The sequence below is a fragment of the Colletes gigas genome, unplaced genomic scaffold (assembly GCF_013123115.1).
Source record: "Colletes gigas isolate AHSC1104 unplaced genomic scaffold, ASM1312311v1 Colletes_gigas_Sc00007, whole genome shotgun sequence".
Lineage (NCBI taxonomy): Eukaryota > Metazoa > Arthropoda > Insecta > Hymenoptera > Colletidae > Colletes > Colletes gigas.
The window spans coordinates 8,315,366-8,603,723 of NW_025106636.1; the positions used below are offsets into that span (position 1 = coordinate 8,315,366).

The 288,358-nt window shown below is 42.6% G+C and overlaps 10 protein-coding genes across 26 annotated transcripts; 5 read left to right on the forward strand and 5 right to left on the reverse strand.

Annotated features, from left to right (window-relative positions):
- Positions 1-2,945: 2,945 nt before the first annotated feature.
- On the reverse strand, positions 2,946-7,225 carry LOC122396444 (CTP synthase). The gene is made up of 11 exons (XM_043394846.1): positions 6,942-7,225; positions 6,207-6,377; positions 6,040-6,125; positions 5,813-5,944; positions 5,368-5,532; positions 4,645-4,932; positions 4,377-4,465; positions 3,990-4,288; positions 3,790-3,897; positions 3,449-3,661; positions 2,946-3,168 (listed from the first exon to the last, which is right to left on the reverse strand). The coding sequence occupies exons 1-11, from the start codon at positions 7,168-7,170 to the stop codon at positions 3,071-3,073; spliced, it is 1,878 nt and encodes a 625-aa protein (XP_043250781.1). The 5' UTR covers positions 7,171-7,225; the 3' UTR covers positions 2,946-3,070.
- A 722-nt stretch (positions 7,226-7,947) lies between these two features.
- On the forward strand, positions 7,948-8,871 carry LOC122396140 (40S ribosomal protein S15). Its single transcript, XM_043394287.1, has 3 exons — positions 7,948-8,016; positions 8,204-8,289; positions 8,486-8,871. Exons 1-3 carry the CDS (start codon positions 8,008-8,010, stop codon positions 8,832-8,834), a joined length of 444 nt encoding a protein of 147 aa, XP_043250222.1. The 5' UTR covers positions 7,948-8,007; the 3' UTR covers positions 8,835-8,871.
- Positions 8,872-9,518: 647 nt separating this feature from the next.
- On the forward strand, positions 9,519-90,524 carry LOC122396381 (IQ motif and SEC7 domain-containing protein 2). 6 transcript variants are annotated; one of them, XM_043394715.1, is made up of 10 exons: positions 52,581-53,673; positions 56,830-56,886; positions 70,323-70,706; positions 81,336-81,680; positions 82,273-82,813; positions 82,955-83,314; positions 83,650-84,023; positions 85,139-85,794; positions 85,931-86,272; positions 86,433-90,524. In XM_043394715.1, the coding sequence occupies exons 3-10, from the start codon at positions 70,519-70,521 to the stop codon at positions 86,702-86,704; spliced, it is 3,078 nt and encodes a 1,025-aa protein (XP_043250650.1). In that variant the 5' UTR covers positions 52,581-53,673; positions 56,830-56,886; positions 70,323-70,518; the 3' UTR covers positions 86,705-90,524. The 6 variants fall into 6 exon arrangements, with proteins under 6 accessions (XP_043250652.1, XP_043250647.1, XP_043250649.1 ...); XM_043394716.1 differs by lacking the exon at positions 52,581-53,673 and adding an exon at positions 53,752-56,736; XM_043394717.1 differs by lacking the exons at positions 52,581-53,673; positions 56,830-56,886; positions 70,323-70,706 and adding exons at positions 9,519-9,558; positions 18,345-18,994 and having other exon boundaries at positions 81,336-81,605.
- LOC122396384 (peroxisome biogenesis factor 10) lies at positions 9,999-11,416 on the forward strand. 2 transcript variants are annotated; one of them, XM_043394722.1, is made up of 3 exons: positions 9,999-10,628; positions 10,773-10,952; positions 11,026-11,416. In XM_043394722.1, the coding sequence occupies exons 1-3, from the start codon at positions 10,344-10,346 to the stop codon at positions 11,341-11,343; spliced, it is 783 nt and encodes a 260-aa protein (XP_043250657.1). In that variant the 5' UTR covers positions 9,999-10,343; the 3' UTR covers positions 11,344-11,416. The 2 variants fall into 2 exon arrangements, with proteins under 2 accessions (XP_043250657.1, XP_043250656.1); XM_043394721.1 differs by having other exon boundaries at positions 10,701-10,952; positions 11,026-11,414.
- LOC122396382 (myotubularin-related protein 14) lies at positions 11,677-15,258 on the reverse strand. The gene is made up of 6 exons (XM_043394719.1): positions 14,862-15,258; positions 14,231-14,787; positions 13,193-13,512; positions 12,648-13,110; positions 12,131-12,469; positions 11,677-12,002 (listed from the first exon to the last, which is right to left on the reverse strand). The coding sequence occupies exons 1-6, from the start codon at positions 14,946-14,948 to the stop codon at positions 11,834-11,836; spliced, it is 1,935 nt and encodes a 644-aa protein (XP_043250654.1). The 5' UTR covers positions 14,949-15,258; the 3' UTR covers positions 11,677-11,833.
- An 841-nt stretch (positions 90,525-91,365) lies between the features above and the next one.
- Positions 91,366-94,513, reverse strand: LOC122396383 (puff-specific protein Bx42). 2 transcript variants are annotated; one of them, XR_006259034.1, is made up of 9 exons: positions 94,449-94,513; positions 94,001-94,154; positions 93,573-93,740; positions 93,191-93,498; positions 92,954-93,089; positions 92,628-92,886; positions 92,139-92,520; positions 91,713-92,017; positions 91,366-91,677 (listed from the first exon to the last, which is right to left on the reverse strand). XR_006259034.1 is itself a non-coding variant. In XM_043394720.1 (8 exons), exons 1-8 carry the CDS (start codon positions 94,460-94,462, stop codon positions 91,807-91,809), a joined length of 1,632 nt encoding a protein of 543 aa, XP_043250655.1. In that variant the 5' UTR covers positions 94,463-94,513; the 3' UTR covers positions 91,366-91,806. The 2 variants fall into 2 exon arrangements, 1 of the variants encoding a protein (XP_043250655.1); XM_043394720.1 differs by having other exon boundaries at positions 91,366-92,017.
- Positions 94,514-95,275: 762 nt separating this feature from the next.
- LOC122396542 (ras-related protein Rap1) lies at positions 95,276-132,257 on the forward strand. 4 transcript variants are annotated; one of them, XM_043395061.1, is made up of 6 exons: positions 95,276-95,952; positions 96,759-96,891; positions 115,574-115,688; positions 127,886-128,160; positions 128,603-128,884; positions 131,698-132,257. In XM_043395061.1, the coding sequence occupies exons 4-6, from the start codon at positions 127,978-127,980 to the stop codon at positions 131,785-131,787; spliced, it is 555 nt and encodes a 184-aa protein (XP_043250996.1). In that variant the 5' UTR covers positions 95,276-95,952; positions 96,759-96,891; positions 115,574-115,688; positions 127,886-127,977; the 3' UTR covers positions 131,788-132,257. The 4 variants fall into 4 exon arrangements, with proteins under 4 accessions (XP_043250996.1, XP_043250998.1, XP_043250995.1 ...); XM_043395063.1 differs by lacking the exon at positions 96,759-96,891; XM_043395060.1 differs by lacking the exon at positions 115,574-115,688 and having other exon boundaries at positions 131,698-132,256.
- A 1,153-nt stretch (positions 132,258-133,410) lies between these two features.
- LOC122396610 (carboxylesterase 5A-like) lies at positions 133,411-143,902 on the reverse strand. Its single transcript, XM_043395164.1, has 4 exons — positions 143,747-143,902; positions 141,075-141,348; positions 136,764-136,873; positions 133,411-135,804 (listed from the first exon to the last, which is right to left on the reverse strand). The coding sequence occupies exons 1-4, from the start codon at positions 143,900-143,902 to the stop codon at positions 134,482-134,484; spliced, it is 1,863 nt and encodes a 620-aa protein (XP_043251099.1). The 3' UTR covers positions 133,411-134,481.
- Positions 143,903-150,058: 6,156 nt separating this feature from the next.
- On the forward strand, positions 150,059-203,115 carry LOC122396035. 2 transcript variants are annotated; one of them, XM_043394101.1, is made up of 12 exons: positions 150,059-150,378; positions 195,708-196,235; positions 197,265-197,476; positions 197,549-197,649; positions 197,769-197,885; positions 198,008-198,158; positions 198,314-198,652; positions 198,837-198,932; positions 199,017-199,146; positions 199,223-199,380; positions 199,453-199,557; positions 199,852-203,115. In XM_043394101.1, the coding sequence occupies exons 1-12, from the start codon at positions 150,300-150,302 to the stop codon at positions 202,060-202,062; spliced, it is 4,227 nt and encodes a 1,408-aa protein (XP_043250036.1). In that variant the 5' UTR covers positions 150,059-150,299; the 3' UTR covers positions 202,063-203,115. The 2 variants fall into 2 exon arrangements, with proteins under 2 accessions (XP_043250036.1, XP_043250037.1); XM_043394102.1 differs by lacking the exon at positions 150,059-150,378 and adding an exon at positions 182,320-182,660.
- Positions 203,116-203,942: 827 nt separating this feature from the next.
- LOC122396123 (mitogen-activated protein kinase kinase kinase kinase 5) lies at positions 203,943-222,128 on the reverse strand. Of its 6 annotated transcripts, XM_043394253.1 has the most exons (21): positions 221,891-222,128; positions 221,758-221,815; positions 220,735-220,890; positions 220,348-220,580; positions 219,999-220,262; positions 219,708-219,903; positions 219,301-219,401; positions 219,101-219,168; positions 218,520-218,603; positions 217,292-217,330; positions 216,440-216,493; positions 214,870-214,937; positions 214,425-214,571; positions 213,459-213,634; positions 213,174-213,378; positions 212,925-213,108; positions 212,566-212,843; positions 212,397-212,480; positions 212,237-212,329; positions 212,036-212,162; positions 203,943-211,858 (listed from the first exon to the last, which is right to left on the reverse strand). In XM_043394253.1, exons 1-21 carry the CDS (start codon positions 221,999-222,001, stop codon positions 211,759-211,761), a joined length of 2,826 nt encoding a protein of 941 aa, XP_043250188.1. In that variant the 5' UTR covers positions 222,002-222,128; the 3' UTR covers positions 203,943-211,758. The 6 variants fall into 6 exon arrangements, with proteins under 6 accessions (XP_043250188.1, XP_043250191.1, XP_043250190.1 ...); XM_043394256.1 differs by lacking the exon at positions 218,520-218,603; XM_043394255.1 differs by lacking the exon at positions 216,440-216,493.
- Positions 222,129-288,358: the final 66,230 nt, after the last annotated feature.

Sequence of the window (288,358 nt, forward strand, 5' to 3'; positions counted from 1 at the left end):
ATATAACTAGTTACATGCAATATAGAATTCATAATCGTGAATATCCTGCAGAGTTGCTATTAGCATTTACCAGTAGACACTTGAATTTAACATTTTTATAAAAACTAGAAAGAAATTTAGCATTAAAAAAAAAAAAACCTAAAAATTGCAAAGAAACATTAACCTTTATTTCCTCGTAAAATGTAAGAAGTTTGCTGTTTTATAATTTATAAAATAATAGCAGAAGCGTAATGTATATATTCATAGTAATAGAATTTTTTTTTATTGATGGTAAGTTATGTAAACTATATGTACATTCAAGAACATCAAAAAATCAAACGATAATTATAAAAAATACACTTGAAGGGATATTGATAATTAAACTACAACGAATAAACTTCGTTTATAAATAAATCATGACACAAAAATTCTTTAATATTTTGTACATTGTATTCGTGATTAAACGGACAAAAAGTTTAGCGTATTAAATATAATTCTTTGAGCACTCGTTGATGTAAGTAGTCTATTTTGTCTGCAGATCAAATGTCTTGTCTATAAAATCTATACATACCTACATGTATGTATGTATGTATGTATGTATGTATATATATATATATTTTATTTTGTGGTTTTCCGATGAATTAATGCTTAATGAGAGTAAAAAAAAAAATTATTAATTTTTACTAAGACAGGAATATCTTATTAATTATGTCTCTAACAAAGTTTGCAAATACTTTACACATTTCTTTAGTAATTGATCTATTTCATCCATGTATAGCATAACTATATAGTAAAATTCTATACTATATCGCTATACTATACTCTTGATATCGTATACAGGGTGTTCGGCTACCTATAGCAAAAATTTTAATGAGCGATAGTAGAGGCCAAAATAAGACGAAAATCAAGAATACTAATTTGTTGATGGAGGCTTCGTTGCAAAGTTATTAACATTTAAAGTTCCGCCTGTAGAATGACAATCCGCTAAACAGCTGCGTTCGCGCGGACGGTTGCGGCAGGCGAGTGCTAGTGGTTCTCACGCAGCATGAAAAATTCTGCTTACCGACATTATCGACAGCCTTAGATTTTTGTCCACTTATGGGAATGCGAACACCTTACGTTGAATAAGATTCAACCTGCCTTATGAAAATCCAGAAGGGCATATCAAAACTCGCCCGACGAGATTTTCACAGAGAAAGGGTGAATGCCAGTTCCAATACACAATGTTGTGAACAAAAATCACCCACATGCGATTATACACGCCCCACGATTGTCCACAGTGTCCACAAATAATCCTTTCAGGCACTAACCACTATGCAATTAAATAAACACGTACCGCGATTATGTTATTCGTGAATGTCTACGTGTACGTGTATCACGATTCTTCCGAGTTACTTACGAATAAAACTGTTATTAATTTTTCAAATACACTTCAATTTAAAAATGTAAAAAGGAATCGCAGGATAAATGAAATTTTTGCATCGATTTACGTTCACGGCGAAGAACGTAACAATACTAGCAGCTGACTGTGCCATCGATCGACGAGGTTCAGAGAAACAAATGCCGAACAGGACCCCGATTCTACGTCACTCGCCTCGCTTATCTCTCTCACACACAGCGGAGACAAAGGGCAGCATCGGTACGTGTTCGGCCAGCTAGTCAGTCGTAAAACGCGTTCACACGACACATTTTAGACATATTTGATTCAGTTATTGTTGCGACGCGAGCAGGACCTCGCAATTTAGCCTTTATGGCAGGGTTAGTTGGCGACAGTCAAGGCCCTCGGTCGAGCCGTTGGCCGGGCCTGCAAACGACCATCAGCCTTTTGTTTCTCAAGGGTAACCAAGACGGAGTTTTCTAGACAGCTGAAATGCACGTGCGCGGCTAGCGCGCACTTTCACTTGGCTAGCTTTCACTTAATTGTTACTAACATTCAAATTTACTAGAAAACTCCGTCCCAACCCCGGAAAGGGCTTCCTCACCAGAGCCTGCCCTTTCCGCCAGTACAGTCAAACCACACCCACACAGAACTACACCAATCATTCAGAACCAACGACACTCCTACAACGCGACACATTAGCCAATAACATTCCACCATCCATGTAAATACCGACATCAGACCTGAAATAGACATTCCACGTTACACAGTCAAAAAGTCAACTATGCTCGTTCAGTACTACATTCATTTATTCCAACTATTCCGATAGTAATAACTTACTCTTCGGAAAGCGTTCCTTTCGCGCCACTCCAATTTTACCGGTCGCGAGAGTCCACGCAACAGTTATGTATTAAGTAGCATGTAAGAAATACAGTGATATAAACAATCAGCGAATACTTATTAAATTCCTGTTTACATTTTTAAATTGAAGTGTATTTGAAAAATTAATAACAGTTTTATTCGTAAGTAACTCGGAAGAATCGTGATACACGTACACGTAGACATTCACGAATAACAATCGCGGTACGTGTTTATTTAATTGCATAGTGGTTAGTGCCTGAAAGGATTATTTGTGGACACTGTGGACAATCGTGGGGCGTGTATAATCGCATGTGGGTGATTTTTGTTCACAACATTGTGTATTAGAACTGGCATTCACCCTTTCTCTGTGAAAATCTCGTCGGGCGAGTTTTGATATGCCCTTCTGGATTTTCATAAGACAGGTTGAATCTTATTCAACGTAAGGTGTTCGCATTCCCATAAGTGGACAAAAATCTAAGGCTGTCGATAATGTCGGTAAGCAGAATTTTTCATGCTGCGTGAGAACCACTAGCACTCGCCTGCCGCAACCGTCCGCGCGAACGCAGCTGTTTAGCGGATTGTCATTCTACAGGCAGAACTTTAAATGTTAATAACTTTGCAACGAAGCCTCCATCAACAAATTAGTATTCTTGATTTTCGTCTTATTTTGGCCTCTACTATCGTTCATTAAAATTTTTGCTATAGGTAGCCGAACACCCTGTATATACACATATAAGTTTAACTGTATATCCTACGTCTGCTTCTATAGGAAGTTTTCGTCGTTCTAACGTATGTACATACGAAATTATATTTTGTCATTAAAAATATTTTTATGGCAACACGAATTCAGATTTAATCGTTGGTACCGGATGTCGTGCTACCACTCCTACTTGCATCGCTCATTGACAGCTTATTGGCTTGTACTTCTAATTCCTCTGGATAGTCGTCTTCTGTTGAAAATGATAATCCCCCAATACACATTACACGATTGAACTAATGGAAACTGAGATTGGGACTACTTAGATATTAACGTTTAAGTAATATTGTCTAGATATTATTTTTCGAACATTAATGTTCCGACGATGAAACAACACGTTCAGATGCTACGAACTTCCCACATGCTTGATCAGCGAACAAAATACTCGATTTATACAAAAAAAAAATTCGAAGAACGTCCCAATCCTAGCAAATGGGCATTAGTACGAATCTAATAAACTGTTGATTCATTACCAGACTCGTTATCGCTAATCTGATGAGGCGAAAGTCTGCAACCTCTAGACAAGTAGAATTTTAATTTATCGACACTAGCCAAAATCAATCCCAAGAATGGAGGCGAAGGTTTCAAAGGTCTCGACAAATATTCTGGATGAAATTGTGTAGCAACATAATAACTATGCCCCTCTAACTCTGCAATTTCCATACGCAGGTTTTCCTCATCGTGACCTGGCAGAGACACAAGTACATTATTTAAATTTTTCTACAACTAACGTCACGCTAAGAACGTACTCCTCTCGAACAACTACGGAAATCATACGACATTCTCCATAGCGTTTAATATCTATACTACTTACCAACAAAATGCAATCCAGCTTCTTCCAACTCAGTAATATATTTTGGATTAATTTCGTACCTATGCCTATGCCTTTCTTTTATCCACTCCTTGTTACCATATAATTGTTCTATCGTTGCACAGGGACAATTCAAAAAAATTTGAATAAACGGGTAAACACGTGCAGATATGATTTAAATTTTAAAACTTTAGCCTACTAACTTATAACAGAACTATCCTTTATGAATCGTGTACACCTTTTACCAAGTCTCATAGTTCCGCCCATTTGGCCAGAATTATGTTCTGGCATATCTATAACTAGTGGATGCTCGGTATGCGGATCGATTTCTGTGCTGTTAGCAGTTTCCAAGCCTAAAACGTTTCTGGCGAATTCAATGACCGCTACTTGTAAACCCAAACAAATACCAAGGAACGGTTTGTCGTTTGTTCTACACCATTTGCATGCTTCCATTTTTCCTAACATTCCCCTTTTACCGAAACCTCCTGGTACTATGACACCGCTAAATATAGTAAAATTAACGTATAAAGATGTGAAAAAAAAATCATCGATCTTGGACGATTCACCCTGCACAAGGAATGAGAGCTTACTTGCTTTTACAAAGTAACTGCCATGCTTCGTGGTACAAAACAGGGTTGGATGCTTTCATAGCTTGTTCTAAATTATCAGCTTCTATATACTAAAATTGGAATCATATAAAATAATAGGAGTTATTATTATGAACGGTTGGAGCAAACCGCCCGAAAAACTTGTTTACTTTTGGTGACGAACAAAAAGCAAAGAAGTTATTCGGGCGGCCATCTTGAAATGCCTCGCTCTATATAGACCGTCAAAAAAAAGTTATATTTGATACTTTACTGTTAAGTTAAGTTTGTAGCCGACTTCTATGCACGCGTGCTGTAACGCTTTTGTGATAGAAGCGTAGGAGTCTTCCAGTTTTGTGTATTTTCCCACTAATGCAATATTCACTTCCTTTCGCAAGTGATCGATACGATCAGCCAAGTCTCTCCACTTTCGCATGAAATATCGCGGACGTGGCATTCCGATGTTTAATTGCAGTCTGTCGTTTAAAAATTCAATAACACCTTGGGATTCCATCAATAGTGGTACCCGGTATATAGATGTCAGGTCATGTATGGTTATGACCTAAGAAATTAAAATCACCCTTAAGCAACTGTAGTTCAACCTTTGTGCAATTTGAGACTTTTCTTATGTTCACATTGAAATGGGGAGAAGGATACGAGGTTTCTACTTGGCTTTCCCGATGGGGAAAATAGTTTCGGTTTACGAACGACCTTAAAAACGAATTAAATTTAATCGTGGGTCAATATGACCTTGCATTCGTTTAACATATTCATCCTAAATCATCCGCCATTCGCGGGCGAAAGTCATGTTGTAGGTTTAAAATGTCGCGTATCAGTGACCATCATGGCAGTCAACGCATTAATTATTTTGGTTTCAAGTTTAAATAGAAATAATGCGCGTATAATATCGAAGTGTGTAAAATAGTGTAATTAACATTCGCATCGAGCGGCTCGCCGCTGCGCAATAAACGATATAAAAACTGTAAAGGAACTTTACCTGTTGTGGAGCAACGTGACAAAAGTTTGAAATTTTTTCTTTCACGGAGTCACCTATCGGTTTCTCGGATCTACAGACTATTAGATCAGGAGACAAGCCCAATCCACGCAGTTCTCTCACGCTGGACTGCGTTGGCTTTGTTTTCGGCTCGCCAGTGGTCCGTGGCTGAAAACAAAATTAATTTTCCTTTTAATTTCTATTTAATTATGTGAATTTATTGCTAGAAAATGCAGCAAATTCGATCTTTAGAAATAGAACAAAAAAAACGTCCGATTGTTGCCATTCCTGAGCATATATAATTCATGATTCTGTGGTTCTAATTGCAAACTTTTAAGAGTACAAGTTACATAATCCTAGAGGCTAAAACTAAACAGAGCCTGTGTTTGGCTCAAGTTCAAAGTCAAGGTCTATAAGGGAAGTCAGTTAAACAAGAATAGTTTCTTACTTGTGGCACCAGAGATACATGAGCACAGCAAAAATTTTCCCTTTTGGCTCTGAACTGAAACTGCCTGAATGCTTCTACAAATGGCATTCCTTCTATATCTCCTATTGTACCACCCAGCTCTACAATACAAATCTGAAATAGATAATCCATACATTAATTTACATATCATTAAAAACAATTTACATACGTAATTGAGTATAATTAGTAATACAAAAAAACATAATTACATCTGGTTTATCACCATCCTGTGTTACTGATTGGTGTGCCACTTTTTCAACCCATTCTTGGATAGCATCTGTTATATGTGGTATCACTAAATGCAAAATGAAATACTGGTTACTTGATAACTCAAACCTTTTATTACTACAAACATAGAATGGACCAAACAATATACCTTGAACAGTTTTTCCCAAATAATCACCACGTCTTTCCTTTGAGATAACATGTTGATAAATTTTCCCTGTTGTTATATTGTTATCTTTGTGTAAAATGATGTCCAAAAATCGTTCATAATTTCCCAGATCCAAATCTACTTCACCTCCATCATCCAAAACATATACTTCCCCTTAACAAAAGTAATTATATAAAGACAATAAAAGGACGCTTCTCGAGAAAAGAATATGCCTTTAGAACGTACAATTTAATTTATTTATTTAAAAATATTACAAAATCAATTTATCCGTGATAAAAAAAAAATCACGCTATTTAACGGTTTTTGTCAAATTCAACATTTCGTTTCAAAGAGGGAAAATAATTGCTCGAACTTAAAGGCGGGTAAAATTTAATTCGCGTAATAAACTAATACAAACACGGTACTAATAATTTATTTGCATAATATAAATGTATTTCTGTTCGTACGATGTAAATTACGATTTTATACTGTAACTCGAATTCTTATTCGACGAATAACGAATAAACGATCATTCATCTTTCATTCGTTATTCGAAATTTTATCTAGATAAGAATTTAACCCTTTGCGTAAAACTGCGCGGGCGACAGCAACGTATAAAATGGCTTCTGATGCCACATGGCTATATAGAATGTTCAAAAACGTAGAAAAGTTATTTCAAACATTCGGTCGTGTCAGGGAGGAAGGAAAGACGAAAGAATTTTGTTTGTAATAGCATACCATGCTCGTACGGGGAAAATGTACCGGCATCTATATTTATGTACGGATCGATTTTGATAGATGTCACATGAATGCCGCAATGTTTAAGTATAGTCCCAAAGGAACTTGCAATAACACCTTTGCCGACTCCACTTATCACACCACCAGTCACTAATATATATTTCATATTTTGCGAACGAGTCGTACTACGCGCAACGTGCTCAACAATCGGCACCAGTCTTTCAAACATGTGCTATTGCACACAATTTCTTAATTTTACTGAATGTTGTTCAACACCAATGAAAATGTAGTATAAGCGTTTCCCCCTTAAATATGCGAATACGCTAATGTAGTCAAGATTTAGCGCCCCTTTGGCAGCATATTGTTGTCAGAAACTAAAATGTAACATGGCACACAAGCGGGGTTTTTAAAGGTTAGATTAACTAAAATAGGGTTAGGATGTATCTTGTCGAATTTTTCTTTACTCGAACACTCACATACGTCGGTTCACGGTGGTATAAAACCTCAAAATCCAAGTCTTTGAAGTAACTCTATGATTAGATCTAATCGCAGGTCTGTAAACTTCTGAATAACATTAATATTTGCAAACAACATATACAATTATGAACTACTGAATAATTGTACTTTTTGCACCATAATTTAAATATATATTGAGAATGTTCCTAAACATAAAAAATTGTGCATGACAATCAACGTGTTAAACTATGATTCGAATCTTAATTCAAATTGTTCAGAATTAACAAAAGTGGTTGATGTTTGCACGCGAACATATCTTTTTTAAGCTTAGAGTTTATGAAATAATTTCCAAGATTTATGTGTACTTTAATGTCAAATTGATTCTGTTATAACGAAGCGTGAAATAATTTACTTATTTTATAATCCTATTAGAAAAAAGTCAACGAGTTAAGAGGATTGTACAATATCGATTAAAAATATCACTGCGTTTGGTACGAAAAATAACAGCTCTGTTACCCATCTAGTAACATTTAGTTAGTGGTAGAATTGATTTTCACGAGAAAGCACACATTTATATTTCTTGTTGTCGTTTATCCCAGCACCTGAAAACATGGCAGAGGTATGTGTCACAGATAGAAAGAATATCCAATTTAATCTTTTCAATCTATTATAAAAAACATATACGCATAGATTGTTACAAATTGTATCGCTTTCCTGTATATCGAAAAGACAATATTATCGTCTAAGATGAAACATAGTTTTCATTCGTACACATAACCTCTTTATAATTCCTTCATGATTTTCAGGCGGAAGATACCCAGAAGAAGAAGAGGATTTTCCGAAAGTTTACCTTTCGGGGAGTTGATCTCGATCAACTCCTGGATATGCCAAAGTGAGTGTTTTTCGTGAAAAATTTTCACGATCTATAGGGTATCGTTCACTGTCATTCGTTCGATTAGTTAACTAAACGAATCGAACATATAAAATACTCAATTTTTGTAACATCGTAACTTCTATAAGCATAAAAGTTACATTGTTCGTAAATCACGTCGATTTATTCACATCGTGTCTATGAATCTTGGTTACAGTGAGCAACTTATGGTTTTGATGCACGCTCGTGCCCGGAGGCGTTTTTCTCATGGTCTGAAGCGAAAGTCTATGGCACTAGTAAAGAAACTAAGGAAAGCAAAGAAGGAAACACCGCCAAATGAAAAGCCAGAAATTGTTAAGACCCATTTGCGTAACATGATTATTGTACCTGAAATGGTTGGTTCCATAGTTGGTGTATATAATGGGAAGACGTTTAATCAGGTGGAAATCAAACCAGAAATGATTGGTTACTACTTGGGAGAGTTCTCTGTCACCTATAAACCTGTCAAACACGGTAGGCCAGGTATTGGTGCCACTCACTCTTCCAGATTTATTCCACTAAAATAATTTGTATTCTTCTGTGAATAAAATATTTAAAAGTCAATACAATATCCTTTCTCCTTGATATCATTGAAATACTTCAATGGTATAGTAATTATAAATGTATGCAATCGTGTAAATAGTAACTTCGGAATTTACATGTAAAGTGTATTGGTTTGGCGCTACGAGCGCTTAAAAGAACAATAATGGCGTCACTTCACGTCAAAAAAAAAGTACGAGCTCTTGCAAACATGTTTCCCGCTTTAATTTAAACGAACAACTAGGTAAATTATAAAGTTAATATAGTTTTTATACTCGTATAACTAAAATTTGATGAATAACATATTTTCTTAATCAAACAAAACTAAAACATGTTAAAAGTTTTTCAAATGTCGAGAACTCTGCTAGAAAAAGCAAACAGTCAATATACCATACATTTTTTGTATAGTGTAATAGTACATTATTATTATTGTTAATAAATTCTTTTTTATATGATACGTATAACGTATCTTGATTTAACCTTAATTTCTTAAAACGAACGACTGCAATAACTGACCATAACCGCCTAAAATCAAATCGTATTTGTAAGCACAAGCTTTTACTACGCATGCGTGACCAAACCAACCGTTTTACAAAATTCTAATACGAATTGCATAAACTGTTATAAGGAACGTTGATTTTCAAATTACAAGAAATTCGTGTTTGATTTTTACCAGTTGATTGCTGTTTCTACAACGACATAAGGAACGAGGTAAATAATGGAAATCCTGGTTTTGAACTTTTTGAGTTTGTAATATCGGTGTCTAAACGAGGAAAAGGTACATTGCGGTATTGGTAAGTCTTTGCTTATTTTACATCATATTTTAAATTCGGCATAAAAAATGGTTTTACCGAATCACCTATTAACAAAGATTCGTCACATTTACAATACAAAATAAGACATTGCAATGTCTCTCGAAATATGTCAATCAAGTTATTCTTATTCGTATAAATACTTAACAAAAAAATGTTCAATATATAAAAAGACACGCGTGCACTTCTATTCGAATTAAATGTGTTTCATTGCATATATGTTCATACATGCATACTTAATTACAAACTATTTTGTAATTAGTACGTTGAATAAAAAAAGAAATTGAATCATTTTGTTACAACTATGGATACTCCTTACATGCCACGAAGATTGTTATATGTTCGTGTTGCTGTATAACGCAATTTTTGCGGCATATTTTAATTCTTGTGAAATATTTGTACGGTTTTAGTTGCTTCTTCGATTCTCTATAGGAAGACAATAAGTAATAACGTTTAGTGTAATCGTCACTTATAAATTAATGAAGGAAAAGGCGGTAAATTTCTTTTTAATAGTTGAGGTTATGTTATCTCGAAGTTAGTTTTTATCATTAATATGCGTATGTATTCTTAATGTATTACATACGGCAATCGTGATTTAGTAATTTGTGCTCGATTGACTAAAACAGTACGGTTTCACGATCCATCATAAATGTAACAGGTTCGTTAAAAAAGTGTTCGATCGAAATGGAATTAAAAAAGCATCGCAAATTGAAATGTGCAAGTCAGGTAGAAATTCTTCGATCGCATCAAAGAGACGATGACTTTGTCAAACAATTGCGAGAAAAAGTTATAGATGTTCTGCAGATTATTGGGAGGCAATCGGGTACCTTGCCCTTTATTCATTCCGATATACCGTTCAAGCTAATTTACTTCTTTTTTACATCGGGAATGGGAAATCAAACGCTAGGCGAAGAATACACGGGAATAGTGCAAGCCAATTTAGAGGCTCGCAAAGTTCCATCATTACTTGTATGTACTTAAGTACCAATGTAAAATGGATCTCAGTAATGTATTACTATTTATCATTAACATGTTATTTAGGTAAGGATAATAGCAGTGATTTTAGAATGTTTTGGAGAAAAGGCATTATTAAGAATATTAAAAAAATTACAGTTAAGGATTAATCATCCTCAGAGCGAATTGACTCCTGTGGCTGTCACCTTTCTAAATTCATGTATATCAAAAATGTGCAACATGTTACCTATCTTTATAGTTATTCATAAGGGGTTATTTTATATGTATGGCAGGTATTACAGCTTAGGTAAAAGATTAACAGGAATTGATTATGCAAAGGTAATTTTTGTGTAATGGGTTTCTTTTTCAATATAAATAAATTTTCATTCTACAATCATTATTAAATTTGAAGGTATCCGGTCATCGGCCTACTGATAGTATCAGTTGGGGATTAAGGTTATTGGGAGTTGCTACACTTGCAAACTGTGTATTAAAAATCTGGCAAAACAGGTATAACGATAGCCATGACAATAAATATGTGCCATTGGATGAGAAACACACTAAATTAACATGTCAATTGTGTCTTGAAAGAGTGCCAACAACTGCTACACCATGTGGCCACTTGTTTTGTTGGTTTTGTCTTACCGATTGGTTGAACACTAAACCACAATGTCCTTTATGCAGAGAGCATGTTGTACCTTCCAGGATTGTACATGTGATGAATTTGTAATTTTATAATAAACAAAGGACATTAATCCTTTCTCTTTCATTTAAATAATTAGAGAGTTAAAGGGTAAATGATCTACCAGAGTTATTCTTTTATAGATTTTAACATTCTTATAATTTTGTTTCAATGCTAATTACTACACATCTGTGCTAGTAATAACTTCATACAGATAGTAGTAATAAATACACTTGTACGTGATAAATGTAAAGCAAACAAGTAGTAGACAGACACATATTTACATACAGATATACATGTAAATATTTATATATATATATATGTATATGTATATATATATATATATACAAAAATATCAATTTTTTTTATTTACGTCACGCATATAATCGCTGCTTCTTGTGTAACAATGCAATATTCACATAAACAATAATTTACAGTTGTTTTATTTCCATTGCATAGCGTTTTATAAAATTCTGAATTGAGTCAAGGAATCAATAACAGTAAACTCATGATTGTGGGAAGTTAATGGACATTATAGTCACAAGGATGTGCGTTGAACAGAAAGAATCCCTACTTTTTCGGCAAAATTACCAAGTAGCTGACCGAAACCGCTCGATTCAGAATTATCTTTCATTCGGAATCCAACAGTATGACTATAAGCGTTATAAAATATTCTTCTTAAACACTGTAACTTTTCTCTGCGGGATCTGAAACACACGCGAACGCGAACAGTAAAGGTAAAAATATTTTAACATGAAGTAACAGAGCTAAGGAGACCAATCTTACAAATCTTTATCATGGCTGCGTATATATTTTCGAAAGGTTTAGTACTTACTGTGCTAACAATGCACATGCTTCATCCTCGATAATTGTCGTGCTTGATTCTTGAGATGCGTGACCTGTACAAATTTCGCAAAGGGGTTTGCAAACTAAACTAGAAGACGTTAATCCGTCCGCGAGCAGAGCATTGGCAGTCGTGGAACCACGTAAACTTCCGGTTCCCGATATCATCTGCCAAGAACCGCCAGACGACGAAGATTCGTTTCGTTGTCGGAGGCGTCCTGGTACAGGAACCGCTACAGGCGAAGTTCGATTCGGAGGAAGGGGTGATCGTGAACCATGAGCAATACCTTCCTTATTTGGGGAAGGATAGAATGACCATGGAACAACATTCCTGTAAAGAAATTTTACAAAATTAAGGAGAACGAAATTAAGCCTCAAGCTTCAAATACTGGTTTATTTGAAGATTGAGCCTTAAAACTTCAATGATTAAAGCTTTATACGACCCCCTATATGCATATATCCGTATGTGCTTTTATAATAACAAATTAAACGGTTAGAAGTAAACATACCCGTTACTGTGACAATCGTCTTGATTCTCTGTGGAAGCACAGTGAAACACCGCTGGTGGATTATTATCTTGACTATCCCTGCTATTTTGACTAACAGAGCTACACCAACTATTCAGACTTAAGTTGGAGCTGACCGAGCTTAGGGTCACTACAGATTCACTATCGAACATAACATTATCTAATTGCGAGTCACTATCGTTGCGTAGAACCGCGTGTCTGGATCTGTTGTGGCGCGGATGAACGCTAAATTCTTCGTCGTGGATGTGTTTTAGAAAATAGAAACAGAAGAAAAATATTTCTTCTCCTTTGCTTAATCGATCTTCCAAATCGTGACCAAACAGCATCCAATCGTACGCTATCGTATAGTACAGAATTTGATACGCGTTCAGCGACGTATGAATTGCACCGTCGGCCCATAAACTTATCCTCAACAGTGAAATAAATAAAGGTGTGCGATCCCAACCTGTAAACGGTTCTCGTTATTTATATCAAATATTCGCTAAGCCAGAAATTGCATTGTTTGCTAAAAAAAAAAACATAAATACCTGAGATACAGTGTATCAACATTCCGCTACTACTATCGCTCAAGTATCGTAATATCAGTTTTAAATAATTTTGAGAAAGCTTGACTAGATCCCAGACTTGGTACTGTTCCCAATTAATTCGCAATTGAGTAGAAATTGAATCTTCTGGCACACCAATTTGTGCATCTACATGTGTCTGAGACCAATCGAACACTAAACCCTTAGCCAGATAATCGTTTTCTCTAAACTCCCTGAAGAATTCACATCCAGGATACGGCAGTGAAATTAGGGTGAAGTCTGAGTACCTCTTCTCTTTGTCTACTTTCTCCGAGGAAGTTACACTGAGTACCGAACAAAAGAGTCTCTGTTTAACGTCCTCTAAAAATGGATTCATAGAATAAAAAAAAAACTGATCATGCTATTAACTACTATGAAACTTAACCGAATCTGTGAAGAACTAGAAAACTGTGTGGTAATTATTTTATGTTCAGCATTCTTCTTTGCCTCTGAATGATTATATTGTTGCAACAAGACTAGTTAGAATTAAATGTTTAAAAACTCCAAATAAAAAAGAAAGTACAATTGTACATTATTATCTCATTTTCAAGTACACTAACATTGTTACCAATTGATTCATTTATGCGATATTAATGCGCCGTGTTTTTTTGGAAAATAATAATATTGCTGTAATTATTAATTAAATAATGATCGTTTATTAGAATAAGTAACGTTATAAATATTTTAAAAATAGAATTCATAATTTTGCTTGCTCGCGCCAATATATAATGCGTTAAATGCGTAAAGCATCGTCTAGGATTTTTAATCGATCGGAGATTTGAATTATTTAATTTAAAGAGATTAAAATAATAAATATTAATTCAGCTAAATTATCAAGTTATTAACAATATATGGAGATAATGAAGCACTTCGTGCAATCGTCTAAGGGTTGAGAAAAAAACATAACAAAAAGTATTTGGAAAGTGGATTACTGGTGTTAAGTTATTAATTTTTGAAAAAAATACATGCACAAAGAGTTATTATTCACATTGATTAGCTTACTTCATTCCAAACTTGACCTTCTTCTTCTCAACCATGAAATCAATAATTGTTCCTACATTAAGTGTTTTTAGAAGTTTGATGTCTTGATGCCTAACTTTATCAAATAATTGCCAATCACAAAGCACAGAATCGCTCGCACGAGCTTCGTCCACTTGTTGCTGAATAGATACTACTCCTTCACTACCGGCAAATAAATAATCTAGTCCAGATCTACCATAAATCTCTGGTCCGCCGGACAACGTGGCTGATCTGCATACGTGTCTACCCTTATACAATATTACTGGCAGTGGAAATCTTGAACGACACCTGGCAAATCTGGCACTTTTTATCAATTCCTTCAATTTATTTGGATCATACATGCTTTCGTATATAGTTTCTGTTGCGCGTGGCAGTGGTGGCGGCGTATCACACATATTTGGATTTCTATACTTCTCATATTCTAAAATGATAAGATGGCTAGGATAGTGTGCACTGAGATCACCTCCATTATTATTTATTATGGAGTGGGTATAATCTAAATCAGTGAGTAGCAGACATCTTTGCATAATTGCTTGACTCTAGAACAATAATATCCTTTAGAATTGGAGACCTTGGAATGCAAGCTATAACAACACTCTTATAAAACTATTACCGTGCTGTCCGCATCCTTAGCTCGATAAGTGTTTTTCGAGAAGTATATGAGAAGTTTTTGTAAATCTTGAAGGGTGATTTCTGTCATGATTGAAGTTTTTCAAACCGTTTTATTGAAATTTCTACTAAAAGGCAACTTTTCCTAAAGAAGTTCTAAATTTCTATAATTCTCATGAGGATGTTCACAAGATATTAATCGCAGCCAATGTCTAATGTACGAAAGGAATGGCACGAACACTGTATTCAAAGTATACCACATAACATCACAGCTTAGCACTCAGTATTATTCTATTTGTCACAATTTGCTTTTACGCATGAATAACATGACTTTTAACATTAATGCGATAAAATTGTAAGGTATCAAGAGCATAATGTTACTTGTTAAATGGACAAGATTTTAATACTAGTAAACATTAAAGATTTCATCAATAAAGTTTTTATAAAACAAGCTTGCGTCAATTTAGAAAGTAAAAATACTAATTAGAAGACTTATACAGCAAACAGATCATTTGTTTTTCTTCTTTAAATATCTATACAATGCTTCAAAATAAATATAAATTAATATTCAAAATATTAATAAATTATACAACTGTCTGTGTTATTTTAATAGCACCGCACTTGGAAGATTAAATCTAATATTGCTTTGAATTCTTATCTAAGAAAAACAAACATTTCTTTTCGTTTGTGCCAATAAATAAAATTGCCTTAATTTTATTAACTGCTTTTAAAATCGATATTAAATCTACAAATCGTATGTAACAAATTTTACTTCTCAAGTAAAAATTATAGTAACAATGAAACAATCGGTAATATCTTAACGAAATTCGGATATTAGACGGTATATTTTCTTTTGTCTCGTTCGGTTCGACGATTTCCCACTTATGACTTGTGGTTTCACTGTAACTTTGCGATTTTGTATCTTTGCCATACACGTTGCATTACACGTTCAAATTTGAAACTGATCACCTTCTTTCGTACCGTAACATAAATTTGACATTCGTCGACACAGAAAAACGAAACGTTGGATGGTTTCGTTTACAAACTTTTTTTTTTGCAGTAATCCGAGCAACAACTTCTTGGGTAACAATGCGGACAACGCTTCGGAGCGACTTAACCTGATTCAAGTCATGCACGCCGCTTTCATTATCGCGAACACGTTAACCATGTCTGAAGACATTCGTAAAAGTTCCATCGGACGAAAAATGACCGTAAAATCAGAAAGTTTGTCGTGAGAAATATCCATGGTATTTCATCGTGTGCCAATATCGACGATAATCCAATGGGATAACCTAAACATCACTCCCGTGAAAATATATTTCGCGTTACTCGCATTGATTCGAATCTGTCCCAAAAACACTGTCATCCTCCTTTGCCTTGTTTACAACATTATCTCGAGCGTATGACGAAAATTCTGTTATCTCAGTATTGCAGTCACGCGTTTTATTTAAAGCCCGCTACGGTTAAAGGACAGACGTGTTCCCTGTTCTTGGTTGTCGATCTCGTATCACAAGCAGTACGTCGTCCTTGGTTTTCCGTCCTTTCACCTACGCAGCAACAAACACGGAAAAATAATCCGGATTTAACAAAATAATTCGATGTTTCCTTCTTTTCTTTGTCTTCTCTCTTTCAAACTGCACGAGCAAAGCATGTACCAGTCGCCTACCAGGACGAAAGTACGAAGTGAAATGCGGCGTAGAAAGATAACCTATTTTTGCAATGTGGAGAACGCGTGCTTGCTTGTATGGTATCACCAGATTTTCCGCGAGTTTCACAAATACGTAGAATGGAACTAGATTTTTCTGCGACAGTAACGATTCAATGACTTATAAAAATATTATTACTTCGATTTTCCATTATTTAAACGAATATTTGAAATAGATAACCTCTGCAACGTGCAGTCTACTTAAACCGACTTAATTTATGTTAATAATTTCGAAGCACGTTATTCAAGTTTTACGCTTATTTAAATTTATTACGAGGGGTAATATATTCTTTTGAGGTAATTATGTAATTCTATCGATCGACAAATTAATTGTGTCATAATGTTTTGTTAACCTTCGGTTTTATTATACATAATTTGGTTAATGAAATTTGTTGACTGTCACATCAGTTTTCCATTTTAAATAATAAATTGAATGGTATACCCTGTTATTTTACAGCATTACTAATTAAAGTGGCATTATTTACAATTTTATAAACATTAGGTAGTGTAAGTTTAAAGTGCCGGTCACCAGTGACCACCATGGCAGTCAACGTGTTAATACCTTTAACTACGTTTAAGGGAGTATTCGACTGTAAATTGCATATATGTGTTTAGTTCCATTTGGATCAATTTTTGGCGAAAAACTATACAACTTTTGTCGGAATTTTTTACACATATTTCTTAAATTAGTATTTTTTTGGTTACATTGTAACAGAATACGGAAGTTGTAATGTAGTGCTACGGTCAAAGTACACTCTCTGCAACCTTGTTTACTCTTGTTATTTTTCAAGAATGTACGAGGCTTCAGACCACTCGGTGTAATGAAGAGCATGTTTTAAGTACGAAACGTCGCGCGAGACCATGCTTGCAGGGATCTATTTTAGGTGTCGCATACTTTTCTATACTTTTTCTTTTTGTAATAAAATTTAAATTCGGAGAATACGTTGTATCGAGAAACATTTCTGCGATATAGCATTTGAACAATAGGAATTTGGCAAATAAAGGTATAAAGTAGGATTGCAAAGATAAAATGAAATTTGTAAATTTGTACAGCCGAATATTGTTTTACGCTTCCGCATTAATCTCAGTTTATTCTGAAATTCTTGAATACGAGGAGACTATAAAAACAGAACGCTCGTGAAATTTATTATTTTACAAAAAGCATAGCTCGTTAACGGTTCATAAAAACGCTGGTTTATATTCTTTTTTGAAAACGAAGAAGTAAAGTTGATTTCGTTGAATTCTAATATGCGCAATTATATAAGGAAAAACTGTATTCGCATAACGTGGCACGCGTATGAATATTTTCAGCGATAAGATTGCTTGAATATTCAATACTAGTTTGCAAAATGTTACCGAATAATATAACATATGGGGTACTCGGTTACCAACCAAAAAAGACGACTATGTTTTCAGTCAAACTTAATAGTATTAATTTTGAAAGTGGCATAAGTGATTGGACCGTTCAAACACGCACTTTCATGCAAGTTATTCGTGAAATTTAATGACCTTAAATACTTTTTAATGTGGTCGACAGAAACCGTTTACATATCTCGGAATGGGAAATGTACGACTTAGACCGCTTTCGTAATAATCGGCACATGTTGTTGTTAGAATGTTTTTAAGATATATTCGACGGAATATTGCGCAAACGTGTCACCGTAACGTTGCAAATGTAACTGCAACATTGCAGCACTATTCTGTAAAGTTCGTCTTATATGGATATTGACGCAGCGGCGAGCCGAAGGAAAGGTGCAAGTCAGTTGTGTGTTTTGTTTCCAGATGGCGTTGCCGTCGGCGGCGCCACTCCAGTTCCAGGCGGAGTACGCGTGCGCGGTTGGCGGCGTATTTCTGGACAAACGATCCAGTGGAAATGGAACAGGAACGATCGTGAATCGGGACTGGCATGACCGAGAGGTGGCAAGAGACGCAAGATGGCGAGTACGCGATGAAACGGTGTTGCGTCGTCGATGGATAATCGTAAATTTTTCACGGACAAACCGTCCGTTCTGTGTGGTATTCGCGGTGGTATGGGGCCGGGGGCGTTTCTGCGTGTGCCGCGTGCTGATAGCCGACGCGCGTGCAGTTCGTGATTACGCCGATCGCCGTAAAGACACGTTTTGCGAGGCGAGCAGGCACCGAACGAGACAGTGTCGACCCGAAACGTGTGTGTGCGCGCCTCAGTGAAAGTAAACAAACGGTATGAGTGCGGTACTGGGTAGTGTCGGTGACCCGGCCGGTCTCCTGGACCCCGATGTCGAGTCCATCCTCGAGGAGAAGAACCAACTGATCAGCCGGCAATATGCGGAGATCGAGAGGCTACAACGTGAGCTCACGGAGGTGATCGGCGAACGGGACGCCCTGCTCTGCGAGGTGTCAAAATTTAAGTTTGAGCGCGAGATGACCGATCTGAAGCGCCTCCACGATGACAGGTATTTAAACACTTGTTTTCTTTCATCGCGTTCGGCGTGTCGGTTAAATACCCACAGCTACGGCGCAACTTTAAATCCCAAGCGATATTATACAACTTATTACTTAAACGTGAGTAATCTTTGAAAGAATTATGTCACAGAAAAGATATTGAATAAGTAGGTAAATATCACGACTAAACGTTAAAGTGCACGATCAAGTGATTAACACATTCGTTACCGTTTTATCGTTTGTCCCTGTTTCGTCGGTCAACCACTAAATTTTTAACGATCAAAATATGCACGTTATGTATAACGTACAAGTATCGTTCGTAATTTAATACAGTTTTCTTCTCTTTCCTTGGAACTACAGTTGAATCATACCGAGCGTCTATATGTTTTTTTTTGCGAGCGTGGAATAATTATATTGAATTCTCCGGTCTAAACGTTGTTACTGATCGAACGCGTACGGTCATTGCTCGAACCAACAGTGCAATGTAAATACAAATCGATCCGATCTTGTCTCGATCGGATTCAAAATACTGACGAAATATATGTAGACTATTGCAATAAAAGTTTGTTCGATAATTCAAGACGCCAATGAGTATCGCGCGAAAGATTCCAAGCGTAAAAATTGCTAATACATTATTTATACGACATCGTATTTCCACGTTCTGCTGATACGCGAATACGCAACAATGCGAACGCTCGACGCGAGGAATTATAACGCGAAACCTTCACCTACGCCAGTCGTGCACATAACCGTATCAACACGACTGGCGTCAACGTTTCCTCGCCGTCGGGGCTCGGTGTCATTGAGCCTATCGAGAATCCTACACTGTTTCGAACAATAATTTACGCCTAGGGTGCTGGCCTACGAATAGCAACGACGTACGAACTCAACAATTTTATTGAGCGAAACTTGTTCTCGAATAAAATTTACTAGTTAGCCGACTAGACTGGAGAGTCCGAGATACCTTGTTCACCGAGGCGAGTGCGTTTAACCCTTCGTAGGCAATCCTGGGGTCGCTGAGGCCACACAGGCAAATTCCCATCTTTCCTGGACTCTACGAGTTTTTATTTTTATTTAAAAAATGTTTAAACGTTTAACATACGGTTAAGCACGATATTACAGTAAATTTTATTTGATCGCGAATCGCGTTCTAGGAATTGTATTTATCGGAATTTTACGAGCACTTTCCTGTACCGATTGGTCGAGATTTTTATCTAGATAAAACAGGAATTTATTTAATGTCTCGCGTTATCTATTTTACTTGTTCGACGATATCGAACCTTATTAATCGTAGCGTGGTTTTAATTTTTACATAGATAAGAAGTTTGTTTGTTCATTACTACGTTCTGAGAGATTTATTATACTTTTATAGAATTTATCCAAAACTTATTAAAACCAAATGAGTCTGGTGCGTATAAAAAATTCCAGTCGAAATATATGAAACCCTTGTCATCGAATTAAATTTTTTAAGTATAAATACATTTGTAACAAAGTTTTATAGAAGAACAAATTACTGGAGGAATAAATTTATTGCTTCGCCGGTTTAAGGCGACTGCAATAATATGATATAATGAGTTGGGAGTTCCCGTTTGTAGAAAGTTATGCACTAGTTTCCCGAAGCAACTTTATTCCAGCAATTATTATGTTATGTAATTACGAATTTAAGAGGATCTTCTCGTTATTCAATGAACGTATTTGCATATTATGTAAGCGTTCCAAACAATGCAAAAAGTGCACGATTGATTTGCGGATAAGATCGTTTTGATTTCACGTAAAAAGTAGCTTCGACGTAATTTACTATTTTATTACTTGCAAAACTGCGTGATACAGTTTTCCGGGAGAATTTCAGGCATCGCATCAGGTATGTTAAATATTTGAACAACGGGAGTAGTCCATTTATCGTGAATAAAGTTAGCAGGAATTTCAAACATTCTGGTGGAATACGATTGTAATTTCTGCTTTAAAGTGAATAATAAAAATTGCCTGGTAAATTTCTTTATCAAATTATATTGGAAGGAAGGAATCGTTGTATTTTGTCAAGTGTGCGAAGCTTGATAGATACTCCGATATTATATCGAAGCGTTGCAACGATAAGGAGAGAAAGAAGTGCCGGGTATCTATGACGGATAACAGCGACTAATAGTCGAACAACAATTAACCTTGATGCAGACTGCCGTTCCTATTGATTATTGCGACATGAGAACACAGGAAACCTCTCATGTTACATTGTTATTCGTCCAGAAATTGGGTCGATCATTAAATCGCGCTGCGTTATCTAAAATCGTGGCACACAGACAATCGATGCACGCCAGTAATAAGTTCGGAACAACTAACTGTACAGCATCGTTCTGTATCCGATCGATTTAATTCCTCGTATTTAAGAAACGTTGAGATCGTTCCGGATGCAGGAAGAGGAAGTCGTCATTTAACATTAATTCTCGCTGTGAAAAATAAAAAAGGGCTTTTAGCGAGTCGATATAAAATTAAAAAAGTATTTAAAATGCGCATTCTCTCGGGGCTCTTACAGTTTTCAATTTCCTGTTCCAATATGCCGCAAATAATTAAATAAAAAAGATAAATTTACACTAAAGGCATAGGTAACTGTTATTAACAATATTAATTTAAGTTAGAATTATATGTATGCTATTTGAGAATAAGATAAAAAGTTCAATAGGAATCGTATCTCGCAAACGAACCGTTTCCTCGCAAAAGATTGTTCAAGTTTTGATCAATCAGATGCGCGGACGGTAAGATTCTTTCCCCCACAAGATGGCGCGTCACGAAGCCGCGTAAATCCTTATCTACGAATATTATTTAAAAAAATGTTCCAGAGTATTTTGAAAAATTTTACCCGAAAGAAATAATTGCATAGCCTGCACGAGCAAAACGTCGCCCATTTGTCGCGAAAAGGGTCTTCCAATTAACAGAGATTATCATAAACTGGGTGGAACAGCGTCACCTGGCGTTCTGCAAAATAATTAATCAGTTCTATAACAGCGTGTGCACTTGGGAGACGGATTACAGTCGCATCCGTTCGACACAACCTGTGGGAACGACTCGCTTCTGCCATTTTTCTCATTCAGACGGACGATACGCACTTTGAAGCGTGTCCAACCTTGCACGTTGCTTTGTGAGAAATCGCGAAGTACGGTTCGCAAATGCACAGAAGTGTGAAGTGAGACAGATGCTTTATATAGGTATCGCGGATCTCTTCGATCCACTTTGCAAATTCTGGAACAGCGTTTTCCAAATCGGTAACAATCACAAAATGGAATTGTGTAACTAGCTTCACCTTCATTTTTGAGACTTAAATTTTGGGGATAGAAAATTGTACGCATGAGAATTTATCTGAAAATTTGTTTATGTTGCAGATGGAGCAAGCAAGAATCTATAATTACTGTTCATAGTTATAGACGGATGCTTTAGAAATTAGTTGTACTATTGAAATCTTTTCACATCCGGAGCTTATAAGCAACCGAGAACCAGTACTATCTCTCTGTTTAAGTCGTTTTACATCCGCTACTGTCGTACTATAGCGATCCTAGTTATCTATAAATATCAGTAATTTACTAGAGCGAGCAGAAAAACGCGACCAGATTGAAAAGGATAGTGTTTTCGGTTAGAACGGTTGTACGGGCGTTCTTAAAAGAATTGCCCGCTTTCGGTTGCAATATTGTGCAAGTACGTCGAGGTTAACCGGTCACGCCAAATATATCCAACACATCGTAATTGGTCTGCCTGAATTGGAAACTCGGAGAAATTTGACACACATTCGCGCGTTTATCTTTGTTTTTTTTCTTCTTCTTTTCCACCCCTTACGGTGTACGCGACATCTTAGGACGCGATCGTTAGTTCCGTCGTATCTGAAAGTCCCTCGGTTACGCCTTCTCCTTAATAGATGTTTTATCGACGTGGTTTTATCGCGATCGAATTGGTCGTTTCTATAAGAAGACCGAGCGAAAATAGACACGCGGCTGCGGTGAAACTCGCCCGCGAGTCAACGGATATTTTGCCAGACGTAATTTGTAGAATCGTGCAACGCGCGATAATGGTTTCTAAAAATATAATTCATCTGTTATGTCCCATATGCGCGCGGCAAGAAAAGAACTTGTGTAATCTGTTGCAGATAGAACGAAGGACGCTAGTCACTATCCTATTGGCAGAACGTGATTTATGTTGTCGCGTTCTACCAATAGAAGGCCCGAACCGACCTTGGTTGCATCTGCGCCGGTTGGAACAAGTTTTTTCGCTGCCGGCGTCTCATTGCCTCGAACGTAAACAAACAGTGGCCAGTGTTTTCGCGCGCTCCATTCGAACCTAAGTAACTTGGGGACTGCAAATAAAATAAAATAAAATATATTCCGCAGTATCGATAGTACTTGAATTGTATCGTTACAAAATAATTTCCAAACACTGTCGCTGTATTTTGGCATATTTTTCATTCCTGCCCGAACGAGGGAAATTCACGCCTAGAAGTTTAAAGTTCATAATGCACGTCACGCAGCGGCGGTTCGCGAGAAAATGTGGCAGGTCTCCCAAGATTTTCGAGCCGCAGTGTGCGAGGGTCGCGTTTTTCTGACCTTCTCGTCGCAGAAAAGGTACAGTCGCTTACTTTCGAACATTTTTGGAACATTGCCACGCATCGATCCTTCGATCGACACCCGTGAGGTCACTCGTTAAGCTTACCCCTTGTCGTTCCTAAAGGGAAAGGGTTGTTTCGACGCAGTTTCGTGCCCCGGTACACTGGCACCATTATCAGAACCAATATGGAGGCTGCTCCATCTGATTTAAAATTATAACAATTAAGATAATTTATTACTTTCGAAGGTTGTAATTATTTTTTAAATATTTTTACGTTACGTGGCAGTTTTTGGACAGACGTGACAAAAATTCGCGGGACGGTTACGCGAGTTGCTTCGGGTCTCCTTGAAGATTTCCGCGTCGAGCGTGTGCATTAATATTTATTCAGACGGGGAGGTCGTGACTATCTCGAATCTATGCTCGAAAATTTACGTAGCCTCAACGTCGTTTACTTTAGCAAACGTTAAATACACCGACGGAGACCGCTACGAAACGGCAAACAAATTTATCTGCGGAAAACAGGTGGCCGTCGAAACACGCGTGATTCAAGATAAGGGTAATTGGATTGAAAAAAGATCGAACAAGAATTTTTTTGTATCGCGATTACAGTCGTCACTCGATACGCGGAAGCAAATGACTATTGCAACGTTTTTAGATATCGTGGGAAACATCGATCGTCATCGTGTGCAATCTTGTTATTTCTATTTCGCAAATTCATCGTTTCGACGGAATATCTTAAACGAAATTTAAACGTTCAACATTTCAACCATTTTAATCTTGCTCCTCTTCCAGAGGTTACGTAAAAAATGAATTTAAAAGGAAACTGCGGTATAACGTACAGAATTAACTTTGTGTTTTAATTTAACTTTCATTTCAGTCTTCTAACGCGATTTCAAAATGGCGTCGCGTGCTCGAGACAACCGAGAATATTTCGTGCTACGTAGTAAAATAACCGAGGAAAATAATACCTTTGAAAGCGAAGTATCTTTTGGGCGAAACGTTCGACGTAGGCAGCCTCCCAAGGCGGTTTTCCTTTCGGAAAGAGAGTCAGAGGACCGCGGGGAAGGATACACGCGTAACCGGAGAAGCGTAACAAAACCACCGGCTTTTCTAAAGATCCACCACGTGGTCGAAAAGAGATTTACGGTTCTAAGAACTCCGTAGCGTTGTCCTACATATTTTTCACGAGCCCTGTACATCTGGAGGGAACGTGTCGGTCCGATATCGCCGTGGCTGCGCCATGTCCTCGACGATTCGCTCAAGATTTGTCTCTGCGGAATGGCCGCGGAGTAATTGCTGTTTCGCACGGTCGACAACCTACACGCCTGTAACAGATGTGTTCTTGTTCATTTCGCGTCGCTCTTTGCCAATGGGCTCACCCAGGGTGTCTGCAACCGACCAATTACACTCCCCTTCCTGCTGCAAACATACATTTCTTAATCATCGTATTACAGAACCTGAAAGTGTTAACAGATAAATATTACAACGGTAACAAATAAATAGTACGTCTCCCTTCATCCGGAAGGAAGAGGAACAGACACATGGGTTTTGTTCAAACGAAACCAGTACGTAATTAAGTGGACAAATCCTGTTTAAGTATGCTATTAATGGGATCGTGGCCCCAACGATACTCCATAATCTGTTTCGTTTCCTTGGAATATATTTACGCTAGCAGACGTACAAACAAACTATAACTACTGGTATAAATACGTTCCAAGAAAGGGGACCGAGTTACGAGTATCGTCGAGGCAATGGCGCCCATTAATAGTACGTTTTAATTTACTTTTCCACTTCAAAACATTTCTCCACCTAATTATATACTTAATTTACAAACATCATGTTCTCTTCCGGGAGAAAGAGCTTTTTTATTTACAAATCATAATATTTATTCTCCACGTTTTATTTCATATCTGTTCCTGTTTATCTTCCTGGGTGCGCCATTGCTCCTTGGGTCAACCAGTAAAATTCTTCCTCCGCTCGATCGGTAGGCGTTCGCATACACGGTGACTTTCAAAAACATTCGCGAGTCGTGACCTTGGCTACCGCCGGACCATAATATTTACAGCCTTTCAGCTTCTGGATTTCGCTTCCTGTGAAGTTTCAACCGCCTCAGCGCTCGATAGAATCTTAATTCTTTCGGTGCTAACCATATTCTTCTACTTGTCGAATTTTTTTGCATCGAAAGTTTACAAGTGCCACGCAAACACTTGTAAAATATTCGAATACCATTTACGTTAATTTCAATTATGTTTGTATTCTACGAATTATGCGACGTATTATTTTACAATTTAAAATGCCTCGAACAGACACAAAAAGAATTAGTATGGAAATTAATGTCCTCGATTCTATTTCTCTTTTCATTTTTCTTTAGTACTCCATGGAAGACACTAGTGGGAATAACCCCGTGGAAGCACGCGAGGACTACAGAAAATGAAGAATTCATGAATAGAGGGAGAGAGAGGGCCAACGCTTACGCGAGAGAGCGAAAACGGAAGAGGAGAACACAGGAGCCGGGAGGACACTCGGCTTTAAAAATCCAAAGTTCTCTTTGCAGTGGTCCGCGGAGAAATGAACTATTTTTATCCCGCTTCGGAATACGAGATCCGCGCGTCGTCGCTCGAGGAAAGAAAATGAAAGAGGCCACGCGTTCCGAACGGTTCGCTGTGCAACGAAAATTAACCTCCGACGTCGTTTCTAATTAACCTCGAGACGCTTCGGCGGCTTTAACGCTTCTCGAAGACGCGCACCTCGTTTCTTGCACGATGAAAGAAACTGTTGTGGTCATTGTTCGTTCTAGCTTCCTATTTTTTTTCGGATTTCCCGAACGAATTAAACAGTTTCCCTATGCCGGTGCATTTTTGCTTAAAAAATGCACAGGGAATTTTTGAATCGAAAAGTATAGAAATTCTAAAAATTTAGGCGCCCGAATAGTCGTTGCTATGTCTCATGACTCTATCAGCGATGATTCAAGTGCCAGGGGTAAAGATGTTTGGAAGTAACGACTATTCCGATGACTAATCTTGGGAAGTGGTCGAAAACAGCTTCGAAAGCAGACCGAGTTAGCATAAACGCAGAGTCATTCAATGGAATCGTAAAAGCCAAGTGGACCTCCGGATCGGATGATGTCGTGAAACGGGAACCAAAACAAAACTCGACGCTCTCGAACTCGAGCAACCAGCGTTGCGAGGGTGCATCTAAAATTAAGCCTCTTCGATAACCGGAACGCTTCCAGCGCGTCTTCCAGGTACTTTAATCGAATATTTTTTCCCTCGCGTAGCGTCGTGCAAGATTACTCGTAAGCAAGGAGCTGGGGGCTCTTAGAGCAATTTAGAGTAATCTCTTCTTCCGGCGACTTCCTCGTTCTAACCATTACTCGCTATATCAATGAAGAGTTTTATCTACGTTCTACTTGGATTCGATGGAAGAAAGAAATATTATCGACAGTGCTATTGATTTTATTCCAGGAATTGTCTGGTCCACCCAATTACAAAATTACAATTTCTTCATTTTTCACTTTATCTTTATAATAGTACCAACAATAAGTTGGTTAGGTACTCGCGATGAAAATGAGTCCAAACACGATATAAATCGTCCGATGTTTATTAATTTGTTTTTGAACACCCTATATATCGAAAATAATAGATATAAACCCGATTCACGTCGTGTTTGGACTCGTTTTAATCGACAGAACCTCGCCGATCTATCGATACCATTATTACAAAGATAAAGTGAAAGATACAGAAATACCAATATCTATAATTGAGTGACTCACATCGTAAGTGCCTTTACCGTTCCTTTGAAGCGCCGAGACTCGATCTACGCTGCTCGGTACACTATTCCTTTCTCGCTATATCCATTCCCTGCTTTGTGGATAGAATCAGATTACGCTCAGCTGAAGACATTGAGTACCGGTGAGGCGGGGAGGGAGTTTGGTCGTTGAAATTTAGGCAAGACAACTCTATTGAAATTTACGGTTGCCAGGGATCTTAGACGAGGCGTCAGTTCCGGCGAATAATCTATTCGCGGCGTGCATTTTGATTATTCTCGGGCAACTTGTACTTGCACGCTCGGGGAACGTTTAAAACCGTCGGTTATCTTGGAACGAGGTCGGGTGGAGAATTTTATCTTGAATCGAGGTTGGGTAGGGAATTTTTTCCCAGCGAAAAGCGACGTCGCCGATGCGGTTTCTCCGATGGAGTCGTGAAATTCGCCGTTTAAGCGAGGCATTGCCTGGCGGTTTCGTCGGCTTTTTTTTCTTGTTCGCGAATATTACTTGTAAACGGGTCGCGCATCGGGGTTCTTAGACGAGCCGGGACCGTGGCGCGAGGCGTCAGTTCCGGCAAGCAATCTCCTCCGCGGCGTGCAATCTGATTATTCCCGTACGGATTATCCGGTTTCAGGATTACTCGCTCACCGTCGTCGGAGGGTGCTAGAAAAAGCGGCGGTGGCGGCCGCGGCCGAGTGCACTCGTCGCTGAAGCGCTCGTTAAAGCTGCAGTTTACCTGCACGCACCGGTGCGCTAGCATTCGCGCTCGCGCGCACGCCACTTCCTGCATCTGTCATTGCTTAATGAAAAGCGTAATGACGCGACGGTTCTCGATACCTGCCGGTGAAATCACCGGGATATTCTCGTCGGGATTAGCGCTTTGTTGGTCAATGGACCACCGTAGAGGGGGCAGGGGGGCGAGGGGGACGCAGCTCGAGGGTCTTTTCTGTTGCAACGCGTCCTTTGAGACGCGAGTTTGCGAACTGTTTCCACTCGAACGGCTTTCTTTGTTTCGATGGGAGTGACTGTTTAATTATTGCCGCACCTGGGCTGCGATTTGAGCGCTGTTTGTACTCGATGGAGGATTTAGTCGATATTGAGTTCGATAAGCCCCGCTTTCGAGCGACGACTTTTTACGTTCGAGCAGGGGGATCGGTGCTTCCGGAGTTTTTGTTTAGTCGGCGATCTGTTGACTCGGGCGGATCGATCGTATCTAATGGGAATTAAATTCTTTTTTTAGCCGAGAACCGAAAGGAAATCTGGGTTGATATTAAATTTATCTTCCTCCGCTACTGTTTTCTAACAGCAACTAATCGACACGTGTGGACGTTTGCTAAAAATTTAATGTCTGGCATTATATCTTTAAAATTACACAGGTGTTCCTGATGGAAATGAGTCCAAACACGACCACGTTCGAACTGTTTTTAATTATACATCGCTCGAATCGCTTTTGAAACGCTTTTAATTTTGAATAATTAAAAACAGTCCGAACGAGGTCATGTTTGACTCGTTTTTATAATACTGGCAGAAATATATAATGAAGAACATTAAAAATATTATTCGACTATAAATTATTGGTTGACACGTGAAATTATACGAATTCGTGTAAGGTGATCCGTGGAAACTGCCTCTTGTGCATTTCCAGTTGAATGTGGCCCACTTCTACGACTCTAAAGTTAGACGAAAGATTAGATGAGCAAAAAAAGACCTAAGGTCTAAGCCGCCCGATTTTAATATTGGCCTATGTTTAGCCGGAGTCGCTCTCAGATCGTTCGAAAGAAAACCATCATTTCATCAATTTCAAAATTAATCAAGCAACGGTTACACAAATTTTCTTTTTATCGTAAAAGCAACCTAGATAAATGGCAAGAACCTCGCACGCGCGTCAATTGTACCGTTTCCGTGGAATAAATTACCCAAGATTGCTTACTTTTCAACAAAAAAGACCGACTACCCCCTTCAAAGTTTCTTAGATAATTATTCACTGTTCCGTTTCTGCAAGAAGTGCATTTGTCGGACGCGAAGGGGTTAACGAAAGCTTCCGGGAGCTTTCGTTCGGGCGAAAACAGTTCGATAACAAAGGAAAATGGTGGGTCGTTTTTTGCTCCGCGACAGAGTTTCGATAAACGAGAAAGAGAGAATTGAAAAAAAGGTCGCCGACCCAGGCGACTCGCGTGTCCAAAGGCATTTAAGTGCTCGCATAATTACGTGCGGCGACAGAAGGGGTAGCACTTTGCTTTTCTCACGACCTTTCTCTCCCCCATTGGACGCTGCAACCCTGCCCATGGCACAGACTTCGGATTCGAAGGTGAACGCGTCACGTTCCGCGTGCACTTAAACGCGGAAACGCATTTCCATCGCGTCTCGTGAATATTACGAAAACTTCTAACCCGGAAAATCACTCGTAGCAAACGTACTTTAAGCGCCGTCTGCGGCTCGCCACTAAACCGCCTGTGTTTAATGATGGATTCGGTAAAAATTCTTACATCCGCCTTTATAGCTTCGCAACAGTATTACTAATTAATTGGTGAGGTTTTCCCGATGAAAATGAGTCCGAACATGACCCCATTCGGGCTGTTTTTGATTTTACGCGGACCGAGTCACTTTCGAAAAATTAAAGGTAGTACAAATATGGTCGTGTTTGGACTCGTTTACATCGGGAAAGACTCGTTAATTCTTTGGTAACATTCACAGAAAAATATAACGAAAATCCTAATTCATAATTATTAAATCAGAAACGTACTTTTATATATTTCTAGGAGCTGTTCTCTACGACTCCCAATCGTCAAAGCAGTTTTAATACCCTCGACCGAGATTCGCTGTTGTTTCTTAAAACGAACCTGGGAAAAAGCTCGGTTTACGATATCCGAGCATTGTTCCCGCAGGAAAATCGGGCTGCATGCGCGCCTAGTGCTCGAGATCGACGGATAAGGACCAACGCGGCCAATATCGTATGCACGCACACAGTCGGATCGGCCAGAATACGCGAACAACCGAACCCTTTCAGGTCGCGAGCCACTCGAACAAAAGGGTTAAAGCCGACGTGCACACGAAGCGGCGTAAATATTTGCACGATTGCTCCCGCGGGAATTGCCTCGCGGACGAGGGAACGCGAACGTTTCGCGAACACACGCGTGCGATTATCTCGACGATCGGTGGTTCTTGCTGGTCTTTTCACCACCGTTTGGCGTGGGAGGTTACCGGGAATCCCCCATTTTTGCATCGCGTTGCGTAACGACCACTCTGGTCCACCCACTAATTTTACCCTTTATTTCTTTTGGCTACTAATACATATATTTCTCAGTATAGTTCTTAGAAGTCCTTCACAAAATTTATATTAAATTTGATATTTGATACGCTGGACTAGTGCCTTTGGTATTAGCGTGGGTGGTGCGGGACAAATGTGTTTCGCGATCCTTGTTCGATTACAGGAATAATAGAGTCCAGCGGAGAATTAGTGGTCAGCAAAGTCTCGGAATAGGAGGTTAAATTGTGGCGAGAGGTTATTAGGTTTACGAGACCCTGCTCGTACGAGGTCCTAATTTGTTCTGCTAACTCCTTGAATTGCTCTTTTCCTGGAAAGTAATCTAAGCCGCTGAGAAAAAGTAACTGTCTCCCTCCAGGTCGTTTCGTAGGTGGCTGAAGATTAGATCAGAAACGCGGGGATAGCGATCGTCTAGGATTTTACAAGCCAGGGATTAATGCTCACGATCACGCGAGTTTATGATACGTTAATTGTTATTACGACGCATTCATCAAGAATCCTATCCATATCGTAAATTCCTATAATCAGTAATCGCTATTCTTAACACCTTGATCCTCGATGATTCAAGAGTATGACGCTAAGCAATAGACAACCTAATATGGGGATAGTAGCAGACACTTCTATCCACTTGAATACCAAGTATTGAAGTACGAACATTCATCAATTTCAAGAACAGCAGGTCTGGGCTGGGTTCCATCCATACCGGCAGTCCTTAACACTGCATCTCCCAAATAGCCAGCAATATGTAGTATTGTCCTGCACGGTCCATCGATTACATCCATAGTTTCAGGCATCCTAAGCTGACAGTAGCTAATGAACGATTTAAGGCGATGTCTACGATCAAAGCTTGAGAGTCACGTGGAGCATCCACCTTAGAAACAGTTTACTCTCTGATCCTTAAACTTTCAGAGGTACTAACATAGCAGTTGGCTATTGGATCGTTACATCACTTGGGCAATATCTTTGACATCTTGATCCTCAATGTTTGAAGATCAAGATACAAACTTTCGGCGAAAAAAAAAATTTCAAATCGTTCTAAAAAAATTATTTTCGGGTGCGGGGGTCGATTACAATCATTTTTGGTCGATAGACATACCCTCGAATTTCTAACCATTTTCGAGAAAAAAATTCATTACCGAAAGTATAATGTGTGTTCATTTGTGTAACCTGTTGGTAATGTCGCGAGTGGCACGAAAATGGTAATGGGGCTCTAGAGCCCTAGAAAAGTGGGCATACATTGCTCTGCTCGTATACCTCGTCTGCGATTATGTACTTAGATAGTCAAGCTTTAGATTGCCCCGATGTGATGATATACAGCTTCGAAGACCTTAACGTCCAGTGCTATAAGCTAGTGTCCCAGAGTCGCGAAGCGCTCAAGGGCGATGACAGGTCGTCAGCGAAGAATCAATCCGCGTGGACGCGACCCGTTTAAATCTCATATCCCATCCCCATCCGCGGGTCGTTCTCCGGAATCCCGGCGTCCCTTCAGATCCGACGGAGCCACAAAGGCTCGTCTTTGCGTTGAATTACACCGGTAGCCCAGCGTACCGGTGCGCAACGGGCATCCGCCATCGCCATTGGCCCCCTCCCCTGGTCCGGGAGCGTGCCGGTTTCGCGCCAGAGCTCGATGGACCCCGGAACAAAGGGAAAAGAGCGAGCCACGGGGAGACGTTCGAGGCGATGCGTGGACGCCATGGACAGAAAGGGGAGAAATTCGTGGGGGACAAAGGGACGTCGCGACGGCGCAGGCTCGGGGTATGGGCGTCGCGACGCTTCTCCTCGTCCCCTTTACGCCGACTGCAGCCAGTGCCGCTCTAACGATTCACGGCTGTCGTGCTTTTCGCCATTCACTCGCGTCGACGGACGAAACTGGCGTCGATCTTTCCCTTCTGTCTCCCTTCTTCACGGTTCTCTCGGTATCCGGTCGTCTTTGTCCGACTTTGTGCACGCACACACCGACCGTACCCAGGACTATGAGGCACACCTGTGTACACACCCGGCGGCACACCTGCACACCGTCTACGCTCGCGCGCACGCGGACTCGCACGTGCAACTAGGCGTAGGCGTGCACACACGGGGGACACGGACGCCTCCGTCCCCGCGTCAGAGGAGAAGTCATCACGTACGTACGCATCCACGGAACTGTGTCGAAACGTTTTGTGTTCTCTCTGTGCCGTGTGCAACCGTGGCTCTGACATGTCACCGCCCTGACAGGGGAGACACCGAGGCTTGGAGAGCCGTGGAAGAACCTACGCTTTGCATGCTGTCGCCCGGAGGAATTTCTGGGACGCTCGACGAAGGTCACCGGTTCGTCGCGGTTGGCAAACGCCTCCGCTGCTAGAACCGCGTTGCACCTTCGTCTCCGATGCCCGTTCTCAATGTTCGTAGCTTTTGTATTGTCTCGGATCCTATCGAGTATCCTGATTGTTGCTTTTCGATGTGCCGACTACGTACCACCTTTGCTAGCTTGGAAGCTTGGGGTATCCGGAATACCAGTCACAAATGAAAAGAATGCAAGCCTAGGTCCGTCAGGATTCATGTTCTGAGCTATAATAAACTCGATTGGGTTTTTGCTATCTTTTGTATCGTTTGTAGCCGACTGTAACCTCTGCTGAATTGGAACTAGAATCCATGGGGACTTGGGGTCGCTGGAATACGAGTCCCAGGTGTATGGGGCGATGATCAATTATGCCTACGACTTAGGGTGGTAGAACCCCAATATCGCGGAAAGAATGTAACGAGGGCGGTGATCGTTAAGAATACATTCTCCAAGTTATAATAAATTGGAACATTAATTCCTGTAATTGAAATATATTTCGACCAGTAGAAACTATTGACTTATGAAAGTAGCCGACCATCGTTTTGAACTTATAAAGAAACGATAGCGAGCCTGTTGAACGCGTAGATCGTTTCAGAGGGGAAAACAAAAGTTAATTTTGCCCGGAAAGCGATGAGTCGCGCGATTCCGATCGCTCGCGTTAGACGGTATCTGGCACGGCATCGAACGCGAGCGTCAAATAGCGACCAGCCACAGAAACTGGTTTATTCGCGTGATTACACGAGTTGCCATTTAATCTCGCGTGGGTCGCGGTTACGCTAGGTAAAAGGATCGCCGTTTCGATTGCATCGCGCACCGGGTGGATTCGAAAGAACGCCCGTACGCGTTTGCTGAACTAATAACGCGCGTTGTCGGTTGAAAATTTGATGACGTACTCTCACGGTTTTCGTGTTTGCTTTCCTCGACCACGTTTCGCGAACGCGTGTTTGAGTTACCTGCTACCACTTCACGGTTATCTACAGGGTGGTCTATTTCAACCGCTTCGATGGAACCCCTCTGTTATAATTAATTTTTAAATTTTTAATATCAATTCTATTACAGTAATAATATTTGACAATTTACTTTTACCGATATCAATTATAAATGCTTTGCTTCGCGTTATAATTTGAACAAAAGTTTCAGTAAACGAGTTGAAACCAAGATGGCGCACAATGGTGCAACAAACTCAGATATTGAAAATATAGATGTATGACTTTAGAGGTTATTCGGAGCCAGTGGATACTATGAACCAAGTAGCCGCCGTTACACAAGCTCTTGCTAAAAAAATGCTGTTGTTTTGACCTAACCCCAGATGACATTACACATTTTTATAAGATTAATAGATATCGTGGGTCAGTGCCAGATTGAACTTTCGCTTGTTTTGTATAAAATAATTCCACTGTAAATAAGTGAATATATATGTGTTCTATCTTCCGTATCGATTTATGGTATATCGAGGAATTCATAGCGATCACTTTTTCCACCGACTGAAAACTCATTTTCGAACGGTATCTGTGCAAGATATCCGATCGTTCGCCTAATGCTTTGCATACCGACCGCGAGGTCGCTCCACCTTTCACAAAACCGCGCTATTCTCTTTAACCTATTCTGCAAATTGAACTCCTCAATTCACTTACACTAAAAATAAAACTGAACCGTTCGGCTATTTAATTATTTAGAAACATCGCCGAGACGCGAGTAGAATTCTCTTCGGCGATTCGATGGAACGTACAATATCCTGCTCTTTAAGTTGGTCGATTCTCAAGCGGAACGCTAATAATACTGTGATAATAGCCATGCCATTAAATTGGTACTAATGGAAGGAACGCATGTGAAATAATGTAATCAAAATTTTTTTCCTCAAGCAATTTAACCCACAGTTCTAGTGAAATCATTAAGATAAGTAATACCGTGAATATGGCGGGGAAAAAACAGGATAATCTAAAAATTCACAATGTTATGATAATCTCCATATGTATGATTATCTAGAAAATGTTAATATAATAAGAGGAATGATTTGTCTAAAACTGTAAGGTACCCATGATATTTGTAAATATTGGACAATTATCGAGGTTTGCCGCATGCTAATATTTCCACGGTCCCGTGATTAACAGATAACCGACGGTTGGAACTGGAATGACGTAAAGGACCGATAGACGTCACAAAAGAACGTTCTTCGGTTCGACTATACGTTTCGTCGTTCAAAAGCATTCGTGCTGTTTCGACCTCGTTGCAAATCCTCGGCGTTCGGGCGCACGATAATACGCGCATGCTCTATTTGCCTTTGCTTTCACAAAGAATCGGCTGGCGTTTGTCGCTAATCATCGCGAGACAGAAGAAGTTAATAAAAGCGCGCACTCACGACACGCGGACGCAGTTAATCAAAATTGGGCCGCGCCTGGTTATTATTCCCAGAAAAAGCGTCGACAATGGCCAATCAATAGTCGATCCTGCACAAAGACAGGATGCAGAAAATGATGTCGACGTCGCCCGGAGAAAAGGAATCGTGAACGGTATTGGATTGAGAACCAATCGAACCGCGATATTCTGAAAAATTTATACCGAGTGTGCTGCTTTCGGATCGATCCATGCAAATATAGCGCAATAGGGAAAATTGGAGATTACTTCTGTCTTCGTTTGGGAATAGTAAGCTCGCGAAAGTTGCCAGAAATGTTTCTTGGCAACGTGGAAAGAGCAATTCTAAACAAAATCTATAGAATGCGCTGATTTTAGTCGACCTATAGAAACACAACTAACGACATTGGGAATTATTCGTGTCTGCAATACTAAGTGGACTTGGCTGATGTGGGTAGCTCTTTGTTAAGCTATATTATATATCTGTTGAGATATTCTCTACTATGCTATACCTGTACAGTGTTTATTATCGATTAGATTACGGTTCATAGATATCAGTTACATTGCGAGTATATGTTCCGGATTAAGATCGAACGAAACGTCGCGATATTGACTCGACGACCAGTCGACACACATTCTGAAGAGCTACCCAAGGTGTTCCATTTCTAATCGATCCACACAAATATAGAAACGAGGCGGAGAAAAATCGAAAGTCCGCCGATGTTTCCATCCGCAAGATAATAGGACCATGAAAGGCACCGTTGGAATATTTCTTGCGGCGGTGGTGGTACGATCGACGGCAAGTGCTGCCTCGGGAATAACGGGGAACAGAGCTCTTTTTACCGATGCATGGGAGAGACAGGCCAGTTGTTACCACACGCGTGCTTAGATATACGCGTGTGGCGCGGGGGCTAGCAGCCTCGGAATGACCGAACAAGGCGTCTTCGCGTGGGCTGAACATCACCCACTGACGCCCTTACGAGCGCGTCGACTTCTTCCACGTTTCGCCTCGATGAAAACAACCTCTCCACGGCAGACGTTTGCAATTCGATAACCGTAACCTATCGCCACACCTGTTTCCACCATCGATTCTCACTGTTCCACGAACATTTCTCTACAAATATAATTAATGAAATAGAAAGTTAGCGATTACGGTTACCAAAAGGAAATGTTATCACAAACCTTTCACTTACATCTTCAGAAAACGTACAATTCGATGTTTCAATTAACATGTGAAAATACGTCTGATCTTTTTAATTAAAATAGTAGTAGACGCGTGTTTGTTTCCGTTAATTGAATTTGTCTGTAACCTTGTCTCCCGTGGCGCGATGGAGTCGGTGAAAGGACTTTGAGAATCGAAGAAACGAACAGGTATCGTTGGATTCTCGTTATTTCTGCTCGCTTTACGTGTCAGCGAAGTTTAATAATTCAGGCACACCCTATACGTATACTTTTCGCCGACGAACGAATTATCCAGCCGTCGTACGGCGGTTGGAATATGCAAAATGCACGATTAGCCGTTGAATTATTTCTCGACCTTGAAGGAGAATTCCTTTTTAACGAGGGGGGTTCATGCTCCGCGTAACCTGAAATCACACGTGCGACTACTATCGATTCCGACCAACGTAGGGTCTCTCTCCGCGACCGTCGTATTGTCAGCCCTCGTCAACCCTCTTCCTTCCACGACTCGTTGCGCGAGGTGTACGAAAATAGCAGGCTGCGTGCACACGAAAATAGTACGCGGGAAAGTATGCTGGTTTCTGTGGCCGTGGACCCTCTTGAACCTGCCGCGAGAACCCTTCGAGCCAAGAATTTGTCATGGTGGATCTCTCTCTGTGTGAAAAACAGATGGATAGGTCGGATACTGACTCTCAGGTTGTCGCACACATTGGGATCGAGCAACGAGTACGCGAAATCTGATCGCTGTGCTGAAAGACAGAGCTTGTGACAACTTGAGGGACAGGGATTGTGACAAGTTGACAGACGGAAGTTCTGAAAACCTGAAAAATAGGAGAATCCAAGTCTCGTGATCTAACCCATAGGTCAAAGTTATAAAAATTGACCACGAGAATGCGTCCTGTTTAATACACGTGACAAAATAGGAAGCAGTTGTAGACTCTAATACGCGTACGCGTCTGTTTAAATTCTGGTCGACGGGGGAACGGCCGTGGTGAAATTTCAAGACGCTGTATCATTGATAAAAGGATGTCGTTCGTCGCGTGTCACAGTGAACCACTACGAAGTGTTTGGAAACGGGTCGGCGACAAACGTCTCGGGAGCATCGTGGACGTCGACTCGAGCGAAACTTGAAACTGTGCCAATCCTCGAAACCGAGTTCCCGTAGCTGCATAATAAAACAATTGGATCTCGTGGAAAAGAGCCAATGTCAATACCTTGGATCGCGCGCGTGGGCTCGTCCACTTGTTTTGCACGTCATACATTTGCAAACTATACAGGGAGAATGCTGAAAATTAGCCTACAACGATAAGAAATTTTTATCAACCGCGCGAAGAAGATCGTCGAAGGGGTCGTAAAGTTAAAACGGCCGAGGATCATTTCCAGGCCAACGGAAGAACGTATTACGAATATGTATTACCATTTGATAACGGGCTGTTTGAGCTATCGAAGATAAAGATGGAGGTAACTGGACGATAAAAGCTCTCGATACCATAATACAAACTTGGTCTCTGGAAGCGAGAAGTTGTACGAGGGGAATGGAAAAATTGAAACGGAATTGAATTTGAAATTTTCCGGCTCGCTTTAACCGAGAAATATATTCGTTTAGGGTAAGTGCGCGCAGAATGGAAGAAAATTCGTGGAACGTGGTACTGTTTCGTTATCGAGGCGGCAGAAAGCACGTGGAAGAGTTCCAGGAATCGTGCTATTGATTTTTGGCTGCTCCTTTTTCGACCCCATCCGTCTGCGATTCTGTCCCCTCGAATCATTCGTCGTTACTTCCCTTGCACCCTCCGCGATACGTGCATTTTATACACCGCCATGTGTTATTCCGTCACATTTGGCAAATGGCAGCGAAATAAGTGGCTCGGAAAGAACAGCGTCTTTAATTGCTCCGTGGTACCCGGTGTCTCGAGCAAAAAACGATGAAAACAGATTGCAACGTCAATTTTTATTGCCTCTGGCCTCGTTTTAAGCAGTTGAAATAATTTATCGCCGATACGTGGTATCGAAATCTGGCGCCATTTTCGACCGTTTTCGCGAAAGGTAATAAATAACGTGTAAAAATAACAAAAGTGAATAAATATCGTGGATCTATTTTTAAGTAAATAGAATAAATTGTAGTCCATCGAACGGGAAGTTTTTTATGGATATTTTTTTTATTTCAAAAGCATCCGACAGAATTGTGTTGCGTATTGAATAAACATTTATCCATAAACACGCGTACGCATACATAAAAGATAGCGCCAACGTTTATGTATTCGTAAAATTGCAGGTGCATAAATCCCGATGCAAATTAAAAATTGTTTTCAGTAAAACAAAAAACACGTTAGGTATTCAAATAAAAATTTGTTTCACTTTAGCGTGGCGTTTATAAATATTAATATCAATATTTTCCTTCGTTAAATTGATACTGTTGTTGTTATTAAACGTCTTGTAAAGTATACAAATACTTCAGTAGCAGGACTGCTGTTTTCCACACCTAACCTCAATTTGTATTGGCACTACTTATCGGAGTAGCCTGTCAGTTTTGCGAGCAAACATCGTTGCAGATAGACGTACAAACCTTCATCAAATCAGATTTTTTAACCTAACTTAATTTATTATTTCTTATTTACCTGACTTCGATTTCAAAATGGCGCGAAATAATTCGTCCGCCATGATGGTAACCAAGTAAAGTCAATATGCGGTAAAAATTAAACAACCGTGTGGTCGAATATTTCCCAATGAAGGAACGGAAATTTAATTATTCGATCGAATAAACGTCGCGACTAATTTTCTACACGATTTTATACGTTATCGAATAAAAGTTTGCCCATCTCTGTCCGAGAATAAACACTCGCCGAAGAGTAAATAAAAAGTTTGACGAAGTTCGGCGGACGGCGTACGCGGACGAGGTTCATGGGAAACAAATCGACGGACGGTGGAACATCATGGTGGTATATTGATCGACGAAGGCTTTATAACGCTCGTACACCCTCGCGCTCGTGGGGTGCAACATATAATTTCCACGAAACAGCCACACAACGTGTTTCCTGTCAAACGCACGAAGTTATCTCGGCCATCGTGTGTACGTGTCGGCTAAGCGATTATTCCTAGCAATTATGGTTTATTTCTTCCCCTTCAATGTGCTTTCAATGGAAGTTTCGCGTCATAGAAAGCACAAATAATAATATTATAATAATAGAAAGTAATCGGGGATTGCGAGCACTCGACAAAATGGCGAGTGTAAAAAAATTCCAATTCAGGTAATTGGTGCTCGGAGATCTTGGCGGCGTTTAAAATAAATATCCTCGATTGTTCCCGCGGAAAAAATTATTCGATTTACCGTGAAAAAAATCAATAATTAATCGGGTGTTTCTGCATCGGTGGCATATCGATGGTTTGCCATTTTATTGGTTCGAACGAACCATTATACGAATAGTGGCGCACGTCGAGTGGTATCGAACGATAATTATTTGATTTACGTCACTATTGAGAGAATGACGATTGGAGGGGGCGTAATAAGCAATTTCGTACTTATCATTGACGATACAGGGTATCGGATAATTGTCGATCTCCGCGTACCAGGAACAATATGATATCCTGGGCGAATAAGTCGATATCGTTCGTGAAACTCGTAATCGGGGGCGTTTTAAAATGCAAATCGCTGATTTGGGAAGTGGAAAGTTTCACCGAAACGTTATTTATTCGTCTTCCGGCTGTACAAATTCCAATAAATTATTCTGCGTTATCTTTACAGGATATAAATTCCGTTACCGTTCGAATTACCATTTTGTGAATTTTACTTTAGAAACAATTACCATTTAGCAGCTCCCTGTGTGACCCATATATAATAAAACAAAGTATGTAAATAATTTCTATTCCCAGTTGTAGTCGTACAACTACGTATTTCGAATTACCCAAAGTTCGTGGAAGCAAATTGAAATTAAAGTACCGTTCGTTGAGTTTTTGAATTAAGGGAAAATATACGAACGTGAAATTTAGCAGAGGACGCAAACGTCAGAGTGCGGCGCTTAAATTGATTAAATGTCAAACCAGGAAAGATAAAAACGGGGACAAGTGGTATTTGGGGCGGAATGATTCAGTTGAAGTACGTTTAGTGGAATGTGGACAAATTCAGGAAGATTAATCCGCGAACTTGCGCTAAATATAAATTTTACCATCGTGAAATGACAATTGGAATGGTTAATTATAAAGAAAAGACGCAATGCATGTGGTATTGTGGCATATAATATTCCTAGAACAGCATAGCAAGATGGCGGAGATAATGGCCAAGGGGGGGAGGTCATTATTGGCGTCGGGTGTGAAGATTCATAATTACGTTACTATATCGTAAATTGATTTACAACGTAACGTCAGCCATGAGAAATTACGTATGCGGTATCGTTATTTAACACGCTTTATGTTACGTAAAACGTGGATAACAGGTGTTTATCGTGGCAGCACCATTGCCCATAAAATGGAACGATAATATTCTATTATTTGATAATATGATAAAACCAGAAGATAAGAGTCTGTGTAGTGTAAAATCGATAGTTCCGAATAACGTGGTATCGCCAGACAATATTATGAGAGAACTGCTAACTTATTTTTACTTAATTATCTTTTCCACGATAGCTCCACTTTCTCCAATTCCATAATTTCACACAGTTTGCTTTCGTTCTGCCCTAATTTCACTTATTTAGATTCCTTTTCTGCTTATGTTCAGTTTCACCACAGTAAATATATCCATTTACAGAGTCAGCGGAGTTTCAGTCCTACAAATCTCTTGGAAACTTTATAATATTCGGTCCTCGGAGATGGTCGATAACACGGGGCCATTTTACGTACAATTATCGTGGTTCTATTATGTTGTCTGGTCCACTGGCATTAGTAGTCCATAATCACAGAATCTATTACTAATTCCACTTTCTGATAATTGACCCTTCCATTTGTCGACACGATGCACCGAACGAAGCCCACGTGCAACTATCGAGGTTTTACCTGTACGACGACCCCGAGTTCTATTTAAACCATCGAACCCATTACCAAATTCTTTCTAGCTCTCGCAGTGTCCGTACTCCTCGATCCAGAAGAAAATTTCAAATCTAGATCATCCTGTCCTCTCAATTAGCCCAGATCTCGCGATCAGCCTTCGTCGAACGCGGAACTGAGCAACTTTCCCGCGTCAGTAGTCCGCTCGCGAGGACAAATATATCGTAGCGATAGGACAGATAAGATAATGCAGCGTAACAATACTTTTTTTCTTTTTCCTTTTCTTTTCGACAAAAGTAGTTTTCTCGGCGCGCAGAATCGCGATCGTCGTCGAGCGTCGCGTCCGCGTCTCTTTCCGTTTTCGATTATTCCCGTATGTCGTGCGTCGAAACGATCGACGGATTTCCGTGTGTCGGGCGTCGCTATCATGTGCCTGGACGTGTTCTACCGGAAATGCATCTACAGGTAAACCACCGGCAGGCTCTTTCCTCACCGATTATCGTCCCGAGAGCACGGTATCTCCGTCTCTCTTCTCGTTTCAACGAACGTCTAGCTGCTCGCGTCGGGCGATTAATCAGGAAATAGATAGGCTAATTCTCTTCGACGCGCGGAATCGAAATTCTCTACGCCTTTCGAGCGATTAGGCGCTATCCGTCGACAGACGAGGACGCATAAATTATTGGCGGTACCAGTCGGGGAAAATAACGCTTCCAGCGATGATTCATTCGAGGTCGTTTCGCTGCTTTTGCCGCGGTTGTTTGTTTTAAAATTGCCTTTTCTTAGAATTGTTTTTCCTGCTCGTGCAGCTTGCAATAGCAAAAATTTGTACATACTTAGATGTACGTTACAGTAACATATAACGGATTAATTGGTGCAAATGTAAATAAAATTATTAGTTTGAAAAGTTACCATGAAGGATCGAGATAGTTTTAGCGGGTCGATTTCGATCACTCGATGTATTAGAAGCGGAGTAGAAATCCGTGGCACCTTTTAATCGTGTGTTTGTTTTTATTGCAGGTAAGCCCTCGTCGAGTATAGTGGAGAATAGGATCGTACGATGACACACGCATGCACGGTGTGAACAACCACGAAACCAACGTGTAAAGTGAGTAGTGGTCTCAGATGTACACTATTTCTTCCAGCGTGAAACAAAACTCTGTAGGATCTAGCCGGCTTCTCAGTTTATCCCGAGCTTGGGATCGGTCGCTGAACGCCACTCTCAGATCCCTCGTGGAATCTCCTGGCAATGGCGACATTTTTCTCAATTATCTCAAAAATATGCACGGATTATTCAGCTTCTCTTTTACAGTCTTTCAGGAGGACCTCCATGCGCCACCAAACTTTGTAAGAAAGTGCAATGCAACCACCGTTTAAGTTCAATTTTATCAAATGGACGAATCACTAATTTTCCAACAGCAATGTTGTGACTCGAACAAATTGCAATGTGGAAAAAAGTGGGTGGAACGACCTAGGTTGTGGATAGGTATCTGGAAAAATGGAGAATCTGTTTGAAAGAAGGACAGGGAAACTAACGATTTAAACCAGGCTCTGTTCGTTACGAATCAGCGACGCGCGTGAACGTAATACAATGAGTCGGTGCGCCGCGAAACGGCGTTACGTGTTATAATTTCGTGGGAAAGATGGAATTAGTTTAGACGACGGAGCTTAATTACGACGGTGCCGGCGTCGGTTCGCGTCTGTTCAGCGGCTGATTTGCTTCGGCCGCTGTGAAAATTGCTTTTATTCGCCGCGTAATGGGAACCCCGGATCTTAATTGTTTGTTATTGTTTACCAGGAAGTTGACAGTTCGTTGACTGCGCAACGTCGAAACGAAACGAACGCTTCGTGGTAGAATTGAAATTGAAATTGGGTATTACGTAACCAGGAATAGTTAGCGGTTTTACATAGTTCGATGGGAAATTTCTACTATGAAACCATGAGAAAAATCTTCCTCTTCAATTTTTGTTTGTTAAAACACAGTGGTTTGGCGTATCGACTAATCACCTAGCTAAATCCCTGAGCCTCCTGTGGGAATCTAATTTGAGAGTCTCAGCCTAAGATAGAGTCTGCTAGAGTCTTGGTCCTCTATGGAAGAACTTTAAGTCCAGATAGCCATAGTCAACTAAATAAATTATTGCCCGTGAAAATGTGGCTAGAAGTAGAGCCTCGGCTACATAAATTGTTAAGTGACCGATGAAACCATAGCTTAAGGCATGTTCTATTAGGTGTATCTTCCGTTATGTGTGAGTTAGCCTGTTGAATAATCTCCTTCTGAGAGAATCTCTGAGACTTGGATGAAGTCTGCAGCTTCCACGAGTGAACTTAAGTACAGGTAGCCGTGGCCATCTAGATAAACCCTGTGCAACTTAAAACAAGGTCTGCTTGTCGTTAAAAGCCTTAAACGAAAATAGAAGTGGTTCGCAGAGAAAATAACTCGGGGAGAAGTTGTAGTTGCGCATCGGTATCGATGATGTGGCTGCATCCGGCACGATCCTCGCCTATAAGTAATCAGATCGGTGAATGGTCAGCTCGTACTAGGTCAGTCTTACAGTGCACTATTACAGGCAAGGTCGTTTTCCCGCCTTTTTCTTCGTCCCCACTCATCTCTCTCCGTTTCCACGTCTCGCATCGTAATGCCGACGGAGCCTTGTACAAGCTTAGGTACAACACCATTGGTGGACGGGTCTCATTGCGCTTTCGAAAATTCACGCGGTGGAACCGAGGCGTTGACGGGAGACTGTCGCGATCGAGACCGTCCTAGAAAGCGACGGATTCGCTGGAATCGCGGCGATATTTTATTCGTGTCACAGCTCGCGCCGTTGCCGCGATCGATCGACCGACGTAACACGATTTCGTCGATGGAATCGAAAATTCGATTCGTCGACGAGCGCCCGGAGCACGGTGAAAATCTTGGTCGAGAATCCGTGGGACTTTGGTTACCGTTCCGCGATATTTGGAAAGCTTTTGTGTCGATTCTAGCCCGGAACAGCCGTTCCAATGGGTTGTACCGGACGGATGTGAACGGGATAATCGAGTCGAACCTTTTTCTGCATCCGAAGATGCTACGTAGCCGAATAAAACATCTAGTGAGATAGAAAGATGTTTAATTTTATCTAAATGATACAACTTTTCCATATGTATGCTTTGGAACTCGTAGAACGATGCTTTATTGAAATGTTAGGTGGTCAAGGAGTTGTGCGTTTTGTTTGCGGACCGATGTGAATGGGAAGTTTCGTAGAATCGCTTCTACAGTTCTGTACGTGGTCCAAAAGATGCTCGATAGCTACACATAACTTTAACGATTACAATGGAAGTAGAATTTGTCCGTGCTGAGATGTGAATGGGTTTGTTGTCTTCGAAATGGCTCCACGATTCACAGTGTTTCCCGTAAAAATTGGATGGTCACGTAACTTAATCTTGAAGCAGACTTTTTTAATTGGATCCTTTTCGTTGGAGCACAAAATGCGAGTATGACGCAATTTGTTCTCGGTGTGATTGTAATAAAACAATTGAAACCGAGGATCTCTAGATAGATAAGTACGGGAAGGAAGAAGTGCAAGGAAATATTATTGTTTCGTAACGAGAATAAAAGGCCGGCGATGCATTTATTACTTCTGTACCAGAATAATTATCAAACTTTCGCATGATGAATCAACTCGACTTTCGTAGAATAGATTAAGGTTATGAGTGGATCACGGAGCCTTGCATTATTAAGTGTCTATCGTTTCGTTCTACGTAATCATAGGAAAGATTGATGGAAGACGTTATTTAGAACATAGAAATTTATCAGCTCGTTTAGAAAATATTCCCTTTCGATATTTCACGAATCGTTAACGTTCCTACTGTGTTCTGAAATTCAAATTTTACCGCCATTTCAATTACGAAGTAAAAAGCATTCTAGGTTAGGTTAGAGTCTCTAGTTTGGACGAACTTTGTTTTCGCGAAACAAATGGAATACACGAAGTAAGTTAAATAAACGCATCCTTTTTATTGGAGACTATTGAATTGTCATTGAAACGACGGAAGCAACTTGCATGGGGGAAGCCATAGAAGATCGATCGATTCTTTCGACGAAACGACTCGTTTCGGTTGGATGTGTCGTGTGGCGCGTAGGTTTAAACGCGTTTGCACGTTTTTACGACGTCTATGAATTCAACGACGTGTAAACGCTGTGGGAATTGCTGTTTGCACTCGGTATCAACGTTGCGCCGGTAGGAAGCGAATAATAGAGCAGAAAGTGAGACAGTTCTCTTCCTCGAGCAGCGACGCGCACTTGTAATCTTCGCGGAACGATCGCTTAGCATCGCTCCGCTAAAAGATCGTATGTCGGTTCAATTGTTACGCGTATATTTATACCGTGTTGCTGCAAGCTTGTTAGACGAGGCTCCAGGCGCCTAGAAAGATCCCGAAGAATAGATATAGGCAAGATTAGAATCTGAATATTTGCAACGCATTAATTCGTAATTATTTCATTATCCTGTTATATTATTTTATCTGTCCCAAATACTAGCTTCTCAAAACAGTTAGAGTCAACGAATGGACAATAATAGCGCGTATTTGCTGTAGCAAATTTGCGAAGTTATGAAATTATGAACACGTTTCGAGGCACGGATACGACGGTCTGTTAACATAACCTTAACATTCAGGGAAGAATGAAAATGCATCGGCGTAATAGGAAGCTGGAACGTAATTTATTATGGTTACGGGTTGATTCACAGTCGACCATCAATTACGTCTTCATTACGCTTCTTCGTTACCTCCGTCTGTCAATTTGCACTATATATTTACCCGTTCAATTTTCGTCCGGCAAATTGCTTGTTCTCGGTTTGCGGCGTAAGAATAAAAGCGAAGAAAAGGAGAAGTTTGCGCGGTTAAATTCTTTATGTGGAACAGGAAGAGAAAGTGCTTTTACACGGTTACGTTTGACTAAATCTTCCGGACGTCTGAATTCGTATTATTAATTTGCCACGGGGGTTGACTTTTATTTTACGAGACAATCACGGTCGAATATTTAATTAAAAATCCCGCTAATTGGACACGGTTTCGGGATCGATAAATTTTCGCGCCAATTGTGGGCTCTCGTCTCGAATTTCGTTAATTAAAATTTTTCCGCGGATTCAGTTCGCCACGGGTTTATAATTGCTTCGATTTTTCGGTGCGACGCCCGATTGGACTAAACTGCGTTATTAAAATATAATCGTAAGATAGTAACAAAGGGTTTGGATATTTTAATTCGTCGCGTATTCCGTCCTCGACTTTAAGTGTAGTTTTATAAAAAAAAGTGTACGTAGACGGTGGTTTTTTGTTACAAGTTTTGCGAACCTGGAGGACAATCGTCGGTGGATTACTGCATGCGCCATGACGCTTCCAACCAAAACCTACGAAATTCCTCGAGCTACGTTATATTATTCCCTAAAGTTGGCCCGACGTCAACTTCGTACAATTATAGCTGCCGGTTCCAGCCACGATCCCCCCTCCGCGTTTTCTCTTTTCATATTAAAATAGAGCGCGCCACTGGCGGTGTCTCTCCCTATCGTCAACAATGATCATCGGGATCAGGATCTGCATCGTCAAGATGCTAATCAGGATTTCGCTGGAACGTTCGTGTCTGAGAATTCAGGGCGAGAATAACCAGCGGACAGGGAAGCTCGAACGAACGGAAAATAAACGGGAAAAGATCGTAATCGAGAAATGTTTCGTGTTATGCATAATACATTTGTTTACTGGACCCATTATAGGCCGCTCTTTCCGCCAGCTACGAGGAAAATTTCCAACTTGAGGGACAAAATTCGCGTTACACTAACTTTTTAGAACGACACCGAGACAAGTTTGCGACTATTTGTCCAGTCGTTTGCTTCAGTACCGAGAAAAAAAAGTCCCTATACCCCGGCCACCTGGTGGCGAAAATGTGAAACAGGAAGGGACAGTCGGAACTTAAATTAGAGGGAGATCAATCGTGTAGGAAGTAACGTTAAATCGTGTGTCGTTCGTGTGTGAAATTTAGGACACATTGGAAATTCTCTCGTGACTATAAATCGCGATGGGCGGGGGAGACTTTCATTGGGAAAACGGTGCATGGGTCCGTAGGATGCCCGGAAATTGCGTACATTATAGTCGTTAGACTTTTCCACGTTTGTGTAACTTTCACCCGGCGCACGTGACGCTGTAACAACGTGTACACACGCGACAACGATGATCTTTTCCTCGAACGTGCGCAGAATGCCGCTAACTATTGTTCCTGATAAACGCGACAGGCCTTTTTCGTGCCTGCAACCATTTAAAACGGTCTTTGCGTAAGTTGGAAAATTGGCCGACGCGTCCTGTCAATTAAGGTTATGTTACGGTGACTGCGCATGCGCGGAAACCCGTGTCCGGGTATTAAACGTTTCATCGAAAAACATGGCGGATGGAAATGGGACAATTTTTCGTTCCTATCTTTATTAAAATCGATCCAGACATTATTATTATGGACGTATCGAGTAGAAAATAATTGCACAAAGGAGTTTCAAGGTTGATTGGAGTTTAAAAACCTAACCTCAAATATATTTAAAATTTTTGGGAACGAAAACTGTATTGTACGGTACGTACGTTGTTATAATTGAAGGTATATCATGATAGTATTTTCAGAACGCATCAAAATGGAAATCTACTGTCCGCTTTGCATATAAAAATTGATTAATTTCACGGTGATCGCAAAATTATTGGCATTTATGAATTTTTATTGATATTTGTTTACTTCTACGGCCATATTCGATTTATGTTACCAATATCTGCTTCTGGTATACGATATCGCGTTCGTTCAAGTCCCTCTAGGATTTTCAATTATCACAGTCGAGCAGACGGCGACACGGTCGTTGCGATTGCGCCTTAAGCTCGTTTCACAGCTCGCGTACCACGACCTCGATTCTATTTCACCTGAGCGAACGAACTTCCTTGTTTCCGGCTTTGGTTATATTCTCTTCGTCAATCAAACCCAACGAGATGAATAAAAGTCCAACTTTTAATCATCGTCGCCAGTCGTACGATTTTGAATTTTCGCGCGCAAAGTTATCTTCCATTCAACCGTTAAAATTTTCCCTAGATCAAGATCAGTCTTTTAATCTGGTTGTCCATAATTTTGCACAGTTTCTTAACGCGTCTAACTCGGGATTAAGAAAAACGAAGATCGAACTTTTAATCCACGGGTCAGACGAGGTCGATTTTTTTCGTACGATGTTTCAGCGACATTATAGCGTGGGATTAACGAAGCTACACGAAGGATGGAGAATCGCGGCCCTGACACGGCCATAGAATTGAATTAAGTCGGTTTCTTGATCGTGCACAACGAGATCAATTAAGGGAAGATTACTTTATTTACCGAAATTGCCCCCCGAGGCTGTGGTACTTTGATTTTTTAGCAACGCCGGGGAATTCCCCTGACTTCTAGGCACTTAATTTACGACGTTGGCTACTTCGTGGATTCACACGAATTAATACGAATACGAGGGATTCTTCCAGGTTACTTCTTCCTCGTAACTGGTATGATTTAATTAGAATGGCTCGGAGTTGCTTAATCTGCACGCGCCACTCACGTACTGGGTGCTCCAAAAATACTTGTGTTTATACACAAATTCTCATTTGATTTGACACATTAAATAGGCTTAACCAATTCTGTCATTAACATTGTTCAATACTAATCCTACCCGAGAAATGATCTGTTCTTCGATGAACAGGTTTCGAGGTCTGTATCTGGGAAAGAAAGCATTTACAAATTTCTATTTGCGTGATATGTTTTTGTCGCTACTATAAGCATAGATCCTTCAAGTTAGGTCACTTACTTTAGGAACACCCAGTATATGGGAACAAGACTGACGTTTTGTTCTCTACCATATAAATCTAGTTACAAGCACACGTGATCCTCTTAATCGTATTATTGCCCCTGCTAATTCCTACGCGAACAACATTGATTTCTTGTTTGGTTCCCTGACGTCATTCACTGATATACATATACCGCTATATCAATCCCTTTTACTGGAACGAAATTAAAATATTGTAAATATGCTCATGTACGATCAGATCACACTATTTCTCTTTATTACCAATAATATTTTTCGATCGTGTCTTTTTAGTTTAGAAAACTCGGTAATAAAAATTATTATCGTGTTAAAATAAGACTCGAGAAGGTTTTGTATACCAGATCTTAAATATTGTCTGAAATCGCTAGAAAAAAAAAAACTGAAAGCAAGAGAGATCATAGTCGCGTTTTCGCCTGGTTCGCGCGTTCAGATCGAAAGGATAGGATCGAGTTCCTTTTTCTGCCGCAATCCATTAACCTCCACGAATGCAAATGGTCGTCGAGCAAAGGCCAAGCTCTCCCGCTCCTCGAGACATTCTAATCCAAAGCGAAAGTCTCCGCGTGTCTCTTTCTCTCTCCGTTTTGCTCCTCCATTCGTCACATTCGGTCCCGTTTTCATCGGGCTTCTTTTTCCACATTTTCTCCTCATCGGCCTGCGCGCGGCGTGTGTACTCGACGCCACGCGTGCGTCCATTAGGCGTGTACGGATACGAGTTGAAGTTCGCGGTACACTCCTCGGAACAACGTTTCTTCTGCCGCGAAACGACGAACCGTCTCCGCCTGGTACGAGTTAATCAGAACTCGTTACGTAAAGACACACAGTCGGGGACGTTGGTCAGAGTTGGGAATCGTTCGTGCGATTTTTTTTACGAACATTCCTTCCTTCTCGTGCAATTTCTTACATTGCACGAATATTTACCCATTCCGTACCAGTACTTTGTTCAGAGTGTATTTAAAAAAAAAACATTTTTTTACAGGTAAATATTATTATTTAAATATTACTAAATTTGTCGAGTATATAAAAAATTTTAGTTCCATACATTTCGATAGTTTTCTAGAAACTTTTAAACAGGTTACATTTCCTGCAAACCAACGCGGTACCAAAATGGCGGGAAATTTCAAATCTGATTCAGGCACCGGGTCTTTGGTGCCTATTTAAAGGTCTCGGTTTACAATGAATAATTATAAGTAGGAATAATATTGACACGTTCCCCTTTAAACAGTTCACCCTGTAGGCTTGCGTCGCTTGAATCCCCAAAGGTTAATCGTAATCGCTTTGACGACGGAACCATCGAACCCGATAAATTCTGTCGGCATCGAATGGCCGGGAAGGTCTACTCGTGTCCGTGACACGCGCGGAATCACGTTATCGATTCGATCCGCTCTGAACCGAGCGTTTCTCGCGGTTATGATATTGGCGGTCGTCTCTTTTCCGTGATTGCGCGGTTGGTTCCACGATCGGAACCCTTCTCGATCTAATTAATCGCGAGCAGATGCGATCGCGTCCATTTGCCGCTCGAAATTCTCCACCAAAAGATATTAAGATGCCCTGATTTTGGTCAGAGTCGAGCAAAATATCTGATCCCGTTTGCCACGATAAAATTACACGTCAGATTGCAATTACAGGATAATTACACAGTTTTTGTACCTTTTCAGAAGTTACAATTATTTTAAATGATCGGTATATCAGGTGGAGCACGGACCTTCATTAACATTACCATAATTTCTAAAATATTGAATATTTTTCCACGCAAAAAATTGTGGATATCCCTCGAACGTGTATCTATATATATGCATTGAAGCTCGATGCAAAAATCTTCGACCGTTTCCCTTCCAAAAAATTTCAAAGAGACAGCGAGAAATTGTGTTCCAGGGCAGAATATTCCCTCAAGACTTAGGCGAGTTTGCTGATCGTCGAGCACGTATCTCGTCGATGAATCGAATTAAATTGAAGCGAATTAATGTCTTCGACCCTTTCGTCGCGATGTCGCGTGAAAAGCGTCGGTTGATCGTGCGTCCAGTGCCCGGAAGCGACCGTGTAATAGCGAGTCGCGATCGCAGATAAGAGCAGAACGCTAGGCGTCCCGACGCGCAGACACCGACGACACCGTTTGTGTATCGCATTTGCTTTCGCCCGCCGCTACTTTCGCTCATTGTTACCGGCTTCACGCTCGAATTCGCTCGTGTGGACATCTCGCTCGATCTCGATTCAGCGATCGTGCGCGACGAAGAAAAAAAAAAAAGAGAAAAAATCGTTTCGCAACACATTAGCCCCGAAGGGGGAGAAGGGCATCGATCATTTCCACGCCAGTGCCTCGAAAATCGAATTTACAGAACCCAGAGCCATTCCATGGTTGAATTATTTACCGATTTAATTATTTACTTCGAGTAGAAACTAAGCAACAATGGCTGGAACTGGGTACAATTCGAAGGCAAACTGTTTTAAATAGGTACTGCATTATTCGTTTGTAAACTTTGCTTTTTGCTTTGTATTGAAGTCCTGTAGTACAAGTTCCTATACCACGGTCTTCCTGAAATAGTCGGAAGTCGTTGAAAAATCGTGATCACAGTTACGTGGGACACTCTGTATATAACAATCACTTCCAGTGACTTGCAAAAGTCTCGCTATCGAGGAAGAGATTAACGTTCCTTGACCATACTTCTGTCCCCTTTCTCACTATACTTCGATTCTATATAATTCTATTCCTGTACAGAATGTATTGTATTTTATTTAAGTTGAAGAATATTCTAATTTGTTTCACTTTATGGATGGTTCGGGAACGTGTCTGTAGCATCATTACAAATGCACGAATGAGTGCAACAGAAATCTGTGAAGGACAGGCGGTGCATCTATAGTGATGAAACATTTCCCAGTCAAATGCACGTGCCTCCACCCCCTCTCCCTGTCCCGTCCACTGATAGAGTTCAAACATTGACAATAGCAACGCATCAACGCTGCCACGCGCAGTAACAATGACTCGAGTTTGCTACATTTGGACCGTACACAACGTCACAAATATGACACGTCATTGCAATGCGACGGATTACTAATTACTAGTTGCAAAATGCGCGTGTCAAAATATCAAAACATTCCGTTATTATTCCAGCTGACTCGCAGATAGCTAGGAAAATGTAGAAATTTGACTGAAAGAAATTTTAAATCATTGGTTTTGGAGGAATTGCGGTGCGTCGAAGTCAGCTCAAAAGAATTCTGGCGTATCAAAGTCGTCTCAAAAGAATTCTGGCGCATCGAGTTCGAGTCGAAAGAATTCCTGCGCCTTAAATTCGGGCTCGATGGAATTCCAACGCTTTGAATTCCGGTGCAATCGAATTCCAAAGGTGGAAGAGGGAAGGAATGCGGTCAGTGTGTATCGATCGATGTTTTTTCCACTTTTCAGGGTGCTCTGTCTATCTTTCTGTGGACATCTGGTATACAGAATAAATGCAGGTGAACTCGGTTATAACGAGCACGTTCAAAGCGAGATCGTGGCTGTAATGAGCAAAAAACCATAATGATTTTAGTTTCCGCGTACCTCCGTACAATTGTTCATTTTATAACGAGCGTGCATGGATATACCGTAGAAATGTTGGGTAATTTGAAAAATATCAAAGTGAAAGCTTTAAACCAGTCTCCAATTACCAGATTCACAGAGAATGTGGGTATACAAAAATGAAGTGGTCCGTTAATCCAGGCCCATGAAGCAGTCCTTTTCAAACTTATTAACTGTCAAATATCAAAATGTTTGACAAAATATTAGACAAACACTAATGTGACGGACAAGACACAGAGGCAGAGTCGTGGTCACGATCCCTAAATAAAGATCATGACAGCTAATCGGTTGAGCGAAAGTGCATCAAATCGATCGAGACGTAAGGATTCCGAAATTGATCGGTTCCAGCCAGCTCCGCGGGCCTCGCGGCTGACAGTTGGTCGGGAAACCGTAGGATCCGCGGCTAGAACTCGTACAACGCCGTGACTTCGTAAGACCCACGTCACGTCGTGTCCACCGAGGTGGGGTATGGCCGTTCGTTCGTCGGTTTCGCGGCGAACATCCGAGCGAGCGAGTCAGCCAGTCAACCTGAAACCGCGAGCAACCGCGACAGCGTGTGCCTCGTTGCTCCGTGCTGTTGCCGATGGCGCCAAGCCTCTCGCCGACACCAAATAAACGTTCGGATTCCGCGATTACCGGGGTTTCGCGGCACGTTCGAGGCTCAGCCGCGAACCAGGATTCGAGTCGATACTCTGCCACGGGCGGAGCGCGCGGTGCGTCGCATTTGAAACTGCGCGCGCGATATCGCGGCCGAAGTCGCGCGTAGGAGACGGTTCAAGGAAATTTAACCTGTACCGAAGGATATCGTGGGAATCGTGCCTGGAATTTAGTGCGCGTTACGTGGAATTCGTTTAAAGGGTTCGACAGTGTGAGTGAATTTTATTAGATCGCTGGTCGATTTCGGTGTGAAGGAATTGCGGAGAATTGAATTCGACGAAAAGGAATTGTGGCAACGTACAGAATTGGTTTCGAAGGAGTTCTGAGGCGTATGAAGGAATTTTCGGATATAGAAGTTGACTCAAACGAATTCCAACGCGAGGAATTCGGTTCAAACGAATTCTAACGCGGGGAATTCGGCTCAGAGACGTTGCAACTCGTCGAACTCAAAGTGCAAACGGATTGTGACTCGTCGAATTTGACTCAAATGAATTCTAGAGGCGCTGGACTCGACTCTAACGAATCAAAACACATCGGACCATGTTCAAAGCGAATTGAATTTAATTCCAAGGAACTACGACTCGTGAAAGTTGGCTCAAACGAATTCCAAGAGCCACCGAATTCGGTTCAAAGTGGTCAAGCGAATTCCGATGCGGTTCAACTCGGTCCAAACGAATAATAAAGCCCCTAATTTGACCCAAAGTTAATTCTAAGGCCTTCTAATTCAGTTCCAACGAAACGCAAAGCCCTCCAAGTCGGCTCAAAGCGTCCTAAGATCGCGCGATGCGCACCAACACCGAGGAAATCGCCTCGTGACCGAAATTCTTACGTAAAATCGAGCCGAGCCTACGTGTCATTGGTACTTCTTGTTCGACTCTACCGTAAACTGTGCAAAGTGCACAAGTGAGTCGCGCGAATCGGATGGAAAGCGAGCCAACTCGCGGCGGGGCGTTTCAATATTGAAACCGTGACCGGCGGGAACGAACGGGCTGGTGAAATCGAAGATGCGGCGAAAGCTCGTATTGGAAGTTCAAAGGATACAGGCGGCTGGTCTATTAAGCGTTTTGCTCTCGCGTTACGCCCGTGGAAAGTCAAAGTGAGGGAGGGGAAGGACGTTGTTCGACGCGACTTTCACGTAGCGCCGTTTCTGCTCGATCGCGTTACGAAAATCCGTGGCCTGTCGCTGGCCTGCTCGCGGAAAACCTCGATTCGATTCGTACAGGGTACGTTGAACTTGGCTAATAGGAATTCCAACGCATCGAATTCCACGCGTTGGAGTAACAACGCCTCGAATCGTGCTGCAAGGAATTGCAATTCGTCGAATTCGATTGAAATAAACAGCCGCGCATGATCTATGATGCATTCGATTTGACTCAAATGAATTCTGAATGAATTCTTGAGTCAATTGAATTCCGATGCGTCTGACTGTTGTGAATTCCGCTGAAAAGGAATTCTAATATGTTGAATTATGCTTGAGAAAGGTCTGTAGAGTCAAATGGATTTCAGTCCATAGAATTCCTCGCGACAACTCGAAAGCAATAAAAGGTCCGAAAGTGGTAATACAGGAGTGGAAAGATGAAAGTAAACAATGTATTCCATTCAGTTTACAAGCTCGATGGACATTAAAAAGACAGTGACGATTACTGCCGGCCTTATCGTGAATAGTTGGGACGAGAAATGTAGATGTTTTCGTATTAATTCGATCGCGTTCGAGTGCAGTTAAGTGGGTCTTGGAGAGTTCGCTGGTCGCAGGACCGTGAACGTTCGCGAGAAGTCATTTGTCAGATAAGCCAGCAGGATTTTTTGAGAGAAATCGAGTAGAGTGGTTTTGTGACGCGAGACGAGACAAATGGTCATCGATTCCATGTCCGTGAAACGATGACTTTTGCGAAAGTTGTACTCGTATCGTGAAACAGAATTGCAACGTTCTTTCATTGTTATACATTGAAAAGGAAAGGAAAGATTGTAGAAGTGCTGACGAACCGAGGAATCAAATTACAGAAAAGGAACAAAGCAGCCGTCTGAAACGGATATCAGACAGAACGGAGCTAGAAGTTCGTCGTGTTATCGATTATCGAACAAAGTACGGCCGCGCGAACTTCGAAACAAAGAAGAGGAACATCTGACACCACGAAGCCTAATCGAATCTTCCACGATAAGAAAAAAAGCAAACAAGGCTCGTTCCATTCTGTGGAATCGTGTTTGCCACGAATCAAACGAATAATATGGATCGTTTATCAAATTAAGGAAACAAACAAGTTTATTAATAAAGTCCAACGAAAAAAGAAACCTATCGTAGTCGAGTTTAAAATAGAAAATTGCTTGCGTAAGATGTAGAGGCGTGTTGGTGTGGATGAACGTGGTCGATAGTTGTCTATCGTCCCTGACGAGTCAGCGGTAAAAATTCCAGATTACGGAAGCAAAAAAGATATTTTGCATTCTCTGAATACCGTTGTTGTTCCCGAAGAAGAAATACATCGAACGAAGCGCGATCCGTAACGGTGGAAATCGTCGGTGGCGATCGAGCCTTGAAAATTCGGAAGCGATAACGATTATTGGCCCTGACGGCCATATCATTATGATAATGATGCGCATTATATCGACAGCATGTGCGTCATTAGGCTTCGTCAGTCGACGCGACGCCTGACATCAATTTAGAAACTGTCCGCGGCGACGAAATCTAATTATTTAACAGCCTAGTAGGCGTAACGCGTTTAGAGCGGCGACGCGAAATCGCGTGGAAGAAGACCTGCGTGCCGCCGCGCTTCTGATCGCTTTTCAGAAAACAGTCTCTGTGTCGTGTCGGTGGAGAAAGGAACGCTGCATGATACGGCCAGTGGTCGGTGATCGATGGTCGAGTTACGACGCCTCGAATCCCATTCAAAGCGATCGTAACATCCAGATATCGCCGCGGAGACGACAACACGATCGATTCGACTCAAAGGAATCCCCAAACGACGAATTCGATCGATCGTAAATAAACTGAAACGTGTAGAACTCAATTAAGAACGCGATGCGACGCATCGATAGAGGCTCAAAGGAATTCTGGCTCGCCCACGGTGGCTCAAAGGAATTCTGACTCGTTCACAGTGGCTCAAAGGAATATTGGACTCGTCCAAAGTGACTCAAAGGAATTCTGACTCGTTCAAAGTGGCTCAAAGGAATATTAACTCGTCGAATTCATTTTTAAAGTACTACAAACGCTTTGAGTTGAATTCCCCGGAACTGCAACCTGTCGAATTCAGTTCGTAGCAATTCCAACGCATCGAATTCAGTTCGTAGAACCTCGGATCTATGGAATTCCAGTGGTGAAAAATAAAAGTGACGTGGATCAGTGTTTAGTGATTGTTAATTTTGTATTTTTCAGTCCCTATTTACGTATATGGAGGCATGGAGTGTACAGAGTAAATAGAAACTAGATCCAGTAAGTTTGAATCAACAGTTTCGTAATCGATTGGAGAAGCTGAAAATGTCTAGCAAGTTTAATAAGACCCCGATAAATCATAGGAAACTTCATAAATCTTCAGCCGTCTCGCGATTATCGTCGAAGATACCAACGTTAACAAATATTTATTTCGACGAGAAAATTAAAACTCGACGCAATTTTTCATGGGATTTCAATACACCGAACGTATTAAGTAGAGATTAATATGATTTATATTTAGCCGTTTCGATAAAATTGTAGCCTAATTAATATCGAAAGACGAGTTATTGTTTTTCGTATTTAAAGATACGCACTCGATAACGGAATTATTTAATAAGATTTAGACGATTGTCAAATTTTTATCGTTTTCAGCGACTCATCGCGTAAATATTTGGGTATGATAAATAACGATTACGAAATAAGTTAAATTTGTTCTTCGAAATCCACTCGAAAACGGAAGAGTTAAGACAACGTTCTTGTCGACTTTGCAGGAAAACATCGATAAAAATAATTATAAAATACGAATCGACAAGAATCGATCCCATTGGATCGATCCTAGATCCTGTACTTTTTCGTGATTTCACCACGATCGCGTTCTCGTAACGCCGTGTCTGCGTTACGTGTCGAAGATCGCTACTTTTTACTTAATTGCGTAACTGTCATTTTGACATTTCGCGTTGTCATCGTTGATACGTTTAATTTACGTTTAATTACATCACAGCAAACACTGGGACATTTTTGCCAACGAATGCAAATAACGTTTGTTTAACATTCAGCGAAATTCTGGCTACAACGCTCGGGAACTCCAACGGCGACATTTCTCTTTTGCAATTTAATATTCCGCATAATAAATTGTTGCGTAAATTCGCAATCCACGATCCGCGTTCCATTATTGTCGACGGCGGTTTGCGGTAAATATTTACAATTTTAAATAAATATTCCGTACGAATTCGTTCCTACGTTGGTCCATTAATTTTCCGTGCGCGATAAATTATCGCCGGAATGTTGATTCGCGAATTGCTCCAAAATTATTACTCGTTGTTCGCGTGTAAAATTCAGCCAACTCCGCCTCAGACGTTTTTACTGGCTCCGGATCGTCCGATTTAAATTTCCGGGTGGCTGTTTGATAAATTCAAAATATTGTGATTGTCATGGGGATAATAGAGGGCCCCGTTACATTTAACAAAAAGGAAACGTTGCTCCAGTAATCGTTTGCGATCTCGCGGAAAAGGACCGTCGGAGGCGCTTGAGCGATCCAGGATTCGATATGATTCTCTCCGTGAATTAGTTTCGCAAGATTCACCGTGAAACGCAGAAACATAGAAGAGTCACAGCGAACCGTTTCCGTTCCAGCACGACTAGTTCGCGTTTCACACCCGATAAACCATTTCTCGTTCGTGTTTTTCATACGCGGCCGTGTGTTAGGATTAGAAAGCCACCGGGAACCTTTTTCCCCCGACCGTTAGCCTTAATCAGTTTCCCCAAACGAACCGTCAATCAAAGTTTTCGGTTCGTTCGATTAGAAACACCCGTTAACGGTAATCCCGTCGACCGGGCTCGTTTTCAAATCGTCGCCGTGACACAGCCGCGAATTAAGCAGAGCAATTTTAAAGTCTATTTTAATACCGACCGGGTCCGTGGGAAAGTTTTGTTTTCCTCTTCTCGTTGCTGCAACACGAACAAATAATGGGATCGATTTATGGCGTAATATCCATTCTGACGCAGATCTGTCCGCTATTTTTAGCATAATCGTGCATCCATTTTTGCTTCAAAGTCCTTCTAAGACTGTGTCGGAGACTTCACGAAGTCTTTTACGCTTAATAAAATTGTTAAACGACCAAAATTCTACTCCTTACTCTATTCTACTCTGCTCTAGACTGCTCTAGTCTGCTCTAATCAGCTCTATGTTAAGCCACTCTGCTCTTTTCTACTTCCACCAACTCGTATTGTTCTGTAAAGTAGTGTTCTACTCTAGTCTATTTGACTTTATTCTACTCCACTCTATTCTGGCCTATTGTGCTCTGCTCTAGTGTATTTGACTCTACTCTACTCCACTGTACGCTGCTCTACTGTCTCCTCTCTAGTGTATTTTACTCTATTCTACTCCGCTCTACTCTGCTCTAATCTACTCATATTCTACTCTGCTCTAATTTACTCTAAGCTACTCGCACTCTACCAAACAGAATGATAATCCAGCGATGTCGATTCGAAAGCTAATAATGAATAAGAGTAAATTGTAGCAGACTATAACATACTAAAGTAGCTAGAGTAGAATAAGAGTAAATTAGACTAGAATAGAGCAAAAAGAGCCTACAGCAGAGTAGAATGTGATTTAGAGCAAAATTAAAATCGTCTAGAGCAAAATTAGAGTCGTCTAGAGCAAAAAATCCTAGCACGGAATAGGAATAGTTTAGAGCAGAGTAGAATAATAATATTCGTTTAGAATATTTCTAAAACACATAAAATTTGCCGTTGGACTTTTATGGCGACCTGTATGCGCTCGAATAGGCAATGCCTGACGACAGCGCATATATTGATAGCTGAATGCGATAACTATGTTAACAGCCACTCTACACATTCACCGAACACGTGGCGGACAAACGAACATAGTGGTGTGCGGATAGCATTGCTGGTACCGTTAAGCTTACAGTACCGTTCATGAAGCAAGTGTTCCATAATGCGTTCATGTTCGATGTTTTTGGTGGATACGGTCAATTCGTTGATCTGCGCGGATTAAACGGGGATTGGAGCTTTTAACTCAGGGTCAAATCTATTCTCGTTTCTCGACAAATGTCTTTTTCCAAGGCTGGCGACATTCTTTGTCGCCGATTCGAATGATAGATTCGTCGATCGAGCGATACAAACGCGGGATTAAATTCGTGATCGATCTTGCACGTGTCCGGGTTAAGTAAATATTAATATTCGTTGTTTTCCCGCTGCCCGTGCGTGGAAATGGAAGCAACCTCCGTCAGTCGCGGACAATAAGTCGCGTTGAGAAGTCTGCATAAACCCAGCGAGCGTTCGGTGACGCCATCATCCTGCTTTTTCCTTGAGAACAGCCTCGGACACAATGCACGAGCGAACAATCGGGTTCGTACTTTCGTTTTAAACGTTATTGCGCCCGACCGTTTACCTTCGAAACGCGCCGTTTCCCGGTAGACTGGATCGTTTTGTGGGAATCTCGATGAAAGTTGAATTCTGACGGGTCGAGAGCCGCCTCTCTTTGACTGTTTTTAGCCACGACTCGTTCAAACTGGATCTGGAGTGACAAAATAACGCGACGGAAGTGCAGACCGTACACAAACCGATGCACAATTATCGACGTAAACATTCATACGTCGAACGCGAAAAGTAATATCGTTTCACGGGTCGGATTGTGATTTTTATTAAACAGAACTAGGATCGTTTATCTTGCATTGGTTGATCCAAACTTGTACACAGATAAGAAATATTCTAAATTTCATTTCTTTTTTCCTGAAATTATCTCAACGTGTTACCCTTATGCACAGTTTGTGCAAACCTGCTTGAAAAAGGTTGCGCAATGGCGGACAAACAACACAGAACTTACCTAATAAGAATTCGAAGAATGTTGTCGGGAGAAGAACGGTTCAGAAACGCGAAAGTATTCTCATAGAGACAAAAACAGATTGGTTAGATAAAAGTAATTAGAAAAATGGTTGGGCAACGATCAGGCTAGAAACAGTGACGAAGGGGAACATAAATAACGATGAGAAGAATCTCAGCCGCGGTCGTTTTCGAACCGCGTTGCAGAAGCGTTTAGACAAATAAGCCGATGACTCATCCAGACTTTCGCAAGCCTGATGGAAAACTGATGGAAAAGACAGGTTTCGCCCGACAGGGACGTTAAAATGGCGCGAAGAAATGGTATTCCGCGATGAGCACGAAAATCACGTGGCACGTTCGCCTCGACATGTCAGTTACAGCGTTCTACTTATGACAGTTCGCGGTCCCATTCAGATCTTGACAAATTTCAACGAACACCTTTTGGTACGTCCCATCACGAATATCAATCCTCGTCAAAACCAGAATATAAGTCTCAATGGCAATTAAAGAACTGGGCAAAATAAAATGAATTAATTTTAAAAAATAGTGTACATATTTGAAAGTTGTATTTTGTTTGCCAAAATCCAAGAAACTTTGCATTCTTAATTTTTCGCTGCAATTATTATTAAAATACTTCAAATACATAAACGCATAAGAGGTTTCGTAACTAATCTCCATTTTGTAGTCGCCGTGGCGGCAAAGTTTGAATTTCAAATATGGCGCGAACCGTGGTAAATGGAATTCATCGTGGCATCATTGTCTCTAAACTATTATTTCGTTTTTTTTCTTAACGGCGTGGAGGGTTTCTAAAGACAGTAATTTTCGCGTTGCCATAACCGTGGTGGTTGTAGGCGTACGAACCTCTGTCCTTGACGAAAAGTCCGTATCCACATAAACATCGTAGACAGTTAGGCGTTCCTTTTTAGGCGCGTCGCTAAGTAATTGCGGTCTGGTAACGCTTTTGTCGACGGTCGACGTGTTAAAGAGGCGTTTCGACGTTTCCTTTTTCTACGGCTCGCTTTCCATGTATCTGGCACGTCAAACGGGAACGTATGCAGAAATTCTGAGTGCCAAGGCTTGCATAGCTCCCATCGAGGAACAAGTTTGTTTCTTCGTCTCGACGGAAACGAAAATACACCACTTTGATTTTACTAACGTAATACTACGCCGTCGATTTTCTACAAAAAATCAATTACACAGATACTACACAGTTGAACCTCGATAGTTGTTCACTGCGTTGACAAGTGGAGTGGATGATCGCTCGACGATGATTCTGCTACTGTTAGGTCGTATAGTTATCTTTAAACCTTGATACTTGCTCAGCGTTCTGTCGCGTGTGAATCTAGCAGTAAATTGCATGCGTAAGGTCCGAGTATCGAAACCTTGATACTTGCACGCGAATTCTCCCTGCTTTCCTGCGTTGATGAGCGAATAGTTGAAATTCATTTTCACACAGAGTCACGACTTTTAATGCCCGGTATTGAATGTCACGACATTTGTCATCGTGAAAAATTAAATGTCGCGTACGTTGCCGTGACATTCTAATCGTGGATGTCGCGAAGCAAATTACGTTTCGTTCGTACTTTTCCATTTTCCATTTATTCTATTATTTGTTCGACGTGGTTAAAAACCACTAAAATTTACGTCAGTCGATGTGACATCGTTTATTAACAAATAAAAACTGAAAATAAACTAGTACACTTAGGAACACGGCCTACTTAACAGGAATAAAAAATTACACTATGGAGCAAAATAATTATGGAAGTTCAGGAATGAATTCTTACAGTGTAGGAAATATAGAAAAAAGAAATCTCTAGGTCAGAATAACGGGGATTCACTAAAGTGTATCATATAAATAACTGATGAATATAAACGGTCAAAAGCGAAACCTCATAAACCTGGCGAATGGTAAATAATTCACCAGAGTTTCTAGAACGGTCGTTCGAGCTAAATGAAGGATTAATATAGTAGCAACCGAAACCGCATAAATAGAAAACAGGTTTTGCTTCGTCACGACTCGAGCCTACGCAAGGTTCTCGAAAAATAAGGAAAGACAGAGTAAAAATATCAAGACAGACACGCGAGAAAGCGAGAAATAGATTCGACGATCGTCTTCGCGATGGTTGAACGATCGTCAGTTGCGAATGCATGCGATCGTCGAAGAATTAACCGCTGAAAGGCGATCAGAAGAAAGCGACTCAAGCATTCGGACTACTCAATAACGTTTATTCTTTCAGAGCGATGGCTTCAATCAGAGTGGAGCTTCGTGGACAGTAACAGTTCCCACAGAGATATTTGGACGGTCACTTCGATTAACCTTAACGTTTAATGCGGCACGCCGTTGGAATTTATATTTATTTAATTTGCGTCGCCATTAGTCGAACGTTCGTGCAAAAAGTAACCAAGAGATGGTCTAAAAGACAATTGAAAAATTTAATATGTCTGTCTTGGACGATAATTGGCACAGTAAGAGTAAGATTATTTCTCCCTAGAAAGTGGTCTTGAATAAATGTTTACCCTAGCGAAATTCACCAAAATAGTTCCCCTTGGATGATTGTTGATCACGCGACGTTACAATTACAGCGTATCTTTTTATAGACGCTTGAGGATTATTTCAGTTCATGATACATTTTAGTGCTCGTATCGCAAGATATTACCAGTGGCCATGTTGGGAGCACGAGCCATACTAGGCACCTTTGCCTTGTAGAGCGAAGAAATAGACCCAGCACAGTGGACAATCATTCGATTGACGTCGAAAGGATCTTAATGGTGTACAATCTCGAAGCCTGAATACGTCATACTAGAAATCCATTGAAACGAATAAGTTCCATGAACCGGAGACCTTCATTGATTCGTTCGGACTCGCCCAGAGCAGAGCATTACCCAATCTACTGACAATATCAGAAATCTTTTCCAAGTCGTGAGGTCTACGAACTCTGAACGACCATTGATCCCCTTGAACTAATCGAATCTACAAAATATTTGCTACCAATGATCCAATCTAGTATCAACACTAGTAATTTTCAAAACTGCAAGATACGTGTTACCTTAACGAGTGCAAAGGGTTTACTTGAACCAAAAATTAGGAACTCAGTAAATTAACAAATGCCTATAAAAGCAAAAGTCCCTAGGGGTTGTAAGATTTAGACTAGTTAACCCTAAAAATTGTGTCAAAAGCGAATTCTACATCCTCCTTTAGCAAAATTAACGACTGGCTCGGGTTCTTTTGTATTCCTTCATCCGGGACGCAGCCGGACGATGAATTAGCGTCGTTCAAGTTCACTTGGACGATAATACGTCACACTCTAATAAGAAGTCGAAGACGCTCGGTTCGATGTAGGCTAATAAGAAACGGGCACGCGATCCAAGAAAGCCGTGCCACGGTTCCTCCGGTTCTCTAGAGGTTTTGCTCGTTTTAGCGGTCTGGTCGGATCTCATCGAGCAACGACACCACCCGCCGTTCGATTTCTAACCTAACTCGACCGACAAGTCTCTGATTCCGTTCGGTCTGTAAACTGTGACCGTCGAGTTGTGGTCGTTGGTCGACCGGGGACAATCGGACACTCGAATCTTTGAACGTTCGGACTAATCGAGGAACTGGTCACTAGAAGATACTAACCTTAAAGTTACTGCCTCGGTAAAAGATAATACTAAATTAATTTGGAAGCGTGGACCAAGTGCAGGCGTTGGAGAGCGTCCAAGTCTTTAATTAAGTAGACCTCTACTGGTATCCATTTTGTTTTACTGCCTGATAATGATTAAACCGGTACCCAGAGGTTTCCAGAGTACAGTAGACATTTTATCCCTAGTAAATTTGTCCCCAGACTATCGTACGACTTTATCTCTAGATTTTTACGCTGATTATCACTTAGATCCTTCGTAACTCTCGAGTCGATTTGTTCCTAGGTATTCTAACTCGTCCCTGAGCTTCTATAGTTAGACTCTAAGCGTGCTAATTTATCCCCAAACACGTGTCGATTTGTCCCTGGACTCTGGCGCAAACGTTGGCGCGGAAACTCCCATATTAATTCCCTATCAGCGGCCTCAAATTTGTCCCCGTACGTGCATATTAATTCGTTCCCAGCCAGTCTTGCCAATTGGTCCCTAAACTACGGCGCTAATCTATTCCCTGGAACTCCCAGGACCGAATTCACCCTAGGAAATTCTATACGGCGGTGATTTTTCCCCCAAACTAGCAACATCGTTTACACTTTCCCTCGGTGCTATAACCAATTTGCTTCCGAACGCTATGCTTCGCGACGACAAAGACGGGCGGATGTTTGCTCGGCCTAATTGCGTTTCGAGGAAACGACGAGGCGCCGGAGGTGCAACTTGAAATGCACCCGGTGAGGAATCCCCGTTTCGACGATCAAAACTAGTGACTTTTTACATTTTTCGAAATTATTAATATTTATAAACATTCTCAACAGACAAATTAAATATATTGTAAGGGGAAAACATTAGATATTTAAAAAAAAAGAAATTGAAAATATAGCAATTTCAGCATTTTTCAAATAAAAATAAAGATTGATGGAGACCAGATTCTTACTCCCATCGTCGTACGATCTCTCCTTCGAAGCTCATCGCTCACCATCTTTGGCAAACAGATTGTATTAACATTACCAACATTACAATGTGTGAAAGTGGCAGTAACTACACTTCACAGCCGTGTATTTAAATTTCAAATTACACGTGTCCATACTTTTCCAGCTAAAAGTTAGCCAGGAACGCGTGTTCGTTTCCGGTTTAAAACGTGGATATTAATGTTCGGTGACCCGACGTTAACCTCACCGGGGCTAGGATGTCTAGGCCGAGCGTATAGAGACAAGAGCTTTCTCTCGATGACTGACTTTTACTTTTGCCACGGGCATATTGAACATCTCTGCGCCCCGGCTACGTACGCTAGTGTACGTAACGTAATTACGCTGGCGCGATGATGGGTACTTGGAAGAGTTGTTCCTAACTCGAACGAAGGGAAAATTAGTATAGCTATACAGGTTTAATGAGATTGGCCCGTAGCCTAGTTATTGGCTGTCGTCTGACACTGTTTATGAGGACCAAGAAAGGATTACGAGGTCCTACGTCGATTCGAGTCTAGGGAATTTAATTTTTTAAGCACAGTTAGAATTCATCGTTTGATTCTATTATAAAAAAAAATACTAGAAATTTAATAAGATCCGTGAGTCTAAGATCAGACTATCATTTAGGTCTATTGATTAGCTATTAGCTGCCATCTTACACTAGCTGAAAGTAACTAGACTATAAAAGGATGTCAAGCATCAACATAGTACCAAGTCCAGAGTTCTTGTTTAATAAGATAAATTGCTTCCAGTTATTTAATTCGGAGGAATAGTTTTCATAATAATATTCTCTTTAATTTTCGTGGTTATAAAATTTTTTTTTTGAGGTTAGGCGACAGATTGTGGAATATCCAAGCGACATATGTGCAGGTTTATCAATCTCACGCGAGACGACGCCTTTAAAAATGTGAGTTCGGTGTCGAAACGGGCAATTTGTCGAGACGCCCTTTCGCGTAAACGCGAAATCGTTATCGCGAACCATTACCATACGTGAAAGTGCAGCACCGGTTACCGGAATGATAATTTTTCTATCCTCGGTTCAGTTGCCTTTTACACGGCTGTAAAAATCTGTATTTTCGAACCAGACGTTTTCCATAAACTAATTATTATCGACGACCTCCATTGCGATTTCTTCCCTCCGATAGTGACAATCTTTACTCTTTAAATTGTCCAGAAGACCTTAAGTAACTATTTTTATTATTAATACATTTCATCGATAACAATGGGAGTTTTATACAACGTTAAATGGAACGTAAGTGTATCCTAATAATTTCGATACATTTTCCGATGATAGTAAAAGTTACTAAATAAAGCTGTGGTGGGAGAAAAATGTCGGGTAAGATCGTAGTAGGGTTAACAAAGCTGGGGATTTAATTTCCCTGAGGCATAAAAAAAAAAAATTGTGTTAAATTGGAATGCTGGCCGTGGAGTTTGGAGGTAAAAAATTCAAAGCTCAATTTCTGCGACGAACGTCGGAAATTCCTACTGTGTAAATTGACCTCTATTCTCGAACGGTAGAACGCCGGCAGGAGCACCGCGCTATACACGCGTCGAAGTCACCGGTGGGAGGCCTCTGCTCCACCTTTCGTTTGACTTTGACAGTTCCATTATGGTATCGAAGCTAACGGCAAACAGTACCGTGCTTGACGCTAGCGAATCAACGTGTGCGGCGATATGTCGAGGTATTTCCCTCGTTATTTCCTTCGTATCGCGATGGATATCGCCGTCCGAGCTTCGACAAGCATTATCGAGCTACGTCCGCGAGAAATATCGTTCCTCGAGCGCTCGAATACCGATCGCGATCGCGATTTCGACGACCAAAGGTGTTACGCGGAACGTAGATAAAGTTTCTTGCAAAAGGACCAGTGGATTTCTCCCCCCCCCCCCAACAATATTAATAGTTATTCCGTCGTATAAACGTGCAAATTGATTAATGATGAAAGGAAATTTGGAAATTGGGTGATTTTTTACACAGAAACAAGTGGAAAGCGAAAAATGAAATAATTCTTCTGTGAAAATTTGTTACTCGGGGAAAAGGATTTTAAAAATTCTACATCGTAGTGTACTTGACAATTGCTCTAATAGAACTGACCTTGGGAGGTAATAATTTTGTCTTGATTTAGAGGATCGTTCTAATCAAATATAGTGTTACAGGTATTGAAATTTTTTAGCATGATCTCATAGAAATAATTCTGTTAGAGTAATTGGCAAGAATGTTACCTCGACAAAGAAATTTTTTATTGGTTTCCGTATGAAAAATGCACCCATCTACCATGTGAACATAAAATAGATATTTTATCTGATAATATGGAAATATTTCAGTCGAAAAGAAGCGATATTAAGGATGATTGCGTAATGGAAATCTGTGTTGGATAATTCATCGTGAATTATAACTTTTTATATTAACCTAGCTCTCCCCTGCACTCATCTGTTCATGTTCCAGAGGAGTATGAAAGTGATGGGTGTCGTAGATCCACGACCAGATGTGTGCGAAGAAAGTTAGGTTAAAATAGAGATAATTCACACCGAATTGTATAATACGAGCCTCCATCGCGTAATCTTCCTTTGCATAATCTCAATTTTTATTCTATATTGAAAAATGATTCAGCATTATTATTTTCGTTCGATTAAAAATATTTCCACGCTATTGAATCGAATATTTGCTACGATTATTTACGAAACACGATGCATTCATTCGTGTTTTTTTAAAGAACCGTTAAAAAGTTGCTCCGTTTTTTTAAATTGTTCTACAACAATGAAACCTGATTTTTCGAGCAACGGTGCATGATTAACGATCAAAACGTACAAGTCGGTTAACACTTTAACGGTCAGTGTTCTTTAACGGGAGCATCGTTTCTACCAATTCACCGTTGCAACGACAAAATTATCAAGATTAAAAAGTCGAATAAAAAAGTATGCTCAATTTCAAATTTATAGCTACGGAGGGAATTAAAGGGTCAGCTTAAAATTAATTGCGGCAAAAGACAAGACGTGTGTAAGACGACCCCAGTTATATTTTTATCAATTTTTAAATGTCACTCGAGTCTCAACTAACTTCAGATAAGCAGATTAAGAGTGCACAATAAATCTATAAAAGCACTTTTCAACTTTCTTCTCGCGATATTTCAGCCGCAGAAATATTTATATTTCCATTAGCGTGCTAGTTTCTTCTTTGAGATTCTTCGTTAAGCTAGAAGCAAATTTAGATAATATTTAAATAACAGATAACAGAGAAGAGAAACTAGAAGACTCGGTTTCTCCGTGGAATATAAATTAAATATTTACTATCTTGTAAATATATTCCCCGGAGCAACTAACTTTCGTATCTGACGAATAAATAATTACATATTTTTCTCGCCTACAAATATAAATTTATTTTACAAATTATGTAGGAATACTTGAAATTTTCACTGAAAAAAGAATGTATTTTTTATTTATAGTCGTCTAAGCTCGAACCAAATATTCTTGAGTAAAAATGGAGGCCGAATTGTCGGGGAAAAGTTTAGATATGCTGCAACGTGCTTCGAAAATCCGATGTATTGCTTTTCTCGAAATTGGGCAACACTATTTTTATCGATTGTTAAGTGCTGAAAACACGCGAGAATTCTTGGACGCGAACGATTGCTACTCATCGTTATTCCGAAGCTTTTTCGTACGTGAGTCCCCGATACAGCCGAGCTAAAGAAGAACAAACGGTATCCACTGACACGTTCTAGTTACACGAGCATAAACTAATTACCAGCGAACGATTTTGTATCCTTTTTTTTTCGTTCGATATCTACCAGTATCGACAAAAATTCATATTACAATATGGGGCGGATATTATTCTTGTAAAAATATAATTAGGATTAGGTTTCAATAACTATATATTTAGCCTCATCCTATCTATTACACATTTTTATAATTAAATTTGCGTAATAGAGCCATATAATAATAATAATAATAATAATAATAATTACAGAAATATTATAACAAAATGTTTACTGTACGATGATAATTATAATATTTAATAACAAACACGCGGCATGTAATAAAGAGATCGTAATTATCGAAGCGTCGAATGCAATTAAGTATCATAACCGCGGACTAATTACGCGCGGAAATGTTTTTGTGGCGCCGCCAGTGTTTAAGTTCCCTAGATAAAAGGGACTGTAATTCCCTCGTTGCTCGTGGTTTCGAAAATAACAATTAATTACAGATAGTCGTGCCTCTCGATGTCCTGTTGCAGTCAATTGTTTCGATTTGACACAACAAAAGCGTTGCAAAATCTCCCTTTAAAATTACACGATGTTTCAGTTATTATAGCAACATGAAATATACATGATATACTATGCGAGAAATTACGAGGAAATATAATTATTTTTACAAGGAAAAAATAAATTAATTTTGTCTCGAATAAAACTGATTAAAAAATGGCCACCTAAAATTGTTCCCCCCATCGAGTTACACGAAAAGTTCGAGAAACTGTGCTGGCGACGGTCACAGTGCTTCTCCCATTGAATAACAATATATGTATAACGGTTACTTAAAGAAGCAATAGTGAAGCAATAAAAAAGAAAAGAGTTTCGTTTCCTGCGGTTACGGGCCCCTCCATTTTGAGAGTGTCGCACGTATTTGGCTCGGTTCGTGCTGTTGCATATCAGATCGCGTGTCATTAGAAAGTTGCGATCGATTGTCAATTAACCGGAAAAGAGGAACGAGTGAAAACGTACCGCGTATCGGCTGTCCGTATCGAACCGTCGCGTCGATCGAGCTGGAAAAACGCGCGAGCGTAAATAAATCGTCGATCATATCAGGCTAACTAACGCGCTGTTAAAAAAATTAGATCGCGCTTTAAACAACCTCGACTTTCATCGCTGTTAACTCGCGGGCATTAAATTAAATTTCATCGATAACCGCTGTTAGGCGTTTGCATTTTATCAGCGAGTCGATCGTTGGGCTGGAAAAGATCTAGTTTGTATAAAAAGAATCGCGGTCACGTTCTCTGATGTCAGAAAAGTGTGTTATAATTAACGTATGCATTAATTATTATACATGATAAAATTGCTGGACATTTTACTTTGCTAGAAAGCTTCTCCATTTATCGAAGAAATAATCCTTGATCCTTCAGGTGTTGAGGTTTGAAGTTTGAGGGTTGCTGCATGGTCTGTGCGGAACTCTCAAAGTTATATTCGTTAACCGTGCCCGTAGCACGCCTTTGGGCGTTCCACGCACGCCCCATAACCGATAAACGTCGCAGCACCCGAAGGGTTAAAATGCTGAATCTAAATGTCTTTACCTCTCCATATTCAGGTCTATTGGGTACCGAAATGTATCTCGGATAGTAAGACGCATCCGACATTGCCCGACGAACCAAAGAGTACTGTGATAAGCAGATGTAAACAGATTCATTCATCGTGACGAAAATGAACCACGATACCGCGAGTGAAAACAGTGAGACTGCGTCCGGTGATAGTGATCGATTCAACGGTGATCAGTGAAAGCAATCATGTTCACCATGATCGAACCCAGAAACGACAAGGTGTCCGGCCAAACGCGGCACCACTGTTATCAAGTGATAAGGACCACCAGGGTGCACCAGAGTTCCAGAAGCTCGAGGATGGTGACTGTTCAGGAAAAGGTCATCAGATCCCGTCTGCAGTTAGGCTATTCCACGCCCACAAACTTCATTAACCGGTATCTATCAGCTTGTTTACACGATCTTATTCGAATGATCTATCGTTAAATCGACCTTACTAAAATGAAACAGCAAAGGTATAAGGTATAAGGTAAAATCTAACTCTTAGTGTCTAAAATATCTTTCGGATTGAATTTCCAAAAGAAATAAACTAATAATTGGGATTGCAATTCTGGAAACCTAATTCTAGACTGCGTTTAAGTTTAAGTTGGCACTACTGTTCGGGAAAAACGTGGAATTCTTTATCAGAATGAATTCGTCGTGCAGAAAGAAATCGAAAAGCTCTTTACTTGACTGGCTTTATCGAGCGAGTTATTAAAAGCGCGTAAATAAAATCGCAACTTCGTAATTAATTTTTCATGTCTTGTAACAATGTATGTCCTAATTTGTAGTAACTTCCGGGTTGTACGGTCGTTTCGAGCTAGGCGCTGCATGTTTCGAGTTACGCAGACGGCTTCCGGCTATTTTATGGAAATTTTTAATCCGAGGAACGCTCCTCGAGCGATTCCACTGCAACTTATTCGCGTTAATTATATGCATAAAAGGGAGCGGAGTATCTTTCGAGCGCAGACCGCGTTCCCACGCACTGACTGCAGTAAATCGTCTTTCGCAATACGAAGAAATATTCGGGAAACTTTACGTTTGCAAACGGCGAGGAAAGATCGAGTAAAGATTATTCTTGAGAAAAGCAACAAATATCTCAGTTTTTAATGAAATCATAAATAGTAAAATAATTAATCTCAATGGTCTATAAATTTTTCTACAGAAGTATTGTGAGAATGGCTATGTAGTGGCAGAAAGTATTGGTTGTTCAAAGTCACTGTTTGGTAACTGCTCCCAATCAAATTTGAGCACTTTATGAATGTAATTTACTATGTTTAATTTCTTCTTACTGTCTTGCAATATTTATTGAGCCAAATTTGCCATACTATAAATAGTGGTTATTTCTCATAAAATAAACAATACCAAAGAAAAATGAGACGATCACGTGACACCTAAGGAGCATGGAGGGGGTAACCTGATCGGTGACCTTGAACAGCCACAACATCTCGCCTGTACCTATCACGGAGCAAAGGCTGATTCAATGCTATTAGACACTCTTAGTCGTTGAAATCTTCAAAATTCAGGCAAACCATAACAAAGCTTGTTTAGATTCGCATCTTACGAGAATTATCAAGGAGGAACGGTGGTTCGTTGGCTCCTCCATCGTTCGGAAAAGACCGCGGTGTCTCGAATTCATTAAAGGAATTATTAAACCGTGCTCCATTACTGCGGGACCGTAGCGTCCCGACTAATTATCATCGAGCAATTAACAACCGTTGATTGCCATTAACGGTGCGCGGCAGTGTGTTAGACTCCGCTGAACCCCTCCTCCTCGCGAAATAATTTCCTCTCTTGCCCGTGGCACGCAACCGAGCATCGAATATCTCGAGCACGAAGAAAAACCGGTGGAAAATCGCGGCGAACGGGTGAATCTCGCGATGTTGGTTTCTTTTTTTTTTTTTGTTTTTTTTTTTAACGTCGAGCTACATTGTTATCAGCGTAACAGCGAGACGAGCCCATGAATAATGCAGTCGCGTGCGCTCGCGCGCTCAAGTTTTCAGCTCTAATTGGGACCGTTTTCTTACGACAAGTCGAACGGTGGATTTGCCCGTTCTTTTTCATTTTTATCTTTTCTTCTTGTTGTTGTCGACGGACAACATCTCGCTCGGCGAACAAAAAAGCGCAATTTTAACGGATTCGCGAGAAATAAAGCAAACAGAAGTCACGCGACCTCGATCGCCATATTTAATTTCATTCCAAACAGTATCGATAAAAACTGCAGTCAATTTCTAATATTTCGTGAGCGAGAGACGTTAAATTAACTTCTAATTAGCGTAATAGTCGGACTCGTTGAATAATTAGAAATTGTAGGCGTTTGGTGAATAACGATCAGGTTGGAAATGTACGCGGTAAAGCTTGTTTGTTTCGGGCGGTGGGGCACGTTAATGAAATTTTTTTGCGGCCATCTTGGAAGTTTTTGTTTATGTACTCTCGCGGTTGTAATACAGAAACAGGTATATTTCAGGTTAGGTTGTTGGGAGACGGGCGAAATAATGCTTTTGGTGGGAAAAAATTCACAGTTTTATGACGGTTATTAAAAACGAATCTTTTTATTCGATGCCTCCCCCAATCTACAGACTTTTTCCCTTTTCCAGTTTCAATTTCCATTGGTTGGTACAACGTTTGGGAAAAAGGATCTGATACTGTTCGTTATCTATTCACCAAACTCGGCGCGCGCTCTCGTCGAATCTTTTCATCGGCAGTAATTCTGAAACACCCTGTACATTATTCTGGCGGTATCAAAAGCGGTCATCGCGAGACAAAACGACCACTGGAGCACTACGTGATTGCATTTCCCTTTTAAAACGTTCTCGAAGGATTCTCTTTTTTTTTTCCGCCCCCGAAATTTTATCTGAGAGGAAATTTAAAAGTCTGAAAATCGCGCTTTCCGAGCGAAACAGGAACTCGCCGAGTCGACATGCGCGTGCTCACCAATGAACTCTGCCGCCTCTAGCGATGGAGTCGACCGTCTTGCGAGTACTCTGATTTAATATCGAGTAATCCGATCTACTATTTTCGTAATTTAGTAGCCTATACTTTCCGTTAGAATATAAAAAACAAGCAACCAAAATTTCACCTAAATCGAACGAAAATAGAAGGAGTTACAGGGGAATCCCAAACACACAGATTTTGAAGTTTATATTAATAGTAATTGAGTAGTGTTCGAATTTGCGAAGTAAATCTTAATGATATTGAGATTTTGGTTCGCGAGCAAAAATGATTGATTAAATTTTTTCAGCCCTGTTCGCGAGCACTTATCGAACTCGAAGCCATCCCTACGACCGAGCCGTGAACCTCGGCGCCATTTAATTACGCGACGTTAATCTCGCGGCGCGCGTAACGAGCCACGACTTGGCGAAAAACGACGAGAAGCGGCTCGTCGGTTTCCTGGTGGCTTCGATGAGCAGCGACTCTTGAAGCCGTCGGTACGCCTTCCTGAAATTAAATATCGCCGAATGACACCAGTGTTCTCGTCTGAAAAATACTTCTCCTAGGTCCGCGCCAAGGTACGCCTCGAAATAGCTCAGGTTACTTAAACGCGACCACGAACACTTCCAAACGATGAACCCTTGCCTCTTACGTTCCAAATAATATTAATTACCGAAGACTGTGAACCTATAAAGTCTCTCGAATGACCAAATACAGCTTTTGAGTCCCCTCAAATCCTGAAGAACGATAGTGCTCTAGATCTGGTGAAGCTTGAGGAGGTTGCAGACTCTCTGAACTCTACAACTGCCCCAAACGTTAAAAGCCACAAAGGACTACGAACCCATAAAAAGTTTCTTGAACTTCCAAACGCAGTTCCCGAGTCTTAAAAAATCATCAAGAACAATAGTCCCCTGGAACTTGTGAAGCTTGAGGAGGTTGCAGAGTCTCTGAACCCTGCAAGTGCTCCCAAGCATCAGCAGTCACCGGCAGTAAACAACAATTTCTCCTAACGGCATAGTGTAGCAGTACCCATCCCCGTCGCGTCTATTCCGTGCGAGAGAGCTTCGCGGACATGTATGTCTGCAAGAAAGGCAAAAGAAAGGAAGGAAGGAAGGAAGCGCCGCGGAGAAAGGGGAAAAAGAAGGAGGCGACACAGCGAAGGCTTCTATGGCGCGTGTCCAAGTGGCAGCTGATGCACTCCACCTGAAGCCTACGCGTCTGAGGGTTTTGTCTTCGTATAAACGAACGAGTGGCCCCTGCTAGACTATCTCTTTCAACCCTTCGCCGTCTTCATTGTTCCTCCCTTCCTTATGGACGCGTCGGAGTCAAACGACGCTTGTCGGCGTAAGACAATGGGAGTCTCCGCTGAGGATTTATCGAGGGCGCGAACTCGGTGAAAAGGCGTTTGTTTTTCGCGACGGCGGCGGATAGGTACAATTCTCACCACCGTCGTGTTCCAATCCTCAAAGTATTCGCGATAATTATTCCAAGACTTTGGGTACTGGCTGACTACTGGCTGACTCCATTCTACTTAACATTTGCATTTTCTTCGACAAATCAGGGCCTCACCGGGGCATGCGTTTTATATTAGATCGAAGCATTGGAACAAACCCACAGATTCGGAATCTTACGTTTGTAATGACAAGGGGAAAGTATTGCTATAAAAAGATGCAACCGAACGAGAGAAACCGAAACGAAACGCATAGAATGTTTCTTTTCCGAGAGGTTCGCGTTCGAGGGCGGCCGCTGGCTCGTAGGAAGAGAAATACATTGGAGGTTGGGGTGGGGCGGCATTAAAGCCTCCCAAGAGGCGAAACATCTGCCTGTCGGGTGTTCGAGGGACTCGTGCCGTGGTGCACGCGTGCTGTTGCCCGCGTATGCTGTAAAGTGCCTCGAAACATGCACCTGGCGTCGTGTTTTTTTCTTTCTTTTTTTTTACCCCGGAGTAGCATCGCCAGTCAAACGCATACTCTCTCGTCCTTTCTTCCTCAATGAAGCACTTTGTCCGGAATACCTTTGGGAAGCGTTTACGTTGCCCGTTTGCTTATCCTTTTAACAATACGCCGCGGGATTTGATTTTGCAATATTGAAAAACATTGATCACGTCCTCGAGGATGTTGGAAATTTTCCACCTACTGGAAAATGGAAAATCCATTTCCTATTTAAGAATATTGGGGGGGGAGTTTTCCACCTGCTGGAAAATGGGGATTGCCATTTTCCTGCCTAAAAAAATTCGCGGAGATTACGTAGGAGAATATAGTTTTCCATCTACTGGAAAATGGGAACTGTCATTTCCCATCTAAGAAAATTCAGGGGGGTTACGTAAGAGAACATAGTTTTCCACCTACTAGGAAATGAGAAGTGCCATTTTCCACTTAAGAAAATTTAGGGAGTATACGTAGGAGAATTCAATTTTCTATCTATTGGAATAAATAATTTTCCAAGAATACGTCCACGTGGAAAAACAGGGAATACGATTTTCCCACACGAGATAACAGAAAGATGGCGGTGTCCCGAGTGGCAAAATCAAGTATTTCCTTTTATGAAAAGCCGAGAAAAATAATTTCCTGTTTTACGTGGAACGAGAAACCCGGTACCCTCTCTTCCTCAATGAAGCCACTTCGTTAAGAATACCTTTGGGAAGCGTTTACGATGAACGTTTACTCGTCCTTTCCGTAAGTATGCGCCGGTGAATACGCTACGGAAACGCGGTCAAGTCCCTCGTTAATTCGCCAACAATTGTATATTAGGTCGTCCCATAAAGGATGCAAATTCTTTTACGTATTTATAGAGGCTGGTATGCAGGTTACTTACAGCTATCGATCGCCTATGAGTTACGTAGATCCATAAATGATTTTTAATTCAAACTAATCACAAAGTCTCTCTAAAACGGTGGGAAAATAGGAAATAGAGTGTTCCATTTATTTTATGAAACGTTAATATCGTTTGAGGTTACAAACGACCCAGTTTCTCAAGTGTTTTGTTTAATTATTTAAATAATATTCTAGATCAATAGCTATTAGAGTGGACAAGAGTTTCTCGTCGAAATACATCGCGGAAAAGGGAATCACGGTTCGAATTTCCCGCTTTCTCAAGATACGCGCCAGGCGATCGTCGATGCTCGCCGCTTTAAATACAATCCCATTTGCCCGGAAACAACTTCCCTCGCAATTACGTTTCATTTAAGACAATCGTAAAGGCTGCTTCGCGGTGCACAATTCCGCGGACCGAATGAATCGTGCGAAAGTGATACAGAGTTGCTCATGGGAAAGTAAACTCCGTTTCGAAAAGAAAACGGATGCGAACCGTTCGCTTAAGGCGATAGGAAAGTGAATTTCTACGGTTCAAGAAATTAGGGAAACCGTGGCTCGCATCCTTTGGGAAAATGGCGGAGTTTCGTTTTGTCGCGCCACTTTTATTTATGAAAAGGGTGATCGAGAAAATAAATAACAAACTATGGTTGAACCACATGAACAAGTACACTCGTGATAATTTAGATACGTTCTGTATCGTAACGGTAAATATTAATAAACGCAACAATGTCCGGAAGAGCGCAGTTAAATGACCGTTGAATGTGGCGGGAAGTTTGAATCTCTTTTCCCTCGTTTACGATCCGTTCCCGTTGCGTGACTCGTCCCGAGCGAAATCTGATCGGTGCAAAGATTTCAGGCCTTCCGATCGCACGGGACGTCGCGAACTGTAAACACGTTTGCTTATCCGACGCATCTTGGATGTTGCACAAGGCGCTTAATTGTCGCGCATTGCATAAGTTGTGGAAGGTTGAGTGTCACGGCCGTCCTCGTCATCGTCGTGATCGGTAGCCTCCGCATACCTGCTGACACGTACGTGAAAGGCGATACACATTTTCGAGGGATGCGCGGAAAGAAATCCTCCCCTTTCGTCGAATAATGTTCCTTGCACACCAACGACCTGCCCACGCTCGCTCAAGCACACACGGACACACGTGTCGTTCGTCGAGTGTCTCTTAACCCATTTCAGGGTCGAGATTAATTATTTTCTTGACACCGTGTCTATTTACCAGGGCTCGTAACAATCCTGGCACGAGTATGTTCTAATTGGAGGAAACTCGTTCGTTCGAAACTATATTTTCGAGCATATAATAACAATTGCATCAAACCTCAGACCTCAAATCGACTGCAAAAACAATTAAAATAATTTGAATCAAACATAGTCCACGATAAGTGATACTACAATTAGAATCCAAAAAAGCTTGGTTAACGATATTAGCAAATAAAAGTTCCCCTTTAAAAGGCGTGACCTTCCGGCGACGATACGATAAAAGGGAGTCCCCATCGATCCTCCATCGGAAGGTTTATTCGCCGCATTAAACAATTTATATCGAGAAAGGTCTTGCTACTTAGGGAAGCAGAACGAACGATAAAAATGTAGGTTAATCCGTTAATCGTATTCTCTTACGATTCTTTGATTAACGCTCGACGTCACCGAGAGTCCATCCACCTGGTCGGACGAAAAATTCCTGAAAACTCGGTAACGTAACCTTCGCGCGATTATCGACGATTGGAGGGGGGATAAAATCGATCCTCTTCCAGAAGGTTGCTCACCACTGTCGAGGCCGGTGTGCACGTGCTCTCACCCCTCGTCCCTCTGCACCGTTCACTGATTTCCGATCCTCGTGTCGAGGACGAAGAATGCCTCTGGCCGCCAGCTGCTCGCGATCCTCCTCCTCGATCGGGCCGTCCTGCGATCGTCAGAGTGTCGCGATCCGTTCTCCGGCTCGCATCGACGCCCGAAAATCGTGTCTCCGTGATATCCAGTCGATCTCGATCCAGTAAACTACGTAAGCCTCGGTTTGCGACCGCCAAAACTCCCCCCGGCCCAATCAATCTCGATCCTTCAACCACAGAACCTTCGACCCTCGAAACTTGTCCCTCCTTGGCCCGATCAATCTTGATACTTCGACTACACGACCTCGACTGACGCTTGCCCCGCCTTGTTTCCATGAATCTTCCTCCTACAACTAAATAATTTCCGTTCTTGGATCCCGAATCTAGGATTTAATTTCCTTAATTAAATCTGTCTTTGTCCCCTAACTATATTCTCTCGCTTATTGACGCCTGATACTTCTCCCTGAAAGTAATAGTTCCTTGATTAAATCGATCTTGATCCAACCTCATAGCCTAGCTTCTTGTTCATACCGGATCCAAGCAATCTCCTAGTTTGTCTTTAATTAAATCAGTCTTCATTCCCTAACTACATAACATCGCTTCTGAACCACCATAATGCAATCTTCATCCTTCGTCCACATAGCCTCACTTTTTTACCCTTGAAACTAGTATTTCCTTTATTGAACAATTCTTCGTGCACTAATCTTGCTTTCCAACCTCTGAAACTACCTTTCCTTGATTCGATCGATCTTGACCCTCTCTCTGACTACGTAACTTCACTTTCGAGCCCCTTCCTAACTGAAATAATTCCAACGCAGCTGCAATAACCTCGAATCTTGACCTCCCTCGAAACTTTCTCAGTTTCGATTCCATTGTTCGTAGTGAGATATCGTTACCCGGTTAACTGTAACTGTGGCGATCCGTTCGCTATGAAGAGATAGTTTATCGTGACCACATAAGTGAAGTTCGACGAGGATCCTCGAAGACACGCGTCCGAAGAGGAACAAAATGGTGGCCTGGGTGGCCGATTTTCTCACGGGGTACGTAGCGTGATATACGCACGGTGTACATACATTCGTACGGGGGTGAATTTCCTGCGATGATTCACCCCGCAGCGTGATTCACGGGGCGCGAAACGGTTTCTCGAATGGTAATTGCTGACAGCTGGTTGGACAAACCCTAACTTTTGTGACAGAGAACATTCGTGCTAAGGATCACAGGAGTTTTAGATTGCTGTAGTTCTTACTAATCAGTGCGGCATTGTGTTCGAGTAATAAGTAATTTATTTGGTACAAAATGGCGCCATATTTTGTTTCAGATATGATAGTCGGACCGAAACTATCGGAAATAAATTTTTTCTTTTTTCAATCTCTTCTTAATTTCGTGCAAGCTACAAGATACTTCGACATTATCAAAATTGTAACCTTGGTATACAAAAGCAGTCGATTTGGCGTGGAAATGGCTCGTCGTGGGGCTTATCTAGCAAATTCTGCTTTATAAGAGGGTGGATACGAATGGAACGAGCGGTTTTTGGATGAAACCGAGCTCGAAATGTAGGCCACGATGAATTGAAGCAGATCCTAGAATATTAGACTTCGCGATCATCTGTTTTTTCATAGAAAACCAAGGGGAATTCAGAGATTCGGGAATAAAAATAATTCTAAACATACAGAGGAAACAAAAATTCGTAAACTATCTTAAAGCAAATTTTAATTTCGAAACGGTTTAAGTACATTCTGTATTGTTCTTGGAACTTCCGTAATACTCCGTGTCATAATATTTCAATAAATTTACCGTTCTCTGCAAACTAACATCTACATTTTAAATATCTCTCGTTATAAAACCTCGTGGGTGGTATTCAAATGACTCCCAACGAAGCTCGAAGGAGATCGTTCGTTGATTCTTTGATTTTTCGTGTCAATGACTTCGAGCCCACGCAACAGAAAACCGAGTCAAACGGTATAAAACAGTGCGTTAAAGGCTTCCAACGTTTTCCAGTCGTTTTATAAAAAAAGTTTAAAAATTCTGTCGACGAGAAATTCGTACGAAAAACTCGTTAATAATGTAACCAGCCAACGTCGGGAACAGTTCTCTCCAGCAGGTCAGGAAACGCATTTCGGTGGAAATCGTAGGCCTATCTCTCGCGATAAGTGAAATCTCCGGAAATCACGTTTGGCAATCACGTGCCGAGCGGATATTGAATAAAGCGGTGGCAGTGCTCTGAAATATAATGAAAAGCAAGATGAGTCCACGAGATTACCTCGCAAATTGCATGCTGTAACGCCGCAGTAGTTTTTTTTTTCAGCCTGTCACTTGTGAAAGATGAGTTACTTCATCGTTTGTACGGTCTCGACAAGTATACAGAACGTTTAGACGAGTATGAACAATATTTAAGAGTGTGTGTTGGACGTTAATTAATTTCTGATCAACAAGAAAAGTAGAGATAAATTTTAAAAAATTTCTTTGCACTTTAAAGGGATTTAATTGACAATGATGTTTACTTCTTTGCTTATTTTCAAGAATTCGTATTTCTATTAAAAAGAACCTCGCATGTTTTATATTAAAAATAGCAATTGGAGTCAAAGTGTAGTATATTCAAGATTAAATGAGTCGCGACTCGTTTTGTTTTGGCGCGTAGGGTCGCTTTGGGGACGATCGCAGTAGTTTTTCGATGTCTTTATCTGCGCTCCGTACGATTTGCACGAAGGCAAACGATGTCAGTCGCGTTTGCAGCGAGGCAAAACAGCTTTAAAGTGTCTCCGTCTATTTTTATCCTTGCATATACGGGCATTTATGATCGGCAAGTTATCCCAGTCTATAGGTTAATTGCGTCCGCAAAAAGACACGTTTTTGCGCTTATCTGTTGCCACAGGCTCGTGACATTTTAACTCACGGAGGAAATGTTAAATGCTCCGCTTTATCAGGCAGATGTTAATCGTCGCGTCGCACCGAGTCGGACGTGAACTTACTTTCCGAAACCCAGCAAACGCTCCTCTCGAAAAAGAAGTTAATCCGTGAAACTCGAGGGAAAGGTGGGACCGACAGAGGGGCAACGTTAGATGTTTTTACAGTCGACGCGTTTCCGCGTGACGATATCATTACCGTGAAAGTTGTGTTCCACGAAAGGATCAAATCTGTGGCTAATGCAACGCGGATCAGCTGTTCAAATTGGATGTTCGTTAAAAAAATTATTTTTAGCTAAGGGGAGTTAATTACAATCATTTCTGGTGAATAGACATACCCCCGAAATCCTACCCACTTTCGAGAAAAAAAACTCTTTACTGAAAATATAACGTCTGACCATAAATGTTTCCCTGAAATTTCATCATAACTTCTGAACGCGTTGAAGGATTTTAATGTTTCGAAATGTAAATTACGCGCATTTTTGTGAACGATTTTTCCATCGATGTTCCCATTTGCTACAACGAGTGTTTCCCTATGTTGTTACAGTTTTCCGTCAAAAATGGAGAGGCCGTCGCAGCACGCCCCGAACGTGAATCAGGTCCACACCGGTGGCATGCACGGGGTGTACTCGTCGGGCAGCCAAACATCCCTAACGACGTCCTACATCACGGGCCAGTCGTACATACAGAATCAGAATTACGGCCACAATCCTTACAACTCCTCGTCGAATGTGCGAGTCTACTCTCACACCGGTTACAATCAGCCGCAAAGTTATGGCACGATGGTGCAGGGCTATGGCGGTCAACCTCAGACAGGGTACCAACAGAATCACCTTAAAAAGGGACCCGTTCGCAACGGAGACGTGCCGAAGAGATGCCGGCTGCAGACTGCGTAAGAATTACAGATTAATCGATGGATCGTCCGAACTTAAATTCACTCGCGTCGAACTAGTTTAGCTAATCGGGAGTCCATGATATGCCGCACGTCTTCGTTGCCAGTTCGCCCTATACGTTATTGACTTCTTATTAAATTTATAATAGCCTCTCGGCTACTGCAAATATGAAACTTAGAAGACGAGGATGTCCGGTTGCAAACTAAAACCGTATCGAGAAGTCAATAATGGTTTGCAGGATATGGGATCCACATTAAGCAATAATGTAGTCCGACAGAAGCGGGTGCTCGAGTATGCGTTCATAGTAAACGCTTCGACCCCATTTTATTTTATATTCTCTTCAGTAACAGTTAGAAAGAACACAAGAACAGATTTTGAACAACTTGGCAGTGCAAAAGGGTGTCTAATACCTCTGTATTTAATTTGTTTATTTAAATTATGTAGCAGTTTCACTTATATATCAAGGGGTTAAGTAATTGTAGTTATCCAGTGGCATCGGAGTAATAAACACATGCTTCTATCAGACTCGCCTACTCTTTAACTTGAGCCTAAATTCCAAGCTTGTTCTCACTGTCCTCGCTTCTATAACAGATACGAGCTGTCCCAGGACCTCTTGGACAAGCAGATCGAGGTGTTAGAAAGAAAATATGGCGGCGTGAAGGCGAGGAAAGCGGCGTTGACCATCCAGCGCGCGTTTCGGAGATACACTCTGTTGAAGAAGTTCGCGGCGATCACCGCCATGGCCAAGGCGGAGAAAAGGCTGAGCAGAAAGCTTCAGGAGTCGGATCGATCGATTGGCATGAACGAGCACGAGAGGATGGTCTACCACAGTCAGATCTACATCCAGCAGCCGCAAACGGCGAACAGACCTATGCCCATCAGAAGCATGTCCCTGAGAGAGAGGAGGCACGTTGAGAATTCCCAGTCACCCATACCCAGAAGCCAAAGCGGCAGGTGCGAGGTCCAGGTTCCTGGCCATCAGCACGTGAACCATAATATTCATCAGAGCGGAAGGCATACGCCTTCTCTGGCCCCCAGTCCTTGCAACAGACACCAACAGTTACCTCCGAGTCCGTGTTGGGAATCCAGCTCGCAAGAGAGCGGATCCAGCATCCATTATTACAATCCGCAGGTGAGCTCGTTAGGGCTTTCTTTACCTCTTTTTTTTAACTGCAGTCGACGTAACTCTGCCGATGGACAGCGCTTAGATCCCTTTGGGGAAATGAAATGGGTACGTATTTCAATAAGTTTAAAGTATGCAATAAATGTTCAGGAAGCCCTGTGCGGCCTCAGACAAGAAACACCTCCGCGAGACTTGCTACGGACGCCCTGCACGTCTCCGTCGACGCCTCACAATCTTCAGACGCCGATGCCACAGAACTGGAGCAACGCCAGTCACCTGGGGTCCGGCGGCAGATCCAGGGGCTCTGCGAAAAAGGTCCCACCGGAAGTGCCAAAGAGAACGTCTTCCATCACCTCCAGGTCCATGGAGCCGCGCCACAACGGTCTGAGCAAGAGCGTCGAGAACGGAAGTCTCAGCTCGGTCCAAAGCTCCGGCAGCGATTCCACTAATTGCGAGAGCTCCGAGGGTGACGCCCAAAGAGGATCACCCGTGTGGAAGCACAAAGGAATCGTAAGTTCTCTCGATCTTCGTCGCCTTTGTATCCAGGAAAATAGTGGTGTCTCGCGCTGAGAATAATATTTATTCATTGCTTACCCTAACGACGATCTCTGATTTTGATGAACCACCCGGAGAGAGCATTGAAAAATACTGGAGATTAATTGTGATCTCTGGATCATGGTGGTCTTTGGTACAACAAGCAACGTTAATTGTCTTCGTTATAATAATTTTTCTAATGTCTAGTGTCTTTGAATATCAACATGCTCCACAAATTGAATAAAACTCAGAGATTGTCGATTAGATCTTTTTAAAATTCATTGAACTAACAAGCATGATCTGTTGTTCAGTCAAGCTCACCCGAACACCAAGAATGCGCGAACCACGCGACAGACTCCAACACGATGATGAACAGCGTGAAGGATCTTGGTCATTCTCACGCCAGTTCCGGTTATCAGCTACCACTGATGGACCATCAAGAGAGCATGCCTCAGACGAGCTACAAAGTCTCGGAGACGGTCAGAAAACGTCAGTACAGAGTCGGCCTAAATCTGTTTAATAAGAAGCCTGAAAGGGGGATCAACTATCTGATCAGAAGAGGATTCCTGGAGAACAGTCCCCAGGGTGTCGCGAGACTCTTGATCAGCAGGAAAGGGCTGTCCAAGCAGATGATAGGGGAGTACCTTGGGAACCTGCAGAACACCTTCAACATGGCTGTGCTTGAGTGAGTAATTCGTAATTTCCTGTTTTAGACAGCGGGGAGGGAAAGTCACGAAGTCAACAGATGTAAACGGTACATTCGGTGAAAGTTAATTTATTTGTTTATCACAGTGATCGGTGACCGACGTAGCGGAAACAGGCGGTGTCGTTGTTCACTATTATTTACTGTGGAAAGTACGTTTTCACTTGTCGCTAGATTTCTACCAACGCAATTGTTCCAATAGAATGTGGTTACCTTCCACTGTTTATTGGTTTCGTGTACAGAACTATCAAGCATGTATTTCATACAGTGGAAGGCCTTAACACTATTTACAGCTGCTTGGTTTGCAATTAGAAAGAAATGTAGACTGTATTAATTGATAGAACATACTTGTCTTGTGTCGTATTTTGTCTGACTCATATACATCAGTAAAAAATACTGTTACTTACTGTCACTTATCTTGTAATATTAAAACAAAAATGGGATCAAGGTGGACTGGTAGAAGGTCTTGGTACTTTACTACAAAGTAAAAATTTGAAATCTTGTGGAAGATTTTTTGCTATCATCAACAGTTTCATATTCGAGTGGGTCGATTTAAACGGGTCACCGCGAATGTAGGATAGAAAACATGAAAGAGCGAAATAAAAATTAATATGCAGCAGTTCGCGAACGCGTCAGAATGCTTGTCAGAGCCTTTGTTAGATCAGAGCCTAAGCAAACGCTTCTGTCCTTCGTCCTCTTAACCCTGAGACCCATGCTCCTAGAACTGCAACACGCAGTGGGGGGTCTTTTACGAAACAGCCTCGGGTTCGAATTCTAAAGTAGGATCTAGCGAGCCTCTGTTCTTCCACGAATCCTACAATTAGGGTCACAAGCGTAAGACGAGCCACTGCAACCGGACCACACAAAAGACCGAAAGTGGAACACGTGTTAAGAGGACAAGACACTCGACGATTAATGTTGCATTTAGTCCCGGTGAAGTGGGATCTGGGGACTCGTGAATCCCAAAACATCCAAGTACACCTCTGTTGTTCGAGCGTCGACCAACGATGGCCATCGAGACGCCATTTACCTAGAACTAATTAGCACGAAAGATACAACAACATTTGTATTAATTTTGCGACGATATAATTTTTCAGATGCTTCTCCCAGGAACTGGACCTCTCGGGTATGCAGGTGGACGTCGCCCTGAGGAAGTTCCAGGCGTACTTCAGGATGCCCGGCGAGGCCCAGAAGATAGAACGACTGATGGAGGTCTTCAGCCAACGTTATTGCCAGTGCAATCCCGACGTGGTGTCCAGGCTACGGTCCGCGGACACGGTCTTCATCCTGGCGTTCGCCATCATAATGCTGAACACCGACCTGCACACACCTAACATGAAGCCAGAACGCAAAATGAGGCTGGAGGATTTCGTGAAGAATCTCAGAGGCATCGACGACTGCGGGGACATCGACAAAGACATACTGGTGGGCATCTACGAGAGAGTGAAGGACAACGAGTTCAAGCCTGGCTCGGACCACGTGTCCCAAGTGATGAAAGTTCAAGCGACGATCGTCGGAAAGAAGCCCAACATGGCTTTGCCTCACAGAAGATTGGTCTGCTACTGCAGGCTTTACGAAATCCCGGACATTCACAAGAAGGAGAGACCTGGCGTGCATCAACGAGAGGTCTTCCTCTTCAACGATCTCCTCGTCGTGACGAAGATCTTGAGCAAGAAGAAGAACAGCGTCACCTACACTTTCAGACAGAGCTTCCCATTGTGCGGAATGGTCGTCACGCTGTTCGAAGTTCCTCGTACGTTTCGCGTCTGGGTTACTATAGTTTGATAGCGTTTGGTCTTCCATCTTACGCTTTTGTCGCGTCTCGTTGAACGTCTCGAACGCCAGTAACTTTAACAGTGTCTTTAATCGAGGCTTCTGTCTTCCGCTAGATTATCCGTACGGAATTACGCTCTCCCAGCGCGTGGATGGAAAAGTGTTGGTCACGTTCAACGCCAGGAACGAGCACGACAGATGCAAGTTCGTGGAGGACCTCAGGGAATCTATCAGCGAAATGGACGAGATGGAAACCTTACGGATTGAGACGGAACTGGAACGACAGAAGAGCAGCAGGAGCGCCAGAGGGGGCGCAGAGAACAGAGACTCTGGCGTGGCGGATGTCGAAATATGTCCTTGCCCGGGGCCATGCTCTGACAGATCGGAAACCACCGATATGGACACGCAGTTGAAACGCTCTGCTCTTAGCAATTCGCTTCTTGACATACACGAACAATGTGAGTAGTCGTTTTGGTTATTTCTACGCCTCTATCGCCCCTTCAAAACATGCAACTTTTGTACAAAAATTACCTTAATCGTGCACAATTCGTTGCCGTGTACTTTTGCCTTATGACATTTTGTCGTGTCTCGAAGAAAGATTTGTTGCTTTGTTCGCAGTCGCCGGTGAAAAGCCGCAGCGCCGTGGAAGTGTGGGCTCGCTAGACAGTGGTATGTCGATTTCTTTTCAATGTACATCTGCCAGCTCAATGAGCCAAGGCATTAAACATCCAGGACAAGTTCATCCTATGCATTCAGGGGCTACGATCCCTGGCGGTGCTAAGGGGCTGGCTCAGCAGCAGTCTTTTTTAGGGGGCCTGTTCGCCAAACGGGAACGAAAGCTATCGCAATCGGAGGAATCCGGTCCCTACAGTCGCACTACGGAAGTATAATATACCCTTCCGGTGGTGCCTAAGGAATCTCTCTGTACATTCGGTTCACTTCTAGTACGCTTCATGACCACGTAAGGTGTTTACAGGCCGCCTAGCAGCACGACGCGTCAAATTTTCTCAAATTTTGCACATCGTACACAAACGTATCCAATAATCTAACGAACGCACAGGGTATTTACCACCCGAAAGCAAGGAAATCATGATCGATTCATACTGAGCCAAGCAATTAAAAACCCAACGTTGTTTTTCTCACCTACGTTTTATAGGAGATCCAAACTCACGTTCTGGATAGTGCATAACCAGTACTTCCGCTATGCTACTGACACAAGATGCTATGGAACAACCATAAGTAGTGCACCCTGTGTGTTTATGGTACTGTTACCCGTGCGCCAACCACGTGCAGAATTTGAGAGAAATCGACGATCGAGATGTACAGACCCCTCGTCGGATGGAACGAGCGCAAAATCTTTCGCTCTCCTTCAAACTCTGAGGGAACGTACACCTCGAAGCAGGAAGGAAGAAGATAAGTTACCGCTTAGAAAGTCGATGGAAGACGTGAAAAGCATGTAGACTGCAGAAGAATAAAGATACAGAAAGGGTAACGAAGCAAAGATGGGACAACATTTATGGATAAAAGCGTCGAGTAACGGATAAAAGGTAAGCAACTTGTTATCTGTTATTCGTTGTACGTTTGTTCGCGTAGAATGTTGCCCGGTCTTTGTTTAAAAAAAAAACCTGAAGGCAACTGGTCGCACGATGTAAATTTATCGGATTGGGCAGGATCCAATCACGGTCAGGATATGGAGAAAGGGGAAGGGAGCGAGAGGGGAAGGAGGAAGAGAGATTTGACACGATAGAACGTGAGGGTAGCCCCTACTGGCACGTGTATAGTATTTATTCATCCAAAAAGTCGAATCGATCCGTTACTTTCTTATGATATTTATAATTTCCAATGCGGGTATCGCTCGCGCAATGCCCGTTCATATGTAGATAATCGTTTCGTTCTGCGTATCGGCCGCCATGGACCGGTTTTCAAACGAGATCTTGGCCCGACAAACGCGAACGCAGAATGGGAGAAGAAAATAAGAAAGAAAAACGATTTATGGATAGTGCTCTGATAATGTCGTGTTTTGCAAGTATTGTCGCCGTAGTTATACTTAATTAATTGTACATAATAGATATATAACGATTAATTGTACGATTATAATGATGATTCTGTAACAAAATGTAGCCTAAGGAAAACGATAAGCAATCCCTCTCAATGTTAGGTGCATGTCGATGTCTAACAAGTTTTTAATATCACAGTGATGAAATTACGAATGTAGCGGTGACGTAAAGATTAACGTTTAAAGAAAGGAAAGGAAGGCGCGTTTTCTCCTCATTGTTACGATACCATTTATAATCCTCTGCGAGTCGTAGTTCTGCTTAAGCGTTTCGAACTCGAACAATATCTCCAAAGCGGCGTACTTGAACAGTTTCGTCGGAAATTAGTGTCGGTTTCTCGTCTCCCGTAGTGTTTCTAGACAATTTTCAGCATCATCTTAGCAACGTCGTAAGGATCGGAGCATTCGTGGCTCTTGAAAGAGAGGAAGACAACTCGTATGCCTTATATACTGCCACAATTCATCATCCAGAGACGAGAAACTCACTGGCTGGTTAGGTAGTAGGGACCTTTCGAGGCAATGGCGCAACCAACAATTACAAATCGAGTGGCGAACAATTCAGTGACTTAACCCATTTGTGAATATTAAAATTTAGTCGTTTAGATCCAGTAGGTTTCCCCCCACCACTCACTATTAATTAATAGAATCTATCTAAGCACATTTCTTTAGTCACTGTCCAAACATCTAGACCAGAATACCCCTTTTAAGAGGAACTTAATTCTTCCTTTCAAATGTTATATAATATTTACGAAAAAAGTTCGTGTAAAGTTTGAATGAAAGTTGGAAGTATTGTTTGTTACGCCACTGTTTCGAGGGCCGCAGTATCACACGGAAAACTGAATATTGTGTATATATCAGCGATTGCAATACCAAGTAATAATAATTGAAAGGATGTTCGTTAATCTCAATTCGAAGCGACTAATAGACGGAGAATGGATACACAACTGCGTAATTTGTTTCGGACTTTGGGAGTTATTTTGTATTTGTATTGCTAAGAGCATCGATCGTTTTTGTATAAATTCCTAAATTTATTTTCGTAATTTGGTAACTTTTGCAATTAGAAGGCTCTCCGTTTTTTGCACCGTTGTACTGCGTCGTATCGTTAAACATTAAACATAAATTCGATGTAAATGTTTAAAGTAACATTTCATAAAGCCCTTGAGAGACATATTCAGACTTTAGTTTCCAAATTGTACTATAGCATCGCACACAGAGCCTTCAGCTGCTACAAGAATACTTTCTTCTGGGATAAGAGTTTATGTTTGTTTCCACGCAGCAGATTTAAATTCACAAAAAGATAAAAGCTTCGCTAGAGCGGCTGAAGGTTTCAACATTCTGCCGGTGCATTTATTAACCCTTCAGCTGCTGCAGACTGCGTTTTATTGAGACTTCAAAGAGGCGATAGTTATTCACGTTATTGAAGTAAACGATAATACATTTTCTAGAGTAGCCAAGCGTTCCTACATTTTATTGACATTAATATTTACTCTTCGACTGCTACATTATAGATCTTTTTTCAAAATAGTCGTCTATTCTGCTCGGAACGAAGCGAGGAAAGAGCGACGATTCGTTAACAAGCATCGTACTGGTTCTAATTATTATAAAAAAAACGAAAAATAGATATCGACGTTCTCGAAATATACACGTGAGAGTTTTTCAAGAACACGTGCGTGCGTCCCCCGCAGCTGAAGGATTTAGAATAATAATAAGATAACTCGAGTGGTTGGCGAAGTGTTCATTGTAGATGTTGGTGATGGAACTAATATCGATACTATCGATACCACGTAGCGAAATATCGTATATTATCGAATCGTTTTGATACCTGCACGAATGTATCGATATCAATTACATAGAACACGTATTCGGTACGACTTTTCGATACCGATATCTTTAAAGCTGATACTCGATCGATACCGGATCGATAGGCAAAATTCTTATCTGGATACGAAACTTTGAATAACTAATAAAATATGAAGAACATTCGATCGGTAATTATAAAAAGTATTTTAACACGTTGACTGTCTCGGCAGTTTTCCATGCTTAGAGGTGGCCTCAACATTTGTTCAAATTGTAATATGAAAAATAGAAATATTGGATAATTCAATGGCGTACCGGTTGCTTTATTTTTACATTATATTAGGGTTCTTCCATGGACCATGGCAGCCAACGTGTTAAAGATACAGAAACATAAGAAAGATCAGGTTCAACTTCAAGCAATTACTTTTTAACAGTAAGGAAAATTGCTTGAATATCATCGATACGTTCTCGTATCAGTCCCATCACTAGTAAATGTACATACAGTGTGCTCGTTCGAAAACTTTACGTCCAGATATCTCGATAACAACGCATTTTTTGGGAAAATTTGTTGAATACTGGATGCAAAGTTTTCGAACGAACACTCCATGTAGGCTCCCATCGATCCGCAACAGTCCGTAGTCTACAGCGTTATTAATAATTCTAGTCTTTCTCATCAGGAGGGTTCTCCGGTATACGCTCTAATCGCGAGGGAAACAATTCCACAGACACACGAAACCTGTCGGAAGAAGAATCTTGATGTAGCACGTAAGGGTGTGGATACGCAATAAGGGTGAATTTTCGACCGATAAATTAATGTCTGCGAAAAGGCTAGGATCGCATCAATTTGTGTGACGAATAAATCGCTTGTTCGGATTCCCGGCAAACAAATCACTTAACGGAAATTCTGTGATAATCTTCTTACGAACGAAAAAGAAAAGACTGATTAGGAAGACCACCTCTAAGTCGCCGTGTTTTACAGGAAAGTTCTCGATAATGTGAAATCCGTTCTACGTAGACGCTCTCGGGAATTCGTCCTCGCCTACTGATTCCTCTTATAACGCGCGTCGCGAGTACAGACGCGTAGAAGAAATGGCGCCATCGTTAAACTTAACAGTTCATGGACAAGGACGCGCGAGAACAAGAGGAAAACTCGCGTGTCAGTGTTTTCCAAACTTTGTCACGCGTCTGTATGATTTCTCCTCCCCGCGGATCGAACACGATCCGTTGTTATTTCTATCGCGACGATTTAAAAATTGCTTATTAAAACAGTTTGGAAATCACGAGAACAAGACGAGCATAGCGATTGTGCGACGTCGAAGCAATACAACGTTGTGAAACGCAATTACGCTGAATTATTGCGAGTCTATGATAACCGGATTCGATTCAATTTGACGCGATCTTCAAAAAGTAAAAGAAAATGGCGGCACGTGTCGTACGTGTCGCTGAACTTGGCGCATTCTATGATTTGATGAGAAAGTAAATAACTACGTTATTATTAAGAAGTAACAATTGCTCCCCGTACGAAAGTATCGCCTCCTTTGTTAATCTAACGAACGCTGTATGCACATTGTGTTAATAAAGAACTATGAGTCTGAAACGTGTAAAAATGTTCAGCTAATTGTTTCGATGTAGGATAAACAAGGTAGAAAATAGGAAACGGGTGGACATTAGTGAGGTTAATGGAAAGAAGAAACGTCGATCTTTGTGTAATAATATATTCAGTAATGTTTTGTATACATTTTGCAATTTTTTTTTTTTGTAAAGATAAAACTCGTACTCGCGTAGCACAGTGTACGAAGAAGTAGAAAAGAATATAATCTTTCCGGATTCTGAGATATTTAGATGCATTCGACAATTATCGATATAATCGATAAATTCGCTAAATCGACTTGGAACGAGTTACGCCTTGCACTTCATCCGTTATCTTAGTACTGAATTTTGCTAATTCGGAGTTGTACAAAATGTAATCTGACTCACGGCGGCACGATTAATTACGCGTCATCGTATCGTAACGAACGTAATCCGATTTCGCCCGACTTTCCACTAACTTAAACGGTGTAGTACACGCACGTTTAGAAAAAGAACTCTAAAGGTGGGAATAACGATTTTAAAATAATAAGAACGATTAAACAACCTGAAAAATTAATGTTTCCTCCGTTTGTCGCGATCGTCTCTTCGTTGTTCGCGTTCGTCTTTGCGCTTTGTGTTAGTCGTGGTAGAACTGCTGGCGCGTTTGGCTTGTTTCAAGAACTGATCCAAACCGAAAGGATCCTCCTCGTCCTTCTCAAACTGTACTGGCCCAGATCGCATAGCAGATCTGTCGGTCCCGCTGAATTCTTTGTCCGGAACGAATCTAACACAACAGAAAAAATATCTCGACTAATTTTGAAAAAATCAGACGCAGCGTAGAATGCAAATTTACCACTCATAAGTGACAAGGATCTTGACAATAGAACCAAAAAATCCACACAAACCTGTTTGTTTTAACGAGCTTCTCTAGATCGTCGCCGTAAGTGTCCTTGTCAATATTCTTGCTAGGACGGTATATGTGCGAGCCAACGGAATTAGAATCTTTCCATGGTTTATCGTAAACGTTGTACTCATCATCGTGCCCGTAGCCACTGTCCATTCCTTTGGTTGTGTTGAACAATCGCTGATCGAACTGCGCCTCTCCAGCACTGGGGATGCTTTTCGCTGGCAAACCAAGCGCGATTTGCTCGCTGATGTCGCGTTCACGTTCACGTTGCAATCTGGAGCGTTTATCGGGCGCGGCTCGTGCTAAATTACGCTCTCGAGCGCGATCCTTGTGCCTCTCCTGCCGGAGCTGATCTCGTTCTCGGGAATCCTCCGATTTATCTACGCAATATCGGAACACATTTCTACTATCTTCGATCCGTCTCGAAGGGTTAAACGCGTTTTTCTCAAAACAATGGTATAAAATGTAATATCTTGTTTATACAAACCCAATGCCGCGGAAGACTTCAAACCAGCACGCTCCTCCCTAGCCTTCTGCGCGAGTTGTCTCAAATGATCCTCCTTCTTTTCTTTCTCTTTCTGGGCCAATTTCTTCTCGAGCTGCGCTCGCATTTCGACCGCCTCGCGAGCCTTTCTGTCCGCGATGTAAAGAGCCTCGGCCAGCTTGGCGAAGTTCTCGTTGATGTGAACTTGTTGCAAACCGCGACCATCCGCAGCCAGACGTTTGTCCAGCGGGATCGTGTAACCCTAAACAAAATTATCGCTTTGCAAAATGTGCTCGTCGCTCGTAGATAAAGGAATCGAATCAATTCACCTTAGCGTTCTTCCAATTACTGATACAGGGTGGTATTTTCCATTCCTTTTGCTCCTTCACCGTAACTTTTCTCGTAGGCGAGTGCATAACAGGCGCCGGAGGCGATGGAGGACCCCTTGGTATTTTCTTATTTATTCTATAATCGGAATACACTATATTATTCAACGTAACAAACGTTATTATTATTATTAAACTTTTACAATAAATTATTCGAACTTGTATCGTTACGAGACTCACTTGAATTTCGGTGGTTCCAGAGGATCGATTTGAGCCTCTACCATTCTAATAACCCTCTGCTTGGCGCCAGAGTTAAACGATTGTCCTTGTTGCGATGGTGTGTAACGAATATATTGAGCCGGCGCTTGTTTCTCCGCGCATCTCACAGGCATAGCTGCCGCAATTTTCGATCTCGTTATTTTCTCCAACGCCTTTTTAGTCTTTTCTGTGAGTTCATCGATCTCATCCGTGGCCGGGCGTTGCAAAGTAGGATCCTCCTCGTTCGTTATTTCTGAAGGTAATAAATCGCTCAGTTTGCTGTAGACAATCTGCAACAGAATGCACGATAAATACACGAAGTCAGAGACGAATGTTCGTATACATAAAAAATCGTTATAATTACCTTATCTTTAGAATGCCCTTGCCTAGCGATCATATCGTACTTTACTTTTCCATGAGCATCGAGTTGCACCGCTAGAGCATTACTCGTGGTTTCTTTTCCCTTCATTCCCATGGCAAGCGGATACTGGGCCACGTGAATTTCGGGGAACGCTCCGCCATCTCCGAAATCCTAAAACGTTACACGAATCTTTAACGATTGTCGTAGTAAAAAAGTTTAATAATTATTTACTATAATCGCGTTGGGTATAAGAATAAATAATCCAATTTTGTTAAATTTGAAATATTTTCCCGCGATTTCATATCCCAGTGATATATGTAATTTGGTTTTCTCGCGACTCAAAGAAGGCAACATTGGGGTCAGTTTTTAGAGTATAATGGATTTGTTATATGCTTAATACACGATACAATGACAACCGGTATGTTGCTTACTTCTGAACAACGAGGGACCCATCCCTTACGCTGTCCATATGGAGGAGCAGTAACAAATGCTTTGACCAATGCTGACACAGGCCTCTGGCGTAATTTTTGTTCCCGTGCTTCATCCTCTCTGTCCCACACCACCTGTGTTGGTGCGGGTAACAAGCTATGAAAAAAAACATAACAGATTACAGATTGTTAAAAATACATATAATAGAAATTGGTAATACCATAAACAGCGTTTGCAACAAAATTTGTTAGACAGTAATTGGAACTATAGCACGGTTAAACGTATTGTTTTGTTTAACAACTGTATATTTGACATTCTTGGGAGCTTTGAAACACGTCACACAAAAATTGGTATATTAATCAATAATATTGAAGAACGTGAAAATTTTGTAACGCACAATTGTACGCAAAATTAGAAAATAGATTGTAAGTAATTATCACAAATACTAACCTCGTTAGCGACATTTTATTCACTATGAAACTCAGATCCAATGACGCAAGATTTTAAGAATTCCTACCTCAGTGCTGCACTCGTGTGATATTGTCACTAAACAGTGTCACTAGTCTGTTGTCTAGTTACTAAACTATGTTACTAATTTCTACCTCAGTGCTGCACTCTGATGATATTGTTACTAAATTGGTTACTAAACTATGTTACTAATTCCTACCTAAGTGCAGCACTCGTATGATATTGTTACTAAACAGTCACTAGTCTGCTGTCTAGTGACATGAACAAACTGCTCCTCTTTGGGGGAAAAACTTTGAAGAGTCGAGAATTATTTATATTATGAACTTTACAATCAACCAGGTCAGATTTCGGATGACGTAATAAAAAAGAATGAACTGCAATACAAAGGATTGTACTGCCATATACGATGGAACGTCCAAGTTTATCGGGAAATAGTTTATTAAGTGGCATCACTGATGCCAACATTAGATTTATCAGTCTGGTGGCCTATTTAAGAGTAGGCCCTGCTCACCATCGATCTTAGTAAATTATAGGAGGTAAAGAAAGTATGGTCAGGGCTGATCCAAAGATACATGATGCCATTCGAGCACGCGGATTTTTAAAAATATTTATTCCATCAGTTTATCGCCTCCGTTGAGAATCCCCAGTGTAAACTAGGGCAAAGTACAAATTCGGTACGCACCAATCAGATACTTCGAGTCATACAGATTAATGACGGGACTTCTCGGTAGATAGAGCAAGCGCGCGTCGCGTTTGTCGCATCGAGCACGCCATCTGCGCAGCTCGCGATCGCCATAGTCACGGACAGAGGGCAAAGCGGCGAGCAGCAGAGAGGCATCGCCCTAGATAACGGTAGAATCGTGGGCTGGTGTCGTGCTGGTTTTTCGGGAAGAGTGCTGCGAAATCGAGGGATAACGTACACGCGAACCGTATTCGCGGTGTAGAAGATCGTTGTCCGGACAGAGGTTGTACCGAGTGGTGTGTGAACAGCCGCCTTGAGGCCAGTGAGTATCGGGCTGTTCGAGGCGACCGAAAGGAGGACCGTGCCCCACAGAGCTTTGGTGCACCCGCGCCGCGCGAGACTCTTGACCAGCGCGGAATTTCTCGGGCCAGTGACACGTTCATTTCTTTCTTTCGCTCTGTTTCGTGCCATCGTGCACCGGCACCAAGTCTGCTGGATACTCCCCTTGGCTTTCGATGTGTTCGCTACGCTGACGGGACGACGAACCGAGCACAGGAGTAGGAAGCGAGTAATCGCCGGAGAATCTCTGTAGATTGGGATATAGTGGGCCGTGGACAAGGACGGAGAAAGACAGAAAGAGAGAGAGAGAAAGAGAAAGACAGAGAGAGAGACAGATAGTGAACGAAGGAGTACGCGAGAAAGAAAGGGAGAAACGGAAAGAGTGCGACAGAGAGCCGTTAGATTCGAGGGTACGGATAGTCGAGTACGCTGAACGGATTCAACGAATATTTTGAAGGCGCCAAGGTAAGGGGAAAACCGATGTCTCTATAGGGATATGTGGCTTCTAAAAAAAGAACACCGTCCAACCCCCCCCGTGAGGTCTTTGTGGCGTGGCACGCCAGGCAAACGCCGCCGGAAATCATGCACGGTGGCCGCCCGCGCGTTTTTCTCAGGCGGTGCCCGATCCACCGTGTATTTTCTGGATTAGACGATCCCGTCTCACGTCCATTTTCTCCCGTATTTTCGCTCACAACCGCCGTGCCTGTCGATCCGTCGTTTTCGCTCGACACGCACGCCGGTTTCTTGTATCAAATGGTGCCTCTCGATGCCACAAAAAGGGACCAACTTTTCGTGCAGGTTAGGTTCCTCTATCTTGTCGGATCGGCTTATCATGTAGTTTAGATAAACTAGTCGTTTCGTTCGCACGAAAACCAGAAGCTTCGGGCACACCTGGCTAATTAATGGCTTTCGTGTAACGAATAGATTATTTTTACTTATAAATTTCGTCTGCCAGTGATTCAAGTTGTATTCGTATCGCTGTGGATGTAAGTTTTATCGTCAGCCTTGAAATATTTTAAACAGTTTTACCGAACTGGATTCTAGATTTAGGACCGAGCGAATGATTCTAATTTAAGCAAATTGTAAAAATATTTCTTTCTAATATTTGATTCTCGTCGACTCTTTCTAACCTAAAACGCTAAAAAATTGCCGCATCCGTATGAATTTTTTCTAGTCACTATTGACGACAGCGTTTTCAATGTTTTTGCGTATATACTTATGTACGCTCAATCAAAGAACACAGTTTTTTATAAAGCAATGTTAATTCATAGGAGGAAGATATTAACTGGAGATCATCGGTGAAAAAAAGCACGTGCTCCTGGCGTCCTTGACTTTTCAAGTTTTCTGTACGAGCGTACGCACTTAATTTTTGAGAAACAGTGTCGTTCGTGTGATCAAATTTACGTATGTATAATCGTTTTTATAATTTTATAAATATTTTATATTTATAACATTCGTCAAGTATCAAAGATTTTCGTTAATAACCATCGAAAAACGAAATTCATTTCGTAGTTGCAAATGAATTATGCGAAGATCTACCATTTTTTGTTCATGTTTCTTTTTCTTTTTAAAAAACATGAACGTGTAAATCGTTAAAACATAAATACATTTTATAAAAATCGGTTTGAAATGATAATTCCAGAACAAGAGTTTAATTCTACTATTGGAAGTCTATTAAAAAGTTTCCTTTATTGAAAAGGTTCATGGTGAGAAGAAGAAGTTTTAGAAACACAATTATCCGATAATAGTGTTTTATTTCCCTTGCCATGAATATAACAGTTTCTACTGTCACTCTTGAAATATTTTACAACTGCGATGATTAGACTTGATGGTCTAGAGTTATGTTAATTTAGTATTACATTTTGTATTGGGTTGTTAAGAGCTTATGCAGAAGATTCAGATTACTGTATTTCGAAACAGTAAATTTTAGCATTCATGTTCCTAAGGAATTGTAGAATTGAATATCTCCAATTATCAAGAAATTCTATATTTTCCACTTGCTTTTCATTGCTGTAAAAGATTTCAAATGTTTAGAATACTCTTCCACCCAAAATAAAACTTCTTTGTTTCTCATACTTGCTATTCGGATTAAATAGATTAATTAATTTATTAAATGTACCACCACGAAGAGAAAATTTTAAAGACTGGGAAAATGGTACTACATTGATAAATAATATTTAGTTTTTCAGCCTTAAATTAGTTGAAAATTAAAATATTCAACATCTTGCACCAATGGTGCACTTTTTAGATAAATGATTTTATCTTATAATTAATTGTTTGAATTTTACAATAATCTTTCCAGGATTATGCTTTTAAGATTTGAATCTATAAGAAAATATAAAAGAAAATTGTTACTTTACCTGGAATTATCAGTCTATCCTCTGAATTTCTGTTTTCATGTTTAAAATATGAATGCACTATTTTTTTCCATTTACCTTGATGTCTGATATCTACATATGGTCCATGCTCTACTTTAGCCGCGTTTGCTGCTATAAAATATTTTAAACGTCAAGGTTGTAAACAGAATACAATATTCTGTGCTTTGAGAGTTCAAACACAAAGTATTCTATTCTCTGATCATTGCGTTTATTTTACATGTTTAGTTCCCATTCGAAATACTGTTTTATTTGTATTCACCATTTAAAAATAGCGAATATTTCCATTTCAAATTTTATCCAGCTGTGGTTGCACAGCCTCAAACACTTTCCCCTTTTCGTCTTCCTGGCTTGGCCGGTGATTCACGCGAGTCACTGCGGCGCAGGAAGTGACTCGAGAAGAAAGAAACCAGGCAACGTGCAACGCTTATGTCTCGAATATTTGTTTTTTTCTTCACGTTCAAAAGCGATGCTACTCTATAGACGTTCAATGCCGGTGAAAAAATCGACTTTGAATCAAAATGATTACAATGAGTTCGTTAAAATAATCCAATCCTACAAAGTCGTTTTAGTAGTTACTAATTAAACAATTTTTAATAAAGGGTTAGTTTAATAAAAATTCGGTAATTCATTCGGTAATAATAAATTGAGAAATGGTAAATCTTGTATACAATATTGTCCGATTTTTTAAATGAGCATTAAGCTAGCAACTATGCTTAATGAGGAATAGATAATCTCATGTACTTTCCAATACATAGTTCTTCAGAAATTTCCAAAAGATAAATTCAATAAATTTATTGATCCTTTGGTTATCGCTGATAATGTGTTATTAGATAAGTATTTATTGGACCGTAGAGGGTAGCTTAATTTAAAATGTAGCTTTTTTAATCGTCTATCGATCTCAATTTTCGAACCCTCTTTGGGAAACGTATTCTCAATAAAATTCGCGATCCCTGTGAAATTTTAGAAACACGAGATATGTCCGCGCCTTACGGAAAGGTTGAACGAATATCGATTCTCGACCAAACGAACCGATTAATGCCAGAATCGATTTAAAAAGTCGAAAGTTATCTCGAGGAGGTAGATTTTCTAAAAGATCAATTTAGAATTGAAAATTAATTTAATTTGTTTATTATATTTTAGACGCGCTGGGCCAAAAAAGAAATTGGTCGAAACGTTTTATAACAAGGTAATACTTGGAATGATGTTTTAGTTGGATAATAATAATTTTTTGACGGTTTATAGTCGACTTCCTCTGCCGTCTAATTCGCGGAGATAAATTGTGTGGATTTATCGTTAACACGGTTTGACCACAGAGCTGAAAGCGTGGCTAATTATTGTCGTTTGAATCGCCGTGACGAAGAATACAGTGTTGTGTCACGTGACCTGTAAATTCTGGTTTCGCGATAGGCGCGAGCGATTCGTTTTCCGTTTCATGGAAACCACTGTAATTCTGTGTATATCGTTGCAGGTAAACAACTCGCGAGCTAAATGAAATATTAATCCTGTTGAACGTGCAAATCTGACACTTGTTTTAGCGACCCTCTTCGTGGAATGCGATTGGTGCCTTTTATATTCGTCGCGTTTAAGATTTGGTGTTTCTCGAATTTCATACCTCCCCACAAAGCATCTCAAAACAAGCAAATTATTCACAATATTGGTCACCAATAGAATTGTCACAGCGTTTTAATAACTAATAATAGCGTTGATTTTATTTATCTTTGTTTTATGGTATTTTTAACCATCTTATCGTGTTAATGAATTTGTTCTTTCAGGTGGATATAAAGATTCATATAAATTGCAATTTTCACATGAAATTTGGTATACAGCGTATTTGGTACCAAGTTTTAATAATGGCTTCTTTCCTGATTTTGCAAGCGATAATTTCTAACGTAAAATGTTTACGCTCAATTCTTTCATTCGTTTATTTTTGTATAAGTACATACATTGAATGATAGTATCGAAATTTTAAAAAAAGACAAGTGAAAATGAAATTTGTTCAATTGGCCACGCATTCGTTTCCCCAACTCGTTATCTGCGTTGTTTCCTGATAACTTGACACCTCCGTCACTCTCGTTTCCAGCGTTATTTCCTGCAAGTTTTACTATTTTATTACTTCCTCGTTAGTCCATTACCATTTACTATTATTACAGTCAATAACGGGACTGTTCGTTGATGGTAATAATAATTTTTCAATACAAGTTACGCAATACAAAAGTACAAAAATGAAGTATTAATAGTCTGCAGTGCAAAGATTGTTTGAATCCATCCGTTCAGTTATAGGAGAGATCGATTGCGTCGTTGTACTCATTAGTTAGTACGCTCATACGATTAATTAGCACGTATAGTACGTACGGATTATACTTATACAGTGTGTTTGGCCACCCCAGGAAAAAATTTTAATGTGAGATTCTAGAGGCCAAAATAAGACGAAAATCAAGAATATCAATTTCTTGATCGAGGCTTCGTTAAAAAGTTATTAACAATTAAATTAAAAAATTTCAAATCTTTCTGGAAAAATTATTTTCGGTTGCGGGGGTCGATTACAATCATTTTCGGTGAATACACATACCTTCGAAATCCTATCCATTTTCGAGAAAAAAATTCGAGAAGGTGTGAAATTTTACGACGGAAAAAAAAAATTTCAAATCGTTTTGGAAAAATTATTTTTAGATGCGGGGGTCAATTATAATCATTTTTGGTCATTACACATAGTCCCGAATTCTTACGCACTTTCCAGAAAAAAATTCGAGAGGGTGTGAAATTTTACGACGAAAAAAAAAAATTTCAAATCGTTCTGGAAAAATTATTTTCGGTTGCGGGGGTCAATTACTATCATTTTTGGTGAATAGACATACCACCGAAATCCTGTGCATTTTAGAGAAAAAAATTCAATACGGGTGGAACTTTAAACGCTAATAACTTTTTAACGAAGCCACCATCAACAAATTGGTATTCTTGATTTTCGTCGTATTATGGCTTCTAGAATACCCCATTAAAATTTTTCCCAGGGGTAGCCGAACACCCTGTATATTTTTCACACTAACGGTGCACTTCATTTTTTTAGTCAAAGTAATTTTCAATTTTACTTTATATTTTAATTCGTAAAATAAATTGGTAATATTTATTTAAACGAGTTGAAATATAAAATGAAGTTGAAAATTACTCGGAGGAAAAAATGTAGCGCAGTGTTGGTACTGTGCATGGATAATTAATGTCTTGTATAAACTAGCCTAGAGATGATAAACAACGTGCAAATTACTTTAAAGGTATAAAATATTTGCAACGTTTCGTCATAAAAAAAAAAATACACATTCCCGGGGATTGTGTTCTTTTTAACGACAACAAACGGTTGGTCGAAAACGTATAACGCGGATAATAAATGGTTCGTTACGACCACGCGCGCCCAATGTTATTAAGTTTAATTCCACCAGCTTTATTTCAAATAATTTCTTTTATTTTTATACATTCACGTTTGTTTTTCTCAAAATGAACAAATATTTCGATGTTGTATTTAATTTCGAAATTGTACTGCATTTTTGTTCCCGTGTAAATCAGTTTTTAATCCGATTAACTCTGTCGGTGGTAGGATTTGAAGGCTTAGTATGAACAGCGTGCGGAAATCCTATAACCATTATCGTTGGGCATATTCTTCGAACGCCCTTGGGCGTTCACCGCACATGGTGCACCGATTCACTTGATTCTTATAATCCCTTGCAACAGTTAAATAGTTAAGTACGCCTTCCTCTATATTTTACGATTGTTAGTAAACAACTTTTGCAATGACAATAAAAGCGTATAGCATATTACGAGCATCCATGATACCAAGTCGGTTTAACTGTTTTATAACGATTTAGGCTTGATGTACATATCCTGTAATAAAAACTGCGATGATTTCATTTAGTATCGCAGCTACGCTGATCGAGATAAATATCGACCTTAGCTACTATAAATATAACGAGGATGGTATGTAAACGAGTGATGAATTTAAATTTGTGACTTCGAAGTCCTAAAAATTGCTATTTTTTTCAATTGAAATTTTCGTGGCGCGAAAACAGGCGCGTTACGAACATCTGCGTAGGTTCGTGCAATTTTGTCCTGATCGTACCATGCAAAATTACTATTGCGTTCACTTTGCGAAGTGCGAATGACTCAGAAACTAACGCAATCATTTGTAACGCTCACTATGCAAGAAGTGACGTAAGTACACCGTATCGCGTCATATCCGCATTGTTTTATAACGTTTCTGTAAATTTTAATCGCGCGACACATTCGGCTTTATCGCCCCATACATATTATTCAATTCCATTTCATTATCTAATTTAATTTTAATTTTTTCCCCAGTTAATTAGTAATTCCTGAACATGGTTCGAAAAATTTAACCGCCATATTCGATCGCGGAAAAATAATGATTCTTAACGTCGACATACGCTGTATATATGGTTAACAAATTTTGTGTCTCATAAATGTTGTAGGTCACCAGTGTCCCACGTGGCGCGAAACGTGCCAAGAAAAGGAAACCTATCGTCTGGTTTTCAAGAAAATTGAATTCTAGTTCTCCAATTTAAACGAAACGTTTTAAAATTGACAAGATTTTACAAACAAATTATTCGGTCATTTCGAAACAGTATTTTTATATTATCAAAACAGCTTCTATGTTTTGTGAGGCAATTTTGACAATACAAAAGTAAACTACCGTCGAACGTCCAATGATTAATTTGTTTCTGATATCGTTGTTGATTACTGCGCAACGGAGGAAACGATAATTATTTTAAAAATAACCGGGTCGAGTGAAAAAAAAGAATGAAGAAATTCGAGGCAGAAGTCGATATCCGAGCCGGTAGTGGTCGGAAACGAAAAAAAAAAAAAAAAAGAAAGATATTCGTTGAAAGCTAAAATTGCATTCCTTCCGTATCAGAATCAAGGCGTCCATTGCAGGGATCCAACGAAGGACACTAAATTACAAGCGCTCGTTTAAACGGTTACGGAAGCTCACCGATATACATATATCGCTGCTGGCACTTCTGGCGTATATTTCAAAGGGCGATACGTCGTCGTTCGCCGCTAAAAGGGTTGATATAGGTGCACGCGTTATGCTCTGTAATCGATAGTTTCGGATTAGCCCGGACTACGTGCTCGATCGCGGCGCTATGGTTATGCTGTTGCTCGAGCGAAACGGGGGAAAATACACGTGTGCGTCGCGAGGACGTTTTATCGTGCAATTGGCATCCCACGGATGTCAAACCAGCAGTTTATCGATCGTTAGATTCAATTTCTTTTACGCGACCGGGGACTGCAAATGTTGCTTCGAAGCCTCTGGCTTGTACGCGCCAGTTGAATTGGCCGTTCAAGGTCGTCGTGAAGTCAACCCCCCACTCCATTCCCCAACTCGAAGCTTCTCGAGTCTTCTCGTTGACTCTCGCGAAAGAACAACATTCTTTATTGGTCCCCTTGCGTTAAAAACTTTTTGATACTTTCTCGTCTTATTTCGTTGTATATTTTAAATCTCTATTTCCATTTGATGAACATTCGTTGTTCGAAATTGTTGTGCAAACGAGGATTTTGCCTACTTCCGACCGTGCTCTTGTTGACGTCTCAATGATACTTGTTGTTTGTATTGTATCGGCGCTACGAGAAATGTCAGCGAATCCGTGTACCAAACGATCAATTACTTCGATGCCTGTTCGATACGGTAACACGATGCCCGGGAACTGATACGTGTCAGTACTAATGGATACGTCATTGGATTGATCCTCTGTAGTGAGAATTCGTAAGAATATTTCCGTTCAGCCGAAACGAGAAACGTAAACAATTCGTTGGAAATTTCAAAACAATTGCAAACACCTCATCATTATCCCCGTTTTATAGTTTTTTAAATTAATATAAACGAATAGATCAGATTTCGAATCAAGTTAGAATCAACGATAATTTTAAATTCGTTCGAAAATTAGCTCTTGTTTTTAATTTACGATCGAATCCAAACTTTCCATTCGTTAATGAAATTCGACCAACTCTGGTTTATTGTAATTCGTTTCGAGCAGACGTTTCACGTGATTTTGCAACGAAGGATTCGAGGGATCGATGGCGTTGAAAGTTCCAAAGCGTTTCCGATAGTGTCGTTATCGAGCGAAATGCGAATCGTGAAAATCGAGGATACGGTTACGTAAATCTGACCTCGTTAGCGGCGAGCCGACGCGCGTGAATTTCTCTCGAACGGCGTTTAATTTTTAATTGCGACGTTGAACGTGGATGGTCTGCCGACTTGGCGAATGGAAAGATGCTTACGAATGTTTTTCTGCATTCTTCGACGGATTTTACAAACCACGGAACGCCTTATCTGCGTGTATTTCCTGTGCAGAAAACGCGTCGAAAGCCATGAATCATCGCGAAGACTAATGCGATCGCGCGAGGAAGATTCCGCTAATAAGGTGTACGAACGAGAGCGAAAGAGAACAGAATTATTCTTTATTGTTCGGTGCCTCCAGAGAGAAATCGCGATTTAAAAGTTTTATGGATATTCTTTAATCCCCTTCAAACTGAATGCTCGATATTTAAAAAAAAAAATGTTTCGTTAGACAATGAAAAATTCCTAAACGGTGATAATAGATGAGTGTGATGTAAGGTGGCCCTGAACCAAACCTAAAAATCACTGTACTGGAAAGCAAAGGGACCGTGAGGGTTGGTCATTTGCATTCAGAAACGGTCGATGGATATTTTTTCTCTCGACGAGGAGGCCTCGATACTGATAGAAATAAAACGAACACAAAAGGTAAACGTTCGACAACGAAGCGGAATGACTTACGGAGGGGGGGTCCAAGGGAGCCCCATTACTTGCCATAAGGTTCACGAACCCCGTGACTCATTTCGCGTCACGCAATGACACCGGCCATGTAAGCCCCACAATTTTCTTCGCTGACCGTGTAACGCATCGCTGGTGCTTCCAAGAACCGACGATATCGTTCCCTTCGTTCGCTCGTTCGTCTTCTTTTTTCATGTTTTTCGTTCTGACTTTTCGCTGCGATACGATAACCTCTCCGATTTTGCACCGAGTCACTGGCTTCTCCGTAGCTTTTTCAAACGGAAACATACTAATGGTCGCGTCACGTGACTTCACGCGACCACTCGGAGCCTCTCTCAGGGCTTGTACACTGTTACAAAGTGGATTTAGATCCTCGAAACAGTCACCGACACCTTCGTAGCTGTTACAAACAAACCAAATGTTATTATTATAACATAACAAGCAGAATAATGCCCATTGTTATCTTTATTCGCCACTGAACGTATTCAGTGACCGCATTGGCGGCTCCCTCGTAACTAGAATTTCTTAAGATGGCCTCCACCATCCAAGTTTCAATTCTTCTCTGCCTTCTGGATTCATTGGTGGGTTAACACGTTCACTGTCCATGACCCGTATACGGGTCACAGCGCCACGCTTTTGGATACGCCGCTGAGAGACCGGACAGCGAACGTGTTAATAAATGAGCGCTCGGAAAGTGTAAGAGTCTGAGACCAGCAGGCATACAACGGTCTAATTTCGGAGCATTACTTCATTAACAGATGAGGGCCTATTTCCGAAGTTCCAGTTTGTTTTTCCTAGTTTTTCAGTGCACTGTTTCTTTTTTGTCGAAAGGGTCACTGGCCCCAATGAATTGATTCGCGTAACAAAAAATTCAGGCAGTTTCGTTGAGAGGAAAAAGTGCAATTGCACCGAGATAATGGGAGTCGTTGGACCATACTGAATTTATTGGTTACATCGTTAGAAAAACGTTTTGCAAAATTCTAATCTGTGAGAAACAGGTGATGTGCGTGTTATTGTTTCGATGAAGGAATTTCCCAGTCCTCTGACGCATCAGTTTCATTAGGGGAATATCAGACACCATGTATAATACCCATGATAGGTAGATGCTGTGCTATGACAATATTAAGCGAAGCACAGGGACAGCAATTTTGATAATGCAAAGCTTAATGCGGTTAGCAGTAGGTTCTATCGATTTTGTATCACCGAAGCTATCGTCGTAAAGCAATCACCTAACAGAGTAGGTTTAATTAATCTAATACAGTCTTCTTTCTCAATTGGATTACTTGTAAATACGGCTTTGGTTATAAATAACTCGGAAAAATTTCGTTCGTCGGGCGTTCCTTTCTTAGATTTATTTAGGGATTGAAACAAAAATTTAAATAAAAGAAATGCTGAAAAATTGTTTAAATAATTCGAGCATTCCTCGTACGGTTATTCCATCGTAAAAAATTTTTACCTTCCGTTCTGGTGAAATAATTTAAAATCGACGTATGATCTTAGAACTTTCGGAACTAGTTCAGAAATTCTTATAGAATTTCGCTGGAAATACAGAATGAACGTAGAGAAAATGTTATAATAGCACGGTTCGGTGGAAGTACCATTTTATGTAACAAAATATTGGTGTTCGTGCGAGGTACTTGTTATGCTATACCTCATTTGTTACGAAATGAAATACAAGAGAAGAAGAGGTCGTCCGTTACATTTTTAGAGCGTATAAAATATTGGAGAGTGGAGAAAAGACACGGAACGTGAGCAGGGGAGTAGAATAGCTCGTTATGTTTTTTAAACGCCTAAAAGATTATACAAACGTTCATGCGTTACGTTTTTAAAATATTTCTGCTTCCGATGGATACATAAAAAAATTAAAAACTTCATTTTTTCATATCAAAGAAAGTATGAAAAACATTTCCAATAAGCAAAGAAAAGTCTAAATTATTTGAGCACCGTTAATCATACAATTTTTCCCATGTTTTCATGTAGAAACATATTTATGCACGCACATTTTGTAGTTGATATTGGACATTTCAGTAGTCGACTAATAAATCAATCAAGACTCTAATAATAAATCAAACAAGGCAGGCATTTATAGCGTGTATCCTGGAGACGTTACATCCGCCATTGCGAGGCAGCCTTTATTGGCTGAACTAGAAATTATTAGAGTCTCGATTCAGCGCTGCCTTCGCGAAAGACGTCTAAATATACAATTTTAAACAAAAGGCCAAGTTTAATTACTGTCATCGTTTTCAAAAGTTTAATTAAATCACGAATTTAAGTAGATAACCATGTGTATTGCAAGTATTTTTGCAATGAATACGGACGAAAAAGTATTGCACTTATTTTTGATAAGTGAGAAGAATAAATTGTTTCACCAGAACAAAAATCGCTTAATGCTAATACTAGCAATGAATTGGCGAGGCTCTCCCGATGAAAATGAGTTTTTGATTTTACGTAGACCGAGTCACTTTCGAAAAATTAAAGGTAATCCGAATGTGGTCGTGTTTATACTCATTTTCAACAGGGAAACTTCGTCACTGCGTTCATAGTACTCTCATTAAGCTATATTTAAAAAAATAAATTTCAAAACAGAAAATTTGTAATTTTTATTACAACATACAAGGCTTCGTTAAGACGGCGAAACATGAATAGCAATGAGTATGATTTCGTTACAGTTATCCGGGTGCTATGGTTTGGTCTGAAAAGAGTACGGTTGGAAAGGCTGCGAATTATTTTTATCGCCAGTTCGGAATCCATCGTAAAAACGCCGTTGTGAATTTTATTAATTCTATTAACGCGGATGAGTTTCCATCGGTGCGCGCTCCCGGGCTTTCCGTGTCACTGGAAAATAAACGCGAACGCCGTGCAGAGATCCGAACTTCTAATTAAGATTACTTTGCCCCGCTTAAGGCGCGAGTCTGCTGGACAATTACGTCGCACCGTTAATTAGACGTTAATTATATCCACCGATCCGGTGTCTCGTCGCGACTCGGGGCGAAATAATGCGGGGTCGAAAAATGTCTCCTGAACGCTTCCTCGATCCGTGACAATGGCGTTTCCTGCTAATTAGTGTTAACTTCCACGCGGGGTACAACTTCCTTTATCCGAACAGTACATTTCATCAATTATTGAGTGGGTAAATCAATAGTTTCTTAAAACATCGCAGTTTTATTACGGTGTTAATTCATTTTTATTTTTATTTGCAAACGTCGACCTCGAAACATGGAAATCAAAATTTCATTTCCACCCTCCATCTTGTAACTTAAGTCTATGATGGTCTGTAATTTCTACGAAGAATGACGCAATTAGTTTACGGTGAACGCGAAGCGGGGTTGAAATCTCGGTCGAAATTCGTGCTCGTCGAGTTATTTAAACTTATTAGAATTGTCTAAAGAGGCCAAGCCGTTAATAAGCAGTTTGAAATGATCCTTCCCGGCGACGACGCATAATGTGTGTGCCCCAGATGCGCGAGGCCAGGCCTCGCAGAGGCGATTCACTTCCTGTGCAATCAGGTCCGATCAATTAATGCTTGTATGACTTCTTATTTGAGCTCATAACGAACGTCAATCAACTACCAATTTCTCTTTCTAAAAGTGCCCTCCGAATTACCGGAGAAATCCGATCGTCGACGGGCCTTACTGTAATTTTCGCGTTCTCGCCGGAGAAAACGGCCATTGTTCGTGTAATTTCAAGCGAGCGTTTGTCGGGAGATGGTTTTATTTAATGAAAGACCTAACTGGGTCGCGATTATTCCATACAATCGTTCGGTTAATTGCTCCAGTGCCAGTTAAGAAATCCTAATTCCGTTTTAGAAACGGAGGCCAGCTACGTAATATTATATTGGGCTTGTCTGGTGTCTTTTAAAGTTCGTAAAACTCGCTGAACGTCGTGATAATTATTGAGAAAATTAAGTTAGACCTCGCGTGGGAAATTTGAAGTCTCAGCGACGGTGTCGTTTTCCAGTAAAATGGGTCTGTAAATAAAATACGCTCCGATCGTCCATCACGAGGAACGGGACTCAGAGCCATACTGGAATAGGGTGTTTCCGAGGGAACGAATCGACTGGACGGAATCCACGGGAAACTGGAGTAATTAACGCAACGCGCACCTGTAAACTTTGCTCGACCGGACTGCGGAGAACTCGGATTCTGTAAACTATTTTAATTAACAGCCGTGTCGCTCCTGTACACCGTTGCGCCTAGGAAATTGAATTCTTTCTCGGACTTCGAATATCGACCAAGCCTACTACGAATTCATCAAATATTTCTTTGCCACTACACTGACCCGCAAACGAAACTATTTTATATTTGAAAATTATCTTTGTCGAGGGTTTACTGTGCTTCTAATTCAAAATTTAATAGATCCCGGTTTCAAGCGACGAACTCGAATCTACGAATTCGCTTGAAAGCGGGGTAGCGATCTTTATCGACGCTAATAGACCCCGCTTTCACGTAAATTCGTAGATCCGAGTTTGTCGCTCGAAAGCGTCACTAAAAATACTTAGATACAGCAATCCCCGCTTTCAAGTGACAATTTTTATACCTTGGTTCACGATAATGATCGCTACCCCGCTTTCAAGCGATGAAGTCGGGGTAGCGATGTTAGTTGTGAATTGAGGATAGTTTGGTGTAATCTAATAGACCCCGGTTTCAAGCGACGAACTCGAGTCTACGAATTCGCTTGAAAGCGGGGTAGCGATCTTTATCGAGGCTAATAGACCCCGCTTTCAAGTAAATTTGTAGATTCGAGTTTGTCGTTCGAAAGTGTCACTAAAAATCCTTACACACAGCAATCCCCGCTTTCAAGTGACAAACTCGGATCTACGAATTCGCTTGAAAGCGGGGTAGCGATCTTCGTCGCGAATCGAGGATAGTTTAGTGTATTCTAATAGACCCCGGTTTCAAGCGACGAACTCGAATCTACGAATTTGCTTGAAAGCGGGGTATCGATCTTTATCGTGAACCGAGGTCTAAAAATTGTCACTTGAAAGCGGGCATTACGGGTATTTAGGGATTTCTAGCGGCGTCTGGCCGTTCGGGGGGAAAATCTTTTCGCAAACGGGCGAATTCCTTATGAACGAAATCGTTCTTCGGTTAATGTTCGCGGAATACATCGATTCCCAGCGATCCCGTGTGTACGTTTAACTGGGTTAAGTGTGTACAAACAGTTTTGTGCTCCCACCTTCTGGGCACCGCGGAAGACGTTAATCGCGGACTAATGTTCCCTTAAGAGGGTCGGGTAATCTCCGGCCAATAGAGGGTAAAACTACCCTACTTTGTGTGTACCCTTTCCACGCCAGTCGTTCGCAGCTGGCTATCCAAATTTCTGCGTGCTGTTTCAGCTATTCTGGTATACCAAAGCCAAATCGATACGAGCCTCGTAGTACAAAAAGCGGCGAAAATTGATTTTAACAATTTGCTTTTTCAAACAGAAAATAAATAATTCTTAAAAATAAAAACGAAATAAGAAATACGTAGACCGTATACTTAAATAATTTTGTTTTAGTCGGTCCATGCCAAAAGTTGAAGGTAAATAAATATTTGAAGCACAAACTTTCTCCCGAGCACTATAGTTTAATTATAACGTCGCACGAGAATTGCCGTGTCTCTTAAGAACACGTTATTCTCCGTATTATGACGCGACGAGTCGCGAGTAAGCTGATTCTCTCAGCGTTTAATCATTGCTGAAACAGCTAGCTGCAGACGCCTTACTCGTTGCTTTGGAATTTGACATCGCGCCATAAAGACTGGCAGCGTTACGTTCGTGAATATTTATCGCTTTAAATGTTCTCGACGTAGAGCTTATCTCGGATTAAAATTCAAACGGTTCTATTTATAATAATCTGATCCATGCTTAAAAAAAAGAAGAAACAGTCCAATATTTTCAAAACTTACATCCACAGGTCGGAAACATCGATTCCAAATGTAGAACGCTTCGATTAGAATGGATTCCGTTTACAGTCGAGATAGTATAGATTTATCGTGATTATATACAGGTTATTAGCAGCCTAGTGAAAGGATCTAGATCGTACGCGAGACCCTGTTAATAAGGACATGCAAGCATTCGCGCTTCTCGATCCTACAATCTGCACATAATCGTTACGTTAGTTTTTACTCCAACACGGATAAACAGAAAATATTAGAATTCCATGAACGCTGTTTTATCTTCATGTTTCTGCGTTTACGACTATTCGCATTCCCGGGGTCACTTTTTTTTAGCTCACCTCGCGAATTGTTCGTCGACGTGTTTCGAGAGCGTGCGCGTGAATCGATATGTTGTTTTAGCCACGCTGGAAATTGTCAAAGAAGCTTTCTAGTCGGGGATTCGAACGCACAAGCTGCTCTAACAGCGTTAAAAGGAGGCCTGTGTACACGAAACACAGGAAACCTGTATTTTCGCCGTGCCAGGCGGCAACAGACTCTGTTTCATTCTTGCAACCATCGGTGTTGACTCATCTCGATAACAACGCGAAGAGTTCCTAGCGATGTACGATCACACCTTGCACGATCGCCTCGACGCGTCAGTCTGTTTTAAAATCGAATTAAAAATGTTCAATTTTCCCGACGTATTCTTTCTCCGCGGAAAACTACCGACAAGAATTCGAGGCGCCGTTAATTATTCCGCGGCTGACTAACAAGTTTCAATGGAACAACGGTGCTGTGCGACCGTTTTGCCACGAAGCAGAAATGTAAACAGTCGTTTGCAAACGCGCCTTTATCTTGACCTCACGATTGCATAACGGCTTTCAATTTAACCATTATTGCCACTTTATGTGCCCTTAAGCGTGTCACGCAAAACTCGTTTCGCGATGAATTTTTGCACGACGCCGGTGATTCCTTGAAATACAAACGTTACATAATTAATTACACTAATGAAAGTCCGAGTCAGCCAGCAAAGAGAAAATATAAGCAACCGTGGAATTGTCGCTGCAAGGCTTGTCTTTATAAATTTAACGTAAAGTTAACTTCTACCAGCGATAAATTTGCAAAGTAATTGAGCAATAAATCCACGTGTCGAACATTATCGACGAAATTGGTTAATCGATCGAGCAGCTATAAAGTAGCAAAGCATGCTCGTTAATATATAGATTTGAAGACTGTTATACGTTTCAATAAATCACTAGCGATGCCAGTTTTAGACATGCGTGGCTAAAACGAACTTTACACTTTGTGTCTTATTTACGGGCGAGAAAAACCACGATTGTGGAAATTAACACGTCGCCGATCGAATAGAGATCTCCCTTCTAAGACGTGACGGACGACCGACCAAGGCTAAGCAAGAAACATTCCGTATAAATATCGAGCTCGGTCTCCCAAGAGTTCATAAAAGGCGCGATTTTACTTTCGAAACTTCGCGTCTCTATCGCGAGCATCGAGCAAGTGAAATAATAAAATCGAGCCAAGCATCGTAGCGGAATTTTCGGGCAAATTTGCTGCGACAATAAGTAAAATTAATTCTGTACATTGGGAGCATCGAGGGAATAGAATTATTGCGCTATCGATCGTCCCTCTGTGTATTGCCAAAAATATTCCATCCATTTTCTGGACGACCCATTTACCAAAGTAGTATCGCGTTTCCGAAATTTCCAGTCTCGAAATCACGTTTAATTATGATAATTCGATGTAATTTTCAGCGTACGTAAAGAGAGATCCGGGCGTTTTTCAATTAACTATTCGCGCGGAATTATGTTCATTATCGTTTCGATGCCCGTGATTCGAACATTCGCGGTACCTTTTGTGCGGGGATTCTGTATCAGGGATCAAATCCTCATAGGTTCTAGCTCTAGAGACTCGCGTTTATCATAAAAATTACAATTTGTGGCGATCGAAAGGTTCTTCTTTGAACGATTAACTAAAATATCTAGTTTCTTTCGAACGTAGCAAATTGCCTCCGTCTGTGTAGAGAAGATTCAATGTAATCTGACATTCTGCACAGCGCTGTCGTAGTACGTGGAAGCTACGTCCTCGCGGAAGACTATTATTATTGACTTTTTCATCTCTCTGGTAATTAAGAACGCTGTCAGAGGTCCATTAAAGCATTATGAGCCGCTTTGGCGATGTTAAGAAGCAAGTTTCAGCGCCCATCGCAGCCTCTCAGGCTCCAGGAGACTTTTAACAATGGCGACAGCCTCGTGCCTAGTCACGGACACAGTTGAGCTTGTGATTATGAAAGTGGCTTAAATCGTTATTGTTTTTCTCAATATATTTATCCACGATACTGTTTAGAAGCGTAAATCTGGATTTTTCCAAGTCTCAGCGACGTGTCGCTTTCCAGACGTATCATAATGTGCACAATGTTCTTTCCAATCGCGAATGTAACGCTTTATTCGACGAACTGGAGTTCTTTTTACATCGCGTGCAGAAGGAAGACAAAAACTGTTGGTCGATGTGAGAGTTTTCGAGAAAATAAAGCAAGGACGCCTGGTGACATCGGTTCGGTGCGCCCGAGTCAAAACTTTTTAATAATGGCGACGGCCTCGAGTCTAGTCATGGACATAGTTGTGCTCGTGATCATGAAAGCGGCTTGAATCAATATTTTCTCTTAATGTACTCGCTACGTTTCGAGCTATAATTTTTAAGGTCGTCTTCAGCGATATAAAAACGACGTGGAATATTTAATTTTAATGTTCGAGATAATTTTAGTGTTGCTTAACCTCGTTTCATCGTTTTACAAAATAGAGCGACGCAAACGAGAAGCTCAATTTTACCAGATTTTTCTACGGCTCCCGCGACGCGTTGCTTTCCAGACGCATCGGTCCGCGGATAAAATTCGCTCGATTCTCGAATCGAACGTTACATTCAGTCGCATTCATAATTACTGGCACAGTTATCGAGTCGCGTTGCGAAGTATTATCGGTGGAAAAGTCGACGTCGGGGGAAATGCAACGCAATATTAATTAACTTCTCAAGTACGGTCATTCTCGCTCGAACTAGTTTCAGAGTTCAGCCAACAAGTGGAATCCAATGTTTATAAAAATAGAATACTATTCTTCGATCGGCGCTAGGTATAAAAGCATTTCTTATTTTATTTTCGGCGCCGGCGAGTGTCAACCGAGCGCCCGGCTCAATTTCAACCCAGTTTCGCTCGTCCATTTCACGCAGATATTTTCAGAATACACGAATTAGATCGTGTCGGGCACATCTGCGCGAAACGTTATTTTATTTAGCGCCGAGATCACGCTGGAGGCGCTCTTCCAACGCTAACGAAAAAATACAAGTTAATTTCCACATTTTACATATTAAAAAAAAAAAAATTTTTTTTACAACGTTCCCTACTAACATTCATATATTTAGTTTTGATCAAATTTAGTCGACCTTTCGCGTCCGCGTCCCTCCAGTTCTCGCATTGTTTACGAACACGCTCCCGACATATTTAAATGTAAAGTTTCGGAACACCCCGTATAATCCACCAATACGTAAACATATAAATTGGCGCGAGAAGCAGCAAGTATGCAAAGCAGCCCGGGAGCCTGGATAACCGTGCCACCGCGTGGAATTTATCAATTTCAAAACAATTGAATTCCGCCATATTCCCCGCGCTCTAGATCGATATCTCGCTGGGATAACGATCATCGATCCACGGCGGGTCAGCGGTCCCGCAGGCGGGTCGAGTTCCACGCGCTGGCAATCTTACATACCATCACGGTTTCCGGTTCTCGACGACAGTTTCCGGCATCCGCGCGTCACCAATTGGCCGCAGGCACTCTCGTGCTTCTGGGACACGGATTGACCCAGTTGCTTCAGAATCCAGATTCACGATGGGCTGGGGTGGGGGACGGAGGGGGAGGGCTATGGAACGCACAGCGACGAGTGTGTTTCTTTGACATTTCGCGGATCGCTGGCAGGCAGCCGGTTTAATTTACCGGCAGCCGTTTTATTTCCTTCCGACGGACGGGAAACGAAATGAATTCGACCGTGTTCGTAATTACGACGTCAATCCGTTCTTCCTTTCGAAGGAAACGATAGGGTGACTAGGTTCAGGAAGCGGGATAAACGTGACTGCAACAGTAATCCCTCGATATAACGAGCCACGGCCGGGCTTTGCACGTGTCGTCGTATCGAGGCACGGTGGAGATCTCATTTCGGGAATAGATATCCTTTTATTTCGATCAGGCGTTGAGAATTGTTCGAAATTGTTCGTTAATAGAAATAAAAGTTTGGATATTTTTTTTTATCTGCGGGAGAGTATCGTTAATGGATACGTGAGCTCATCCCGATGGAAATGAGTCCAAACACGACCTCGTTCGGATCATTTCTAATTATACCTCGATATAACGACACAGCTGACTCAGGTTATGTTTTATCGAGGGATTCGTCCTCGTTATATTATTTTAACGTCGTTAACAATCGTGTATCTGTAACTCCACTGGTTTCTGTGCCCCTAAAACGAAACTAACGATCGTGGAAGATGCAATACAAGAAACTACTGGACCGAGGTAAATCCGGTCAGCGCGGTTGGAATACGAAGAAAGACTGAAATATAGCAGAAAAATTACTTCTGGTTCAGCTACTCGCTATTTAACGATATCTTTTCTCCAGGATCGCGGTTATAATCTATCTGACCATCTATACCCCGGCTATTTTAGTATGTTCGTTTTCGTTTCTATTTCGACCAAGGAATATCAAGATAAAAATTCGGAAACCTTCCAGAATTATTTAATCTCCTTCAGGGGACCAGAAATTGTTGCCAATGTCGGATGAATTCCCCTTTTAAAGTCCATCGACGTACCTCTTGCAGTAACTTAATATGAGCAGTTAAAATTATATAATTAAAAGTTTGATGGATTATTTTAGAATATTGAACGTACGGTTACATTTGAGCGTTCAGTGTTTTCTCGTCGAGTCTGTTTTTTCCTTTTTATTGAAATGTTTTAGCGTCAGATCTATTGATGTCTTTCTGGTCCTCTTTTTTTTTCCAGGAAAGTGGCGTCGCGATAATTAACAAAAAGAGGGTGCAAGGTTGAACGGGGGTGGCACTCGACTCGAACACGCCTGTAGTGGTTTACCGATAACGTTTTCCTGAATTTCCTGAGGGTGAGTCCTCCCTTGAATTTTTCACCAGCTCGTCTAAATTAGCAGAATTTTGTAGCATTCCGTCGATGAAAAGAATTTTCTGCCCGGCGAGCGCGTGAAATTTCTCATTTTTTTCGAATTCCCAAAAATATCCGCGTCTCGAATCGCCGCCAGTTCTCCGCGTAACGTTTATTTGGCGACAGTGGCAAAATATTCCTCGCGAAATTAATTTCTGAAACATTTTCGTTGGACATGGAATTTTATTTATTTTTAATTAAAAATAAAGAGGTAAAAATGTGCTCTCTATACGCGAATAATTTCAGTTCGGAGTGTTTAAATTTTTTACGCAGAATTTTCGTATTCGTCAAGAAACAAATGTTATATGCTTCGTCGAAAAATTTACCCCCATCCCACCCCCACAGACGAAGGTAAAGTTCGCGAGAAATCATTTAATCCTGAAAGCAATTTCTATCACGGCGTGGAACTTGAGTTAGTATTCGCAGTACAGGCAGAGAGCGACTTATTCGCTCGGCTGATCCGACATTTTTCTCATTTTTATTTTTATTTCCGCGTCACTGAAATAAATTGCACTTAGTAAGTGCTCGCGAGAGTAATTTTTTCCGCGGAGATATTGCTATTATACAATTTGTCCTCGAGATCACTTAACTCTGAAAAAATAAAAAAAACGCATATAACCCCGCGAGCTTTCAAACGCAACGTTTCAGTTTATTTTCCTTTTTTAGTCGTTCCTTTTTTTCCTCGAATCCACTTCAATTTTGTGATAATCATTACATCATCGAGGCCATTCGATTTCTTGAACAAGAATTGGATAAATTTCTTTTGAAATTTGTATATCAAAAGCGAGATGTTCGATATTTTCCAACCGAGCGAAAATTCTGCATCGATGCCGTCCGTTTTTTTTTTTCTTTTCATGGGATATAGTAAACGCATAATTGGCCCTTTCGAGAGATATTGAACGACATAACGGCACCATTGAAGGGTCTGACACGTCGGGAACGAGCATCGACTGGGTTGTAAGGTTTACCAGGTTCGTAAAAGGGATACGTCGAAGTCGCGAAAAGTCCGATAGTTCCGTCATTAATTCTGCTTCGTTAGAAGTTCGAGTACTCCCCCTCCACTCTCCCTTCTCGAGAGACTCGAATTAATTCTGTTTTGCAGGAGAAGAGCGCTGCAGTGCAGCCAATTGCATCCTCGAGTGTCTCGAGACCGTGTTTCACCTTGTTCCTTCGTCCGTAATTAACATAAATAATCGAGGTAGGAACGTTTCGACGGGGTTTGTTGTTCCTTTATCGCGCGGGGGTTGGTTCTTCGGGAAATATGAGTTCTGAAAATTCGTAAATGCTCGCTCTGCGATTATTATTCTTCCGTTGAGACCGTGCGATTCAGTGTATCGTTCGATACGGTCGTTGGTTGACTCTTTTAACTCCCAGAGCCGAAGAAATCAAGGAATTATCGTGTGAACGGAGAAAAACATCGTGGAAAGAAGTTGTTTAAGATAGGAGGCCTTTGACCCCGGTTATAAGAAGTTTGTCTTGCACCGAGAGGCGTTAATCTCCAGAAAAATGAAAGAGCAGTTTTTTTATTTAACGTCAAAACTTCGTGCATGAATATTTTATTGTGAGAATCTTCAAGAATAAAAATTTTGAACTTAAAATTCGATGCGAAGGATAGAAATGAAAATGTTCGTGCACCAGAAAGGCTAATGAACAGACTTGGGCTAATGTTTCCTGAAATAATTCAAAAGTACCAGCAGTCCGTTTCTACGTCGGTAGCTAGTGTGACGGAAGAAAGGAAAAATAGACACGTTTCCTCTTTTCTCTTCTCGCGAGGGTGCTTTCCCCTTGATAGTAACGCGAACTGTGATTTTTCTGAAGAGGGCAGACATCAGTCTCCGTATCTCCGAGGGGATGAAGTGCAGCGGAGGCTGATTATCTCCACAGTAAGTCGTATAATCCGGACTCGTTAGCAGGAATTACGGAATAAGCGAAATTCTCCTGTAATAGAATATTCTGAAAATTCTATCCGCCCACGCATTTTTCCCCATCGTAGTTCCAAAATGTTTCGACGAGTGGTCAAACCGTTGGAAAGCTAGAAACTCGATACAAGATGATCAGTCTCCTTTTTATCGACGGAGGATACAGTACAGTACCCCCTCTACTCCAAAGAAACTATTTTACCCCGTATAAACAAGTTCATCGTTCGAAGTAAAATTTTTTTATGGTCGACATCTTCGTGAAAGTATTACCATTGAATTGTCGAGGTTCTCCCGATTAAATCGAGTCCAAACACGGCCTCGTTCGAACAATTTTCACTTACACGTTCTTCTAATCAATTTTAGAAAACTGAAAATCTCGTGCGATGAAAAGTTGTCCAAACAGGGTCGTGTTTGGACTCATTTTCATCGGGAAGGCCTCGCCAATGCATCGACGATACTCTGACGAAGATATAAAAAATATAAAAATTATAATTAGTAGCTGTTGTAAATAGATTCTGTGGCGGTAATATTAAGATTCTAAGTGATAGCAAAATTAAATTTTGGAAACGTGGATGAATGGGCACCGGTGACCTTTGGAAGTCACACGTGTTGTAATGGAGAGTTGAAGCAAACGAGAGATGCACCTGGCGAATAGCCGCAGGTTGTTTGGTAGGATGTGTAAGCGGCCCTGACCGGCCAAAACATTTGGCGCGCACTTCAGTCAATGGAGATCCCCGGGAATCCTTTTTCGCGGTCGCCCGAAGTGTTTCGTGCACGGCGATATGACGCAGAAATCATTTGGAGATGAAAAATGGACGGCGAAGAGCACTCTTCACTTCGCTCTTACCTTACGAACGCCGAGTCCCTGTGACACAGTTTCGCACAATAGAGTAGTCCACCGCTTTTACCGAGGCTCCGCGCCATTCTTTTTCATTCTTAAAGGCCGGCCTCGCGGGCTTGTGTTCATTTTTAATCGTCGTCCCTCTCAGACTGGCCGCGTAACAATTCCTCGATATTCCCTGGCGCGTTAATCTCCCACCGAATTCTTTTGTTTCATCATTCAGTAGTTGAATTTTTAATAGCCAGGGACACCGATGTTGGCGCTTCGACGAGGCCTAGTGTGAAGATTTTTTCACTCATTTCAATGGAATTTAATAGCAACCGGGCCTTGGAAGCTCGACAAAATTTTTATCGGGGAAAAGATCAATTGAAAGTTCTCCGTCGTCTGTCTTTACTTGCACCGAGGGTTTGGGTTGATATTTATGATATTCGAGCGATAATTCGCACGTCAAAATTAACCTACAGCTATGTTCAACCCACTGGCGGAATTGAAATAACAAAATTGCGTGCAAGGGAAATTAAAATTTGCGTATCGACAGAAACGTATCGCGACGCGAAGTATTTCACTTTTTCCTGCAATAATGGCCGCTTCGGAACGGCAGCCTCGCAATTTTCGCGAGTATCGAGAGTATCGGACCTTCGTCTGGCTTTAAAAGCTCATAATTGCGCGGTTTCCGAATCAATGAACCGTTAATTGGTTTCCAGAATAATCCAAAGAAGAGCAGGCACGATAATCGACGCGGCGAACAATTGCGCATCTCCGAAACTTGGCCAAAATGTGAATAAGGAATCTTTTAATCCAATTAAACGTGCTACGGCGTAATTGTATATTTGCAATTAATCTCGCAGAAAAGTAGTCGGTAACGATCGATGGACCATAGAGCACGCTCGCGACACGCCTCTCGACCGACATGTCTGCTCGAGGAACGAACTTTTATTTATTTGCATTTTCTTTTTCTTCTAAATTTTTATATCTTTTCTCCCCTCCCCCATTCCGGAAGTGGACTCGAGCTATTCGACGGAGCTCCTCCGTGTTACTCTCGCCGCGACTCTGATGAACTTTGATCAACCTTCATCGCCTTTAATTAAACGCATCAGTGTCAAGACGTCCACTCGAGACAATTGCAGCCTCGGAATGCACAGGCATGCGGAGCCAGGAGTGCCTTCTTCGTCGAATAAAAATTAGCCTTGCAAGGCAAAGTGTATCGATTCTTTCTCGGCGACACTTTCTCGCGTTCACGCTTGAAAGATGACTTCCATTATGTCGGGCGTCAGCCAAAGAAAGGATTTGGAAGACCTCCCGGCAGTTGTACTGTCGAAGGGAACTCCTCTTCTCCCTTTGGTTGACTTAGTCGATGGTTTGGCTACTTAGGGTTCAGCGGCATTCAACGAAAGTAGCGACGGCCTCGAGTGTACCGCGTGAATTTTTGTTTGACGATCAGAATTACTTCGAGCACCGAGTTCATCGATATTTTCAACTGGTAGAAACGATGATTCGATTCTTCGTTTATTGCAATAGTCTGCAGCATACATTTTTAAAATTAGAAAACATTTGAAAGTAGTGAGAGGTTCGAGTGCATCACTATTCTTTACTTTCCTTAGATGATGACTTGAACGTTTGAAATTCGAAATTATTTAACGAAAACAGTGTGGAATACTATAAACAGAAAACAGAATGGGAACATTGTTGGACAACCAATCCTAAATTGTTTCGAATACGTTGCTAGGAGTGTTCTGGTCCGTAGGCGTAAGCTCTAGAGAATGGAAGCTCTCAATTTGTCGAATTTCTCCCACCGGTTGACCCTATTCTTACGTCAGTTCTACCGTACCCAGCGGAGCCGAGTGACGAAATTGTCGAATAGGAGCGAACCATTTACGGTAAACAACCACAATCGACGAAGTTCCGCCTATGTTCCGTTAACGAAATAATTGATTAGCTTTAACGAAATTTCCGCGGTGCTCTCTCGACCGGGTGAATTCGATGCAACTCTAGTCCCGGGGAACGTCATACGTCGGGAATAAAGGGGTCAGCACTTTGAACTCTGTTAGGCGAATTACGCTCGGATGGAGGGGTTCCTACGGTATTAATTCGCCAAATGGACGCGGCCAGTTCCCCCCGGAAAAGTCTGGGAAATTCCGGCGAATCAAGACGCTGTTCGCGAATCGATTTTTAATCACGGTTTTCGAGTCTTCGTTTCGAGAGCGACCAAAATATCCTCGGTCGCGTTTATGGGGGTCTGCGACGCTATCAACCGCCCACATCCACATACTTACAGATCTGTCATTCACAAAACTTTCGGAACAACCCTCGTAAACCCGAGAAAAATCGCTTCCCTACTTTTACTTCGTCCCTCGAATCTCCAGCCTCGAAAACCAGCATCCTCCAACTCTGGTGGAAGGAATACAACGAGGTACTCGAGCGGGGGAGGCCATTTTGAATATTTTGGGGACAATTAGAAAATTACAGTGTACTCGTCTAGTCAAGAAATCACGATTGTCGATCGAGAAAAGGGTAAAACACTGGACTTTCGATTATTTACACAGTGTTCGGATACCATGGAGGATAGAATCCTAGAGATCTGGAGATCGTCTTATCTTCTATTCTTTTCCCAACCTCCCGCCATTTTTTCCAACCATGTATGTAATTCGAGCTTCGATCGCTCGCTCTATTTTTCTCTGTTTACGCTTCAGTCTGCATCAGAACGTGCCGATAATGCGAAAAGAACGCTCGCGTTTTATTTATAACCGGGCCTGGTTCGATCGAGAGAGGGTGAGGAGGGGGAGGGTTCGCGTTGGACCACCGAAAGTGCCGCTTAGTCGAATATCTCGGGGCTTCCACGATAAAATCCGCCGAACACGGGCCAAAATGGATGATCGTGAAGTTCTTAAAACGAGCTGGACTTTGAACTCTCTTACTAATAATTAATAGCGATTCGAGGAAGTTCGGGAAGTCAGAACTAACGGCAGTTTTCCGTGAAGTTTCGCTCGGGGATAGTCTTAACGCGCGTTCTTTATTCGCCAGACTCTATAATAAGAATAGTTTATGTCCCCCTTCGAGCAGTATGAAAAATAGCTTTTCCTCTCTGGTCGTCCTGTGCTCCTCAAATAGACAATGGTGTCTTTTAATCAGCCTGAGGACAGATTCGATCAAACCTGTAGTAGAATTTTTAGCCACTAGTTGGCGCATCTTTCTCAGAGTTCGATCTAAGGTTCCTCTTATAAACGGTTCCCATTTGGGAGGGGCGTCTAAAGCAGGGCTCGCTACAACCTCTAATACATAATAGTTTATCGACTGCAGAGTAAACAAATTATACCGATTTTTCGACGGAAATCTTCGATGCGTAAAATATTTCAACGCTAAGAATAGTTTCGAATCTGTTACTAGATTAAGGCTATGCTAACACGCGGATCAGTGTGCAGGCGTAGTTTATCGTTCGAACAGTCTCCTATTTCATACAATTTGGACGAAACTCGCTAACAAGAGGCTCGTCTTACCGAAATTGTACTCAAACATGGAACAAATTTAACAGTGGGATCCCCGGATCGCCCGGCGACCCAGATAACTTCGCGATCATCCTAAATATCAATATTAATAAAGGTAATTTTATTTGCCCGCCGGCATACCACGGAGATTATTTTAACGTCGACAAGATGGGCCGGGTGGAGTTACCCAGGGGACAAAATTAATTTTTGTTAATCGTGTTCCCGTTCGTAGCGTTGTTTGTTTAAATTTCGACCACGTTCCGCGGAGCTTCGAATTTCGGCTGGGAAAAGGGTGGCGGGACTAGGAGTCGCAATAACTGGGTCACCGGTCGAACGTTCTCTCCCTCTGCGGACGTATGCGGATACCGATATATTTTCCCCGACCGGGAAAAAGTTTTTTGGACGCCGTCCAAAGGGTTCGATCGCGTCACGATCACCGTCGACTTGTTGCTGATACGCGAGCTGCGATTTAATCAACCCCCGGATTGATTTCCGTGGAAGAATCTGCGAGCTCCGTGGTTCTTTTATCGTCCAAACCGGGGGTTGGAGGAATCGATCGTCTCGCGATCGAGAGAATAAAATCTCTCTGTTCGCGAATAAAATTTGCCCCGCCGTTCAACCGTGTCAACAGCGACGATTTTTATCTCTCTTCACGCGTGGGAGGATTTGTCTAACAGACGCTGCCTCGAGTCACATTTTCATACGCGGTCGGACGATTTATCTAGCAGACAAACTCCGCGTTAAGTCACGCTCTCGTATGTGCTGGAGGGATTTATCCAACGGATCCTCGCGTTCTCACCTGTGGCTGAAGGATAATATCTAGTAGACACTGTTTTAAGCCGTGTTTCTCAAATATGACCGTGGAATATTTCTAGAACGCTTTGTCTTACGTCTCTACGTGTGTGCTCGAAGGATTTATCGAACACCACCTTAAATCGCGTTCTCACGCGAGAACAAAATGAGCTTACAGCCTACCAAACATTTTACCTGGACTTAAATCAATTTCTACTTCTTTTTTCCACTAGCATCTTCCATAAAATTTTTTAGAAGCCTTTGTTTTGTAGTCTGTTGGCCCCGTCCAAGGGGGTTAAACGGCGATGAAATCGTTTGTCTGTGGAATTCGAAGAAGCTGGACGCCCCAGTGCTCTGTTGGGAGCAAGTTTCGCGTCGTTCTTCAATATTATCGGCCTCTCTCCCCCTCGATTCTCGTCACCCTTCCGGTACAGACTTTGTCTGTGTGCGCGGGCAAATGGAATCGTTGAACTCATAGACCGTCTTCCTTCCCGGATGGAAGCTACTCCGGCACTCGAGGCTCTAACCCCAGCGAAGCTGGAAACGCTTAAACCCTTGATTGGCTGCGCGGTTTCGCGCTGAAGGGGTCGGCTGAACCGAAAACACGTCGCGTTCTGCGTCACTTCGGTCGTCGTCGTGGAAGATACTTTGTTGCTCGTTGATGTGCCCAGACTGTGGAAAGATTCTTCCGTTTCTTTCGTTCCAGGGACGGATCCAAGGGGTGGGATGGAGGCAATCATCCCTCGCCCCTACAAGAATATTTAACACGTGCCACATGGGGCGTTACACGCAATTTTTCATTCAATTTCTGAAATTTAACCCTGAATTCAACGGTTCCGAGCATAGAATATTGTTCTTTTAATACACCCATGTTCAAACGATGCAAACTTTTGCGTGCCCCTAATATAAACGTTTTTGGATATAAATAAAAAATTGTCGGAGTTAGTTGTTTAGGCTATTGTTGGATAAATATATTAATAAATAGATTGTTAACGAATTTTAAATAGCGCGAGAGAAGGTTCAAAAATATATTTTTATATGTTTCGCACCCTCCTCCCAAAGCAAGCCTTCCGGATCCACCCCTGTTTGGTTCACCCCTCGCAAGTGTAACGTGGGTGAACACTGGGAATAAGAAATAATTTATGGAGTCTTTTATGAGCATTTCTCGGAAATACAAACATGGTTTCCAAGACAGTCCTCTTGCAATTGAACCTGGACAACTGGATATCAAATAGAGAGGTTCGGGAAATTTAAAAAAATTTTAAATCGTTCTAAAAAAATTATTTTCGGTTGCGGAGGTTAATTACAATCATCTTTGGTGAATAAACATACCCTCGAAATCCTACGTACTTTCGCGAAAAAAATTCGACCAGGCGAAGAAATTTTTCACCGAAATTAAAAAATTTTACATCGTTCTAAAAAAATTATTTTCGGTTACGGAGGTTAATTACAATCATTTTTGGTCAATAGACATACCCTCGAATTCCTAACCATTTTTGAGAAAAAAATTCTTTGTTGCTAATGTTTGCGAATGCCACTAAAATGGTAATGGGGTTCTAAAGTCCCAGAAAAATGTGCCGAAAAAATACATTGGATGTAAGGTGTACCTGTATACCTCGTCTGTGATTATATTTTTCGTTCTTATCACTTCGTATCTAGGTATAGTTCAATTATTCTCTGTCTATAGTAGTGAATAGGTCTATTAATAGTGAGCTGTATCGACAAATTCTACAAATAGGAAATACACTCAAACAACGAATGACCATCAAAATAGGATCTGCTGGTCAAAGAACTTATTAATAAGATCTAATTTCAGATTTTGATCGGGGAACAACATGTTTTAGAAACGTGTTTGCCTTTCCAGGAAGTGTTCGTAAATATATTAATAGCAGATTAGGATTTATCTTTGTTTATTATGTATTATTGATAAGGAAGTGTCTGCGTATGTCTTTTTGTCCGATGAATTATCTCGCGATCGTAATGGCTGTGTCGCGAACGTTCGAATTCATCTGTCGCATCGTAAGATTCACTTTTAATTCGGACTCGAGCGCTCGTAGTATCTTTCAAAGGGACGCGGTAGCGTAAGCGGTCCCATTCATAAACCTAAAATCAATGACGAATCGGTGAAAAGAAATCCGCGGCCGCGGATTGGTCGAGCCTCGTCGCCATGATGGCATCGCTGGCCAATCGGCGTACGCCTTGTTTTCCCGTACTCGTGGCGGATTCTCTCTTTCTAGCTCGCAAATTCCTGCGCTTTTAATCTCTTCTGGCCTGCATGCAGTCTACCTAGACATTAAGATTAGACTTCCATACGGCATAATTAATTTATTTAAAATAATAAATATCCCCCGTCTCCGTCCATTTCGTGTTCAGAGAAAGGAAAAGTATTTATTAATGTCTTAGACTCCCATTCAAGGCTGTTGACACAGGTGCAAGATATGTGTAAAGATAGTAGAACAGTATAAGAAAACACATTATTTTAGTACTGTTTTTATTCAAGATAATAATCGTAAATTAAAATTATTTTTTCGTTTATTTAGCACATTGTGTTTTGAATTCCGATAAATAGCGAATATATAGTAGAGAAACTCAAAAAACAGATACTCATCGTATATTGATTATGCTAAAAATCTAATCAAAATATCCTTATGATTACTAAAATTCACGTACATAATTTTTCAATGTAATTTCGTTCATCGAATCCAAGGAATATTATTAATTTATTTTAACCAAAGAATAAAAATTCAGTCCCAAAGAGGTTAAAGTCTTAATTGTATAATTATTTTCGGAGACGAGAGCGATATTATGCGCGGCGACTGAGGAAATTAATTAAAATTCATGCTCGCGTTTCACTCGGGGCTTTTCGAAAGATCGTCGAGAAATTGGGTAGGAGTAAATCGATCGCTGACACTGGCGTATCAAATAATAACGGACTTCCCGTGACTCCATTTCCTCTTTTAAATCATCGAAATCGGGAAACGATCCTACGCGTGATTTTTTATATCGATAGAAAAGTATAGGTACTGTGAAGCGTCAGGAAAAATATAAATATTAAAACTCGAGGAAACCACCCCTTAAAAATAAATTTGGTTATAGTATCGCACAGTTTTATATTATGTATAATTGGCGCGAAAATCAAACTTCACAAATAATTCAAGTGCAGGTGTTCGTACTATTTTTGTCTGCTGAACCGACGAATGGTAACAACGAAACGTTCACTATAGACAAAAAATGTCGTTCTACGTGATCCCTTCGCTGCAATCCTACCGAGTTTGTCTACTTTTTAAGACAAATGGCGCATTGCGTGCACGAAGCAGGCGCAGTGCGCTAGTTAAACGACGGAACGAACGAAGAAACTTCGAAAGCTGCTCGCGATCATATTTCCATCAATTTTACGCCATTTTTTCAAAGTTTCGTGCACCTAAATGCTCCGAGAAAAAGTTGCCCTTTCGCATTTTTTTAAATCAGATATTTGGGAAACTCATCCCCGAAGCGTTACGTTGACACGTGTATAATTAATGATATTGATTACTTTCATTGAAGTCGGCGAGATGTTAATTACTCTTTGAGTACTTTGTCGATCGAGTAGCAAAGTCGTGATTAAAGCTTCCATCGATCAGTTGTTAATGCAATCGTTATTATCCGTGCAGTGTACACGTTTAATCTATCTGATAACCAGTTGTACAAAAATAAAGAAATATAATAGGTTTTTGTAAAGTAAAAATTTGTTGAAAAAGTGGAACTATCGAATTATTCATACATAAGTAATTTCATGTATTCGTATGAAATTGGAGATTGCATGTTGGCGAACTGCTCAACAGATTTCCTGGTTTCGAACGTTTTTTATATACCAAAAACGCTCCCTAGCCCGGAAATTGTTGCGATTCGAATCAGAATTTTGGTTCATCGTATGAGTATAGGCAATCGGTTTCAGGGGTATTTTTATGTATTTTTTGGTACCGGAAACTATGTCATTTTATTAACAAAGAATACTGCGTAAAATACATTATATTTATTTTTATAAACACCGATACATTGTTCATTTTAACAGTAAAAACACTTTCAATGCATTTTCACGAGAACAGAATAAAATAGAAACATTCTGTAATCTTCAGTCTTGCAGAAAACAATTTATGTAACGTTTCGATTCAGTGTTAGAATCCTCTTCGATACCATAAAAAGAAATGCTTTTAAAGAAAATGTTTAAAATTTTCGAACGCTTATTTTACAGCAAGTCATTGCATTTTAATTTATTAACAAAACAGAGAATATAAAGCGGCACGAGCCGTCGAATTTTCATTTCTATTATACGAAAAACATCTTTCTAATTAACGCGTAAAAATAAGAGCGGCGGTAATTCAAAAGGGGCTGCGTCTGGTGATTTACAATAATTATTACCACCGTCCATTTCGGAAAGGGAACCGGAAACGCGACGTTTTATTGTTCCATAGTTCGCGGAAAAAGTGGGTGAACCCCTCCGGCAGCCATCTTTCATTTACAAACAAAGCATCGGAGGGAAAAAGTTTCCGAGGCGAGCACAACGAAAGGTGAAAAAAATTCCGCGAAATTCGCGTGGCGTGCTCTTTGTCATTCGCCGTAAATGAAATTTTGTGATTGTAGCGTGCCTCCGGGCGACAGGCGAATTCTCTTTTTACACCTATAAATGTCGATTAACGGAATTTAAATTAAATCGGCACGTTTTCGTTTCACTGTGCCGCAGATTGGCGCTCGAATTGCAAATGCAACGTAATTGTAATTAAAAAAAAAAAAATTTTTTTTTAACGAAAGGATCTCTTCGTACGAATAAACACCACCTGTGTCTCTCGAGTTGCAACAATTTCTGTCTCCCAGGTTATTAAAAGTTGCTCCCTCGGTCGAATTAATGCAATTTTTGTTTCTCTGGTTGTCACAAGTCCTCTCAGGTTGCAACAATCTTGTTCCACTAGTTGGTCTCTCATTTCAGTTCCATGTCTCTGACAATGCGAGGAATAGTTTGGGTGTTCCCCTCTAAGTGGTCCAAACGCCACCTTTCTGTTTAACAATGTTCATGAATCTGATTGAATTATCGATCGACAATAAAGGGAATTTATTTCCATTCTGTTTGCAGGTCCGTTCGACTGAACCAACGAGGAGCAAAAACGTGGCAGATTCGGTGACCCCTCAGCTGTGACCAGGCGCACAGAGAATTAGGGCAGGGAAATGCGTGAATATAAAATAGTGGTGTTGGGTAGTGGAGGCGTAGGCAAGTCCGCCCTCACTGTCCAGTTCGTTCAAGGAATCTTCGTGGAGAAGTACGATCCTACGATCGAGGACAGCTACCGCAAACAGGTCGAGGTCGACGCACAACAATGTATGTTAGAAATCCTAGACACAGCCGGAACGGTGAGTTTTTCCACGTCTGCGAGCTACGTTCTCGCGGTTTCGTTGCTTTTCTGTCATTCATTTAAAAGAGAGTATTCCCGCTTCTTCTCGAGTTCATTTTTAGCCTGTTTCCAGTTATCAAAATATTAATATTTTAATCCTCTATAACCCAGCGTGACTCAAAAATCACATACCCATTATCTACGTTCTCTAATTCCGAAATTAATCAGTACAAAATGGCTGGTTTTATGTTTACTAAAATTTACCATCGAATATATAGCTCCTTATTAGTATATATCAATGTTGATATTGTTTGAGCTTGTTCAGAAACCGAACACAACTTGGGATATAGAGGGTTAATACTGCTTTGTTGCTTCAGAAATGTTTCGGGTCCATTCGAGAACAGAATGTTTGTTTGAGAGAGAGAAGCAGTGAATTATAAATAGGTTGTTTATCTTTCCAGGAGCAATTCACAGCCATGAGGGACCTTTACATGAAGAATGGCCAGGGATTCGTGTTAGTGTACTCGATAACGGCGCAGTCCACGTTCAACGACCTGCAGGACCTCAGGGAGCAGATCCTGCGGGTAAAGGACACCGATGACGTGCCGATGGTGCTGGTGGGCAACAAGTGCGACTTGGAAGACGAGAGGGTAGTGGGCAAAGAGCAGGGCGTCAACCTTGCCCGGTCATTTAGCTGCGCGTTTATGGAGACCTCCGCCAAAGCCAAAATTAATGTTTACGATGTGAGTAGAAGCGAGCTGTCCTCCTCACGGACCCGTCTGTCTTTTGTCCCTGTGGATGGTGTAGGTGTAACTTTGAACGGATGCTAATTCTCGGACGACAATAAGCCGACACTATACAATAGAATATATTGCACGATTCCTTAATGGAATAGAATACATTAAAAGCGACGACTATTCTCCCTTAAAACTTTGATTTTTCGAAAAATTGGCTTGGCAGAAATCGAGAAAACATCATCATTGTGCAGAAATAAGTAGCAAGATAAAATACAATAGATAGGAATTCTGCTTCTTGGGCTTCTAACAATTAATCCTAAGCGTTCTAGCAATCATCTTCGTGAGCAGTGTTATTAAATTTCTTTGTTATCCGTAACGAATGCTATAATTTTTTTTATATAATATGCACCAGCCACTTCCAAGGCTGCTGGGTGTCGGTCTGAATCATTGAAGTGCGCTGTCGGCGTACGAGCGACGCATTTGATTCGATGATTCGTGAGTTTTTCAAAATGGCTAACTCACTATTACAAAATAACAGTAGTCTGTTCAAGGGGCCATTGTTGTTTTCTAATTAGTGTGACGTGTGGGAGTTCAAGACCGTTACGAAGGCCGAGATATTCTAATTGAATGTGGGAATGCAACTGTGCTTAGTGTGGGAGTGCGGCTCGCCACTTACAACTCCCAGTCTCTAGCTTCTAACACGTTGATTGTGTGCGATTCCAACACGTTGATTCCATTCCTATTTCCATAATTGACTAATCAAGTAACAGAGAAAATGTTTCTGCCTTAAGAGCTCGATTTTAATTTAAAAACTCTGCGAGTCCATTTCAAAGGATATTTATTCTTATGATCGGGGCACTTGATATAACTGTTTTTATATTAAGCGTACTCCTACTCTCTTTAAATAATCTCTAAATGTTTTAAATGATTTCCCTATTGGCGCCATTTCTATTGCTCGAACCCCTTAAATCATAAGTAAGAGGTTTTACTGGCAATTAGTGTGGACTGAAATCTCCATTTTGCGTCTCAGGTGAAAGTATGATTCAACCGAACCGTATAGTTAAAGCACCCATAATTGACTGTCCATTGATTCCGTTTCTATTGCTCCAACTTTTTAAATTACAAAGAAGTCATCCGTAAACAGGTTAAATTTAAATTTCCATTCTGCGTATCCGGTCTAAAGTGTAATTCGACCGTGTCTAGTGCTCATTATACGCGTTGTTGGTATCTTACCTCCAATCCTTTTACAATTTCCTACACCAGGTTCTTGTAACACGGATTTTCCATGAAATTGTTGTTCTCGAAGTTGCCGTGAAACGTTGTTTTAAATCTCTTTCGTCTTCGAGAGTCTTCGAATGGGGATATTTGCTGACTGTAATGATTTGTGTTTCCTTCCAGGAGCGTGTTTTCCCAGGAAAAGCTTGTTTCTTTATCGATGCAGTTTTAAAGATTCCTCGTTGAACAGTACTTGGGGCAGTTCTGAATAAGTTCTCTTCTCTTGAGAATTCATCTCCCGTGCCTGCGTTTGATTACTTTTGTTATTTCGTTCTGCAATTGAATTGTGTAATTGGAGCACGGTTTTCTTGGTGGCTTTGAATGGGAAATACACCGCGTCGCTTTTGTCGAAAGCGCGACGCGGTGATTATTTTGTGCAAATAAAGGAAAATTGAATGATCCATGGAGTGTAATTGAAGGTCCACTTAGGAACGTTTGTTCGGGAACTATTGGAGGGTAAGATGAAAGTCAGGTGTAAACAGATGTGAACATTGGATTCGTAACAGTACGCAGGATAAATAGAAATAACAACACGGTGCGGGAACATGTTATTTTAAATAAATTTTATTTACATCCATGTATCAACTTTCACGCTGAAACGCATCTATAGAATCTTGGACACCGCATTCCTTCATTACCAATTCTCCTTTCTATTTATACAAAGACTTTCCCAGTTCTTAACACTCGAATCAGTTTCTTCGTGAAAACGTGGCTCAGTTTCTCTACTATCACGGCTAAAACGGAGATAAAACGAGTTCAACTTCGTTACTTCACGGATAACTTTCGAGAAGATCAAACTTACTCTCAGTTTACACGTAAAGCGAAGTTAAACTTAAATTAACCAAGGAGGACAAGTTTAAATCAACGACTAACGGTGCTTTACGAAATAACTGTTCCAAATAAATTCCATTCGCGTTCATCTACCCGTTTCACATTATTTCGCTGTGGCAGTTATACTGGATTGTTGCAGGAATTCCAGCATCGCGCTCGATTCTTAATTCCGAGGAAATGCCTGCCATAGAATTCAATTATTTTCCATCTATTCTTGGCCGATGAGTTGGATTTCATTGGAATAGTTATTCAGTTGTGGTAGTAAGATACATAATCCTATAATTTGAGTTCTTCGGTAGTACCAGCAAGTAAAATGGAGTTTTCTATGAAGTATTTCCAGTATAAAGAGCAATAATTATTTCATCTCAGCGCTGCTAGTTAAGCTAGTTAGCTAGTACATCTTACCTCAGGCTATTAACTGTCTCTTCAACAGTGCCCAATTATCCGATAGTTCATCAGTTCATAATTGCTTTGAACATATTATACAGACGATTAATAGTAGTTTGAGGCTAGATCTACTATTGTAGATAGCTTTATTGATAGAGCCGGCAGTAGATCCGAGTCAAAGCACAGTGATATTGCTCTTTGTACCAAACCTTCGTTCGAGCGACCATTTTGATTTTAAGATAGTTTTGAAGTTTGCACCAAAGTCACAGTATATAGCCAGCACACGCGACAGTATCTAACCGGTACCGTATCGTCTTTGGTTGCAGGTCTTCTACGATCTGGTGCGGCAAATCAACAAAAAGTCGCCAGAGAAGAAGATAAAGCAGAAAAAGAAATCGCTGTGCCTACTTCTGTAAGGTACAGATCTAGCAGAAGCCCATACTCTCCTGCGTGAACAAAAAATCCGGATATACCAGTAGAGAACAGGGGTTCAGGCGACTACGGAGCAAATACTGGTGACAAGGAGGGGGCTGACGGAATCACAAGTAAACAGAGACAACACAGTGGGGCTCAGACGGGGGAGTACGTATGGTCGTAGAACATCAGAAGGAAGGTGATAATGGAACACGGACGAATGAAGAAGGGGGAGAGAGAGAGGGTACGGGAAGAAGACGAGGGGAGAGACGAAAAGGGAGAGGGGGAGGGGGAGAGAAATAGCGAGGAAAAACTAATAATGTTGTATATACGTTGGTCCCGGGGTGGCTCGTGTGCACGCGCAAACACAGGCGCACAAAGAGTTTTAGTGTTAACGAGACCCCGTGGCGTCGGTTATCATTGTAGGAGTTTTGCATTAAAGAAGAAGACGAGGAGGCGGAAGAAAAAAAAAAAAATATGATTAATTAATGATAGTATATAAATATATATATATATTATATATATTATATATATAAATATATAAATATATTTAGGAGGAAAGGATGAAAAAAGCAAAAAGAAAATGTTTGGACGTGCGCGTGCGCAGGCCACCAGCCCCCATACATCGCCCGCCGCGCACCTCTCTCTTAAATATAATATAATAATTATACATAGACGGTACACACACACACGATGATTATTATTACTATTATTATTATTATTAATTATTATCGAAGCATCAAAATATTCATAAGTTATATCAACCGTTTGTTTCTCGAACAATATATGTTTTTTCTATATCTCTCCGTATTAAAGCAAATAATAAAAAATCTTTCAGTGAATGTTAAAAAAAAAAAAAATAACAAAAGAAAAAAACACGAAAAAAAAAAAAACAGACGAAAAGCCCAGGCTGGTTTTCCTCCTTGTTCTACCGGACGGCCCTTTTCCTTTCGTCGATCGAATTCGATGGAAGCTGGGTAGCGTAAGTTCAGTCGTTGCGCTGACTAAAATGATGGCCCACGTTGTTGCGATTAATACAGTTCAAGATTTCGAAATGCGAGCCGTGTGTTCCTTTGGATAAAATTCCAAATCAGGCTCGTGGGATGTTTAGGGATATAGCTTTCTTTGAAGCAGCGTTTCTCAACCTTCTTTTTGGCCCAACGCCATCCTCCTTCCCCACCCTCGAACTGCGTACACACCAATGCAAAACAATTTTTTATTGCATTTTAATTTAGTAGCTATTTGAAACTACGTTGTCCAAGATTTACGGATTGCTGAAACACGTAAAGATTCCCTGAAATGTAATATCCGAAATATAATAAACTTTCAGCTATGTTTTCCTTTTAATCGTGGCTTTTCCTTTTTTCTTCATTTGGCGGTATTATTTTACAAAAAAGCCACGATTGTGCGATAGCGACGCTATTGTAGATAATTATTACCGGAATTACCTTTCCTTTCATATGTTTCGAGTGGATGAAAATTTGACGCCCACAAAAGACGAACGGTTAATTTTGACGAGAAAATAATTTCTTTTTTTATTTTTCTTTCAGAAACATATATACAATATTTTTAGTATATTAATAAATAGTGATATACTTAACGTAAAAAGAATTTTTAATGATTATCCACTGAATACAGAAACGTTATTTATTCAATTCACTAATGAAAATAACATTCTTTGTGTTCGTTACGTTTCTATGAAAAGTTTCTGTATTCGGGTGTATCGAACGTTTTTATATCTTATATATTATTCAATCGTTAATAATATAATTTAAAACATAGTATATAAAGAGAGCATACCAAACGTATATGTGTCTTACAGTACGAATGTGCAAAGTACATTGAATTTACAATAGCGTCTAAACATTGCTCGCAATAATAAGTGACAGGTCTAAAAAAATTAAAAGTAAGTGCTTCAGCGATTCGACCTACATTGTTACCATCCCTTAATGTGTCCCCCCCATTGAGAAAGACTCAAGGAGTGTGCTGTCGCTCACGTTGAGAAACGCTGGCCCAAAATATAATACAGCTAACATTCAGAGATCTAGAACAGTATTAACACATTCACCCCGTAATTCCGGCCGATTTCAAGGCTTCCATCCCAACTACACATTGTTGAAGTTACTATTGTAATATTAAGATAGAAATTTCCTGAACTTAAACTACCTAGTTCCTCAGCCTTTCAATGAAATTCGTTCCCCATTAAGTGTTTTGAGCGTTTTGGTTGTCTTTACGACTAATTTATTATTTTCTTTTTGTAGATCGATAAGCGATGCTGGTGCATCCGTATTAATTCTGTATATTTAGGCCTCTTTTATGCACGCGTCAGTGTGTCGGAAACGTGATCCATTTTGTGCAGTATTCTTCCGCGAGTCTAACATATATATATATATACATAAGCCAGGTATCAAGACGGTTTAAGCAGAATCGAAACTGTGTAAAGTAGCTGTCTTAGCTAGCCTAGTCGAAGTTGCGTGACTAGGTATCTCAAACGTTAATACAAACTCTATCCTTGCACGAGCTACGTTTTAAAAAAAGTCCTCGGGACAGAATCTCGAGGCTCGAATGCTCGGTATCGCACAACAATAGGACCCCGTTCGTTCGTGTACCAAAATATCTGAATTTCAACAACGTTTGCGCAAAAGAGGCCTCTTGTTGAGCACATCCAAAGGACAATCTCCAAACATCGACTACGATTAAAGGCACTGCAACGCCGCGGCTACAACGAGACTGCTAAAGATAACGGTGCGAGTGACTTCTCGCCACGCGGTGGACCGACTGGTCATGTTGCAGCAGTTGTTCGTCGCTTCTTCAAGAACCATGGGATAGTACTCGTTCCAAAAAGCAAGAGCCTTGTAATCGATCGCGTTAGCATCGCCCATATCGAGGTTCTTGTCGATGATCAAGATCCCAGGCGCTTCTTCGGTGTACGGTTCCCATTTGACGATGGTGGAGGATGGATTTCCAGTCCTGGCAAAGTTGGCCAGCATCGTCATGATCGCCTCCGACATCTGCCTGTCGTTGAAGTTCCACTGAACAGGAATCCCAGCCGCGAAAGGCAGCCCCCAGACGAAAGGTAGCTCGAACATGTGCGGGACACCTGCCCATTCAGGCACGTCCTTGATGATCGCCTGCGCCTTGGTCCGATAGTCGAATCTGTAAACGAAAGCCTGCTTCTCTTTGGACACCTTGCCAGCCAGAAGAGTCAACCCAGACGCGAAGTTCCTCTCCGTTTGAAAGTCCAGGTATCTGTCGCGAATAACTCCTTGGTCCTTGCTCGGCGGATGTGGCTTGTAGAAGAACAGGACCGCGTCGGTCACCATTTCCGGCTTCGTCATGCACGTGCTGTTGTCGTCGGGGTCCTGGACCAACGAGTCGAACTCTGTCTTGATCAGCGACTCGAAGTCGCCAGAGGAGAGCATTCCATCGGCGTTCCCTTTCTCTAAGGATTCCATGTAAGCCAACGCTTGCTCGTTATTCGTGTAACCCACGAGCAACGGGACGGTGTTCAAGTTACCGTCGATTAACGCTTCTCTAGGATGCACGGGTAGGAACGGTTCCGTGGCGTTGTTGGTCTCAAAGTCCACTATTGGTCCCCAGGTCTCTATGTCGGACGATTCGCGGACCAGGATGCCCACGTCCACGCGACGCAGACACTCCATCAACGCGGTCGTGGGATGTCGATAACAGCCAAACTTCTCGACGATCCGGTCCACTATGGGCAGCTCGGTTTGAGGGGAACCGACGGAGTTCACCGCGTCGCCGCTCATCGCGATCGCCTTTGAGAATTTCCCTCTGCTGAGGGGACTGATCAGGTGCAGGCCAACGCTTATGGCGCCGGAACTGTGCCCGTAAATCACCACGTTGGACGGGGACCCACCGAAATGCTGGATCTTCCTCTGCACCCACTCCAGAGACGCGATCTGATCGAACATGCCATAGTTGCCTGGCGCCTCGGAGTCCGTCGTCGTGAAGAAGCCCAGGATGTTCAAGCGATACGCTACCGTCACCACTAATATCTACGAGAATACATCGCGTAATTAATAGTATCCACAAATCTGAGAACTAGACGTAACCTATCACCGAGCAATACGCGTCTGATGAGTACTAGAATTTTCCATCAGACGTGGAAAAACTTCAAGAGGAACAACCCTTAAATACCACTTATATACGATATACAAAAGTTAGACGGTGCTCACAAAAACAGATGAAGATTGAGCAAATATTGAGGTTAATAAGAATAACGGGTTCAAGAATTAGAAAACAAGTAGTATCGGCGACCATGGACAATCTGTAGTCCTCTAATGTCACAAATATTGAGATACGTACAAAGGGTTTAAGAATTAGGAACACGATACTCCCATGAACAAAGGAAGATCGAATTTTGAATACCACTCGTGAAATATTGAAAATATATCTAGATATTTCAATAAATAGGGACTCATAGTGCTCGGTTAATAATAGACAAAGAGTTGGTCCAATCGACACGGCCAAAGCCTAGAAGTAATAGAAAGATCGGAGTGAAATTTCCTGTACAATCTCGATATACCATGTTGTGTTTATAACAATTTACAAACTCCATAAATGCATTCCTTTAATGACGAACCAATAATCCTTTCATACTGCGATAGCCCGTAAGACTTTCATGGTAGGAGTTGTTGGCAAATGGTTTGAAATTAGCATTTATAGCCGTGTATAAAGCATGCATCATAGATGGACCGCGAACAGTGCAATTCCAAAGGTTGGATTTACCTTGGGAGAAAGTGGCACGCAAGAAACACCCTAATTTTGTTCAATTTTCTGTCGACTTTTAACGTTTGCCTCATTGATTCAGAATCAGAAATTCTTCCCAAGAATCGGTGCTAAGGTCAAAACGTCTGCAGTTGTTTCTTATTACTTTATAATGCAATAATTCGAATAAGTCGAATCGAAGCTTCACAGAAGTTGCAATTATTGGTGCTTTTGTTTATCAACTTACTTTCTGTTTACTGACAAAAATGGACGCGTCCAAAATTGCTGGTGTGCCAGTATTGAAGTCACCCCCATGAAACCATACCATCACTGGCCATACCTCGTCCGGTCGATTTCCTGCACAAATATTAATTCACGTAATGTAGTATCCATTCACATTTTAAAATATAATTTTACCTCCACACACTACTTCTTAAGAAGTATTTCGAAATTTTTTTAAAGACAACGCAGTTCCATAAATTGTTTAATTGTTACTTGAAGGAATACAGATCGAATTATAAATTCGTGTAAAAGGTATGGCCAGAGTCGTACGAAACCACTTCATCGTCAGTTCAGAATAGATCCACCCGATTGGCCATAGCATTTGCACGAATAAAAATTTATTGATATAACTTGGTACGTTTGTAGTTTGATGTGTATACTTTGAGGTAACAAATAAACATTTTGCATAATTATTTTTCAGCTCACCGCTCCCCCCTTTAAAAAACCACATCAATTGGTTCGCTTGAAATCGTTTTCTAAAACACTTGTCTCGTTATTTTTTTAGTTTAGAAGAGTAAGTAAGAAGTAGTGGACGAAGAAAGTAATTGCCGCCAACGAATTAGAAGCATTTGTTGGCAGGGAGATCGAGAGCCCTGGTTTTAAGTAAATTCGTCACCGAAGTAGTAAGTACCGTGACTGGCATTCAAGGAATTAATGGACTCGCATTCAGCCTAAATGAGCCTGCATTCGCGAATTCCGAAGATCGCCGAGCCGGCGTGCGTGCTCGCGAGTATCCGGTTCCGGTTAAACCGGTGAATCGATCGTGACAGAATTTGCATAGCGTTATCCGTTACTAGCGATGGCTCTTCTGAAGTTTGATCGCGTCACGGCAATCTCGAACCATGTAGACCCATTACGTAAATCCTGAAGAAGTATACCGGACATAGAATCTCCTAATTGCCCCTCCAAATAATAAAAATTGTCCGAGTGATCGATCGACTCAGAAAAAAAATATGACTTAACAATTTGCTCATATTTTGGATAGATTTTGGTCAACTTCAACAAACGTTTCACAATTACAAGCGACCTTGCTAAAAGAGCATCGTGAAATGCCGGAAGAACTGGTAAATAACACGATGGACAGTATTGCGTTGTTTGCCAAAGAAAACAGATTACTCGGGACCATATGTGTCCAAATAACACTTGTTTGCTATGCCAAACGGTAATCGTTCGAACGCCCCGTCCTTAAATAATTTCACCCTTTATTCAAACATAGGGTGCCCCGATCGTTTATGAATCGCGGCTGGCTAGCCGAAAGGCACGAGTCACGACCATCCCCCTCCTCGCGGTCTATGAATAATTGATTTCGACGATTTCTTCGACGTCCACGGGTCAGTTTTTCAAGCGTGCCAAGGTCGATGGAATTTAGGCCATTGCACGGTGGGGATGCTTTAGATGACGCGATAACGAAAACGATAGGCCCGTGCTAACAGGAAGTTTGGGGGTGGTCTTCGTTATCGGGACCGGTGCCGTCTGAGAGCGTTCAGGAATAGCAGCCTGGGGATACACACGCCCGCCACAACAATTCATTAGGGGTTTATCGCGATTCCACGCTGCACGTATCTTTTGGGCACCGTTTCTTGCGGCTGACAAATAGTTAGGGGCTATTACTTCTGACTCCCGACCGTGTAACAGGCTTCTGGAGAGTCTGGATATAGATCTTGTTGCTGGTGGTGCGGTTTGATCGGAGACCAGGGTTAGGTGTCTAATAAACTGTTCCACCGTGACTCGTAGACTATTAATTTGGAGTTTGGACAGTGTAACAGGCATACGGGAGGTTGGGATTTAGGTGTTCCTGGCCAAATGGTCCAAGTTAGATCTGGGTTAGGCTTCGTAGGTCTTATTTGTGGTCAGGGGATTTGATCGGAAGATTTTGGCTAGAAGCGTGTTAAAGATTATTAATTTCGAGTTTAGCCTGAGCAACAGGCTTCTGGGAAGTTTGGATCTAGGTCTAGTTCCTGGAAGGCGGTTTAAGTTAGATCTGGGTTAGCTTTCTAGGTCTTATTTGTGGTCTACGTTAGTTTGCATTAGTAGACCTTGGTTAGGAGTTCGGTAAACTATCTCAGCGTGAGTTGCAAACTGTTAATTTTGAGTCTAGGCTGAGCAACAGGCTTCTGGAAAGTTTTGATCTAGGTCTAGTTCCTGGGGGGTGGTGTAACTTATGTTTGGGATAGTTCTTCCCGATAGCTTTAACTTGATTTTATGAAATATAAATAGAATCTTCCTTTAATTATCTTAAATTCTTAAATCATGCGAAACTCGAGAATAGAATTTCTAAGAGCTTGTGATTTAGAGAGTTAGTCTAGCAGCTTAAACGGCATTTCGTTCGAGTGGATATTCTGCTTGAAGGCGTGGAAAATGTATGGAAAATTCCTGGAATATTCAAACGGTTGACCGATTCTGTCAGATTCGGCAGCGGTACGTGAAAGAAACAAAGGGAGCCACGGCAGAGAAAAGAGGGGGTGGTTTCGTGACCGGCCTCACCAGTATCTTAACATCTCGACCGACCCTAAAAGATCGCGTGCCACGACGTGCGCCAGTTACTGTTACTCTTACTCCTTGCTGTTTCTATATCGACCGCAGGTGGCTTGCGGATCGGCACGATTTCCCGATTCACATGTCCCCTTTCCTATTTTCCCCCCTTTTCAGTCACGGTTGACATACCTATTTTTCTTAATTCGCCTCGCTCTCTGCCGCTTCGTTTGAGAACTAAGATGGCGTGCGCCAGTTGGTTCTCGAGGGCACTAGAATCGAAATGATATGCTAATCGAATGGCAGGATATATTCAGAGACCAGGACCAAAAGTGGAATGTGCCATTTTAACACGTTCGGTGACCAAAAGCATGTAAAATAATCACAACTTTCTACATAATTTGGATCGAGATCTAATCCCTGGTTTTTTGGGGCCTTGTCGATGTAATTGTATCACAAGAAAGCAGGTGTTACAGAGCAATTGTTGGGTAACTAATAACGAGCAACGTCCTCGACCTATATTAGAGATTTATATAAATTGCGATATGATCAGTCACAGTTGAAGGTTATCGAAGATTATCCTAAAGTACGTTAAATTATATCATTAAACTCGTTGCCCTGATAGTGGTCCGCTTGGCAAGGGTGTAGCGTTTGATCTTGATAATCGTCGTGTTCTTCGAACACGGTGTGTCATACTGAAAGCTGCCGGGCATTTTTTCTATTGCGATAATTTCAGGAACCGACCGATAAAAGAGTCTAATCTTCGACCGAGAATGTTCAGTCGCTATTACCGCAATGTTTTTTTTTTGTTATCGATTCACCCAATGCAGCCTTCAAATTTAGTATTCTTTTACGATGCGCTATCTGGCAAGTGCATGCCACGAGATATCCAAAATTAGTTTTAAATGATGTTCGTAATGCCGCTATTAGTCGAGCCCTTAACCCGACATCCTTAAACAGCGAGATTAACGTGCTACCGGCACGCAGAGGTTGCATTTATTGTCAATTGAGAAATTGGAACAGGAAATTACTGCGGATATAAAATTATTGTTTATCGTACACTGGCCGTCGAAAGTAACCAAGGCACGGAGCTAGGAATTATATTACACCGTAGATTCGGCATCTACAGTTTTTATCGCGAACATAACTCTATTTAATTGTTCGTCCAAAAGTACGTTGAAAATGTATAATAAACTTTTCTCGTACCACGCAGCTCCGTGAAATATCGAGAAAAAAACAAGGAGTGGGGGACGTCGTCGGTGATCATCATTACTCGGTGTTCGCGTGCCCCGGAGAGTTAAATGTCAGTTGGAAGAAAACGTTGTCGTGCCGAATATCGAGTACTTTCATCGGGTTGTATTATCAACGCAGGCGAAAATTACGACTCCCCACCGGTCTTCGTGTGAAACGAGCACCTTCTAGCTTCTGAGCGCGATCGTAGGGTTTCCTAGCCGTCGCTAATGACGCGGTTACACTAAATGACTAATGAAAACTACACGGACGACTTATTTTCGACGATGAAAAATAAGTTTGTTCGCAAATTACGATTCGTTGAAAATCCACTGGCTTTCACGATGAAATTGACCGACTTCCATGTATTGTGTAGGGAAGGAAAAACTAATTCTGGGTTAAGGGGAACCGTGACACCACGAGCGAGGGTAATCGTGGGGCAGTGACGAGTAGTTTTTGCTTAGTCATCGACTTTACCGAGGCTGACGTATGTTTCGGTGCGATTCGTAATTTCTTCCAGGACTAATTACCTGCTCTTCGTACAATACATGTCATTGTTATTGCTTTAACTTACCGACTGGTACGTAGACGTTTAAGTAGAGGCAGTCCTCGCTGACTCCAGGGTCAGGCTGATCGGGTGGTAGCAATTTCTTGTAATGCTTCTCGTGCAGCTTCAGTCGGTTCGTCACTTGTTGGCAGGAGGGTGCGAATTGCGTGGCATTTCGTATTCCGTTCCAGGAAGGAAGGGGGTCCGTGACAGGTGTGGAGAAACGTAACTTACCCAACGGTGGTTGGGCGTAGGGTATCCCCAAATACTGTATCACCTTTTGACCGTGACTTATGGATACCTGGAATGGTATACACATATTGCGAATATGAACAATAGTAACTGGAAACCTAAAACATACACAGCAATCCCTAATCTTCCATCTTCGATCCAAAAGAATTGAAGGCAGCGAATTCAAAGAAACACAGAAAAAGTCCTAGAACGTTGACTATACCGAAGGAATCTAAACGCGAGACAGGTGCTCCGGAAGACCAAAGGAGTTACGTATAAATCCTCGATAAAAAAAGCTATACCTTCAACAAGCTTTCTCAACGATAACCTGAAATTAACACGTTAAACGCCACGCCGGCCCCTAGGGACTTTTCGTACTTGTGAGACTGAACATTTAATTTAGGCTAGAACGGTTTTTGTTTGGTCAATGCTTTAAGGAAAAGAATAGAATGCTTAAAACATTAATGTAATTTATTAAAACAAGGTAAACAAAAGTGAGGTTTGTTTGTACACTGATTACAGAAGGTTGTAACCGGAATATAATTCGTCCACGAAATGGGATCATTGATTCGTCGAGACAAATCAATTGGATGGTAATATTTTTTAAAATTTTCGTTCAACTTGCCGATAATTGGCTGAATTTTATACAATCAGCAAGCATTCTCAAAATAATCTCGAATCGGTTCCTGCTTATTACTTTGTGTGGGGATCGATGATAATATAAAGGATCCATGGACCAGTATAAAATTTGTGAGTGGCCCGGAAGTGTCTGCTTTATACCTGACTGTGGTGTCAACGAAACGGTACGTAAAACCGGCGTGGCGTTTAACATGTTAAACTGGATAAATTGCTCATGTGTATGGTTAAGGGTAATCGTCTAAAATTACCTACAATCAGAGTTTCTGGCTACTTAGATTTAAACTCAGGTTCGAGAACACCTTGCAAAAATTGCTGGTTTGCCTGTACAGCGAGATGCAATTAAAATAACATTACTTATGTCTCCTAGTTTCACGTAGTTTTTATCTAAATTGCATTCCCGTTTTCGACAATATAAAGGAACAAAGGAATGAAAAACAAATCGGTAGATGAGCTACAAAGGAAAATTCGAAAACGTGAACAAAGAACCATATAAATTGGCTGCATTTATATTTATGGTATTTACATTAAATATCGAAGCTTTTGTACCAAAATTAATCCTTTCTGACTAACGATGTTAAATACCAGGCGACCACATATGTAAATGATTATTCGTCGATCGATAATTGCAAATATTAAAAAATAAACCAGCGCAGTAATCGGGGCGTTAGGTTCTCGATATAGAAATTTGTTTCTCGGGAATATAAGGATACGTTAAAGGACACGATTATACTTTGAAATGAGACCGAAATGCCGCAGTTTGAAAACCTTTAACCGCATTTTCCTAATTGCAAATTCTCCGTGACTCGAACACCGTAGGGAAAGGAGAAAAAAAATCTATAATATTAAAATTCATACAAGTCCTCCCTGGTGTGTATATTCATTGTGCATGATATCTGCATACACTTAATTCGAACAATTGAAACTTACGGCGCTTGCATGTTTTTGTTCGGCGCGGGTGTATAAAATATCAAATAATTATTCAACTTGTGAATTTCTTGCTTCGGTATTTTCATATTAGACAGTGATATATGCGTGTCGGTTGTATATCGTTGAATCTTACGCACAAAGGGTATAATAAATTACGAGCGAATGCCCTTTGGCGAAACAGGTATGGTTCGAAAGAAATGCAAATCGAAGAATGAAATAGAAATACGTAGGAGAATATATTGCTTATTTGAATATAACAACAATTAGTTGAACGACGCGGTTGCAGAATATTAGAAGTTGTTGTTAGTTTCCGTTACCAACGTTAGTACTTTTCCATATTTACGCTTGTCAGAACCGAATTATAAAGTAACGATCTTTAATGGCGAATTCTAAAACTTCGCCTGACAGCTCTGATTTATCGCCCCCGCGCACGTCGACGCGAAATAACCGAATTCTGGATTGTTTGAATCGCCGAAGAAACTACTAAATGCCACGGTATTTAAGAACATAGTTGGAAAGATTAATTGCACCACAGAATCGTTGGCCCGACATTCCGAGAACCGAATTGTTTAAATCTTAAAATTGTTTAGAGAGAAAATTAAACGGTTTAAATTTAAAGAACGTTGGTAAAAAGATTAATTACCTAACATAATTAGTAGCCAAACCGTACTTCAAAAACCCTTTTCCAACACTGTTCCACGACAAAAACCAATAAACTCGTATACACCCTGCAAGGGATGCATTTCATTAAAATCTACAACTTCGAAGGGACGCCCGTGCGAACGAAGAACCACCACGTTCGCGAGCCAAAAAGCGTTTCGTTTAATCGCATAGCAACCATATCCATGGGTGGCACCTGGACGGGGAGTAAGAATGGCAGAGATTTGAATAAATTGTCGCACCTCCTTGCCAGCGACCGTTCCTTGGTCCGGAATCTTGACCAGAGGCTGCTCGCGTCCCAACCCCTGTTTCGCGTGGGTCCACTGCGACCGAACGACCACTATCCCGGCGAAGAAACGCGGGAGCAGAGCGAAAACCAGCCACGCCGGACACTTCATTCTGCAGACTGACTGATTTGCTTCGGAAACAATCGGCGGTACCCCCGAGGTAGCCTCTCGGGTCTCGGTTCGCCGTTGCGTGACTCCAGCCGACCACCCTCGGCCAGGTTCTCCTCCTTCGGGTAGCTTCGAAACGACGGGGTGGAGGTCGAGGCCTGCACTCTCTTGCCCTGGCTTTCTTCGCCCCCTCTGACCGGGCCACCCTTCCTGGTCAACACACTTTGTCCTTACCGAGTCGTACGAATCAGCGAACTAACGCAACGCATGCTAAAACCACATACAATGCCCGAAGACCAGAGTCGAATAGAGAGATTTAATTATTATCTTTGGTTATACTATTGACTCTCTCCTATTTTATCCAGGTGTTGTTTTCACGGAGCAGGTAAAATAATCACGGTCACTGTTGAGGAGTATCGTCTCCACGAATCCTGAACGCTGATCGTCTTGTATCCTGGAGTGTAAAGAGTCTGTGATAGTCAGCACATTAAAAACGACCACTCAGGCTATTACCAGGTCGCTGGTGGCTCAGGTGGGAGCCCAAAATAGCGGTCAGAGGTAGTGACGATGTGTGGTGTGACACCATAGATCGTTGGAGGACTGGGCCCATCTGTCCCCTGAGATGGACGCATAGCAAGGGCGTGGAGGGACACTGTTGCAGTTACGGGGTTTCCAGTGTCCCTTCGATACGCTTAAAGTAGGTCACCGTAGGGTTTTTACCTCCAGGGCTTTGGAGAGTTCATGGAGGATTGTCCCTACGTTAAAAAATAAAACAAAAGTCTTGATCAACCTTTCCATTTTCCTTAATACACTTCGCCTCCTCAAGATTTCCCCTTTGGATACTTAGAATCCAATTCTTCCTCGGATGTCGTTTTCGCAGGGCAGTCATGGTGAAATAATCATCGTGACTGTTGGGGAGTAGCGTCCCCACGAACCCGAAACGCTGACTGGCCACCATGACACACAGATCACAAGTGAAAGTGTCAAATTCGAATGATCCATTCAACAGTGCATCCGAGTGTAATCGGACAGCATAGTTGACGGATCAGAAAATGAAACCCTGTTCAGTGATTAAAATTGTAAAGGATAAATGGAAGTGCAAAATTAGGTGTCCAAATCCTTTGGTATGGAGTCTTGCCAGGAGGCAGATAACATACTTGCGATATCCAGCTCACAGTAGTATAACTCAAAAAAGCCCCGCCCCATGTCAATCGAGGCGAAGCAACCTACAGCCATGGTCCCAATTTCAAAACCCAAAATTCAGTCGATACCCCCAAGTTTATCGATAAATCCCACTAAACTATACAGGTGTTAACTGTATTTTGTCCCGATGCTGTTAACGCAGTTCGATCATGGTGGAATCATCTCCATGAGTAAAGGATAAATGTAAGTGCAAAATTTGGTGTCCAAATCCTTTGGTATGGAGTCTTGCCAGGAGGCAGATAACATACTTGCGATATCCATCTCACAGTAGCATAACTCAAAAAAGCCCCGCCCCATGCCAATCGAGGCGAAGCAACCTACAGCCATGGTCCCAATTTCAAAACCCAGAATTCAGTCGATACCCCCAAGTTTATCGATAAATCCCACTAAACTACACAGGTGTTAACTGTATTTTGTCCCGATGCTGTTAACGCAGGGCGATCATGGAATCATGTTCATGATCGTTGGGGAGTAGCGTCCCCACGAACCCGAAACGCTGACTGGCCACCATAACAAACAGATCACAAGTGAAAGTGTCAAATTTAAATGAACCATAGTGGATAGATCAGAGAGTGTAACTGTGTGTTCAGTGACTGAAATAATGAAGAATTAATTAAAAGGAACTGAAAGTCTGGGAATAGACTCTGCAGGTAAGTGCTACTACTGTTGTTGGTAGTCATTCGTTTGGATAGGTAAGTCTGAAGAACATTGATAGGGTCGATTAAGTCCCCTGGTTCGACCAATCGGTAAGGACCATCGTAGTAACCGTGATATCTAATCGAGGTTAGAACTGAGGCTTGCCTTGGGTGTTGCGGTGCGATTACGTTTGCTAGCACACCATCGTAGCAGAAACGGTAGAGATTTAGAAAGCCCTTGCGCGGAACAGTGTGGCTATTTAGGGGTTTGTAACGTGGTATTGTACCAGTAATCCATAGTCAAGTGCAGATTCTAATCTCACGCCCGAGAATGGGTACTTTATAGACAAGCAAACGAAATGTCCCGGTGCCAGCGATACCACCAGAGTTCATCCAGAATCGAGCTACCTAAAATCATGGTTTTATTTGCAAAACATGTAGATTCCGTTGCGTTTCTTTGGCGCAAGCGTCTGTCTCTCGTTTGTGCACACTACTTTATTAGAGTAGGCGGTTCCTTTCGAGTCTGAACGGATTCTAAGAAAGATTATGACGTTATTCGCTGGGGGGAAAGTGGCCTTGAACGGTCAGTTGACTTTGCGCCGATCCGATGAGTCTTACTGCCATTTTGGTCAACAAATCCGGCTCTTAGCAAATTGTGCAGTCGGTGGAAGTGATGTAGCAATCTTGGAACACGCGTGCATTAAAATGTAGTTAGCTCTGTTTAGTTAGAACGTTTTCCACGAAACCAAATCGAAGATGATCGAACAAAAGTCGTCGCCCTTTCTATTCTTCAATTTACCGGCGAGTCATTGACGATTTAATTTCGTGTTATATGATTTCCAATTCCCTGAAGGACGCGCTCAAAGACGGGTTTAAACTTTATTTTTGGAGCGATAGCGGAACGAGATTAAAGAAATATAGAGAAACGAGTGATTGAAAAGGGTAGCGGTTAGCGTGACCGCAAAAATCGAAGGAACGAAGAGATAACAAGCGAAAGTATTAAGTAATATACACGTCGGGCATGTAGGTGAAAGGCAATGTATAGTTTACGAGATGATTGAAGCCAATTGGGGCAATGAATTCAGAAACGAACAAAGCTAGAAGGATCGAACTAAGAATTCTATTATGTCCGCAGTAATATTTCAAACGAAAACTAAATTTTTAAATTGGGTCGACTTAAATTAGCTGCCATGTTTATTCGAACTAAAAGTAATCAATTTTCAAGTTTAGATGTTAAAAGAAATATTTGAATAGGATTCGTGAACTCGAGGATTAGAAAGAACAATCGTTTGCAATCAAAGCCTTGGTCTTAACTTGTTAAAATGAAAAGTTCCATAGAAAAGATTCTTATCGGTATCTAAATATAAATTGACGATACTTTGGCGAGATTTTAAGCATTAATCGACACGAACGCGAAGAAGTTGTTTAGAAAGAGGAAATAATTTTGGGGGAAAATTGTCGAGTTGGCCTACTGGCTCACAAATAAGAGTTGGTATATCTAACACGGCAATTTCGTGGGCAATCTCTTTTGTGTTGTCCTTGAAAATCGATATCAAGGGTCTTTCGCCTCGGTGGCGTAGCAGCACGCTATCATTAAGATGCGATCTTCATGCGACCGTCCCTAACTAGTACGACCTTGAACGTCGTGTCGCAGAAGAATATCTATAAAGCTGAAAAATAATTGGTCCGTCGGAGTGGAAACTTTACAACGTGTGCTCGTGATAAAACCGTAGACGTGGTTCTTAGGGGCGAGCGCGGTAAGATTTATGCGCAGTTATCGCGGTAATCGGGACTCGCGAAAGGGGTGTTGATCCTAAATATTAGATTGCGTTACGAACGTCCACCAAACTAGGGACTTTTCACGGTAACAGGCGTGCACTTCGCACATTGATCGTCGCATCGCTTATGGGGCCATTCGTGTCATTTCGTGGCACGTTGATGAAAATAAATAAGCACCGCGATAAAGTTTGGTCGTTACGCGGTTTCTTATTGTCTAGAAACAAAATGTCCGTAAAAAATTTCACGGCGATTGTTACAGCAGTTAATGTGTTGAGTCGTTTGGCATCGAATCGGAAAGTCAATACTATGATCAGCAATTCTTTCGGAATAGTTATCACAATGCACGCGATATAATGTGCGGTATTGTACAGCGTGACACAGCCTCGTACAAAGTTGTGCAATACTCGTATACCTCGTCTGTGGCTATAGTACTTTGGAAACTGTGATATAACAAAGTGTCGTAAAATGTTGCGCAATATTTTATAGCGTTCAATGGTACTGTACTGTATAGTATTGTAAAATATTCTAAAGCGCTATACTGGCATTAACACTAGGCTATGTTGCGTAATGTTATTGCAAATTATTCTTAGTATCATTCTTTTGTTCGAAACATTGCCTAGTTTCAGGAACTTTTTGTTTGGACCAGTGACCGCCAGGTGGACATAATATCTGTCAGTGTATGAATTGTACAGACTTCTACTGTACCGCCACACACAACTGCAGAAAATATCGTTCCATATTTCTCTAATGAGAACAATTTTTAACTATAGTCCGGGTAAATTCTGAGTTCCAAATATTTTTGGTTTTTTTAAACATCGACAACCGACCGCGCCTCTTCAAAGGTCATTGTGGTTCGCAGATGATGCCGTTAGGTGGCCAATGATTTGTCGGTACAGAAACTGAAGAGATTCGATTTTTTAAATTTGTAAGCGGAAGAAACTTTTACTGAAAATTGCAATGACAATTACAAAATGTAATATTGTACAATACACGGACAAAACTTTAGTTGTTCTATCGAACAAATGTCACGAATAAATTGTACGTTCGTCGTATTGGTTATCAAACGTTAGAATTAAATTCTGTCTATTTCTGGTTTCAATTTTCCTCGCGCATGCGCGTCGCGTTTCCATGTTAGGTAGTGGGGCAACAAAGGCAAGGTTTCTTGGCGGGGGAAGGTTACTGTTAGTCTGCTCATGATCCTTATTCGACCAAATTTGTACGTGTAGGGCAACGGAACTGTTTACTTAGACCGGGGGGCACACGAGCATCGAAACGACGTTTTTATGCACTTCCTTGTCTCACAATTGAAAAGACAGAAACGCCGATCTTGTCTGTCTTCGTTGTTTTCAATCGCAAGACAAGGAAGAACATAGAAACGCTCGTGTGCCCCCGGCCTTAACTACACGCAATGCAAGCAATACGTGAGGTATATCGTAAACATGTCCTCCATACAAATTATTTATTAAATAACGTACGATCTGATGTGTACAGTTACATTCTACATGTCAAATTTAAATTCGTGAACTTAATTTCTCATTGTTTCGAATAAATCTTATCCTAAAAGTAGTTTACGTGGAACGCTCTATTTCATAAAAAGTAAATAAATTTTTATTCGGTTATTGATTAGATACAAATCTAATGCGTAGAATAACCGATCATTAAGGTTCCATATAAACGGACATAGGTGTGCAATTATCAGAACATCATTGAACATTTAGTGACACGTCGATTTACATGTTCATACATGATTATCTCATCCAAACTTCGTTGACGCAATGCGTGTTATCAGTCCAACAAGACAGAAAATTGAGTACAAAGCAAACAATTCGAAACGACAAATCCTTGGCAAATCGATAACTGGAAGGAACTATAAATTGTAACCCTATCAGTGGCGCGCCCGTGGTAATGCAATGGGATGATTCAACTGCTGCCTCCGTATCACAAATATCCATTTTTAAATCATTGAAGTAATTAAAAAACGAATACATACAATGTTTTATATTGTTCTACTATGTAGAAGGATGTTGGTAATCCCACGTATCTTATCAGTAATGATAAGTTTCTCTTGCTGGAATATTCTAAATTAGTTAACAAAGTAGCTGTAAGTTGCCACGTTGAATGAACGATGCTGTACCTAATGGAAACGACGTGCCAAAGGTTTGTTTGGAAGGGCAACGATTCGTATAGCGTGTATCGTTCGAAAAACCGGCGTGGACCGACGCGAGCGCCGCGCGAAAAAAGGAGGGAATAAAAAGGCGGGCGGCGCGCCGCGAAGGGTTAAAAATAATATCGGATGGTCCTAATTCAATGACCAGGCGGGCAGCGTGCGGCGATTTACATGAACGGCGGCACGGGAGAGGAAGGCGAGGACAGTCGGTGCATTGAGCGGCTCGGAGGAGGCAGCCAGCCCGGAGGAACGTAACCGGGAGAGTGGCGCGCGTTGGTATGGGTTGGTGGAGCTGTTTGCCGATTCGTTGACTCGCAGCCACGGTCGTACGGTCGGGTCGAATGCTCCCTGCTCTCTCAGTCCGTCTCGCGACCGCGCGCCAAGAGGGATGGACGCCGTTTTCGTTCCCTTCCTTCCGTGATCGAGATCGTGATCGCGAATACGCCGTGGATCCAGTGTGGCGCGCGCGATGTGACGCGTGTGCTCGACACCGCGCGACCCTCGCAGTCTAACACCCCGTGCCCTTGTGGTTAGATATACACCGTGCGAGGAGAAAACGGAATTCTGTGTTCCTGTTTCGAGAGGGGAAAAGATCGAGAGTGTTTGATGCGACGAGATGGGCAGCGAGGCAGACCCGGAGACCACGGGCGCCAACGTGGATTCGGACGAATCCGATAGCTGGGAAAAGTTTTTCGGTAAGTTCGCGTCTCGGCGGGCTCGTATCGGGCCGCGTGCGTTGCCGTGTGTCTCGATTACGTCGCGATTCGCGTCAAGTTTGCCACTTGTCTAGGTAAAAATTTTGTAAAAATGTTGCAAAATTTTGTTGTAACGAAATATTCAAATCAGACAAACGATGGCAGAGAATCGTGGAACAAAATGGCTCGTATATCATTGATAAAGTAAGTTACGTTGGGGTCTGTTTTGGTTTGGTTTGATAGCGTCTGAAAGTTATAAATCAGCAACAGTTTTCACACTGTTTGCGGCGGTTCATTCATAGTATAATATATCTACATGATTCGAGAGCAAGCGAAAAGATATTAACATTGGACGAAATTTGAAAAATACCATCAACGTATAAGGTGTAATAATGATAATACTAATTCGCTTTTACTACTACTAATATTCCTGTTCTGGTTGAATAAGCTGCTATTAAATCATAATAATATCTAACCAATAAGATGAACATACGATCAATATTATTATTTATTCATTGAGGAATATTTAATTCTATAATTAAACTCTTTATTTAACGGAGGATTACTCGATCATCTTAAATTTATCGCCCATCTTGGCGGCAGACATTTTTTTTCTTGGCGCCTTCAAAAAAGGTTAGGAACCACTGATTCACGCCTAGCAATAGATAAAAACTATAAAACTGCCATTTAAATAATTGCGTTTCCTCGATTTCACGAAAGATTTCGATGCACATTATTGACATAAAAGTACTTTTAATTCTCTTTGCCGATCGTGGTCCAGCTCGGTGAATTAACCTATTTGTTCGCCGCGTCTTGGCGCCAATTCACAGATGGCAGCGGAAAGAAAGCACCAATCATAACGCCTTGTAAACGATCGTCGCGTGTTCATTGTCCGTAATGCATTCGCGCGTCTTACCTCGAGTGGATAATTCGTCTCGTTGCTCGAAAGTGGTGGGGGAGGATATCTTGAGAGGAAACATGTGTCGCTGGGAAAAAAAGGAGACATTTATGACGTTCGATTCGATGAAAGAATTTTAGTAGTATCGAGCTCCGGGTTCTGCGGCGCTGTTTAAGGGAAAACTAATCTAATTAACAAAGTAGTGGGCGTGTTCTATAGAAGAGGAGAGGGGGCATTAAAATCGAACATAATAAATGCATTATCTTATTTATTAGTGCAAGTCTCTTGTAAACACTTAATTTATCTGTTAGTGATTGTTTGGTCATAATTGTCGTGCAACGTAGGTTTGTAAAAAATTTTGAGATTAGATGATTAGTATGTATCTGCGTTTAAGAGGACTTGAGTGATACCAGAAGATATTTCAATACATTAATCAGTGCAAAGATAGTACGTTTATAATGAACATAGACTCTTAGACTGTCGTTTATCACGATGTAACACTTGATACATTTATCACTCTCATTGGTGTTTTATCTGCAGGTAGCAAACATGTCCTTGTTACTAAGACAAGTGTTGCTTATTTCTTAGAAGTCGACATCCATTTAGAGTATGATAAAAAATATGCAATTTTGCAGCTTGCCATTTGCTTTTCTAAAATGTGTGTCGCCACGCCGAAAATAACTGTGGTACATCCGTTTAGTCAAACAGTCGAGACTTCGTTACAATCGGACCGTCGATATTAATATTTCACACGAGTTATTTATGAAGGCTGTGGCAATGATAAGAGACCCCATTAAACACGTTTTGCAATTTTTCCTTCCGTTTTATTGACAGTATTATCGTAACAAATATTTGCAATTGATATTACACAATTTGTACAATCGTAAAAGAAAAAAGATTAACTTCGTCCATGAACGATCGGAACATCTCGGCGTTAGCAAATTAAAAAATACATTCTGCTGATAGTGTCTCCAACTGGTAGCCTTTTGAAGACCAGTGTCCTAAATCCGCGTGGTATGAAAAAGGTGTCGAGTACACGTGAGGGTCTAGAACGAAGATAAGTGAGATACACGAGGCGAGTAACAGTACTATGTTTCACGGAATTTCACGTGGAAGAGAAAACCTGAACTTCTTACGATTCGATTTGTCCGCTGGTTTCAGCCGCGCGTGTGCACACACGTGAAAGTGACGTTGCGTCCCTTATCTCGAAATTTTTCGAGATGCTGCTCTCGATGTGTAATTCATGCGTTTTTACGCCCGACAGATATCTTCGACGGTTATCTCGGTTATTTTTTGCAGAACGTCGCGTTCGATCTAGATCTTTACGATTCTTTACACTTCGGATACACAGGGTGTCTCGTTAAATTATATTCCTAGAGTTTGAGAAACGCTGGAGCTTGCGCTAGGTCGTCGAACTCTTCAGCGATAACGCCATACTTGCATAATTAAGCGAATCGTTCCGAAAATAGTTTCGATCCCAGTGGAATGCCAGATTTTCTACGCGGCGACAGAGGTGAAGCTAGTAGGCTCGTAATAGAGTTAAGGAGGGTTCGATTGTTCGCACAATGGAACGTATCAAAGGGATCGCTTAAGAATTGTTTTATTGTTTTTCCCCCCGCAGTATTCTGGACTCGCGAGCCCGAACGAGCAGTGTGTCTCGTGACTACGGCGATCCATCGCCTCGAGGAAATTTCTGATTTTCATTTGCATGCTCGTGGTACGTACGGAGACGCGCACGATAGTCACGAAGATGCTCCCGACTACTCGCGGGACAAGTGGCGAACTTAAGGATGCGATACGACGCGCAAAAAACACTCGCTCTGCCGGATGCAGCTTAGAGACCGTCGAGAGGCCTGCGCTTTCCACGGACTGGTGTGCGTCTCGTCGCTACGAGAGGCCGTTGCTCGCGTGTGCGGCTTGCTTGCGTGTCGCGCGAGTATTCCTGTCCCGTGCACACGCCCAAAAATCGAGCAACCGGCTCTCTCGTTCCGTCTGGATTTTTATGGGCCTGGCCAGCAGAGGCACGGCCAAGCCCCTGAAAATTTGAGCCAGTTCGTGAAACTCCTGTCTCCTTTTATTCACGATTTTCTACAACTTGGATCTACATTGCCATGATAAAGGGTATATAGACTGTAAAATCAGTCCACACACGGTCGAATATCAATAAGTGTAACCTAGAAACAAAGCAAACTGACGTTAGATTGATTTACGATAGTCTGTTGTTGCTGGATAGAGCGAAACCTCGATAGTTGCACGCGAACCTCGATATTTGCATAAAATTCAAAGTTCAGGAGCGTCACCAGCGCAGAAGCGATGAAACACAACTATTAGACTTGCGCAAAAGGTATACCGTACAGTTCTGCGCAGGTATAGTAGTGTTTCATCGTTTCTCCGCTGGCGGCGCTGGTAGTAGGGGAATAACTAGTAACTATTGAATTATTTTATATTCAGAGCACTATTACAATCGAGTACTTTAGAAATTATACCGTACGACCGGTAGAGTATGTAGTCTGTTATAGATGTCATTTGGTATTTGTTACATTAGCGTTGGAGAAATCATGCATTTAAGGGTTAATAGGTCACGAGTTGTCAGAGTTGATAACCTTTACAACGATCGTATGCAGCTTTTCTTCTTGTTGCCATCGGCTCGGTAACATTTATATAGATAACATTCCAAGACGTGACACCTGGGTTGTAATACCTACGGCCCTGGTCATGTGGGCTTAGCAAAGCGTAGGCGTATAGTGCTTCTCCAGCTGCATTTCTAACGCCAAGTGCCTGCGCAAGGAATACGCTCATAGGTGCCTCTACAGGTTGATTCATGTCGCGATTCGATGTTTCCATCAATCTTCTAATGTTTCCCTCTCCATCATAGCTTACCTCTACAATACTGGGTGTTCCATTATTCGTAATACAACCAGGAAGTGGGTGATTTTTCATATGAAAATATACCATATTAATTTTGTTGTATGACCAACAATAATATTTTATATCCATTTGCACTAGGATTATTCGAACACCTTGTATAGTTCTTAATTAGATCAATATCTCGACTAATAAAAGATAAACGTTTATCCGTTACTCGATGCATATAAATATGAATTTTAATTCTAGAATGAAATACTTCATAACGTATAAATAAAAATTTAATATCTAATCTAATAAACGTCTCGAACAAATTGCCATACGTCGATTTTATTGGTTGTATATTATTCGAATATAATTCTACCTATCTCTGGTCTATATTTATCCATCCTATAGATCTGTTTAAATTTCATTCATTCGTATCTTTCACTTTAGAAATTAAACAAAAATGAGATGCCCTCGTTTCCTGTGTTCCTTTCTCGAAATTCATCTACGAAGCATAATCCTTCCTTGGGAACAGTCATAAAATGAGTCACCTGTATACACACAAGACACATAGCTTTATCATTGTTTGTTTAAAAAATATACACGGCTCCTATCTCGGGATGCGTCACGTGTGGCCTTGAATAAACTAGTATTATCCATCGAGGCACAATAAATGCAGTTCCCACAGCCTACGGAAACGTCCGTTTCGTTTATTTTTCAACTAAAAAATCTTCGAACTTAAAGCAACGCTTTATCATCAGTTTGAGGATACTATTTGTTAGTCATTGTTTGCTGAGACTGTGGGATTACTTTGATTTGCTCCGATTGTGCTTAACGTGTCCCCATAAATCGAGGCGTCTTGAATGGTTTTATTTGATGTCGTTTGCAAACCTTGGAGACCGTATTACTCGAGTTAAATTTGTATACGTGTGTTCAAGTTTGCTGCCTGTCGCGCGAGCTTGTTGGCCTACGGCGCTTCGGGCCGCCGGGAGATCCACTCGTTTCGGGTTGGGGGTTTGCATAGGACCGTGTAGAGACATTTGTACAAGTCGTGCAAACGTCTCCGGCGACTCTATGCGGAGCCAAGCTCACACGGAAGAAGCAACCTGTATATCATGGTCGGGAACAAGTGGGCGAGATAGATGCGCGCAATCTCGCCCAGTCTCATACCCCACATGCCAGCGCACGCAGGAACTCGGCGTGTAATAATGCGCTCTTAGGCGACCGGTCGGTTGTCGGCACAGATAGACAACATCCGATATTGTCAACAGCCACAGATGCCCGATGGGAAAGGTTGAATCTTTTGATGTTGGAATGATCAGCGACGTCAGCGTCCGGTACTCTCGATCTTCCAACTCTAATAGATAGAATCGCGACACTAACAATTTCTGTAAATAAAAGTTTGCATCTTAACGGTAACTGTTGTCAGTAAATATCCAGAATGTCTCGGGCATCTGAGTCGGCTGTGTCTTGAAAAATGCAATTGCATCTGTTTTTTAAGCAGTACAATTTTTCTTCCGTGGTTTGTGCAAAATTCAATATAAATCTGAGTCAGACAGTCAACGGTGCTCGTTACATACATCTGTAGTTCATCAGTTTCAGGCGGTTCAAACGATAAAAAATTAAAATCGTTTTGCATTAATAAACGTTACCTTGCCTCGCGTAATATACACCGCGAACAAGGTCCGAGGAAGCTCGTAACAGCGCGTTAAAGCTCGAGAAGAAGCCCTAACTATGAATATTTGCCGAGGAAAAGGTGGCTGAAGTAAGGTTTACCCTCTATCAACAAGGGGTTACTTGAACCCCTTAATGAGCATTCGTATTATGTTACCTAGGGATGCTTCTATACACGAAGTGTCACATCAGTTTACACCCAAAACGAAACGATACAAGTTCCACTGTCTGTAAATCTCCACTATTCAACAATTATTTTTTAGTTACGCAATAACTTTCAAATTTACTTGATGTAGTCAGATTCGAAGCTTTGTGCTCAGATATTTCTATAAATATTAAAAATATTTACACGTTCACTGTCCGGTCTCTCAGCGACGTATCTGATAGCGTAGTGTTGTGCCCCATGTGCGGATCATGGACAGTGAACAAGTCGACAAGTAATATAATAACCAATGGGGAGCAGAAATTTTTATTCGTTCGGTTGTTTCGTTGATCACGTGTTACGAAACGATGCCCGTACAGTCGCGAAGCTTCGATCATCGTCCAACGAGACGCCATTGAACTTGATTTCCCGACACCGTAGCTCCTCGCGGTGAGTTGCACGTGCAGAAACTTTAAAGGCGAACGACGTTGCCCTCAGCGGCGTCTCACGTATTCGAAGCTTGGAATTGCATATGGATCTTGGGAACGGGCCGTGCGAAGGTCTTGCGGATTTTCAGCGGATTCTTTTTCTGCCATAACCGTGCGTTATCATTATTCATCGAATACCAAGCGAATAACGAACCACCATTCCGGGTGCTTTCACTCTAAAGTTGGTCAAGATCGTGTCTAGCTTCCGTCGAAGCGTAGGGTCAAAATTTCGTATAAAAATCAAGGGTCTAATAGTCTCTAGCGTGTTGCTAATCGCGTGGAAAGTTTGCTCTTCGAATTTCGTTACTCGTATTGTCCTGTGGTTGCTTATATCTCGCGGTTCATTATTTTACGTAACCGAGTTTCTATATCGTAACTTAATACGTTGATTATAGTTGATCGAATCTCCTGCGCGCTCGTTGCCCCCGCAGTTTGATCTAAAAACCAGTATCGTTTATCTTTAATTACCAACACGGGGAGTGTGTACATTGTTTTTACGAAATTGACCTTCGAATGACCTTCAAAGGAAAACTATATTATTTTAAGTACGTCGAGCCTCGAAATTACCTATAAAACTCAAAGGTTGTTTGGAGGTCGTTTCTAGAGTACTTGTCTTTGTTTTAAAATGTTTTGGGAGATTTTAAAAAACTCTTGTCGCCGGAGTTTGCTTACGTTTGGGACTTTGCTCGCAGACCCATCGCGAAAGAATCGTTTTCCGAAAAGAATCCGCCACGATAGCGGCTATCTGAACGGAATCGGGGTACATCCTTTTCCTTTATAGTAATGCAGGCCGAAGAGCACACTGCTAGGAGGATGTTTACGGACTTCATTTCTCCAGGGACACGTATCTCCCCTGGTTTTTTAATGCCGTTCGCCCACATGTTGAATCATACGCACGCGATACCGTCTCGACGCGAAAATTATCGTCAGTCTCGGATCGCGTGTCGTCGTTCGAATTTCACGAATCACTGTTCCGCTGACTCCGCTGACTTCGATATGCGTCGTACTGCTTCGTTAGCGTTGCCGCGAGTGAGTTAGGCCTCTTCGAATCCTACAAATTGTCCCAGACAGAATTCAATTTCGATCTCAAACTCTGGAGAAAGGTAAGACCTATCGAGTTCTTTTATCCCCTAGAATCTTCAGTCCTTAAGATTTGATAGCACAGAATCTAGGCTTTAGAACGAAAATTTAGAATGAAAATGTTCACTTGGGTTTTCAACAGTAGTCTGTTTCCTAGGTCTTTCAAGACCCCCCACGCCTCACGAAGCACTTACGTTCCATAAGCATCGAGAGAGTGAAAAATACCTGTGTGTAAAAAGCTAGTGGTACGAGTGTTAAACCTTAATTGCCTCGTTAACGCTCGCAGTAGGTTCTAATCTAACGAGCACAAGTTCGTAAGTTTTTAAATACCCCCGGGAATCGAATGTTGGCCGAAGTGTCACGGTCTGTGCAGCGTTCAATTATCTCCCTTCGATCCGTCGACCAGTTGGCGCTGGTAAACACGACGATTCCATGTCGATCAGCGTCCAGCACTACAGTTAGACCGAATCCCGGAGTCCCGGGGTGGCTGGCAAAGTGGAAGAAAAAGCTGCCCGATGTCCCGATCCGGCAGGGTCGGCCTGTGGCGACCCACGCTTCTTAAGTCCACAATTGACTCGCGTGCATCCAATATGGCTGATAAAACCGGATCTCCGGCGCGAGGGGTTAAGCTGACTCCTGCCATGTACGCGATACCGACCGATGCCTAATGTCGTTACTCGTTACGATTCCCTTATATGTAACACGCTGCCGGAGGACCGTGCGCGGATTGAGATAAAGGTTCGTTTACACTCGGTCGTGGCCGGGTTTAAGCCCGCCTGACCACTCGACTTCTTCCCCGATCGGGTCGATGATGCCGTTAATGAGGAAAAAATGGCCGCGTGTCGTGGGTGAGGTCAGAAATAGGACGGTCCGCTAAGGCTACCCTTCCGGACGATCTTCCTACGACCAGTTTTGGTTTCGACTATATCGATTCGGTTCGCAACCAGGTATCGGTGTTGCAGGTTTTAATTGGAGCCAGAGATCCAAGTGGGACGTTCGTTATACTATCTCTGTAGTCAGGGGTGATAGATCGATGGCGAGTCTTCGACACCGAACCTCCGATGGTGGTATAAGTCAGCCATCTTGGATTACATATCGAGTTCGAGCGACTCTAGGGTCTACGAGTTAAGTTTTAGCCTTAATCCTAGTAGATTTTCATTAGAGTCCCTTTATTTTCGAACAACAAATCGATGGGTAGTACAGAAAATTCACGCTGGTGGCGGCCATATTGAGTGGTAACAGTCAACTCCTCGTATCCGAGACTTAACCTCGATCCTGTCGAGATACGACTCGAGACGCGCACCAACTTTGAGTAATCGTAGAGTTTACAAGTAGGGTTTTAATTGAAGGGGAGGTTCGAGTGGGGCATTCGTTGTCCGAGGTTTCCTGGAAATACTTGAGGAGTCCCTTTAGTCAAGCATGATAGATTGATTGGAAGTGTACATGCATGAATGGCGATACGAGTCACTCCCTTCGTTTGACACTTAACCTTAATTCTATCGAGATGTGACTTTGGTTCACGTACCAACTTTAAGTGACTCTAGAGTCTATAAGCAAGGTCTTAGTTGAGAGTTGTTTCTCGGAAATATAATTATCTCTTCACTCCGGGATGATGGATCGATCAGTGCTGCTATAAATTTATACTGAGAATCCACATTGATTGGTGTTGCAAATCAACTTCCTTTGTCTGGCAGTAGTATAATTGAGGATTCGATAGACACACGGTCGCTGTAGAAATCATGTAAGTGTCCACATAGTTGCTCTACAATGATACGAGTGGAATTTCATTGCGCATGCAGGGATCGTATAAGCGGGATATAGTTGCACTAGAAAAGTTCCGCAGAGTTTCATTGTGCATACAGAATACCTCCCATCGGGGTTATTGAAAGGTCTGGTTAAAGATCGGGCTGAACAAGACTTTGTCATTCTCGCCTAGCTCTTTATCTTTCTGGGCCCGTATGTATAGCACGGGTCACAAAGGTGTGTGACTAACGCAGCAAATATGTGGAACGCCTCGTTATACAACTTTGCACACAACATTTAAAGGGGGCTCGTTACTCGTTGCGATTCGTTATCGTCGTCAAAAGTGTCACGTCTTTCGCGAATTTCAGCTGGCTGCGCAAAACTTTGCGTGACGTTACTCAAAACACGCGGGAACCCCCCATAGTTGCGTCACCGATTGCGTGGACTCGATTTTTCCAAGCCGTTTACGTTTGGTTTCGCAAGAGATCACCGTCAGCGATTTTACGGCGCTGGATCCGACGTTACGATAATTTGAACTTGATGGGAAATTTTGAGAAACACTGCTCCATTGTATTTACGAACGTCCGCGAAGGAACGATGTATTAGCGTCGTTGTGTCGCTCCTAACATGCAACGCGAGTGTGAATGAACTCGTAAATCGTCAACGTCGGGACGCTTTTGCCTGCGTGCGCATTAGAAGCGTACGCTTCGTCGCGACCGCGTTTTAATAAGCCGCGCGTCTCGAGAAATTTTCTAACGCTCGTGACACGCATCGAAATCGCCCAAACCTTGTTTGCGCTAACTAATTCACGATTTTATCGCGCGAAATCCAATCGCAATATCAACTTGAATTTTTCCACTCCACCGTAGTTCACCTCTTTGTAAACATACAAAATTATAAGGTAGGATAAAATAGAATGGTGCTTACTAAAACTCGAATGTGGAGGTGACTTGAAATTCCAGTTACATACAAAAGCAACGACCTTTCGTTTAGACTTATCACCATGTTACGTTAGAAGTCCATTTTACGCGGTCTGGAAACAATATTTTTGAAGATAAGAAAATGTCAGGGATATCGGGGCGACAGTCGGCGTGTTAAATGGCTGTTGGGTGGCGGTGTTAATCGTGATTAATTTCCTAGACCCGTTAACGCGAGTTCCTTTCTACCCTATCGGAATGCAAAGTCTCGACCAACCATTGATAGAGTAGTTTAATTTGTTTCGAGTAATTGTATCGGTTTCGAGGGACGTCAACGACAAGCCAATTATCGTGATCTCCGGGAGGACGCATCGCGATACCCGCAAGTCAATACGCCCGTGCACCACCGACAGATAAATTTGCCACACAGGCAGTAACGAGCGGCTTTAAATCAACCATCCGCGCGTAATTGTGTACCAGCGAGCGTTGCAATCCGCGATTTCTGCGGATTGTTTAATTTATTTGCCCCGCCGCGGTATTCAATTATCGTACGGCCATAGAATTACTGGACAGGAGACGAACGCGTCGAATTTATTTCTAGTCGTAACGTTAATTGTTCGCGATTCATCGTGGATTTCTGCGCGCACCGCAATTACGCCGCTGTCTGGTCTATTTTCCATTCCTTCCTTGGCCCCACGCTTGGAAAAAATCGTTCGAAACAGTAGACACTTGAAGTAAGTAACAAGTTAAACACGTATCGAACGAGCCCTAAATCAGTTTCTCCTGTCGCGGAAAAACAATCGCCCAAAAGAGGGAGGACGCCTTCGTTTCCTTCGCCTTCCGGGGGAAAATAAATGTCGCGTCGCTTTCTAAATCACTCACACGCCCGGAGCCAGCAAACGAGACGCTGGTAACGTGACTCAGACAGCGGAATAAATTGTATTTTTCACCGTGTAATCCAAATAATGTTGCGTCGACTAGATCTAGGGGCGCGCGCGATATTTAAAATGCAAATGAAGCGGTCCCCGAGTGTTTCACGGTGTCGAAGGAAAACATAAGCCGCTTACGCGCTTGCGCGGCTTGGTTACGACGCTTCCTACGCGCGCGTTCTGGTACACTGAATCGTGATAATTAGCAGAAACGCGATAGGCCGGTCCCCTTGGACGACCGAACAAAGAATTTCTTATTGAAACGTGACCCGCGAGTTCGTTTCACGGGTTTTAGAAGCGCGTCGAGCGCCAGATCTCTCGAAATCATATCGCGCGATAATATGTTGTTCCTCTCGAAAATCTGAGACGAAAGTGTCGAATAACCGATCTCGTACGAGCCTTCGTTCGCCGGTAAATCGAGTTCAAAAAGTGTGTTGGACGCAGTTGCGCGCGCACGCAGCTTTAAAGTCGTTTTACTCCGCAACGAAGACTCGTAGGCAAAAAATTCATTCTACGTTTTCGATTCACTTTTGCACGAGGAAACGTGTAATACTGTCTGCAAATTGATTGGTAATTAATTGTATAATAGACTGAACTTGTAGTGGTACTGAAATTAGTCGCGGTTAGGGTCACTTTCCGCTTGACGGGGCTTCCACACGGACCTCCCAGAGTCTCGATAGTGGCAAGAAACCTGCCTTTGACGCGATTTCACGGTCATGTTTGAACCCTCGAGCGATCCTGCTCCGAGATTACCTGGACGTTATTCCCTGGCGTAACCGATTTTGTTTTGTCTGACCACGGAGGCAGGTATCCTTTAAATTTCTGTGCAGCAAAAACGTTCTACCGTAATAGAAATCTCGTTGTTACCACGCCTTTAGAAATAAGAGAAATTTGCTTTATGGCTTCGACTGGACTCGGGCAAAAGAATACGTTTGATGGTTAAATTGGGTGCCACGGTTTTCGTACCTGACCCGAGTCAATCTGGTCCGTTTAGCGCACACGTGCCCGGCCGAATACGTACTTCTAGGAACGCGTTTACTTGCTCAAAGCGTTTTGCCAAGAGTGCCGGCGTCGAAGCGGACTGAAACGATTTCGCGGCGGACGCGCGACTCTTTTGTACCGTTTTGTACGTCTTTTGTGCCTCGGCCGCCTCGCCTGAAATCGTTTTGAATGCAATTAGCGTGGGCGTCGTCACGCGCGTGACGAGTGCGTTGTCCAGCGTGAACGGTCTAGTTTGTCACCGTGGATTCGCTGGAAACCTTGGATCTTATCGAACTGTCGCCATCTAAACAAAGGCCTGGTCTCGTCCCTGAGTGAGTTGCTGAATAGAAAATGGACTAGTCGGGATGGAAGATCCAAGAAAAAAAGGTTTAGAACCTTTTGGTGTCGAGAAAAGTACGTCTCTTCTGAGATTCGAAAAAACGAGGAGGCAGGTCGTCCTACCACTCTTGGTGTGGTGGTCACCAGAGGGGGTCAAGTGGGCTACTTGTCCAGGTACACTAAGACAAAAGTCAATGTTTAAACCTTGGATGACAGACATCTAAACTAGGAGAGTTTATTATACTTCTTCATTTTGAAGTTCATGAGCCAAGTGTATCAAGAGAGTCTAGACCTGTCCTCCAACAATAACACGTGCCTCTCAATAGCAAAGAGATGAGCCAGATCGGTCCAAACGCGCCACAGCCTAATGAGTATTGTGAGAACCCATTGTCGAGTCTTATTTACAATTTGTCTGCCTCCCACGCGTCAAAGGGCACGGCTTCCGTTTGCTCCTATTACCTTCCCACACGTAACACGTATCGGGTCCTTCGAGTATCGTTGCAATTCTCTCGGTTCTCGAAAGTCTGCGAAGGCAGACGTTTTTCCGATCCCCTATCGCCTCGTAAATCCAGCTTTCGACCGAGCTGGAATACGCGGAACGTCACACACGTTTCACGTCGTTCGAAGGCGTGTACGGGTCTCCGGACACGCGCGTAAACGCTCCAACGCATTCTTTTGCCGTTTCGTTGAATGTCCACCGCGACGGGTCCAATAAAAATGAAATACAAGCTTGGCTCCTTCGAGAGCAACAGCTGGGATCGCAAAGATCTACTTTACGCCTTTGAATTACGTTTGTTTCATAATTCAGCCGGCAGCAGGGGCTAAAGAAATCGAAACACGGATGCTGGATTCAGCATTCGAAGGAAAAAAATGTTATTTAATACCGCGTGGGCAACGGTGCGCCAGTGTTGCGTTTATCTCGAGGATTATATGGGTGGAAAGTGGGCACAGTAAGAAAAACTGTCGTTTGACGGGCGGTCAATGGGCTTGGCAAGTTTGTACACGATGTTACATTTGCAAACTTGATGAAGTAAGACCCAATGAAACGCTCGTGTTCGTTCTATATACCGTTGCAGATTTTATTTCGAAACTGTACATTTGAAATTCTTTTGCTAGGATACTAAACAGGGAGGGTTGGTACGTCAGACAATTAACGAATAAAGCGGGCAATCGTTCTGGTTGCCAGAGCAATACATAAAATGTATATTGCTCTACTACCGGTCAGGATTATAGCAGGATACTAAAGCAAGACGACAATGTTTTGTCAATTTAAAGTCCCGTGGCTCGTTTTCAGCGAGGTCCAGTGTTACAGTTTAGTCCCACTATTAATAGACGGCAATATATGTCGAGCCAGAGCGGCCTAGTTAACCCGAAAATCGGCGTCTCCGACCAACAACAATAGAGTATTACATTTTATTACGGGGTTGCGTGCCCAGTTCCTTGGTCGTTTCTTTGTTCGCCGGGTCCGCAGGAACAAAGTCGACGCCACGCTGCGACTGTGCAATTAGCGTCATATTAGCAAAAGTCTTCATGTAGCGGTCTGGTGGGTTTCCTCTTTTAGCGTTCGGTGCACTCGCAACAGCTATCGATTGTCATTTCTTGCATTGAACCGAGTTCAACGATCCCTCTCGCATCATTTAGTGCGATGTTATTTACTCGCTGTTGATGAAAAATTTATATGCAGGAGTCTATTCTTCGTAGACTGTTGTAAGAGAACAATACAAAATCCAATAAGAAATCGAGCACAGTATGTATAGGGCGATTCTCCAACCAGCAGACTCAATAGGAATGCCTCCGTCTACACACCGTGACGGTAATTCTGTGAATGTATAGGGCGATTCTTGAGTCAGTAGACTCGAAAGGAATGCCGCTATCTAAAAACCTTAAGGCGTAGCGCTGGTTTCCTGGGAGAAATCAATCCTAGGCGCATGTCCAGCACTTTTTCGCAGTGTGACGGTTTTTCCCAGGAAACCGCAGCAACCCGTACGATTTCCTACGATAAATGCGTGACGATTTGACGAGCAAAGGTGAGAAGTTCCACCTCGCGGAAAGATTCAGCAGCCGGGTAACGGTTCAACCAGGCTCGTCGAGACTTGTTGGGTTTACCAACGCGACGCAACACAATCGGCCAACTGCAGCATCCACCGTGTCTTTCCTTTTCATGCCTGGGTGATTCCAGACACCTTTTCTTTCGGTTCTTCTTAGTCAGCTCTGGCAACATCTGTTGATAGTTTCGATCGCGCGTGTTTTATTATAGTTTCCCATACTTGGAAAGAGGGACTATATGTATAAATTAATAAATACGCGAAGTTAACGATACTCTATGGTTCGTTAGTGACCTATGAAAGCCTATCAACTAATTGACTGGATTAACAGTCTCGTGGTATTGCACGTTTTAGAACCACCATTCTATTTTCTCTAAATCGCTCTCGACCGCTTTCAAGGCGAACGGGTCAAATAAAAGCGATACAAATCCGAGGATAATCCATTGAATTTCTACCGGATACGAAATAGGCTAACAGTACTCTACCGCTGTCGGAAGAGATTTGCGGCTTTTCGTGTTCCCGCTTCACCCATAAACATACTTCGTGCCCGCTCACGAACACGTTTCATTGTTAGTCATCACCATTCCAGAGCACGTGCATGGTGCATCACGACAAATATTTCAACATTTATCCAAATAACTGTAGTTCACGGGACATGTACGTTACACCGATCTTTTAAAAATATCAAGGCACCATTGTTAGGTTAGCATTAGCTGTGTGAAACTATGCAGTGGTATGCGTTATTTTTATACATCTTTGTCGAAATAACAGTTTCACTTTGTCTTTTGCCAAATCTCCATTCGGTCGTAGTCCTGATCCCTAATACATACCTAGTACATACCTAACCCACTATGTAAATATGGCAGGAAGTACTCTGAACGAACATATAGTTTCTAATTTACGTCAACAAATGCGATCGAACATTTGTTGCACTGTTTTGAATAATTCATAGTTACGCCCAGGCCCCAAATATCTCCGGGTTTCGTTCTTTCAAATGCAAGGGACTGAATCAAGAGTAGATGGGCGGGGCTGTGGGAGTGGCCAAAGGCAATGTGGGGGAGTAGACACTCCCCCAAACCTTGAACGACCAATGTTTCCTGCCTCTATCGCGCGAAAGCTTGTCGTATCGATGATAATTCGATACGTTGGGCTAAGTTTCAAGAAGAAAGCAAACGTGTCGAGGCGAGGGAGTCATGGACGGCGTTATGGATCCAATGTCGAGTCCCTGGTAGCGTTAAATCGATAATTATCGGAGCTGTTGGCTCAAATCGCGGTCACGCCCCCCCTTCTATGGTGCCGCCTGGACTTTTCGCAATTTCCTGACGATGAAAACGCGCCGCGGCGCGAACACCGATTTGTCATGTAATCGGCACATGCACCGTCGCCTGGTATCCGTGCAACGATTTCTCCGGTCGGAGATCGAGATCGGCCGTCGTGTATCGGTATTTCGAGCTGTGAGCCTAAGCGCGCGCACGTGGGAGGCAAAATAAATGCGATCCTAGACCGGCGAGCGCGCAGTGGCGTAACCAGTAAACAAACTCGGAAAAGAAGGACACCCTACGAATAAACCTGTTCGGTTGGCTTGTTATCGGTGAAACGTGAAACGGGTTATTAAAAGCGATCGCTTTATGCTCGGGAGAGAGAGAGAAAGAGAGGAAGCGACGATCGTTGGAGCGTGCGTGCGATCTGTTGGCCGTTTCGTTTCATTTCATTGACGAACGAGCAATAACGAATCGTGCCCTAAACGTTGTTTATTGTTAACGACTGCGAAACGTCCTGGCTCGTTTGCTTATCGGTTCTTCGGTAGTCATAATTGCTTTACGGTTATAATTAACATGCGTGCCCAAGATTGGTGATAGGAAATGTGTTATTCAAGGTCACTTTACACCCACCATACTCTATGGTGGGCGTGTCCACTCCACAGCCCCAGCCCCTGTAACTCCGTCGCATCCAATTCATCAGAATTTTAAGTTATTTATGCATTGGATCGAAAGAAGACTCGAACGCGAACAGCTGAAAACTCAGCGTTTGCCCTTGTATGGAACTGGGAGTCGAGATCGTATACCCTTACAAAGAATGTTATTACGGGGGTTAGTAGTCCTGGGTCTTTACCCTTTGGCGTAGGGGGGTAGATTAACATGCTCGCGACCTCCGGATCGCGGCGGTGTATGCTAATATATCAGAGAGCTACCGACACATGTATATTAATATACTTGTTAAGTTAAGGATTACGAGTAGGTGGGACAGGGCGAATAATCTCAGCGTATGAATCAGGCTTCGGTAACCTGGGGGCTAACGTGATACTGGTTCCACGAGACGCAACAAAAAGTTTAATTTGAAAAGACGATATACATCTGGAAGGGCGCGCGATTCCTTTCTCGATGCACAATAGTAAGTACCGGAGGACAAACCCGTCAACCAGATCGATCGACGACCGAACGGGGAACCCGCGGCGGAACGGATCCGAACGATAGAAGAAAAAAAAAAATCCCATTCTATCCCGATCGCTGACGCAAGATATCGCGAGTGCAATGACAGCAGCCAGCAGCTGATCCTCGCCGAGAGCTGTCGATCCGGCTGCCCGGCGTGTGTCCGTGTGTTTGCCGGGGTGACCCGTCGATCCGCGGACTCGTTCGTTCGTAGAGACCGGTTTTCTACTCGTAGCCGAGCGGAGACAGAAAAGTGCCGCGGCGAAACGAGACCGCACCCCGGTGGCTCCGCGGTGGTATTCCTGTCCCGCGTGAACCTTACGCGACCAGAAGTGCACCAGCCAGAACTCTCCCGCACCGTTGCATCCTCCGACAGTGTTTACCGCGACGTCTCACCGAACGACGCGTCTCTTTCCAACCATTCTTCCCGCGTTCGCGCCTCGGGACCTCTACCTGTCCGCACGCCGGAAGCTAAAAGCAGAATCCTTTGTCCGCGATCCCGGAATACGGGATGCCACCCGTCCCGCGGCTATATCAGGCTCTGGTAAATTGCTATCTCGTGCTCCACGTGAGCAGGAATCGGAATCTCGTATCGTTATCCCGCAAGATTATTGAGATCTCTCGCGCTCGCTCCTCACGAAGGATACTTTGTCTTCGAGGGTGGAAGATGCTACCAACAGGACTATCTACTCTGTTGAGCCGTGGCGATCGCTTGGCTCTAGAGGAATAGAAAGTGGATCTTCTATCTCCATTTCGTGGTACTTATTCGTGGTACGTCTAAGGATCTTTCTTCAACCTCTAAAAGTAGGATCATGGTTGCTTCCATTCTGCAACGCTATTAGATTCTGGTAATTTCTTATTCGACTCTGCAGTGTGAAAGTAGAACCTATCGTCTTCGTTGAGTTAGTCCTCCGGAAGCAGAAAGTAGAATCTTTTGGGAGATGAAACCTCGGTTGCCTTGATTCTGTGGTTCTATTGGGATTTAGTTGCTTTGGCGTTTGGTTTTACAGCGAAGAAAGTGGAACTATGGGTCTTTGTTTCGTAGGGCTGTTCTCGTGAGCTTGTTTCATTCTTAACAAGCAGAGCCCTTTGACTTTGAAGGCGGAATCCCGGTTACCTTCAGTATGTAGCTCTGTTGAATTATGGTAATTAGGTACATGATTCTACAGCGAGAAAGCAGGACCTTGCTCCCTTCGTTTCACGGAATTGTTGAGATCTTTTGAGTTTACTTCATCCACCAGAAGCCAGAGCCCTTTGTCTCTGAAAATGGAATCTCGGTTGCCTTTATCCCTTGGCTGTGTTGTTTTATGGTAATTGGGTACATGATTCTACAGCTGCAGAAAATTGAATCATTTTCCTTTATTTTGCTGGACCGTTGAGGTCTCTCGCGTTGTTGCTACTCTTCGAGAGGCTGAAAATAGAATCCTTTGTCCTTTATAGGGAAACCATGATTGCGTGTATTCCTTCGATAAAGCGTAAAATCCCTTACCATGGGAAATCGCATTTGTCTTCATTCCGTGGAATCATCGATGGAAAGTAGTATTCTTTGCTCCACGAATGAAAAATCACAGTTTTCCTTATACGTACTGAAAAGTAGACTTTCTTATCTGTCATCTAATTGTAAAAGTGGAGTCTTCTGTCTTTGAAACGGAATCCCCTGTATTCTATGGGAACATCGACTTGTACATAAGTGTATTAGTTCTATTTGTGTGCCTACGCCATTGGAGAGACACTCTGTGCATGGTCATCGTACTAGAAATCGCTTTGGTAAGTGTGATATACATTTTGTTTAAACTGGTTAACTATTAACTTCTATAATTAAAGGGCAAGTTAAGTTAGAGCCATAGTCTATATCTTTAATCATTAATAATACATTAACAAATAACGAACAACGGGTGAAACCTTTTGAGGAATACTCAGGACTATGTATTCGACAACATATGTCAAGATTAACCTAATAGGAACCATAAGTCGATATATATCAACAATTATATTACTAGTAGTCATTAGCAGCTGGTCTTACCTCTGTCAGACTTTTGTATTCTTAAGGATTCATTAATTTCCTTAGCGTTGTCGCCTATATCTTTATAATTAGTACATGTTCAAGCGTAAGTTGAGTTCCACGTCTAGGTAGGTCTTCTCTTGCATCGAGCTCCGAGCGCATAGCTAGCGAAAGAATATTATACTCGCCTAAGTCCCAAGCAAATGGCCACATGCCTTTACGGGCAACACGTATACACCCTGCTGCAATTACCCGGGCTTATTTCGTATGCGTTGCGGCTACGTACTGAAACTGCGCCGTTCGAGACGCGCCACGATGATGGAGTCACGCTGATCGTTCGATTAATATTATCCGCGATGTATTCATTTGGCAGGGAACATAGAAATCGTGGGCGATCCATCAAGGTGGTGATTCTCGTTCGTCGCTTGTGTTTCGCCCGTTTCACGAATCCGCTCTAACGCATCGACGTTATTGTTATTATTATTATTATGAACACGTGCGTCCTCGATGAATATTCAAACCCGACAGAGCTGAACTTCATCGGCGATGATAATCGTTTGGCACCTCATGTTTCATTCATAGCTGCTTTCGCATTATGAGACATAATGGGATACGAGGAAAAGAAATAGGTTAATCTGTGCAGTTGGTCGATAAAGTTGCTGATTTTATTCGTTCAAACGGCTAAGAAAAGCGTATAAAAGCATTGCGCGTCGAACGCCCGGCGTTCGATCGAGACTTTTGCTCTTGAAAGTTGGTATCGAGAATAGGATACACCGCCAGACGGAAGTGTCTTCGTGCTGGAAGTAGTTTCGTTGCCCGCGAGGCCAGTCGCCCGTGTGTATCCGTGCGACTGAATCCTTACTTTAACACCGTGCTCGTTGGAAAGCCTATAGTCTTGGGGGCAAAACTTTCCAGTGGAGACCGGGCATAATGCCGGGCAGCGCGAAATACAATATCCGCGCTTTCACAAAACGACTGGAATTTCATGGAACACCGAATCTGTTCCTACGACCACTGGCATCCGACTGACAACTGCTCCGTCGTACTGTTTTCAATAATTCGTAGTTAGTTCTCGTTTAACCCCAATTCGTGGCCCTTGGTCACTGTCGATTCTGTGTTTACTCGCGCCAAATTAAATTTTTTAACCCCTAAGTGCAGATGGGCGGAGTTAAGTGTTAATGGACGGGGCTGTAGGTGTTACCAAAGGTATAGTGGGGGTAGTAGACACCCCTTGACCTTGAACGACCAATATTCTAGTATGCGAGAGACGCTAGAAAGCCGTTATTAGAACCTAACCTCAAATTATGGTAGCTGAGGACGGAACAGCACTTGTCGCGCGAGAGTCCTCGTGATCGCCAGTCGGCCGCGTATCAAGTGGCTCGCGGTGTTGGATATCGGTTCGACAGTCGGTTTACGGGCGTCGTTCAAATTTAATGCCAGTAGACGCGGTATTAGGTCATTACTAAACGCGTGTGAGTTTTTTTTCCATCGCGACAAGACGGCGACGACTTTCACGAGCGCGCGAGCGGCCGCTCATACAGTTGTAAACACAACGCATTTCGCAATCGGTGCTGCAACCGGAGACGCGCGACACGGGTACCTCGTGGCAAAGTAACGAGAATCTGGAATTTAGAGGTACACATCCTCGTTTATCGTTTTTCGAAAGTCATTCATTGCGGTAATCACTCTGTAAACACAACGAGAAAGCTACGCGACTGGAAGCACTTTTCGTTATATCACCTCTTTAGCGAATGTTTGGCTTGCTCGAGCACAGAGAAACACTTTCTCATTTACTTTTGTAAATTGTACATTAATTTCATTCTTAAGCCATTATTACGTGCAACGGTTGAATCATTATCGCCTCCTACTTCGAACTGCATAACAATTGTGTCGTTAGGTGTCGTTCGTATCGTCCTGCGATGTCCTCATTTCCGTTTTCATTGTTCCGTTTAGTCGACCAGAACATGTCGTACGGCGCGTGTCTGAATTTGTAATTTTACTACGTGACAGAGAAAACAACAAACGTTAATTGTTTCAGTACGATTTTGTTTAGAATGTTTCCTGAAGTGACGAAGTTTCCTAAAATTGAGTTTCTCTGTTTTCCATTTGTTTCGTAAAATTACATAAAAATGTACTTTCTATTCTCTAACGAATAGCACACGAAATTTCAACGGGATTTTTGACGTTGGTGTTACATAAAAATTCTGATCGCCGGATTAATCGAAACAATTTCTCGCCTCCGTGTTGGAATCCACTGGTTTTCGTCGCGTTCGAAAGATATTAGCTAAGCGAGCGAAGCAAGTACGTATATGGAGGTGAAACGGCCGGTTCACAAAGGACATTCCATTCCATCTTACGCCGGCTGCATTAGCTTTGAACCACCGTGGCTACTTGGTTTCGAGAGTCAGAAGGCCGCGTGTCCGCGACTAAAATATTCAGAGCTCGGCTTGCGGGCTTTCGGCGCTGTTGCGTCTCCCAGCGCGAGATCGTTGCCTCGGAAGCCAAGCTTTTAACCCTTTGCACTCGTTCGTTCTATTTCGACCGATAGTCGGCCGATACGGACATCCGGTTCTGGTCTTCCTAGAAAGCCTGTCGAAACACCTCCATCGAGACTTATCAAATAGAGAATTTCGTCACTCTCTCTGTTGAACATTATTAATAGTTTTTCAAACTCGCCTAGAAGCTTCAATAGGTGTAGCTTTAGTTTGGAAGAAGAGCCGGTCAACATCTGATAATCTAAACATCAACAAGCTTGCATCCTTCAATACCGACTAAAACCTATAATAACTGATTCTCGAATTAAGAGCAAGTGTTGGTTGCCTTCCAAGAATCTAGTTAGGCTATAAACTTTCGTTGGAAACTGTGTTGCAATCTGACGTTTGTTTATCCATCACCTCTGAACTCACTAAAATACAATGGTACTTGTGTTCCAAGTTAGGAACCAGAGCTGCTTGGCCCCTATTAATGTGCTCGTCCATAGAACTTGTGCTGTTCTCGGCTGAAGACTATGGAACTTGGCTCTTAAGTTCGGGACCAGACTAAGAGACGCGTCCTCCACGAAAATTTCTGCAAGTGTATGGTGCGAACGCATAGTACGTGTGCACGACCGAACAGCTGCGTTTGATTCGTACGGTAAACTCGGCGTTCTAATTACGGACAATTGGTCGTCATTGTTCTTAGGCACGTACGTAAGACGGGGAGGATGATTAACGTGAATGGTGGCCTCTGACTACTTGGAAACTGGTCCCCCGACGCTAGTAAGAACGCTTTCGGACTGTACGTGAAATTAAGGTCGATCTTCAGCACTGGGAATGCGACCACTCCACGGATATCGAATTTATTATTCAAATGTGGTCAACTTCTTTGTGTAATAGAGGTAGCCAAACCGAAAGTGTGATTGCTGGAAGTTGTCTCTATCTTTGGACTCACTTATGAAAGACTTATAACAAATCTTCAGAATCATCCTGTATACATAGCAAAGTGTCCGAATCTTTAGAATCACCTTCTATATATAAAACGTTTAGTTCCGATTGTCGATAATAGATGGCACTTACCGGTGGCGGCCATATTGCAATCCTAGAATGCTCAACTGCACTTTTTTAACGCGAGTTTAATAATATTCGATTGGTTTCGAGAACTGTACGTTTTCCTAAAATGCATTTCGTCTGTGAGATAATCGAAATTTATAATATACGCTATTATTTACGAGAGGACAATTTCCTGTAAGTTTGAAGTTGGGGGGGAGGGGGGAAATCGACGCCAGATACTTGGTTAATATCTCTTGCGAGTTGCACAAGCGACTCCTAGAGGCGCGGAGACAATGAAAGCGAATTAAGTTGATCGAACGAGACCGATAATTATCCTCCATTGACAAAGCTTATTGTCTTCCGTCGTCCTCGAGTATGAAATATTGTAACGCGCAAGAAAAACGGCTGAGATTTTGCTGGAAAACTGGGACGGGCAAATGCAGCAATTCAATTGTTCGAGACGAGTAACCCGGCTAATTGCAAAACGAATACCAGCCGCCGTCATATTGATGTTTAATGGGGCAATTTTGCATAAAAGCCTGCCATGCGTGCTTTCCAATTACGTGCGTATGATCGTTGAAAGTTTCGCGGAACGAACGATCGCGTAATCGGACGAAAATAATATAATCGCGTCGAAGAAAGGATCGACTTCGTAATCCCATTTCTATTTATTCTTAGCAGGGTGATTTACATCGACTTAAAACTTAATACGTTGGAGTTATTTTCGACCTAACCCCACGTTGGCTCGCTAGAAGTTGTCCAACTTTCACGGTCGAAAAGGGAAACAATTTTTATCCAACAGATCCGTTCGTAAAACTGTACGCGTGATCTATAAAATAATTTTATTTTAAGGTTAGGAATTAACACACAATGGCTGATCGTGTAGCAAATATTGCAAATTGCTTAGTCCCGGTGTTAAAAATCCTTAATCGTCCCGGTTAAATGAATCGATTATTTAATTTCACAGAAGCGTTTCAGTAATTCTTTGGTTCCTTTAATTAGTCGAGCCGATCGGCGGAGAACCGACGTTGCATTGCGATCGGTCTTTCCCACAGTGGCGATATGCAAAATTCGACATTAGCCGAAGCGTGATCTATCGGGGTCCTTAATTAGTGGCTTGCCACATTTATCTTGGGTATTTAGCAATCCTAATCGTTACTGTTCCGGTGGTCGCGGGATCTCGAACGATAGATCGATCGTATCTATAAAAAATCGCCCCTGTGTACACGTCGATCTATACACGGTGAGGCGTTGACAACAAATTCGGTTCATAAAATACAGACTCCTTCACGGTGATTACAAAACCACCATATTCGTTCACTCGTAACCATTTACATTTAAGTAAATTAATTTCAGAGTACACGTGCCTTCATACTTTAACTCTACGCCTCTAAATACACAGAAACTCTTGCAACCATAATATTGTCCTCCTTGAACGTTTCTTTCTATTACCTGAAATAGTAGACGTAAAAAGATGGTCTGTTAACGTGGGAAATTGCTTTGATCAAGTTCGTTGTCTAAGATAGCGAAGTTAATAGGATGGTGATTTGTTGGCTGGACACCCGGTATATGCAAAGTCGTCGAAAAACGTAGCCGCGTTCACGGTGCAACCCTAACGTGAGAAATCACTTTCATCGGTCCTCCGTTGCGCGGAATAAAACAAAAAAAGAGAGCAAACAGAGGAACGGGCGCGAGAGAGAGAGTGTCTTCGCGTAACAAGCCGATCGAATTACTGCCAGTCGGAAACTGCTTAGGCTAATTCCATCCGATCGGCCAGTTTTCTATTTCTCTTCCTATGACAGTGCGTTGAACCACCCTGGTCGATTCAGGAAATTCAATGAACCGCAAAACTTTCGGAACGTGTAAAGGGTGGCACGAGTTGATTCGGGTCACTGGTTCACTTTGAGGGGATGAAGCCCTCAATTTCGTCCATTTTTCTTCTGCTCTCACAGACAAGTTTTGGCGACACACGACCCCTATTCTTCGGTTTACAAAACCCCATCGATCGTTTAACCCTGTTCCGCATAATGTCCAATTGAGAACTTAACGAGAACTAGTTCTGCATAATTCGCTGAAACAGCCTCTTATTGTTTAGTTGGAAGTATTGATTACTAAATAACTTCTTCTTTGAATAATTTTTCTGAAAAAAACACCAAACCATGACCCCATAAAAATCGCGTAACTTTTATCTGAGACGTTTTCTGATATCAACAACAATAAAGAAAATGTTTCGTGAAGTTAGGCGATACACCCTGTATATTGAAAACTGTAAAATTCTTCGAAGGCAGCTGTCGAGCACGCTGATTGTTTAACGGAAAAGGAGAATATTTATTGGACACGGGTTCCTGGTATTTATTAAATATTCTGGTTAAAAGCTTCGCCGTGCGAGCAATAAAAATTGCATTCGAATGAGCGCGACATGTGTAATTGTCGTATTTATTGAGCGGGGCGCCGAAAGTGCTAAAAGGGCCAATGAGAAAGGCAGACATTATACGCTCGTTTCCTGACGTGCACTCGAACGGAGGAAAATAAAAGAAAGCGTTTAATTGCCACGCGAATATTGAAAACTAATTTTTTCGTTTTCGTTAAACTAATCAGGAAAGGTGCAGCGCGTAATCTTCTGCCGATGCGAAAGTTACGTTCACTCGTTACTTTTTTGTATTTATGGCCCGTTAATGGAGGCATGCGAGAAGCACCAAATAAAAAATTGTTCAGGTATTCGTAGCACGAGAAACGGGAATTGTGCAAAATAGTCTTCACGTATGAAAGTTACATATTTCGTTGGAGCGGTGTAGTTTCTATTCTTGACGTTAGATGGTATTTGTGATTCCTTTATAACTTTTATTATTTTTGGCCAATTCAGTATAGATTAATGAGTGAAACTATAAAATAACATTTGTGCTGTACACTCTGTGTGCTATAATAGATCATAGTATCGAAATAAAAGATAAATTCGTTTAAGAAAATGCAATTCAGTCGGGAAAGAAACAATGCAAGATCGTGGAGGTTAGTGTGGCCATGTTTGTTGATGAATTCTTGAATGCAGAGGTCGCGCGAATCGGCGACAGTGTTGCGAGGTGAAATTTATCAAGCAAAAAGGGCACGGGGAATCACCGCCGTGTCACTTTCACCGGTGTCGAAAATAATTCAACCGCGAACGAATGGTGCCGAGCGAAGATTCAGAAGTGATGACCTTCGGTACAAAATGCAGAAATAACTCCCCTTCGAATGATGGTTCTGAATTGAATTTCGAGTCATGGTATCAATACTTTTGATAACGATCGAATAACTTTGTATCAATGTATTAGAAGATTACAGAATCTTTATTAGATTATTCTTTGTACTTGCACTTTTTGTTTACTAAGGCTGATATAAATATTAGAGCCAATAGAAGCGTAGCGGAAGAATCGATAAATCCTTTTACAATATCACGGTGAATTCGTAAAACTGGCCCCTATACGGCGATGGTACGTGGATGAAAATAACTCGAATCGATTTTTCGCGGGTCCCCCGCCAGTTTCCAAAAAAGGACACAAAGGTGCGCGCGCGTCGTTAACCCACAATTTTAAAAGCCGGTCACCTCTTTCCAGCTGAATACCCGTCTGGCAAGTAGAGCGTCTTGCATGCAGGTGCAGTTGGACGAAGGCGTTGGCGTTTCGAGCGGAAATCGGAAACGACCACGCGTGGCGATGCATACATCACAGAAATTGAGAGGAATTTTACTTAGAAACGACTATTCACTTACACTATGCCCAAATCAAGATTACTTTCCACGCCATTGAAAGTATTGAGATCTTTGTCATTATATACTAGACGTATTAACAATTACTATAGACACACCTCGATACTTCGTCGAATTTCTCCATGCAAAACATTATATTCGACTAAACAGAATTGACATTGGAATCTTCATCGCGTCTGAATAGCGATTGAAAGCAGACGATACTTCCTGTTATGCAAACTGACCGATAACATTGCATTGGTTTATTAATTGATTACAGTCGCAAACGTGGCGTAGCTTTTGATAATTGTTCGAGGTCAGTGTTGACGAGACACAACATCATTGTTACAAATCTAATCGAGCGTATCAGCTCGCGGTTGATTGAAACTAATTTTAACGAGTGGTCCAATTTTTAAAGATGTCAGTCAAGATTTTAATTTAAAATTTAGAATGAATTTGTATCTATTCGAAATTGCCGTCGGTGTACGCCCTTAGAGAGGACGTTGTCCCGAAGTAACGAAATCTCTTCTTTTCTCCGCGTCCGTCTCTCTCACCTCTCTCTTTTTCAACTTCTTTCTGCGGCGATCTCTACCTCCCCCCTCTCTCCTCTCCGGCGCCCCCCCCTCCCCCCAATCGTCGGACTTCGCCGCGACGCGGCGTCGCGGAGGGGCAAAGGGGGCCGCGGGGCGCCGCTTACTGGCGCCGTCCTGCTGCACGCATTTTTCCTCGTCGATCTGTGCCATGCCGCGGCACGAGGCTTTAGCCCGCTTTCTGGGAGAAGCTACGCGCTGGCACGTGACCGCGTACACTCGATTGAATTCCGTCCATTCGAACGTGTGTCGGTGGGCAGGACGGTTCGGATAACAGGTTGCCCCGAGCGATAGAGGCTCGCCGATCATCGAACGCCTCGAGCACGTTCCTCTCCACAGAATCGATTCCACGGCGTGGTCTTGCACGTTTTATCTTTCGGCATTTAACGCGGCTATTCCGACCATAAACGGCTTCGAGACATACATGGGCCTGGAACTGAGTGGACGCGACTGATCGGTTCGAAGTGATTCGAAATTCCCAGTCGCGCGACGCCTCGTGTCTGTCGAATTTGCTAGCGAGTCCCATTCACAGGATCGAGAGAAGCAGCTTACTTCGACTTGTACGAATGTTCTTCCCTGTGTCGGTGACAAAGGGCAGACACAGACGGCCATATAGTCATCCTAAAATGCTTATCTGACTGGGGACCTTGTAACCCCAAGATTGGGATGCGTCTAGTCGATATGTCACCACCAAATATAGACTGCCAGCGTGATACTGGGGGTTTAGGGACTCCATGCATCCACATTAATGTGAGCGTTTTGTTAATCATCCACTACTTCCATAGAGAGGCTACATATACTTGTACCCTGTGTCATTATGATGGCCCAAGTGCTTAAATCAGATTAGGCATGGGGGGCTAAAGATAGCTTGTCAATCCCGAGGCAATTCCCTAAGAAACTAAGGGGTAACCAATCCTGTCGCCACTTTTGCCATCTCCTGTAGTGCTATTTAAGCCCCGGTGAGACCTTCTTGACACCATCAGCATCGTCTGCGACCTAATACCCTAGTAATCCTTGGTCTCGATAGACCAACGCTTCGGATAGATGTTCCATTCCCCAACTATCTTACATCTGGTCTCGAACAAGATGCTGCCAATCCAACCTAGTACCATCATTCATCAGTCTTTGCCCACAGACCTTCTTTAGACATACGGTACCGGGGTCTAACTGTTACATCAAATATTGATTAGTCTCTGAGAGTGGTAACCAAAAGACTACATTCGACCAGAAATAGGAATATCCTTGTTAAACTTTTGCAATGCCCTTTCTTCAGCGTCATCCACCCAAGTTCTGCTAAACGTTGGCAATCATTGGCGACAATCACGACTAGCGGAACGCAGAACCAGCTAATGTCCATTTAATGACCGCTATCAGTCGGTCGCTGCCGGGGATCGCGTTAATTTTATTAGCGCCGCGTATTCAATCACTATGGGCGACGTAATAGTCGCTATATGGGCAATTTCACACGATAAATCGTTCCGCGAGCGAGAAAAAAATCACCATCGACTTAACCCGTCTCAATATTAGACGTTATGACGCTTTCGCGGCAGTTTTGCGGGCACTAATAAAGTATCTCGTTCGCGCGTTTTACTGTTATTTACGAGGATTATTTAACAACGCGGCGAAACGTACGCGATACCATAATTTTCCGTCGTTTAATCGGCGCTCGCGTCTCGCGGAGGCGTGCCCCGTCTCGCCTCGATTCCGCTCGCGTGAAAAAAGCCCCGGCTTTATTTAGAACCGCGCCGGATACTTTCGATGCTGGAGACCTATCGTCAAGCGGCCCGTATCGCGAGGCCCTCGAGCCTCTTGAAACCCTGCACGAAACGTGCCTTCAAAAATCACGCGAAACATATTCCGGACCGGCCTGTGCGAGCAATCATTCTAAGCTGCCGTTCAATCATGCATTAGCGAAGCTTACTATTACACACACCCTCGAGGTAGTGGCCTAAACGCGGAGGAATTAGTACCAAGGATAAGATCAGGCAATTAGACTATCGTTTGGGACTGTGACCCAGCTGGCGAGTGTCTGATAATGCTCGAAAGACGGAAGATCGTGGAAGGGTGATAAGGAGTGACGGTCAAACTGACTTTAATCTTGACTAAAGTAAGTTGGCCCTTAGAGGCCATTCCCACCACAACGTTTGGCGGTGCAAACTGAATTGGCCGGTCAAGGCCACCAAGAGACTACCTTTCTCCTCAAGCCCTTCGCTCTACCACATCGTTCGGTTACATTTTAAACACTGTAGTTATAGTTGTAAATCCAACAGCTTACGTTTTACATCTTGGTACGAACGCGACCGGGTAGTAGCCACGAGAACGTTGTCATTGTTGTGCTCGTACTCGTTAGGCCCGCTAAGTGCGCGAACAAAGCAACAATTAGAGCGAACGAGGAATCGCCGGACGGGTCGAACGCCATGGGAGGATATTACTTTCCATCGGAGGGAGACAAATCGAATCGTTACTGGCCGGGTTTCTCTTTTCCTGCGACATCGCGGGGCGCCAGTTTAAATATAATTTTCTTATCGGGCCCGGTGAAAGGTATGAATAAAACATACTCGGAGTGCATCGACTTGCATCAATCTCTCACGCCAGGCCGTGGAACTTCCGTGCGGAGAATAATTGGCACGGTATGCGAGCGAGAGAGCGTTCGTTAAAAAAGAAACTAGACGACGCCGGGGATACTTGAAACCCGGCTCGCCGTGAAATTCGATTTTTTCGTGGCTCGCGGAGCGTTAAATTCTGCCCCCGAGCTACATAATTACTCCAAAATTATCGAGTAAACGCAAAGTGTTCGGTTGCTCATCCTTCTAAAGAAGTACTCAAAGATCCGGGACCCCAAAATTCGACTAAAAATCTCAACCTTCCAACGAACGATCTCTATTGATACCAACTCTGACCTGCGCGCAATTAACCCAGGAAGCAGATTAAGACATTAGGAGTACCAAAGGTTCTAAAACAGGGCTCGGAATTTTAACCTCGCGCCGGACGACGATCATCGTTTAATCTTCCATTTGATCGGTCAATTGCATTCATTATGGTCGGCGGTGATCCGCGCGAGATCGAACCAGATCGTAGATCGAGCCATCAGGATTGCCAGAAGTCCCGAAATAGGATTCGATGGAATCCTGACTGCGCGCGAGACCACCCAATTGTCTCGATGGCGACCAGTTCCAAGCTCCAAGAAGTCCAACCGAGCCATTAAGAGCACTAGAAGTCCCGTTACCTCTAGTTCTCATGTTCCCGCAAATGAAAGTATACGGACGTACCTTGGAAGCAGTTGGCTCGCGTGCTTCGCTGATTCACGAGCACCGTGCGTTCCTCCAGGTCCATCATATTCTCCGGAAGGACGACGGTTCTTTTTTCTCCCCGGGTCGAATTCCTTGCCCGTGAGGAAGGGCAAGAAGAAAAAAACTGCTCCATCGGCCGTTGCAACAGCTAGAGCACCGCAGTGAGTCACTCTCGGTGACTGGCTCGTTGTAATTCATTGCGATAATTGAACCCCCACCACGTTCCTCGAGTACGGCTTCATTCACATCGGTGGAGCGCTGACCCTGGGACCAGGCGCCTGTTGCGTGTCTGCACTATGAATTGGGAGTTTCCAGAATCTCAGTCGAGTTTTTCTAATAGAAACGTGCGACTGCATTCCTTTGCTCTCTGACATCATCGGTACACTGGGTGAACCATTTCAATCAAAGCACGTAACGACGAGATGAACTGGCGTACATAATAAAAGAAAATGCACGTAGCATTCAATCTCAAATCGATATGACCTCTATCTATCGAGATGATACAATATCTGTCTCCAATGTTGCTAAAATTTAATATTCCCACTTCTATTAATTCTGTCTTTTCGACTAATTTCACCTACTTGCAACTCCTATTGTTGCAACTTGAAAGACACTAAATATAAAATATTCATATCGAAGTATACTTCTATGAATATTTTACTATTTTTCTTTCGTAAACTTGAATTCAAACCCACCGCTGTTATTATTTAACAGTTAGTAGGAAATAGGAACAGTTTACTCGCCCACTTATTCCAGGTAAAGGTAGCGGGTTAATTATTCATCGAGTTTCACGCTGATTTCATAATTACGATAAAAAGTAGGCCTTCGTTGATTCGCGCAGGTAATACCTGTGTAACAGGTCAGCGAGAAATTCAATTAAGAAAAGTTCTACGTGACTGGTTGGGTACTTGCTTTCTACTATTATAAAATCCGTTTTGTGCCGGATATAGTTAAAAAATCAACGAAATCGAATTAAAAAAATTGATAGAAACGTATAAAGAACGTCGCGTGTATTTCTTCCAAGGAAACGTTATTTTTCTTTGAATTGTCGCGCGAAGATTCTGGATTTTAATGCTCGGGCGTGCATTGATTTATAACGCGTGTTATATAATTTCTGAAAGAGACATAATACTTGGATGTATCCGATACGCTGAGACAGATTATATGATAATTGTAACTGGAGTCGATCTGATAGGCGACATCCTTAATCACAATTTGTTAACCTTCTTGTTACGTACAAACGTTCTTTTCATTTTATGCAACTGCGTTACACTCGTTGAATGATTAATAAGGTCGATAAGAGTGTGCGTTACACCGAACGGACCAGCGAGATAAGTTCTCTCCGGTTTCGTAAATGTTACGAACGAGGAATTCAGAAATTCTCGGTTTCATTCTCTCAAGACGTTCTTGTCCCAACAGGAAGTAAAAACATACTTATCTTTGGTGAAAGATAACAGGAGTTATTATAATTTACGTGACTGTAAATTCTTTATTAAATCAATTATTATGTTACTCGTTAGTAAACGTAATCTTTAATTTGCAGTTTTACGATTCGTAATTTATATTCAATTTCGTTTAATTATAACGGTATTAAAACAATTCGAATGTTTAACGAATTTCTCATGGAATCACAAAGAAAGCCATTAGTCCGTAGCAAGCATAATGGATTAGAAATATTGTGAAACGAATGATTAACGTGAGACGCTTGGGTGATAACAATGGAAAAAATATGTGAATCATTTTATAACAACCCGAATGGCGTATTCATAACGCAGATCTGGTTCATTATGTACATAAATAGTTTTTATATCGCTTGTCTAATGACTATTATAGTATTGCAAACGTGCGATAACATAATTCTTTCGTAATAGAAGTTCCTATAGTAATGGCAGTCATGAAAGGAAAGTGATTTTAATATGTTTCCAAGACAACAGAAAGGATTTGGAATTTTTAGTCCACTATTTGTTGCTCTAAAAATATTGCTATATTTCGTGTTCCATGAGTCGTGCTCTATTCGTTGCTCTAAACATTTTGCTATATTTCGTGTTCTATGAGTCGTACTCTATCCGTTATTTTACGATTTCCTCTCGGAGGATGTTGAGTCAGTCTCTCCCGTCAGTTCATTGTGAACGGCGCTTTACGCTCAATCCCGCTCGTCGGCATTCGGATCCGTCTATCCGAGTGGCACACTCGCTCCATTCCCATCTTCGCCTCTCTCCACAGTGTCTACCTGTTGCTCGAGCAGCGAAGGCTACGCTCTACCTGCTCCTTGTCGCGTTGTTTCGAATACGTCGCATCCATGCACCTGACTTGCACTTCCCTCCGTTTCTACGACTTCCAAACGCCGAATTCTATCGTCGAGCGATCCAGAACCACCTTTGTCGTCTAGTTTTCCATCGTGTGATCGGATCAGGACCGTACGTTTCGCGAACTCGTGTGTTCTTTTTCCGTGAAACGCTGATCAGTGGATACAGTGATCGTGACAGGTTTGATCATCAAGCCCCGTTGCTCGAATCAATTGCTTCCTCCGCCACATCAGTGTGTGAGTGTTCCTCGCGATCGATTGAAATGGCAGTGCGTGTACACGGTGTCTGACGTGCCCCTGGATTTCTTGGAGACATTTAGCCGACCATTTCGGTGAGTAGATTCCTGATATTCTTAAAAATAGACCAGAGGTTTGTTCGAGGTAGTAACCAGAGGCAGAGATTGTCAGTGGTCTAAGCAATGGTAACAATGGTAACAGTAGTATGAAACAACCTCGGACGTTGCATTGGAAGACTCGTTAGATGTGTTAGGCGCATCAAAATGTAGGTTTAACCCCTTTGACCCAAAAGGCTGTTGTTTGAGACTGATGATTGTAGAGTTAACAGTGGAAGGGTAATTTTGAAACGTAGCATTGAAATACTTAGTAGGTAGTTTATTTGCATTTAAGTGTAGCTTTGGAGTCAGTAGGTTGCCAGCCTTTTGAGGGCAATGTTTATAAAACTACTATCCCCAATTGGTATTGGTCAAGTCATTTGAACTGTTAGAGGCTTATTGTTGAGGTATGTAATTGAAATACATAGTGGGCAGCTTATTTGTATTTAAGTGTAGCTTTGTAAATTGGTAGGTTGTTGACATTTGAGCGCAATGTTGATGAAATTAATAATCTAGTTTGGCTGACGTTGGAAAACTAGCAGCTCCGTGACAGGTAAAGGACAGATTACTATAATAAAACTTGGGAACCAGTTTCTGAACAGATGATATATTCTTGAAAAGAGTCATAGCGAGCTTAAGTGGTGGCCTGGTTATCAATGTTGGAAGGCAACTCCGGAACCAGGTAGCTGTTTGGGACAGATAAGACACAGACTACGGACGTTATTGCGGTTCAAGTTTGGAAAGGTAGCCGTGCTATTAACGTTGTATAAGATACTCTACGAAAAGGTAACCTAACCTCCTGGCCAAGTTGTAAATAATAGCTCTAGAAGAGCCAACCATCGATCTGATAAAATATTAGAGAATGTGCTCTAGATTCTAGAGTCCAGAACAGATAGTAGGTTGGTTGTTATTGGACTATTTTGTTGGGATTCCTCTAAAATTAATTATGAAACAGTGTATTCTATCAGACTATCCTCTGTTTACTATTCTATGAGTTGTTCTCTACTTATTATTCCGGGCGTTCTTCTCAAGTTAGTGCTCCATTAATTCTTCTCTATTTATTATTCCATGAGTTCCTCTCTATTCCATGAGTTCGCTCTACCCAACCTCTATCTACTCTGGCTCTATCCATCCCAGCTCTAATTTACTTAATTATACGCGAAATATTTTGTACTCGGAAGTAATGATCGGAATCAATGGGTATTTTCGTAGGACAAGTAAGAATTTCCACTATTATCTTTGTTAAAAATACTCCTTATCGCTAGCACCAATCTGTTATTTGATCGCCCAGACGCCAATCGGGTTATCGTCGTTCAAACATCGACCGGACTGCGTTTCCCGCGCGATTATTATCGTCGAAGGATTCGCTCGCGTGAGAATCGTGTAAATACAGTGGTGGCATTCGTGACACTGCGAATTCGCGGAACATTATCCACGCAAATTCGTCGTAGACGCGTCTAATTGCAGTCGATGTCTCCATGGTACACTGAGCGCATTGTGCCGACTGGTACGTTTATTAAAATATTCGTTACAAACCGAAGCTTGGGAAAATGGGTGCTCGAAATCAACGCCGGACACATTTTTATTCGAATAAACATAAAGACAAAATTTCATTTTCGAATAATTATGTTTTGTTATTCGGAGAATGTTCATTTTTAAATAAGTACTAGTTGCAATAGATCGTGAAGCAATATGTGTAATAGCTTGTTCTTATCGGCGATGATCCGATAATAACGCGAAATAATAAAACCAAGTGTACGTCATTTATGGATTCACGAGAATTGCTTGTTTTAGATAGCTAATAGAAACCGTTGGATTATCTTTTCAGTGAAGCGTAATAACTGTTATTTGCAGTTCCTGGTTTGCACAAACTCTACCCTACGATTAGATTCTGTTGTTCAAATTCCAAAACGACATTTTTCGTTCCTTCTGTCCGGCTAACTTGATATCGTCACCTCCGATCGGTCGGATTATTCTGACGATCAAGATCAATCCCGAAGATACGACCCCGCCATAATTGACTATACTGTACTCGCTGTTCATAGGACGCGCAATTAGCGTAAATGTTTCCGACTTTAATAGAAAACGATCTAATCGTTCGATAATCTTCTCGGACGGGAATTTATAGATCGTTACACTCCTCTCGGCGACTTCTATGAGTTCAAACAGGTTCAAACATCGAATTTAGTAACAGTACCCAATACAAAGGGGATTCACAGAGGCTCGAGACTCGTTTCTAGTTGTCAGTTAATTTCAAGTAAAATCGAGTGCAAAACGAAGAGTAGACGATCTCTAGGGGATCCTTTTCGTTGCATAACAGTACAGCGGTCTGCTGTATAGAAAGGTTGAACCTAATCCGATCCTCGAACGAGCTTTCGCGTTCGGGACAGTCACCAAGTACCTCTCCCCCTCCACGGAGGGTAGACGGTTCTACACGTTGCTTTGTCCCTCGGAATGCATACTTCGGAATGCGCCTCCGTGGGCAGCGTATTTCCGGGTGCATCTCCAGGAACAGATAAGAGGCACAAAAGGCAGCCTGGAATTCCGGGGCAGCGGAGTCTCACGTTGGCGCAACGTGATCCCTGTACTTGTCGCCGCGGATACGTGAGGCGAATGCGATCTTTCCTTTTCTGGTCCGTCGCCGTTTTCTGCTTTTCCGGCATTCCCTGCCGCCGCGACGCTGGACAACTCTACGTGACGTGGTTCAAGACCAACGGATCCACCGGGACCATTAACCGACGATCGAACCGATCACCGAGAAATTTGGAATAACGCCAACACGGGCGAACGCTCTTTCGCGACGCGTGAGACGATTTATAGTGGAACCCCTATAGATGCAACCTCGATACTTCCATGGGAGCATCGTCTGTTGCATTGCGATGACGAGGCAAAGGGATTGGTCACTTAGCAACAAGTACTGTGGTCTTGGTGCGGGTGAAATCCGATCGGAATCATAGTTTGTCTGATAAGACGACCAGAGCTCTGGTGGTGTTCCTAGAACCGAGTGTTTCAGCTCCCAATTAAATCCACATCGTGAAACTTACCTGTTCATAATCCTGACGATCAGTGTCTTTAGATCCCATTAGAATCCCCAGGTCACCTACTCGCAGACTCTAGAGTCTGAGGTAAAAGTGTCTACTAGCCATTAATCTTAACAGTCGTGAAGCTGTCAACTCTTTCTTGTGAACCTGACTCACTGGTAGTCTAGATGACTTCCTTATAAACATTGTTGTCACTGTACAGGGGCCTAGTTTGCCTAAAAAGCATCAACACGGTGACCATCGAGTCTCCGGTGATGTATCGTCAGCAGCAAGTGCTTCAGATCCATTAGAGGTCCCATTTTATCCACTTGGATTTGCTACTAAATCCAAGAATATATCATTTCGTGACACGTGAGATGTCTTATTGATTAAAGATCAGTCCTTAAGGACTTATTAATAATTGTAAGATGGCCGCCGTCAGTGCTCGCCATCTGTTAGTGGTTCAGGAAAGTTGCGTTTCATTCTTAGTTTCCTAGAGGGCGCCCAGTTAAAGGATCGCCCACTAGAGGGCAGTGAATTAAACCTAGCCCCGATGGACTTAATTAGATCATTTTAGTACATAGACAAAGGAAAACATCCTAACCTCGAATACAAGACAGTCATTGTTCCATAAAGTTATTTAAACATTATAGTAACTTTATTATAAGTAATGTTTCACACCTAATGCGGAGAAAAACTTGAGATGAGTCTGTGACTGGAATGCGTGAGGTGGCCCCGAAGGAAGAATGGAAAGGAATCCGAATGACTCATGGAAAAAGATGGTACGCGTTGGAAAAAGCTGCACCGTTAACGTTACCGCGGTGCAACAGCATCCCGTGTAAATAAAAAGGGAGATAACTCGTTCGTAAAAATCGAATTTGTATCCCACGCTCGAAATTAATAACGAAGGAACGTCGAATTAACCGAGCCGAATCGAACGAGATCGAGTGACTTTTATTGTTTCGCGCGAATTCATGACATTCGATCGGGGCCCGAGCAAATGGAAATCGTGATACCCATAATACGCGATTTATGAAAGTCACGTAGTGAAAGTACTTCCTCAAGGGAAGTGTTAACATTAACAGAAATTATATATTCTATGGTTAATAGCAGCAAGTGATGGAATAATTATTCGAGAATATGGAATACTCGTTTCTTGGCTGCTGATCACAGGCATTCAGTGGTTTCAAGATGCAATTATTCCTGGCCAACTATGCTTTGTTTTCCTCCGGTCTTTCTTTTTCGATATCGCGTTTATACATCGCCAATAAAACTACCTAGTTTATTATAGGCCAGCTTGAATGGAACACCGGAAGTAATAAGATTCGTGAACGATAAAGTTCTCATCGATAACTTCTGATGTTTACTGAAGTTCTTTATTTATAACACTGACTCAGGAATTAGTTCGTTGGAAAAGTAATGCTTCTAGTTAGATAAGTAGTCCAATCGAAAAGGAAAATAGAGATCAAGCATCGAGGAATGTATCTTCCTTTATTTTCTTCGGTATAGAGTACTATCTATAACAGATGGAATTAAACAGAAATCCAAAAATAAGCAACAGAATTAGCTCGATCAAAAACCACCAAGTACTTCATCGCTCTATTAGACTTAACACTTCATCCAACCGGAGACCGTGGGTTCTATGGCAAAAGTGTTTACCCTTCGTCGATCTAAAAATAACCAAGCAATCACTGCCCCTCGTAGACTTATCTACACCCCTCTCAATATACTACTATCCTCGAAATTACTATGCTTAAGAAGATGTAGAACGGTGGTTCAATTACCAATTATAATTCACATTTCACCTAGTCACGGACTATGGGTTCCAAACCAAAAAGTATCCACCCGAGGTTGATCTAAAAATAACGAAGTAGTTATCCTCCCAGCGTGAATACAATCTACTGGTAGGCCCGGATGCTTTTACTTCTTCAAATATAATAGAATTGTATCAACCAGTCTCCACTGATGTCCCTAACACCGAGCAATACGTTTCCCAATTAAACTTCCCTCTCCTTTGAGTCACAGACTACAGGTTCTAAAGTAAAAGTGTCTACCCGATGTCAGTCTGTAACATAACGAAGCAATCTACTCCTCAGCGTGAGTTCAATCTACCAGAAGATTTTGCTACGTCTCATCCCCCGACTGTACATGGAATTACTTTACCTGAGAAGCGATAGTCAGCTAGGTTTTCTCTGATGTCCCTAGAGTTATAGTGTCCAAGTTGAATTCCCTGGTAATTGCAGACTCTAGGTTCTGAGGCAAATATGTTTACCCCAGTAATGCTAGTCTGGCGACATCTAGAGCTCCAAATTAGAGATTTCAGTCACCCATCCACAGACTCTTGGTTCTAAGTCAAATATGTGAACCCCCTATGTCAACAAGAACATTGATATTTCACTTGGCTACGGTCCCTTCCTCCAACCACATTCAAAAACTAATTGCTTCGCCCTGTCGGTGGGCAAAATGTTCCAAAGTCAAAGTGTCCAGCTCCTAGACCCAAAAAGACCGCGAAGCGTCTCCATGGACGAAGTCAGCCGGTCCGCCAGCTCCAATGGCGTCGTAAATTCCGAACTATCTCGAGCGCACCGCTGAAATCGTTGCCGCGGCGCGTCGAGCGCAAGAAATCGTCGAAGCAAGTTTCCGGGTACATCGCGGCCAAGATAAGACGCCGAGACGCCGACTGGCTGGGCGTCGAGGGAAAGTCACAGATCGGCTCGTGTTTCCTCCGACGAACGGGGGACAGGGGGACAGAATAATCGGGCGAATCGCGCGGGGAATGGCCGTCCGATAGCGCGCGACGTAAGTGCAATAGTCGCGACCGATAGCAGCGCGACGATAACGAGACAGTTTACGGCCCGGTTAAGTCACGACTCGAGCAACGTGCGTGAGCCCCGGGTATTAGTCTATCGGGCGCTGCGACGGCTGGCACGTTGACCCATTTGCATTCGAATCGCGCAATTAACGCCATCCCCGAATCGACGGGATCCGTGTTTCTTCTTCGGTCCTGTTAATGCTTTCGCGGTCGCCTACTTAACGCCTCGTGCACCAGGCTCGTTTTGGCGCCGTTCCACGGATTCGCGATCGACAGGGAGTGTCCGACTGTTGGGATCATCGGCCCATAGTTTATTCCAGGTATTTCGTTCCTTATGTAAGCAGGAATGGTGTTGAGGCAGACTCCACCTGTCAGGTTATCTAGGTCGTCGGAAGATTCTTACAGAGCCCAAGGATCAATGTGGATAGGCCGTCGATAAGTGTTCTTTGCAAGGAGGACTAGGTCTCACTAAAGTTAGGGCACACAGGCTCTGGGTCATTCGTCTCTCTATAGTGGATTGGCTATTTAGGGGCAAGTATCCAGGTCATAGACGGATCCTCTCTATGTCTATATTTGTAAATAGAGGTTTCCTGTAGTCAAAGTTTAGAAGCCAACTTCATTGGGTGCATCTAGTGCTCCGTGATCTAGGTACCCCCAGTATTTAGAGCTCCGTTTATCTTTAACTAGATCCATTTCTAGAGTGCCCAGGTTAAAGAAACTCGTCTAACTGCTAAACAGTGCCCAGATTGAAGATACTATACCCACGATTCTAGTATTCCTAGTATCAATGCAACTGCCTAAGTGTTCTGTGTCATGGATACAGTTTGTGTGTTTCGAAACTCGTCACCAGATGCTTTCCTTTTGTTTGATTCATCCGTGATGCAAGCAGTAGCGATAGTCTCTCGGTTTTGGTGACTATGCCTCGCACCTGGACACCGTGAACCAAGCTGCACGTGCTCCTCAGCCAGACGGGGGGGGGACTTGGAATGCATTCCTTGTGTCATTGTTCCCACGAACACTTTTGACACACACATATATAGCAATAAAAACATTTTCTCGCTCTTTAACATTCAAATAAACATCGTGCGAAAGAAAAAGTTTGTACCTGCATGGGTTTCCCCGGAATTAATTCTCAAAGATTCGTGCTCCTAGTACCTCGACATGGCGCCAGAGCGCCTATTAGCTCGACGAAACACGACAACTTCATTACCTCGAACAATCTACTGCAAATCGTCTCTGGAGGATGGTCGTCCAACGCATTAATATCCAGGCACAATGTATCGCGATTATAATCCTTGAGAATTGATGATCGCCCCACGTAGTCGCGCGAAGCTAGCGCGCGCGATTTGAAATGAATTTTAATGCAAGCAAATGAGAAGCGTCTCCGTATCGAAAGCGCGAGTTTCTCACCGACGTGTTCGTTCGAGTATTTTCGCTGGCCTTTCTGGTCAGCTTCAATGCGAGCTTGTTAGTCATCATCGTTCCTTGTCATTCCCGCGGCGACGCGTGTGTGTTACGTTCCCGTGAGTCAGAGCAACGTGGCGGGCATACGGACGCGCCACGGAGCAGCCACTCGAGACTTTTCAGCGGCCGTTCGCGTTGCTTTTCGTCAATGAACGGACGTTTCCCTTTCTTTCGGGGGCTCCGTATGCTATTTTTGTCCGGCGCCACGCCGCCCGACGCTGTTTGTCTCCACCGATCGCATCGGAACCGCGCGAAATCGATTCCAGCCGACCGCCCCGACGCTCCACGAAGGGATTTCTTAGACCTTTCGATTCACATCCACCGTATCAACAAACTGCTCAACAAATTCGAAACTGTTAGACAGTCTTACGGGACCACTGTTAGAACCTAGGCATAAACTCCTTTCTACTTCCTGTTCCATCTATCTCCCACTTTCTCATCTGTCAGCCGCGGTACAGTATTCCCTGTCAGGTTGTCACAATCTCCAAACTAACCTGAAACAGCCCAACAGCGAGAGAGGTGAAAGACCACTGTTAGATAACTGATTTACTGGTACGCTATTCTCCGTCACGTTCTCACGAGTTTCTTCCTGCCAGGTTGTCACAAAGTTATGCACACCGGCTCATTGTTCGGGAGCGTAAAAATCAGAGAGAACACCGAGGCAGCGCGGATAACTTTACGACAACTTGACAGGTAGAAATCGTGAGAACCCGACAGGGAATATAATGGTAAATCATTTAACCTCGTCGTACCGCCTATCGTTTCGAATTAATTTCGCTGGCAACAGGTCCGTGATCGCGTCCGAGCGCTAAAGACGCCCGAAAGGTGTCCGTTCCGGCTACCTCCCGGCACATTACACACCCGATCGAACAAAAATCACGACCCACAGCCACCTGGGGAGTTAAGTGTCCGTGAAAGTGTGCTACCAATAAACGACCTCCCGGGAACGATTCACTGACCCGCGGTTATTTCTCTCGTCTCTTCGAGCCCGTGTCGGGCAAGATAATCGTTTCGTAACTGCCGTGTAACCGGGTAAATCGCCACGATAAACGGTTACTTAATTATCCACGGCGGACCGCTGACGCGAACCGTGTTCCAACAGGACCTTTTTGCGGAGAAGCTGACTCGCGATTGGTCCTACGACGTCATGGAACGTGGTTTCAGGGGCAAAGTTTTGTGGGAAATGGTCCATTGCATCGACTGAGTACCGTGGGCGTGAGTGATGGAACATTAAACTGCTTGACCATAGTCTGCCCAACGATGGTAACCTGAACTGACGATTATTGGGTTAGAAGATGTGCTCCTCAAGCTGGTCTGTAGTCTCAAAGCGATTGAAATGCTAATTGAGGATTTGGAGCCTCTATTAGGACCTGGAGAACTAGTTTCGTTCTAGGGTTTTAGCCTCTAGAGCTTTCTGTTGACATTTGATACTCCTTACCCTAGGACCATTGCTCGATATTGCGTATACAACGATGCTGACACAAACTGAGGATTGTTAGGTCAGTTAATAGATTATATAAATCCTTAACCTAACAAGGTACTACTCAATAAGAGAACTAGAGTACTCCAAATCCAGAACCTCGTGTTCCAGAGGCGCCCGGAGTACTCCTGGAGTTAATCTATAGTATCCAAGTGATTGTAATCACAAAGAAAGATCTGGAGCCTCTATTAGGGCCTAGAAAAACTATTTCCATTCAAGAGTTTCATCATTTAAGGTCCCTACCGTGGATACCTCTTGAGACTCTTGAGACTTCCACAAATGCTTTTATGGAAAAGCGTCTGTACGTCTCGCCAGGACTACTACTAGCTTCATTAATGGATTAGGTGTCTTACTGATACCGATGTGCCTCATGGCTATCCATTCGAGATATACATGCTCCCTGTCATGAATGATCGATCACCATAGAGTTTTACTTGATCGGTTGAGCGATGATTGACTTCGGGAGGAGTATATTCCAAGTGATGCTCGGGCGATAGCGTGCGTCAAAATTGATGTTGTTGACGCACTTCGGTTAACGAGGCAATACCTTAGAATCTTGCTTGTTGCACTGTGTTGACAAGTGGAGGGTATGATCGCTTAGCAGCGTGCGGAGTTGGAGATGGAAGAAACGGATAATAGTTATCACAGGTAATGGAGATGTGCTGTTTAAGTGGGACTCCTTCTTACTGGAGTGGTTACTTTAATTGCACGAGTTGTCAGGCCCATTTTCGTGCAATTATCGAGGTTGTACTGTACCCCATGGACTCCCAATAAAGACAGTCACCATTGTCAATCTTTGAGGTTGATGGGTTATTATCCAATCTTGGTTTTTGTTGCGTAGCCCGTTTTAATATCCTCCTTTCTCAGAATTTTGACGTTGCTAGTCAATTGTACCTTCCATATATATTTATAAAGCTAGTTTTTTGTTCAGTATACCTTCCATTTTGATTGAACGATTATAATAATAGCACATTTGACTTGTACTTCGAAGCAGAGACTCTGGACACCCAACCCAGGTCTACTTTTCGTACGATGGATAGGACACCCTCTCGAAAACGTGGCAGAACACTTGGGGAACACCCTGTAGAGACGCACAGTGAGCCCCGTTTACGATAAAAAGTGTAAATGTCAACGTGGCCGTTCTTCACCGTGGCAGTGAAGTTCAATGCACTTGTGCGCGAGCCGATTTCCAACTTTTCCCACGACTGGGACCGAAAACCACCGGCATTCGACGCCTTTGAAGTTTCTTTACAAATTGGAGAGATCAGTGACTCAACGATATAATTATTTTTCCTTTTAAATTCAAAATAAATGATAATTACTACTAAAACAGAATAGCTGATATACTAAAATAAAATAAAAATTAAAATTGCATCGTTCGACCGAATAGAATATTCACGAATAAATTGTACGAAGTTTTTATTCGCGATCTATAGTTGGAATAAAATCGTGTACGCCTCCATTTTCGTCCAACCCGATATAGATTGGCTATTTGCGATATGCTTAATCCTGTCACGGTGATATTGATTTTGGAAAAAAATGGCGTATCATCTAGGAGATGACCCAATACGAGACGGCGTTGTTTCGAGTCGCGAGAAAAGCCGAAGCGTGTCATCGGCTCCTAACGTGACAGCGGGAGGAAGCTGGTGCACGCGAGGCCGAGACGAAAGTTGGTCCCGTTCTATTATTAGCCGAGTTCCAGCCAAGTGCAACATCGCGATCGGGGAGGAACGCATATGGCCAGCAACGAGCGAAGCGGAGCAAAGCGGAAAGGAGCGGAGAGAGAAATGGTCTGCTCTCCGTCTCGAGGCACGAGATCACGCACGGTGTCTCGTTTGGCCATTCTATTCTACGGCTTGCACGTTTTACACCGTCTCAATTATAAATTCACTATCCACAAAAAGAAACCAGTAACATTGCAATCTTGAAATTTTCAAACGATTTCGACTTCCAGTGAAAGTCTCGGATGTGATACCGATTTAAATGAAATTTGGTAGGATGGTGGATTCGTATCTGTTAGAAACGTAACAATAATTCTAACTGCAAATGGCCAGTCAATTTCGAAAGAAAGTAGGCTCAAAAATTTGGACTACCGATACTCACCGATTTTAATAAAATTTGGTAGGATGGTAGATTCGTATCTGTTAGAAACGTAACTATAATTCTAACTGCAAATGGCCAGTCAATTTCGAAGAAAGTATGCTCAAAAATTTGGTTACCAATACTCACCGATTTTCATGAAATTTGGTAGGATGGTAGATTCGTATCTGTTAGAAACGTAACAATAATTCTAACTGCAAATGGCCAGTCAATTTCGAAGAAAGTATGCTCAAAAATTTGGTTACCAATACTCACCGATTTTCATGAAATTTGGTAGGATGGTAGATTCGTATCTGTTAGAAACGTAACAATAATTCTAACTGCAAATGGCCAGTCAATTTCGAAAGAAAGTAGGCTCAAAAATTTGGACTACCGATACTCACCGATTTAAATGAAATTTGGTAGGATGGTAGATTCGTATCTGTTAGAAACGTAACAATAATTCTAACTGCAAATGGCCAGTCAATTTCGAAAGAAAGTAGGCTCAAAAATTTGGACTACCGATACTCACCGATTTAAATGAAATTTGGTAGGATGGTAGATTCGTATCTGTTAGAAACGTAACAATAATTCTAACTGCAAATGGCCAGTCAATTTCGAAAGAAAGTAGGCTCAAAAATTTGGACTACCGATACTCACCGATTTAAATGAAATTTGGTAGGATGGTAGATCCGTATCTATCATAAACGCGACCATAATTGTAGCTGCAGATGGCCAGTCAATTTTGAGAAACGTAAGCTCAAAATTTTTTGGAAAACTACGTGCTAGATATATTTGTGTAACGAAATTGATTTCTGCCTTGAAAAAGAACTAGCGTGTACACAATAATTAACTGAATTTTTAACGTAGAATAAATACTGTATAAATTAGTAGAAAACATAACAGTCGAAAGCATCTTGATGTATATTGGTAATATCGCAAAGAACAGAAGGAACCTCTTCACGCGAAGAGGGGCCAAAACAGTTTTCCGGAAGCAAACGCTTTTGCCCATAAAATGAAAAGAACTGAAAGCCACACAAACAAATGGACTGTAAAATCCTGCTCTGTTCTTCGTCAACCCAGTTAGCGTTTCCTGTTTTAAACTAGTTTCCCTGTTTCCTCGATAGTTTAGGATATCGCGGTTCAACCACTTTGGAGGGAAGCGTTTTGCATACGCTCTTAGCTATAATGAGACTCTTTTTACGTTCGATACGTACGCGCACAAATAACCGACAGCAAATTGGTTCTTCGATAAATCTCGTCGCGCAAAAATATACTTTGCTTTCTTTGCCCGCTCTTTATGAGAGTTGTTTGCATTTGTATCTGCCAGCTGCAAATCCCGAAAGAATAACTTCCCCTCGCTGGCCAGAAGGCTTTTGCGGAGGGCTTCTACGCGCGATGAATGCTTGACTGTTTTCGTCCTTATTATAGAACACGAGAACAGAACAAAATTATCAGTGCACAAAACTCCAAATAGAAACGATTTGAATTATTCATCCAATTTCTATAAAATAATCGTACCGATGCATCTAACGAGTGCTTCATTAATTTAAGTCGAACCCATTCGTTAGAAAGTTTTCTTCGAAAGTAAAAAATACTCTGATAAATCTTTTGAACTGCCTTTTACGTGCAATTGGCAACTTGAAATCTCAATAAAGTTCCGAAGAACGCGAAAGATCGAAATCCAGCCTTTCGAGCGAACCGAATATAAGTCGATACTTTCCTTTTAGATCGCCCTGTATACCGTTTCAGTATGCAAAATGCTATAACGCATCGATGCTCGCGCGTGTTAGTGCGGACAAGTTCATTGCACGTTGATTCACGTCTGCCTCGCCGGGAATTGGAAACCATCACCCTGCTCGTTTGTTTATACAATATCGTTATGTTTCGCGGGCCGAACGAGCAAAAGCACGCGGTGTTTGCTAACCCAGACTGCGCCGTTGTCTGAAACACGATATTCGCAATAAACGAAATTCTTCGTTCTCTTTCGACAACGGGCTAGGAGTTTTTGACCCCGTCGAAGATACAAGCTCTGCAAGTTTGTTTCAAATGTGTCTTAAACGAGACGTCGAAAGCTTCTATCGCGAACTAAAAACGCTTAGATATAACCATTCGGATCGTTTTATCGTGTAAACGGGTCACGCAGATTTTGGTAAGCGATTCCTCTGACTGTGCGATGGTTTTCGTTGCAGGATCCAGCACGGACCTGGTGCCACAAGTACTGGGGATGTTCGACGAGCTCGCGCGTCGCGGTAATGGTTACAGCGATCATGTAGTTCTCCCGACGGTGCTTCAGAAACGATTGAGCCTGGTGTCCCAATCCCATCGGGACTCCATATTCGGTCAGTTCTGTCCCGAGATCACGAAAAGCCAGCCAGAGGACGCGATGAACGACCAGCCGGGAACCGAGAACAACGTGGATGGCGTGGCCGATGACATCGCCCGGGAGAAGGAGGACAACATTTACGAGACAGTGGCCAGCCAGCAGGAAGATCGAAACGACTGTGCGATCGTGGAGAAGCCTTATCGTCGAGAGAGCAACGGACTCACTCCGTTAAGGTACAACAGACGGTGCAGAAATGCCGGTAGACCACTCTCTGGAAGCTCCGTGGCGTCCAGCACCTCCTCCAGTGGATGCAGCAATCAAGGGAACGCGTGCAACGTCAATCCTTATTTGGCGTCGGTCGAGTCTCTGGCCGATACTTGCGCCAGTTCCCAAGGTGAGAGCTCCTTTTCAGGCGAAAATTGCATTTCAGACGCTTAGTAACTCCGCAACAGTCGCTGCAGACTGTATCGGCCACTGAAGGTCACGCTGACCGTCCCCCACCATATCACCAAGCAGATATAACTCCGCCCATTGACTCATAACTCCGCCTCTCGTGTTGCAGAGGAACAAATTACAAAAAGATCCAAGTCCAGAAACAGAATTAACTTCCAACATTAGTTTGCAAGAACCAACTAAGTTTCTTTCGGACCTCCGTGAGGTTTCGTTTTTCGAATTGCGAAAAGCATGGCGAGGAACGGTACTGGAACGAAAGCGAAACGGCTCCTCGTATAAAACAATTTTTGCGCCGAAACGTGTGATCAGCGGTGGTCTTTTATAGTCTTCGAAATGCACGCATTTTCTCGTGCCAGTAGCAATTCAGGCCGCGTAGCCGACGTTTTCCTCGATGATCACGGAACGCCGAGAGAGAACTTTATTGCCACTGCTATCATTACTGTCATTGCTGGTTATTACGCTACAGCGGAGAGAAAGTCGGAGTCCTTGGAATCTCCGTCGACCGATACATTGGGAAACAGATTTCTAAAATATTTCAAGCTTTGGAGCACAATCGTTACCCGCGCGAAAGCCATAAAGGCTGACGAAACCAGTCTAGTTTGCTCATAGCCGTACAAATACGTGCCCGGAATCCATCGGGAATGATCCGTGCACCGGTATAGCAATATATTTTTATCGTTTAGGCTTAGTCAGATTGCACCACGAGCCCCTAGTCATCCGTAACTGCCCGATTGTGTCCCAAAGGAAGTGGTAACAGAGATATTTTATCAATTTCCATCCTCGTGCAGTTGAGTCAGGATTATACTTCATCCTGTTCACAACAATTCATCATAGTCTGATACATTTATCAATTTTTCTTGCATTAACTGCGCTGGCTGAAGCGACTATTGACTAGTCGGGTTCACGTTCCTTGTTGAATTATGATTAATCTGTAGTTGGTCAGCTAATGTTCAATTTCGTGATGAAATAGGTTCTGGAGACAGCGGAGTGGTGACGGTCTCAGAAACGAACTGTCGAATCGGAAACGATGGCGGTGGTCAACGACGAAACAGCGCGGAGAAGGATTCCCCGTTCTACAGACCACGTTACTGCGATCCCCATCGAAATCCCATGGAAAGGGTGCTCCTCGAAATAGTCGACACCGAAGCGATATATGTGGAGCACCTGCGACAAATTATCCAGGTGTGTCTTGCTTCCTATTCGCGCTACATCGCGCGTTACGACTATGAAACTTAAAACTAAATCTGTGTGCAGGGTTACCTTATATGTTGGAGAAACGATCCGGCATCGTTTGCGCATGGAATGCAACTAAGCGACTTATTTAGTAATATTGAGGATATCTTCGAATTCAACAGGTAATAATAGTCTTCGTGTTTTCTAAACAATAGTAAACAAAGAACGCCAACTAAAATAAAAATCAAGTTGACCGGAGTACTGAGTTTATGTATGTTGCATGCGTGAAATTTGATTTCAGAGAGTTCCTTAAAGAAATAGAGAAATGTGGCTTGGATCCTGTTTGCATGGCAAACACGTTTATAAAGCACAACTCAGGATTCAAAGTGTACACAGAGTATTGCACCAATTACCCAAGGTAAATCGCTGAATCTTTGTATTAAAAAGTGATCAATACGAAGATCAAAAGATACTTAAGGGGCCTAGATTTAATCCCTAGTTCTCTACACGTTGGCTCGAAATTAATGCTGTTAATTACAGGACAGTGTCCGTTTTGACCGATTTAATGAGTCAAGAAGAAACTGCAAATGCATTTCGAGAGAGGCAAGCAGCTTTGGGGCACGCGTTACCTCTTGGATCGTTTCTTCTGAAACCCGTTCAAAGGATCCTTAAGTACCATTTGCTTCTAGAGGCAAGTTCTGTATTTGATTCCGTCTCGTTCCAAGCTAAATACGATGCAAAAAAAAATGAAAGTTAAACTTAGTTTTCGACATAAGTGCCGATCTTCTTTCTTCAGCAGTCGCGAAGAAGATTAACGTCTCATGTGCTGAACTGTCTAATTCGCAGAACTTGTCCAAGGAGTATGGGGCGGACTGTGAATTAAGAGAAAATGAGGCTGAAGGGAGGAAGGCGATTGAAGCAGCGCTAGTAGCGATGACTGGCATTGCGAAGCATATTAACGCGATGAAACGAAGACACGAGCACGCCGTGCGTGTTCAAGAGATTCAATCGCTTCTGTACGGTTGGCCTGGCCCTGACTTAACCACAAGTGGCGAACTAGTGGCGGAAGGACGATTTAGAATGCGAGGGGCGAAAGCCCCCAGGCACGCTTTCTTGTTCGATCGTATGCTTCTTCTCACCAAAAAGAAGGAGGATGGGCTTCTAGTCTACAAGGCTCATATCATGGTATAATCCCCATATTCACTGTTCTATCCTTGATCCATTCTGTATCAATCTATAAGACTAGTCTGCATGACTCACACTTTGGTATAACCTACATTTTCAGTTGCATCCCCAATCTAACAAGTTATAAAACTTCTATTGTTCAAAGTAAATGCTACTAAAAGTTTTTGTAATTGTGTGTTCATAGTGTTCAAACTTAATGCTCATCGAAAGCATACCAGGAGAACCACTCAGTTTCCATGTTATTCCTTTTGACAATCCCCGACTGCAATACACCTTACAGGTAAAATACGTACAGTTTCTTTGTCCATTCTTTGAAATCGAACCGTTTTTGTGTTCAACGTTCCCTTGTTTTTATTCGAATCAGGCAAGGAACTTAGAACAGAAGAGGGAATGGACGTTGCAAATAAAGAGGGTGATACTTGAGAATTACAACGCGGTTATACCTTCCCACGCGAGACAGTTGGTCTTGCAACTTGGCCAGACGCAACCCGAAGGTAAATTATACATTTAATCACGAAACTCCGTTAATTGATCGACATTACTTGTATCGCGATTATCAAATATCCGCAGACGATGCCCTCGCGGACAAAGGATCGGGGAAGAAGCAATATTCCGCGCCGCCGGAATATTTAGAGAAGCGTAAACAAGAGAGGGAGAGACGAAGGTCTGAAACTGGGCTTAGGCAGAAGTTTAAAAAAGGTGCCAGAAAGTCTGAGACTACAACCGAGGTAGAGGAACATACTATATAAATTTTACACTCCTTCTCTTAGCTCTCTTGATTTCATCCATGTTTTGTTTAGGATTCTCCAGCATCGCCAAGAAAGAATCAGAGCGAGGATGCTGCCATAAATGATTCTAGGGAACAGGGTATTAGAGTTTCAGAAGGACGTGGGTCAAAAGTCAAGGTATTAAAGCAAAAGAGTTTTACCCACGTTATCCTTTTCACTGGGTGTCATACTACAGACGAGGTATACAAGTAGACACCTTATATAACAAAATTTAAAAATTTCAAATAAGTCTGGAAAAATTATTTTCGGTTGCGGAGGTCAATTACAATCATTTTTGGTCAATACACATACCCCCGAAATCCTACTCACTTTCAAGAAAAAAATTATACTTTGTCTGTGGTCATACATCAAAACATCTTGAAAGAAGGTTGTTCTGTTACCAAACGGTTTTGATGGTTGTTTCTCCTTTAGGATCGCTTCACCGGTTGGAGACGGAAGTCAGAGCCGGGCTTTCAATCTTACGTGTGCCTGAATCAATCCGACGAGGAGCAAAAGGAGGACACAGGCGACACCGGGTCGGCCACGGTCGAGACCGAGTGCGCAATTATCGAGAACGACAAGCAATCGTCGAACTCTCCGCCGCCTGAAACCAAAGAGAACACCGAGCAACAGACCCAAGCGCAGACCGTCGAAGAGATAGTTGGCCACATACTTATGCAGAACCAGGAATTCCAAAAGCTGCTCGAGAAACAACGAACGAACAGCATACTGAACGTCAGGCAGCAGCAACGTTTCAACAAGCACCGGTCAGCTGACACGTCCGACGACAGCGACTCCGAGAATACCAATTACATCACCGACAACTCCAACAACAACAGGTTGGCGCGTCTCAGGGCGGCGCAACGCGACCGACTGGTCAGAACGAACAACACCTGGAACTCGTTGTCCTCGTCGCGGGACCATCAGCCCACGTTGCAGGTGTTCTACGACAACCTGAACAAAGCAGAGAACAACAAACTAGCGGAGAGCAGCCTGAAGAACAAGATCAATCGTGTCCAGGAGAAGAAGGCTCTGTTCGAGGCGTTCAAAAGGCAGAGCATCGTGACGGAGAGCAAGGTGATCAAGACTGCGCTGAGGATAAGGGAAAATTCGACGTCCAGAAGCGAGGAGGTGACTCCAACGCCTGTCGAGAAGGAGCCTGACGTTGAAATCGTAGTGAACGACAAGGAGACAGCCGCGAACAATGTTCAGGAAGCGACAGAACCCAGCAAAGGGTTTGGCAACTATGACAATTTGCAGCACGTTTGGGAGGGTTTGCAGGAGGAGAAGGACTTGGACGGTAACGACAGTCCGATTCGTCCGGCGGTCTGGTTAACGAAACGCTGCGAGGGACTACCAACGTCTCCTCAAAAGTGTGGCTCCCTTCCGCGCAGTTTTCAGATCAATCCTAACTCGACGCAAAACGTGACCAAATCGCGGTTCTTACAGAGGGACGGGAAACCGATGAGCGAAAGGCCTTTCACGATAGCCTCGGACAAGCCGGCGGAGATCAATCTGGAGGACATGGAGAGATATGCCTCGACGTGTCAGCCGCAGGGCAGGATCGCCAAGTTCCCCACGTCCGTTTCAACGTCCACCTCGACGTTCTTCTGTTCCCTGGACGACACGCTGACGGACGCCTATTCCGAGCTTCACGTGTCCTCCACGACCGCCAACATACATCCTGACCATAAAATTTACAGGGCCAACGCGACCGGTAGCGCCACCATATTCAAGAACGTCCTCTCGAGGGCTGGCAATCGTCTGCAGGTCTTGAGGAATACGATGAGCACGGAGACCCTGGAGTGCAGCGAGGAGCTCGAACGGACCAAGTACTTCAGCTCGTTGAGCGCAGGTAAGTTGAAGAGAAAAGGCAAACTGAAGCACTCCAGGGAGTCTTCGTCCGACGTGGAGGAGCTCGTTGGCTGCGCTGCCAGAGCATCGGACTCGAGGGTCCCATCGCTTTATTACAAGCAAGGGAGCTCGAGCCTGGGCGCTCGTATCGCTCAGTCCGACTACGCGGACCCTACGATACTGTTCTCCGAGACCAAACGGCTCGGCCAACTGGCAAACAGCGTGACCAAAGCCGACCAAGAGAAGAAGGACGACGAGGAGAGCCCGGAGAACCGGGAGAGCGAGACGGATAGCTTCTACGAGAAGTCGTTCGAGACGATCGAGAATTACGTGGACGCGGACGTAGACGACGCGTTTCGGGATAGTGCAATATTCAGCGACATAGAGGAGGTACTCGTGACCAGGCCATTCTCGAATCACTGCACGGAGGAGCCTTTCAAGAGCAAAGTCGCTCCGCCGATACCCGCGAAGAAGAGAACAGAGTCGAGCGTATCGGTGAATCCCCCTGCGTACAGTGCGACGACAAAGTGCAAGCCCAGCGTGGCCCAGAAGCCTGACTATTTGAAGATTAAGTCTGTGCTGTTGAAGGAACAACAGGAGTCGGACTCTAAGGTTTACAAGAAGTCACCTGTGACAGAATGCGAGACCTATCAGTATCCCAAGAGTAGTTTGCAGGGTAACTGTGGAGAGAACAGTGGAGAGGAGAGGGACGATGTGTCTGCAGGACAGAGCCAAGCTGGCTGGGTGAGGAAAATCGTGGGCCAGTTGCAGGGGCACGTTGAAACGTAATTTATGCCAATGAAAGTGTACAAATCCTGCGAAATTGAATCTAGAACGCATGAATTTCACGTTTGTTGGCGTTCTTAATCCTTTTGAAATTAGTCGGGGCTAGTTTGTGTCAACACATTTCCAAATTGATCCCTTTTCAACAATTGTTGATAAGTGTTTAGCTTGCTTGATACCACAGTTGTCAGATTAACCTCAAAATGTGCAATGAATTGACAAGTATCCATTAGAAATGAGACCTAACTAAAACAAGATACCTGTATACAATAACAATGAAGAGATGTTCAAAAATACGTGTCCAGTCCAACTCCTGGTTGCACAAAGTGACCCCTGATGGTATTTTTTTGTAGCTATAGTATGATCTATGCCTGTTGGGGTTATGCAAGATGATTCTAAAATGGTGGAAAAAGGTACACATCTTGAAAGGGTTAAGATCAATCTCCGGATCAATAATACTCGCTAGAGGTGTGGCTCAGCCAATGAAATTTGTCTTTCAGTGATCTGTAAAGTACAATGTTTGAGATTATATTTTATTAATACAGCGGAAGGCGAAAGCGAAGATGGAAGATGATTCCCATTCGAGGGTTGTTCGAAATAAGGGTACATAGAGAGTAACATTGATCTAGATGAAACTCAGATACTGTAATGGAAGGCATAATATGTGCATAATGAATTTTTTTTTTTTACATTGTAAGAGGGAATGTTTTGTATTTTGTACGTAATTTTTGAAGACAGTATTTTTGTTGAATGGTCTGATTAAAAAAAAAAAAATATAAAACAATTGTTATGTACACATTACGTTTCCCTTTATATTATTTGTGCCTTGCATGAACTGTTTCCCATGCAAACATGAAGTTCTAGTGTTGAAGTACATATAGATTGTACAACATTGAAACAAATACTGCCGTATAAATTTGTCATATCATGTAAACTAGCGGTAAATAGAAAAATGTTGTAAGTGATAATTTCAATTAACGTATGCCGTATTTAATCCGTGTCATACGTAAATTTCATACAAATGATACAGGGTAATTGAAAGGAGTCTTTAATGCACGTCCAGGGAAAACTTTTAAACATTCGTTTGTTCAATTTCCTGTAAATCGAAAGTGTCAAACAATTAATACGATAACGATTATTAATAACCCTGTATTGTTAACAAAGTTTTACAATGGAAATTCTCTTAATTTTAACGTTGTTGGTCAAGCTGATGTAAATCGATTATCGATATGTCGATAAACGTACAGTAACTCGTTAGGATTCGAATTATTATTTTGTTTCCGAATAATAAACAAAACTTATTCAAATAGGAGAGAAAATTTTTATTTTTTATTTATTCATTGAACCTAACGGGTTAACTATTATCTAATTATATAAAAAGAACACTCATGGTATATTTAACAGTATGTAGACAGTAATGAACACATAATGCAAATGAATACGTGGTTTATTTGCAATTGCATTATGCGGAGGAGTTAGTATTGTTGTAATAAATCAATTCAATTATTGTCAGAACTTCCATGTTTGTAGGTTTCACACTTCTTTGATAACAGTTATGGGAAAACTTGTTTTAGCACTTCTATTACATCTTGGTCTTTCAATTTATATTCTAGACTAAGTATGTAAAGCAGTGTTTTCTAAAATAGGGACCCTATGAGAAGAGACGTTTAAGTGAGGTGTATTTCTCCATTTATAATTAAATTGTAATATAAGGAGCGTCTTCTAAACATTTTGGAAACCACTGCTGCAAGTGTTGTACTTATGGTGTCTCGGTAGCATGTGTATTGGTACATATAGTGAATGTGCAGTGAGAAGAGAAGACGCCATATTGGAAGAAGGAATAAGGGATCGAAAGGTAATATCAAAACGTTGCTTCAGGTAGGTTTATTACGAGAGTGTCTATTTACAGAGGTTTGGCTAGTCGTGCTTACAGATACACGTAAATGATACATAAATGTTCATAAATTAGCTTCGCAATACTGTATTTATATAAAAAGAAAGATTGACTAAAACGGGCGAGAAGCTCGGTGAACTGAAAAACGATCATCCGTTATACACATTATATACAACCGTAGCAACTATAATACACTTAACCGCGTTATTATTTTGGATTAGAGTCTATTCTCCTACGACGAAGTATCGTTCGATACTTCGTTCGTTTTCGGTTATGAATATAAATATAAAGAATAAATTAAGATTCGTCTCGTTTACAGAGTTTCTACGTTCTCTGAGATGTTGTACACAGGATTGATCCTCTCTACGCTTGGTTCAAGTAACGAAGTGTCGCATAACGCAGAAGAAAAGAAGGGTAAAATTTCATTCGTTACGAACACGCTGGTCCATTGTTTCACGAAAGGCTAATTAACATTAATAAATTTGTCGCAACGAAACGGGCAAAACCAGTGTTTTCCAACATAGGCTCCACGCAGGACCTATAAAAAATATTAAACTAATCGGAACATCAACGATTCTAGATGCCTAAATTTTTTGCAGGAAGTCCCGAAGTTAATCCAACGTTTAAAGAACTTATTTTCAGATTTCGTCCTGCTCCATGTCAGAGTAGTTGGAAAATACTGATGTGAACAGATAAACCGAGTGATTAATTTATTTTCCTTTACAGCATCTCACCGAGAAGCTCCTTAAACCTAGAATTAATTTATGCGACAACGACGCGCCTCTTCTACGCTTCCACTTGTAAGAATAATTTCATTAATCGTCGCTCTTATTCGCAGCTAAAGCTTTGGTTAATAACGTGCTATTGACATATTGACAATTTATTATAGTTCTCCCTTAAAACGGCGTAAATCAACGAAATCTCGGTACTGTTGTCCGCGCTAATTTACACACCATCTTTGAACTTACATTTCTTCGTTAAAGAATTTTATTAAATATATATATTTATATTTAGATTTTCCTATATATCTCTTTTCCGTTGCGTATCTCTGTCTCGTTCTCTCTAAATCGTTTCATCATTCTTACAATACGTACTTGCCTCTTAAAATATTCTTTCTGTTACACATTTGCACTCCCATGGAAAACATAATACATAGCTGACAAACATTGAACCGGTGTTGCTATTTTAACTTAACAATAATGAAACAGCACCTGTGAGTTGTGGTTCATTTGAACCCTGAAAGCAACAACCTTCTGTACAAACTTCAAACAACAGCAATTAAAGAAAGATAATAATAGAATCATAACTTCTGAAAACGAAGAGAAAACATTGTACACAAGATAAAAAGAAGTTAGCAAAATATGTAATTTTAACTATTAAAGAATTTTAAGTATATTTTCATCACTGTCGCTCTCAGGGTTAAATAAATATAAATCATTTGTTTATCATCTCGTTTTATAAAAAGAAACACTATTGAAATCGAAATCAAAGCGAATACAAAACCGAGAGCGTTGCAGAATGTTATTTCTAAACCCATAGCATTCAGAAATATTATCCTGCAACTCCAACAAGCTGAATTCTTTTAACACGAACCTTATTAACACGTTAAACGCCGAGCTAATTAATTATAAGTTCATCTAGCCGACGCAACAAGCTGCGAGCACTCATCGTGGTGCTGCAGCTCATTTGTACCGAGTTAGCTCAATATAGTATACTTTGTTTCTCGTAAAAGTAAAAGAATATCGTTACAAAATGGATATGACAATGATTCTTCGAATATATTTTGAATTCTCTATAAAATTCTGGCGAGTTGGATGTTAAAATTAATAGTTTGATATTTAGGTATTGCTGTCTGTGAGAAGAAGGCCAACGAGTATTCACATCCCCACTCTGATAGCTCCCCTACTTACAGTGCGTCATTAATGACAATTCGTGAGGCAGTAGGTGAACTGGTAGACTCTAAGTTAGAGTGGGGATGGGAGCAGTCGTTAGCCTTCTTCTTGTCAACCGCCAGTGCTCCATCGCAAGGGCAACCCATGTACTTATTGTTAGAGAAGATAGTAGAATATTTATTGCTATAAAAGTCTCATCGTTGCATTTTCAAAGTATATCCACGCGGCGTTTAACGTGTTAAAAAGTCATTGAAGAAATTCATCTTGACAGTTTTGCATTCTCCGTTTGTAAGTAGAGGCAAAGACACTTGGTCTGGTCGATATGGACAGGTACATGTTATCGCTGTACTAATTGTCCTACTGCTAGAGAAATCTACGCCGTGTGCGCGAGAGAATTGATCGAGAACATGTAAATGATCAATCCCTCGGCGATCACACGCGGTATATATGCACATTGAGATCCAATAAGAATTAAATATTTCAGCTATGCACTATATCCAACAAAACTCTATCGAGGGTTGTATTTAGAATTTCGTGGTCATAAGAACACGGATATGTAAAATTTCCATCTAAGATGTTTCTGTGTTCCTGCGGTTCCCATCCTAAAACTTTATGTTTCTTAATAGTTGGTCTGCCAAGGATTATGTATAATTATATTCCTTTCTCTTTGTCTAATATTCTCGAGTCGTTTTGTTGTCGGTGTAAATGTATTTTCCCTATCGCGTTTAGCCAATGCGAGTTGCACATTCTTTTTTTTTCTTTGCTCGAATTGCATAGTCGACGCTACAAACGAAATTATTGTCTTTGTAACGATAGAAAAATTTGCCAGGTAACGTTGCAGTGTATTTATGACATTATTGAAATAGATTATCGATAACGGCGAACGGATGCTTTACAGAATGAACAAATTAATACCGTATATGTATATCGAAGATAAAGGGTTAGTAATATATCCGGGAAGTGTGCAACGAATTATCATAAAATATTAGAATAATAAACAATTGAAAGAATTAGTACTTCTCTACAGGGTGTTACTAAAATCTCCATCCATGGTGCTCGTGAGATATAATTTAACGGCACCCCTGTATAATTAATTGTGCATAGTGTCGACTAACTTGTAAAATAAACATTCATGTCTAGGTGCAATTTATTATAAGATATTCCCTGGCTATATTACCAATATACCTTTGAATATACACATATATCTCTAGTAATCTATATCACACCATTACACATTTTCCGGAAAGTTATTCTTAATGTTTAGAAAGCACAAGCTTTTCCGGTACCTCGATCCAAAATTTAGAGATACACTGATAATTCGTTCTCAATAATTATTGTACAGAGAAATAAAACAAAAAGAAAAGAACTTAGGTTTCAAGTCGTACGTAAGTTTATAAAGAGGCGTCCTGTTACGGAATACTGTACACTGTGTAACAAAGTTACAAACGAACACGACTAATTACGAACATCAGTAACTCAAATTAAGCAACGAGAAAGATTCTAGTGATAGTAACAGTATGAGAATAAATCGTTTGCATTTACGCGATGATCCCACGGGCACTGAACATCTTCTAACGGTATATTGTTTAGTTGCAAACACGAGGAAGACATTTGCTTTTATACACTTTTCCCTTCATAAAATCTACCAATCTGTATGAGCAACGCTAGTAGACACTTTTAACCAAGTCACGCAATTTGATTAAACATTTCGTTCGGTATTTGATTGCTTAAGCACTGATTGTAATTGCATACTAAATTATCGACAAAAACGCATGGTAAATATATACTGCAACATGGACTTGCTTAACTGTATTCCCTGAAACATCTCTCTTGTCTTCAATGCCACGATAAATGTATAAGTGTATTTGCTATATATAGTAAATATATCATTGCAACGACGAAGCGCAATATAATTAATTAGGCGTATTTAAAACATGAACTTATGCCTCAATTAAATCGTATTTGAACTACGTTTGTTTATAATTTCCGCATGTGCGTGCAACCATTCGCTACGAATAAATATTTTATTCTATAAAGTTTTTTCAACATCGGGGAATGAAATATTTGAACAAAGTATTGTAAAACTCGTCTAAAAACGATATAAAAGACAAGAGTGATATTTAAAACGGTAAAGCGAACTATCTTGGACATATCATGAACACGTAATCGTTTCAATTGTTGTTTTTTTTTCTTTATATAAAAGAATTGTCTGCACGGAATATATTATTTCGTTAAACGCAATTGTTTCCTGCATTTTATAATAACAAATCTTCGCGTTATGTATTAAATTATGCCACAACATAAGTGGTGTAAGTCGCGTAACACTTCAAATTTTATTTACAGCGCTTAAAACAGGAGTCAGAGAAACGAATATAATTGCAAATAAATTTCTAACGATCTTCATCGACGGAAAGATAAAATTAGTATTATTTTGTTTTTTATGAACTTTAATATAAACGTATAATAAAAATATATGTATGACAGTAGATTATATAAAAGATAAATGAAACAATTTTTTTTTTTTTTATACAAAAGATGAGATTTCCTGGGTATTCTGGAATTCCATCTACTTCCGAATATTTTGGAATGTTGGGAAAACTTAACGATAAACAATTGTTAGTGTTAAACATTTATGTTACACCACTTATGCTTCGACGTTAGATACAATAATCAATGTAACATAATTATTTACCACAATAAGCAGTCAAATATGATACTATTATAGTAAACCTTTAATAGCATAATACTTTCTTTAGTAACCTACTTTCTATTTACAGAGCAAAACTTCGTATAAAATACTAAAATATCTCAACATTTCCAAGATAATTTTACTCTGTCAATCCTTCCTAGTTCAAATTACATTTTCGTTCGTGCTGTTGCAAATCGATCAATTTTGATTTGCGAGATACCAATGTATCGACAATGGATGGAAAAGTGCCAGATACTCGTTAAATTTACTAATTCGCATCTAAAGGACACTGATAAGTTCGAATGCAATTAATCGAATACAATTTTTAAAAAATAATTGTCTACCGTAATCAGCTTTACGCGCAACAAATATTTAATACACCCCTTCAAATTTCTCGCCTATTTAATTATCCATATTTTTCAAATTCTTAATTATCAAAAGGCCTGATTACGAGTGTCGAACGATCTACACTTATCCTTGACCGACATTAAATTCAAATAGTCTTATTATTTGACGCTAACAGTAAAATATATAAATTACCATTACTCTAACGGAATTCGAGCTACGCGAAAAAGCACTTTTAAAATTGTTATCGTTAACTACTTAAAATCTCAACACCAAATACTTTCCTTTAGATACATGTGTGATTTCATTTTTAAATATTATTTTACGTTCAATGTACTAAAAAGGATTAATATCCTAAATGTACTTTTTACGAAATACTGTTCATTGTTTCTATTGATCCTTTACAGATTCGTCATATTTGTTTAAATGTTACTAACATCCGATCGTATTTTTTTAAATATAAACGTACACGCATAAATTATGTTCCTGGTAATTGTAATGTCTTTAAATTGTTAATCGGTATATATATATATGTATGTATATATATGCCAATAAAAATATGAATTAAATACAGAAACAAAATCTAAGAATTAAAATTTTGAAAGTGTCCTTTTAAATTTAATATAACGGACGAGCAATGTTAATCATAAACTATAATAAATATTTAACGTTGACGTGTCTTTTATTTTATGCTACTTGCTGCATGCAAAATGTATATAGTTTTCTACTTGTATTAGTTAAGGTTTTATTAAAATTGGTCAACCTGACATTTATTTTAATATACGATACCACAACAGAAACGTATAATAAATGAGTATTATTTAATTACATAAACGATGTAGCCATTTTCTAGATAAATAATAATAAAAAAATGTTACTTTCGTATTATATTTATAATAGTTTTTATACGAATGATGTTCCTTTTAGACGGACGTTAAATAGAAACATCAGCTATATTACATACTGCATGTAATAGGTAACATAGCAGAATAATTACTTGTTTCTGTATTAATTACATAAAGAAATTACAGAAATATATCACATAGTATAGGTTTAATACTAATTTCAATCGAATCGCCGATAAACCTCTAATGTTACGGGTTGCAAAATACTGCGCCATCCGTTGCGAATAAAATTAAAAAATTCAACTATTAAAAACGAGTTAATTTTATAAAACGAACCGTAAATTAGAAAATATTTAATTCAATTTTCGCATCAACGTTTCCACTTAAATTCTATTCATCCAGCACTCTTCCTCCCGAATACATCGTTCGTGTATATTAAGAAAGTCTTTCGCATATCTCCCAGTCTTAAAAACCAATCGTAAAAATCCACATATTTTCCATATTATCTCACGGAAGCGAGATACCATATTTCCATCGATATTCGCGTTTCGATTATGGAAATAAACTTTTGGGCGTGGATTGTACTTGTACAATAAAAAAGAATTTTTGTTAATCCGTGTTATATATATATCCACTGAAGGCATACGTTTTTAAAAGAAAGGAAATTAAACAAACGGGAGGATTCTATTGCGACTGTTAACTCTTGCCAGGTTCGATTATCAACGTCATTTGATAATTAATTATGTAAAGTAAAACATTCCACGTTGTACATAGTTAAAACAGTTTTATGTACTCAGTAAAACGATCGTCTTGGATTTGTTCGAACGAATTAACTGCTAAGCCTTTCCGTATATACCTCTTAAAATAAATAATTTATGATTGCCATCATAAACTACTTTGCAATTTATACTGTATCTTCGTAGTACAATCGTCCAAAATTAGAGACACTGATGAACGCAATGTCTTATTAAAATAACTTTGATGCAACAGCCCAATGCCTACCAAAGCAAAACTTATACAAAAGAACGGAAATACGTTTCACCGTACGCGCGAGATTTCAATTTTCGTTCGTATTTCGCGGAAGAAAGATATATATTCGCTAGACAATTCGTTAGGTATTAGAATTTTCTATATTCGGTAAACTAATTTGTATTTAAATCGTTGTATCTGTTGCTGTTCAATGTTTGAAATATATTAATCTACTTAAACTACCTTTGGCCAATACCTTACACGAGTCATACAAAGTTCCGATAAGAAGCTTACGGCAATAGAATTAATTCACATCCAAGATGTCGGGATTTCACGTTATCACGATACGATCTAAAAATCATTCGAAAAATATAAGTATCCGTATATCTACCCGTAAATGTGATGCATATGCATGGTTCTCGAGTATCAAACCCGTAAATGTAATAAGATGAATCGAAAGGTGGAAAGAATTTTTAAAATCAAGTCTCGTGTCTATAATTTACTACGTTGCTACGTCAGAACTAACATTCGTTTCGAAACATCCTCTATATAATTTTACGTTAAAACGAGAAAATACAAATTTTTACGATAGCGTCGAATGTTTCTTTTTTTTTCTTTTTCTTTTCGCCAGAAGATTCGATCGGTATAAGTTTTATTTTGTCAGGCATGAGGGCAAATTTACATATCATTTCGAATATATTCACGGTTCATCTCAATATTCTGTTCCACTGTTATCTATCTCTCTCATTTAATATCGATCACTAATTCTAAATCTGTATTCGTTAAAAAGTTCTCGGTAAATAACCAGTCTATGTAGCATTAACTATATGGAGAACAGTGACAATGATGTGTACGCTGATGTACGTCGGTAATTAATTTTTTTCTTTTTTTTTTTTTTTTCTTTTCATTCGTGTGCACTTTTAAACAGGATAATTAACAATTTCTCTTACCAACGTCAACCACTGCCTCTCAGTACAGTCACATTTTACTTTACAATGCAGTCCGCGCGAGTCACAATTCACTTGCGGGTCACATTACGTCTGCAGATTTACAGTTGAAAGATGAAATTTAGTAACTGGCCTCGTGTCCAGCTAGTATGTACAAGTCTGCCCCCTCTGATTCGGTCAGTGTTCCCGATTGAACCAAATGGCTCTCTAGCATCACAACTCTGTGAACAAACGCAAATTCAAGTTTCGATCAAACTCACGGTCTATTCGTTGGTCTTCGCAAGCGACCAAATTAAGTTTGAGTCCACTTCTAAAATCACTGATCACCATTACTTTCGTTTAGAGAGAACGAGGGACTGTGAAAACATTGCTGGCAATAAAATAAAACAAATACGTACTTGTCCGATCCAAGTAATCTGTACGTTCTGCTTGGATCGCTGATTTCTTGCGTAACTTCGCCATTCTTAAAACTCCTACCTTGCATACCGTGCTTATGGAATGCTAGTACACTATCCGGTAAGCAAACTGAAGGCAGAATAAATAAATCGTGAACGAGAATTATTTTTTATAATGGAAGAGTTAATTTCGAACGAACTTACTGATGGATTCGATATGAAAGTTAAAATGTAATTCTGACATGTGTTTTCTAGTCGATCTAGGTTTCCCTTGCAACGACACCACTTTCACTACATCTGCAACGCGCAATAACAAAATATAAATCACAAATTCAAACGATGTTTGTCCCTACTATATACTTACTGTCGTAACACACTAATATTGCATTTTTTTCTAACTGCGTAACATTGATAACGTGAAGGTTCTCCCTTCTTGGTATCACAGTAGCTAAAACAAGGATTTCCGGTTACATTTTCAATGCGCGATTTAATGGCGTGACCCCGCGATGGAGAGAACCGAATATAAACGGTACCTGAACCATCCATGTCTTCCAGTTCGTCACTGTGAAACCAACTAGCCCCTGAATTCATATTAATGAGATCCAGCTTCAATTTGTTTTGCTGATATGGTTGTTTCACGGACACACAGACCATCGGATACTCCATTTCAGGAGTGATAATAGTCTCGAATACATTCAACGGCGACGGTAGTGTGCAATCGAAATGCTTCAGGAGCATAAACTTATTTAGAGGATCGTACCATTGCATTAAAAATATCCCTGTTGGCATTGCACCGCAGAGGTATTTGTACCTATATTGAATACACCTAACTGTTACCATATTCCCCACGAGCGATGCAACTTTTCACAGAAAGATTTATTTGTTCACTCACCCGTTATAAGGGTTTCTTCCGACGCAACATTTAGTGCAACCCTTCGTGTCTGGTACTTTAGTAGTAAGAGCAAATTTCCTAGGTACTAATCTCTCAGGTATTTTGTTCATATGCAATGAAAACCTGTGGCTCTGTTTGCTTTGCATTGCTAATAAATCGTGTCTATATAATTGAGGAGTTTTCCCTGAAAATTTACTCGTTTTCACATGCGGTCTGCACGCCATTAGCGGTTAATTAGTAATTGCTTACCAGACAGGGACATGAGGACATCCTTGATCACGTACATCCAAATCGTGCGTCTTGGATACAGCTGATCTATCGCAGTTTCGTGGAGTTCGTTTAGGTTCAAGTTGTAGATCCCTTCTTCCGCCGCAATCAGCAAGTGCTGATCCCTCGTATCCGGATGAATCCAACTTGCGGTACAGTGTATTCTCAGTGGGCAGCCATTGAATACCTAAACACAAACGATTTTCTTTTACCCAGTCTCCAAATCGGTTATTGATTCAATTTAAAGTCACTCGAGTTGATACTAACTTTTGAGAAACACGCCCCCATATGAACTTTGGGCGTGGGCGGCAGTCCGTTGCTGATAGGCCTGGGAGGAGTATGACGTTTCCTATCCCTTCGTCTTGGAGGAACAGGTGGAGTGTCGGATAATAAGTCTGGACTCATACTTTCGCCGTCTCCGTCGCCTGGCACCTCGTTTTGACCTAAACAAAGTACTCATTTACTAAGAAAAAAATTAAAATTTATTTTGTCTTCTCGATAAATTAATGAGAGAGTAATTACTATTTGATGATATACATTTATTTAAAACGTTAACTGCCATATTAAATTCGCGCTCGAGTCCTATCAGGCTACAGGTTTCTGACCGCGACGCATGGATGATTTAATGAAACGATTGACTGCAATTGGTCGTCCTACCCCATGTGTACTCAATGCCTGGTAATCTAATCTTAAATTCTTCTCACAGGGGAATATGTATAGACGAACGTAACGCGCAACGCGTACGCGTTAAAATAACATGCAACTTCTAAAATTTCGACTTTATGTTCCATCAATATTAAGAAATTTCTTACGAGTTTACAATTGTCAATTTAACATTTTCACGTTCATTTTTAAACATTCTTCATAAACTATTCTCGTTTCCAAAGTTTTAACTAAATTCATACAAAATTTAGATGTACCGTTAAAGAACCGATAGGAGAATGCTAATACTCTAACTGCAATTGGTACGTGCAATTCTTTGATTGTTATTTTCGTATTCAAGGGACGTGGCAGTCAACGTGTCAAATGAACCTAATCGTTGTATTTTAATAGATGAAGTAGCAGTCAATGTTATTCTCGTCTCATGTCAGTGTTTGGATTAGAATGGATTGATTTAACTAATTCTGAGGAATATTGCAAAAGGCCCCAATGTGAGAGGGGAAGAAAACTTCAGTGGGTATAGGTACAGGATAACTGTCCCATAAATCTAGCTTTAGATCAGCATGTTCCTACCATTAGACTGTGGGGATTCGTCTCTGGGACCACTGTCCGAGAGAGACCGTTGACGTTGTCCATTGACAGCAGCTAAGGACTGGTTACTGCTCACCAGACCATACAACTCGTCCACAGAGCTGTGACGCCTGGGACTTGCTTGAGATCCTAAGTACCGAATCTACTGTTTATTCTACAGCCACATATGTTCTAACGCTTCAAAACTTCCATATCGTTCGCATTATTCGATTAAAAATTGCATTCTATAACATTCAATGTATACATGCAATATTCCCTCGCTTATTGACCGAATTTTATCCCCCATTACGTTATTTTGGCCACACAGGCTTGTTATTCTACTGTAGTCAATGTTCCAGTTTGGTATGGAAGTCTTGAAGGAAATGTGCTATGTGTACACGTTCTAATACGATGAGTATAAGCATTGCTTTGAAGATAGACTCCCTACCTGACATATTATAGTATGGGCAGTGCACTTCGCAATCATTCGATGACTCCCCAAGAGGAAGCGTAGCTCTGGAACAAAATTTACGAACATTAACACGTAATATAGAGGGGGAAACTGTTATTAGAAACTTTTTGTCAAAACACGTGTGCTACTAGGGTTAGTAGATTACTGGTAATGCGTGAATAATGAAATGGAGAATACGTATCAATGATAATATTTAGCTGGGAGTTAAGCCTTTCGCTCCGAGGAACGTATGTATGTGTATGTAGCCCAAAAAGAGTATGATCGTGTAAAAATAACGCAAGTCGAAGTTCCTTGGTGATTTACACTAAGGAACGAGTAAGAAAACGAAGGTGTTGCTCTAGAAAATATTTCAAATGATATCTTATGCACTCTGTATGCTCGCATCGATCGTCAGCTACGCGACTTCCGTTCGCAGAGATCATATTTTATTACGAGCATGCCGGAGCAAAAGGGTTAAAAGCTTATGTTTATTATTCCATGTGAAACCTTTGAACACTGGCATTGATTATTAGAAGAAAAGAATATGTGATTGAAGTAACATGTCAGAGAGTAAAGAAGCTGTATCTTTGGATGAAACGAATGCATGTAAATTCATTATGATTGTACGATTAGGGGGAGCACATGATATTGTTATTAGTAATGTTATTATAGTGTGGGTTTGCGAAATTGTAATCAGACCTGGGCACTTATTTCATGAAATAATCTTGGAATTATCTGACATGTTTAAATAAATTACAAATTATACCATTAAAGGCGATTTAGGAAATATATCTCATTGATATTTTGCATATCCATCTTCATCATATACAACTATGGATTGAAATATACAAATAAATTACAAATATACAGGGAGTCCAACAGATTTGCTAGCATATTCTATGGCTAAAAATAAAAGAAAAATACTATGTGCTTTGTTAAAAGCTTATAAATATTTTCAACTAAAATTTGCCCACATCTGGTTGTAATGTACTGTTTATTAAGCACTTGAGCATAAAATGTTGTAGAAGGTGTTGCATTGAAAAAAACGAAACGTTTAAGCAAGTAGTATTACCGAATGAGACGTATTATATTGTTCAAATGTAGGGGATATTTACTAATAAGCACACTTCATGGGAAAACTTCAAAACTGTAAAACGAAATTGCTCTTAAAAATAATATTCTACGATATGTACAAATAAAATTACCTTTGTCTGTTTAAAAAATATTCCCATGCAAGTGAAACTACGCACGCAATAACCGTATTGTTTAAAAATTTTAAGGAATACAGAATATTGTTTATGTTAATACATTTTCACATATCACCTTACGTATTTGTTAATCGTATTGCTTATCTGACTGGCAATATATTACAGAAAGCTGCTGGTGTATAATTAGTGTTCTTTCGATGGATTGTTTAAAGCCAGACTCGACTGTACATTACTGATAAATTATTTTTAAAATAGAAGCCCATTTGTTACTTTAAAACGAAAGTAACGAAAAACAATTGAAATCGTAATCTACAACCAAAGGTAAAACAGTCTACTATTACATTTTGTCATTTACTTACTGCAGGGAATATAGCTGGTCGCAATGCCCACCAACCATCGACATTGCATTCCCCCTGCACATATGAAACTATAATCATATACTATAAAACGATTATACATTTCTTTTTCTTACTACTTTTGTCGAGTTTCTCGCTGATTCGATTCTACAAAATAATCCTCTTGTATTTTTTAAAGGACGCACAAGTGTTCGATTATTCAATGAAAAATTAATTTATAATTAGTTTAAAATGTTATCGCGAGAAGACGACACGCGAAATCGTAAATATAAACGTCAACAGAGATTAATTACGTTCATTAACATCTATTCTTAATGGTATTATTTCACTTGCATTTATTGTACCCGATCATAGGAATCGTACGATCGTGGTACAAGTATCATGTGTATATTTAAAATCGTAATCTCTGTAATAGGTACACGAATTTCCACCACCAATATGGTCAGCAAGTTTAAAAACGAGTTCTCTAAGAAAAACTCACATGCAATGAACTACATTAAGAGCACCTATCTAAGAACGAAGCATATTCCGAAAATATGAACTCTTACATAAACGCTATTCACATATATATGGTATATAATATTAATGTTGTAACAGACATTTTAGGGGGGGGGGTAAATAATAATTGATTAATGGGAAGTAATGAAACACAAGATGCAAAATAGTATAAACAAATCATATTAAATCAAATGCTCTTACTGTAATGCAAACGAAAATATGTTAAAAGACGTCGGGAGATCGATCAACAAATTAATAAGAAGCTGCAGTAAGAAAAAGTAAGAAGTTTAATGCACAGCATTAGGAAGTATAAGTGCAAGGTGCAAGGTGCAAGGGAAAAGGGTTACCTGCCAATACCTTAGCAACAACTCCTCATCAATGTACTGCAATAGACTCCTGTTGGGAGAAATTATTAAAATTACAAACTGATCAGAGAAATTAATGCTACAAAGAATTAACATAGAAACAAGTTTGTGAAATTAAATCTGTACGTAAGTGTTAGACGTAATATAAGTATTGAGTAATAACTATGTCAAGATACTGCACTATTTCAAGATTACGATTTAATGATGTTCCATGTAAAATATACTTGAATTTTCATTCCATATAAACGACATTCAAGCGTGAAAACATGTCCTTTAAAATTTAATAAAATATATCTTGAGGCATGTGCCACATCCGGTACACGTATAATCGACAGTAATTGTTATTCAGCTTTTGAGAAATTTCGAGGAATATTTTTTTACCGGATATGTAACATTTTAGCGAACGCTAAAAATGATAAATGTATCAATTCAAAAAGATCTTTATACGGGGAATACATTAAGCGTATCAAACAAAATAAATAATATACTTACGGAGCAGGTGCAGTGTACAGATCAAGACCTTTTTGAACTTTTATTTCAAGCATGCACATTTATAGTATGTTACGCGAAACATATGCACCTTAACAAAGGATAAAACTTTCACAACACAAATGAGAAATAAAAACATTTAATTATCATTCGTGAACGACGTTGCATCGCGTAAAATGGATTTTTGTTTGCCCATTGTTGAAGTGCTTGTTGAAATAAAATAAATATAAAGAGAAAAGTCTCACCTAATTAAGTTAAGATACTTTCGTGTAAGACGTTTAGTACAAGACACCTGAATAACTCACAGGTCGTCGAACTCGTGCTTTCAAATCAACGCAAATGAGTTATTCGGATGATCTAAAATGTCTCACTCCGTATAATTAATAACGTAACACATGCACATATAAAGTAACAAAAAAAAAAGCAGTATTTGCCTATTTACATATTCATCCGCAAAACATAATATGAACGAATGGTGCTCTGTAGTGTTTAATCATATTCTATGCCAGCAAACAAAATACCATGCAGTCACACGCACACGCCTACTCAAAACACTAGGAAATATCCGTTGAACAAGTTATAAATTATTCTAAATCGGATAGAAATCAGTCCATTCCGTTTACGGTTTCGCAGTTACATATAAATGCAGTAAAACGTTAATTTCGCTGGGTAAAATTTAAAAATTGTACTACAACATCTTCACACCAAACTACCTGCATTGTATGCATTACCTTAAACTCATATGAAATATTTCTGTGCCTGTTTTGCTTCGACGTGACTGTCTACTATCTGTTGTGACGTTAGCGCCAACAGTACTGATACAGAAATAAACTATATCATGTCTAGGAAACGTAGAATTTAGAACGGAATAAAACGTTTCCGCTCGAACCATACGGGTTCATGAATTAATGATGGATTAGCTAATTGGATTTTGTTCTATAGCATCAATGCAGTTTAATTACTCTTTTTTACACGGCCAAAGGTTGCGCCTTTAGGAAGGGAAACATAGTCTCCTATTTATTAATAATTATTACTGATGCAACGTATGCAAAAGCGGAAGCAGACGTGCCGTATGCAACTTAACAATGCTCAGCATAAAATTACTGTTTCGCTATACACGCTGTTCTAAGCTGTACAATCAATTACGAAATTTTCTTGGTGAGGTAAACTCAATTTACCTCGTCTAAACGATCGTTAGCGAAACAGCAATTACCATATTAGTGGAAGGACCTTAAAGCATCAACCCTCCCCACGTTTTAGATTAATCTTAACTATATGTAACAAAATTGGTATTTTCTCTGAGACCACTTACTTTTCTTGCACGTCTTCGAACGCAGTGCCGATACCACAGTCCGGATGTACATCACAGTTATGAACAGCCTAAACACGCATAGATTCGAAAATTAAATTTCAAACGTTTAAAAATGTCTGAAGTTCGATCGATCGTAATGGCGGAACTTTCGACTATCGATTATCGATTATCGCCGGAAGTGTTTGAAAGCCACGAATTACCTTGACGTTATTCATGATATCCATAATATCCCATGCTGGACTAGTGTCCACAGATGGCGATATCGAATCTCTTTGCAATGTTCCATCGAGATTAATTTGATCTGCAATGCGTGTAGAATTTATGTTTAATTGTTTTGCGCTCGTTGACGAGATATCTCGCGACTCGACGTTTTCTGATATTAGGCACTAATTAAGAAAGGGTACTTTGTTTATAAAGCATGCTTTTTATCTTAGGTACTATACAGAAAGTACCTGCTAAACTGTCTGTATTTCCCCCCAATGATATGGAGTATATTGAGGGCCTTCCCCCCTGTCTAGAGGGTTCGATATTATATCGAAGTTAAACGATATCGATTCGCGAGATATCTCGATTTAAAAGCACGAAAGGAGACCATATTGTCCCTTACCGTCGCCATCTAATTGTGGTAGGGGGCTTTTTGGTCTAGGTCTCGCAGTATGACGCGATGCGATCCTTTGCGGGACATTAGGTACAGCTCCATCTTCATCAGTTTCTAAATCAGTAAACATATGACTAGGATTCGATACCTTTTGCAACAATTCCAAAACTAAACGTTTGCTCATTTCGCCTTGAAAAAACGCGTGCTGGAATAATAGTTTTCGTTTAAAATTTTCGCCTATATGGTAACGCCAGTTCGTCGATGCAGCATCTGTGAAATTCGTGCGACGAGAAAACTAACCTGCAATAATTTCTCGGCCGTCGGCCGTTTTTTAGGGTTTTTCGTTAGCGCGACTTTGACAAAATTGTGGAATGTCGGGCTCCATTTGTCTCGATCTTTCAACGTCGGTGGCTTGAAGCCGGACTTAGACATGAGAAAAAGAGCTCGCATCGGATGTAAATCAAACATAGGCGGTTGCAGTTCCGCTAATTCTATCGCAGTAATGCCGCACGACCAAATATCACAAAGCTGATTATAACCCCCTTTTCTTTCTACAGCTGCAACCTATGAAATATAAAAGTGAAACTGTCTGTATGCCCCGAAACGCACAACACAATAGATGGAACATTATTCAGGTGAGTAGAAGTACCTCTGGTGCCATCCAATAAGGTGTGCCAATGAAACTTTTCCTCTTATTGATGGTTGCAGTTATTTGTGCAGATACCCCAAAGTCAGCTAGCTTGACATCACCGGCTTCGGTCAATAATATATTGGCACCTTTAACGTCACGATGCATTTTCCCCATACTATGTAAGTAAGCCAATCCCAGCAGTGTCTCACGACACATGTATGATATTTGTATTTCTGACAATGGTCCAGTTACTATAATATTATTAAAACTCTTATGTTTTATCATAAAGTTTTTAGTGCTGTAATGTATACTTTATGAATGCGGTTCCATAAATATCTTTGCAAAGAAATAATAGATTATATGTTAAATATAGAAAAGAAATTGATACAAGAATGTGAGACATACTGAAATATATATCTTGCAGGGAACCACCTCCACAATATTCCATACAAATCCATAATTTATCTCTTCTCAAGTAACTTTTATAATATGCAATTATGTTAGGGTGCCTGCAATCTTTCATCATCAAAATTTCCTGCTCAATAATTGCAAAATCGTCCCCTGAAACATTTAAACAACTAACATTCTAATTATCAATAGAAGAAATACCAAGAAATTATGTCAAAGCTTCATTCTGTAAACTTTTCAGCTTTGTATTACTATACATTTCACTCTACATATATACACACAGTCCATGACCTCAAAGTAAACAAAACTATAGGCATACCCTACTTTACAACAATTATTTGCATGATGACATGTACTATGACATGTCAATGAAAAACCTATATATGTATTTCGTCTTAATTGCACGAAAACGTAATATATATACATATATATATTTTTTTTTTTGTATCAAACCCTCTACTCAAGCCCCGAATTTTACAATTGTTCCATTGGAACAAAAAAAATTATTCTCATTTATTTTTTATCAATATTTAATTGCAGCATCAAAATTATGTACTTTTCTTGACTCCCTGGGACTTATAAACGAAGATTTCGTGATCCGTTTATACAACGATCCAAAACCTAACCTAACCTAAGTTTAGGGTATGTCCGTTTACACGATTCATACAATCGTTTTATAATCATTCGCCGCAAAAAAAGCCTATCGACTTGTTTCTGATTTTTAAACCTGTCGCATTGGGACTTAAGATCGAAACAGGTGGGATCTTAGCATGCCTCAAGAATGCGTATTTGTCACGCAGAGAGAAGTAAACGCGAGAAAGTAAAGAAGATGGAACACGATCACGAGGGACAGAATAAAGGGCATTTAAATTCAACCCGTTTAAATGATCGAGCCGTTAAACGAGTATCGAGAACGATGCGCGCCGTGCGTATCGAAGATGCTTAAAGCGATATCCTTGATGAATGAAAAAAGGTGAAACGTTCCCCAAAAAAGAGAGAGAAAAACTTGGAAGAGTTTACCTGGTTCCAACTTGATAACCTTAATAGCCGCGAGGTCATTCATGGAAAGTCTTTTGGCCTGCGAAAATAAATGCAACGACGCAAATATACAACATGTACGATTATTATTACGAAAACCGCGGGGACTACGAACCTTGTAAACATCTCCGTACGTTCCACTACCTATCCTCTGAATGAGCTCGTACTCATCCTGTGGATTTCTTCGGCTTATGTCACTGGACAACGCGTTCGCGTTCAAAGCCATCGTAAAACACAGATGCTACCGGACTAACACCTAACGAGCGTAATTAATTACCTAGAAAAGAAGATTAACGTTAACGTGTAAAAACACATTTGTCCGTTAGAATGTCACTTTCGTCGAAACGTCGCCATTGTTCACAACAGCTCTGAAGTTAGTCGCGACCGAGCAAACGGTGATGCGATATATCGATCCTCCAGGGTCGATTATTCTTCGAGATATACAAAAAAACTTGAAAAAAAGCTCAGTAATTTAATCTGTACAAGTTTACGTTGAGTTGACCAGCAAACAGTGTCGGAATTTTTGGTCAGAAATAGTTTAAACGTAGGAAACCTTGTTAAATATACAGGAACAAACGTGAATTCTAACATAATCGGACGTAAAAATGTGAAATATATGGTGCAGTAGGACCAGGAAATAACAGTTAGATTTATTTCTTTGTAATAACAATACTGGTTGTCGTCATGAGATATGGACATTTCTTAGATATAACTCAGACAATAGTTCTCTTTTTTATTTCCTGTCTTATCGATCATAAAATGACGCCGCGTGGCGACAGCACGGACAAGGTATACGAGTAGGTCTTACACCTTATGAAACATGAATATGTGCTGGATTATCAGAGTTCATACGTGCAGTTGTACATTTCAATTTCGTTTCTAGAAAACATGTGTATCATTTCACATGTATTGACATTTCGTTAGGTTCTTCGTCCCTTCATTGGGCAGTTCTTTGAAGAACTCGATTTTTGCAGTTCATTTCTAACTTTTTGATAGCTTCTCTCTTAGAGAGGTATTCGTATTCCTCGCCAAAGGAAGGGTGGTTGGGGCGAAGCTAGGGTGGGTCTTCATTCGCACCTCCACGCGGTGAGACCAGGGGATTATTATTTACTATGTAATTAATATTAATATAATCATTAATTACATAGCAAATAATATGAGCTAATGGCTGCGAGGTATACTTCGTCTGTGATGAAAGTCCATAAGGTGAAAGCACAGACGAGGTATACGAGTAGATCTGTATGGTGACAGAGGCGCTCTACATTACCGACTGTAGACAACATTACCGGTTGCGGGCGGCACTGCCGACTGTGGATAACATTGCTGGTCGCGGACAGTTATTGCCAACTATAGATATTATCACCAATTGTGGACAACGTTTGTGGCGACAGGTGCGGTTCCTGTGGCGAGGGTTGCGCTCTATATTACCGATTAAAGGTTTAAAGTTAGGGTTTATGTTAGAAAAGTGAATGTTAATGTTTTTGTTTTTTGCTAGGATATGAATACGAAAAGTTTGTTTAATTAATAATAAGAATAAAGGTAGAGTTCTCCAGATCTTCTAAAGAACTGTATTTGTTAGCGTTCAACGGCTAGCAATTGCATCTAGCGTCGAAAATAACGAACTATTTCACGACAAACTTGAACGTTTTGACGTAGATGGAAGTGCAATGAAATGTCGCAAAAAAACAATTTTTTTCTCGAAAGTGCGTAGGGTTTCGGGGGTATGCCTATTCACGAAAAATGATTGTAATTGACCCCCGCAATTGGAAATAATTTTTCCAGAATGATTTGAAAATTTTTTTTTCGCTGAAAAATGTAGGTACCCACCCCCTGTCGATTTTTCTTAAATATTCGTTTTTCGGTTTTAATAAATTTGTTCGATGCTCTACGGAAATGTTATTTAATACTTTTTCGCGGAGGAATATCAATAAAACAGACATATCACGGGTAAGATGAGTAGAAAGGATAGGCATTAGAAAAGTAGAGACCAGTAGAAAGTCCAAGTGGATTTTTCGCTGGGGTGTGCTGGCGATTTGTCAGCCGTAGCGGTTTCGAGCGAGGAAATTTATGGGTCGCAACGTGTCGACGGAAACCTTAAATTTTAACGTTCCTGTCGCTGGTCTCCGTCGGGCCCTGCCCTGGCTGTTAAGGACCTAGCGAAAGGGGGATTACGACTTGACTGCAACGAGCGAGTGTGGAACGGCGAGGGGTGGTCTCTTCTCTTGCCGGTGGGGGCGAGCCTGGAACGATGGTGGCGGGAGAGACCGCGTAGACGGTGTTACAGGAAAAGGTGTAGGGAAGAGGGTGGGTTATGAGGTATAACGCGACGAAGAACATCCGAATAAAATAATAATAAACCGCGTATACGTTCCAGCGCGCGTCGCTCTTTCTTCCTTCCTGATTCTTTTCCTTTCTCTCTCTCTCTTTCACTCGGCTTGTCCTGTCTCTGACTCCTCACAAAATTAATGTGCCGGGTACAATTGCTTGAATCGAACAGGTATAATGAGTACAAGTTCTGGTTTTTTCTGTTTTCCGACCGTGTCGTCGAATCTGGTAATTATAGTTCCTGGAGGTTCGTCACTTTGTTATCATCTGGTCGAGTTTCATGTCTATGGGTATTCTTACCGGAGAAAGCATCGTTAAACTACTGAATGCTGTTGATACCGTTAGGGTCAAGGGGTTAATCAAATGGCCACAGGTCTTAGCGAGCCAATAGATTAGAGTGCTGGGCCCTGATTTGAGCAACGAGGACTTTGGAAGTAACTTACACTAGACTCAAGAGATTGCATCTCTCACAGAGAAACATGAGTGAATTACTAGATACGATCAAGAGTAATATTCTGGTCCAAGAAGTTAATAAGAACACGTACATCCGTTTACCAAATTCTGAATTCAACGTGTACCTAGTTAAAATAATTCAATGCTCCCTAGAATTCCCTAGAAATGGGGATATTAAAGTTTCGATGGTCGGTGAATGATTAGAATCTCAACTTTGTATTCGCCACTGCCTATAATGCTACTGATATCCTTAAAAAGCCATGGTGTATCACTCGTAAGCTTCTAACAGCATCAATTGTGAGAGTCCTGGCCGCGATAACCTCAAATATCTTATTGGTTCGAGCAGTGACCCTTAGGTCTTTCGATGTTCCAAACAATATCGTAGAGACTCGCGCCAACGATTTATTGAAAAAACGTCCGCCGCCATTGCACCCGGATCACATGCATAATTGATACAGAAGCGAATAATTTATTCGTCTGCCTGTCCGTCTGGCAAATGTAAATGAACGTGACGTGCAAGACGTGGCTGCCGGCGGTACAGAGAACGTACGGTAGTGAAACGCGTCGTTTTAAGCCTCATGTGTCACGGATCGATATAATTTTACACGGTTTACGTCATTGTAATAAAATCTGACTTTAATCGCGGCTTCGCGGTAGATACGCAAACGTCAACGTGATGTATTAACGATCAATGCACATCAATTCCTAAGCTGGGAAAGCGGAAGAGCGTATCCACCAGTCACGATTCTAGCGAAACGTTGTCGCGTAATAAAATAAAAAAGCCACGCGCACTATAATCTAACATTAATTTCATCAGACATGCCGAACAGTTTAGATTATCTTTTGAATATACTAAAGATAATGAACGTACCCACAATTCTCTGCTCCACTATCTTGCATGACAATTAGTGACATCTGACGAAAAACATTAGAATTGGTATCAATCTAAGATGGTGGATCATTGGGGAAACGTAAGGAGCATTTCATTTGCAATATCATAGGTTAAGAGATGTTGTATCCGATGTAATACCGAATTACTTTAAGTGTATAGTATACTTTGCACCTGACTCAATAGGCTCGAAATAAAAATATTAATAAGCTAGTGGTAAAAAGCTTAGGAGACCCGTTGACAGAGGATCGATAATAATATCGCGGGCCTATCGGAGGGGCCCTGGGCCAAGAGATTAATCGGACCGTCAGGTTTCCGCGAACTAATCGAGTCGATCGGCTCGAATGGGGCAAGGAGGCCCCCGTGAGTCATAGCGATCCCCGGTCAGATTCGCGGATCATATATTTATCGCGCGGACGAAACGCGACTGGATGTTTATTCTCAGGGACAAATCAATGGGGCCCGGGCAACGGCGGTCGCCGTTTGATGTCAAGAAAGAGCTCGACCCGCTGGATTCAGCTATCTCGACGTCGTCGCCGACGGTGGCGGCGGCGGCGGCGGCGGCATCCTACCGCGATAACGCCATTATGCGAATTCGCGATTTGCATATTTCAGAAAGCGCTGCACAGGAAAGCATAAACAACTCCGGGGCTCTCTCGCAACGAGAGCGCCGTGGCTTCCTCGTCAGAAGAGTTACACGCATGGAAGATTTACGGAGAGTCTACGTTTCCCTTTTCTTCCTCCTTTTTCCACTCTCTTTTCTTCCTCTTCTTTTTTAGGGAACTCTCGCACTTTGTATTCAGGCATAAATGCATGTCGACTCGAAACGGGAATTGGCTGAATCCGCGGACGTTGAGGGAGGGAGACGGGCGGCGAAGAGAGGAGGTGGAGCGGAGGAGACAAACCGGTCCGCGAATTTTTGCGAGACGAGATTTCGGTGTTTCGAGTGAACACGGCGATGAGTTAATCCTTCGAGAACGATCTTTCGGGATTGTAAACGATTGCAGGGGCACGTAGTAGTACGCTACTTAATCCGTTGACATCTTTGAGGACACTGGTGCACGCAGGAACAAAGATGTCTGGCATCGTGGACTGTGCACGACTCGTTTTGATAAAAGTTTTGCACTAACTGTTGATGGAACTTGAAAACTGTGTAGAATTTTATCCCCGACTTTAACGTAAAAACCACCCCCTATATCAGAACCATCCATTTTATCTATATAGTTCTTAAATTATAAGATATTCAAAGACAGCTCAAATGATAGTTATATTATTGCTTCTGGTCTGTTAATTATTAGCAAACATTGTTTTCGAATATTTTTTTTCCTCCAATTTGCAAGGCTCCAGAAACAGTGCAACTTTTACTCGAAACATTTTTCTACATCTTTCGTAGTTTACGAGATACGAAGACATTAATAAAATGGATGCCTCTGATTTAAGGAGTATGTATACCATGTCGTCGAAATAGGTATTCGCGAATTTTTTGTGACGAGACTATAAGCCTGATAGGAGCGAATTTTTTTCTACGAATAAAACACATAATAAGCTTTGAAAAAATATTTTTTATGTTTACATTAGACGCGAGGAAACAAAATGGCGTTTTCACCTACGGCGTGTACAATGAATAATCTATGCCCTTATGTAACTCGCTTGTTTACTCCAAGCGAGACATATTTTAAGCATATTACGTTTCAGCCAGCTTCAACAGGTTGGTTATACTCTATTATTGTACTCGGTTGTAGCACTTTGGAAAAACATCTTCGAATATTTCTTAATGCTACGATATCCGATATCATTATCGTTGAGACGTTGTAGTATGTATCGCTGTTCATTGACGATGATGCTATAGTGCCACTTTAGCACATAGAATCACCTTTTAGAAGGTTATATTGCCGCAAGATAATCATTATTAAATGATTATAATCGTAATTACTCGTGTAAACACCATAACCTATAACGCGAATCTAGCGAGGTGAAGCGAAGTTTTTAGGTTAAGTCTCGTGATACGACCAACGATCACAAGGGTGACTAGGGGGGATTGCGTTTTCCACGTGTTTTAACGGGGGAGGGGGAGGGGGGGACGCTTATCGGGACGATATAAAACGTTCCAGCGTCAGTTTTGCCACGATAAGTGGCGGAGCGCACGAAACGTCGGTGCATGCTTACATAAGTAATATAATTGATTCGTTACAAGCGCTCCTACACGACAGATAAGTTTATCTGCGACGCGCATCGACGGAACCGGTTAGATAACGAGCGGCGCTATATCATATAATAAGGTTTAATTATTCGAATAATGAGGCTCGCCGTCCTCCTCTAATGACAAATAGCGACGCCGCGGACCGACGACCATAAGCCACTTTACACCGCCGCGACAACATGTCGGAAGCTCAGAAAAGAACGAACGAGTTCGTCGCTACCGGTGGCGATTTTGCTTTTTTTATTTACATTCAACCAGTCCTGGGCATGCATAATGCTTTTGTTTTACGGGTTTGAGGTTTGGGAACGACTGCTAACAGTTCATGTTCTACCCCATTCTTGCACTTCGCTCGTTCTTTTTGAGGTTAGGAATTATAATGAAGCGAAAATAATTGCTAATGTTCCATCATACCGCTTTTCGTTCCAAGGTTGGGAGTTTATAATAGGTTGGGAACAACAAAAAAGAATAATTGTCTCTAGCTAGAAGGAGGGCCACTTTTAAACCCATTCATTACATTGAGACCCTCTTATGCATATTACTTTACCGAATATAGATAATAATATATTCTAATTCGACATAATAAAGAGATAATCAGACAAATGGAACAAGATAACGTTACAATAACGCAGAAAAATCAGTCGATCGTCGAACCAGAGGCCAAATAAGATCTCCGAACTCGGTATCGAGCCGCCATTTTAATGAACTCGTCACGTGGGTCACGTTTGGCGGGCCTTTCAAGCTCGAATTTGAATTTTCACGCGACACGGTACACCATTGAAAGGAACAGCGGGGCAGAATCGTTGGGGCAGATCTTCCAAAACGAAAACTCGGTCCGGTCCAAGAATTCCATCGATCAGAAAAGGGAAAAGACTCGAAGATGCGCTCTGGGCGTGGGACACCATGTTGGATCCAAGTTTCCTTTGATATTTACGCGCTGGTCGATGGTCGAACTGCTGTCGAACAGCGAGTTTTACAACGGTATCGTGGCCCATCATCGTGGCCTGTTGGATCCTAGCGACCGGTTACACGCAAGTAGATGGATGAAGGTGGCTCGAGCAAGGTGGCGGCTGATGGGTGTAAATTCGAGATACGATCTGGTTTGTCCCTTGGCCAGCCGGATTTACCGACTGCCGCGCTTTCCTGAGCCGGCCTCCGGCAGCTTTTAATTATCCCCGGGTGCCTGAGACAAAGGCATCCGACGTCGTCAGCCAGGTAAGTAAACGCTGCTGTCCCTGTGCTCCCGCGCGGAGGAGTCTGACGGACCGTCCGGAGGTTGTGCGCCGGGAGGATACGACGTATCGGTCCCCGGGAAACGAGGAATCCTGGGAATGAGTCGATTGAATATGCAAATGACTCGTCGAATTGTTTCGAGAGAGGTACAAGACGAAGGGACGTGGATCGATGCGTCGATGTACTACGACTAGGGTCCTTGCTTGTCCTGACTCCGCGATAAAAAACCTCTTCAGAATTGGAAACGCTAGATCGTCACGCACTTTCAATGGAACTGTTGATATATCATCTATTGTGAGTCAGAGAAATGAAGAATTCTGGGAGGAATGCAACCAATGGTGGTTATTTTACAACCTCACCCTGCAATCTGTTCCAAAATAACCTCTATAAGTCCTTTGAAGATTGAGAAGAATCATGTTGGGACCTTTTTGACGCAGTTAATAACAACAGAGCTTTCAATAGTAAATTATATAAAATTGTATGGAATAGAGGTTATGTCCCTAGTCTCTATTGTGGGAAACTACACCAAACGTATAACTTCAGTCCCAAAGAAATTTGCAGTCCGGGCAATGATAGATTCGAGTGACAAGATGGACGTTCTCTGATTCTTCGTAGAGGTTCGCTAGAAGGCTATAAAACCCATCCCTCCGTCTTATTATCATTTTAATTACTTCGTTTTGTGTCAAACCGTTTTGCCAGATCCTTATCTCTGCGTCGGGACAAATTAGCACCCCGACTGGGATCGGTGAAACCTGTTCGCTGGAATCTGCAAATTACCTTTTCTGCGCGCCTCGATATAAAGGACGCCGGACATTCGGAATGGCGGGAGCGCGCCTTTTACACGACGATCATTACGCCAAGTGTCGCAAGCGCGAACTAGCGAGCCCACGTTTGAAGGCTGGCGGGAAAGATCCTCGACACTTGCTCCCGATGCAAGTTAAATGAAACGGGAAGGGGCTTTGCTAATCCTCCACTCTGATACTCAGTTATTTTTACAGGAATCCTCGCTTCGAAGTGACTTGGTGGACTCTTGGCGCATACCACTGTGCACATACGACTGACGACAAATAGTTACGAGTGATCAGCAGTGGTCAGAGGTTCGCTAATGGCCAGATATACTTTAACTAATTATTTTCTCTTTGCAGGATGACGAGACATTGGGGAGTGGCAACGTCAAAGTCAACAGTTAAGGCTCTTTGGTCCGTTGACCCTTGTCAATCTCACTGTTGACCATTGTTGAACATTAAGTAACCACGTGAGTTAAACATTAAAGATCGCAACTTAGAGCCATTGCAGAGGTCCCTGAACGTATAGAATCAGTGGATTGACTTTTTCGCTGCCCCCGGTTCCGAAAGAGAACGGAAGTGATGAATGGCGAGGGCAGGTCTTTTGAGCGCGGTGATCTTTTCGTTCCAAGAGGGGCACACGAAAGACACAAAGCGCCGCTATCCGCACCATCAGTGTCCGATACCAGGCTCAGGTGACACGCTTTCCAAAGAGGTACCTATGCTAGCTGTACCTTTATTAAAGCGGAGACAAGATACGGGCCTCTGTCAGAGGGCCGCCGATGACAGAAAATATTTACAACGTCATCTTACCTAGACTGGGCGTTTTCCAGACTGTCTACGACGGCGCCAGGGCCTCCTCCGGGCGACCATTACGGGACGCTGCTCGCTCTGTCCCCGATTATACGCATCCTTTTGTTTCTACGCGCGCTTTTGTACCTCCGTTTCAACGTGTTTGTCTAGGGGGGGGGGGCAGTAAAAAAGTTCTAAGCATGATCCAGATCTACCGAATGCAAAGCTCGGGTGTAGACCGGCCTGACTTAGTCATAGTTTCATGTAAAAGTAGTTTAGAATGGATGCAAAATGAATTTGCCTAGCCCAGTGTTCCTTAAAAGCCTTAGAGATTTTGATAGCATGAGAAATAATGGTGATTTGTTAATTATATACTGGGAAACTGTATAATTTCATCATGAAAGTGGGAAATTCAATACCCTATTATAGTATTCCAGGGTTAATAGTAGACAGATCTAATTAGAATTAATCGATCAGATAGAAATGCAGAATTGAACCAGTGGAAACCAGTTCTACATGTGGCTAATCTAACGTAATAGAGTCCTAAATCTACCACAGTTATAAATTAATTTAGATTTATGCATTGAGTGGACCGTAACAGTGACCTAACCTGCTCGTAGTCCAAGCATGACTCAGGTCGGACGTAACTTGCTTCTAAATATGATTAATTTAACCTGAAACTAACTCAGACCTAATCCAGACTTAACGTATCACGGTTCAGTAATAGTTTAGATCTAATCTAAATGCATCGGGCATGTGCAACAGAGAAACCTAACCTAATCGTAGTCCAATTATGTTCAAGACCAAACGCAGAACCTGATCAGATAAAAACTAGCTGCAAACTAATCTAATCTAACCAAAAATTAAATCCAGGTATAACATAGGCCTATTTCCACCATAATGCAATCCTGTCTCCCATCACAATGACGCCATATTTGAATCTTAAATATTGGCTGTGATTATGGCGCCAATTTTTGAATGTGAAATATTCCCAAACCATGCTAGGAGGAATCTAGAGAACTTTGTTTCACTATTAACTGTATTATTCTCGATTATATTGTTAAATTTAATCCATATTAAGCCCTTGCATAATGTAATCCTAATCCAAGTGCAATTCTATGATCTAACCTAAATGCACCGAGCAACCCTTCACTCCGGAGACTAGAAAAACCAAGTGCACATTTGTTAAGTGACTTAAACCACTTATGGTTGACCCGTTGGCGATCAATTACGCGTCCATTGTGACGAAACGATATATTTCGAAAGATTCGGATGCGGAAATTTGGCAGAAATAGGGTTGGTCGCGCGAAAAACAGGATTTGTCGGGGACCAATAATTGGAAGATAATCTTTTCAAACTTGTCCGACCCGAGCAGTGTGCCACCGTCTGCGATAGAAATTGCCGCAATGAGCTTACCGTGACCTCAAAGGATTTTCCTGGTTTCCGGTGAATGGAGTCCCTCTGAGTTGGATAGAATCATCGTTCGACGTAATCCTGGCAAACTGGGCCCGCTGTAAACGATCCTAAGTTCCTCAGATTTGGTTAAGTAATGCTTCTGTATTAACGGTGTTGTTCCAATGTGCACTTGCCGATAGCCTTTGTTGAACACTCGAACAAACGAATCGACAATGGAACGAATTTTCGAAAAAGATCGCTTACAAAGCCCCTGGACACAATTTTCTGCTAATTTTATAATCCTGTTGTATATTTCTATTGTATCATCTTGTTTCTATGTTTGTGAAAGCATTAGAAATATTATTTTCGAGTCTGGATCCATCGTGTTCGAGTTTTGGGGAGGAAAAGCAACCCCCCGTGGAGCAAGAATCGTTTCGTGACGATCGTTAGAAGTGCAGCTCGTCGAGAGAACCGACAACGAGGCCGGTTCGATTTCTTGGCTAACGTTAATTACGATGTTCGCTCGTTAATTCGCCCGTCGATTCGCCATAACAGGCGGAGAAAAGTGGGAGGGGACAAACAACTCCTACGAGGAATAACTTCTCATTTCCTGCTTACTGTCAATTATTTGGTTAGAGAGCCAATTAGCTCGGCTCCTCGCGAGACGCTCGATCAACGAATTGAAGAATGTCTCCTATTCTGCTTACGATTTAATTAATGCGAGCCTCGTCGTCTTCATTGTTCCCGATGTTTGCATGGAAACCTCGTTCATGGTGAATTATACTTCGTCTGCTTAGGCATGGCGATGCATATTTCGTGGCATTCTTTGTCCAAACGAGCCTCTGCTCGTCGAGCTCGAAAACAACACAACGAAATATTTGATTTACATGGTCCTACGGAGATCTTTGATTTTATCGAAGCGATTCACGAGTTTTCATCGAGTTTTGACAAGAATTTAGAGATGCACCATCGATTTAACCAGGACATGTTCGGAGCACATCAAAAGGAAAGCAAATACCCTCGAAGAGGCTACTTTAAAACTAAAAACCAACGTATATTCCACACAATATGGAATATCAAAAAGAAATTAAGAAGATCGAGGTCAGATACAGTGAAACATAGCAAAGGGCACCAATAATATCCATTTCTGTGCCCCAAGTATTTACCTTAAAGTATTTACGAAAATTCCAAGACGATTCCAGCAGTCTTCCACCAAACCCATGCCTCTCGATCGTCTCCCCATATCACTAACCTCATCACGAAAAGCATCGTTTCCCGAATTAACCGCGTTTCCCTCGTCCGCGGGACGATAACTCACGGTCCAGGCGGATTAATGTCTCCAGAACATGCCTCGGACCCGTGTCCCGTCGGTAAATCCAACCCGACGCGTCCGACTTCGATCGATGCGGCCGATACGAGGATCATCCAGGTAACCCGGGACCCGGGCGACACGCGCGACCGATAATGAACGCACGGGGCCCGGCTGGAACGGAAAACGGGCCCCGCGGCGGAATCGGTTTGCGTCGTCCCTCATCGTTCGAGTCCCGTTGTCAATCGTCGCCGGCCGAAACGAATTCTCGAGGAGGCAAAGCGGCGACCGGTGCGCGCCGGGCCCCCCGCTGGGGTATGGGTTACGCTTAAACCGCGTTTAGGGCCCTCCAAAGGGCCTGCTTTCCGGGGACCCCGCGTCGGCAGCCCCTGTTACGTAGCGATGGACACGAAACGCTTTGCACTTCTTATTCCGTTTGTCTAACAGGAGCAATTGTACTTTCGATGATGATTGTTCGGCCTTTTGGGCCTTATCGCGGACTACGAGCTCTTTGCGTGGATCTTCCATGCACCGAGTATCGTTGTGCATGGAGTTTCGTGGGGCAATGAAGTATGCTTGCAGTATGGGGCTAAAAAACATGCTCCCTTTTGGGAAGGCCCATATTTGCGTGGCTCGTTTGATATTGAAGTTGAGTCTTGGGAACATAGTTGCCCCTATATGCCGTTCAATCTTTTCCAGCTTCTTATTCTATTTGTTTAACGGGAGAAATTGTACTTTCGATGACGATTGTTCGATGGTTTGGGCCTTTTTGATTTTTGATGCAACGAGTATCGTTCAATGAAGTGTTTGTGGTATGAGGCCGAAAAACAAATCGTGCCAATATTTATGAACATGGGCGGCCTCAGTTATTTAAAAAATTTCGTATCGCGTTAAGTCTTGGGAACATAGTTCCCCGGATACGTTCAATTTTTTCCAGCGTCGTTTTCGCGGCCCCTATTAGTTCGGACAATGGTCCCACCGTAATAGAAGAATCCTTTTATTTTTCGTTGGAATACAGTCCTGTCGGGCCTCTAGTGCGGCTAAATTGCTCGAAAAAAAGAGAAAAAACGAATGGCCATCGCTACTTGCGTGGCCCCGTGGAAGGGCCCGGGAGACGGTGGCGCCAAGGAGATCCGTATCTTGGCGCGGGGCACCGAGAAAGGGCCCTCGGCTCCCCCCTCTCCCCCCACCACCGGCAGCCCTCGTCAAAGATAACATCTGATTCCGAATCGTCCGTTCGCTCGTGTAGGCTTCCATGTAGCCCGACTCGTTTTCTCGGGCCCGTACGAATGTCATCGTGTTCGCTTCTTACAAGCGGAACGGGGCCCGCTTTCGGTCTAACTCCCCACCCCACCCCGTCGGCTTACTCCCCTTCGTCAGCGCCGAATTAACGACCGAGGCATGCTACGGGAACGAGATCGAGATTAATTGCGAGCCACAAGTCGAAAGAAAAGTCCCGATCGACTGACGACTGTTTCGTATTCACCGATTGTCCCGGTGGCTTAGTTAATTTATTGGTTAATTCGGAAACGACTCGAGGACGTCTGAGGGGCCCCGATGGAAAGCCAACTTGGACGTTTCGGATGACAGCGCTCGGTGTTCTTTTGGGTTAGATGCGGAACGGGAACGTTGGAGGGGGAGACGTGCTCTGAGACGTTTGCTTGCTTCTGTTTATTGGAGACTCCCCCGGTTTAGCTGTGGGTAGTTTGATTAACTTTCGACGGTACTCGACGAGCGAGAACACTCCCAAGTTACAACTATCGAAGTCCACCGATCCTAGAAATTCTAGGCTAAATTCTGGGGACTTCTCTAGGTTGGTTGTAAACGTGTCCTCGTCAAGATTTACCAAATGCAAAATACTCGAGATATCTCCATTATCTCACGCAAAATAATGATTTCTGATTCCTGATTACCGGTGTCGTTTTTTCGTTTTGATTACCATACCGTAAGTTGGACGAGCGTTTCCTCGAGGATCGTGGAAGCGTTGGAGGCGCGGCCGTCAGAAAGCGAGCGTCGGCTGAAAAAATCGAGCATTTGTATTCCGCGGAGATTTTTCAACCGGCGGCCAGGACAGTCTTCTCATTTCGTTTATGGTCGACCGTAACATAACTCCGGGACCCGCTGCCGCTGACCGGCCGCCGCTGCGCACAGAAATTTTCGACCGAGACAACTTTGCGTGGGCGGAATGGAGTAGCGTCCTGGGAGCACCTCGAAGGACGCTGTTTGCTCGTTAGAGCCACGGGTAATTGTTGCGCTCGTGGCGGCTTGTTCTAAGGCGACTGGCTCATCCCAACTGGCGTGAACATTAATGCCTAATGTTGCAACAGGGTGAAACGCGTGGGCAGACAACTGAAAACTTTTGAATTCATGCCACAACTTGCGTAGACACTAGTTTCCATCTTTAAGTGGCTACGACTGAGGTAGATCCGTAGTCAATTGAGGAATATTGGTGCCATGTTCCATTATTTGCACAAACATTTGCTAGTTTGTACGTTCAAGTAGCTTTGATTTGTTTATTTCAAGCAAGACTGTAGCAATAGTCATAGCTCTGACTAGATAGGTAGGCAGTCAATTAAGTAATTTGGTCCCGTGCTCCAATGTTTGTACAAACTTTTGATAGTTTGTACATTCCAGTAGCTTTGATTTGTGACTGGAGTAGCTAAGTAGACAGTCGTGAGTTCGAACTCAATAAGCTCAGACGAAAGATCTGGACTCTCCAGACGAGTATCCTCCAGGATAAACCCCGTCACATCACACGAGACTCAACCAAACTACGCTTCTCCTGCCTTGGTAATCAACGTAAGAGGTTCTCCAGGTCCAGCAGATCGGGGTCTCACTCTTTCGTCTTTCGTCTTTCTTCCACTCGGCTCGTCTTCTCCCTCTAGCCATGGCGGTGCAAAAATCCTCGTCAGGAGGATTCCGTTTTCGAAAACGAAGCAGCCAGTCTCGGCCCGTAGTGGGTCGGTTCGGAGACAGGTTCACGCTAAATGGCGGTCAGACGAGGCATGTCGCGCGCCGCGGGGTTCCCGGTCAAAGGCGCCGGCGATCCTGCTAACCCCTTCCATTTTAACCGCCCCTGTCACCCCTTTGCCCTGGCCGGGAATTCATTTTGGAGGCCCCCGGTATGCGGCCACGATATTCTAATGGCGTCAGCGGTTGCATTACGCGGCCGCTCGCCACGGTATGGCGAGATAACTTGATTTTTATCGTCGATCCGTGCAGGCATTCGCAGAACGCGCCCCCAACCACCCTTAGAGCAATCCCTGCTCCTCCGCGGCTCGGGATTCGCGTGCAAAAAGGAAAATACTTGCCGCGACCGCGGCGAGGTGTCACTGTGCAGCTCTGCAGGTGCACCGCGATCGAGCAAGATGGACGCTCGTGCCGCTTTCTTTTCTGACTGTTGGCACCGTGTTTGAGGCGGGGTGTTGGTACCGGGAAGGCTCGAGATGACGATAATTGTAATTGCTGCTTTAATTGTTGTTACATGTCCAAGGGACTGCATCGGTGGCTCGAATCAACTCGCATAGGTTGCTTTTTAGGTTAGGTTTTTAAGGTTCGTTAAGTATGAAATCACGGAGGAAATTTTTCTTACGGAAATACACGTTTTAAGACCCCCCGATCATATTTGAATTATTGAAAAAAATAAATTCATTTTTATTATTCCTATCCATGAGCGTACATATGTATATCATTTCAGATATCACTTCTGATACATCTGGCAACGTATAACCATTACTGCTGGCTACTGCCAGCCTTTCGCAGCCTCTGCTGGCTTCAGCTGGCCTCTGCTAACCTCTGCCAACATGTGCGGACTTCTGCCAACCTCCGCTGGCCTCCGCTGACCACTGCTGACCACCCTTGATACTTCCGACAACGTATAACGATTACAACTTGCCGCTGCTTGCCCCTGCTGGTCTCTGCTTGCCACTCCTTGCCACTGCTGGCATCCGCTGGCCTCCGCTGGCCTCTGCTGACCACTGCTGACCACCACCGATGCTTCCGACAACGTGTGACGATTACTACATGTTACTGCTTGCCCCTTCTGGCTTCTGCTGGCCCTTGCTGGCCTCCGCTGACCACTGCTGACCACCCCTGATGCTTCCGACAATGTATAACGATTACAACTTGCCGCTGCTTGTCCCTGCTGGTCTTTGCTTGCCACTCCTTGCCACTGCTGACCACTGCTGACCACTGCTGACCACTGCTGACCCTTGTTAACAACTTCTGCCATGATATATATGTATTAAAACATTGTATAATGTAAATCTATGGCAATAAATGATATAATTACAAAGAATTGTATGTGTTCTCATTATTTTTTACCTCTCTTTTCCTCTCCAAATCATTACCTTAGTTATAAGACTCCCTGAAACTCCTTGGTTTCCTTGAACCCACTAGGAAGTCCTGAAACACCTCGGAAGTCCTGAAACTCAGAACTTTGCTAAAAATTCAGGGTTTCCAAGAATTTTCGGCGTTTCCAAGAAATTCCAGGACTTCCCAGTTGTTTCAGGACTTTCCAGCTGTTTCAGGACTTTCCAGCGATTTCAGGACTTTCGAGCTGTTTCAAGACTTTCGAGCTGTTCCAGGGCTTTCGAGCTGTTTCAGGACTTTCGAGCTGTTTCAGGACTTTCGAGCTGTTTCAGGACTTTCGAGTTGTTCCAGGGCTTTCCAGCTGTTTCAGGATTTTCCAGTTGTTACGGGACTTTCCAGCTGTTTCAGGACTTTCCAGTTGTTTCAGGACTTTTTGACGAAAAAAACAGATTCTCGATTTTGCCAATAGGTACGAGAGTGACGGTTACAGAAATAAAATTTAAAAGTTAATTTTTGATTTTGGCAGCAAGTACGAGAGGTGGACACTTTGGGAATCCAATTTTAACCGGAAAAACGGTCTCTTAAAACTAAGGCAATGATTTGGAGAGGTAAAGAAAGGTAAAAATGATGAGAACACATAGAATTCTGTTAAATTATATCATTTATTGCTATATATTTACATTATACAAGGCTTGAATACTTATACATCATGTCAGAAGTTGATAACAAAGGTCAGCAGTGGTCAGCAGTGGTCGGCAGGGGCCATCAGAGGCCAGCAGAGGGATGCAGAGGCATGCAGAGGGATGCAGAGGCATGCAGAGACCAGCAGTAACAAGTAGTAATAGTTATACGTTGTCAGAAGCATCAGGGGTGGTCAGCAGAGGCCAGCGGAGGCTAGGAGAGGCTAGCAGTAGCCAGTCGTAATCGTTATACGTTGTCAGAAGTAACAGGAGTGGTCAGCAGCACCCAGTTATTCTTTAATAACCTACATGTATTTCTCTAATTAGGGGAAAAGGAGACGAATAACTCCAATTCCAATGCAAGTCCCAATGTTAAAGTAGCCTCCAGTAATTACCAGCGCCAGTTACCAATACAAAATCCACGACTTGCGATCGGTTGGAAGCAGAATAATGCTCGACCACAAAGTTTGGTGGTTTATCGAGGCAATTTACAAATTGGCTTCCGTTCCAGCCGCCCTGGACGTACCTTGGACCCCAGAAATGATTAGACCCCGAGATGGACGAGGTACCGTTTACCGCGAGGTTGCTTCTGCGAAGGGCTTCTATTAGTGTTTCTGCCCCAGCACCACCCTTCGCATCGATGGATAGCATATGGTTAGCTGAGATCTCCCGAATGGCTATTAACATAACCTCGATCCGCACCTGCTCCACGAAAAACGCGAAAGGAATGACGAACCAGCGACTTCTTTATGCTTCTGATCAGCTCGAAGGCTTTCCTCCGAATTATAGATTGCCTTCGGAGGGATGCACGGCGAACAGAAGGGACAAAGACGGAGGATGACGTTGGTGCATTTAATCCCAGACCTAACCTCAATTAAAACTTTAACATTAATATTAAAAACATATTTGTTCCATGCAAATGTTCGATACGATACAACTAAGTTTTATTTATACAGAAAAGAAAGGCTATAGGTAGAAACGCCTTAATAGCTGGTTGGAAATAAAATAATGCGTCGTTAAAGAGGTTAGTCGAATCGAAAACAAGATTGATTCAACGCTGACGATTTATGCAAGCCAGACACGTATGGATATACTAATATATTAAGCATATACAAACGGAGACGTAATGTGAGGTTATGTTGTTTATGCTGATGACATCCCGTGCTACCATTGGACGACAGTAAGTGCGTTGCTTTCGGCGACGTAATTGGAAGCGTGGTAATCGCCAATTGTCATCAACGCACAGCTGCTCGAGTTTTTATAATTCTTTCGGAACGGCCTGAAAGCAATTTCCACGAGGTTTTGATTTCGATGCCCTCGCGGAGGAAGAACTAAATTATAATCGCGATCGTAAAGTGGCTTAATTAGTCGTAAATCCTATGAAATTCTATTGCCCGTTACTAGATGTAATAACGATATCCGTACATTCGAGTGAAATATGCTAATAGACGTGCTAAAATTAAGATCCGACTAAATGGTCCACGTTCTATTTAATATTGTATTATAGCACGCGAATGGGACGGGCAATTTCACTTTTATGGTTCGGTGCACGCTTCGTTATTCCGTGCAATAACAAGGAAATATTTTTTCCAATCGCGAGCAGCTTTTAATTCATTATCCTGCACCACTTGTTCCACATTCAGGACACTGACAACCCATATCTGCTTGAACAGCGTACATTAGATCGTATTCGTAGCAGAACCTAACCTCACTCAACTCTCGATCCTCGGGATTCCCACATCAACGGGGCCAACCATCGCAAACAAATACGTCGATTAAGTCCCTGACCACCTGATCATCCGATGCAGCCTCCATCCTTGCAACCCTTGCTCACCCCCCTATTTCGAAACACTCATCGACCACCTACGAAGGACGAAAAACAGGAGGCAACCGCGTCCGATAACCTCTCCCGTTAACGATCCATCCGGCGTGGTCATTTACCACCGAATCCCTTTTCCTCCAAGGTTAATCCGATTTTATCTGAAATCGATCGGTTTCGTCGCGCGTTCCATCGTCCACCCCGCGTATCTCGCGGCGATCCCGGGTGCCGGTTTTTCTCGTGGATTCTGAGAGGGTGGGGGCCTGGGGGGGGACGGCATAAATACAGGAAGATTAATACGCGGCCCACAAATCCCAAGCAGGCCGGTAGTTTATTGTCTGATACATCTGCGGGCCACCGCGGGACGCGCGTAATAAAACGAGGAGCGTTCCACCGCCCCGACTGGATCGAATGTGTGACAGACTGCCGACAATATTGCGCATTCCTGGCCGTCTATGAATTTGCTAGGAGTCCGGTATCTCCCTGTCCCCCGCGTTCGAGTGCCAGTCCTCGTCTATTTGTCAGGGAACGTCCGTCAGGGACGCTCCTTGCGAGGTTATCGGCGCGCCGTGACGAATCCCTGGCCGATCTACGGTTTTATCGCGGCATTCGTACCGGTTACGATCTTTCGCTTTTATTGGGACAATCGAGGGGTCTGGCTGCCTGGCGTGATTAATTTTTTCACGTCTGGTCGCTGGTGGCGTGGATCTTGGAAATTGGTCGTTGGAACGTTGATTGAAGCGTGCTGGGTCCGTTCGGGTGGCTCCGGGGATTTTTCGTGCGGGTCGACAACAGGAAACATGAAGAGATTTTTCATTTTCAGGAGGTGTAGCCCGCCCGTATATTCTGGGCTTTAATATTGTGAACGGGCGCCCGTGAAAGGACGCCCTAGGGCTAGCGGGAGGCCTGTATGGGGGGCGTAAGGACGTGTTTACTTTGAAATTTGTTGCCCCTGGTTGGTGGTCGTTTGTGATCCATAGTCTACTTTAGTCTGTAGCAAAATCTTTAGGAATTTTTGGGAGGGACAGGAAATATAGGATAATGTAATCGTAGCAAATAACCCTAGCTACGCGCCTAGGTTAACGGTGAGCAATAGACTTGCGTGTCTATCTGTGTTTAGGAGTCCTGAATGTAATTCCTGCTTTGAAGTGTAAAGTAGTGAAAGCTGACCTAATATATGTACTAGAAGAATAACTATTGATTACTTTGGACGAACAATGTAAAAGACAGATGAGTGGGCGTGAGAATTTAGCTGTAAATTTTGACGAAGAAAAGGAAGCACCAGTTGCCCTTGATTTATTATTTGGCAGTACCTCAGATACCCTCACATTAGTGACCATCTGCTCTGCTATTATCACTTATCTAGCCAACCTTGGCCTATGTAAAACCTTCATAATCACTTGAACGAGTACGTTTCTTGAAAGAACGTGGAGGAATCGTATCCAAGAGCAAGCAGGGCTCTACGAAGTGACATACCGGAGGAATGAAGTTCTCGTTGAGCGTGATGCAACATGGCACCTGATGTAACAATCCCGTCTTTTCTTCGCTCGATCCACGCTTCTTTCCCGAGGCCGTCGCAGCTCGAGCACAGGCTGATTTACCGCCGAGATTTACTCACCCACGTTGCGTCCGTTCTAATTGCAAGTTTGCAGAAGGAATATTTCCTGGTCCACACCCCTTGATCGTCCCACCTGCCATCCGGCCCACGCGATGCTTCTGTGAGACATAAAGCATGGATTCTGGCCAGGCAAACGTTAGAATTGCAGACTCCGTTCAGTGATCTACGTTTCTGTCGAGCGCAAAACATTGAGGCTGTGCCCTGTTTGTTGAGATTGAAGTGTATTGCGATGGCAGTATATATTCCCCCATCTTGTGGACCAACAAACGCCTTTAACGTCGTTGTTTAATCCCAAGTCGTTCGCGGACGTCCCTTTCGAGGAATCGCAGGACACCCTGAAACACCAAGCATGGTTCTTAACGAGACACCAAAGGCCACTTCTGCCCGGAAAATAAAAACACAGGTTTGCAGATGGTTCTGCCTTCGATCGTCACCCCAAAAAAGAATCCTCCCAACGGAGAGGCTCACCGGTAGCCCGGGGGCTGTTGGAGGGACCCTCGACTACTCAGCGCGGATGTTTGCGCGGGGCAAATCCGCCGCTGACCCGACGATTATCCTGTCGACACTGCTTCTTCACCCCCCGACACGCCTCTTCGTCCTGGACGAGGCACAGGAACCACGAGTCGTCGCGCGATCCGCCATTGCGTCTCTCCCTTCGCACCCCTTTCGTTTCCCTTCTGTCTCTCCCTCTATCCCCTTGATCCCCCCTTTTTTGTTCACCGTCTCCCACCCCCGGGGCGTCGTTCGCGCGTTAGTTAACCCGGCAGGGCCACCACCTTCTCCTCCCCGGAGTGCGTTAAAATCATTCGCTCGCGCGCGTCGTCGCCGGGGTAAAGATGTGTCTGTTGGACAGGACCGTGCACGCGGACAGGAACGTGTGGGTAAACGCGAACTGCTGGGGGCGTGGCGGCTTCCTGGTGGTCCGTCACTGGCGTGGGTTACGATCCCTGCGTAGGCTCCGTGTGGAAACCCCTGGGGTACGCGATCCTCCTCGTCCTGGTGCATCATCCTCGAAAGAAAATGAACATTTTGGGTCCTTTCGGGGACTGTTCATACATCCTTCGCTAGGATAGGTGTTACATGATCTTGAAACAGTAGTTTATTACCCTAAAAACCATTATCTTGTGTGTGTGTTTCATTTGATGGACAGAGACATCTGTTTTTGGATATATGACAATTTTGGTATATGATTGTTACGCTTCCTTGGTCGACCATTTGCTCATCTTCGAGGGACCCGCTCAGAACTCTTCATAATCGACGCCATGAACGAGGAGGATGACTCTAGTCGAATAATTAGAAGTCTTCAGAGGTCTGCGAAACAGAATTAACCGAAAACTAAAGGTTAACAAGATAAAATAACGCTGTTTCACAGAACGCAATTAGCCGATGCTTCCAATATTACGAGCAAGTCATTCCCCCGGTTCCCAGTACCGTTTTATATTCCATTTCCGCCATAACCTAGGAAGCAACTCAACCTCAGATTCGACGTTTCGATACCCTCCCGGAGCAGTTCCCCAGAAGGCCAAGCCATCCTCTGGCTTCCCAACCCCTAATTACACAAAATAAAAACTCACCGCGGCTCGTTCCGCGATCGCCATCGAGAAATTACCTTTTACGATTTCTGGGACATGCCTGTTGGCCTCGCGTCTACTCGGGACGACGCTCGTCGCACGGGGCCCGCTTTGAAGTCGCGTCGAGACGTCGAACGCTGAAGCCTACGGACGTCGACGGGGTTTCCGGGGTTCCACCACGGAACGGACAGGTGAATCAGGTCGGAAAGTACGCAGGAAGACTCGCGAAAATGCGCGAAGGTACGTCCTAATAGACAGCGGTACGGTCAATTAGGCATCCACGGCCGTATTCGCGGTTATTAATACCCCACCGTGATCTGCGGTCGGCGAGCAATCACGCGCGGAGATTGAGATCTCTGCTAGGCGACGAGATGCTGCATCCTCGTGGCACGGAACGATTCCAGCTTCTGGTATCCTGGAACTGACTTCGCGAGGCTGCAATTATAGGGGCGAGGCTACCGTGGTTAGAGCTACGTCGGTTACGCAGCTAGCTTGGATTTCTAGGAAAATAGGTTATGTTACGGACATTGAGAATGGGTCTTTTAGGGTTTGGTGGGTCGTGGGTTTCGTGGACAGTGTCGTGTTCACATGGAATTGCTTCTCTGACGTTCGAGTGGCGTTGCAATTGGGTTCATTAGGACTTATTCGAGGAACAACTGTCCGCCATTTTGATTCTACGGTAGTCACGCGGTCTCGACTCCCTGGAGCAGTGCTTTCGAAAACTTTGGTGACGTAAAAGACAGTGATTTTTTGAGTAAATCATTCAGAATATAGGAATTACTGCTGTAAATTTTGACGAGGACACAATAAAATTGAAATCTTGAGCACAAAGAAACGGGTATGTGCTAATTTGTTTACTTTATAGGTAGAAGCTAACATTTCTCTGGGTATCTAGCAGTTTATTGCGCACGATTACATCAATGTCCAGGTAACTATCGCGTAACGAGCTCTCCGGAGCTTTGTCCTTCGTTCGGTTACGCTCATCGAGCTGCTCATCCGATCACGAGTACCCGGACCTCACATCGCGGAAAAGACGCTTGTTACGTCGATGTTATTAGCGATGATATCAATACGTCTCGAAAGCTTTGAGCAATCCAGAAACTTCGTAGTCGATTACCATTTTCGAAAGCATTGCAAACAGAGCTTGTCACTTGACTAAAATTCCATTGATCCGCCATGCCAAAATTAAATAGCACGTTTAAATCCGAGCAAAATTCGGAACGTTTAATGCAGTATTTGACGTGTAATGACCACCACGCGGTCTTCTTCGACCAGGAGCCCTCCCCCCTTGTTTCCAAAGGCAGTTTCTTGGTCATTCCGCGGAAACGAGATAATCGGACAGTTGCCACGCCCGACCAGCGATCCTCGTAAAACTCTCTCCGGCGTCGTTCGCGGAACAGCCATCGAGAGGGCCTGTTATTTTTCCACGTTCTTGCTATTCCCTGGCAAATTCGCGACATTTATTAGCCATCGAAGGGGGTACAGAGATTTCGTGATTATTTATACGCTACCAATCCTCGGGCAATTATTAATTTTCAAGACCATTTACGATTGCGTCGTTAATTTTAATGGAAATTATAAAGTGTAGAGAACACAGGTGTCTCTCGGTGCTTCTGCGAAGCCATCGCCGTCACGGTACCACCTATCAACAATCGTTCGACGTGAATTACCAAATTAAAAAATCGTTCGACGCTCCGATACTTCGACGACGCGAGTCTGCTAAATCATACAACCACTGTTCCTACCACGATGACGCTTTCTCATGAATATTCCAACGTGCGCTGTATTACGGTTTGGAGCCACGGTTGCACGTTCAAGATTACGGATTTTGATTTAATGGCGTTTCTCGATACGCTAGACCTCGCGTTCCCAACGGATGAGGCAATCTTCGGGTCTTCAATTCCTATTGAGAAAGATGACCCTGTTACCACCGAAACGTCTACCTTCTCTGTGAGGAACAATGCTTTTAACGTCTGGGTCGGGACATGACAACAACTTTTGGGTCCATCTTCGACAAAAATAGTTTGGGATTTTTTACAAAGGCGTAGAGAATCCTCAGAGTACACCTACTATTAATTCTAGAGTATGTCGATCTCTATTTAGCTCAGTCTTTATAATGATCCTCTGAGAGCCAACAGATGGTCTGGGCACTTTAGGTGACTCGAGGGGACATCTTTATCTATTGCGTTCTGAATAATGTCGTAGAGATCCTCTCAGGACAAATCAATGGACACATTATACCGAAGACGAGTGGAGAGCTGGTGCTGGACCACCTAACACGAAGACGACGAAGGTCACGACAAAACTAGATAACAATATAACTGGACGCGTTAACCGAGGCTGTCCCGACCAGTTTCTCGAGCGTTCGTCTGATTCTCTCGTCCACGGATCTTCTCGCGCGGTAATTTCCCCGGCGCCGAATTACGCAAGCGGTTTTCTGGGTCGGTGGGCCGTGCTCGGGCAGACGGAAAGAGAAAGGCCTCGCGAGAGTGGCCGGGGGAGACGGCGGGGGAGCAGGAAGGCGCCGTGTTAATTTCACTTCGAAAAATCGTAAAATGCAAATGAACGATCGCCCGGGCCCGGACCCGATTGGCAAATTGCGAGAGAAGGCAGCTCTGTCCGCGCGCGCGACGGCGCCCAAGGTGGTCGAGTAATTTCGCGTGCTCTCCCTCGCCCCATTCCTCCTCCTCCCGAAGCGAAAAAGGAACGGAAGAAAAAGGACCCCGGAACGAAGAGAGACGGAGAGGTCGGGGAAACGAGACAGGGGTCGCGGGGGGGACGGAGGGACGCGCCATTCAGTAGAGGAGTTTGGCTGCGGGACATAAAAATGTGTTGATTATATGTTGCCGCGAATCCTCGAGCCCATGGTGTCGTTAAGAAAACACACGACCTGCTGATCCACGGAGTCGTTAAACGGTGAGATGTTCGGGACTCTGCCATTAGCCGGATGACGCCGGTGACTGTGCACGATGACGATTACGAGGACGATAATGACGGTGGTAATGACGCTCGAGGGGTTGCGGTGGATCGATGCTTTGTTTCAAGGGGTGGGAATCGTTGGGCGTGCACCGTAGGTGGCAGGCTGTTTCACAGAGGTGTAACTTCCTCAACATTGCTCTAATAATGTGTTTATTGATTTGGAGAATGTTGCTAGAACAGTACAGGTATCTAGAGACCTGGGTCTAGATGCCTAGTATCCGACAATACTACAATCTCTGGAGTGGTCTCATCTCACAGTGGTCTTTAGGTGTTCTGGGGTAGTAAGGTGTATCAAGTATTCCGACTAATGATAATTGAATCCTTAGAGTCTAATCCTCTGACTACGGTCGATTTTGTCGCGAGCACAAGTTGTGTGCGGAAAACTTTTTCATGCCTTGAGCAACACACAGGTTGAACGCTCATAAGCGTTTAACGCACGCAGTCAACTGACTGACTGACTAATCTTTAGTATAAGGCCCAATTTATTCCCAAGAACGCAAGAAAGCTCCCGGAAACAACCACACGCAGCAAGCCAACTAAACGATCCGACTGCGCTTCTAAACAATGCCCTCCCGGAAGCAACGGGCCCAAAGACTCCTGTTGCAATACGAACCGTCAGGTTCTCGTGACCGATCGTAATTAGTGCAACGGCATCAGCCGTCCGGACGAATTAATAAGCCTGAAAGACAGAGCGGAATAAAGCGTCGAGCGAAGCAGCGCCGACAAAAAAGAGGGGGGCGGGGCCCATAAATCGGGCAGCATCGCGAAGTTCGGCCGTTAATCGGTCGCCCAGGCCCAATGAAACTAATGAATCGCGAGGGGGCCCGCGCCTGGCGCGATCGCGGTGGCCCCTGGGGCCCGGATGTGAGCCCCCCCGCGGTACGTCCGTCCGTTGTCTGTCTGTGTGGCGGGAAGATTCCAAATAAATAAAAGGCAATAAGTGCGGGGCCCCGCGCGAAACCCGTCATTACGCGAGGCGGGCCCAACTTGTTAGCCCGGTGGGCCCCACTGACCATATTCAGCCGCTCATTCAGCGCCCTCGAGTAGGAGTGCTGGCGCCTGCGCCGTTAAAATTGCTCGAAATTCGGGGAATTCCAGCCTCCAACAGTATCCGCGAGCGCTGCTTTCGTTCATTCCTTGCACGCCCTCCTCCTCTCGCCCCCTGCTCTCTTCGTCTATATTTCGCGTGGAAATGCACGGTACCAGGCTGTGTTTTAAGGATCCCTTCTTTTTCTCGGACGATATTCATTGATAATTTCTCTCCTGTAACCCTGTATCCTCGTTTTTGTTTCGTCCTTTTGATCGTTTTTCGATAAGTGGGAGTTCTCCGTCTTCTCGACTAGAGGTGTGCATAACCTCATAAGCGTTTAAGGATACAGTCGTCATGCACATGCGTGCTACACACTGCCCACGAAGGTTGTGCTTGACGTCAACTAAATTCGCGTCAAACTATTTAGGCGCATTATAAGATTTGCTACATAACGATATATTTAAACCTAATCTCGAAACGAACGTTAGAGCTAACCGAGATGGCGTTGCGAGCGGTCTAGTGACGCGTTTGAGTATCGTTATTGTATCGTGGTCTCAAATTACCGGCAATTTGAAAGGTACCAATCGATTATTAATTGATATTACTTTCCAGTTTAAAGATTTTACGCCTCCGAACACGGAGGACCAATTCCCACCCTCGATAACCATTTCTGTTCGCCGTCCACTGTCGAAACACGACCAACAAACGCGAGCCAAAATGCGTACCCGACCCGATTATCCGGTTTACCCAATTTACGGCGATCGAGCCGCGCTTCTGCATGCAAATCGGCTCCAGCTACCGTGCCAACTCGCTCCCTCCTACTCCGTCGCCGATTCGAAAGTGGCCGTAAGAATGGCCGCGACAAATCGACGAGCTGGCATCGCGGAACTCTTTTTCGCCAGCAATCCTGGCTTCTAGAACGGGATGAAAAGCAATTTTCCGTCTCCTTCCAGTACTACCGTAACAGAAACTTATCGGATGGCTCTATTTTGGACCTTATTTTTAATTACGTGATCTTCCTTCGATTTTTTTTCACTGTCCTCGTTAAAGTAACCAATGTTTCAAGCTTCTGGTTCGTTTCTTGAGTTTCCACGTGCGTCGCGGGGTTCAGACAGTTCAAGGAAGATAACGTTCCTAGATATTGCATTCGATGATCCCGTCGAACCTATTGCGCAACTCGATGGAAGACGACGTTCTCGGTAGACGGATGACAGTTCCTAGACAGAGGAAGCTAGGAACGTCGGTGCGGCGACGTGGAAACGGCGTAGGAGTCTAGCGACGGCATTGGTAATGGCTAATGGTTTGTAATTGGACAAAGCAGCCGCAAATTGGACCACCGGGCAAGGGGTCGCGCGGTCGCCGGACGCTAATCGTCATCCTCGTTATTTGCATCTGCCGATACGCGTGCACGTACGCGCGTCCTGTGCGTGATGTAACCTCGAGGACCGTCGCCCGGGGCCAGAAATAGATATGACCGGGGTGCGTCTATTCGAGGAGCACAAACTGCGACGTCGGGCGCCGAGACGAGTCTTCTATAAAGCGATCGTCGAGATCCTTCGCGATTGCCCCCGCGGTATCGTTCCACGATCGACGAACCGATTTTGCGATAGGCGTTTCATCTTTGCAACAGTTTTCTTCTGTTGGACTCACAGGTGCTCGAACGAGTCCCATATGGGGACTTCGACACGCTGACAGTGCCGCCACGCTCATTTTAGGTTATGGGTCATCAGCTGGATAGGGTTACCAACCTCTTCCAAGAGGCTATCTCGTTCTTTTTGAGGTGGTAGAAGCAACTGGTAATTTTTAAAGGGCAAAATAAAATATTAAACCAGCTAATCTAAATTAATTATTCATTGTAAACCGAGTAGTGTTTATAAGTAGAGATGTTCTAGTGGGAAGCAACTGGACGCACCGATCGCCAAAAATAAAGTATCATAAAATCAGTAGAAAATAGTAGGCCTTAACGCATCGTGGATTTAGAACCGCAGTTATTGCTGCCACCTTTACCGGATCTGGACACGCGTCTCTTCCTCCGATCTCTCAGCTACCACTGGTGTGCCCAGCGAGATGTTGCGTCGAGATCATCGTCGAGGTTCTAATTACGGTAATGAGGCAGGCCAGAATCACCCGTTCTCGTGCGGTAGCGATGGCCTCGAGACAACGTCGCGACGCCACGGTACAACCAGACTCGACGCTCCCAAACGTATCTACAACCCTGAGTTGCAGGGGTTGACAATGGAGATGCGCTCAGCGATGATAGAAAGACCCAAACGTTTTCTAATTAAACGTGCATCGAAGATGCAAGGTACATGCATCGAGTCCAGCGGGTGACCTTTTTCAAACGGTAGCCATCGCTAGTTGTGAAGCTCCGAAGCCGTGTCGGCTTGGCTAGGCCTAGCACTTTGAGCTCGCCTCGGAAGCCGCCCTCGATCTGATAAGATAAACCGTCACCCTTCCCTGTACGATCCTCGCCCTGGGAACGTTTCATCCCGGTCCACCGAGTCATCGAGTTACAATCGCGTCACGACGCAGCCTCTTTGCGTCGTCGTCGACGCCGTCATCGCGATCGCCCCGAGAGATACGATGATCTATGTCGCGCGGCTTGCTCGACGCTTTTGCCAGCGGCGCGCGGAGCAGCCTGACCAGCTCTGATTACAGATGGCGAAAAGGCTTTCCGGCGAATTTCGCGCGAGTATTCTTTTCCCGGTCGGATTTAGCCTTTCGGGGTCTCGTCCTTGCCCAGCCAGACCTGGCCAATAGACTTGTTATCTCTCAAACACGAGAAACCACTCGGATCATTAGAATGCTCCAAGATTCTTTCGGGCACGCGCTGCTTTCACCAGAAAACGAGCCTCGAGTCACGATTTAACGGCGCATGTTCCGATGGAACGATTCACTCCGGTTCGCGATGGTCTTTTAACAAACGAGCGTGTATCCACCTTTAGTAGCTACCGCGACGAGGCTAATTCGATCGTGAATATACAGAAATGGCCTCTCAATTTGGCCCGGGGACTTTCACTGTCCGGCAATTTCTCACGCGGCGTGTTCGACGGACCGCTCCGATCGACTTTTTCGATCGGCTTTCCAGTTTCGTGCAAAATTCCATCGTTTCGCAGGTGCGCTCCGCCGCCGCGGCGCAAGAAACTCGCAATTCCCGATGCTGTCCGTCGGTTTTTCTTCCCTCGTTCGTTCCTGATCCGTCGTGCCATAAATCAGCCTCGTTTTCGTGATACGTACGTGCACGCCTCGTGAGAAACTAGAGCAGAACGACGCGCGTTCCGCTCCTGGTTATCGATACGTTCGGCTGTTTTGCCCTGGCCTCGATCGCGCCAGTTTCTTCGTCATTAACGCGCTCGACGCGGATCGAAATCTCTCTGATAGAAAGAACCCCTCCTTTTAAGGCCATTAAAAACTACGAATCACCTATAAGCCATGTAGCTTACCCAGCACGTAACTAGCGACGTGTCGTGATCCTGGGATTCGATAGCTACTGTTTCTGGATCACCAATACTAAAAATATCAAACTCGATTTCCTAGTGGATATTGGTACCACTCCTGATACAGATATCTGTTCTAAATTATCAGTAGCTGTCCACAGATCAATGGTACCATGCTTCAAAACTATTGATATCTGTCTTGCTACATCTAACACCTAGTCTATCGATGCGACAGTATTCATAAGTGCTGTAGAGTCCAGGAATAGTCACTATTGCTAGACTTGTTCCTGTCAACTGGGGAACCTAACATTGTTGGTAATGGTGATGGTTAAAGAGACACATCATTAGCAGGGATGGTGTCATATCCAAGTAGATGTCTCTCTCTAGCTAGTCAAACAACGTCTATACAATACCATAACACGGATCCCTGTCCTGGTCTAGCAGACAATAGTTCATGAATTCTAATAGCAAGGTTCATCTTTTTAATATGGACATCAGGTCTGAACAATCAGTCATCGATTATAGCCTACGGCGCAGTGATACAAGAACGAGGGATTAACGACTCGACCAATAACCAAGTTCTCCATTCTTGGGGACTCTCTGGTATTCAACGAGCGTCTCCGGGATGGTTTGGTATCGGTATCGACGTCGGTGATCGCATTGGGACAAGACGGGGCACACGGTGTCCGTTTCGTCATCAACGGAGTTAAGATGGCGGTCACGATCGCGGGGCACCTAGGATCGAGCTGGTTCTCGTCACCTGGTCCAACCTCTGGCCGATCGGGGCCCCGCGTCTCGTATTCCCGCCGACGCTTCCACCCCGGGCGACCTTTCACCGAATTTCGGCGCGTAGACCCGAAAACGAGCGCGCTTAATAGTGCTCCGTGGACGCACGTAGCTGCCGGCGCAGGATCAAAGGATCACGTCTCTCCTACGCACGCCGCATCGTCCGGTCGCGGGCCTGAGGTACGCTGATTCGTGATAGGCATGGGACCGATTGCATTATGGCCGGTTCCTTCGAGGCAAATACGATGACGAGACTATTCGGATGCCTGCAGACTTCAGGTGTGCTGATCATGCTTCGCATCCTGGGCTCTGTCGTTCATAGTTGCCACTAGGTGTTAGCAATTGATCCTCCTTAGAACGAGTCAACCAACGTTGGGACCTAGAGTCTTCATGCTAGGTTGAAGTTTCAATCCTATTTTCGATCTGTACCTTACAATCTTCTTTCCCTAGATGTTCACATTGACGATTGCCCGAAGTTTAAACCCAACCGTTCGTGTCTCCTGGTTCGCAGTCCCTGAGGTTTCCTCTGCGTAGAAGCTGTCGAAGTTCCCAACTGTCGCAGGAGCCCTCGGCGTCGAGGACAACGACGCTCGCTCGCGATTAGCGTTAATATCGAAAATGGGCCGACGAACGAAAACCTCCGAGGACGGGGGACGATCGAAGGGTCGGAAACCAATCAGGATATATACCCATCCAACAGGCAAGGGGTCCCGGTGCCGTGACCGCTAAGAGATTACTTACTTGACCTAATACCTCTCGAACTGGTTGCATCGCGAGACCTCCGTCGGTTACACAACCACACTAATCTATTCTCCCATCGATCCCTGGCGAAAGGCTCGTCCACCGACGACACCTCGCGAACCTGGAGAAGGAGGGGGACGAGAAAAGTCAGATCGAATGGAGCAGGAGTTTCCCAGCCGGCGTGCATTCAGGAAGGACAGTTGGGGATTGACGAACTGGAGACGAATTCTTGAAAGAACATTCTTTTATTGCGTTGTAGTACAAGAACTATACATCTAAGCTTCGTACACTGTGTCTGAACCGATGTCCAGTTGGAGATAAGGCCAATCAAAAAACAATCATTAGAAGATTCTAGGATCCTCTGATGACACAGCAGTTGAAAGATTAGGATAGATGTTACGCACAAAAGATGTCTGCTTTCTGCATCCCTGTGTCTGCATCTCCCATGCTCCGATCCAAGAATCCCCGATCGAACAAAAGCATCCATACTCGTGAAATAAGAAGGGCACGACGTACTTCCTTCGTGAAAAGAATTACCCAGGACGAGGCGGCAAAAAGTCTCCCCGACCAACGTCCTGAGGATGCAGCAAAACGCTACCGAACCCCGACCGTCGACTAATTACAGCAGCCGTACTCAGCAATCAACGCGCGGCAGCCATGTGTGGTCCCTGGCCGATAGCATCGCCGTTCCCTGAGAAACGGTATCATAACTATTCATGAAGGATGATCGACGGGGTGGCTGATCGAAGGGGGTTGCGGGCGAAGAAAGGGTCCGTAAGGCCCCATAGACGACGATTTCGCGTTTGTACTTGGGCCGCACATCCGGCGGGCGGCGATCCTTGCGGATCCGCCAGGACAATGCGGCTCTTTTTACTCCCTCTGCTTCCCTCGGTTCCTGTCATCTAACCTCCTCACCCCCCCTCTCCCTCCACCTCGGGCCCCGTACGTTCCCTCTTTTCGCGTCCGGGTCGTTGCCAGGTCTCGCGATCGGCCCGAGGTCCGAAAAGGACGCGAGCAACAGGACCCCGGGGGACAAACAGAAGTATGATCCAACATGAAAGGACGCCGCCGGCCGGCAGGACTTGTCCCCACGGCGTACTCAAATTTGGATTTATGCAGGACCAGGCCCGCGCTCGTTTGCCACGCATGCAAATCGGCCCAAGTATGCCGCCGCCGACGTCCTCGCAGACGCTGCAGAAAATATCGGTGTTACGCAACGAGGCCCCCATTTTGATTCTATGCCCCAATAGTGTCTATTCTTATCGATACTGGGCCTCAAAATGGCGGTAAATTGATTAGTTGAATTCTCTTGCTAGGAGACGATTCGCTTTTCTATCTGTGGGGGACTTGGAAGAGTTCAAAGTTGGGGGGCTAACAACAATACAGCAGTAATCCCTCGTTAACGTTCGCTGGCTCGGTTGTACGACGCGAACGTTATCGAGGGAGGTTCTGTTCTAGGAGATTCTTTCAAGGTTTTGATAGATAATAGCGTTATGCCAAGTTTTGATGATCAGTCGTCTATGTATACTTCGGTTGAATCGATATAAAATTAAATACAAAACATTATATTATTCTTGGGGTTTCACGTTGAGGTTAGGTCTGGGTTACTTACTCCATCTTTCCATCATACTTTCCGTCCTAGATTCGTACCCTGACATTTGCATGATAAAACATTTATCAAATAAATAAATATCACACCTAGCTTAAAGAACGAACCCAGTCTATTTATACTGGACCAATCCAAGATGGACTCCAACCGACTCCACGGGCAATCGATATCAATTCCCAGAAATTCTTACCTCTCTCTGGGATTGCCAAACACGCTTAACGATCCCTTGTTCCACAAACATGATTCAATGCTCTCGAGAACGCGGACACGAAGCCACCGCGAAAACAGGACCAGCCTCGTTCACGCTTCCGGTACATATTTGTTCGTGATCAGTCGGATCGCGGCTAGTTTACCGGCCGGCGCATATTCTTTCGTCTTTGCGGGGGGCCACGTGACCGCGGTACCGATTGCAGGACGGGGGAATTCCCGCGGGAGCGACGGTTTAAGTGTTTGCCGTGGCCGGGATGGCCGGGCGAGCGAGGATTGGCCGGTTCGACGGCGCAAAATTAGGTTCGTTAGCTGATCAAGTTAGCCGGCTCGCGGTCAGCACTGATTAGAACAAACTGACCAGCCTACGCTGCCTGATTGCGAAACTGGGGACAGAGTTGGTAGAAGGATCGCCGTTGAAGGGTTCGTCCGGTTGTACGCGGTGAAACGTGCTCGTGACTCGATGCCCGGGACTTCGTTTCGATGTTTGCTTGCTCACCGTTGGCTTGTTTAGTTCTTCCAGCGGTTCTAGGGACTTTAGGTTGCTGCCTCACGAGATTCAGAGCACCAGGAATACGATTTGAAGCTAACTAGTGGGTTTGGCAGGTTCCAAAATTCTTTGAGTCTGCATTTTTAAGGCAAACGATCAGGAAAGAGTCTTCGTTATAGGTAGATGTGGGATTACGAGTATCAGGAATAGGATTTAAGGTTAACTAGTGGCTCTGGCAGGTTGTAGAAGAAACGTTGGCGACCTTCGAGACTCGTTAATATGAAAAATTCGTTCGTTTCGAGTATTTTATTCATAGCGATCTCAAGTGATACGCCTTTCCCATGAACGGCGTCGCGATTTCCATGCCAGCCTCGCAAGGACCGTCAGCAGAAGCGTCTTCGATGGGTCGACTTGACTAATTGGCAATGCTTGACCATTGAATTGGCCGTAAACGAGCAAGTCGACCGGCCACGAGGAATTAAGCGCAAAGACGCGCGGCCCTTTACGAGACTCCCGATGTTTCCAGGGTCCGTTTCGATATAGGGAACGTTCACGAGAAGGCTAGCCTCGATGGATTTATGATCGACGCTTATTGAACCTTTGAGGGCTCGCGTGTGTGCGTGGAAAGCACCTGATCGGACGGACGCGTCTGTTATTCTCGTTGCGCGCGGAGCTTCTACTGCAATATCGCGAACTGCTTTAGAAGTGGCTTTCAGAGAAATTTTGGGGACTCCCAGTTTTGCTTTGTTTCGAATCCAAGTTCTTTTCAATTTTACTTCGTTTACAGTAACGTTTGAGGCCATAGGTCACGAAAAACAAAGTTGGTAATTCAACTTGCCATTGAGAATGTAAGTTGGTATCACTGTACAGTCAGTAGCGATTGCATCTAGGGATCTAGATGGCGCCACTGTCGTTACAGTTCCAATTTCATAGACAAATATGAAAGAGAAGTATTTTGTCTGCCTTCTCCAGAGAGTGGAATTAGAAATCTAACCTCAAAACCTGAGACAAGTCATTTTTGCGATTACCAGGGGGTTCTAAATTATAGTTGGCGAATCCCTCCACAGATTGACGGTGAACGAACCGTCAAGTGGACGGGTCAAAATGCAAATGGCCGCGTTGCCTGCACAATGAAGGCACAAATCAGGGTTGAAGGAGCTCCCGAGCTGTTCCACGATGTTCCGTGAGTATCGAAGGCACCCGTAAGTACCACGGTAATTGGTAATGCTCGACTCCCCCTCCTCGCCCTGAGTGACCATAAACGATCACGTTTGCCAGAAAGGTAGCTGGAATTAAGCGCAAAGACGCGGTCAGCCCTTCGCTGGAGGAGGACTCTCCTTCGGTAGCCACGATTCATGGCACGTTTCCACGGCCGCGATTCGCAGGAGGTCTCGAAAGAAGTATTATGAATCATCGGAAACGGGCAAAAGTAATTCGATGGATTTATAGTCGGGACTTATTAGGAAAATGCGACGGCGTAGCGGAGATCGTTTAATCGGGACGAGCGGAAATAATGGTCGGTGACGTCGTCGACGGACGCTCAACCCTTCAGCGACGCCATTTCGTCTTTTTTATTTTCTCTTTCGAGAAAATTCTCTGAAGCAAGCCTGAGATCCAATTTTCTCGAATTTATCGTAAATTAGGGAATTATTTACAACAATATAAAGCAAAATTCCTTTTGCTGTATGTTGATATCAATCTTTTGTAAATTGCATTCTTCAACATGTCTAAAATTAAAGTTACTCTGTCTGGTGAATATTAATTTCCCTAGTCAATGATCGAAAGTCATTCGGAACTGGTTTTTTTTACATAGGCGTGCGTATAATACAAATTGTATTTTAAAATTCTCGAGATCGCGAACAACTTTTTTCGAGGATCCTAAAATATTTGAAAATTGTTTTCTCGAGAAACAGGAATGCAAATTTGTTAAACCTCCTCGAGAATTGTCGAGACAGAATTCAATTAATTCTACCTAAATCATTACTGAAAAAATGCATAATATTTGCAACGAAACGAATATTTCTGTACTTCAAGGTTTAAGGATACGTTAAAAATCAGTAGTCCTAGGTTAGTCCTAGGTCGGTCTAGAATAGTAATCTAGGTTAGGTCTGACTAACCGTGTCCAAGTTTTACGTTACGTACCCTTAAAATAATAAGTGGCATTAAAAGTAGCGAGGATAAAATATATGTCAAAAAAATGTAATCAAAATATCCTGAAGGATGACAGGCCATAAAATTGTTTTCCATTCCGTATAATGCGCTGGAAACGGTCAGAGTATAAGAAACGAGAATTATACGCTGCACTTCTTGTCTGCATATGAAATACGCGACTAATAAATTGAATCGAATTGAACCGTGCAAAACATTACTTGCGAACTTACAATAGAATATAAATCTCTTTTACCACCTTCTCGTCTCAATTAAACAATAAACGATATTAATTCATACGCGACGTAAACTGGATCAGTCTCGAACCGTACTTGGGTCCCTCGACTTAACACACTTTACAAAAAAAAAAAAAAAAAGCAACAAGCGTCTTTGGCTATTTTACAATGCAAACCGCCGATATCCCGTTATCGATAACGCCCTCTCGTCGTTCGCTCGTCGCAGAATTTTTTTTCTATCTGCAATTAAAATCTCGAAAAACGACCAGAGAAATTTCCGCGACGGCCTCCGATAGTCCCCCGGGGGGCGGAGAGTCCGATAATGAATTCGATGGCAAACCTTTCGAGTCGTCGGCCATGTTTTTTCATCGCGACTTAGGGGATGCAGGCCTCGAGTGCATCACTCTTTGGCGAACCTCTCAGGACTCGCCTCGTCTCCTAACGAGGGGGGTTGTTCTCTGCCTCCCTCCGTGCCCTCCCACGCCCCTCGAGCTTCGCTCTACCACCGCTCGCCCCTTTTCGCGCGGAACCCTCCTCGCAGGGTCGGTGTAATCCTCCTCTCGCAACCCCTTTTTCTTTGTGATATTTTTTGACATGGCCAAGCGAAACTCTTGCCGCTGATAGTTCTTTTTATTCTCCTTTAATTAGCACGCGATCGGCGCCCTTTCATGTCGGCGACGTTCGAGACAGGTAGAGCTAGTTTTTTCCTGTACCGAGCTGTCCCCGCGCCAATGGCGCCCAATTTGCATACCCCGATTCCCCGAACACTCCCAAAATCCTCTTCCCAAGAGAGTGGTCTGGATGTCAATTTTCGATGCGTACTTTCGAATCCAAAAAGATAAATAACACGTTTCGACCCATGGTTTTTGGTCTACGTTCAAGAAGCGTACATAATTTTTTTCACGTAAAAATCGTCCAGCGGGTCGTGGACAACGATTAAGGAAGAAGCTCCTCCGGGAAAGAGAGACCCGGTGTTCTTGCACAGTTCGGTGAATTCACGACAGTAATGACGATAAATATCCTGGTTTCTGTTTATACCGAAAAATGCTGGTTTCCCCAGAAAAACCGTCGCATCTGTTCTTCGAATGCAGGGGTTCTTATTTGATTTAGCCTCTGATCCGTTTTTATAAACAGAAACAAACTTGGGAATCGTCGAAGTGCAGCACTCGATATAATAATCGATAAAACAATTATCTAATTTGACTAGAGCGAGATACAATGGTATTTTAAGGATCGTTTTACGAGTGCTTTGTTTCTATAATGCCCAAGTCTGGCCACGAGGCCCGCCGAAGAACCCCTGGCCTAACGCAAGAATTATAAAATTCTCGTGTTTCGCGCACCTTCTTCTCGGTCGAGAAAGGACAGCGATCGTACGTGTTCCGCGACACGAGGCCTTTTTGCAGCGAGAAGAAACCGAGGCTGCGCTCGCGGGTACGTATTCTCCGTTTATTTGAATTCAGAGCACACCGCGCTGAAATACGCTAGGAAAAAGGAGGATTCCCACACTTTCGAGGCCGACGTGCTCCATTCAGGAGTTTCGCGTGTCCTAAGTCGCCGTGGCGTCGTTTTACGTTTCTACGATTTCGTTTCTCCCCCTCAGCGTCGCGCGCTATCTACCACCATCTACGTATTCCATTACCCAAAACTGTTGGTTCAATAACAACTTGATTATTCTGCAATTTCAAATAAAAAACTTCGAAACAAAACAATTTTATTAAATATACAAGTTAAGGAAAGAGTATGGAAACCCTGGAAGCATTAAATCGATCAGATTTTGGGTCCAAGGCCCACTTTTGGTCTCATCGAGTCCGAGCTTAATAAAAAATTTCTATTCAGCACGACGTTTCATGCTCAGATAGGCAATTACCCATACAGTTTGCGGGCCTGTTTTGGGCCTAACGGGCCACATGTCAGTTTTCAATAGTGAAACATAATTGTTTCAACTGCGTATTGCTTTTGAAAAGCATCTACACCCTCTAATGTGCCGGATTGGGACTTAGGGCCCAACGAACACGTTTGCGAAATTTCATCGAAATCGGTTCACGACAGTTCGGCGATGTTCCCCCTGTCAACGGACGGACGAAAGATCGGATCGTCACGTCCGAAATAGATGTTTTGGGGAACGCCTCCGGCCGCGGAATGGAAAAGACCGAGGAACCGCGTTCTGTCAAACGATTTGGCCCCGCGGCACGTATCGAGATACGCATCTTATGGGAACGTTTCGTTCGGGTCGCGGTTAGGAAAAAAAAAGGCCTCGAGCAAGGTGGCCGCGAGGAGCGACTAAGGTGGAAGAAGGACGCGCTAGCGCGAGCAAGAAACCAAAGGGGGGTGGGGAGGGGAGGGGCAGGAGAAGAGAGAGGAGGGCGTATTACGAGCGGCACGGCCGACGTAATATTCATCCCGGGTCCTGGTCGAGGTCAGCGGGGCCATCAGCGGACTGGAGATGAATGAAAACTAGCCCCACGCCACGCCACGAGAGGGAATAGTGGCAGAAGCGGAGCTGAATGAGGCCCCATGGCGGAGGGTAATGGGGCCTGGCGGTCGTAAACGGCTGCGTAAGATTCGGAGGGGTGGGAGGAGAGAACGATGCGGCTAATTCAGCGACAATGAAGGTAGTCGGTCAATGGTAGCGAGTCAAGGGTAACCGGGGCTACCGTAAGGCCCAGTCTCGGAGCTCCTGGACCCTCGTGCGAGTAAAAGTGGAAAAAATGCTGGCTATGTTGTTACACAACTTTTAATAGCGAATATTTATCGATTCTCGAATTTCTTGTTAGGCCCCTTTCCCTAACCCACACCTGACCCAGAACGAATCGATCGTGTAAACGGAGGACTCGTTACGTTTGAAATTGGAGACAAATACGAACAGATAGACGAAGCAAAATCCAAACGAAAGTTCTGAAATGCATCGAGACCGTTTCGACACCCGCTAGAGGCACGCTCGAGATTCTATCGTGCGAGAATTAAGATCTATTTCTCCCGATCGGATAGACGGTCCCCTATCAATAATCCAGGAAAGCAAAATTATTCACCGAAAGCAGCCGAACAGCATTTTCGGGATGCGTTTCGCCGCGCTATGTAAATTCGTCTCCCGGCATTCTTTTTGATTCGGCCGTCCGCGCGATTCCCTCGCGAAATTCCGGGAATAATATATTATTCCCCGGATCCGTGGCACACCTGCCGTACGTGATCCGCCTGTCTAACATTCAAATCCTCGGGAAAAAGCAACCGACTACCGAGAAGGGGCCCGATCGAAGGAAAAACGCGGCGTATTATTAGGAAGGCATTAGCATAACGACGAATTTCACTATGAATTTGATGTCTAACCATTTGGATAGATGAATAGTGAAATTCGACTTCGTTGGTCGGGCAGTAGGCCCAATTTCTCGAGCCCAAGAACAATATAAGGGCACGTAAGCAACGCCAAAACAATTTTTTAATAAGATCCCGTATCAATAATCAAATAAGCAGAATAATTTCTATTGAATTACTGTTTTACTTTTGGGCCAGCTTCTGTCACATGTCCATTTCAATAACGAACACGTTCTGACACTGTAACTATTTCACCAATGTACAAACTAACTCACTAAAACCGTAGTCTACTAATCATCATTCGACATGACCCACCAAGGCCCAGTGTAGATCTTCGGGCCCAATATTCCCCGAAGCTCTTCGCCCAAGGTTTCGCCATGCTTCAGAACCACCGAACGTCCGCCAAAAACCTTCGAGCTCGCGGGGCTCGCCAGATTTCCTCGTCATCCAGCTAACAAGGCCCCCCGGTGTCAAGGATGGGAGGGGTGGGGGTGATCCGCACGCGAAACCGCTTAATTTCCATTCCCGAGGAACACCCAGGAGTGCAGGCAGCCAAGGATTCTCACCGAGATCATTCAAACTGGAGGACCGTTCGCGACGCGGACGCGATGGGGGAAGGAGAGAGAGGCGAAGCTGGCCCCGAAACCGAGAAAAGAAGAGCGCCCGTGGGCCCCGGGTTGCGAGGATCGTTCGTCGGATGATTTACGAGCGGCGGGGGGTTGGACGAACGGAGCGAGGATGAAAATCCCTGACGCAGCAGAGACAAAAGGACCCCCCGATACCAAGTACGGACGGACTGTCTGTCGTCGGGCTGTCAGTGAGCGTCCGTGCTGGCGTTTCGTATAATCCGCGGCCCTAGAATGGGGCGGCGCGCGGAGGTAGGGGGCAGCCCGGGGACCGAGGGAGTCGGAGGCGCCATCTTAGTCTGCATTCCATTGTTTTAGATGATTCATACGCGGCCCCGGCCCCGGAGGGCCTCCTAATTTATTAGTTTGAATATCGAGCAGAGGAGCACGGGGCCTGCGACGAGGAGGAAGAGGACGAACGAGACGGGCCAAAGAATGGCGAAGGGCGAGAGGAGCCGACTAGCTGGGTGGCCGGGGACCGTCTCTTGTTTATACTCTCGCTCCCTCTCCCTGCCCCCGGGACCGTCCTCACCCTCTCTCACTCTCTCTCTTCGCTGTCTTGCTTTCTCTTCGTCGACAACGGACGTCCACTAAATTGAAAATTCAAAAAATTACGAAACATTACGCGATAACTAGTTTGTTGGCAACTCAAAATCCTTCTTGGTGTAACATGATTTGAGGGGAGTGGAAACAACCCTTGAGAAAAATTTTACAATACCATGCAATATCTTTGGAACGATTAAAAATATTGAAAACAAGTTTAAATAAAAGTTGCATCTTTTTGTCTCTACCAAAGCGACTACAAATAATTACTGACGCTTTATATTTTTCGTAATATCTCGAAGAATAAACTTCGATAGAAGTCCGTAGGAGTCGCAAGCTTCTCGAGAGACAACGACTGCCTCGTCTCGGTGAACGAAAACGCGTCCTCGCGACATAATATAGCCGTTAACGCGAAGGGAGCTCATTGTTGCTTCCTACGACAAGGCAACAATAATGGCCTATTTTGACAGCGAGACGGCCGGATCGTCAAAACAGAGGCATACCCTCATTGTTGCCGGGCACAGAAAGGCCGAGTGTGCGCGGGTGGCGGGCACTAAAAGCGAGGAAAAATAAATCATGACCTGGCCCGCCTGCGGGGGTGCGCAATCATCCCCCTGCGACCGTGTTGGCCAACAATGACCATTGTCCGGCCGATACGCGGCCACTCGAAATGATCTCCGGTCACAAGTCATTACCTTTTCATTTTAAATCACCCCCTTCAGCTGCCACCGGGGATGGGATTTCGGGGGTGAGTTTCGGGGATCGTGCGATTCGGAGATGATTCGAACCGTTCGTTTCTCGTCAGGCCACTCCAGGATGATGGATCTTGTCGTTGCGTGTGTATTGGGGTAGATTATGGAGGCATTTCAACGATCATTAAATAATAACTGGTACAGCCCCCTGTAAAACAATATGGGCGCCTGAACTATAGAATTAATTTTGAATAGATAAGTGATAATAAAAAATATTTTGAAAATATCTTACGAGGGATAAATAAAATAATTTTTACAGTCTCTAACTGATGGGTTCGACGAGTTCCACCATCTCACCCTTTGATCTTTCCAGGGTCAATAGAGTCTCGACAAATTTCAGCAAAATTTCAACGACTCCAGCAAATGCCATGAGCCACGTTTAATGGTAATCGAATTGAAAATTGCGTCACGCCCTTCGTCGACAACGATATCGCATAAGCCCGCGAAATTTCATCCCCCCTGGTCAGGGACGCGACCGCGTCAACAACAATAACGATTAAACCGTGAATTTTTCAACGCCAGAAAAGGTTGCGCGTTAATTAAAGCGGCACGGTAAAGCTCGCGCCGGCGTTAATTACCACCGGTTAATTATTTATAAATAACCCTCTCTACGAGGACTGACAAAGGGGGTAATCGTAATTAATTGTTCTTTTTTGCAAAGAGCCAGCTCGACGAACGTGTACGAGATTCATTTTATTCTATTCCGTCAATTTGTAATCGTTTCATTATGGAATTCCTGTCCGTCAAACTGGATGAATTTTAATTTTCCCTTTTATAATATTAATAAAATAGTAAATTTTTAATAGGAATCAATTGGAAATTGGATTTGATGGTATGAGAATTTTTAATTAAGAATTTTTAGGATCTCCCCAACGTCAAAGCATCGCGTTTCAATAATGCAATAATTGTTCGCAAATATTTTTGCAAATTGGATCAAAATAATAATTCGTCGTTACAATTATTGAACAAACAAAACACGAATTACAAACCAGTGGTAAATTATATATGACATATTGTTCAGGATATTCGGTTGGCCTATTTAAATCACTTTATCTGTGCGTAGTTAAATGCATGCACTGCATTAAATAAAATTTTTACAAATATAGAATGGTCTGCAACGGACGGGTTTCGGTTTTCCAACCGAATCGTGGCAGAAATCGCATTAAACGTTTTGTATAATGTTGGGGTCTCAGAAGTAATTCTAAGTACATAATAAAAAGATCAATAAAATAAATTTGCAACAGCGATTTAGTTTCATATTACTGATAGTCTTATTTGGAATTTTATAAAAATACGAGTCAAAGCAGCAATTATTACTTTTCGGATAAAAATGGTTTCACAGATGAATTTAAGTCCCAAACAAGCTGGGGAACGATTTCGTTGATATTTTCGACGTTTATGTATATTTTTTTTGCTACCTCCAGGTTTGTAATTTATTCCTATTTCTATTTAATGTGGCGAAATATATCGCCCGAAAGCGCGCGAATATTTTCGCATTTCCTTTCGTTAAAATCCAGCCGGGAAACTGGCGGGCAAACAATTCCGAGAGGGAACGCGCGTTTCCGGGACGATTAACGGGTGTTCCGGGCAAACGTTGTTTTGTAAACGCCGTGGAAACGTTGTACGCGTCGGTGTCGAATGGGGTGGACCTGGGTGGTAGTGACGCGGTGGTCGAAAAATTTGAATCAGAATGGCCGCGCGATATTGTATTGTTTTCTCTCCGGGCTTCGGAATGAATCGCTTTTTCGGCCTGGCAGACCTCCCTTTCGGTGGAGCGATCCTTTCTCCCGATTTGTTTGGTATATTTTATTTATTTCTGTAAAAAAATCCCAAACAAACGTTTTCTAAAAGTGTGTGAATAATCGCACATCGCGTCGATCGAATTCTTAATTGCCTTATTGTACGTAATCACCTCTAAAATTACTCTTATTGTATTTTTATCTGTTTTTTTTTGATTATTGATCTTGGGAATCCCCTAAGAAAACATATCTAAAATTGTCAAAAAGTGGAATTGTCGCTCCCGCGTTTCAGAGCCCCAGTATCCCACCCGAAAATTCTATTCCTCGCTCTTCGTCGTCAAATTCAATACTCCGCTAACCAAACACTCGAAGCACACCCCCACGCGCCAGGGTAAATCGATAGCACTTTAATCGCCGATAAAAAGAAACCCCAAGAACGAGATTAAAAAGCGCGGTTACTTTTTTTCGAACGCCAAAAGGGAACGGTTTCAGGGCTGGAAAAAGGAACAAAGGGGTCGTCCCCCCCATAGAAATTACGCGGGGCTGCTTGACCGTAACTGTGGTCGATCCAACGGCCTTCGTGATTGGCCAGCATAGTGACCAATTTCACTCGGAACCACTATCATCGCGACTCGCCGGACCGTGGCGAACCGTCGCTTCTTTTGCCGCGCGGATGTCGTGAAAATAACTATGCGTGGTCCGTTCGAGAGAGTCTAGTGATGTGCCAGCCCATCGCCAGCTAGCCACCGTGAAATTCCGCGTGTACGATTCTTAATGAACGCCCTCTACTTCGCTGCTTTCCTGTCCCCTAACTCGTTCGTGGCTCCTCCGTCTTCCTGTTCCTGTTGTTCCGCGAGCGGCCATTAAATTGGCAGTCGATTCGTTACGAGGGCGACGTGATTCGCGAAGACGAGGTACAAGGTGCAACTACATGTACTTTTGAATTTTCGTACAGGCCTCTGTTGACCATTGTTGACCGCTGTTAATACTACTGACAACTGCCCCTTGTGCCCCAATATTCATGAAACATGGTTAATCAACGTGGTCGTGTGACGAGATAACCTTACCCGTATCACAGTAACACCCTCTAGTCCATAGTGTGAATCCCAATAAGAAAAAGTCCCTATGAGGTTTATAATTTTACAGGATTTACGCTTGATTTCTTATGGGGGCACTAAAAATCACTGTTTTTAGTGAACAGTGGGGCATAAGCTATCTAAGGACACGTGGCTACGTAAATCAACCAAGTTATTAGCGCCAACTTGGCTAAGTACAATTCGTGAAAGGATTTCTGGATACCGGAACTGATCGATGACAGCCTCGTTCATGAGACAATAAAGCATAGCTTATGTTGACACGTGACCATGTAATCTACTTACTAGCGCCAACTGACACTATTAGTTGCTTCCTGGAAACCAGAACTGGTGAGAATCAGGTTCGAACGCGATTTCTGTTCCACCGCAGAGTATAGGTTATGTTGACACGTGACTGTGTCGATTAATCTAGTTATTACTGTCAATTTATTGCAGGTTAATGTAATTCACACGATTTCTGGGAATCGAAACTAGCCGAGGATTTTCGTGAGACAGTGGGGTGTAGTCTATATGGTCACGTGACTATGTAACATAACCTAGTTATTAGTGTCAACTTACTATAGGGCGTTACGATTTGCAGCACGACATCTAGGGACCGGAAGCGACCGAGGAGAATCGCGTTTAAAGTCAATTTTCGTTGGACATTAGGGTGCAGATCCGAACACCTGTTTACGTGGGTATAATGTGATTTTCTTGGAAGATGAGGTGAGACACGTGGGTAAACGCGAAGGATATGGCCTCTTTTTAACCCCTCTTGATACGTGTCGTCGGGTATCATTGTCTCGCGCGCGGAACGCCGTTGAATCGCTCGCAAGCGGAAAACCGGAAATAGGGGCGTGACGGTCACAATACCGTGTCCACAAACGACATTATAATCGCTGGGAGAATTTTTCGCCGTCATTTAGTGCCGTCTGTCTGCGCTAATCTCGAACTTCCACCGCGACAGAGTCGAATATTGTTGCTCCCGTCTGTCAATAGTACTTTCTTATTCTTACTCGGTGCTCTTATTTATTCATCAGCCCAAAAATGTCCAAAACCATTTGGTCGGTGCATCTCAAAAATGGCAAAGCCCGAGAAATTTTCCTTCGACTCGCGTTCACCAATTACAAGGGGACCGGTTTTTCCCTGGAACGTTTTCCATACGCACGGTCGCCCCCTCGGAAGGAGTCATCGATCACTGTCCGATCTCAGAGGATCCTTGGCTGTTTTCTTCCCGGAGGGGGGGGAGGAGGAAAGAAATCGCTGGCCGGTCCAAGACTACGAAGGAAAGGGGATGAATGGCGGAGCAGCTCCAGGCATGCCAAAACGCACGAGATGCTGCTCCAGCGGGCCGTGAAACTCTCGTAAATTGTCGATTCATTAACGGACCGGGTAAAAAAGCGCTCTCCTCTGGCCGCTAGCTTTTTTTGTTGCTCCACCCTCTTGAATATCGAATTAAACAAGCCGTGGCCAGGTCATGCCTACGTCGCTCGCATTAACCCAGCTGTCCACGTGTATTTTTCTGCTCGTTTTTTCCCGCCCCTTTCTTACCCCAGCTTTGGCTACCCTGTCCAGGGACTCCACATGACTCTTCCAGAGTTACTGTGTTACGGTTCGCCCACTGTGGAACAAGGTCAGCCGAAAATAACGAGTAACGGTCCGAGTTATTACACCGCACCTCGATAACTGTCTGCTCCTGTTTCACTTACGGAGGGAAGGCAGAGATTTTTTGAGAAATTCCAATTTCTTTATATTGGATGGAGGCCAAGTCAGTGCGAATAGGGGAACAGCGGTGGCGATGGCTCCAAATATCGGTTCCTCGATATTTTTTTTTTAAACGTTGCAAAATGTCAGCTTTCCAGCTAAATCAATTCTACAAACATTCATCCACTCATGGTCCGTGCTTCACATTATATGCCGATGCTTGACACAGATTGGCTACCTTTTCAGAGACCTACGAGTCAGGTAGGTCTTTCAATGGAGTCCGATTGACGAATGGCGATGCTTACAACTTTAAATTAGATCAAGGGGAAGACTTACGATTACGTAGATCTTTAATGCTGTTTGATGGACGTATAGGAATGTTCAATATCGAAGCTGGATTAAGGAGAAGACCAACAGTGTTACGAGTTCTCAATGTCGTTCGATGGACGAATGGGAATGCTCGAAAGTTGGATCAAGAAGACTTACGTCCCATAATTAATCTTAAAACTTTTAAGATTATCTAATCTTAAATATCATTATTTAATCCACGATGCAGCTCGGCGGAGGAATAGTGGCAGTGTCAACGGAGCTACAGTTTAACTATTAAAAATGGCGTCCATGTCACGAATTGGGCTAAGGGTCCTTGTTGCCGGATACTCGATCGGAGGTGCACACGCGATTCGGGGCCATCTGCGCTTCCTCGTCGATAGAACTGGCCACCGCAGCCAAGTTCCTCGCGTGACGTAATAATAATGGTCCTAGGCCCGTCGGGCAGACGTCAGTCGTGCTTAGGACAAAAGAGACCGGCATGACGTTTCTGCGGTTTTGCGGCCAGCGGTCGCTATTTTGCGGGGCCCAAATTTTCGGGACCAGGGCTAACACTGTTCTACCATAAGATGCCTTTCACACCGTTTCTAATCCACCACGAAACTAGTAAAATAATTTCAAATCTCCATGTCGACGAATAATGTCCCCTTTTTTAATCGAAAGTTGCACGTAATCGAATTAAATTAGAATAGTAACTTGCAATAGACAAAAACTTCGAGTATTGCTTAAATACAGGACTCCCTTTCAGGTTGTCACAAGGTAATGACCGAGCGGAGACAACCAAAGAGGGAGGCAGGCGAAATTTGATTTGAATAGACTAGGAAGGAGAATGAGAAACTGACTATTAAATAAAAATGAATAAATTGGATTTCGTAGTAAACAGTAAGAAATTGTCGATTTGGTAAGAGCAACGGACCGGTTGCGCGACCGGAGAGGAAGTAGATTTCGACTTTCCGTGTAGACATCGGAACCAAGGATCAAAAAAGCGTGTCCGCACCGCGAGACAGCATAATGATACACCTCGAGCGTTAATTGAACGTTTAAATTACACTAACGCTGCGGTTGTGCATCGTGCGTAATTCGTTAAATGGTACCACGCGACCAGCGCGATTTCAGATAGTCACGGTTCGAGGCACCCTCGAAGAAAGAACCCAGAATTGGAGCACCGTCGAGCCTTCTTTTAATTACAGCCGTCGATTGTACCTTTTTTGGTCAGTGTTTATTTCTTTCGATCGGAAGCAATGTTTTTTATAACGCGTGTAGTACACCTAGTCCAGTGTTTTTTAAAGGGGGCGACCTAACGCCATCTTAAAATTTCTAAACATATATTGATAAATGGAAGTAGCACAAATTTGAATAATACTATTCAATAAAAACAAAATGTATCATTGCATAACTCTAAATTCCGAAAAGACGAACTGGAAGACCGATAAGGGCCCATTGCGTTTAACTATACAACCAAATTCCGTTCTTTCAGCCACAGCCGGGTTCTGTTCAACGTCCTTCGAGCCATACGTGAATTTGTATGTTAATTCTCCACATAAACATCAGAAAACGATGTGAAACACGCTTAAATCCGCGCGCCAGCGTCGTCAACGGTCACGGAAGTCCCCTCGCTTCCGGTGAACCTGTCCTCTGCGCTACGAATCGCGTCGAGCCCACTACTTGCGCAATTTACCCTCGCCTTTCGTTCAATTTTCGTTCCTTCCGTTGGCGAGGAACGTCTCGACGCCGAATGAAGACGCTTCCGGGACAGGAAGGATACTGCGGTGTTTCTTCATCGAACAGGACGAAGGACACGCACGCCATTCTGCGAATCGAAACGGATTTCCGGCTGCGTTTCGCGCGCCCAACGATTCTTTTTCGCTCGAAGATTGGATCAGGTTGCCAAACAACCATATTCCCTTTCGAGTTCTTTCATTTATAATTCATTTTATTTCTAATATGGCGAAATAAAATTGAATAGAAAAGTATAAGTACAGCCAAGTCGTATTTTTACAACTTCTTTAGAAGATTTAGACAAATATTTGTTCATGTTGAATAATATTAAAAGTAATAAATGTTTGGGGTTAATCCTATTAATGAAACGTTTCAAGATGTTCGAGAACAAAGCCTCTTTCAAACTTCTTCGGGTGAAATCTGGCGGTTCTGATTTGCAGTTCTGGTCTGCAATGATGGAGGTCATTACTATGTTCTTTTAGGTCATTATTTCGTCGATATTGTGGTGATTTTTCCGCCCCCAGAACGAAAGACACGCAACCCATTCGACAAACCGAAACGGATGTCCGGTTTGGCGGGTTCGACGATATATTTTCGAAATACAAGTCGAATCGTTTCCTGACATTCGTCTGCGGAGCGTGCGAGCCGCGACCGCGAACGAAGCTGGCGCGCCTCGCGGCGGAAGTTGGAGTTGAAAAGGGTGTTCATTTGCGGTTCTGCACGTGTTACGTTTCGTGCCTCCGACGGACTTTTGCACAGTCCGAGGTGCGAATAAGAATTCCCATGTGTTTATCCAGAGAACTGCTAATTTATTTTTCCTTTATATTAAACAACGTTTGCTCCAACGAACAGTGTTATTCCAGGCAGTATTTCCCCACTTCCTTGCACCATGACACGCTTTAAAATAGCCTAACATTTATATAACATCCTCTTCCAGAATATCGACATCGATATTCTACAGAAATTTTCCAGTAAAATAAAGTGTTTAATAAAACTTTGGTATCCCCGTACCTTCCCCCGTTTATAAGTTCCAAAATGGTGACTCAGAAACGTTTCCTAACCTCATTCTTTTTTTATTCCAAGTACATTCTTGGACTTTAAGAATCCAAGGAACTCTTGTTGTTCGCGTTTCTGGTGAATTGTTTAACTTTCCCTGGAAAAGTGGTGGGCAGGAGAACTAGACGAAGACCCACTTTCACGGAGGACGTTTGCCGAAGACGTCAACACAGAAGCAAGAGTCTGGCTAATGAAACACCTGAGGTGCACGGGACACAATGAAACACGAAGCGAAACTGCAGGAAGGTGTCTCTTAGAAGAAGTTTAGCAGTTATGATAATCAGCAGTTCGCCGGGCAAAAAGAGACAGGGTCTCGTTTCTTGCGAGGGAAACCAGCGAAATTATAGGGTAGCGCGCCTCTTAAGAACTAGACGACCCATTACTGCTCGAGGAATCACCTGAAAACTGCTCCGAGTTTTTACCCGGGGTTCGAGGATCGGCATCCGGTAATCGATTGGGTCTCTTTCGGGTGACCCGAGTGCACTGGCGATTATGCAAGGGGCTAACGATTCGTTAAAAAAAGACTTACTGGATTCAAGATGGCGTATACCAACTCGTTAGCCGCCATTAAGGCGAAAATTCAACATCAATCTTTTAGTTTAAATATCGTTTGTACTACAATTTTTATTTAGATTCTCAGTTTCTCAGTATTTTCTGTTACTAAAATTGTTATTTTCAAAGATCACAGTGTCCAAAATATTTCATTCTAATTCAATTTTGTCGTACATCGCGAAAAGTACTAAGCAAAAGTTTCATAGAAACGGTAAGGACGCGGTTCCACAACCGTGGAGGTTACCTGCGTGAAATCGACCCTCGCAAAAAAGGTTCCGCCTGAAACTTTTCATTATCCCTTCCCGTGTACCGATGTTTGTTGGTCCTCGAAGGAAAAGCAGGACGAAATTAACAGTATCGGGTCACGGGGACACGAACAGGACACGTCGGTTCGCCGTTAACGACAAAATAAATGCCCGCCAATTTTTCACCAACGACACGGCCACGCCTCCCCCGCCCCCCGCGCTGCGTTCAGGGGTCTGATGAATTTTTAATTTAACAGCTCGGCGTTTTCCGGCATCCGGGGAAAGCCAAGCCGTCACGGGCCAGGATTATACGCTGCGAGATATTAATTTTCTTTGCCGGTTCTCCTTCCTCCGCGACCGCTTCAACCCTGACCCATTATATCGAGGGGGTGGAAGTTGAAATTTCGGTAGGTCGATACCAGTTGTGGATACGAAGAGGGTTACGGGGGCTTTGGACTCTGGTTAATTAAATTGGTCATCGAGAAGGGGGGATAAATATTTATTTCGCTTATTTTCCTCCTAATATGCAATGGCAAACACTCAAACAACGTCAAACGCTCTTCAATTGTATATTTTTACTACCCATTCACGGAGCATGAACTATACTAGGTTAATATTGTGCCCGCAGCACAGTGCACGCGTTAAACGAAGCTAGGGTCAACTCGGGTCTACTACAAACATAGCATACATCTTGTTCAAACCTAATACAGATAAATTAGAGTCCTAGATTTCTTACTAAGTAGTAACCACAACCCTTTCCAGAGTTCAGCGATCGTTCCTCCCATTCGTTGTCTTCCTAAATCCGTCTGTAACGCGCCTCCAACAATCTCAAACGTCCCCCAACAGTACCCTCTCCACCCACTCGTGCGATTACCAATAAGCCTGCCAAAGACGCGACGTTTACCTTCCACTTTGCGCGGTCACACACGGAAACACATCGTAAATACAATCGAAACCGACGTTACAAAGCGACCCACCGTCAGCAGTGCCCAAGAATATACAAAATCCCCTAGACGCAGCAGCGCCCCAACCCCTTCAGCTGTACGCAATCCACTCGCGATGGCAACAAGAACCATCCTGGAATTTACGCGAAACGGGGCCTCTCGGCGACGGTTCCAGCGGGTTCCTCCGCAGGAAACGAAGTAATCCTCGCGCTCCGGAGGATTTATTTTCCCGGTGCATGTGCCAGGCGGTACGCGAAGGGGGGGAAGGGGGTTACGGAGGAGGCGTTTCGGCGACGGGACGCGTCGCAAAAACGTAGGCGCCGGCGCTATGCGGAGGCCAACACCGCCAAAGGATCCGTTCCCGGTATTATTTTCGGCCGTGAGAGAAAAGACTCCCTTCAGCCTCCTCCCTTAATACGGCGAAATCCAAAACGACGAGATTTATCGGTGACAGAGGGGACGACGACGACTACGACGACCGTGGCGTAGCCTGGCCCCAACCGGCCAAGTGTTGAATCTTTTTGATTGCTTCCGACAGAGCCGGCTGTCGTTGCCTTTGAAGGCTCGTCGATGAAGGATTATTCATCCGCGATGGATAATTTCCAGAGAGAGAAAGAGAGGGAAGAAAGGAGACCCGCGGCAGGGGGGAGGGGGAGGGGGGAAGAACCGCGTTGTTTCTTTGTCCGCGGTTGGGGAGAAGGGAGCGCTCCGCTGTTTCTGGGGAACTCGACTCTGGCGCATGTTAACCCTCTGTGATCTAGGAGATTCCTCTTTTTATGGTTTTCTCCTGCGTTTCTGGGCAGGAACGCGAGGCTGGAGTAGTTTAGGATAGGACCGTTTGAATAGTTCTCTGGGAAAAGGGCAACGGTTTCGTGAATTTTAGTGGAAAAATTATTATTTGATCAGTGTAACGGAGAAGCAGCTAGGGACATATCAGCCCTCTATAACTATTTTAGAATCCTCCGGACCAGGATGGAGTACAATTTTTACCCAGAAGTTAGATACAACGTGGATCGCAAAGGATCAACTAACTTCTGAAAGTTATTAACGCGTCTACCAAGCACGAAGCTGCGAAAGTTGCTAATACAGCGAACTTTCGCCGTGGAATATTTGATGAAATTATCAGACCAGAGGTCCCGTTTGATATAATAACGCCGGTTATTTCGTTGAGCGTAAATCCATGAAAATAAGAGTGGAAAAACACGGATCCACTGACGCATGCATACATATCGCTTTCACGGTGTACAGGTCTGCGTACTAGATGAATGCAAATACATACATATATCAAGAGGGTTGCCGGAGTTCCTTCCGCGACGTCGTCCGTTTGTGTTACTTTATTCGTTTTTTCCACCACGTACGGGGTGTTCTGAATTAAAATTCAACGAAAAGGGCGATTCAGGAGTCGAAGGAAATCGCGCTGGGTAGAAAATTACGAATTAATTAATTTTTCTTGCGAGTCGATAGAAATGTAACGGAACAGAGGGGTGAAATTGGCGATGTACAATCTTTTAGCTTGAATTCTTTGCATTCACGGAGCGTAAAGAAATCTCAGATTGCGGTAAAAGATTATAAATAATAATACACAAATGAATGTTATCGAAACGACAAGTGACACGAATTGTTTAATATTTTATTGGGGGTTGATACTACCGAGTAAAGAATATAGAAAGTTTCCATAGACTTTACTTTGCATATTTACTCCCAATTACGATTATTTATAGGCGAGGTTCAATGTAGCCTCCATTGGAAAAACAATTAAAACGTAATTTTTGAAGCGGAATTACATGGTCCGGTCGATTGCAATCTTTCCATGGTCGATTCCAAGAAAGAAGAAGAGTAATTAACACTGTAACGGACGGGCCAAGATGAAAACATAAAGTGACTTCCGTCCGACGGCCATTAATTGTCGCGTGCATCGGCGCTGATACCCCGCAGAACCGATCGGTTCGCTTTTTATCGATTTCTCGTGCCAGGAATTTTTAATAGTGACGCCCGGTTCGGCGTACTTATGAATGCGACCGCGAAACAATTTACTTGTAATTAGGCTGGAAGTAATGGTCCGCCATATTGACAGGCCAACTAGTTATGCAAAGCATTACCACCTTTGGGATGAAGACTTATCAATATTGAAGGTTCAGAGACAGTTATGTCTTTCGAAACTCGTAACAATTAGTTAAGCGACCCTTCATTAAAAATCAGTACTTTTCTTCGTCGCCACTCATGGACCCTTAGATTTCTTCCTTCGATACAGTCGCTTCTTTTTACTGCTCGGGGAGACTTTATTTTTAATATAGACTGAACTAGATGATCTAATTTAAACAAGACTCACGACTAGATCAATGCAAAAATAACTCAAGTTCAAATCAACATCTAATGGAAATGTCTAACGCAAACTAAGCTTCGATTCGAGCACGATAAGGTTCAGCTCAGATCTACTTCTAGGTTACAAGAGCAACCATTTTTAATTTAACTTTTTGCATCTTCCTTGAAGTGTGGCTACTCAAAACAGACTCCATCACCAATGATGTAGGTAGCACCAAAGTTTAGGTATAAGCTGGCTCGCCTAACCTAACCTCAATTGACACATGTCTAATTGAATTATAATTCTATTCATGGCTAATCTAAACCCTAAGATCCAACTCTAACTCATTTTACCTCTAATTCAACCCAAACATACGCCTGATTTGGACCAAGCAAGCCCAAACCGAACACTCCCAAAAGCGGCAAAGCAGTCAGCAGCCCAATTGCGGACCCGCCGATCGGCCATAACCAAAAGAAAGGTGATCCCGGGCGACGCTGGCCGTCCAAGATGAAAACATAAAATGATTTTCGCCCGGCAGTCATTAATTGTCGCGGTCCTGAACACTTGGCGGCTCGGTCGATCCCGGTTTTTGCCGTTTTCCAGCCTCGCCTCGCCACGCCACGCGGAGACGGCCATCTTTGCGAGCCCACCGGCCCAATGGAACACAATGGACGATCCACGCCGGTGCACCGCTGCACTCCTCACACGAGCTTAGCTCGAGCGTGTGTGCGAACGCGCGTGCACGCTCCTCTCCGATGCCGTCTAATTGATGCTGAGAGAGCGGCCCACACGCACCGAGTCAATCTTCCTCCGTTCGGACGTTTTGCCGCCTCTTTTCTTCCCTCCTGTCTTCGTTTGGTCAGTCCTCCGGGCGTCTCTCTCGCTTCACCAGGTCACCAGGTATCCGTTTCTCCCTCTAACGCGGCGGGGCTCGGGCCCCCGTCCCCCCTGAACCCTTCTACCCATGCCAGAAGGCGCTCCGAGGTCTGAACCTCCACGGTTGGTCTCGTCGCAGGGACACTTCCGTCTCTCCTCAGCCCGGGGATCAACGTTATTAATTGCTAAACAGCATCGCTTTTCCAGGAGACGAAAGCTCATGCGGTTTTGATGGAACTTGCAAAAGTAACAATTAACAATCGACGTAACCTACAAATCTAGAACAATCACGAGGTCGTATACAGACCCTCGACATCTCCATCCCACTTCAGGCCAAGGATTAACGATATTAATTGCCAGTCGATCGAGATATCGTCCACGATCGACGACATCACCTTTCCAGGAGACGAAATCTCGTGCGTTCACGGCGTATCCCGTAAAAACGCGCGGTCGCCGCGAGTGCTCGATGTATTAGGCATAAGGGTGGCTGCTCGGACGAGCGCAGACAGCCACGGATAGAGAGACCTTTTCCGATTTTTGTTTTTTTTAATCTTCTTTTGCTGGCGGAACCGTCGGCGAGGGTTGATCGTAAATTTGCTCTCTCTCCGTTCCGCGAATCGGAAACGGGGATGCAACGCTGGATCCGGTACTCGGAATCGCAGGATCAATTTTTTTGCCGCGTTGCCGGGGCGCTCCCTGATCAGCTGTTGATCGGGATCCGTCCGCGTAGAATGAGGAACGTACTAAGGCCCGTTTCTTACGTTCGTCGAGATTTATCCCGCGGTTTTTTCGCCCCGTCGCGGACCGCGCCCGACTCGCTCGGCCCCGTCGCCTAATTTTATTCGTGTAATGGCTTCCGAACGAGCGGTGTAATGGCGGGAGAAAGGTGTTCGCGGCGCGGAACACGTCCCCTATCGATGGTGGGACCCTGACTCGATACCGTCTCAGGAATCCGAATCGATTTTACGCTCTGCGCAAACTTTTGCAAACCTTCTCAGTGTTTATCCAACCGAACCAAATTTTACTAAACCTGAATAAGTCGCAGACCTAACCTCGACAAAGACGACGACGTCTTCGCGGCCAACTCGTATAATTTTAACGACCGTAAAAAATAGTTGTTCTTGCCTGCGATTCGGTGGTCTCGGTTTTGGAGAACGAGCCCCCCCTCCGCGGTTCGTCGCGGGGACCTAACCTAGACTCGTCAGTAAATCTGTCGCGGTCGCCGGAAGTCGGAAACGCGTAAATCCCGAAAACTTCCAATACTCGCGCGGAATTTCGGCGATCGTCGTAAAGCTGCCACGGAGCCCCGCGCCGGGGAGTCCCCATTTCTACTGCAGGAAAGGACACCGTAATATTCACAGGCCATTTGCGGCACAATGCCGCCACGTTAACGACGACAATGGATGTAATAATGAGCGGCTCGGGCCAAGAAACTCCTACCTGCGCCTCCGCAGTTTCGTTCCTTTCCTACAGGAGGGGGAGGGGGTGGCAGACTTCTATTGCTTCTCGAAAATTCGTGTATCAGGAAACGCGTAATGTGCATTCGCGAACCGAGAGCTCGAATTTAGCGATGATGGAGGGCACAGACTGGGCTGGCCTAACGTCGGAGTCTACTCGAGGATGACAAGTTTATGAACACGATGGCTTTTACAAGAAAACTTCGGCACCAAAGTCTACAATTGTTACTCTATTTGAGTAACAACTGATTGGATAGAGTTATATTCATCAAAGTTGAGGATGTAGAGACTTTCAGACCTAATTTCGTCTACGAGTCAAACGCTAACGATGTGTAGAGGCTGCTTGGTCAAACTTTGACGATTGGTTTGTTTGTTTCGAGTACCTGTAACTAGAGAAGGTAACTTTGTAACATGTGTAAAGTCCCGGTGATCAAATTTTCTAAAGTTGTCCATTTGATGTAGGAACGGCAGCTTGTTAGCCACTATGGAACCACTTCTGAAAGTCGTGCACCCCCCAATTACAGACACTCGCGAGTTCAGGTATGGTCTTTTTGCTATGGCCTTCCGATTTCCTGACAAAGTTTGTCGCTTAAACTGAATGTTTCATAGTCGACTCTAGGAATAGTCTCGAACTTAGGACACTTGTGCTCGTACTGCCTCTGCTTATGATTATTATGTAACCTGATCTTAAAGTGGAGCATTTGGACGCCATTTTTACAGAGGATTCGTAGGTTCCAACAACCTAACCTGAATTTATAGAGTTCTCAAGGGACCAAGGTTCCAAAAGACACGAAAGTTCAGCGAACTCCGGTGTATCCTCGAAGCGGGAGCGAGAAAAAAAGCGCGCGGGAACCGGGCGTGCACGAGGAGGCGACGCGAGCATCACAAAGCTGAGAGAGGAGGAAAGCGCGAGGGCGGTGGGAGCCGCGTCACGGGGACAGGTAGAAATGACATGGAACGACGAAGCATGCGGCGTATGACGGGAAAACAAAAGAAGCCAATAATTTCGGGCAATTTGGGGGCAGCAGCGCGAGACCCGCGCGCCCAGAGGAACTCGCGTGACCGCTTGTCACGGCTGTGCACGACTCGCTTCGCGAGCGTGCGACTGGGCACCGAGGCGACTGCGTCGTGACGCCAGACAACGCTTCTCTGCACCATTCTTTTTCTTTTTTCGTTCGTACAAGTTTCGAAATTGTGCTCGAGCATCTGTCAGAACTTAAGAATCGGTCATCTGCCATTTTCTGTAACCTTTTCAAGGCCTTGAATGACCTTGTACTATAATTCATATCGTACAAAGTAGTACAGCGAGGATAAGAAGGTATGTGCTTTTTTAAAAATAAAATTACATTTTGAGAGGTTAGACAGTCATCGAGCTGGGATTCACAGCGCCATCTTGAATGCAGATGGCGCTCCAGTATGGGTTTGTATAAGTAGTCAGAGTACTCGTTTATCTCGCTTATTAGTAGAGTAAATAACATGAAATAATTCACGCGATATCTTCACGAGTATACCAATCGACGCGAAAAGTTTCAGTTTAATAGATCGCATACTTTCCTAAAAAACAAATCTCAAATATTATTCGTTATCCATCCCTTGAATTTGATCGTCCGTTTGACGTTACGAGTTCGACAGAATGTTAAAAATTATGCTCTTTCGTGAACGATCTCGAATGGCTTAGGTACGAAGGGTGGAAATGGCGGTATTATCGACGTTGAAGTAGAAGTTGGGGTGACTCGGTGTAATTTGCCGCACACTCACGGTGGCTACCACTCGACGATGGCTAATAAATAATGTCCGATTCCAGAAAGCAAGGTGAAGCGCGAGCTTTCGCAGCGATCGATTTAATTTGCTGCTAGGCGAGCCGTTCACCTTCGATCTCTCGATACAAAGTGGAGGAACAACTCAGTTTTTGGTGTTACGATCACGGTCTGACGATCGTTTTATCCACGATGCATTTCTGCTGCAATGCCATCTTCTTGGGCCCAAGAAACTATCGTTGAAACCGTCTTTCATCGCAGTACAATCAGCAGTGGGTGATTTTACATACTGAATAATATAAAGTACAATTGTTTCTGCGACCTTCCACTATCGAGAGAAACAATTTAAAAAAATCTGTTAACACTGTTGTTCCTTAGATAAAACAAATGTCTCAATTTGTCGTAGACTTTTCAATGTTACACGATCGGGATTGGAATTGAAACATTCGAATTTAGAGACTTGCAAAGAAATTTTAAGATGTGTCGATCCGCTGGAGGATCTCGATGAAACATTTCAAGAATTCAATCGGATTTCAGGCGGTAACGGCGCGCAAATAAATCGACGCCGAAACAGAGGCCAAAATATGCTAATTCCACGCATTATGCTAATATTAGCCGGCAAAGATCTTCGCGTGCCTCGACGCCTTCGCTTTCAGCAAATTTACAAACTATCGCGCCTCTTGTATAATCGCCCGTGAAATCGTACCGCCCGCGTAAAACGTACTCCATCAATTAATTTCTCGCGGTCCGTTGAATAAATTCATCGAACTTATCGGGGACCGTCGATGGGGGATCGATTGGAACCGAATAATGATCCCCTTCGAGGCAAGATTTGCCGAATTAATTTTATTCAGAAGTCTCTCAGCATTCTAGGACAAAATACTAACATCGCTTATACTATTTCTACTTTTTCTCAATCCATAATACAGTCAAATTCCGATTATCTGTGGTGTTAAGGAACAACTTTTCGAACATTGTTGGAATTACTACAGATTCTTCATCAAAATACGCGTTGTTTGCATTACGAAACATTAAAATCTTTCAATCAGTCCAGAAGTTATGATTTCTTAAATATACGCAAGAAATTACGGGGAAACATTTTTGGCCACACGTTACACTTTCAGTCAAGAATTTTTTTCTCGAAAGTGCGTAGGATTCCGGGGATATGCCTATTCACCAAAAATGATTGTAATTGACCCCTGAAATCAAAAATAATTTTTTTACAACGATTGGAAATTTTTTAATTTTGTCGAAAAATTTCACATTTTCTCGAATTTTTGTTTAAAAAATGGGTAGGAATTCGGGGGTATGTCTGTTGACCAAAAATGATTGTAATCGACCCCCGCAACTGAAAATAATTTTCCCAGAACGATTTGAAATTTTTAAATTTTCATTACTGAATTACTGAATGTTTTCTTAATTACTCAGGAATAATCTAACCCAGACTAGAGAAGTTATTAGGTCCTAAATTCGTCTCGACTCTATCTTATTGCCACTAAAAGAGAGTGTGCAAATAAATTCCTTAATTACAGACTATCGGAATACGAAGTAAAGGTTAAACGATCTTCCCCTAAGTGCTAAATAATAGACTTCGATAAAACTCTAATGTCTGTACCTAATAATTCTCTTCTGTGTTATTATCCAATAAAATGTCGATTATCCTAATAATAGAGATACAAAATTCCGATTATAATGTATCGTTAGTGTCAGCAAAATTCTTTATGGCCGACACAGGTTTCGAGAGTTTAAACAGTTTTTGTGATAAAATCGCCATACCGTGTCTTCCATTTTACGTTCTACCGTGCTTCGGCCGATTCTTCTATACAATGTGTTTGGTATATTTTCAGAAATAAGAGCTTCCTAGTTTGGATGATGAGACAGCCTCTCCAATTAACCATTTTCGAGACACTCCGTACATCACGTTATTGGCTCCATTTGAGGAACATCGACACCATCAGCATCGAAGAGCGATCACCGCGCCAAAGGCGAGCACCGGTTCGATTTACGGAGCATCGATGGCTAGGCAAGATCTGCCTTCTAATTTCGTCGTTAGTTCTCTACGCAATCCGCGAAAAATCGTACATCACGCTTGGTTTACGTCGCGAAAAGTCGCGAAAGGAGAGGCGAGCAGCCGCATCCCGCGAGTAACGAGTCGCCTTTCCGTGGCTAACGAGCGATCAGACCCATTGTGGACCAGTTTGAATCTCGGCGCACCTGTGCACATGCTGGGACGGATCGATTTTTCACCGATCACCGGCGACAGAGTTGTTTCTGGCGAAATGCATGCACCGCCTGTGAATAATGCATCGGGGATTGTTTAATCCTTAGACGACCACGCCATTTTACTCTACGCGAGCTACCCAACGGGGCCTTATAACGGGCCCCAACGCAAAAACCTGCCAACACTGTTGCAGAACCTCGATATTCGTGCGCAACGAATTTTTTGCTTCGTAACTGTCCGAACTTATAACTGAATTGAAAATTGGGCCCACTTTCTTATTTAATCCTACGAGATACGTCAATATCTCTTTTGTTCGAAATTCCAAGTTCCATGGTTTCTGTTCTACGGGGTTGAATTGTAATTTATTTGTTACGATCACAGGGTATGTTCCTATTAAATAAATATACGAGCTAATGTAATTTTAGCTTCTAATTCTGAAGGAAGCGAGAAACGTTCGCTCGAAAAGTTGCACGGTTTGAAAATTCCCAGAAAACAATGCGGCTGTTTTAATTGTTAAACCGCCTGCAACACGTTCTGACAGATTCGTAACGTCGGTGCACGGTGTTATTCGCTGTCGGCACCGCTGGATAATAAATAACATTCATTCGCGGGGAGAACTCGCATCCTGGCGATGCGAGAGGAGCATAATATAAACGTAGCTACACTTCCGCTGTTTACCTGGTCATTAGACGTACTAGGTGATGCTTGCAATGATTCGCGGAATCGACACTGGGTCTTGACAGACAAGTGTCGAACAACAAATTAAGGCAATTACTTCGGTAGGGAAAATGAACTCGACATTACAGAAGACTAGCAATCGGATGGCCAGGGAAAAATAAGAGTTATGATCCTTAGAAATTGGTTGAAGAAACGGATTAACTATGAAATTTACTGATATTGTTTAAAGTAAACTGTTTTGTTTATATTAAGAAACACTATTATAGGATCCATTTTGTCTCCATTTTATAACTTTAATTTAAGTTCTCTTTATCAAATATCAACAAATTAATGCAAAAATGAGTCCTAGATGGTTCGCTAGAACCAATTGTAGAATCTTGCCTAACGTAAAAAATCCGAGTACTTTCTTGATTGTCCGTAATATACTAAACGGATGAGACATCTTTTAGCCCACTATGCTCAGAGATAATGCATTTCTATACTAACACAAGTATCATTGAACAAGGAAGGATCTTTATAAGAGTATAGATGACAAACGTGCATGGATTCCTCCAAAACCCCCGTCAGAAAAGGAACCAGAGTCACATGGTCACTGTCCACACCGAATGTTCCAAACACAGGTCTACCGGCAGAACTCTAAACTCCCTAGGACTCTTACCGGAGGGAAGCAAACGATAGTTCCAACACCGATCAAGGAATCAGACAGTCGAAACGAGGATCCTTGGAGCGATTGGGCGTGAGCCGCGCAGCCACCAATTAAAAAGCACCAAAACGCGAGATATCTAGGGATCCAGAGGGAACCACTAGGGGCCAGGTAATGACGGTAATCGGGGTGCGTTGTAACCATCGCGGCCAGGCACGAAGAGCAGCCGTCCAAGGGGCATGGTCGACCATGCCTGATCTCGTGGGTGGCCACTATGATTTCTTCGGGGCTATCTGCCGATCTCAATAGCCGAGTAATTCCGCTCCGCGGCTCCCCCCCCCCACCTTTCAGCCGGCTAGTAGGGCCTGGGCCAGGCCGAGCGAGGCGCATTCTGACACCTACGACTGGCCATGAGACACGGTCGGGCAAAAAGTCCTGAAAGAAGGGAAGCCCGGGTCCGGTTCTCCCGGCGGTTAGGCCTCCCGTCGGCCGTGGAGCCAACCAGAAACCAGAAGAACCACTCTGGAACACTCGGCTAGCCACACCTCTGCGAGCTGCCTCGGTTCCTCTTTTCTCCCTCGCGTTCCCACCTTCCGACCGGCCTGTTCCCGGCCCCCTTTTGCATTTTTTTTTTCTCGTGCCCCCGCGACGAGAGCTGGAGCCCTCTGGAGGCTCCTCGAGTCGCCTCCGGACGCGATCCGCGTCTCTCCCTGGCTCTCCCCTCGATGGAAGAGGGGAAGCCGCCGGTTTTCGCTACCCTGCGCTGGGAACAGTGCTACTCTAGGGGTTTCATGAGCTTTCGTGTTGTTCGCGAACCGATTTTCTGCATTTTACAAGCCCTTTTGAAGCGTTTCCTTCGCGAGAGTCGCGGACTTCGAGCCTCTTTGAAGAATTACTGGGATTACGAGAGGGTGGTTGGGGGCGTCTTGAGATATCTTGATTCAGCTATTGACTCACGAAGGTGCGAATCATTTTTAAGAGATCGGGAGCCCTCCTTTTTAGAACGATCAGACTTTTTGAAAGTGATTTCGAACGTGCATTTTGGGTATGGTTGTAGAGGGTTGAGAATTCTGAATAGATTTTACGATCCTGTGTCTGTCGAAATAGATTTTCTGAGAGGAATATAGCTCGTGGGTATATGATTTTTTAATGTTTTAACCAAGGTCTCATGGTTTCGAGATTCTTCTATATACTTTGGAATCAGAAGTAACTTTTCACATCAATTCACAAAGTAAAATAAAATAATAATACACCTTTTGTCGGTGCTTCAAAGGAACCGACGTACTTTTTTTCCTACTTCAAGTATCGCGGGTCGCAAGTGGAAAGATTTCCCGCCGTCGGCGCTAGGGAATTTCGATTCCCACTAGGCGAACGCGCACAGAAGATAGTTTAGGTATCTGCAGTATGCCTTGCATGTTCGTTCCGGTCTGCTGCTCATTAAGGAGCACAGAAAATCGCTACCGCGAACGGATCTGGCGTAATTATCGACTGTGGTCGTTAATTCGCTCAACGGATGCTAAATCATAGGGTGGGGATTGAGAAATTTCACGTTCCCTGGATCTTATGAAATTATGCAAATGGCAGCGACTGTACGATCGTGTGGCAAGATTTGGAAAATGTGGTATCGAACGTGCTTTGTTCCCCTTAATCCATAATTAATATTACACCACCGTATCACAGCAAAAAATAAGGGAAAAATATTTCTTTTTTTTGGCTTCAAAAAGCACTCGACTGACAGTTAAAAAGAATTGCGTTTGAAGTTCCGGAAATTAAAGATCCATTAACAAATTGCACGTGCCCGTTCCCCGCTGCGTTTTCGCGTTAGCAGTTGAAATCCCTAGTAGGAAGAAACGTCTTTTAGCGGTTATAAAATCGTGTCGAAATTTTTCACCAGCGAAAACGATCGTCAAGATCGACGTTAAAAGCCTGGGTGGCTCGAGCCTGCAGGTTTTGTCACGGCGGAACTCCGTTCCGGCATCAAAGGCGGATCGTTGCACAGGTGGTCGTGCCATATTCTAATTAGCAAGCGTTCCAATTATCCGGACTCCGCGTTTCCCGCCGATAATTACGGAGCCCACGCCGTGCCGCGAATTTCCATATTCCGCGATTGCGCGCGACAGGATTGTCTCTAGGATCAAACGCGCCACGGCGCGTTCGTTGCGCCGGAAGTATAATAATGTCGCCTCCGGTGGGAGGGCTGGGAGGATGAGTCTCGCGAACTAATAAGTGCCCGGCTGTTTGTCGTCGTCGCTTTTGTCGCGAGCCAGCTCGTTAGGAGACCTGCTTTGTATACATAACCATAACCGTGGCGAGGGGGGGGGGGGGTTAACTATACCTGAAATATTTCGAATACGAATAAATAATAACTGTCAACAAACTATGAGTTGATGTTCGAACGTTGGGCCACGGCATCGACTTTAGTTTCATTTAAAAACAGAAAATTGTGATTAATTAAAAGGAAACAGAGTATGTTCAAGTTGAGAAGGTGTATCGTTAAAAGGTGGGAAGTTAAAAAGTTAAGTAGGCGTGCTTAACGACGTGTCGTACATGCGTAATAAAGTTTATTCCTCGTGTACGCAGTGTGCTCGGAAATAACAATGTATAATCTCATTGACACGTCACTATTATCCTCACGATCTTCGCACGTGTACCACAAACACGTCTGATCTCTAATTCACTGTCTGTATCCAATTTACCTACATCGTCGACTTCGGCTACTGTTCCTACAGGGTGTTCGCTTATCTCGATCATCTACAATATGGTCGATTCTACAAAAAATTGTATGTGAATTCCACTCAAAGGGGCAGTAATTCTCTTATCTCGTTGGTTCGTGTAATAAAGACACCGAATAAATAAAAATTAATTTTGATCATAGCTTTAGATTAGTATTTTCCAAAATAAAGATTCCAATGACTAAAGGGAAGGGGCGAACGATTTTATAAAACTGCAAATTATTTTGTGAAATATAAACACACTGCTCTCTGAAAATCCAAATAAACATTTCCAATTAGCGACCATGTTGCACGCAGAGAGTAAATAAAAAACATGTAATTTCTTATCCGAAAGACAATTTTATCTGAAAATTTCCATTGGTACGATTGGGCAGAGAAGGAGTTTAATTGATTTTTTGCAAATCGATAGACGTTGATTTTATTCGAATAAAAATTTTGCCAATCTCATGTCACAGTGCCTTGAATATGCGAACGAACGTCTGTCGGCCGGCGGCCAATGAAGTGCCTCCAGCTGACTAAAAACTGGTCCCCGCGTCGTCGTTATCTTGCAAATTTTTTCACATTAATTAGTAATTATAGAGTAACTTCATTAGCCAGAGTCGCGACTTAATTAAAGACGAACTGCCTCTTTCGATTAACCAACACCTACCCCGTTTCGATAAATACATAGTCACCGCATTTGCAGTGTTGCAACGATGTCGAAACTCTTAGCGAGCGATTATCTCGATCGTGGTTTACGGAATGGGAGAAAAAATTTCTGTAAACATTGTGAAAACACAACGAAGAAATCAGTGCTATCGGATCAGATTGATATCGAGCTCGGTGAATCGCGGGATAAATTAATTTGTCGGGCGAATGGGTCATTCTACGTACAGGGTGTTCAATAACTCCCTTGATCAAAACAATTAATACATTGTAATTTTATAAAATTAATTCACAAGATACGTCGTCAAACATTTTGTAAAAAATAAATAGACGAGGAATAATATATTGTAAGTGAGAAAAAAAAATATGTACAGCAGCCCGGCGGAGAATTGTATTATGTGTAAAGAGAAAAGTCTGGACTGGCATTCATTTCTTTGGCATTAATTCCCAGAGAAGACATTCTTTTGAAAGAGTTTGGCTGCCCGGTACCCTTAAATCTATCAGAGTCAAACCCACCCTCGGAGAAAGATCACCCTTTCCCAAAACTCGCGAAAAATCGTATCCGCCGAAAGAACAACCCCCACTTGCTTTGAAAGAAAGCCAAGCCGGGGTCAGAATTCCAAAACGAGGCCGTTCTCTTCTTCCACCGTTCGTCCCCAGATTTTCATCCCCCTCCGAGACTCGCTGCCAACGAAAATAAACGCCGGAGACGCGTCGACAGAGGGGTAGAAACTCGGGGGTGGAAGCAAGAAGGAAGGAGAGAAATTAATTAGCTCTTTCGCGTTACCCGAAAAAGTGAGAGAGACAGAGAGAGTTCAAAGGAAGTGGCGCAGACTACCGAGCCTCGACTTCCGACCTGACGATGGTGTGTGGTAATTCCTTTCCACCCCTCCTGCTTTTCACCCCCGCCCCCTCCTCAGTACCGCGATATATACGTGCGACCGGTTAAAAATGGCGAAATCCTTGGTCGGGATCGCGAGAAGAACGGCGGCGTTTCTTTTGTCGAATCGCGAGCCCTTTCGATGAACCACCCTCTTCGTTTCGGGCATTATTCGTCGGACAGGGTTAGCTACGAATGAGATTACTTTCGCGTTGGGCTTTTCTCGCGAGTGACATTTCTGTCGGAGGGACGTTTCGCCAGGATAGTCGTACGCAAGAATTTTTTTCAATTCCTGTTCGATCAACCCTTAAGTGGACTCCCAAACTCTACAGAATTATTTTACTTAATATTGATTTTTACCAAATTGGTAAATGGAAATCAACTTTCCTTTAAAGCATTTAAAAAATAGTGAATTAATGGAGGATTGCATTAATTTTCAAATAATTACCATGACATATGTTAAACAATTATTAGTTAAAACTTGTGGGGAGCCCCAAAAATTTACGTAAGGGTTAAAATAATTATTCAGAGCCGGAACTAACGATTTAAAGAGTTCACTTCTGAGAAGTGACAAATATATATGCTTACTTTCAGAATACACCGTGTACTGCACGATGGAAAATAACACTCACGAAATTAGTATACACTAACGTTCACCCAAACGAATAAAATAATTAGAATTTTCATCACAATTATCACAATCTTGATTTTAATGAATCGAAAGTGTCGAAAATCAAATCCTTTATGAAATTACTGACGATTGTTCGAATGATCTGTCTAATAATGGCGGACAGTAACGGGCGAGCAGCGTCGATGTTTTCGAGGCAGAGCGTAAACCACGACTGACGCCTAATTCCCGATCAGGTCAAGTGTTTCGTCGTTCGAATAAGATTACGTCGTCTGATAACAAAAACTATTTGCACGGGAAATGCTTTCAGGTTTCCAGAAACGATCGTGAATTCCGCATTCTATACGAGAACAACTTTCCACGGTTGGCTCGCGATACAAATAAACATCTCGAGACTTTATGACGTCTACTCAGCGACGACTAAATGCTGCAAAGTATACTGTTACACGTATTCAAAAATAAAGAAATGTTGCAATATAATACATGCAATTATTACAACTTCAAAATATTGTATGCACTATATCACAACTTCCATAAAGTATATTTATAGTAAATATTTTAAAAATTATCGAATATCTACGCCTAATATTTCGCATGTATCATTAGAAGCTTATTTGTTATTGTTTTGCAGAAGCTCGATAAAATCGAAGTCGAACAGTTGGGGTACGTCCCTCGTAAGTGTCCAATAGAGGGGGGTGGGGTGGGGTAAACAAATTGAAATCTGTATCTCTAATCCGATCCACTTTGTCTCCAAATAAGACCAGCCAACCCCCTCGCTTTAAGCCGACGACTGCCGCTGGAGGCTTTACCTATGTTCTCGTTTACGTCGCCACCCCCGCGCCTGTCCGTGTGAAACGGCGTCCCGTGGCGGTGTGCGTCGGTGTACTTACATAAAGGGGTGGCGGAGGGATGCGCCGGGCAAAGCGAAACCCTGCAACCAGCTCGGTTGCTGGGTTCCGCGCGGAGCCAGTTTCCATCCCCTTTCGCGTTCCGCGATGTCATCGTCAGAGGGCACTGTGGTTGACACAGAATGACACCCAACCCCCCAGCCAACCCCCGGCAGCGGAATAGTCGTCACCAGCAGGGCCGAACACGCACGGGAAATCGTCGAGGAGAGCCCGAGGTCGCCGAGCTTCGGGGGTTGATTGGCTCTGGATGGTAATGAGGGTGAGGTGACACTTCGCTCGCGAGGGATGAGGATTCCTTGGGGTGGAGTCCGGTGATTGGGCTCTTTTTTTCGGGGGAGGATCTCTCCCTGCCGGGGAGAACGTCAGTTGGTCTTTCAAACCCCGCGGAGGGTGGTTGTATAATTTTGTGGAAATTTTGGAAAACTGTTGGAAACGTTCGATTAAGACCGTGAGAGTTACTTGATAATTCTGGAACGAGGATTGATTTATCCATGGGACGAATCGATTTTAGGTAAAGGAGGGATGATTTAAAAAAAATAATTTTGCAGATGGACGGTTTTCTTGTCATAGAAAAAGTTGAGGACAGGAATATTCTCGGGGATGAAAATGATTGACTCGTTGACTAATCCACTCGGTCCCACCCCCACCTCCGGCGGCTCGAGCCGAAAGCGGTGTTGGACGAACAAACAAAACAGTGTTCTCAATCAGGCACCCTCTCTTGCTTTTAACTTAACCCCCGCGTCGGTCGATCCTGGCCCCAGTTTGACCCGTTAAATCTCGGCTCGAATTCAGGGGGTGGAGAGCCCGACGGCGTAGGGGTAGGGCAGAGAAAGATGAAGGAGACGGTGGCGGGCCACTAAATTTCGCGTGCTGGATATATATACAGCGTGGAGCCAAGACGGATTTAAAATTTAAATTTTATTTGATTATATTTGAATTTAATTTCGTTACTTGTCCCCGTGGGGTGGTTTCGTGATCCTGTCGAGTTTATGCGCGCGCGGGCGTCGCTATTTTTCTGCGCGTGTACGCGCCCGTTCGTGTGGATAGGACAGGGTGCGTCCGGAGTATTAGATGCTGTTCGATGGAAGTGTTTCGTTTGCTGGAACGATAGGGGTAGTTTTCGGATCACGAGAAGGGGTGCAATTGTGGGTATTTTATTAGCAGCGAAATTTAGGAAGGGGCCTTTGTCACGGGGCTAATATAGAAGCGAATTCTTTGGGGTTGCAT

Coding starts and splice junctions, on each gene's coding strand:
- LOC122396035 (XM_043394101.1), top strand. CDS start 150,300: ATGGGCAGCGAGGCAGACCCGGAGACCACGGGCGCCAACGTGGATTCG. Junction 150,379..195,707: donor TAGCTGGGAAAAGTTTTTCG/GTAAGTTCGCGT, acceptor TTTTCGTTGCAG/GATCCAGCACGGACCTGGTG. Junction 196,236..197,264: donor TACTTGCGCCAGTTCCCAAG/GTGAGAGCTCCT, acceptor GTGATGAAATAG/GTTCTGGAGACAGCGGAGTG.
- LOC122396123 (XM_043394253.1), bottom strand. CDS start 222,001: ATGGCTTTGAACGCGAACGCGTTGTCCAGTGACATAAGCCGAAGAAAT. Junction 220,263..220,347: donor CTTATTGGATGGCACCAGAG/GTACTTCTACTC, acceptor TATATTTCATAG/GTTGCAGCTGTAGAAAGAAA. Junction 217,331..218,519: donor ATATTTCATATGAGTTTAAG/GTAATGCATACA, acceptor TTCTCCCAACAG/GAGTCTATTGCAGTACATTG.
- LOC122396384 (XM_043394721.1), top strand. CDS start 10,344: ATGGAATTAAAAAAGCATCGCAAATTGAAATGTGCAAGTCAGGTAGAA. Junction 10,629..10,700: donor GCAAAGTTCCATCATTACTT/GTATGTACTTAA, acceptor CATGTTATTTAG/GTAAGGATAATAGCAGTGAT. Junction 10,953..11,025: donor CAGGAATTGATTATGCAAAG/GTAATTTTTGTG, acceptor TTAAATTTGAAG/GTATCCGGTCATCGGCCTAC.
- LOC122396382 (XM_043394719.1), bottom strand. CDS start 14,948: ATGACAGAAATCACCCTTCAAGATTTACAAAAACTTCTCATATACTTC. Junction 14,788..14,861: donor CTAAGGATGCGGACAGCACG/GTAATAGTTTTA, acceptor TTATTGTTCTAG/AGTCAAGCAATTATGCAAAG. Junction 13,513..14,230: donor AAGGTCAAGTTTGGAATGAA/GTAAGCTAATCA, acceptor TTCGGTACTCAG/TGTAACTTCCTCGGAGAAAG.
- LOC122396381 (XM_043394712.1), top strand. CDS start 18,765: ATGAGTGCGGTACTGGGTAGTGTCGGTGACCCGGCCGGTCTCCTGGAC. Junction 85,795..85,930: donor CACGCTGTTCGAAGTTCCTC/GTACGTTTCGCG, acceptor GTCTTCCGCTAG/ATTATCCGTACGGAATTACG. Junction 86,273..86,432: donor TCTTGACATACACGAACAAT/GTGAGTAGTCGT, acceptor CTTTGTTCGCAG/TCGCCGGTGAAAAGCCGCAG.
- LOC122396542 (XM_043395061.1), top strand. CDS start 127,978: ATGCGTGAATATAAAATAGTGGTGTTGGGTAGTGGAGGCGTAGGCAAG. Junction 128,161..128,602: donor TCCTAGACACAGCCGGAACG/GTGAGTTTTTCC, acceptor TTATCTTTCCAG/GAGCAATTCACAGCCATGAG. Junction 128,885..131,697: donor CCAAAATTAATGTTTACGAT/GTGAGTAGAAGC, acceptor CTTTGGTTGCAG/GTCTTCTACGATCTGGTGCG.
- LOC122396140 (XM_043394287.1), top strand. Junction 8,290..8,485: donor CAACTCCTGGATATGCCAAA/GTGAGTGTTTTT, acceptor TCTTGGTTACAG/TGAGCAACTTATGGTTTTGA.
- LOC122396383 (XM_043394720.1), bottom strand. Junction 93,499..93,572: donor AAGGGCATTCTAAAGATAAG/GTAATTATAACG, acceptor ATTCTGTTGCAG/ATTGTCTACAGCAAACTGAG. Junction 92,521..92,627: donor GAAGTCTTCCGCGGCATTGG/GTTTGTATAAAC, acceptor GATATTGCGTAG/ATAAATCGGAGGATTCCCGA.
- LOC122396444 (XM_043394846.1), bottom strand. CDS start 7,170: ATGTTTGAAAGACTGGTGCCGATTGTTGAGCACGTTGCGCGTAGTACG. Junction 5,945..6,039: donor AGGATGGTGATAAACCAGAT/GTAATTATGTTT, acceptor TATCTATTTCAG/ATTTGTATTGTAGAGCTGGG. Junction 5,533..5,812: donor ATGTATCTCTGGTGCCACAA/GTAAGAAACTAT, acceptor TTTTGTTTTCAG/CCACGGACCACTGGCGAGCC.
- LOC122396610 (XM_043395164.1), bottom strand. CDS start 143,902: ATGAAGTGTCCGGCGTGGCTGGTTTTCGCTCTGCTCCCGCGTTTCTTC. Junction 141,349..143,746: donor GAACGGTCGCTGGCAAGGAG/GTGCGACAATTT, acceptor ATACCATTCCAG/GTATCCATAAGTCACGGTCA. Junction 135,805..136,763: donor TTTTTGTCAGTAAACAGAAA/GTAAGTTGATAA, acceptor GTATTCTCGTAG/ATATTAGTGGTGACGGTAGC.